Below are 288,358 nucleotides of genomic sequence, written 5' to 3'. Positions count from 1 at the left end.
CTCTATTATCTCTTTATCATCTGTCTCCCCACTATAATATGAACTACACAAAGGCAGGGATTTCTTATTGCTGTTCACTGCTGTGTCCCCAGAGTATCGAACACTACCTGTTATATGATAAACAGTCAATATATACTTTTTAATATAAATAGATGCAAGAGTGTATAATACCCAGAAACCAACTGAGATATATAAGGACAGCTGATGGATGTATGACCAAGTTGGCAATAATACAGGTGAGTGGGGAAAGGATTCAATAAAGACATTTTATTTCCTTTACCCAGCTTCTCTGATTCCAAAATTTCCCTTGCATTGAAAGAGCTAGTCCTACAAATCAGATTTCTTTCAGTTTCTCATCCCATATATTTTCCCCGATAATATCAAAAAAATACAAAGATGTAGAACAAAGTGGACTGATTAGAGATCTCCGATTAGTTAGAGAGATTTAAAAATGGATGCCTTCCTTCCATCATACTTAAAAATCAATTCCAAATGGATTAAGGACTTAGAAGCAAAAGTGAAAACTTTAGAATTTAAAAAAATAGAATTTGCTTTAAAATTTCAGTTATGGAAAAATTTCCTAAAGATGACAGAAGAAATACAAATTATAAAGCATCTGACTGAAAATTTTGACTATTTTAAGTTAATAGCATCTATTTGTAATGTTTTCCATTTAAACCAGGAAAAATACATGTCACAAACTGGCAGGAAATATTTATAAACACATAACCCACAGAGGAATAGAATTTAGAGTGTTTAAAGAAAATCTACAATCAATAGAAAAATATGAATAATGCAGTAGGAAAGTGGGCAAAAAATAGGTAACTTTGTTAGAAATCAAAGACATGCAAATTAAAACCACAAGGAAATGCCATTTTTTTTCACTCTTTGGCCAAATTTTTTGAAAGTTGGAAAATATCATTTTGGAGCAGCAGAGTTCTTACCCATTGCTTCTGGGTGGGTAATTGCTACTACTTTGGAAAAAATACCTTCTGGCCCAGCAATTTCATTCTTAGGTGTATAACCTAGAAAAACCATTGCACATGTGCAGCTGGAAACATGTATAAGAATGCTCTACAGAAGTCTTGTCCACAACAACAAAATGCTGAAAGCAACTTAAATATGCACTAATCACAGAGTGGAAAATGAATTTCACTGGAGTTTCCATTGTAATGGAAAATTATACCAGGACGCAAAGGCAAGACTCACACTTCATGCGTCAGCATGGATGAACCTAGAAACAGAATGCTAGGTGAAGGAAGCAAATCACAGAAGAGAACATGTGAATCTATTTGTCTAAAGTTCAAATTCAGGCAAAGTGAAGTAATTTCTCTAGAAATGTGGCAAAATGAGCAAGGAAAGCAAAGAACTGTCAAAAAAGAAAAAAAAAAAAAGAGCGAATAAACAACAATATAATTGTTACCCCTGGAGGAGGGAAGCAGTATAGCTATGAAGACAAGGGTGGACCTTCATTTTGTTTGGGGATTTTTAAAAAAATTCTTAAACTCTCTTTCCTTGGCAAAGTTTCTGTCTATAAAATGCCAAATAAAACAAAACATGTTTTAATTTCTGACATTTTTAAGGCTTTTGTGAGATACCTCACTCCATGTGGAGTGCTCCAAACTCTTCAAAATTAAACTTTCCAGACATGGAAGGTGATGTTCTTCCTTCCGCATAGAAGGACTCAACGAACTCCTGGTCTTTGTGTGTTTAGAGTTTAAAATGACTTCTCTTTCCTTCAAAATGGTAATAGCTGCTTGTAAAGGAAATTGATGCGATCATGTCTGGCTGGCAGGAAATTAAGCAGATAAGTGATCAGACCATTACACAAGCTTTCATGGACAGGCCGCTGGATACCTGTTGGTGTTCGTGATCCTCCATTTTGCTGCACAGATTCTGGATTTTGTCTTTCTACCATTTCATGTCATCTTCACATATTGTTTTAATTGGTTTTGGATATTTAAGTTATTTTAAATAATTATTAAAAACACCTTAACAAGCAGGGAAAGAAATGTGGGACCTGCACACTTTTATTGGCCATAAGGCGCTGAATAACTAGAGCAAAGAATTTTCCAATAACTGCAGCAACAACCAGGGCACTTTTTAGAAATTTTATTGGGCATAATAAATCTGTAACTATAGGACAAATTTTTAGCCATTAATTCTTATAGAAGGATGTATTGTCTCCCTTTCTATATTTGAGAAGGAAAAAATTTCAGTCCATAAAAGCATTAGAGTCATCATTGAAGCTCCATAAAACCCGGGCAGCACAATTTTCATATCTTCAAGACATATAAAATTTCACTGGATATTTGTATTGAGATAGACATTAAGGCAAACATAAATCACTATTACATTCTATTATGTTACCTCTCAGATACAAAAAAAAAAAATCTATCTCAGGACACACTTCTTTTATATAGTTTGTGGATTAAAATTACTCCCAGTATACAAAAGGTGATGTTTAAGAGGTCTTTGGGAAGCTGTATAGTGGGATGAACTCCAAAAAGCTGGTATTCAATTTCTTTTTTGCTACAGTCTAGCTGTGAGATCTTTGATAAGTAATTTTATTTCTGAGTCTATTTTTTCTTGTCTAGATTCTCTCTTATGGTTGCTTCCATTCTAACATGCTATGCTAAGTTCTGTATTTTGTCTTTATCTTAACGAAAAGATGAGTTATTTAGGGAGATAACACAAGTATTTGGGGGAGGAATTGTAGTACTGTGAATCGTTAGTGTCCATCCTGCCAATCCTAACTTCCTAGGATGCCTAACATCTAGCATCTTTTCTAGAGTTAGGTGCTCCACAGCTATTCTAAATAAATAAGTGAGTGAATGAATGAATGAATAGCTTAGGTCAGTAAAGCTATCAAAGCTTGCCATTTAAAAATTTGTGACTTTTCCTTCATTAAAATACTGTAGCAAATTCTATGTATGAGTTTTAAACTGTCTGATTTTCCTAATCACAGAGTGATTTTTTGTTTGTTGTTTTAATTTCTTACCTACCCTAACCCTCTTAGCCTACTTATGGGCTAACATTGTAAAGAACTGGAGTTTAGAAACCGAATAGAGAGCAAGTATTTACTTTTCACATTAGCATTTTATTGGCCAATTGACATGCCTTCAACCCACTCACTTAACAATCTCTGGCATGTTAATTCTCCATCTTGGGTCTCTACCTCTTTGAAAAATAGAAATAGCAACAACATTGATGGGTTTTGAGGAAGAGATTGCTAACACCTCCAGTGAGCCTGGGGAAGGCTAATTTCTAATATTAATCAGTGAGAGATATTTACTTGGTTGCTTCCTTTGGGGAAAACTTCTGGAAATGAAATAGTAACCATTAGGAAGTATTTTTTTTTTCCTTCCATGTTACCAAAGTTTGTTTGTTTAGGGTAGTTGTTGTTTGCTGTGGTTTTTTGGTTTTCTTTTTTTCCTTCTCTAATTTTTGTTGTTGTTGTTGTTGTTGTGGAAGATTATCATCCTTCAAGATACCCTTGTGGGGTATCTTCTGGTAGTATATTCTTCAACGTCAAGATTTTGTTCATGATTCATCAAAGATAAAAATGAGGAGGTGAGTAAACTTAAAGTCCAGAGGCAGGTTTTTTGGAAACATATTTAACACTGAACCTTTCTTTTTTTCTTTTTCTTTTGTCAGTAGACACAAAATATTTCTTAACAGTTACTGCAAAATTTTAGATTAGACACTTTTTAGAGGCATCACTACAAAGCTAGGAAAATATCATATCAAAAAAAGATGTAGGTATTACAAATATCCTATCTAGTTTTAATAAAAATGAGTCATAAACCCTTCCCTACAGGTTTTACTGACCATGGTAATTAATCTGAACATCTGCTAAGGTCACTTGCCTTGTGAAATAATAAATTATCAAATAGCAGGGCCATAAAAGAGTGATGATTGCCTGTATGCGATGCACCATATGGCCCAATTCAGTACCAATATAGGGAACGCCACGTGCTTGGTAAACAGTAGGTATAATATGACCTGTGTTAACAAGAGTGGGTTTCTATCAAGCAGTGGAAGTACAAAGTCATATAATGATAAATTTTGGCCTCACAAAGATGAAGCTAATATCATTAGCCATTTATTGCAAAGGAACTTAAATCTTTTCAAATTAAACTCATGACGGATTTTAATCACTTGGTTAATGTTGGTAAATGATTATGCCCCCAGCCATTACGATAATGATCATTATTAGCAAGAGTCTGTTTTTACAATGTTTCTAATGTTTAAAATTAATCTAGAAGTCAAGAGCCATTAAACCATTTCACCTGCAGCTGAATTTAAAAGATGCACATATTCAAATCTGTAATTTAAAAACAAAGCTAAGGCAATGGAAAAATACACAAGAAAAGCTGCTAGCTACAGCGCCACCATGTGACCAACCTCAAAATTCCATGCAGAAGCCAAAAGCACCGAGGAAAATAGTTTTGTGCAGAAAAGAGACCACAGTAAGAACTTCAGCTGGATGCTGGTTATGGACCTACAGGGGGTGTCAAAACTCTAAGAAGTCAACTTCAATCTCTCTGAAATTATAAGCTTCAGGCTTCTGGGAAAACTCAGCAATCAGCAGTGAGTTGCCAGAGAGTCTGCAATTTGTAGAGTTTGAGTCCCAGGTAGAGATTAGCCCATTAAACAGGAGCTACATTTCCAAATGTAAGAGAAAAATGTGTACTTGAGTGATGTGAGAAAGTTGGCCATTACACACAACATGGGGTCATCTTTCAGTACAAGAATAAAGTGTGAACAAAAGGAAAAATTATAGTACAAAGCTTTTGAATCATAACCATATCTCCTGCAATCTGAGAAGTCTGTTATCTTCTCTAGGTGTCAGGTTTCACGTCTATAAAGTGTTGGAATGAGACTAGATGATTTCCAAGTCACTTACCAGGCAAGAAATCCTATGGCAAGAATCACTTCAAGGCATGTGGCTCAAGAAACATTATGCAAAAATATGCACATAAATTCTTGTACAGGATGAAATTCTTCTCTAATAGTCTAATAACATATAAATTGAAGCAAAAACACTAGGAGGTGTTAAAGGAGGAAAAACAGGAGAAAATAGAAGCAGTTTATAAATCAAGAAAAAAATTAACTCAGGAATTTCCACTGCCTTCAGAAATAATTCTTACCAGCAAGGTTTAAAACATTTATTTATTCATTTATTTGTCAAGTGTATCTTGATTTCCAGCAATGTGCCAGGCATGGCGCTAAGTTTCAGGGATAACAACAGAGCCCAGAAACTCTCCTCCCAGATAGGAAAGTATCATGGATACAAGGACCTCAAAACTAACTACGCAAGACTAAAGGAGATAATGGCTTGAAAAAGAATGAAAAATTAGATTAGTGTCCGAGGAATAAGTAGACTCTTTTTAGAGTATAGACTAAAGTATCTGATCCCACCCTTATGAGCTATCCCTGGAAATGCTGTTTTATATCTTAGGCCAATGATCTTGAAAACCAACCAACCAACCAACCAACCAACCAACCATCCAACCAACCAAAATGACTAAGGGAATGACGAGTTTTAGTGACTAATGGAAGCCACTTGAGAGGAGCTAAATATAAACCATCTGACTATATAGACTGACTAAACCAAGTCTAAAAATAGAAAATTAACAAGGGGGATGGTATTGTTTTCCAGTGCACAAAGTGATAACCATGGGAGTGAACAGTAAAAGGAGTTAGGAAGTGGAAAATTTAGACAGTATGGCGGGGGGGGGGGGGGGGGGGGGGGGGGGGGGGGGGGGCGGGGGGAGCCTCCTGTCAGAGAAGATCATTAGCTTAATACCATCACCCAGGGGCATGTAGAAGTTCCCCTTGTTGATCTGCTGGGAGCCCACCGTCTGGAGCTCTGGGGCTAGTCTCTCCTTAGGATCCCAGGAGAACAATGGGCGGGCATGACTTCTCTCTGCAAACGCTAAAGATAGGAGTAGAAAATCAGGAAGAGGGAGGGGCCAAGGAAAAGCAAGTGTGTTCTTAGGGTAATATGGACATGCATTAAAACCGCCCTGTTAAACCATTTTCCCTTCACCTGTTGTTTCTCTTATTGGTTTGAATCAAAGGAGTAAACAGGCCCATTAGTCTACTTCCCCGAGGAGAGAACTGGATCACCGTCCTTAATGCCACTAACTAGACATAATACAGGAAATGTTATTTAAAAGAAGTCAGCACTTGCCATGCATAACAATTCGAATTCCTGGTTGTCTTTCTCCTGTCCTGAAAATAAGGAAATCACGCAGGGAAAGTGACCCGGCCAAGGTGAGTTGGTTCAAGAGCATTCAGTCTGTCTGATTTCTTCGGACCCGCCTACAGGCTCACGTTCCAGGGAATCCGAATGTCTCCAGATCTTGTTGGACAAGTGCAAACTCTCAATCAGACCATACTTGCCTCTAATTTGATCATAAGCCAAAGAGGCACAGACATTAATTATCTTCTATTGCCTTCTTAAAAGGGCAGGAGACAAGGAAGCTCTGTTGTTTCAGCAACTGCCCTTGGGTTCTGTGACCAGGCACCTCTGCTTGGCTTCCGTTCCCTGCTTGGGGGATGGCGCCCAGTTGTGTTTCTCTCCTAACTTCTGCCTTGTGGTTTGGACCTTGGCTCTTAAGCTACTTGCGTGACTTCTGACTTTAACCATCTGCCATGTTCCTAGGCTGACAACTGGCTCACTGTTTCTGGTTTCCTGGCATTTTTTTCCCCCTCCTCTAGACCTAGGCTATGACCCTGATGTTGATTCATAGAACTTCATCCTAATCTTTGCTTTGATTTATGGGGTAATTTAGAAAAATGCTTCAGGATTAATCTGCTCAGTCTTCTGGGACAGAAACTCTTTCTGGTTTTCAGACCTGTGCTTAAGTACTTGTCCTGTAAAAACAAAGCCATTTTTCTTTTTTCTTTCCAAGTATAAAGGAGTCAGTACAATAACAGTGATATATCTCCTGAACTAATAGAATATAGTTTAAATGATCATTTAAGCTATAAGCTATTAGTGATTATTAATCACTTTTATTAAGGTTTTTTTTTAAACTACTTATGCTTGTTTTTTTTTCCCCCCCCAAGGAATTGAGGCAGTGGGGTTTTTTTTGGGTTTATTTGTTTTAAGTTCTAGAATAATCATATAACTGATATATCCAATTGGTTTACTAGAGCATTATCCACCATAGCTTAGTATGTGTACTCTGTAATTTTCTTGCATAGGTAAATTATTGTTATTTCTTTTAAGTACAGCTGGCATTCACATGTTTCCTCCCTCCATAATTTAGAAATTTTGATCAACAGGTAAATAGACGGTCTTTCTTGATGAGTTATAATTAAAGTACCAAACACTTACTTATGTCAGGAAATAGAGTGCCTTAAAATACACCGATGCATATGTCTCAAGTGGACCCACGTGACTTCAGTAGCAGAAAGTACTTATGTTAGAAAACTGCAATTCTAAACTATGCTGGAATGATTTAAATTTTAAACCCCAACACTTGCTAAAACTATGCTACAATTTGCAGAGATTCTCTGATTTACAGAAACATCAACGAATTCCACCCTTCTTCTCGGCTGTTTTCAGAGAGTAAGTGGACAGTAACCGCATTGGTTAACACAGTCGCCTCGTTTCTCCTCGGTGATCTGCTTTGATTCTTAGAGTATGCGGCCGGGCTATGGAAGATAAAATGACTTCTCTACTCATACTTGCTTTCCTGTCCCTAAGTGTCTGTCGGGGGCTTCCAGGTCACATGAGTTTTAGAATTCTATCTAACCTAGCAAGTTTGCACCCAAGGTGTAGGCCGTAGATCAGAGGTCGAGCTAATCATTTGGAACTGCATAAAACCAGAAAGGAGACTTCTCTAAATCACCATACTATGCGTTTGTTGTTGTGGTTGTAGCTTTATTTATCTATTCTTACTTCGTTAAGTACTAAACGATTGCTGAGTTACTGATGTTTTAGAAGTCTAGGTATTTGGCAATGTAAGATTCCCCACATTATTCTTTTTCAAGATCGTTGTTTCTGTTCTTGGTCTTTTGCCTGTCCGTATTTGATTTAAATTCCGTTTGTCAATTTCCACCAAAACTGGGATCCCGGGGTGGCTCAGGGGTTTAGAGTCACCTTCAGCCCAGGGTGTGATCCTGGGGTCCTGGGATCGAGTCCCACATCAGGCTCCCTGCTTGGAGCCTGCTTCTCCCTCTGCCTGTGTCTCTGCCTCTCTCTCTCTCTCTCTCTCTCTCTCTGTCTCTCTCATGAATAAATAAAATAAAATCTTAAAAAAAAATTTCTACCAAAACAAAGATGTAATTTTTATTTTTATTCATGAAATGGATAGATCTATTCAAGTACATTTTGTATCATTACAATATGAAATCTTCCAGAGAGAAAAACTTCTCCATCTAAATCATCATGCTATGCTTTTTTATATACATAAAGCAATAAAGATGTTTTAATCTGTAAATATCAGAACCTAAATCTGAATCTTAGAATTTTCAGGAGTCAGGGTGTAATTCTATCTGGGTTTCTTAATAATATTAGGTTAAATCACATATATTACCATTTTTATAGATTAAAAAAGGTCAAATGTTGGCAGCTTCAGAAGGTGTGACTATATAAAATCAGAGCATAATAAAAAATTTCACTGAACACAGCCATGTCCTAGACATTTTATTTGACACATATTTTTATTATATTGGAGCTTCACAAAACCCTACAGGGTAAGTAGTTTATTATTCCTATTTATAGAGGATAAAATGATGTAATTTAACAAAGTTGACATTGCCATTAGGTTTTGGTTTAAACCTATGTCCCTCTCATTGTGCAGTGCTTTTTTACTTAGATTATTTCAGAGTTGATCTTTCTACTTCTCCCTAACTAGCACATAAATTCTACAATATTCCTAAACTTTAGTCAAGTCACCCCTAGTTAGACACATTAACATGTATCCTTCCACTGAACACTCACTACTTGTAGATACAACCCATTCTTCCAATTTTGTATAATTTTATTATAAAAGTTTTATTTCTGTTGAATCCAAATCTGCCTCCCTGTAATTTCTACTTCCTGTTTCTGCACGCTGAAACAACTCAGAACAAGTCTAATTGCACATGCATATAGTAGCCTTTGAAATATATTAAGGTAACTGTTTTATCATGCTTCAACATACCTAATTTTTAAAAAAGATTTTATTTATTTAATCGACAGAAAGAGAGTGAGTGAATACATAGGTAGAGTGGCAGGCAGAGGGAAGGGGAGAAGCAGGCTTTTCACTGAGCAGGAAGCCTGATGAGGGGCTCCATCGCAGGACCCTGAGATCATGACCTGAGCTGAAAGCATGACCCCCTGAGCCATCTAGGCACCACCAACATCCCTAATTCTTTTTTTAATTTATTTTTTAAAAGATTTTTATTTATTTATTTATTCATGAGAGACACAGAGAGGGAGAGAGAGAGGCAGAGACACAGGCAGAGGGAGAAGCAGGCTCCATGCAGGGAGCCTGACGTGGGACTCGATCCCGGGTCTCCAGAATCAGGCCCTGGACTGAAGGTGGTGCTAAACCGCTGAGCCACCTGGGCTGCCCAACATCCCTAATTCTTAAAAACATTTCTGAATCACATAAATTGTTAATTTTCCAGTCATGATTTGTTATATAATAAAAGACATGACAATGATGTCCCTTTATTAACTGGGGAATATTTCAGTTACCTGCTTTTCTGGATGGAAGCATTTTGTAGGAAAATAGTGAGAAAGATATTCATACAAGTAAGAATTGAGCTTGTATACGTTTACTTTTTTAAACATTTCATAAAAATGTAAATGTGCATGCAAATAGGATAATTCTGAATGCTGCCAAGTTGGGTATCTTGGAATAAGATATGTGTTTGTCCTGTTTATTGATTATAATATATGATTCTGGTTGTTGAGGCATCAAATTAACGTAAAAGATGAGGATAAGAACAGAAAATACATAGCCTGTATGGTGCAGCATGAGCAACATCATTTTGAAAAAGACTTTTTAAGACTTATTTCATATTTAGGGCAAATGCTGTACATAGGCCGGGGACTGAGGAAACCATTTAGCCTGAGGCCAAATTATGGCATAGTTTGATATGATGGGGCAAGCTGAAAATGGACAATGACAAGGGTCCTTAAAAGATAGTGAGGAGAAAAATTTTCCCAATGGGTAGAACTGAAACCGTGCACCTTACTCTTCTTTTAAGGTACAGGAGGAAGTGGCCCAGGGTATGGATCATTAGATTGCTGCCAATTGTCAGTGGCTTAGAAGGAAAAGGACTATAAAATTAGAGGCAAGGAGGTGTGAGGAGTGGCACATGAATGGACATATAAAAGTGGGCAAAAGCATAAAAATTCCGTATTACATGTTAATGGCCACCAGAAAATACCTACCAGGGAATAGGCATTGAACAACCAAGTGAATAAAATAATGAGCTGTGTGGTTGGTATTAGACCATCACTTGTCATTGGTCACTCCATCAATCAACATGTGGGTCCATGAATGGAGGGGCCACCATGGCAGTGATGGGAGCTGTACGTGAGCCCACTAGCATGGACTCCCATTGGAGTCGGGCACTGTGATTATTCTCATTCTGTTTTCTATTTGTCTGAAATAGTGTTTTCTTCCATATTTTATAATCTCCCAAAGGGAAAATACCCTAAACAAATAACTACTTCAACACATCTAACCCAGTAATCTGCACAATGAAGCACATAATACAGGGTTAAAATGATAATTGTGAGAAGTCAGACTGAGGTAAAAACCAATATTCCAGGGACACCTGGGTGGCTCAGTGTTGAGCGTCTACCTTTGGTTCAGGTCGTGATCCCAGGGTCCTGGGATCGAGTCCCACATCGGGCTCCCTGCAGGGGGCCTGCTTCTCCCTCTGCCTGTGTCTCTGCCTCTCTCTGTGTGTCTCTCATGAATAAATAAATAAAATCTTAAAAAAAAAAAAACAAACAAGAAAAAGAAAGAAAGCAAGGAAGCCAGCCAGCCAATATTCCAGATAGGGGCCTCTCCTTCGACTTGGATATTCATGTACCCATGGCGGACGTACAATGTAAGATAGAAAGAACCCTTTGTTGTTGTCAGGGGATTGTGTGCGTGATTGTTCCTGAAGCACACTGGAGCCCACCCAAGCTGGCAGGTACAATCGTGACAGCATATCTAAGTGCACGTTCAACTTCAGTATCTGTGTTATTCCACAAACTTAAGTGTGCAAGGAAGAGTGCACGTCTTCCTTTTCTGTATATTGACCTACTCCTTTCTTTGAAGCTCAAACTTTGGGAAACCAAAAGTTTAGGAAGCCTTCGGGCTATTTGTGCTTTTCACTCTCATACGTATCCACTGTCTGCTAATGACACCCAGAGCCCGCTGCTGGAGTAAATATGGGAAGGAGCAACTAGAAGACATAGGGAGAGAAATAGAGACAAACAATCTCAAATTATTATTCAGCCATTCTACCAAAGTACAGAGAAATATGAAGTGAGAAAAGAATTAGAGGTACTGAAATCAGATCAGTGTGATATTTTGTTAATCATGAACAATTCCCTTTCCTTAAAATCCTCCGAATTCTCGGTTTACTACTGCAGGCATTGAAAAGGAACCACAAAATAGTATTCTTACATTCTGCTCTGCTTTTGTATTTAAAAACTAAAGTATGCTGGTAATTTCCATTATTCTATAATTTTATATAAAATGGAACTAGAATGGAACATATGGATGAAAAGAAAGTTTCATTTGTTGCCAAATATCTTCTCTGCATAACATCTGGATATTTGGAACATCTGCACAACTGACAATCTTTCAACTTTTCATCTGGATGTTTGGCAAATATGGAGAAAACATTTCCTTTATAAATCTAATTGTTATCCTTACGCAGTGCAATTTAATGACACATTTGTTAATATTACCATCATCCTACTCTTTTATCAAATAAAATATGGATATAATTTCGGAGCAAAACAATGAATTGTTTAATGTCACGGTGCATGCCCACATGCAAGCCCTGACAGTTAAAAGGGAAAATTTTTGGTGAATTCTTTCTCCACGGCAATCAATCTATTTCAAGAGAGATTAACAATAGAACGTAGCAGAGCCCTCCTCACTCCACGTTCAGTGGTCTCTATGTGTGTGCCCTTTATGTGAGACGAGAGAGTTCTATTCTTCGGCCAGCTGCTGATATAGGCCTATAACATCTGCATGGATGTCTGCTTGGCACTTAGGGTAAGGGGCGAGATTTGATTGCACTCTTGAGGTTGTGGAACATGGAGACAAGCATCATAATCATCCTTTGCAAAAACTCCAAGGGGCTCAGTTACATGTTTTTCCCTTGTCAACATCTGTCAAGAACCACATGTCAATTACTACTCCATCTTTTCTCAGGTAATAAAGGAACAGAGAACTCCCAAATGAACAGTCTTTATCTTTCCAACAATATGCCCCAGGCCTTTGCTTTTGGATGTAACCCTCATGCATTTTTGTCATTTTTCTACTTACAGGGATCTTGGCAAAGAAAGAGGCCTGAATGGAAGAAAGAGGTGATGCTTTTAGTACAGCGAACCATCTATGAGTGTTTGTTTCAGGATCTCTAATACAAAGAAAGGCAGGGCAAATCTAACTGAACTATCTCACTTTCCCTAGAGCCATCCCTGTGTCTTACTGATAAGATCACCTAACAGCTGATTTATATTTAGTCTCATTTTTTTTTTGCTTGTACAGTTTTGTCTTCTTTTATTTTTCATCTTATTTGTTGGCTGGTATAGGAGTGTGTGTTTGTGCATGCATGCATGCGCTATACCTAGCAGAAAACACTTTGAAGTAGTGAACAGCTGCAGAGTGCTGCCCCATTGAATGCCGAGGGTGAGACCTATAGCCACTTAGGCTTCGAAATGCTAGTGTGTGTGAGAGCCATGCTTTTTAATGTATATGTTAGAAAATTTCATTTTCCTCTAAGAGAAAGCCAGTGAAAATGGATAGAGTTCTTATTTTAGCAGAATCTTCTTATACAGTTGTCAATTCGTTGGGCAGTGTCTCATCATTTGGCCTAAATTCCAAATGTACCGTTTGTCATGACTTTCAGACTCGAATCAAGAGAAAGACTCCATATTTCAGCTCATATAGGTAGGTGAGCAATTAGGTGAGCAAAGAAGCAGAGCACTTATAAAGAGATGTCAGTGCATTGCCACAGTTTCTCTGGTAAAAAAGTAGTTGGAAAGAGTTCCTCCCAGATTTCACAAGTGAGGAGTCTAAGATGTACTGAGGGTCTGTGTTCTGTTGTGTATTCCAGATTTCTCTTTCTTCTGCCTAAATTGTATACGTCATGGTTTTTCTACAGTAGTTTAATTGACTTTATTGAGACCCATTAGCCTTAGGTGCTGAAAACGAATTGCAAAACCAGGAAGACCTATATCTTGCCTTTAGGAGTTCGGTTGGGGTGACGGTGCCAGATACTCACGCAAGGAATGCTGTGTGGTGGATTAAAGATGGCCACAAGTTCCTTGTTGTTCATCCTACCAACCTGTGAAGTCTCTTTCCTCACTCCTTTAATCTCGGGTGGCCTCATGGCTCCTTGGACCCACAGAATGTGGCGGAAGCGATGCTGGGCTGGTCAAGGCTAGATCTTAAGATGACTGAGAGCCTCTGCTCTCTCCCTTTTGGAAGACATCTACCATCCTGTAAGGAAGTCCAGGCCATTTCTGTAGAACGAGGCCATGTGGAGAGGTTCTGGAGGAGGGAAAGCCAGGGAGAGTGAGGCCACATGAAGGAGAACTGAGGTACAATGGCTGCCAGCACAGCACCGGGGCACCAGGCGTACAAGAGAGGCCTTCTTGGCCCTGCTGGCCAGAGCTACCACCAGCTGGGTGCAGCTTCCTGAGTGACTCCAGCTAATACCATGTGGAGCAGAAGAACCATCCAGTCACCCTACAGAATCATGAGAAATAAGTTGTTCTTGTTGTAAGCCCCTGCATATGGGGAGTGTTTGTTACTCAGAAATGATTAACTGATGCAGCTTGTAAATCAATATACACGCCAAAATGTGCAGAGAGCCGTAGGGGAGCATCAAGTGAGTATACGCAGGGAATTCTGAATTGGGGAGTGGTCAGAGGTCACAGAGGGCAGTAGGGTCTGACCATTCTGGTAGTGAAACCTGTTTGAACCTTGACCCCACCACTTCCTATCCTTATAATCTTGGGCAAATCAGGACCTTTCTTGGGATTCAGTTTATTGCTCTATAAAAAAATAATAATTCCTACTTCCCAGTAATACAATAAAGGTAAATAAAATGGATAATATGTACAAAACTCTTAGCACAGTGCCTCACATGGATTAGGAACTCAATACTACCCCTTCTTCTTATAAAGCATCATGGAAGGGCTGTCTGGAAGAGATATATTTAATTTGTATAAAAATTAATCTATACATTTTTATTTTGTAGAAAGGAGATAGATTCAGTTTATTTGCCCCTGAATTTCCAGGGACCAAATGATTCTGTTTTTTTGATGTCGTTGCCAGTTAGATTATGAATTTGTATTGGTTTGTATTCAGAAAGATGGCAACAGTCCTTTTGCATTAAAGCATCTGAGGCAGGGGCTGTGACGAGGGGAGTTTCAAAAGCCACGTCCTAAAAAAACAAACAAAACAAAACAAAACAAAACAAAACAAAAAACAAAAAAAACAAAAGCCACGTCCTTTCCTTCCGAGCGTACAGTTAGAGGGAGGTATGGCCATGGCACTGAACACTGTCTAGTGGAATGTGGGCCAAAATAAGCCCCACCTCCAGGCCTGGCCCATAGAGACTTTCTACCTCCAAAGTTCCAGATGATTTCCTATATACTGGAACGTAAGTCCCCACAGAGTGACCCATCGGACCTATGTGTTGAAAGCAGTGCCACGGCTGGGAGGGGCTCGGATCCCAAAGCACAGCTAGACGAGCTGCTGTCCGAGCTGCTACCCACGAATCGCTTCACTGGACTGTGACACGAGCAAGAAATACTTGTTTTGTATTAAGCCACTGATAGTTCAGGATTTTTGCATCCTAGTGCTCGTGTTATTACAACTAACAGTGTTCTGATGGTAGCTGTTAAGCCATCTAGCTTATTATTTTTCTTCCCACGCTATCCATCTTTGTTTTCCAGAGAAGGAAACCTACTCACCTTTGGTTTCATTCATTATCTCCCTGGTCATTTGCATATTCTTCTCCCTCCACTTCGTCTCAACCAAAGTAGTTTTATACCTTCTCTCCTTAAGAGCTGTAGAGGTTCCTCCCAATGAGCCTCCTGCAACTAAGTGGAAATAGAAACTTGGTCTTTTTTTCTCCTTCTTTATTGCCTTTTTCATTCATTTTTTAACATGTGACCTGATACCCATAGGAGGGTCTCTGCATATAGGTAATGTCTACTTTTCTGTAAAATGTGGATTGTTTTTAAATGGTCAAAATAAATGAAAGTTTAAAATAATTAATAGCTCTCATCTATCGAATACTTGTTATACACGAATCTTATGTTGATTGAATTCTGTAGGTCTCATAGCAAACCTGTGCTAGGTATCATTATCTCTGTGGTAGAGATGAGAAAGCCAAAAGCCAGGGCATCTGGCAACCTACTGGTTCGTGGGAGAACCAGAAAATCTGAAGCCAGAGCCTGTGCTCCTGGCTATACTGTCCACGGTCTCTCAGCATGTGGCCATAGACACCATGTCTTTTATGGTGTACTGCATGAGTGTGCACAGAAAATAGCTTATGAAAAAAAGAAAAAAATGCTTGTTCATGAGATAGACCAAAAGTCACTGGCAATATCTAGTGCATATTTGACATTAGTCTACTGCATTAATTGCATTGTTCCTTATGTTCTCTTCAGCAGAAATCCTCGCTCAGTAAAATATAACGTCCTCTTGTCTGCAAGGCCAGACACTCTGCTCCCGAGAAGAAGTTAGCCAGCCAATTCTGATCAGTTTGCCCGTGTCAGAGTACCTAGTTCTGACCCCAGTGGTGATAGCATCCTATGTTTTTTCAGCTGGGAGCTTCTTTGCACCATTAGCTATTGAACTGTCATGATTTCACTTATAATTTAGGGGGAAAAAAAGCACTCAGAAAACATCATGAAGGCGGACGGGCCTCAATCACTTATTACATACCAAGCACTAAGCTGATTCCTTCACCTATACTGCATTTAGTCCTCCCAGGAACCCCATACGATATCCCTACTTCTAAAATGAGACAATTGAGGCGAAGTTACTAAGTGATATCCCAAGGTCGCACAGCAAGGACGTAATGGAACCTGTCTTTGACCTCAGATCCTCTGGCACCAGAGTCGGCCTTCGTAGCCCCAGGCTAACACAGAACAGAATCTCCAACACTGACCTGCAGGAGGCACGCGGGGCCATTGGCACCCAAGCCAGCGGACACTGACCTGGAAAACATTTTGCATCAGACTGTGAGTGTGTCTTGGCCTTTCCTGTCTGTGCAGGGCAGCACTCCGGAGTTACGCCGGCAGTGAGACACCCCACAGCTAAAAGTACAGAACTCAGATTAATGCACATGTATTTTCAGAGATGTAATTTATGATCGCTTTCTTTGAAAAACACTTCAGCCTTTTTAGGACCCGAAGAACACACATACCAAAAATCTCAAAGAAATGATATTTATGATTTCTAGAGGCCAGTACAGATTTCTTCACTCTAATAGAGACATAGGACGTTATCTTGGGTCTAGGTGTTCAGCTAAAATCTACACTTTCCTTTGTCTCTGGCCTGGATCTTTGGGAGATCAGGTAACTACCTTCCCTGTCATCTCTGACATCCCAGGACTGGATGGGGTCAGTGGTTGTCATGATGTTACCATCCTATATCATTGGCTTAGCAAAATCAGTAATACAAACAAAGCAACAAAGCATATTGCTTGGTATGTTGCTCATATGTGTGAATATTCTCTCTCCAATGGGGTCGTTATTCTAGATGCAGCCTGGACTCTCTTTATGAGTTTGTGTTCTTGTTGCTCTTGCTGTCCTCTCATTCAGTTGAAGAGTCAGTGTTGTACAGGTGTTTTTGCCTTAATGCAACATGTGTGTTTCCAAAAGAAAAAGAAAAGCCGACTCAAATCTATAAAATCACATAGTAAAAATGATAGGGTTTATGGGCAAAATAGTATCAGGGTCAAGCCACTCAAATCATATTCAATTTCCCCTCAAAACATATAAAACTGTATAATGATGTGCTAACAAAAGTCATAAGATTCCTAATAAAAAAACCAGCATGTTTAAAAAAAAAAAAAACATTGTGTTTTTTAAACACAAGTATTTAAAGAAATACTACTGTGTAAATAGGATCTTGCGTTGGAAAAACACTTGCATGAAAATAAAAAATAAAAAAATCAACTAAAGCAGCTTGTGGAAGGGCCGGAGCTACTGCGTTGTGGAGACGAGGGCAAAGGGTGCCAAGTGTGGAGAGAACTGTCCACAGGCACCCCCCAGCCAGGAGGGAGCCAGGAGGGAGCCAGGAGGGGGAGCTTGGATGACCTGGTGCCGTGCAACCCAGCCCGAGATGTTCAGCCGTCGTGGTGCATTTTGCATTCAGCTGCTGTCACACAGTGGAGCAAAACAGTAACGTGCTGGGAAAAATCACATGTGAACCAGCGTGACCTCCAGGACAGAATCATTCCCTGATCTCAGTTATACATGAGCTGGGTCACGCTGCGGAAACACACGGACATGTGAACGCAGAGCAAACTGTCAGAGTGAAGTGCAGCAGTAAAAACGGATAATTATGCACAGAAGCAATGATTAAACACTTTCAAATAGTTAGAGGGGAAAATAGATCATAATTAACCTGATTTTTAAGACAGAACGTATCTGCTAGGTTACTTTGTAAAGTATGTCATATAGGATTTGGATCCATAAGTGTTTATAGAAATTTAAATACTAAAAAAAAAAAGAAATTTAAATACTAACATGAGGTATAATAAGAAATGGACAAAAAGATTAAAAAGAAAAATCACCTACCCCAAAATATCTTGCCCACCCCTCCACCAACCCCAATCCAATCCTCACTCCTTTGGAATCATCAATACGCCCTAGAGCGGCTCAGATAGTACAGTCACTATACTATTCAGTACTAGGAGAAATGTGACCACTAAATTTTTATGGCACTTTTTTTTAAAATAACAAATGGTAAAACTTCAGGTTCACTGTCATGGCCCCGAAGTTGCTAGGAGGCTGGTGAATATTCGGCTGTGACTCAGCTTTGGCTTACTATCGGTTTTAATTAACACTCAGCCGTATAAGATATCTGACTCACCTCTGTCCCTAATAGAGAAAATCATTAGGATGGTTTCTGAACAATTTCTTATGAATAACAAAACACAACTTAACCACTCTCTGGGTGATGCTAATACGATGGCCCCTCGCCAGCTACATGTCATCATTTATATGAACTAAAATCAAATAAAAGTCCCAGCGCGCTTCCTCGGTCACCGTGGCCACATTTCAGGGAGTCCTCAGCTCCGTGACTGGTGGCCGCAGGGCTGGGCAGCGCGGGTACTCAGTGTTGCCATCATCACAGAAAGGTCGACGGCGAGGTGATAGTTCCAGTGACCTAACAGCTTCGGCCAAATTTCCGACAGTGCGCGCTAGTTCGTGGGTCGATGCTGCCCCTGGGAAGTGTTAGCACACCTGTCCCCCGCGCCCCGTCCTCTACAGTTGCAAGTGTGCAAAGGTTCCTTCTGCTGCTGCCTTGGATGCTGTGAAGGAGTGAGCCCACCAGGCCCTTGGACACAGAGGGCCACCTCCTGCTGGGGCTGTCACTGCCCGGCCAGGACATCTGGCGCTTCAGACCTCAGTGTGCCCAGCCATCCCCCACCTGCCAGGATCTTCCCAACTTTGCCCTCCAAGGTGCTTAGGACGCCAGGGGGCCCCAGCCATCCCCTGCCTGCCAGGATCTTCCCAACTTTGCCCCACAAGGTGCTTCGGACCTCAGGGGGCCCCAGCCACCCCCACCTGCCAGGATCTTCCCAACTTTGCCCCCCAAGGTGCTTCGGACCTCAGTGTGCCCAGCCATCCCCCACCTGCCAGGATCTTCAGAACGTTGCCCTCCAAAGTGCTTAGGACCTCAGTGTACCCCAGCTATCCCGGCCTGCCAGGATCTTCCATCTTTGCCCCCAAGGTGCTTCAGACCTCAAGGTGCCCCAACCATCCCCCGCCTGCCAGGATCTTCCATCTTCACCCCAGGCCCTCTCCTGAAGCTGCCCGAGGCTCTCTGCCTGCACCCTTGGTAGGCCGAAGCGCCAGGGAGTTAACCCCCAGGAAGAGAGACCTCCAACCAGTGATGGATGGAAGTCGGTGTCAGACTACTCCAGCTCCCCGGTCCCTCCGGTGGGAAGGGCCGAGCTGTGCGTTTTGCAGCCCTCTCCGGGTGGCCTGCGGTGGCGGCTGTCCCGGGGCCCCCTGCCACCGCCCCGCTTCTCCTAACCCGGGCCACACCGCGCCCCGTGTCTCCTCGCTCCTCCAGAGAAGCCCCCTGCGCTCAAAGCCTTGCCCCAGGCTCTGCTTCTGGGGAAGCCCAAAGTAAGGCCGCATCCAGATGGAGAGGGGAAGAGGGGTGTCGGAAGGAAAGGGGGCTTCGCCTCACTAAGGACTCAGCGCTCGTGACACTTTGGAGGGTGAAGGCCTGGGGAGCAGGGGTCGCATCTGAATTTTCTGCCCCCGCTCCCCAGCCCGCACGAGCAGCTCGCGGGGTCACAGTGCCGGCCGCACCCAGCGTTGTCTCTCCACGACTCACTCCACCAGTTCCACTGGGAGCTGTTAGCACCGTGGTTTCAGCGGAGTCAGTTAAAGATCAACTCATCACACGCACCAGCCAGGGCCACACAGTAGAGTCACAGAGCTGGGCCTGGATCCCGGCTTGGGGCGCCCAGCCCAGGCTTGTCCCCGTAGCAGGTGCTGCTCACGTGTGGGCGCCCCGGGGGCTCGTGGGCCAGGCTCCTTGGGGGCCTCAGCCATGCCCACAGTGCACCCCGCCCTGACCTCGGCCCCCGGATTGGGGTGAAGCGTGTCGCTTCTGCTCCCATATCCACGTGCTGCTGAGCCCTTACAGTGGCTTCTGTTTCCGTGGACCGCGCTCCTGTCTCCAGACTTGACCCTGGAACGAGGCGGGAAGGAAGCCGGCAGTGATCGCGGGGCACCCCCACCTCTGACCCCCGAGACCTCGGGACTCCGGGCTGCCGGGTCTTCCCCGCGCAGGCCGCTCCGAGCCTGCAGCTCCAGGGAGCCAGGGCGACTCGTGCATCCCAAGGGATCCCTCCAGGTTTTGCCCCTTCCCGCGATTCTGAACCTTCTGCTCCCTGACTCGTTCGCTCTGGCTGTTAGCGTGGTCCTTGATTAGTGCTGTTGTCCTTTGTGGGATATGTTTGTCCTTTCAGGGGTCCTGTGGGGTTTTCAAGCTGGGTGGCTCTGGGGTGAGAATGCCTGGGTTAGGATGGATTTCCGTGGCTTTGCAGACAGTGGGTGTGAGCCTTGGGCAAATGATTTCAGATTCTCCATTTCCTTGCACTTCCTGCAAGTGCCCCTATTGGGAAAAAGGTGCCCCAAGGTTCCGAGGATTAAATGAGATAATCCACGTAAAGCACTCACCACGCAGCGACCCCACACTTACTGTCAGATCCTATCGTTGGCCACATGTGTGTGTCCCACCCTCCCCCTCACTCCCTCCGAGCCTATTTGGACCCCGAGAAACCCAGATCTATCATCGATGGGGTGGCCTGGGCCCCCATTTATCTAGAAATGGAGTTCAGATGAACGTGTTAGCTCTCTCGGAAATGAACAGGAACTCTGGGACTTACAATCCTTCAACCGAAAGACATGCATTTTTAATGAGAGCAGTCTAGGAAGAAAGCCCATTTGCGCGCAGGGTGCCACAAGACGGGGGAACCATTTGCCTCCACATAAAAGCCAAGCTGTTTCCCTCCCAGTTATTCACAAGCCTGCGCTAAATGATCAGTGTCGGTTAAACAGTGAGCCCCGTGCACGAAGGTGGCGGGCACATTCTGGTAAACACATAGATGCGCCTGTTGTCACATCCAAGCCCTGCAAGAAAGGAGCGGCGGAGCCTCATCGGAGGGAGCGGTGGAAGCGCGAGGGGCCTGTTGAAATGCAAGCCGTCCTGGGAGCCGTAGCCTTCCTCTCCAAGTGCTTGGCTGGTGGGTCTAATGCTGACCTCTTCTTTATGGCCTTTTGTGTTTGGAGATCGCCTAGATCTACGACACTTTGTTCCCTGAACCGAAAGCGTGGGTAACAAAATCTGACAAATCACTTTTTAAAAATTTATTTATTTATTTATGATAGAGAGAGAGAGAGGCAGAGACACAGGCAGAGGGAGAAGCAGGCTCCACGCAGGGAGCCCGATGCAGGACTCGATCCGGAGACTCCAGGATCGCGCCCTGGGCCAAAGGCAGGCGCCAAACCGCTGAGCCACCCAGGGATCCCCGACAAACCGTTCTGTAAAATTGCTATATTCACACTAACTGTCACTGTTACAAACGCACGTAAGAGCTGAAGTCCGCGTGGCTACACACTTCGGGGAGCAGCTCCGAAACTCGGGAAGGCCCCCCGGGGCCAATCGGGACCCCAGCGTGGGGGTAACTCAAGTGCAAGGCCCTGATCTCCGCCCCGGGCCTTTCCCGGAGCGCAGCTCACTGTGCAGGTCACAGAGCTTCAAGCTGGGATGCGTGGCGAGGCCAGTGTCTCTCCTACGTGCAGGGGCCCTGGCGCTCCCGGGTCGCCAGGGCTCCATCACATGCATCACAGGTGGCCGCTGCAGGTGGCTGCTGCTTATTTTGACCCAGCCTCGGCCCCACGCAGAGCAAAGGGCTCTAACCTCAGGCTTGCCTCCGGCCGCTGTGTCCCCCTTCAACGAGCTGTCCTGAAGGTGGCGCCGCGTGCTCAGCTATGCTGCGACCTGCCGCCTGCCGAGAGTTCCTGCCCAACCAAACCCAACCGGCTCGGCCACACAGACTTCCAGAAAGATCTGTGGGAAAGGCCACCTTGGCACGATATCCCTGTAATCGAGAATAAAGGGCGACCTAAGTCCCCCAAGGAAGAATCGGATTAAACCCTCTCTAAATTTTCAGTTCGGAAAAGGAATCAGAGGAAACGCAAAAGTCATGCCAGGACTCCGGGTCCATTGCTGGTATATTGACCTCAGGGCCGTCTCTTCTCACCGCCTCTGCTTGTGGCCCCAGGGACAAGGGCACTCGGGCCCCCCCACCCTGAGCCGCCCCACCTCCCTCCTTCCAGAAGGCCTCAGCATACACTCCGTGTCTTCGTGGGGGAGACCCCGAGCAGCACGTTAGGACCCAGCGCCCCGTGACACCCTATGCTTTTCTATTTTTAGTGGTCACCTGCTTTTGTCATCATTCGTCATGTCATCGTTTGCCCCTTGAAAGCGGAGGCCGTGTCCTTCCTGATGGAACTCGCCCACAGCGGCCTCCAGGGCCTCCCCAGTCTGCCTCTTCTGCTCTCATTGCCTCACTTCTCCCTCACTGCTTTGCTGCAACCTCCTTGCTTGTTCCTCCCACCTGCTTTCTCCCGCTTGGCCTCTGTGCTGCTTCTCTACCTGTCCAGGTGCCGTCCTGCCTCGAGGCCTCCGCACGGCTGCCTGCCCCCGGGGCTAGATTGTGTGTCCTCCCGTTTCCTCTCTCTCTCTCTCTCTCTCTCTCACCTGCTTCAGATGGTTACTCAAAGGCCACATTCTCAGTGGAGTCTTCCCTGACCCTCCAATCGACCACCCCCACCAACCATCCTAGGCTTCACAGCCGTCTAACAGACTGCCGTGGTGCGGTGTCCGCGTCCCTACCCTGGGACGTAGGCCCCACGAGGGCCAGGACTTTTGGCTCTTTGGTTCAACCGTTGCTGTCTCCTCGGCACCCGGAGCCACGTCTGGCACCAAGGTGTCTGTTGAGCTGTTCGTGCTGGTCCTACCCTAAGTGATTTTTTGAACTAACTCGTTCACCTTTTTAGGTATTGAATTATCCTAATTTATAGGTGGAGAGAATTCCTCTGCCCCTGGAAAGTCTTTCCTCTTCCTGATTTATTTTAGCATCTTCTTTCCAGAACAAGGATGTCTTGGGAGGGGATGAAGAAATCAGAACCAAAAATCAGTCTTCCCACGGAAATAGGAACGCAGAAATTTACTGAGGTCCTTTCCGTTTCAGTTGCTTCTGAACAGTAAGTATCCTGAAAACTTGGAGAACATTTGGTGTGAGACCAGAGCTACAAGTCCCATTAAAAATGTCTCCTGGACCCTTAACTCTGGGAAACGAACAAGGGGTGGTAGAAAGGGAGGTGGGCAGGGGGTGGGGGTGACCGGGTGATGGGGACTGAGGCGGGCACTTGATGGGATGAGCACTGGGTGTTATGCTATATGTTGGCAAATTGAACTCCAATAAAAAAAAAAATATATATATATATATATATATATATATATATATATATATATAAAATGTCTCCTCCTGGACAGCTCCTAGGACAGCCATTCCTTACTTATCTGCTAAAGGAGGGGACATTCAGAGGAAGAACTGGTTCTCTCAAGTCACTGATGCCCTTTTTATGTGGAAGCCCTTGGAGCTGCCTGGCTGTACAGTCAGCCGGACCATTTGGGTAGAAATGTGAGGTTTCTAAAGCCAAACCAGCTGTGCAGTGAGATGGAGCCCAATTTCCTGAGCAGGAAATGGCAAAGAAGACGCCGATTAAATGACTACAATATGGGCATAGCGTCATTTTGTAGAATGCCGACACCTTGCAGTGATCAACAACTCCAGGGGAAAACAGCGTTCAGTCTCACAATGCGGAAGCCTGATTCGTGGCTAATGATTTATCACAGATGTTCGACCCCACTTCCATCTTCAGAGTTAGAAGATGAGCAGACAGATGCTCACCAGCCCGTAATTTCAGGGGAATATCGTACTGCAGCTACAAACAAGCACAGTTCCTATATGAACATGTGAAAAATTGTTACAGAGAAAGTGGAGAATGCGCATTTATGACGCGACATAGAAGTGGAAGTAAATACACCTTTGAATTTTTGACTGAAGGTAAAGATCCTGGTTCATTAAAGCCAAAGGAGAGGAGAGAACTGAAGGGTGTATCTGACCGGGAGTCCATCCGCAAGGTCGGAGAGCGTGGCTCATGCCATGTCATCATCCCAGAGCAACGTAGGGTTGGCCAAGGCCGAGGGCATCATGTGGGCACAGTGAGGTCAGGGAGACGAAGAGGCTGCTCTGCAGTTGGACTTTCTACCGATGCCGAGGATTTGGGGAACACTCAGGCTGCGAACGGCCAAGATGCAGCCTGAGGAGAAGAAAACAGCAGTCATCAACTGTGTGTTCTTGCAGTGAAGCTCAACAGGAGAGCAAATGAAGAAAATGAAAGCCCCCAAGGTAATTTAATCAAAATCGGTCTCCAGGCCCGGGAGTTGGAAAGAAAGGAGAGCGACGAAGCCCCAGAAAGGATGGCTTCCGGGAGAACCCCGTAACTGGAGGGGCTGGGGGGCAACAGCGGAGCGTGGGGACCGCAGAGACGCCGAAACGGTGGTGGCTGAGACCCGCAAGAAACTTGGTGGAATTATCTCCTTCGTTCCAAAAGGACTCCTCTTGGGAACTTGCTAATGGGATCATATCTTTTAAAGATTCTTCAGATTAACCAAGAGGTAAAAACCGGGCAGGAGAGAGTAGACCATTGGGAAAAAGAAAAGCACCCCTTAATCGCCGTCCCCATTGGGTTTTGGAATCGATCCCCCTACATCCTGACCAGAAAAACAAGAATATGTAAGTCTTAGACTTGGCTCCAAGGCCAACTGAGGGGAAGGAAGTAGTAGGCCCTGGAGGAGAAACCGCCTGCTTGATCTCTTAGGTTAAAGAGAGAGAAATCAAAACCCAGGAGGGGGCTGGATGGAGCACGGCCCCACTCGCACCCCCGGGGCTCCAAAAGCAGGAGCCAAGAGAAATCTGCTTTCTCCAAACGCGTTCCCCCCTGTGCTGCTGTATGGTGAAGCGTGTGGGGAATTTCTGGGTGACCCCAGGCCATGCAGGTGCTTGTTAGACTTGGGAGAGGCAGTCCTGGCGGGTGCCCGAGGGTGCCCCCGCTTTCTTGAGGGTCCCGCCAACATGCAAGGCCCTGATCATCCCTGGCCTAGGCGGAGTCTGGGGGGGAGCTGCGGGGAGCAGCTTTGCAGGCCTCCTGGGGGGCCGGGGGAGTCCCTCTGGGACAGGAACAGCCCTGCGGGGAAGAGGCCCAGTCCCCAAGCTCAGGGGAAACTCCTCAGCTGCAGAAAGACCTGCCTTCCCGCTGTGCCTCGCCATTCCCACCATTTGAATTATTCCTTGGGTAAAATCCGTTCCTTCCAGAAGGCTCCTATTAAAATGCAAACACGTTACCTGGAGGTGTGAATCGAGATATGAATCTATTTATGCTTTAATGTATATTTATTTGTGCTTTCGCGCAGATTAGTCCCTTAAGGTAGAGGGGGTTTGGAGGCAGAGCTGGGCCCCAGGAAGGTGGAGCCGGGCAGGGAGGCCCAGACGTCCTGGGCCTGCATCTCCAGGCAGAGGAGGCAACACAGAAGCGCGGGGCGATGGGCTTTCCTTTTTCCTTCTGTCTTCTCTCCAAATACGGTTTGGGGGGCCAGGATTTATGTTTAAAATGGATCGTAAGGATGCGTATCTTGCCCTTCACTTCTCCCTTTTGTAAAATCTCCCCTTTTCTTCCTTTCGAACTAGGATATAAATTTGTCAGCCTCGCCACGTAGGTAAAAATCTGAATATCGGGTCTTTAAAAGGAGGCTTGAGTCGGCATCATTTTAGGGAGCGGGGGAGGAACTGACAATATCTGGCAAGTATTTTCGAAACAAATTCATTTCCTTGAGGACATTTATGGAGGGATCCAAAGAGGACAAGCAAGGGCCTGGGCTTATGTCTCCTGACTCTGCCCAATGCCAGCCTTGTCGGTGGTCTGGCATTTATCGATGCCTTGGCTCTTTGTTTTATACGGTATTATCTTAAGCAGGAAACTGGGAGGTTTACAGTAGATATGGCTCAACAATCCTTTCAATTATGACCATTTCTGCTTGAAAATAATGCATATTCTAGTGCTCTTACTTGACTCACAACTTTCTAGAAGCTGTGGATCACAGTTCCTTAACTTGTACATGATTTTGCTATGTTCTCACCACCGTTTGGGGGAAAGTTATTCAGAGAGAATAGATTAAGAGTTTTTGTCTTTGCTCTTTACAAAAAAAAAAGTGTGTGTACTCAGCACTCAGGGCAAAGAACTGAGATTTTTCCATAAAAAAGAAGTCTTTCCGTGCGGTGCCTACAACGTGCCCCACACATACCAGGTTTTATGCAGGAGCGAAGGCCAAGCGCCAGGCCCGCCTGCAGACACCGCCAGGCCGCATGGGCCATCGCAAGAAATGCAAAAACATCCCAAAACAGCTAATTTCTTAGTGTGTTATGACCAGACCTAGCAATGTATTCTCTCTGGAAGAAAGTATTCCTGGATCGACCAACTCTCAGACCTGGTGTCCCACTCAGGGTCGTCTTCGGGAGTCGAGGCCTTCTGCGGGATCCGCGGACAAGCTGGTGCTGGCGCTGGGCACTGCACAAAGCGCTGGGTCCTGTGGCCTCAGGAATCCTAAGTCACCAGGCCCTGAGCCCCCACGTTAGCATCATCCTCCCCTGGATTCCTACAGGTGCCGCAAGTCCGGACACAGTGACAAAGAAATACTAGTGCGTGCGGACCCCCTGGTTCTCAAAAAAACCAAATTCACAGCAAACTGGAGGGTGAGAGCGCCTGCAGGGCGTCTTCATTTCTGATTACAGACGGGGCACCCTCTTGGCTCCTTCAAATTCACATCGCGGGGTAGTCGTCGTCCTTCCAGGGATTTAGCAGCGTGTCAGGTCGTGGGAGGATCATTTAAACCCTCAGGACCATCGACCAGTCACCCGCCGACCAACTAACACCCAAATGGATGAATTTTCATTTTACTTTCCAAAGTCTCAAGAGAATATTGAAGATCTTGCTTCCACTCAAAAAGAGGGAGCAAAATATTTTAGCAGGGGGCAGGGGTGGGGTTGGTTTTGTTTTGGGTCATTCTGTTTCACTTTCTCTCAAGTATTATTATTATTATTATTATTTTTTTTTTTTTTAGGGAGGAAAATGCAATTTCAGTCGACTCACAGGAAGGGTTAGTAGTGAAAGCGGGCGTGGCTCTCCAAATGCCACCAGTGTCGCATTTCCATGGCAGAGCGGCCCCTCCGTTTAGAGCAGGCTGCTCCTTGCTGGTGCACGAGGTTGCTAGGATGCTCCTCATCCCTGTCCGCACCGGGTTCAGAAAGTTCCCCTGGGCCTGTCTCCTCCCTGTGCCAACCCTTCCTGAGTCTTCCTGGCGCCCCCCTTGGCATACGCGCCGGTAGCCCCCCCAGGGCCCTGGGTGCCCGCACCCCCTGCCCCCAGCGCCTGGGCCCTCCTTGGGCCTGCGGGCACCTGCATCTCCGCCCCGGGCACGGCAGCCGCCCTCACCAGGGCCAGAGAGACACCAGATGTCTTAGGATTTTGTCATCCAGCCCTCAGTAAAGCTGGGGGTTGGGTGGGTGTGAAATGGGTGCAGCCCTGCCCCAGCTCCCTCAAGCCCCCGTGGAAGAACTGAGCACGTGCTCTCCACGGGGAATAAGCCTCAGTTTCCCGCAGTAGGGGTCGCCTGATGATGCACTCTGGATTAACTTTATTTTTTTGTGTCACATCTCCATTCCCCTCCCTACGGTTCCTAGGACAGCCTCCCGAATAACCACCGGGGTCTTGTGTCAGGGCCCGCCTCCAGGGAGCCTTCAGCAGGCCGCTGCCACTGGTCTCCTGCCTCCCCGTGTGCTTTCCATCTCTATTCAAGCCATGCCCCACTCCACGTCCACGTCAGGCAGAGGGAACCCCACACGTCACGGGGCAGGGCTGAGGCTTAGATGACATATTTGTATTTGAAAGGTTTGATTTCATGTGCAATATGGTTTTCTTCGATTATATCTTTCTCTGCCTAAATGCATTGATCTATTATGTCAATATGCTAATGATTCAGAAATCGGGGTCTCCAGGCCAGCTAGAGCTCTCTGTCTTGTTTTTTCAATATGCATATTGATGGCCTATGGGTCCCTTGGATATACCCACGCCCATCACACTGAGCATAGGCCGCCTTCAGCCCAACAAACTTCTGTTTTGCCTCCAGGCTTCCCTGCACCACTCACACTGTTGCTTAAGTCAGAAACCAGAAAAAAAACCTTGACAACCCTCACTTAACCCAACATCAAAGAGGCACATGTTCAGCTACATGCAGTAGACGATGTATACATCCTTTATTAACAGCAGCTTAAAAGATATCGCTTTATTGTTCTCACATAACAAGTGGGTTCAAGGTAGGTGGCTGTGGTATTGATTTAGGAGCTTGAAAACACCCAGCATTACTTCTGCAGTTCATTTGGTGTTCCCCAATGGGATTGAGACAGAGCTGTACTATTTCTTTCTCAAGGAAAACAGAAATAGAAAGACACAGCAGCAGGCACGAGTCCCTTCCACCAGGAAACAAAGCTTTCCCTGAAGAACCTCCCAGCAGATTTCTCTTTATGGCTTATTGGGCGGAACAGGCCAGCTGACTACCCCAGCTCCAAGGGAGACCGAGAAAGTCGACAACAGGATTGCTACGATTGGATTAGCCCAATTAAGGCCCGTTGCCTCAAGATGGGCACACTGGCACTTCAGAGAACCAGGAAGAAGGATCCAATAGATATTAATTAAGTGATTCACAGCATCTGCAACAAACTCCATCCTTCTTCCAATCAAGCACCAGGCTGGGTCTATTCAATTGCTTAAATATCTCTGAAATGTGTCTGCTCCTCCACAGCCTCCACTTGAGGGTAAACTACGTCATCCTGCTCAGAATAACAGCAACGGACTCTTGCTAATTGTTCCTGTGCTTCAAGTCACAGTTCCTTCCTCCTGACCTCTCCAACTTTATCCAGGGTGATCTCTCATGGAGAGCGTGGTACTTGCTTCACCAACCACTTCTGCTTCCTTAATTTAGCTAACTCTTCCCATCACATCCCTCATCTCCCAGCTGAGGTAGGTGTACTTTTATAGGTTCTCCAGTAGTAAGTTGGAATTGTATTGTTGTTCCAGATAACACAATATTGTGTTATCATTGTCTCATATTGTTATCATCACCATTAGACAGGCTTTCTTTAAGAGTAAGGCATTTATGGGACGCCTGGGTGCCTCAGGGGTTGAGCTCCTGCCTTCAGCTCAGGGCGTTTTCCTGGAGACCCGGGATCGAGTCCCATGCATGGAGCCTGCTTCTCCCTCTGCCTGTGTCTCTGCCTCTCTCTCTCATGCTCTGTGTCTCTCATGAATAAATAAATAAAATCTTTTTTTTTTATTAAAAAAAAGAGTAAGACATATGTTTCATTGACATCCAGGTCCCCACCAACCAGAAGTATCTGGCATATAGAGTTCAATTAATGCTTTAAAAGAAAATATATTTTATTTATTCATTTGAGAGAGAGAAAGCAGGGAAAGGAGTGGAGGGAGAGGGACAAGCAGAGCTTGGAGCCTGACTCGGGGCCTTGATCCCATGACACTGAGATCATGACCTGAGCCTAAACCAAGAGTTGTCTGCTTAACGGACTGCACCACCCAGGCGCCCCGCAATTCATGCTTCTTGATTAAACAGATTGATTAATTAAGGAAGAGTATTTGCATACTGTTGTTAATTGAAAAAGTTGGGTAGTAATTATTTCTCTATACAGCTATAATAATAAAAGAAGGAACAGGAGGCAGCAGAGCAAAGTTATTGAGTAAGGATTCTGGATCCCTACAGACTAGCTCCACGAGATCAGCTCTGTGACCTTCAGTTAGCCAAGCTAATCTCTTTGTATGAATTTCCTCATTTGTAAAATGTGGATAATGATAATACTTAAAAGGTTGTTATAAGGATTTTAAAAGTCAATGCTTGCGATTGTAAGTAATTCATAGAATAATACCTGATACATGGTGAAATTACAGAAGTTTTTTTTTTTTAAATAAGTGACTAAGAGTCATGATTCCTGTCCTCATGGAACTCTTAGTAGAGGTCAGTGCTGTCCAGTGGAAATATAAGGTAAGCCACAGAGTTTAAAATTTTCTAGTAGCTACATTAAAAGTAATTGGATTACAAGTAAAATTAAGTACTCAAACCAATATATCAAAATATAACCATTTTAAAGTGTAATCAATATAAAAAGTCATTTTGCATTCTTTATTTTGCGCTAAGTCTTTGAAATACAGAGAATATGTTAGACTAATAGCACATCTCAATTAAGATGCTTAATTTTCTTTCTTTTTTTTTAATTAATAGACTTTATTATTTAGAAAAAGTTGGAATAACTGAAAAAGTAACATAAGCAGTTTCCCTATATCCCTATTCCCTTACACAGAATTTCCAAAGTTATTAAACACTGCAAGATGCTTAATTTTCATCTATATTCGGACCTATATTTAGATTTAATAAACTTACAGTTGAAAAAGTAGAATCACATATCCAAGTAGTTCCAAACAGACTTAATTTTACAGTAACTGAGTTAAATATCATTTTTAAAACGGAAACTTACTAAAGCTAAATAATGTTAGGAATTCATTTTCTCAATCACACTAAGTCACATTTTAGTGTGCAAGATCCACATACTGGATAGTGCAGGACTAGAGAAAAATATTATACATAAGCAAGGAAATCATAGACTGTGGTGAAGTGCTATGTTAGGGTGAGGATGGAGTGCTCTGAGAGCATGTACTAGGGGTGTGACATAGCTTCGGTGGAGGGAATTTATCAAATAAATTTTCCTGGAGAAAAATGCTGTCTATCCTGAGACCTCGAGCAAGAGCCAGACACCTGACACGGAAGAAAAGGTGCCTAACAGAAGAAATGGTCATAAGAAATGAGGGAAAACGCATTTTCACTGACCTGAACGTATTTCAGAGTGGCCATCTCAGAGTGTACGTGTGTGTAATAAGTGGAGAGCAGGTTAGAAAGGAAGAGGTGGAAAGGGAACAGTTGACAGAGGAGCCTCGGAAAGAAAACAAGGGAAGAAGACATGCCAGGTTTCCTGAGGCACATGGAGGCCAAACTAGCCTGAAGGCAATGAGGAGCCACTAAAGGATTTGAAGAGAGTGCAGTGACATGATCATCTTGTGTTTATTAAAGGTCATTTTCACTACTGTATGAAAAACCTTTAGGTGATAAAAACTGATGGCTGGCACCTCATGCCCGTTAGAATGGATACTATCAAAAAACCAGAAAACAGCAAGTGTTGACAAGAATGTGGAAAAATCAGAACCCTTATGCTCTGTTGATGGGAATGGAAAATGATGCAGCCACTATGGAAAAGAGTATGGAGGTTCCTCAAAAAATTAAATTAGAAGTACCACATGATCCAGCAACTCCACTCCTGGGTATATATCCAAAAGGATTGAAAGCAACATCTTGAGGAGGTATTTATGTACTCCTGTTCGTAGCAGCACCATTCCCAAGAGCTAAACTGTGGGAACGACCCAAGTGTCCATTGACAGATGAGTGAATAAGCAATATGTGGTGTGTAAACAATGGGATATTATTCTGCCTTAAAAAGGAAAAAAAAATGACATTTGCTACAATATAGTTGAAGCTCAAGGACATTGTGCTAAGTGAAACAGGTCAGCCACGGAAAGACAGATTCTCTTTGATTCCACTGACATGAGGTGACCAGGGTAATTGGGATCATTAAGATAGAAAGTAGAATGATGGCTGGCAGGGGCTTGGGATGGGTGGAGAATGAGGAGTTTTGTTTAATGGGTATTGAGTTGCGGTTTTGTAAGATGAAAAGAGTTCTGGAGATGGATGGTGATGATGGTTGCAAACAGTGTGAATGTCCTGATGCCAAAGGATTGTGCATTTAAAAATGGTTCAGAAGGTAAATAGTACATTATCTGTTTTTAAGCACAATAAAAAAAAGAGGTTATCACTGTGATGCAATCAAGAGGTAAAGATGAGGGCTGAAATGGGGTAAGGCAAATAGGGATGGAAAGAAATGGGTTGATTTCAAGGATATAGGAGTAAAGATGACAAGAATTTGTTGGTGACTGATGTAGTCGAGTGTGAGAGTCAGAAGTCAACCTATGCCCCAGATTTCTAGTGTGATAAACTGGAGCAGTGTTGACATTCTTTGAGGTGGGCGACAAAGAAGAGACATAGGTTTGGCTGGGAAAGTAAGGGTTCACCTTTAGACACACTTATTTTGAGGTGCTTGCAGCAAATCCAAGGGAAATTGTCTAGCAAGTAGTTGGAAATAGAAGTTATAATTTCTGGAGACAGATCCTGGAGCCACTTTCATACAGAGGGTAATTAAAGCTGTAAGAGTTGATGATTAACAATGAGCATGTCACGGACATTTATGATTTGTCTGCCAGCACCTTACCTTGGTGTCCTTTTGAGTGTTTTGCACATTCTCATCAGCAGTGCGTGATTTGGGTGGGAGATTCCTCTCTGGCCCCAATGATAGACTATGAGACCCAGGTCGAGTTCAAGTAGAAGGTCACATACAGCTTGATTAGGGTAGAGGAAGTAGCCTAAGGTAGTTATTTAAGTGGGAATTAAAGGACTCTACTGGAATTACTGATTAAAAAAAAAATAAAAAGGCCTTCTCTGCTCTATCCCTTTGGTCTAGAACCTAGAAAAAAATGAAACTAGGGGCCCCTGCATCCATCTTGCCACAGTGAGAGTGAGAATCACTTAGGGCCTGAGAAGGAAGCAAACACACAGATTCGAGATGGAAAAAAAAAAAAAAAGCTTTCTTTTTTATGTCACATCAGCACTAAATCCAGCCATGCCTGAAGGAAGACCTAACTCTGGACATTTAAATTATGTGAGAGAGAAAAAGAAAAAAGCCTTTTTCTAATTAAGCCAATTTGAATTTTTTATATCTGCATTAAAACATATATAGGCAGTCCTCACTTTGCCTGGTAGTACAGGACCATAAAAATGCTCTTTCCAGCAGAAACGATGCAGTGATCTTAAAAATCAGTAAGAAAAATTACAACAGTTTGTGACCTTTAAAATATTCTTGTTGGGGTGGCTGGTGGCTCAGATGGTTAAGCCGCCGGCTCTGGATTTTGGCTCAGGTCATGATCTCAGGGTCCCAATAGTGAGGCCTTAGCAACTTGGGCTCCATACTCAGTGGGGACTCTGCTTGAAATTCCCTCTCCCTCTGCCCACCCCCTACTTATGCACATGTGTACTCTCTCTCCAAAATAAATAAATCTTTAGAGAAATGTTCTTGTCCAAACACTGAAAACTCTTTTTATTGTTGGGAAATAAAAATAATTATAAAATTAGTATTTATTTAGTACACAGAGAATTTAAACATTAGAACCATTGAGAATTAAAGTGTTTTATTTCTTTGTACAAAACTTATCAAAAACTTATCATCTTCTCATGATATAAGATGGTACAGAGTGTCTTTTCTAGGCCCTGGTGAGCTCTCGTATTCCTAAGTTTGGATCAGCTTCTAACATTTTATCTTTTGTACTTTCAATACCATGAAATTCTCCATGATTTCCTTTCCTTTGAGGACCTTCACCAGTGTCACTTCCTCTGGGACATCATCCTCATTGTCCCAACCCCTCTCCTCATTTATGTTGGTACATTTTCCTTCATGAAGTTCTTGAGGCTGCATGTCTAGAGTCTCCTGGACAGCAACAGTGTCAACACTCCCCCAGTGAGCTATGTCTTTTATAATCCATTTTACTTTCTCTTTGAATTCTGCAAAATCAAGCCAATTTGTGAAACAATGAAATCAGCCTTTACTGGAGGTGATCTTACGATTACTGTTTCCTTTCAATGTAGCACCGAACTTCAGTGTTTGGCCTAAATGCCACTCAAACTGATTCAATGAGTGTTTTCATTCCAGTCTTCAATCCAAAGTAAGCACCCCGTGTCCATCATTTAGTGGATTTCTGTTCTGAGAGCAACTTAAATAGTGTTGAAGCCACTTTACCATGTTTTTCTTCAGTCATCGAACTTTTTCCAATGACATTCACTTCGTGGCTTCATGCAGCCCAGGTTTCTTCCTATCTTCACTCTGCTGTCTCCTCTCAGATCTCCTAATCACATCCAATTTTACTTCTAGCATTATCACTTTTTAATTTCTCTGCTTCACTTCCCATCTTTTCTATTATTTGTTTTTGTAAAATATCACGTGGGTTTGTCACTGAGAGACAAGAAGGCAACCCAGCTCCAGGCTTTGCTGTCTGTGCATGAACTGAATGACTGGTATGTAATGGCCAACCATCAACAGACTTTGAAAGAGGGGGTGTGGTTGGTCACTGAGGTGTGTCTGTAATTTATTTAGGGGCCTGTGGAGCTGGCTGTGAGGTTTATATTTTATGCACCTACAGTTAATATACTGTAACTGAAATTTGAGCCATGTTATTCGGGTACTGGCATTATTTAACTAAACCATGGTAAATAAAATTTGTACACATTAGAACTGTTCAAAACAATGACTCTCTTAAAACCAACACAGAGATTATGTAAGAAGAAAACAGAAGAAATCCTGGAAGAGAACTCTGAGAACTGAAATCCTGGAAGAGAACTCCAAGAGTTAAGGAGTATCAAAAGAAGAGAAACATGCATAATGACTTAGAAAGAGGTAGAAGGAGAGTGAGAAGCTCGTAGTATCACACAAAGTAAGAAATAAGATATTGCAATTGCATTTTCTACTTCTTTAAATTGAAATATAACTCTCATTCCATAAAATTCACCATTTTATTTTTAAGATTGATTTACTTGTACTAGAAAGAGAGTTTGGGTGGTGGGGCAAAGGGACAGGGTGAGAGAGAGAGAGAGATGGAGAATCTCTAGCAGACTCCTTGTGAAGTGTGAAGCCTGATGCGGGGCTCCATCCCAGGACCCTGAGATCATGACCTGAGCCAAAATCAAGAGTCAGAAACTTAATCAACTGAGCCATCCAGGTGCCCTTAAATTCACCATTTTAATGTGTACAGGTTTTTACCAGATCCGGAAGGTTTTAGTGTATTCACAAAGTTGTGCAACCATCATCCTTATCTAACTCGACTATCTTCATCCTTCCCAAAGGAGACTTTGTACCCATTCGCAGTCACCTCCTAGTTTTCCCTTTTCCCAAACCCTGGAAACTACTAATCAGCTTGCTTTCTCTATAGATTTGCCTATTTGTGACATTTTATATGAATAGAATTATATAGCATATACCCTTTTACATATGACATCTTTCACTCAGTATAATGTTGTCAAGGTTTATCCATGTCGTAGCATCTATCTATACTTACTATACTTTTTATGGCTGCATAGTACTTTAATGTGTGGATATACCTCATTTTTCCCCATTTATTGGATTATGGGCATTTGGGTTATTTCTATTTTTTTACAAATGTTGCAGTGAATGTTTGTGTAAAGTTTTTGTGCCAACACCCATTCTCAATTTTCTTGGGGATATACCTAGAAGTAGAATTGCTGGGACATATGGTAACTCAAACTTTTTGAGAAACCACCGGACTGTTTCTGCAGTGGCTGTACCACCTTATATTCCCATAAGCAAAGTATGAGGGTTCCTTCACTTCTTTTTAAAAAAATCCTATAGTATTTCCTCTTATTTTATTCTACTTGTCTAATTTCTCATTCTATTTCACCAAGCATATTTCCTCCTTGCATCTTTGACTTCTGTAGACAACAATTGTTAAAGTCATTTCTATCTATGCAAATAATCAATTTTCTTCATACTGCAAATTATTTATGGCTTCCTTATCCCCTACTGTATATAATTTATTTAAACTATGCAGAGCACAAGGTCTCTCTCAGGTCACTTGTGCAAGCTGGTCATAACCACCAAAATTGTTTCCAAATTTGGTTAAATATAGGTAGGAACCCTGACTTTATTTACCTTCTTTTCCTCTTTGATTAAATTTATTTAATCCAATTTAATAATTTTGGATTAAAAACCTCCATAATAATCTTAGTGGTAGGTGATGTGATGCAAAGTGAAGAAAGTTGCCTTTTACTTCAAAAGAAATATTTCAGTGTGTCCCTCACCATTGGATTCTCAGAATCTTCACCTGTTATCAGTCTCCGAAATTTTCCTTGGATTTACTTCCCATTTTCTGGCATGCATGCGATTCCTTAATGTGTCTAGAGTATCAGTCACTTCCTACATTCTACAGCTATCAACATAAATGCCATTGAAGTAATAGACCAGTATGACGTTCTACAGGGCAGTGAGATAACCAAAGTCCTCAGAGGCTAAACTACTGCCTATCCCTGGAATAGAGGGTGTCAAGGCATGTTGTTTCTGGTGTGTTCTTTGCTTATTGGGATAAAGAAAAAAAAATTGTCAGAATAGTAACTGGCTACCAGGTATCAGGGCTGTATTGACTTACTAAACTAAAGAGATTGTGTGAAATAGCACCTACATTTAAAATCATCATTTATTTAAATTTCTAGTAACTCACTGACATTCTCCAAGACCCATCTATCATCTGCACAAACTAAAAAAAAAAAAAAAAAAAAAAAAAAAAAAAAAAAAAGAAAGAAAAAAGAAAAAGATTTTTGTTATTTGTTGTTGCATGGGATATAATAGGAATCACTATCTACGTCTATTAGCACATGGATTCATTTACTGGAGAGAGATCCAGGGTGATACAGGCATTAACAAGATGAAAATGTATTTCTTATTAAATAAAAGCCCTTGCTGGTGTGGTAGTAAGATCAATGACTCAGTTTCTTTTGTCTTATTCTCACACAGCCTCTAAGGAGGTGCCTTGGTCTGCCTTCCAACTGGCACAAGGGGAAAAGGAAGAGGGGAAGACACATCACTTCATTACAGTGACAAGATCCAGAAATTGCTCTCATCACTCCCACTCATGTCCCATTGACCAAACTTAGTTACATTGCCATACATAGCTGCAATATGGCAGGAAAATAGAGACTTCTTTCCTGAGGGGCTATTTTTCCAGCTAACAATTAGAGATATTACTTCTATGCGAGGAAAGGGGAGCACAGCCTTTGGGGGACAACTAGTAGCTGCTGCTATATCACCTTATATCTTTCAAACCAGTGATGCTAGACGAATCTCTGCAATTCGCTCAGTGTGCAGTTTTGCTTTGGGCAAGGTCAGGGAGTCAAGATGTTTGTGTGGCCCTCTGTTGCATAATAACCCTCATTTTGGGGGGTCAGGGAGCCAACCTGGATATTTAGTCATCTCTAGATGCAGGGAATGTGGAAACAGCCACAGTATGGGTTTGCAGACCCACAGGCACCACCGAAGCAGAATTTGGTGCCAAAAATCCAATTGTTACCCAACTGCATATGTCCCCATTCCGCTAGGTAGATCGTAATGCCATCCTGGGCAGTGTTACTTCAGAGGAAGGGGACAATAATCCACGAAACGTCTGGCTAGTTCCCTTTTCCAGCTACCCAGTTACCTTAGTAAATAGTCAAAGATAAGATCCTTTTGGAGAAGGCTGAACGATTTATCGGACATACTTGGGAGAATGTTACAAGGTCTTCCTTCAAGGTTGGCTGGTTTCCTCTATGTTCAAAGAGCTGTGGGTTTGGGGATAGACTCAGTTTGGAAATTGAGAGAGCAGGTGTGGGGATCCCTTGGTGACTGTGATAAGCCTCTACTAGGTCTAATCATTCATTTATTATTACTGTAATTATCAATCTGACCTAATTCATTCCTTGGAATCCCATGAAAGGTTAAGATACCGCTAAGAATTCTCTTTTAAATCACCCCAACCACCTCTCCATCTCTGCTGCACATTATGGTAAAAATTCCACTCTGCCTCTGATTTTTATATGATGCTCCCTGGTCTTCACCCTAGAAACCCATCATCACAATTGCTATCAAGGATCACAGTTCAACAGTGACATCACCCTCCCTCCTTCTCAGCCTGAAGATGGGATTTTAAAAAGCTATTGCTGGGAATCCCTGGGTGGCACAGCGGTTTAGCGCCTGCCTTTGGCCCAGGGCGCGATCCTGGAGACCCGGGATCGAATCCCACATCGGGCTCCCGGTGCATGGAGCCTGCTTCTCCCTCTGCCTGTGTCTCTGCCTCTCTCTCTCTCTCTCTGTGTGACTATCATAAATAAATAAAAATTAAAAACAAACAAAAAAAGCTGTTGCTGGCCCCAAAGCCATACATACAGTGCTGCTGGTCATGGTTGTGCACACTGAGGTGGTCATCAAGAAGAATGAAGATAATGAATTCACTCCGGCCTTTTCTGCTTAAAACTTTGGATTGCTTTTTCCATATAATTTCAAGAATTTTTTGTCTTTCAGCTTCGTGCCATGTAGGTCACTTTTGGGTGTACATTTTAGTCAACCTCTGAACAAACAACGAGGACTATTTCCAGTGGCTTCGCCAGTACTTTGAATCCAGAATGATTAATAATTACACCAGTATCCCTAAATTCAGTCCGATCCGAGGTAGTGTTCTATCCTCCCCAGGCTAGTATGTTCAGAATCTGTTTCCACACATTTTCCATTTAGGAAAATAACAAACAGAATCTCGCAATTGTTTGCTGGCCTCCCGCGTGTGCCATTGCTCGTCTCACCTGAGCTCTGTTGGTGACACACTCATCAGTGAGAGGCAATGAGAAGTGGGATGAGGGGGACAAGCACAGCATTTCTGCTCTCTTGCAAGTTGAGTACTTCAGGCAAGCTCTTACGCAAACCTGGGCCGGCCTCTCTGGATATGGCAGGAGGAGGTGCTATAAGTTGGACATAAGTTGGACATGGGGGAGACTGTTAGTTTAATTGGAGGATTCAGAGTAGTGGAAGCCATCTCATTTCTCCCAAATGTTGACATTACAATTTTCAGGTTTTGCTCCTTTATAAAAGAAATCTACAGGTGGTTGTGGTGAAATACTGAGAATCTTTAGTGGTTCTCAAACATTACCATGAATCAAAATCATATTGAAGATTTCTTAAAACATAGATGCCTGGACCCCACCCCCAGAGTTTCTGTTTCAGTAGTTCTAGAACGAAGCCCAAGAAATTCCTTTTCTAAGGATCTCCAGGTTGTCACTTATGCTACTGATCCAGGGACCACATTTTGAGCACTACTGCACGAACTGGTGATTCAGAAACCTGTTTGATATCTGGCTATATCAGTTCTGTAGCTACAAATGATTGGAGTTTCTTTGAGATAAATCAGAAATTCCTAGCTTTTTGACTGTTTCTTGAGTAAGTCTATGTTCCTTCTTGAAGCAACTCAGTATAGTTAATGGCAGACGATCTACCTCCATATCCCTCGTATGCTGATGCTCCCATAATGGCTAATTGCAGTAGCTACTCAGTGTGGCGTTTCTTTCTGGTCCACAGGTGATACCTAATTTATTGCTGGGTGCCAAAAATTACTGTCATCTCTTTAAAAGCTTTAATCCAATCAAATATATATATTTTTTCATTTCCTAATCACATAGTCCCAACTTTTTAATACCTATTGTCCATAAACCCTTCTGGTACCAGTTACTAAACAGGAAAGTGTTTTTAATTTCAGGTAATACAGTCAACTCTACCTGGAATCTGTACAAATGGATTTCATAATGGTCATAGAAAATTCACAGAAATGTTATGAGGCCTGAGGAAAAACTCTACCCTGAGATTCCAGGTGTGAGATCCAAAATAAGAAAAATACTGCCTTTCTAAAGTCAGAAAGCTGACAAATCAAAAAGCCACCACCATATGTGCTGGCTTCAGTACATTGCATCAGAATTTGTGTCAACCAAATAAATCCCCTGTCCTCTGACTCCCCCATGTAACTTTGTTGTAAATTAAAGCCTGGTGCATATGATTAGCACGTACCACATCTAGGTAGTGTAGGAAACATTTTATTTATTCCTTTTTGGGTGGCTCTCCAGCCTTCTTGCTCTAGGAAAGCATGCAAAAGGGGAACGAGATTAGGTGCTGATGAACCAATCCATAGTATCTTCTACAGGTAGAAGGTGCCGCATGTATTTTACATGATTGTGCATGACTGGCTAGAAGAGAATAGGAATCGAGAGGATCGTAATGCTGAAGGGAAAGTGGAACCAGAACATGGTGGGCCATGAAGTTCCCCAAATAGCTGTTATTCTTCATACTGAATTAAATTGGTGGTCAAGTAATCTGAATAAAATCAAAAGCAAAAAAGTAAAAGAGCTTCAGCCCTTTCTAGATATGTACCTTTGAACAAGTTACTTAACTTCTGTGTTTCCTCATCTAAGGAATGTCAATAATGATGAAAATAAGAACACGTATTCATAGAGCTGTTGAGGATTAAATGACATAACTTTTCTATATCATGTAGCACAATCTCTAACGTGTACCTAGTAGTTTAATATTCATCATTGGGTGTAGATACAGTTTCAGAATTCTTGAAATACTTATAAGTGTGGGATATTGATGGAAAGTGTCACCTGAGCAGACATTTTTGATTAATCGAAACATCCAAATCCTTGAGCAATCTGGAAGAAATTGAGTATTTTCATAGTAGTGTACCATTTAACTACCCCAAAACTTGGTAAATTTAAGAAACAAACTTTATTTACCCTGAGAAAATGTATTTATACATTATTTCTCATGTATCTATGGGTCAGCAGAATGCTTGTTGACCTGGGCTGTATTTATCAGGATTCTTAAGTAGTCCTCCTTTCTGTTCTCGTGGACCCTGGTACACCTCAGATAAAATTGCTTGAAAACTAATAGTTTATAGGACTCTCTTCCTTTTACCAATGTTGATGTTTGATTATACGCAGTGGCTTGTAAATATTCAAATAATAAAAAAATAAGAAATTAAAGCAGCCATAACTGCCAAAATCCAATTGCTAAAACGAATATTGAAGTATTTATAAACACTGGTTTATGATCTTCAAACAGAAAAATAACATATTTGGCTATTGTCAATGGAAGAACTCAATTGCATTGAAAACCTAAGGAATTTGCCAGTTCAATTATAAATATTTAAAAAAACCAAAAAATTCCCATAGACTATGTAGTATAATTAGGCAAAATTTCCCCTAAACTGATGTTTTATTCAGACATTCAAGAATAACCGGAAAAGTTATGCGTGTATCGAGGGAAGGCAAGGCTTTACTGACCAGATCAGGGCCCAAATGAGAAAGATTCCAAGATGACATATACGCATATGTTTGTGAAGAAGGAAGCAGACAGAGGATGTTAGTGAGTATATGTGTGTATGTAAAACTAAGAAATGCTAACATTTAATGTTTAAATAACACCAAAGACCACATACACTGCGTTTTCTGAAATAGACAACGTTTACAACATGGTTTCCATAAAACTGACAGTGACTTTCTTCAGAGAAGAAAAAATGGAACATTATTACTATTACTATTATTATTATTATTATTATGCTTTTAAGCCATGCATTTGATGTGTCTGCTTGTCAGCTACCCTAATTTAAACACATGTATTGGGGCACCTGGGTGGCTCAGTGGTTGAGCGTCTGCCTTTGGCTGGGGGCATGATCCTGGGGTCCAGGATCAAGTCCCACATCGGGCTCCCTGCAAGGAGCCTACTTCTCCTTATGCCTGTGTCTCTGTCTCTCTCTCTCTCTCTCTCTGTGTCTCTCATGAATAAAGAAATAAAAAAATCTTTAAAAAAAACACATGTATTATTGACTTTGGAGTATCTTCATGTTCAGAAGCTAGTAAGATCATCAATAGATTAATTGTGGTAATAAAAGATGTGAATTGCAGCCTGTCCCTTTGCCCTCTCCCCATCTCCGTGTGAAAGCACGCTCCTTTAGACAATGAGTTTGCTAAGAAACAAGGACCAGGTACAATTAAACAAGACAGTTTTTCCCAAATGAAAACAAACATCTTCAATTTTTTTTAAAAGATTTTATTTATTTATTTATTTATTTATTTATTTATTTATTTATTTATTTAAGAGAGATAGCAAGAGAGAGCACCAGCAGGGAGGATGGGAGGGGGAGAAGCAGACTCCTTGATGAAACTTGGAGTTCAATCCTGGGACCCTTACCTGAGCTGAAGGCAGACACTTAACCGACTGAGCCACCCAGGAGCCCCCAATTCTTTATTAAAGGCTAAAGTAGGAGTGTATTAAACAAGGATTACTCATGCGCAGCACAGGTGGCTCAGTGGTTTAGCGCTGCTTTCGGCCCAGGTTGTGGTCCTGGAGACCTGGGATGGAGTCTCATGTCAGGCTCCCTTCGTGGAGCCTGCTTCTCCCTCTGTCTCTCTCACTCTGTGTTTCTCATGAATAAATAAACAAAATCTTAAAAAAAATAATAAAACAAGGATTACTTATTTTGAACTCCCTATGTACAGAGCCAAAACAATTTGAGCGAGCCCTTCTAGAAAAACAAATCTTAGTATAATTCTTGAATAATGAGTTTTCAATGAGAATGGATATTCCTATGATGTAGAACAACTTAATCTGTATGATTTCCTCCAACTTGATCAACTCTCATCAATGAGTTCACTACGAAACTTGGATGGATGTAACTGACTAAAGTACTGGTTATCATTCCCCATTTTTATTTCTAGAAAGACTCAGCAATTTATAGTACGGCTATATATATTAATGTTATTTTTAGATTAGTGGAATGATTAACATCAAACTTAAAACTATTTTTTTTCTTTTTAAAGATTTTATCCATTCATGAGAGACACAGAGAGAGAGGCAGAGACACAAGGAGAGGGAGAAGCGGGTTCCCTGCAAGGAGCCCAACGCGGGACTTGATCCCAGGACCCCGGGATCATGCCCTGAGCCGAAAGCAGATGCTCAACCACTGAGCCACCAGGGTGTCCCAAACTTAAACCTACTGAAGCAAAATTAAAGTTTGTGTGTGTGGGTTTTATGTTTTTTACAAAACATAACTTATAAATAAATCTTGGTCATATCCTTTAATTGGTACAATGTAGTAGCTAAAAGGTACAGGTTTTGGAGTCAAGTAGACCTGGCATTGAGCATGTTACCTAACCTACATAAGCCAAATTTTTCTCAACTGTCAGATGAGGATATCATAGCTGTTAACTCAGTGCACCTGGAATGTCTTAAGTGCTCAATAAATGTGCATTGTTGTTTTATCGCCTGCTTTGCAAAGTAGGCAGTACTGTTCGATTATAATTTTTTAATGGGTTCATAAGTTCTTATTGAATTAAATTAATGTCGGCATGTTCCTTCTGAAGAAGCGAACAATATTTGCTCAAGGCTGTAGAGAATCATGGTCTTTGGTGGCTGTTGGGTCATCTATGTGAAAGCAGGCTGTGGTTTCAGGGTAGTCTTTCTAAGTCTATTGAAATATGTTCTCTAGTTTCTTCTGCAACCAGCCTCGTTCAAGTAGCACCATCTCTTGCTAGAAGCTGCAATAGCCTCCTTTTACCCAACTCACCCTCTGTGTAATCAGGTCTCTATACTGTGGTTAAAATGATCTTCTAAAAATGTAAATCTTATCCAGGCTCATTCACACCACTCCCAACAGCTCAAAGCTCTTCAATGGAGAGCAGGCTCTGGGACCCGTCTTCCTTTTTTCTACGTCTCCTCTTGCCATTATCCCTCCTCTTCTTAGTGCTACACTGAATGTTTTTAGGTTTTTAAATTTCTCACCCTGCTCTTGCTTCAGGCCCTTTACATATATTCTCTCCACTGCTTGGAAGACTCTTCCCCCAGACCAGCCCCCTTCAGTGAGTAACACCCCTCCCATTGCCTCTGCTCTGCTAATCTGGGGAGCCCTCCCACATTAGTCTTTACCAGGTTCCTTTGTCTTCAAGCTTTATGGACTGGTGGGTTTTGTTTTCCTTCCCTGCGCTTATCTCCAGTCAGATGTGTGTACACTCGCTTGTGAGTGAATCTTATTAAAGTCTATCTCTTTCATTAGATAGAAAGCTTTGAGAAAGCAGACTGATGTCTCCACGTATGCCTAGCACCTCGCAGCACAGTGCTTAGCACACAGTGGCACTCAATAGAGATTTACAGAACACATTTATTACTCATCGACACAGGCAATTTCTGAAAGGAGGGTAATGAAGAGACCAGCTCTCCAAAAATAAACTAAAGCTACTTTAGAGCCTTATGTCCAGCTCTGTCTCTATATAGCGTCTGTAACCCAGCACTATGAACCAATGTGAAAAGATAGAACTTTTTTTTTCCCCATCAGTCTTTTCCATGAGGTGGGATCCAGGAGTAAATGCAAAGAAGAAGAAAAAACAAAACAAAACAAAACAAAAAAAACAAAAAACCAAAAAACCAAAAAACCAAACCCACATTTGATTCAGTAGAGGGCTGCTTTAAATTATAGCTCCCTCTCTAAGCTTATTTTTTTAGTACGTTGAAAAAAGTTCTCCGCATCTATAAGATGCATAACTTTCTCCTTGCACCATCAAAGCACCTGAAAGTCTCAGTAAATAATGGCAAGACTCCTAACTCTGGGAAACGAACTAGGGGTGGTGGAAGGGGAGGTGGGTGGGGGGTGGGGGTGACTGGGTGACGGGCACTGAGGGGGGTACTTGACTGGATGAGCACTGGGTGTTATTCTATATGTTGGCAAATTGAACACCAATAAAAAATAAATTTATAAAAAAAAATAATGGCAAGAGAGCGAGGCTCCCTAGAGGCTGGGTCCTCCTCAGTCCCGAGCCACATCTGCCACCACCTCAGGACCAATCTCCAAGGCAGCCAGAGAGACTGTTGCCCGCGTAATGTACCTGGTGCTCCGGCCTCCCTCCAAGATATAACTCCCTTAGGCTTTGTTCACCTCGGAATGTCAGGATCAGGAGCTCATTCTTTCCCTCTGTGCCTCGTTACTGTGCAAGTGCTCTAGGTAGAGGCCTCAGATCAAGTGACATCTGTCTCTTTTAACCTCTTAGGATGCATGAACTTACAGGTTCCTCTCAACAGTAAGCATGGACCAGAAAGACGCTAGAGGTGCTTAGAGCACCTGAGGGGACTTGGAAAGGTGTCACCAGTGGCGAGAAAACAGGAACATGTAAAGGGTTGGTGGAGGGCACAGCAGACGCCAGGGTCTAATTTACACTCTTGGCAATACCGGCTGTATCTGCCTCATCAAATTAAACAGTTGTCAAGGAAAAGAAAAAGAGTTTTGGAGAAGCTCATGTAGTTACCAACGGGTAGAGGAGACTTTGTCTTACATCAGGCAACTGTGGACGCCTCACCTCACAGATTCTCACCATATACTGGGATCATAGGGGTGGCCAATTCCCTTTGAGGTAACTCTAGGCATTCACACTCCTCTCCCTGGTGCCTTTCTGGTCCCTCTTTTTTCTTGCAGAACCAGCTTTGCCTGCTTAGTGACAGAATAAGTCAATGAGTATGAGCGATAAAAGTCTCAGATCATCAGACCATCTCACAAAGGAACAAAGATCCCACAGGAGGAAAAGAGACTGGGGTGTTTATCCATAACCCGGGAAGTCGTTTTTAAAATCCAGTCCCGTCGCAAGTAGATCCTGTTATAACATCATTGTTTGTAAAACGCCTAGAGCTTAGGCACATTTGTCACTTGGGTACGTATATATGTGTTTAAGTATTTATCTGTTTATTTATTATTACAGCTCAGCTTCATAATCAGATCGTCCTGTTTGGGCCCCAAAAGTGGCTTGTCACTGGATAAAAGTAATTTCCCATGGCAGGTGCTCCCAGCAGGTGGCTGCTCACAGTACCTGCATCAAAAAGGTAGATTTAGTCAGAGATTTTATTTTAATATGAAATCTGTATTGCAGCCTGAGCCACTACTGGGTGATGTGCCAAAATTCATGTCTGCAGCATGATTTATTATGTGAAAATACCACAGAACTAATCAGTGGAGTTACTAATTAATACAAATCTGCATTTTTTGCATAAGCAATTAGTGCAAGGAGAGAGCAGTGAAAGAGGAAGTTTGACTCCTTTAATCTCAGTGCCTACTCAAGCAGAAAGACCCACCAGGGCCAAACTCCAAGATCTACATTTGGAATTTCCCCCCTTTGATTAGTTAAAGACATAAAAGGTCAAATTATCAATATTTAATTCATGTGAAATGTATTTGTTAAAGAAAAAAAGAAAACATTTTATTTAAGGAAAGGAAGCCTCTAGGTGTAAATTCCTGAATCAAAAATAATTATGTTTTCCATTCAGTAGAGTCTGAATAATATTTAATAAGGATTCCGATTGCTAATAATAATGACATTTAAAAATTACATCAATACTAGGGGGAGGGGTGTGTGGCATATGCTTCTATGAAGAAATCAGCAAAGGTGCTTGTTCTCCTGAGTCACATCTCTACTAGACTTTTCCCAGTGTATTTTGGATGTCACGTGTATTAAGATGCAATATTCTAAATCCAGTATTTAGATAGCGTGGCTCGCCAAATCTGAGCAAAGAATGCCATTTAACTCGAGTTGGTTTATTTCCACATTGATTTCAGAGAAACTGCTTATTGTGTGAATAACTTGAGCGTTGAAAGGGTGGTGGCGATGAAAAAATATATCATCAATAAAAGGTACACTCCATATCAAAAAGCAAAACTAAAAAAAAAAAGGAAAAAACCCTTTTTAGATGTTTTATTATTTCTGTGCACAGCAAATAAGAACTCATTTTGATTTCGATGCCGTGTGGCAAATAAGTGCAACGATCTTTCCGAAAGTCGTTTAACAAATCATTTCTTTGTTTCAGGCTTTGCCAAGCTCGCATGATATTTTACAGCCCTTCCCTCACCCCTAAACCTGGATATCCAGTTTTCCAGGGAACTTGCTCTGAAAAGAAGGTGGCTAATTAAATGCAGATTTCCAGGGCTCTCTCATTAAAAGTTCGCATGGGGTGGTCGATGGTTTTGCGAAAGAAGGCAGAGAGGAAACGGCCAAAGGCTGCTGCTGGAAGGGGCTTTTTGAACCTTCGCGGGGCGCAGCGCGAGGCCCGCGCGGTGGGAGTTGTCCAGGGTGCTGATACCTGGAGGGAGCGGCTTCCCGGCCGCCGCCCGGGGCTGGACACCTGGCTCCCCGGCCGGGCGGGGCGAGACCCGGGGCCGCCGGCGGGAGGGGGGGACCCGCAGCAGCCTTTGTGCAGGGGATGCCCGGGGGGCCGGGGGGCGTCTCTGCTGCGGCACCTGCCGGCGAGACCTCAAGCTGTTCCCCACGCGCCGTCCCTTTAGGCCCCCCACCTGAGAGCAGGTGCGCCCACCAGCACACACTCATGCACCCACACCCACACGCTCCCACGGGCACGCACACGCTCCCATTCGCAGTCTCGCGCTCGTGTGCGCTCACGTGCAGGTTCACACGCACTGGGGCACCCGGGCACACTCACACACGCACACAGCGCCGCTGGCGCACGAGACTGGGGGCGCTCCTGTGGGGACCTGCGCCCACGTCCATGGGGGCACGCGGGGCGGACGGCTGGCGGAAAGCCCCTCACTGTGACCGACAACCAGGCGCCCTAAGGGGAGCCGCTGCCCCCTCCCTCCCCCCCCCCCCCCGCCCCGGGGGACAAGGAGGACCTAAATAATAAATAAAAGAGCACAGGCAGGCCGAGCCGGGGAGGCCCGGTGCTAAATCACTTCCCAAATCACAGCCGCCTTGTGCTCCATCCAATAGCTCTAAGCGATTTGTGGGGCTGGGGGTTGGAATCAATTTTTTTTCCCCCGTTCTCGCAGGTGCAATATGAATCAATTATCTTAATTAAGATTATGCCGCAAGCCCAGGAGGTTTGGGGAGGACGGGTTTTGCGCTCGGGGCGACGGCGAGGCATTTTAATAGCTTCTCTCCCGCTCCCGGCTTTCCTCCCGCCGCCTGGCTGTCGAGTCCGGGCAGCTCCAGCCTCTGGCCAGGACCCGGGCGCCCGGAGGCCTCCCCGGAGGCGTGGGCGCAAACCTGGCGCGGCGCCGGCGGTCTGGGCGGGGGCGGGGGCGGGGGTGCTCCCCGCTGCATCCCCCTCCGGGTTACAAAGGCCTCCTGTGAAAGGCCTACTCTAGCGCTAGGCCCCTTGCGCCCTTGGCCCCTGCGCCCTGGGTCTCGCCCGCCCCCAGGTGCCCCCCACCCCACCTCTTCTGCAGGGGCTGAGGCCAGGACACCCGCTCCCGGGAGAGGGGCCGGGAGAGGACGCGGGCGCCGCTCGAGGTCGGTGGGGACCACCCGGGCCAGCTCGATGCTTTCATTGCGCGCAAGCCTCCCTCTGCGAGAGCGAGCATCTGTCTCCGCGAGAACCAGGTCACCGCCGGGGACGCCGGCCCTGCCCCTGCTCGTCCTGGAGGCCCCGCCGAGGCGTCGAGCCCCCACCCCGCCCCCACCCCGCCCCGCCCCGCCCCGCCCGGGCCGCGCGCCCCCTCCCGCCCCCTTCCCGCCCGCGCTCCTGCTGCCGCTTTAACGGCCGGGACCGCCCGGCCCGCGCCGCGCGCTCCTAGCGGGGACCCGGGGGGCGACAGATTTGGGGCATTGCTCGAGGGCAGTGAGTCATGAAAGCCGCTTTTGTTCCCCGCGCGTGCGGTTCGCGTGCCGCTCAGCAGCCTGCGGCGCCGGGTGGGGAGGGAGCGCGGCCCGGAGCCCGCCGCCCACCGGCAGCGCGAGCCCAGGGACGGGGCGACCACTGCGGCCCCGGGGAGGGGGGCCTGCGGGTGTGGACCCCGAGTCCGGGGGAGGGAGGCGGGCGCGGGGGCTGCTTCTAGGCCCCATCTCCTCCGCACAGAAGGCCCCCCAGTACCTCGGGCCTGCACCCCGCCCCCCCGGCCTGCCTCCTGCGCTCTCCGGGCGCCAAGACCCCCCCCCCCCATTGACATTCCCCGCGCAGAGGAGGGTTCGCACCCCAGCCCAGGACCAGCCCCCGTGACCCGGGAACCCGCCAGGTCTCTGGAACACCCCGGAGCGGCCTTGCCTTTGTACAAATGCCCAGGCGTGGGCGAACGACGGACGGGCACGGGGATTAGGGGTGAATTTAGTAGAAGGAGAGGGAAGCAACGGGGCTAATACTTCGTGCACCTTGCAAACTCGAGTCGTGGCTGGCGAACGCCCGGGGCCTTTCCTGCCCTGGAACACCTGGCTCCACGGAGACCCTCCTGATGTCGCAGACTGAGGGAGCTTGGCTTCCCCGGGGGAGGAGGGATCTCCTAGGTCATCCCCCCCCCCCCCCATCTTTGGGTAGCTGGAGCCATCTCTTCCATCCGCCCCTTAACATTTACCCCCCACCCCCCACACAAAGCTCCTCTAAGACCCAGAGGGAGGGCCGGGGCGCGGGTTCTGCACCCCCAGCCGCTGGGGGCTGGCCAGGACAGTGGGGACACTTGGGCCCACTCTGCAGCAAGTGTCCTCACACCTGCCTGTTGTGGTCCCTCCTTAACTTCGATGCCCTCTGGGTTTTAACCCATCACTGACCACACAGATGGTGCAGGGGAGGGAAACGAGACAGGCTCCTGGGTGAATCCTTCTATCTTCCCCTGAGCTCTTCCTACACTGACCAGCGAAAACTCCCTACAGCTCCGCTCTGGGAAACTCAGCATAATTTAGGTCATGCTTTGGGCACTGGGTCAGGGCGCACAGCACTTTATTCCCCTTTCAGATTTGCGCCTTCCAGCCACCAGTGATCTCCTTAGGACCCTCTTCCCCTCTCCACTCTTGCCCCAACGGTTCCCAGAGGCACCTGGCTTCAGCCGCTCAACCCTGACACTGTTTGCAAACTCGAGGGGGCTTTTAGGGCGATTGTCTTTAAATAAACAATCCAAGTTCGACGCATTCATTGGAAGGGGCACCGGGTCTGGGAGGGACAGGATGTTAGTCAACGGAGGATTAGAGACGGAGCTGCTGGAGGAGGAATGGCAAAGATAGGCTGTCTATGACTGCAACCGGCCCGGGGAGGAATGAATGATCATTCAAATCGCCAAACACAAACACGGGCCTCTTCGGGAATCTCTACGACCTTTGCTTGACAGGTGGAGGTTGGTTGAGTCAAGTGAGAGTCTGTGAGGTCCGGAGGAGTCCTGGCCATTAACCCCCTCCAGAGCCCTGCCAAAGGCCTTTCCCGAAGGAGGAGCGAAGAAAAGACCCACTCGGTGTAGGCCCTGCTTGCTCCCTTGGAGAAGGCTCGTCGGAACCAGGCGCCTTTTGCAGGTCGGGGCCGTGCAGGGTCAGCTTGGGGCGGGAACACGGGGTGTCGGCGGGGGAGGGGGGCATCGTCTGCAAGGATCCAATGGCCTTGGCGAAGCATCAGAGGAGCCCCCGAAGCTTTCACACAGAGAGTTCTGGGACCGAAAGAGCCAAGGCCTGAGCGCGCCCAGGCTGCGCCCGGACCCAGGGGTGATGTACGGGGGGCTTCGGACAGAGGCCGCTGAAGGCGAGGCGCCCCAGGCTGCACGTGTGCTGGGGGCAGTGACAGGCACAACATTTCTACCGTCGAGGCTGGGCCTGGGTGAGCCGGGGACGGAGGCCGCGCTTGCAGACCAACCCTGTGCGCCAGGCCGGTAGGTCTCCTTCGGGGTTTGGCGGGGATGAGGGGATGGCGGGCACACGCAAGCGTCCGCCACGCGGGGGAGACCCGAGGCGGGCGAGCCCGGGAGGGCAGCAAGTGTGGGGCGCGCCCCGGCGGCCACCGGAGCCAGGCCAGGCCGCTCCCCCGCGCGCCTCGCTCCCGGGGCTCCCGGGGCTCCCGGGGCTCCCGGCCCGTGCGCGCCCCGACGCCGGCCGCCCTCTCCCATCGGAGCCCCCCCTGCAGCCCCCCTCCCCCGCGCCCCCTCTCCCTTCTGCCGCCTGAAAGGGTTAATCTCTCCTGCGGGTAAAAACAGGTCCGCGGAGTCTCTAACTGGCGACAGATGGGCCACTTTCTTCTGGCCACAAAGGGGCCGGAATGGAGCGCTCCGCGGCATACAAATGGGCGGGTCACGTGGCCGCCGGCTCCTGGCTGGACCGGGAGGACCATATGGCGCATGCCGGGGAGGCAGGAGCTGGGGCGGGGGCAGGGCTGGGGGGAGCGGGCCGGGGGCGGGGTGGGGAGGGCGGGGGAGCGCGCGGCCCGGACGCGTGCGCAGGCGCGGGGCGCACGGACCTGCGGGCGCTCGGCTCCCCGCCCCGCCTGCGCGCGGCCCCGGCCGGCGGCTATATAACCCGGGCGCCCGCGGCCGGCGCGCGAGGAGCTCGCCCCACGCACGAGGCGCGGCGTCCGGGGCCCGGGGTTATGAGCCCGCCACTGCTCAGGACCTACTAACCGCCGCAGGTAAGCACGGCCCTCGCCTCGCTGCCCGGGGATCCAAGCGGTCGCGGAAGCCCCCGGCGTCCCCGCACGGATCCCGGGGCCCCGGACGCGCGCGTGCATCCACGGGCATCCCTCCCCTGCCCTCCCCTGCCCTGCCCTGCCCTGCCCTCCCCTCCCCTCCCCTCCCCACGCCACGCCGCGGGCAAACCCGCTCGCAGCTCGGCTCGCGTCCATCACCCAGCGCTGGCTCTCCAGTTTTTTTTAAAAAAATGTTTTAGTGTTTTGGTTTTTTGGGGGAGGGCCTCTTTGGGTTTTTGTAAATAATGCACCCCAACTCTGATGATTGGCTTGCTGGTGGTGATTTCAAAGTCCTGGAAGCAAACGACTACTTGACTTTCTCACTCCTTCTAGTAAGGGAAAAAAGAGAAAAAGAAAAAGAATAAGGAAAAAAAAAAAAAAAAAGGAAAGCCCTGTCACCAAGATGCATTTTGTGTGCATGTGTGTTATACGCGATTGGAAGTGCCGAGTTATCGTTTCAGTGACTAGAAGGGGCATTTGAGACCCGGAGTATATTCCCCCCCCCCCACACACACACACCCCATCCCCAAATAACCCACTTGACAGGTAGTTGGGTTGGGAGGGAGGGGGGATGTGGAGACGGGGAGAGGAGCCGACTCCTGCTACCTGTTACTGCTTCCGAGGCGGCCAAGTCCCCAGCAGCCAGCGCAGGAGCCAGAAATTCAGTTATCTCACTAAAGGCTCTTTTTTTTTCCTTAATTTTCTTTATTAGAAGCGGCAACTTCGCTCTTGCCAATCGCTGACCATCATAATTACTCAATCTTTTTAAAGAGAGGTTTGAGGCGAACTTTGAAAAGCCCCCAATAAAGAGCGGGCGGCCCTTTCAATGGGCTGTTTATTAGAGAGGAGCCTCCCGCACCTGATCCCAGGCGCCGGGCAGGGCGCTGTGCGCGGTGCCCCGGCCTCGCCCCGGAGCCTGCGCTTTTGTACAAGGTGGAAATTCAGCGGAGGGACAGGGATGGGGGGCGAGGGGGGAGGAAGGCGAGGCTGGCACGGGAGCCCCCTGCCCACTTCTGTTGCCACACGTTTCGTTGATGGCGAATTAATTGGACGGGAGCTACTTTTTCTCCGGCACGCATTTGCTCTTCAGTCTCGGGGTAGTGTGTAATCTTCTTAAAAATCACTGCCACCGTTAGTTAGCAAATTACGTAATGGCCCTTTGCAGCTGTAATCGCCAGGGCAGAGAAGGGGACGCACGGAATTGGGATTTTTTTTTTCCAAACTCATCATTTTATATGTGTGTGTGTGTGTGTGTAGTTGTGAGTGACTTTGAACTCACGCAGATAAAGGTGGAGTAGTCGGGGGGGGGAAAAAAAAAGCAAACAAACATGAAGTAGTGGAAATGCATGCTCATTTTCACGCATGTATCTCTCTGCCGCCTAAGCACCGTAAACACACTTTCACCCATCGCTAGGAAACACACCTGCTTGCTCTCTCCCCCACCTGCGCCGCTGCCCTCTGTCCCGGGGGCCTGTTGTCAATCAGGCCGGCTAAGTTTTTCTTAGGAGCATCTGTCTGGTCAGCAGCGGTCACTCCCTCGCGCGTGCATCTCTGCCAGGTTAGGGAGTGGGAGCGCGGGGAAGGCGCAGGTCGTTGGCGAGCCTAGCGCTTTTCTCCTTTTCTTTCTGTTCCCCTTCCCCCCTCCCCCCTGCCCCCGCCCCCTGTTGAATGTAGGAAACCGCATCATGACCAAATCGTACAGCGAGAGCGGGCTGATGGGCGAGCCTCAGCCCCAGGGTCCTCCCAGCTGGACGGACGAATGTCTCAGTCCTCAGGACGAGGAGCACGAGGCAGACAAGAAGGAGGACGACCTGGAAGCCATGAACGCCGAGGAGGACTCGCTGAGGAACGGCGGCGAGGAGGAGGACGAGGACGAGGACCTGGAGGAGGAGGAGGAAGAGGAGGAGGAGGACGACGACCAGAAGCCCAAGAGACGCGGCCCCAAGAAGAAGAAGATGACCAAGGCGCGCCTGGAGCGGTTCAAGCTGCGGCGCATGAAGGCCAACGCCCGGGAGCGCAACCGCATGCACGGGCTCAACGCCGCGCTGGACAACCTGCGCAAGGTGGTGCCCTGCTACTCCAAGACGCAGAAGCTGTCCAAGATCGAGACGCTGCGCCTGGCCAAGAACTACATCTGGGCTCTGTCGGAGATCCTGCGCTCGGGCAAGAGCCCCGACCTGGTGTCCTTCGTGCAGACTCTGTGCAAGGGCCTGTCGCAGCCCACCACCAACCTGGTCGCCGGCTGCCTGCAGCTCAACCCTCGGACCTTCCTGCCCGAGCAGAGCCAGGACGTGCCCCCGCACCTGCCGGCGGCCAGCGCGCCCTTCCCGGGGCACCCGTACCCCTACCAGTCCCCGGGGCTGCCCAGCCCGCCCTACGGCACCATGGACAGCTCCCACGTCTTCCACGTGAAGCCGCCGCCGCTCGCCTACAGCGCGGCGCTCGAGCCCTTCTTCGAGAGCCCCCTGACCGACTGCGCCAGCCCCGCCTTCGACGGGCCGCTCAGCCCGCCGCTCAGCATCAACGGCAACTTCTCCTTCAAACACGAACCGTCCGCCGAGTTCGAGAAGAGCTACGCCTTCACCATGCACTACCCCGCAGCGACCTTGGCAGGGCCCCAGAGCCACGCCTCGGTCTTCTCGGGCGCCGCCGGCCCGCGCTGCGACATCCCCATAGACAGCATCGTGCCCTTCGAGAGCCATTCGCATCACGAGCGAGTCATGAGCGCCCAGCTCAATGCCATCTTCCACGACTAGGGGGGCGCGTCGGCTTCAGCATCCCCCCCCCCCGCCCCGGGAGGGGCGCCCACGTGCCCACTGTGCTCGCGGCGACCCTGGTGTTTACAAAAGGCAGCCCTTTGGGTACTATTGCTGCAAAGTGCAAATACTCCAAGCTCCGAGTGATAGATGTATTTATTGTCGTTACTGCCTTTGGGAGAAACAGGGGATCAAAGTTCCTGTTCACCTTATGTATTATTTTCTATAGCTCTTCTATTTTAAAATAATAATAATAATAAAGTAATACAGTAAAAAAAAAAAAAAAAGCACCACAAACTTGGTGCAGCTGTATTCAGATCATATGAATTATCTGATCGGGATAACAAAATCACAAGCAATAATTAGGATCTATGCAATTTTTGAACTAGTAATGGGCCAATTAAAATATATATAAATATATATTTTTCAACCAGCATTTTACTACTTGTTACCTTTCCCATGCTGAATTATTTTGTTGTGATTTTGTACAGAATTTTTAATGACTTTTTATAATGTGGATTTCCTATTTTAAAACCATGCAGCTTCATCAATTTTTATACATATCAGAAAAGTAGAATTATATCTAATTTATACAAAATAATTTAACTAATTTAAACCAGCAGAAAAGTGCTTAGAAAGTTATTGTGTTGCCTTAGCACTTCTTTCCTCTCTAATTGTAAAAAAAAAAAAAACAAACCCACAATTGCACAATTTGAGCAATTCATTTCACTTTAAAGTCTTTCCTTCTCCTTAAAATGAAAACCAGATCCATAACTCTTAAGAGAATAAAAAAAAAGGAGAGAGATGTAGTCCCTATCAAAACATATCAATTCAATACATTACTTGCACAAGCTTGTATATACATATTATAAACAAATGCCAACATACCCTTCTTTAAATCAAAAGCTGCTTGACTATCACATACAATTTGCACTGTTTCTTTTTAGTCTTTTACTCCTTTGCATTCCATGATTTTACAGAGAATCTGAAGCTATTGATGTTTCCAGAAAATATAAATGCATGATTTTATACATAGTCACACAAATGGTGGTTTGTCATTATATTCATGTAATAAATCTGAGCCTAAATCTAATCAGGTTGTTAATGTTGGGATTTATACCTATTGTAGTCAATTAGTACAGTAGCTTAAATAAATTCAAACCATTTAATTCATAATTAGAACAATAGCTATTGCATGTAAAATGCAGTCCAGAATAAGTGCTGTTTGAGATGTGATACTGGTACCACTGGAATCGATCTGTACTGTAATCTTGTTTGTAATCCTGTATATTATGGTGTAATGCACAATTTAGAAAACACTCATCCAGTTGCAATAAAATAGTATTGAAAATCTGGCCAATTGTTGCATTTCTTCTGAAAGTGATTTTTTTTAAGCATAAATAATTCCTAAGCAGGATAATTGCTTTATTTGCTGAATTTAAAAAAAAAATACGAAATGCTGTTTGTAGAATAAAATAAAGGACAAAAGTTTACTTTAGCATACTCTCTAGTCTGTTTGTCTTGGTTAGGGAGTCACCAGCTCTTTGTAAAGATAATGAAAGAACCTAACTCATATTTCATTACGTGGAATATGAGGCTGGGGGGTGGGGTGGAGAGACAAACGGTTGTGTTTTTGTTTTTCTTTGTTGTAAGTGCCTTCACTTTTAGCTTCTTGGTTTCTATTCTTTTAAACGATTATGGTATATTTTCCCCCTATTTTTTTAAAGGGGCATTTAGTTCATTATTCACAAGCAGACACAAGCAAGTGCCCTAGCTTAGTTTGCCTATACATTTAAAATGTATAGAAGAAAACTTTACCATTTTCTTAGTGCTTTGTTATCTGTACATTTCCCTGGACTGAACTGCAAATCAGTACTATCACAAAGTACCGTTGCACTTTGCAAACCAGCACTATCCCCGGAGAAAAGTTACGCACCTCCAGAAAATGTCAGGGGGGAACGATTGAATTAATCTAAAGAATCCAAGAAGTGGCATTTTGTAATTATTTTATGAACATCTTGTGATGATTTCAGTAATTTTTTTTTTCCAGGAGAAAATGGTAACGAGTTATTTGTACTCAAGAACATGCTATTTGTAGTATAATATATTTTAGGATGATACAATTGTGTCCCTTCCCTTTCTGGAATGCTAAATAGAACTCAGTGGAAAAACTTACAGATGACTCTGTCCATTGTTAAGTCCACCAAAAAAAAAAAAAAGTTTGGCATTTTTCTTCCTCTGGATGTATTGACTGACAGGAATGCTTCCTAGGGAATAACGTTTTGGCACTTGTGCCCTGGCTGTACCACGGTGCTCTGATTACTGTCATTAGTAACTCCATTGTTCCTCCTCTGATTCGGATGCCACATTGGATGACTACCTCTCTTCCCAAGCTTGTTCCTTTAATCTCCTTCTCATTGGTGATTTAGGGGTTCCAGAAAGCTGACCTCATTTAGCAAACTGCTCCAGAAAAATGTGAGTAATCTAATGGACAGGAACAATTAGCCATACTAATAACATTGCCAATGGGGCTATGTCAAGCTGTGACAGTAGCAGTAAGGAATACTTCAACATTAAAAAATGTTGAGTTCAATTTAAAATACATCATTTTAACATGTTTTCCATCAGCCTTCATCAGATGACAGAAATACTTTTAAGTTAGTCTCAACTTTATCCAAAATGCAATCATCTCATTCCAAGTGAATCAGAGTTGTTATTTTGAAATCAAGCTGTTGCTTCTAGGATTGCTCTCACTGTTCTTACTTTAAGAGACGTAATACTGATAAGATATATGAACATTGCCAGCCTTCCAGCCTAGGGGACCATGAAGTGAACATTCAGATCTGATGTGATCTATTCAGCAGCTCAATTTCACCTGTAATCAAAAGTATACATCTTCATGCAAACTAAAACTGTTGCTCTAGTAAACAGGAGAAATAATAAGAGAATGCATGTTAAGGATTCCAGCTTTTAAAACATCAAGCAAGGAGATATCTATACTGTGGATATTTTTTCCTTTTCTTTCTTTCTTTCTTTCTTTCTTTCTTTCTTTCTTTCTTTCTTTCTTTTTTTTTGTAAGGTAGAAATGCAGACTATAAGTCAGTTTCTTTTTCTTTCATTTTGCCTATATAACTTCATTCTAAAACATAAGGATTCTTTCAGTCAGTCAAGGAGTAACTCACATGCCACCATCTTTTATTCAAAGGCAGGCACAGATGTTCCTTCTGCAGGGGAGGTTTTAATTTATGAAAATGATATTGTTTATGCATGAATGAACTGAATGCACTCTGCATAACACACAGCACTTCCATCTGATCAGAGAAATACCACAGAACCAGTGCCAATGTCAGAAACATATTCTACAAATTTACTCACTTAAATGTTTAATGAATATTTGGAAGGCATTTTCAAACCACAAGAAACCTTTTCAATTATCTTTTTCTTTTCTTTTTCAATTGCCACTAATATTTAAAAGAGAATCGGTTTTTATAATTGGCTAATGCCTATATCTAGCTAATAAGAAAAGAAAATGTTTTACTAAGTGAAAAACCAACCAAAAGAAACACTGGCAACTTTAGCATCATTGGAAAAAAATCTTTAAGTGTTGTTGTATATTGCTTGATCTGAGTAACATTTAGGGCTCCTTTATATTGGACAGTTACTATTCCTATTAAGTAGGAAGCTTAGATCTACTTCTCTAATGTGAAAATGCTCTAAAGAGTTATTTCCAGGAAAGAAAAAAAAAACCTGGTATTTAAAAATCAACAGTCAGTTTCATGGTGGGAGATGAAATTTGGCTAAATATTTTAACCAGTGCATAATTCTCTTTGAATAGAACACTGCATAACTTAGATTTCATTTACATCACCAACTGCATTCATACAGTATGATCTACTTTTAATCCTAAAAAATACAATTAAATGCAAATTAAAATGAAGAATTATAATATCTTAAGAACGTTCTGATAATTTTAGGTTTATAATACGGTACAGTATAATAACATTTGCAACAAATTAGAAGTGTTCTAATGTATTAATCTTAAAAAAGTCCCTATGTTTTTAGATTTGAAAGTCTATAATTCTTACAAAATTAATGCATTTCTGAAGGAAGCTAGCAATTACTAAAATGATATATGGATCATTAGCTAGCAGTTTGAAGCAAGCTGTTTTAGTTCTATAATTAAACAAGAGATTTAAAGTGAAAATATCTATTAAACAATTAATAAAACTAGGTTTCAAATGTAGACTGATTTTTGTCCTAATGGGAATTGTAAAACAGGAAAGCCATGCTTAAACTAAACTGAAACCTCCTCTCTTCCCTTTTCCTCTCCCTTCGCCATGATTTATTTCCTAAAAACTATCTAAATAAAATCTTTAATCCCAGGGTCTGATAAAGAATAAAAGAGCCAATGCAACATCTTGTGGAACACCAGGACTGAGAACTCTTGTTGCTACCATTGCACAGAGGCATTCTGGCGTCAGATACATAGTGATTTGTATGGTGGCATAATCATTGGCTCCTGGCCAGGCATTATGTTTCAGAGGACACTATTGTCAAGAACCATTCAACTAGAAATCTGCACTGTATGCACTCAAAAGTTGAGATCATCTGCCTTCCCATGTCAGGAAGAATTTTGTGCTGGCAATTGACTCATAGACTCTTCACACTCACTAACACTTGGTTCAATGACTCTGATGGAATTAGCTGGATAACCAAACTAGTGGCATTGACAAGACAAGGCCTCAGTCTCTCGGGACTTCGGTTCAAATTGTGAATTTTAAAATGTCTTAAAATGCAGAGTATTATGGAAATGCTGGATGAAATCTTCAGATACATTAGACGTGGATTTGGCCATCTAAACATTATTGTGCTAGTTATCTAGCTAATAGGGAAGTGGATAGGGACAATAATAATTTTTATAGATCCCCAGGTATAGAGCAATCCAAAGGGATATATCCCCTTGTGAAATAACATCTAGAGATAAAAGAATAGATTTAATCTCACATTTATGGGGAATCTTGGTAACTTACTTTGCTCTTAACAAGATTAAAAGCTACCCCTGCTTTAAGCTTTGATGTCTTAAGGACACACCTCCAGAAAGATGGCCTCACGTGCTTACTAGGTCAGGGCTAAGTGCTCTCTGCTCATTTATGCATTTCAGAACTAAAGCAGCCCTGTGCCTTATTTTACAGATGAAGGCACTGCAGAAAGTTGGGATACCTAGATCCTCCTATGACTGGTTTCCTTTCTTCATTCAAGGTCTAGTTCAAACGCCACATCCTCAAATCCCGATATGAAGTAGCAACCTCACCAAAATCAAAATTATGATTGCCCCTTCCCTTTTCCAGAGCATTACTTGCTTACTTGTTTCACTTATTTTTAAATTATCTATCATAAGAACAGAACCTTTTTAAAAAAATATTTGTTGTTTCCCTAGTGCTTCATAAGAACAGAAGCCTTGTTTCTTGTTTCTCTGTTACTTAGAAGATCTAGAAGATGCTCAAAAATATTAACATTCCAAGAAAATCAAACCGCACTAATCTAATGCTGAAGCTGTTATAATTCATGTTGGTTGAGAATGGGAGAGGACCATAAATGATTCTCAGCTCAGTGAAAGTTATAAGCGTTAATTCTAGAAAAAAGAGAACAATTGACACTAGTTTCTTATAACATGGCGCCAAACATCTCTTCTCCACTCCTTTTGAGGATAGAAATCATGAGCTATAGGTTCTTTCTTTTTGTTTAATATCAATTTGTTAAATATGATTTGGAACTGCAATAAAAATGGAACTAAAATATTACAGGCTCTTTCCAGACCCTACTTTTCTCTCTCTCTCACTCTCTCTCTCTCTCTATTTACATTCCTTAAGAACTTGAATGCATGCTACTTTTTTCCTTCCTGTTCATCATTCTTTGTTTTTGTTCTATTGTTAGTGTTATATAAATTTGTCCCACATTGAAGAATTTAGATTACAGCAGACCAGAATATAACCCATAAGGACTATGTATGTAGTCCAGCAATGAGTTGGAGAATTTGAGTAGCATTAAACAAATTAAATAGTAAAAGAGGTCACCCTTAGGTCTATGATAGCTCAGATGTAGAAATCCACAATATAAAAGTACTGTATTATCACAATACTTGCTAGTTCAATTCATTTTCCTTCAAAGTATCAGTTAGAATAGAAAAGTGGTTAAGTTTGTGAGGGATGTGGTCTTCTTTGCCAATACAACACAATGAAAGAAGACATAAAGTGATTGTCTTCAGCAACCCCGGGTATGCATTTTAGCACTAAGTTCTTAGGAGAAGTGCTTAGGGACCAGAAACATCAAAGGATCAGTGTTCTTGGAAAGTGATTTAATTTAAAATCACTGAAAAGCACTGTGCCTGGGTGGCTCAGTGGTTGAGCATCTGCCTTTGTTTGGCTCAGGTTGTCATCCCGGGGTCCTGGGATCAAGTCCCACATCAGGCTTGTCGAAGGAAGCCTGCTTCTTCCTCTGCCTGTGTCTCTGCTTCTCTCTCTGTGTCTCTCATGAATAAATAAATAAAATCTTAAAAAATTAAAATCACTGGAGACCAAAGGATAACTAATATTCTTAATAATCATGATATTCATACACTGTATGTGCTATTGGTTGAGATAAATGCTGATGAATTGCCTAACTTATAGTTTCGTTTTTTTAAGATTTTATTTAATTACCTAACTTACCATTTCTACTTCGAAAGGTTCACTGTGCAAACTTAGCACATCAATAATATTTCTCTAGTGTTCTCTCTGAATGATGTCAGTTGGAGGATCGTCCCCACTTCTGGTGACGTCAATGAAGTGGTATTACAATGCTTGCGAGACTGTTAATTCCTTACCACTGGTGTCACCAACAACTGTAGTGTTTGTCTACTCCTAGCAGGACATTCTAAATTTATAAGCTGTGGTAGGTTGTAGGTATGTGACCAAATAACATTCACATCCAAGACTACAGAGGATAACGTAGCATTCTAGAAAGGAGAGTTGGGCTAACTTCACCTATCGTTGTTTAGGGGCTGAATAATTTTATTCCAGTGGGTGATTAAACACACAGTAAACAAGAATAACAGGGACGCCCAGGTGGCTCAGTGGTTGAGCGTCTTCCTTTGGCCCAGGGCATGATCCTGGAGTCCCAGGATCGAGTCCCACGTACGACTCCCTGCATGGAGCCTGCTTCTCCCTCTGCCTGTGTCTCTGCCTCTCTATCTCTCATGAATAAATAAATAAAATCTTAAGAAAAAGAATAACAAATGTATGCAAGTTCTAACTGGAATCTAAATAGTGATCTTTATCAAAATGTTCCTTTACTAAAAGAATTTTTTAGTTAATGGAGGCAAGGCTGCTTATTTGGATTCCTTTAAATTCCAACATGGGAGCATTGGTTATAGGAACTGTATTTTCATGTCTCCTTGACTCTAACTAGCATATTAAAAATATTAAGTAACAGGATCTTTTGCTTCCTACGGTTTACATTTTTTCCTAACTAAAAATGCATTTATCTTACTTAAAATACATTGTCAAGGAAACACACACACACACACATATATATATAGTCCTGAATTGAAGAGTGCCCTCCCCCAACTCCTGAAAATTCATTTTTCAGCCAGAACCTCAGAGTATGATCTTATTTGGAAATGATATCCAAATAACACATCCTAGTATGTAAGATGTAAATGAAGATGGGGCTATTCTGGATTAGAGTGGTCGTTAAAGAAGAGGACAGAGATGCAGACAGAGCAGCAGGGAGAATGGAGACAGAGACAGAGACAGAGATTGGACTGATATGTCCATGCATCACGATCTGCAAGAACTGCAATCACCAGAAGCCAGGCAAGTGGCACAAAACATCTTTCTTCTGAGTCCCCAAGAAGGAAACCAACTCTGCAGATGATTTAATTTTAGACTTCTGGTCTCTACAGCTAGGAGCAATACATTTCTGTTGTTTTAAAGCCACACTGTTTGTGTAATTTGGTATGGCAGTCCTAGGAAGCTGATATTCCTGCTAATACCTTCAATAAAGTGGTATGTTAAATATGCATAAATACAGGAGGGTTCATTTGAATTCTTATGAAAATATTACCAATATATTTTGCAATATTCCAATATTTACAATATATAAGTTTTAGTGACCCCAATATATAATGACCAGCTTATTTCAGTTAATATCCAGTTTGATATATTTTTAAAAAATATTTTATTTATTTATTCATGAGAGAGACAAAGAGAGAGAGAGGCAGAGACACAGGCAGAGGGAGAAGCAGGCTCCATGCAGGGAGCCCAATGTAGGACTCGATTCCAGGCCTCCAGGATCATGCCCTGGGCTGAAGGCGGCGCTAAATCGCTAAGCCACCAAGGGCTGCCCTCCAGTTTGATATTTGAACAAGCTGACAAATAATAGCTATTTCATTAGCATCTAAATTATGCTAAAGTTTTATTGTTTTTTATTCAGGTGAATTATTAAACTGACATCTAGATTTATAGAAGTGTGAGTGGGCCTACCTAATAATCTAATGTTGTTTAAAATTCTTATCCTAGAATTTATAAAAAGCATGAACTATAAACTGTCATTTATTCTTCATGTCAAAAATGCCATAGTTCTTCTTTATGTGGGGGCAGCATGATACTAATAGACCTCTGTAAAAAGAAATACAGCATTCTCCCTGTTTCACAAACACCCATTTAACATACAATTTCTACAACATGTAAAATTACATAAAATTTTTTTTAAATGATGTGGTCCAAATGAATTTAAGTGCTATGGCCTCTAACAGTGCTATCTACCTCTCCCCGATTATTTAGGGCCTTCAGCCAGTACTCCCCTTGTGAGCTAAAAACCCAAGGACAAGGCTCCAAATTGAGTTCTATAGGGCTGTACATCTCATTATTTGACTCTTTTGATTGCTCAAAATACCACTTACTGATTATATCTTCAGAAGTTTTAGTTTTTGTAGATCTGGGACACTACCTTGTTTTTACATTTTTTCTTTTTGTATTTAGCAGAATATTAAAAGTGTTATTTGGCTTCTTTTAGGGTCTTTTAATGGCGAACAAGCACAATTTAAAGGAACTATAGAAGGCCCGGACAGACATCTTGGCTAATATATATATTTTTTCTAAAAGTAAGAAGTAGCCTCATATCCAAGATGAAATGTAGGTTGTCTAAGTTAAACAAGCCTTCAGACCAAGCCCCAATCACAAGTATGGTTGGAAAACACAATTTACCTAGATGAAAGTACTTCTAAAAACATTAGGAATGTTATACCCCAATACCCTGACTTGGAGTCCAAAGTACAGAGAGGCCAGTCTTGAAGAGATTTGTGGGAACGGCTTTTGTATAATGTAACACAATTTTATTTATATGTGTATATGTCCCTATATATGGATATATATGCAAATGTCACACATCACATATGATATATATATATATATATATATATATATATATATATGAACTACATAAAGAAAGCTCACAAAGTTTCTAAAGAGTTATACCTCTCTGACCTGAAAGTTCAAAATTAAAAGAAGCCTCTTGGCCTCCAACTTTTTGTGGATAGAAAAAAGGCTGAAAACCTACTCTGCTGTCATCATGGGCAATTTCCTGTTGAAACGAAGAATGGTATAAAGGACAGAACCCAAATCCCAGAGGCTGGAGCTGAGAGGAGCTGAGAACAGTGAATTAGGGAACTGCTCTAGGGAGCAGAACTAGATGTGAGATAAGGAGCATCTCTTTCTCAGGGTCTCGGGAGCTAGTGGCACATGCCCCTTTGGATCTCAGAATTGCTCTGAACCAGTGACTGCGATGTGCTTTCTGTCCCCACCGGCTCGGTGTTCCAATGGCAGCATTTTCTGCGGTTATTCTCTGCTTGTCTCACCATCGCATACTGATGTGTGGGGCAGGTAACCTGTATTTTTAGTTCACAGTTTCCCAGAATAAGAGGAGCACATCCCAATAAACCTCATCTATGAGGTCCTGGACTTTGAATCTGATCCTGTAATTTTTGCAGGGACGTTACTGGTCTCTACCTTCGAGGCAGCAGGAGCCAGAGTAGTGGGAACACTCTGACAAGGTCTTCACTCAGGATGAGAGGGAGGCAGCCCCTCATGGTAAGATGCCCATTTTGTATTAGAAATGACTGCTCAAAAAAAAAAAAAAAAAAAAAAAAGAAAAAGAAAGAAATGACTGCTCAATTCACCTGAAATATATGTTGACATGGAGAAAATACATATGTCACACCTTTTTCTTTTTTCCTCACCCATGAAATATGGTATATTCAGCGATATCAAAAATGCATACAGGAATTCAATTTAAAAATTAATTTATTCCTTTTTGGATTCAACAAACATTTATTGAGCATCTGTGCTTCTAAAGGCACTATTTCAGGTATAAGAGATAGAGCCGTAGGCAAGCAGACCAGGTCACAGTTGTCACTGAGGTCCCCATCTGATGGGAAAGGGGAGACAGACAAGAAAGAAGGAGACAAATAAACCGGTGACGTACATTTGGATGGTGGGAATGCAATGAGGAATCGTTTAGTAGGGGTGAACTTTTGCTTTTTGTTTTGTTTTATGTTTTTATTTTTATTTTTGTTTTTTTTATAAATTTATTTTTTATTGTTCAATTTGCCAACATATAGAATAACACCCAGTGCTCATCCCATCAAGTGCCCCCCTCAGTGCCCGTCACCCAGTCACCCCCACCTCCTGCCCACCTCCCCTTCCACCACCCCTAGTTCGTTTCGCAGAGTTAGGAGTCTCTCATGTTCTGTCTCCCTTTCTGATATTTCCCACTCATTTTTTCTCCTTTCCCCTTTATTCCCTTTCGCTTTTTGTATATTCCCCAAATGAATGAGACCATATAATGTTTGTCCTTCTCTGATTGACTTATTTCACTCAGCATAATACCCTCCAGTTCCATCCACGTTGAAGCAAATGGTGGGTATTCCATTATCCATCATCTGTCGTTGGACACCGAGGCTCCTTCCACAGTTTGGCTACTGTGGACATTGCTGCTAGAAACATCGGGGTGCAGGTGTCCCGGCGTTTCATTGCATCTGTATCTTTGGGGCAAATCCCCAGCAGTGCAATTGCTGGGTCGTAGGGCAGATCTATTTTTAACTCTTTGAGGAACCTCCACACAGTTTTCCAGAGTGGCTGCACCAGTTCACATTCCCACCAACAGTGCAGGAGGGTTCCCCTTTCTCCACATCCTCTCCAACATTTGTGGTTTCCTGCCTTGTTAATTTTCCCCATTCTCACTGGTGTGAAGTGGGATCTCATTGTGGTTTTGATTTGTATTTCCCTGATGGCCAGTGATGCGGAGCATGTTCTCATGTGCTCGTTGGCCATGTCTATGTCTTCGTCTGTGAGATTTCTGTTCATGTCTTTTTCCCATTTCATGATTGGATTGTTTGTTTCTTTGCTGTTGAATTTAATAAGGGGTGAACTTTTGATTGGCCAGAGAAGAACCTCTGAGCCGGTAACATGAAGCTGATCCGGGCACTCTGCAAAGCTGGCTATAGTATTGTTCCACACAGAGCAAATAACAACAGAAGAGGCCCTGCATGAGGAATAACCATGGTTTATTTGAAAAATGGAAAAAAGGCCAGTGCGGTCAGACATAGGCATGGAAAGCAGGGAAGAAAAATGACAGGAGACGGGGTTTGAGTGTTGGGGGGCAGGAGCCAGGTCACAAGGTGGGAGCTTGGATTTTACTCTACTTGCACTGAACATATTCTTTAAAGTAAACTGGAGTCTGAAAAAGGCTATATTGATGGTAATTTGATAACACAGGCACTCATTTATTCACACAAACTCCAAACTTTGAAGGCAGCAGAACCTGTGGGAGATCAAGGGGCTTGATCTAGGATTGTCCACTGGCCAAAGCTCAGGCATTGGAATTCTTTGTCCCCTGCCCTTGATGCAGTTGGTCCGGGTGTCTCAGTTGACTGTGATTTCACCTGCCTTCATCTGTGGAACTGAGAAGGGGTCCCTGACTTCAGGACACTGTCCCATTAGACCTACCTCTCTCAGATTTGCCTAGATACTTAATGACCTCCCCAAAACAACGTTATTAGCAGAGAGTTTTTCCAAGTCTTCTGCTCAGATGTGAATTTCTTAAATGAATGAATGAATGAATGAATAAATAAATAAATAAATAAATAGCAGGGATGAAGTCTGTTTCCAGACCTAGCCAAATGCCTTTCAAACATAAAGCAACTATGTGCCTGTTAAGTTAGGACTCTTACCACTTAGTGCTCTGAAAACAAATGCCCAAGCTTCAGTCACAGCAGGGAAAGCAATGTTCAGGAAGCCACCTAAAAATTTTCAGAGAGCAATTTTCATGCATTAGTGCATCATATCTATGCATCACTTAAGGGACAACCGAGCCTCAGGAAGTGGGGGGAAAACTATTGAGGTGCCTTAGTGTTATTGTTACCGATATTTCTTGAGCACATACTATGTGCTAGGCACCCTGCCAGTTACTGAGACTTGAATGGAGAACAAGACCAATTCTTTGACATCAAGGAGCTTTTTTATTATAATAACAACACTTAACCTTTATTGTTTCTTACATTCCAGGACTGTTACTAAGTGCATGAACTCATTTAGTGGGGAATCTTGACAATAAACCTAGAAGTAAACATAGAGTAAGAGGTAATAATAAGGGGTGTGAAGAAAAATAAAGCAGTGGATGCTAGAGAGATGAATAGTGGTGGCCTGAAGATGCCTGTCTTAATCCCCAGAACTCATGAATCTGTTTTCCCTTACATAGCAAAAGGGACTTTGCAGACACAGTTAATGATTATCCAGATGGATCTGATGTAATCACAAGGGTCCTTATAACAGGGAGGGAAGGAGGGCAAAGTCAGAGACGTAAGATGGAAGGATGGAAGCAGAGAGAAGATGCTTTGCTGTTGGCTTTGAAGATGGAAGAAGGGGGCGTAAGCCAACAAATACAGGCAACCTTAGAAGCTGGAAAAGGCAAGGAGATGAATTCTTCCCTGGAGCCTCCAGGATGAACACAGGCCCATTGACGACTTGATACTAGTACAGTGAAACCGAGTTTGGGTTTCGGACCTCCAGGAATGTCAGATAACACATTTGTGCTGTTTTAAGCCACCAAGTTTATGGCAGTTGGTTGTAGTAGCAATTTAGAAAAAACACCCCCAAACCCCAATACCCATGGTTACAGGAAGGTGAGTGACAGAGGATGGGCAGCAACGTTCTCTTAGCCAGAGCCCAGATTACATCGGGCCTTGTGCACTTGCCAAGCACGTTGAGTTTGTTCCAAGAAATGACGGGAGATTCCAGGGAAGATGTGAGCGGGGAGTGATGCGATCTTGTACCTTTTGAAAGGAGCAGCGTGATTGCCAGGTGGAAAGCTGACGCTGGGCCGGAGGAGGCAGTACGGGCGGAGGGGAAAGCGGAGATGGGCTGGGAGGCTACAGAAGTGGTCGGGTGAGAGGTGCAGAGGCACAGGCTGGGAAGACACGAGGCTGAAGGGAAACCCCTTGGCAGATGCCACCGACAGGACTTGCCAGTGGATTGGAGGGGAGTCCCGAGACGATAGGAAGAAATGAAAACGACATGAAGGATTTTGAGGACACTCTCTGCTGAGATTTGGAACATTCTGGGAGGAATAGGTTTATGACGGGAAATCCTGAGTTTGGTTTCAGATATACTACGTGTCAGATGGTTACCGGACAGCCAAGCGGTCATGTCAGGTGGGCAGCTGGACGTAGAGCCTGAAGTTCGGGGAGTGGTTGGGCCTGGTGACAACAGTACCGCAGGCCGCAGTGTAGACGGAGCCCCTGGGCCGCGCAGCCTTGAGGGCCCTGGGAAGGGACAGCCCATCAGGAGCAAAGCCTGGAGTGCAGCCACCACCTGCCACCTCAGGCAACACCACAGGCCATGCTGTTGACGGGCCTGTTGAAGCTTGACAAATGGCAACTCGGTGCTTGCAAAGGTCCTAGGAAGTGGCCACTGCCTTGGCCCATTGGCCCGGCTCTCAGGGAGCTGGGTGTGGAGGGTCCCACAGCTGTGAACACAGGACGCTGACCCCAGAGGCACCCCTCGTTCTGCGAGGGCACCGCCTGCCTCCCCCGGAGCTGGGCCTGAGCCTGAGCCTGCAAGGGGCTTAGCAGCACCCCTGTTCCCAGAAACAGATCAAACGGGGACTCTGCCCTGCTTTAGCTTGGAAGCTTGGCTATTTGTTTCCGGAGCATTCCACAGTAAGAGTCCCAGCTTAGCCCGCACACAGGGGCCTTACGTCTGGGAGGGATTTGTCTAGGCCGCCAGTCTCCCTCCCTGATTGTTTGAAATCCGAGTTTGAACAGAGCCTTGAGACACTCCTGCTACCCCCAGCTGTCCTCCGGGCTTTGCAGCGTGGCCAGGCCAGGGACAGGGGGAGGGCCTGCGGGTCTGCAGTCACTGGTTAGCCCGGGCACCCTGGAGCTACGGTCACAGCTCTACATACGGAATTTGCTCTTTCACTCCCTTCCCCCTAACTTTCCCCCAATACCATGATTCTGACCTTATATAAAGGCTGCTGCTATTACCCCCCCACCCCAAGCTCCTCTTCCAGGGAACTCAGTTTCCCCCCGTTTCATTGTCCCAATTTGTCAGCAACCTGTCAGTCCACCGCTCAGAGCAGCGGTTCTCCGGCCTGGCTGAACACTGGAGTGTCTGGGGAGCTTCACAAACCCCCGAAGCCTGGGTCCCATCCCCGGAGATTCCAACTTCATGGTCTTCAAGTGTAGTCTGGGCATCTGGACTTTTTTTTTTTTTTTTTTTTTGACTCCCGGGGTAACGCTCACGTGCAGCCAGGACGGAGAACCGGGGGCCTCCAGCCTCGGTGCGCTTCAAGTGAACCGTCAGCTCATCCCCCGAGCGCGGTGATCAGGAGAGAGGGAAGGACGGGCCCCGGGGGCTCTCCATCGCCAGGTAACACCACGGTAGGGCGGCAGCCTTCAGGGGCCAGGCCCGGCTGCCTGCTGTCACCGTCCAGGGAAAGGAAGGCTGCCGAGGACATCTTGGGGGACACTGAACGTCAAAGGCACCTTTTTTTTTGTTGTTGTTCTATTTTCCCCCGTTCCACTGTCGTCAACATACCTGGTGCATTAGCTTCAGGTGTGCAACGTGGGGAGTCAACAGCCCCATCCGCTGGGGCTCATGGTAAAGGGCCGCCTTTTAGTCCCGCGCTCAGGTGAGGCCAGTTGAGGCCAGGTGAGGCCCGACCCACGTAAACCACACTTAGCCCCGCCCCCCCCCCCCCCCCTCGGGCTCCAAGGACGCGCTCCCCCGGGGCGGCAGCTCGGCAAACGGGGGAGACGGCCCGCCAGGCCCGGGCGCCCCGCGGGGGCAAGGAGAAGCCTGGGGGGCGGGCTTGGGGGGGCCCGGGGGGGCGGGTCACGGCGCGGGGTCCTGGGGGGCGGGGCGCGGCGGTCCAGGGGGGCGGGGCGCGGCCTCCCGCGGGCCCAGGTGCGCGCCCCGCCTCCTCCCCCGGGCCCGCCCCGCGCCGTTGCCTTGGCAGCGCCGACGCCGCCCGGGCCGCGGGAGCGCGGCCTCCACCTCCACCTCCGCCGCGAGGCCTCCGCAGACCCCCGGCTCCCGCCCCGCCTGCGCGTCGGCCATGCCCCGGGGGCGGCGCGGCGGCCGGGTGAGCGCCCTGGAGGGCGGCCCGGAGGAAGCAGCGGCCCCGGCGCCGGCGGCGGGGGTGTCCCAGCTACAGCCCCCCGCGGCGGCCGCGCAGACCCTGCTTCGGGGCATCTTCGAGATCCGGCGGAGCAGCTGCGACGTGGTGCTGAGCGAGCGCGCCCTGAGGTGGCGGCCCATCGTCCCCGAGCGGCCCGCGGGTCAGTGCTCCCGGCTCCCCGGGCTCCCCCCCCCCCCCCGGCCCCTGCGCCCCGGCTCCCTCCCGCACCCCTCCCCGCACCCAGCGCCCCAGGTCCCTCCCGCACCCCGCGCTCCCCCGGCTCCTCCCCACACCCCTCCCCGCCCCCTGCGCCCCGGCTCCCCGCCCCCCCGCCCCCCTCCCGCGCTCCCTCCCGCTCCCCGCGCTCCCCAGGCTCCTCCCCACACCCCTCCCGGCACCCTGGGCCCCTGCTCCCCGCGCACCTCCCGGCATCCTGCGCCCCTGCTCCCCGCCCCTCTCCCGCGCTCTCTCCGGTTCCCCGCGCTCCCCAGGCTCCTCCCCACACCCCTCCCCGCACCCTGCGCCCCTGCTCCCCGCCCCCCTCCCGCGCTCCCTCCGGTTCCCCGCGCTCCCCGCGCACCTCCCGGCACCCTGGCCCCGGCTCCTGCCCCGCGCTCCCCCCCGCACCCTGCGCCGGCTCGCAGGCTCCTCCCCGCACCCACCCCGCGCCTCCCCGGCTCCTCGCCCCCCAGCCCCCCTCCGGCTCGGGCCCAGAGCTCCGTACCCCCTGCCCCGCCCCCGGCCGTTCCCTGCAGCGAAGTCTCACTCAGCTGCGGTGTTGCGACCCAGAAAACAAAGACCTGGGCCCCGGGGGGGGGGGGGGGCTCTTCCAAACTCGGGCAGTCCGGGCCTGGCCCCCCCCCCCGCCGAGGGCGCGCCCGGGTCGGACCCAGCCCCTCCCCCGCCCCTCCCCTCCGCTCCCCGCCCCGGCGCCCCGGAGCTGTAGTCTGTCCGGACACCCGGAGTCCAGGGACCGGCGTGGTTAGGGAGGTCGCGGTACCGCATTTACGACACAACTATTTCGAGTCTTAGAGACGGTTTCTGGAAAACCCTTGGGGCGGGGGCGCCGCTTGTCCCGGCTGAAAACCCACTGAAGCAAATTAAAACAAACGGGGCCTCCCCGGGTTGGGCCCCAGACACCCCGCGCTCCCGGCATCGCAGAAACCTGTTTCTGCTTTAAAGTTTCTTTGCAAAGCGCAGCCGACCCCCCCCCCCCGCCCCCGCCCCCGCCTGGTGAACTCTGTGCCGGGTCCACGGTCCTTGCTCACACGCAGCTTAATTTAAAATGTTTTCCGGTGTTTTGAAGACCCAGGTGGGCTGTTTTATTGAGGCCCTACGTTAAGAGCGAGGGATACCTGACTGCTGAGGCCAGGACTTCCAGTCCTGTGTTGAATAGCGGGGGGGGGGGGGGGGGGGGGGGGCACATCCCTGTCTCCTTCCTGATCTAGGGAAAAGGCTCCCAGGGCTTCCCCGTTGAGAATGACATTTGCTGTGGGCTTCTCGTAGATGGCTTTGAAGATGCTGAGGAATGTTCCCTCTATCCCTACACTCTCAAGAGTTTTGATCAGGAATGGATGCTGTGTTTTGTCAAATGCTTTCTCTGCATTAAAGGCATCCGAATTGGCAAAGAAGAAGTCAAGCTCTCCCTCTTCGCCGATGACATGATACTCCACATAGAAAACCCCAAAGCCTCCACCCCAAGATTGCTAGAACTCATACAGCAATTCGGCAGCGTGGCAGGATACAAAATCAATGCCCAGAAGTCAGTGGCATTTCTATACACTAACAATGAGACTGAAGAAAGAGAAATTAAGGAGTCAATTGCACCCAAAAGCATAAGATACCTAGGAATAAAGCTAACCAAAGAGGTAAAGGATCTATACCCTAAAAACTACAGAACGCTTCTGAAAGAAATTGAGGAAGGCACAAAGAGATGGAAAAATATTCCATGCTCGTGGATTGGCAGAATTAATATTGTGAAAGTGTCAGTGTTACCCAGGGCAATTTACATGTTTAATGCAATCCCTATCAAGAGCGAGGGATATGGACGTAGAATTCTGGTTTTAAGTCCCTTTGAGTTTGGGAGGATGTCGAGGTGTGTAAGTTCCCCAGAGCTCAGCTTAGCCTGAGTCCACTTAACCTGACAATGAAGGCGAGATTCTACGGAATTGAAGTGAGATCTTGCTCAGTGAGAGGTCATACAAGGCGGTGTTGCAGGGCCAGTGCACAAAAAGTTAAATCATGACATCAGAAAGGAAAATGTCTTAAATGGAGTGGTGATAGAGGAAAGGTAGGCTTACCTGTGTTCCTGGAAGTAGAATTTAAAGACTATAAAAGCTGAAAGTTTTTTTTTTTTTTAATTTTGCTCCAAAGCCAATTGTTTTTCTTTCGTCTAGGTGTGTTACTTTTTTTTTCTTTTCTTTTTTTTTTGTCACTTTTTTCTTACCACTAGTGTGCAAACAGCTTCAGGCCCTTAAAATTGAAGTACAGAGTCCTCACTGCTTCCTAAAAACTTCTGTTTATAGAATAAACAGATACTTTGCTTAGTAAACTGAGTGGGAGAAGGAAAGGTGTTAGGAGACAAGTGTAACAGTGGGAAATAATCTCTGGTGTGGAGTTAGTTTAGCTGTGAATGCTGAAAGAGCCAGGAAATCGGTCCCGATAATAGAGGAAGAGCTCTATCAGTTACCATCCGTGGGGAGAGGTGCTGTGGAAGGAAGATGGAAGGTGGTGGGGGAGACCGTGTCCATTGCTCCCTGGCCAGGGCCTGGCTCTTTCAGGAAAGGGTGGGGTGGGATGAGGTCACTAGGCATTATTAGATCATACACAGGAATGTTTGCAAGACTACTCAGTTTTTTTTTTAAATTTATTTTTTATTGGTGTTCAATTTACTAACATACAGAATAACACCCAGTGCCCGTCACCCATTCACTCCCACCCCCCGCCCTCCTCCCCTTCTACCACCCCTAGTTCGTTTCCCAGAGTTAGCAGTCTTTACGTTCTGTCTCCCTTTCTGATATTTCCCAACATTTCTTCTCCCTTCCCTTATATTCCCTTTCACTATTATTTATATTCCCCAAATGAATGAGAACATATAATGTTTGTCCTTCTCTGATTGACTTATTTCACTCAGCATAATACCCTCCAGTTCCATCCACGTTGAAGCAAATGGTGGGTATTTGTCATTTCTAATAGCTGAGTAATATTCCATTGTGTACATAAACCACATCTTCTTTATCCATTCCTCTTTCGTTGGACACCGAGGCTCCTTCCACAGTTTGGCTATCGTGGCCATTGCTGCTATAAACATCGGGGTGCAGGTGTCCCGGCGTTTCATTGCATTTGTATCTTTGGGGTAAATCCCCAACAGTGCAATTGCTGGGTCGACTACTCAGTTTTCTTTTTAAGATTTTATTTATTCATGAGAGAGGCAGAGAGAGGCAGAGACCTAGGTGGAGGGAGAAGCAGGTTCCCTGGAGGGAGCTCAATGCAGGCCTAGATCCCGGGACCCTGGGACCACACCCTGAGCCACCCAGTCATCCAAGACCGCTCAGTTTTTAAACCCCAGAGTGCCTTCCTTAGTAGCTTTTAAAAGTAGATTTTATTTTTTTAGAGCAATTTGAGGTTCACTGCAAAATTGAGCAAAAGGTATAGAGACTTCCCGATGCCCCCTGCCCCCTATACAGGCACAGCCTCCCCTGTTACCAACATTCCTCACCGGAGTGGTACGTTTGTTACAGTTCATGAACCTGCATGGACACGTCATCACCCAGAGTCCAGAGTTTAGATTTCACTCTTGATGGTGTTGTACATTCTATGGGTTTTGACAAATTTATAATACTGTGTGTTTCGGGTTCTCCAGAGAAACAGAACTTTGGCTATATATTTGAGGAGATCTGTGGGATTATGGAGGCTGAGCTGTGCCACTGGATGTCATCTGCAAGCTAGAGAACAAAGAAGGCCCGTGGTATTATTGAGACCAAATCTGAAGGTCCGAGAAGCAGGGAAGCTGATGCTGTAACTCAGACTAGATCTAGACGGGGGGAAAAGGGTGTCAGAACATCTGTCTTGTTTACTGTCACTCCTGAGGAGTGCCTGACACATAGTTGTTGAGTGAATTTGTTAACTGGTCTCATGAACTTTAGTTTTGCTTATTGCATCGTACTCTTTAGTATACTGCTACTTAATAGTGAGGTTTCATCACCTGCAGGAGTATCCCCTCCATTTTTTGTGAAAAGTATCGGAACTCTTCTATAAAAAAAGAAAAAAAAAGTTCTTACGCTAACGTTGGCCTACGTTGGGTGTCTTGACCAGAGGTTCCATCTTGCTCAGCCGCAGGGTGCTAAGCACTGACCTGTGCATGGATTGACCAGGATGCTACCATTATGATGTAAAATACGTGCACAAAAGGGCATCATCTGTTCAGAACATGTTGTTTATTGTCTGCAATGTCACCTAGTGATCTTTCTATTGGAATTTTAAAATCTGGCCGTTTTACTTGTGGGATCCTGAGTTTACTCATGTGACTATAAAGTAATTACCCAGTTAGCTGTGATCTAGAAAGGAGCAAAATCCCGAAGAAAGGGGGAATGGGATCAGGTGGGTTTTTTGAGGCCAGACAAGTCTGGGTCAGGGGACCCTGTCTAGGCAAAGCCGACTGAGCGTAGTGCCCCAGTGTGGGTAGCCCACAACACAGTGCCTGGAACTAGGGTGGAGGGTGTCGGAAATTAAGGGTGCACAGGGAAGGGGGCATGGGCAGATGTCTTAGCCCTTCACTTGTGCTGTTACTCAGATAGATTCAGTGTTTTTAAAAGCATCACCGATTGCCTCTCTGCGTTCATCTCCGCCAAGGACAGACTTCCTGGCGTGCTTGCTTAGCATGTAGTAAGCTTCTACTTGAGATGTTCAGTGAAAGCAGAAGATAGAAGCATTTTTGTGTATTCCCAAGGCAGGATCTGCTTACTGTACCTCGTGACTGGCTGGATAATGTTTTACCATAAAGGAAAAGCTACTGGTGTGGAGAGTTAGTAGTGGGTAGGATTAGGCTGTATTAAGCTCAAATTCTAATACATTTAAGAATGATCAATTTTGGAATTTCTATGACAGGAATACCAAATGCCCCCAAATCTCTCTCTGCCATTGCACACGGGAAGCATCACCATTTACTAACGAATAGCACCTTGAGGTATAAAAACAGGATGGGATCTTATCATAGGTTCCCTAGTCCACGAGAGTAATTAAGTAGTTAATTGACTACTCATGTTATTGGTAAGACTTCTCGTCAACAGTAGGCTATTAAGTTTTAGGCGAGTCAAGAATTATATGTGGATTTTTGAGTGCACGTGGGTCAGCACCCCCAAACCCTGCATTGTTCAAGGGTCAACTGTATGTAATTGTCAAAAGCCACCAACTCCGAAGTTGCTTTTTTCAAGAACATACCTATTTTCATAGACTTTGGGTATTAGGACATCATAAATAAGTCTCAGGTTTGAATGATCGGTGGGGTCAACCGTCTGATGTGTGTGTGGAACAGTTGTATTTTATAGCAGGAGCTACTCAGACCTAACGAATTTCTAATAAGAAACACGTGGGAGATACAGGCCCCTTCCTGCCCTTCATCAGCTTCAGGACATAGTGGACAGTCCTCTCAGCACCAGGCTTGTCTTTGGAGAAGAAGAAACCATTTTCTGATGGAATATTGTTGGTCAAGTCTAGTCATCCCATTTTGTGTGATGGACAAAAGGACGAGCTTATCCTTGATTTCATTTACTGTAACTTTTAAGCAAATTTCAGGGCAAGGATTTTATGTGTCTGAGTAGTACCTGAATATTATGTTTTAAATACTAAGAAAAATGAGTTTCATATGTTACAGCTTAAAATGATCTATTTTTCATGGACTTACTAGTTCAGGTTACATAATTTCATGATTTGTTTTACCAAAGGGGTTGTTCCTACCCCCAACTCGGAGCTGAGTTGAATTAGAGCAGTTACCAGAAAGCGTTAGAGCACTGGGCTTCACCATAAAGTCTGGGAAGTGTTTCTTTTATGAGTGTTAAAATGATCCACTTTACACATATAAACATTTGCTCGAGACTTACCAGTGTGAGAGGTAATGTGGAAAAATGTGAACATGAGAAAAAAATAATTTCAAAACAACAAGAGTTAATGGTCGTTTGGGACTTAGCAGAGCTGGGTGCATTCTGAGTATTAATCTGCCTAAGCTGTTGGGGAACAGATGTACGTGAAACAGATCCCAGTCTTCTGCTGTGTACATCCAAAGTGAGACATCTGTCGGTGGACCTTGTGGTCAGAAATAATGGAAGCAGGGGTTAAACCCCAAAATGACCTGTTATGTGAATTATTGAAGGATTAATTACTCAGTAAAACCTGCTTTGATTTATCAGTCTACATGTTAAGAAGATACTTCTTAAAAAAAAAATTGTCAGGCTGTTCCTAAGGTGTAAAATTTGAAGGAATTTTTTAAAAAGATGGGTATGAAAAAATCAAGGTCACCAAGGAACTGCGTGTGCTGTTTATGAAGTTTTTAAAAGGCTTGGAAAGATCTGTTAACCTAGTATGTAGATCTTAAATAGTCCTGTGGTATAAAAGCTTCTTGTTAAAGTAAATCGGTCCGCACAGAAAAACAAATGTAGAGTGAATCTCTAGAGATGACTCTTGGCTTGTCCTTTCTGGGGTGACGGGATGTTCGGTATCTGAACCGCCCAGTACTGTTGTCACCCAGCCACATGTGGCTGTTACACCTGAAATGTGGCTAGTGTGGCTGAGTAACTGAATTTTTAATTTTAGTTGAATTGAATAGCTGCACATGGCTAGTGGTGATCACGGCGGCTAACACAGCTCTAAGGCATCCAGAGTTGCAATTGTTAATTTCCTGTGTTCCTGGGTGTCGGTTTTAATATTTATTTCTATAGGAAGGTACAGTTTTCAAATCATAATGTAAGTGATACGGTCCTACAACCGGCGCTGCCAATTTAAAGACAAAGCCACCGAGTGTAGAGATGGCAAAGTCCTTTAACATATTTTGTGAATCTCCCCCCACCCAACCCCCCCGGAAAGCTCTTGTTATTACAAACTAAGTGGCTGGTAAATAGTTCAGTTGAAGTCTTTTTTGTAAAATTACTGTATTGTTCCTCATGGTTGTTGTGATGTACTTGAATTGAGATTTAGCGGACTTAATCGGTTTCTTACTATAGACATAGTATATATGGGCTAAGTGGTCTAGCCTGTGTGCCCCAGCTCCCTAAGAGTCTGCATATTACTGTTATTCCTCAACCATGTGGCACCATCTGAGGGCAAGTACTCATAAAAACTTGATCTACTTTTATGTCCCCCCATCCTTTTGCCCTCTCCCCTCTAGGGGGATCTTTGGACCTAGAACGGGTGCATAAATATCTTTCTAGAAGTGGGGAACGGTGCTTACGCTGAAGCCAAGGGACTTAAAAACTGAGAGTTCAGTGTTTGGATCAAGGTCAGGAAAGCAGAGGGGTTGATCCAGCTGGAAGCAGGAGGACCTGAAGCGAAATGCAGAAGTCTAAACATGAAGCTAAAGGATCGCAGGGCCACGTAGTAGATAATGGGATTGACGGGTAGGCTGGATGCACGGGAGGATGTCCTTGCCTGGGCTGGACATTTTTGTGTCCTCTGTAATTTGGGAAAAATGGGCCATCCTTGTTTAAAGGAGTGGGGATGTGATGGACCTGCTGCGCTGGGATCTCGGTACTGCTGCACTCGTCCTGAACCTCAGGGCCTATCCTGCAGAGTCTGTTTCTTGGCTAGGTCATTCGATTACGTTTAAAATATTGACAAACCTACAAACATCGGTCCTCAACGTGGGCTTCTAGAAGTCTCCCATGTGACTGTATCCTGCCCACGTTTTGGAACAACTGTGCCTATGATAGGGGGGTAGTACCTGCTGGGCGAGTGCTATCTGGTTGTGTGTGTAGTATGAGCGAAAGGAGGGAATTCTTAGTAGCTGTGGCTCTTCCCAGGCTCTGAAGTTTTCCAAAAGCAGTATGTGATGAAAGAGGCAAAAGAAAAGAGAGATAGATGGAGTTTGAAGGGAATTAAATCTTATGCCAACTTTTGGCACGTGAACCAGAAGCTGATTTCAGTGTGATCAATGGCTGAATCAAGAGGCAGGGAGGCAGGCAGGTATGCATACCAAAAATAAATAAATAAATAAATAAATAAATAAATAAATAAATAAATAAATAAATAAAATAAAAACAAAACTGGCATACTGCTATGCACTTATGGTAAGCCTAAAGATAAGTCTATAATAATATACCAGCTGGCATCAGGGAATTCCTATGTATATTCCAGGATTTTAATCAGAAACAGTGTTCTAGAAACTACTGCCACACAACAGTGTCCAGCGTTTGGAAACAGAGAATGTTGCTGGATGTTTGCTCTGCCAAGACCTGTGCCAAGTATCTTATCTTGTTTAATCTTCCCAGCGAGATTATGTAGTCTAGGTAGGATTTTTATCCCTAGGGCTCAGAGATGTTAAGTAACTCGTCCAAGGTCATACTAACCGTGGAGTTCAAAGCCAAGCATTCTGACCAGCGAGCTCATACTGTGCCCATGAGATTCTGGTGCTTCTTGGATCAAGCAAGAAGGAATTTCCCCTAAGAGTCTCTCTCGTGAGTGAGTGAGCAAGCGAGCATAATGGGTCAAACCAAAACCTCTAATAGAACAGTTTCATTGGACTTTTCTAGGCCTTTAAGACCCCTCTACCATGGAGATCACATTATTCTCTGGGTACTTCCGTTTCTCAGTCCAGGCTAAAAGAAAGACATAGGAATTTTTGAAGTTTAAAAAAAAAAAACCCAATATTTTTAGTATGGAAAACTTCCAACATAGCCAAATGTACAAAGCCTAGTAGAAGCCTCCATATACAACCCAGGGAAGGGTGAGGCTCTCTGTAACACGTTGGCCTTGAAATTGTTTAAACTCAGCCTTGTTTCATCTATGCTCTGGCTCTTTCCCTTATTTCTCTGGAATAGTTGGAAGCAATTCCTAGACCTCATAAATTGCATCTATAAACATTTCAGCATGTATCTCTAGGAGGTAAGGATTTAAAAAATAGGCACAATATGATCACAAGACCAGGCTTCCTAGTTAAAACGACAGCCTATATCCTCAAATATCCAGGCAGTGTTCATAGTCTCCTGAGTGTTTCTCTCTAAATAGGAATCAATGGTAATGAGGTTGGTTTTGCAGTTGGTTGCTGGGTCTTTAATATCTTCTAATCCACGATTCCTCGTTCTTTTTCCTTGCAGGTTGGTTGTTTTTCCTGAACAAACTGATTTGTCCGCCCTGTATGTAGTTTCCCATAGGAATATGAGAAGTTTCCTGGGGGGGGGGGGTGCAGGTGTCTGTGAAAGGTAAAAGTAGAGGGAGACAGGTAAGGAGGGATACCCTAGTGACTATGAGGCCAATCCGACACCTATAAAGGGGGGAATAAGGCAGGTGGGGACGGGGGAGCCTCAGCCCATGATGCATATCTGGTCAAGTCTTTGCTTACCTAGGGTGAGATTTGGGGGGGTGTATGGGGGGAAAAGATTGCCCATTAGGAATCCGCCTTGGGCAGCAATGGCCAAACCTCAACTGTGTTTAGTCATGGGAATGATGTGACCTCACTGAGGTAGATCCTGAAGGGACCAACAACTAACTTCATATGAAATGGGTTTCAATTTACAGCAATGCCGATTTCTTACTAATTCTCAAACTCTCCTACTCTGGCAATGTTCATGATTGGGAACCCCTCCAAGTTGACTTCCAAGTCCTTTCGACATTCCCTCAGCTGTCTCCCATAGTTTCCTTGCTTTCTGGAATTGCAAGATATTCCAGGCTCATCTTGAACATGTCATGCCTCAGGCATGGCATCCACCTGCCCATCAAGGAAGCTTTCGTTCCTTTTGTTGAATAGTGGTATTTAGAGGCCACAAATTGAGCCCCGGTATTTCCTTCTGTTTTACAGTTTGTTTTTTAAACCGAGCTGGGAAGTGTGTATTTTTTCTTCTAAAAAGAAAATGCGTCATGGAATTATGCTGATACTTCCAGTTTAAGTTCAGGACTAAAAGGTTTTTACTTTACCTCTTTTCTGTTCTTAAAATCCTGATTTTTTTTTTTTAACCGCAACAATATCATTGCTCAGTGACTTTATCTTATAACACCTGTAAATCACAGAATAATAACACCAGTGCTGCTATCAGTGGTGTAACTTCTGAAAGCCCCTTCAGATCATTCTGTAACTTTTTGTTGTTGCCATTAGAGTGCACACCACCCAGGGTATATGCCCTGTGTGGTCAAATTACTGTGTTTTAAAGACGCTTAAAATCATTCCTATCTCTGATGTCATATCCTCAACTCAATACACAGAATTATCTGTTTCATTTTGTTTTTGATTTTGGGAATTTTTAAAAATCCAATTTAATTTGATAATTATGTAAAAATATTTATAAGGTTCCAGAGTCAGACCTGCTAAACAAACTATATTCTGAGAAGCGTAACTTTCTGTCTATATCCTTTCTACACATTTTTTTCCTTCCGATCATAGGTAAGATTGTCTTTCATTTATTCATTTGTAAATATAAGCGAAACATGTGTGTGTACATGTTTGCTTATGTGTATATATATTCTCCTTACCCAGCCCCTACCTACCTTCTTAAATTCATGGTAGCGTACCATATTTTTTCCACATTTATTTTTTTTTAAATAATATACTTAACATGCTGTAGTGAGAGTCTGCATTTGCTTTTCTATCTACATAGTAATCTATTCTGTACTGTAGTTTATTGAACCAACTCTCCATTGAAGGATTTGGGTTATTTCTAGTCATTTTTGCTACTGGAAATAGTATTGTAGTGGAAAACCTTAAATGTCCTTTTGTATTTTTTTCCAGTATATTTTTGGAGCAGATTCCTAGAAGTGGGATTGTTGACTCAAAGAATAAATACCTATGTAATTTTAAAATAGATTTTAGGTTTTAGAGCAGTTCTAGGTTCATAGGAAAATTAAGCAGAAGGTGCAAAGATTACCCATGTACTCCCTGCCTGCCTGTATAGTTTTGCTCAATATTTCCAAATCGCCTCGTGAACATTGTACTATTTGGCCCTTTTATCATTGTATGAGGACACCTGTTTCTGTGAAGTTTCTTCCAAAGAGTATATTGCCAAAGTTTTGAAAAACCTACCTGATAGATGAGAAATTATATTTCCTCATAGTTTTAATTTCTCTGTTTTCTCATTAAATCATTCATGCTTTTAGCTTATTTCTCTCAATATTAGGGAGCACCTAACCGAGCATGCTGGGTTTTCTCATAGGCTACAGAGATGCTATAATCTGACACAATTTCGGCTTCCAAGTATTCACAATCTGTAGGGAGACTTATTGGCAAAATTACTAGTGGTCTGTCTTATGTGCAGTTGAGATATTACAGGACATTATAAACACACATGGAAGTCAGTTATAACTGGAGGCATTTGTTTTTTAAAGCAAGTGACTTTGGGTTTTGAGAAGGCATTCATGGAACCAGGATGGATTATAAATGGACTCCACACTGAAGAGCCCATTTCAGTGGCTGGTATACCAGGAGCTCCAGGAGACAGTGTATATTGGCGGGGAGATCGGGGAGGTGAGGCTAGATGAAGGGATATTGTCAGAGACAGAATTTAGAGGATATGGGGCTTGAGGGAAGGGGAAAAAACAATGAGATTTTTAACGTGTGTGATGGAATGGATAGTGAACACTGCTAAAATGTTCAGATTAGCAAAATGAGAAAGTATCTTACTTGAAATGCATCGTACCATGCATCCAATATTGCCAGTGACCAGCAAAATGTCCAAACAGAAGGGAAATTGAAAGCTTGAAAAATGCATAAGCTGGAGAAATGGCTCCTGGAGGACTGTAAACTGAACCCTGTAAAGCTTCAGGTCTCTGTTTTTTGTGAGCCTTGGGCTATCTCTTGTGTCCTGTTTCTTATTAGGTTGAGGCTACTTTAAAAAACAAAGCTATTTTCAGGAAACATTACTCATTAAATATTGGAGATGAAGCTATGATCTTTGTATAGTGTATAGCCATAATATTTTGGTATTATTAACATTTTTAAAAACCAATGAAATTACTTTAAACACATCAACTTTTGCATGTAGAAAAGAAATTTTTATATATCATTTTAAACCCAGAAAAAAATCCATTTCATAAAATCAGAAGATTTTTGTCTGATACAAATACTCTAAATTAAACTTTTAAGTATACTGAACGTTACACATAATTCAAAGTACTTTCTATGTCCATCTGTGCAGAAAGAATAAAATCAATAAAATTAAGCAACTGTTGGCGTATAACGGTTCCTTATTTGTGGCATGTTTTCATGTATTGAAACTGTAAAGGGAAGATAGTGTATGTTTTGTTGTTTTCATCATATAGATAGACACTTATTACAGTTAAAATCTTGGATTGTAATGCATTTTTAAAGTCCCATTCATAACCCACTTATTTTAAATACTTTATTTAAATACTTAGGGTAAACTAAAACATCTAGATATTTTTGTCTTGGGATTTGATTTATAATATCTTATTTCAAAAGTAGAATTTTTTTCTAAAAATACTTCCATTTCTTAGAATTAGCATTTTTTATATTGGGAAAATTGTATTGTAGCTTCTGAATTAAAGACAAATTTATCATTTTCCCGGGTTGTTTGAATATCTTACACTGGGGCCAAACTTACTCTATTACTGGGCTTCATGTTATGGAATTATCTTATGGGTGAACTGAATTTTACCCAAATCTTCTTGATACTTGAACACTTTACTAGGTGCATGCCAGATTGCTATTTCCATGCAGAAGCACTGGCTGCAAAGTTCGTGCATTGAAATTCTAAGAGCTTTTTCAAATTTAACTTCCTTACAGTATGATGTGAATCCCAACAATTTTTATACAAAGTTATGGAATACCTTTTGGCTTTGGCTTTAGTCAATAACAATTAGCGTCCATTATGTACACTGTATATTTTGGGGGTGATATGACTAGTTCCAAAGAAATATCCTAGAAGATCTCAGACTTCTGAGGTCAAAGCTGATAATACTACATTATTTGCAGATTTCCATTACAATAATGACCTAGCAGTTACCAATTGCTTAAATACTGAGTATAGGGCACCAAGTTGAACCATGGATTTTGAACTGGAGAACGCATGTTCATATCCTAAACTCATCAAATATTACCATTAGCTTGGAAAACAACAGCTATTTTCACCATTATTCTTGAGTAGCCTGAAGAAATCAGAGTCAGAGGTGCCTATAAAAACTTTAGTGTTCTTATTTGGCTAACATTCTGCCTTTATAAGAGTCTCAAGAAAATCAGTTGAATGCAAACTCTGAAAATTCAACACACCGTCCATCATCTTCAGTTTACCATTAAACAATACTATGCCCTGGCTATAACCCTCTAATTTTATTTTTTCACTGTAATGAAAGTACTGGTCATTATTGCTGCCACTGATGCTCTTTTGTCTGCACATACTGTTGCAACATAATGTGTTGTGCATTTGATACGGATATTACCATATTGCCATAAGGAGCTGCTATTATTTTAGACACCAACTGATTCCATGATAGTGTCAGATTTCTTTAACATATGCTTATGTTTTTGTACAAATGACCTCAAGAAACATCTGCTAGTTTTGTGGTGGTATCTACTGTTTCTTTTTTAGGATTTGACCTGTCAGTCACTTTTTAATGTGAATCTACAGTATTTCATTAGAGTAGGCTCACTGTTTTTTTTTTTTTTAATGCTGTTGATATTAATTAATAACATCTATGGCATAACTCAGAAGGAAACTGAAGCTGCCTGTGCACATTATTTTAAAATATCTTTTCATGATTGCTCTTTTAACTTTTTTGCTGTTGATACTTTAAAATGCAAAAGAGCCCTCTTTGAGTTTTACAAAAAGTGTATTGTAGTTGTGGGGTATCATTGGGCCGTTCGTGTCCTGGGCTGATTGCTAATCTTTCTTAGTATCTTCGATGAGTTTGGAAGGACAGGCAAAGGAAAGGGAAGCGAAGTTTCTATGAAGTCATGATATTTTTGCTTGAGGGTACTGGAAAAACTAGAGAGTATAAACCATTGATTATGTTCTAGGTGGAATGCTTTCTTTTACTCGCTTTGATGTGACTCTGATAAAACAACGACCACACATTTCCATTGTCTGGCATTTTCTTTTCTGCATTCCTCTTTGTTCTTTTTTCTTTTTTTTTTTTCCTTTAAGACCTAGCTGTTGATTCAAAGAAAGCAGTATGATTATATATTTATGGTATTTAAAACATCAAAATGAAAGAACGGTCTCTGAATAGCAATATGGGTCCATGTTTTCCAGAGGGAAATGTATAAACAGATTTTTTCCAACCCATTTATTAGAGGACATTGTCTCTAAAATCGTCTTTCCTACATGTCTTATACTAAATCTAAACCCAACAAAGCAAATGTGCATAAGAGGTATAGTCCTCCTCGCAGTATATATCGGTGTCGTTCAGATAAGAACTAGACTAGCTTACTTTTCTTCTCTTTTCCATGCATCAGCTGCTGGACTCCTTCAGATTTTAAGCATCTTCTCATTTACATCTCTGGGCTCATGCAGTAACCCTTGCTGCTCTTAGGCTCTCTCTGTCCCTTGGGTGACTTATGTCATTAGGACAGCCTTCTGTCCCCTACTTGCCATCCCTTGGCTGAAACTGAGTGGAGGCCCTTGCCAGTTACCTGAGGTGCTGGACCTGCTGTGGCTCCGCTTTGGCCTCTGTGACGTCTGTGCGCCTTCCACGCCAGAACGTGGTTCTGTGAGGGGAGACAGCATTCCTGAAAGCTTCAGTGTCAGTGGTAGGACCGAGCGAGGCTGTGTTGAGGGCCTAAGCAGCTTTCTTTTAGGCCTGAAATAGGAGAGGCAGGGGCCTCAAGGTCCCTTGAGAAAGACAGATTTCCCTCCACCTCCTGGGCCCAACACTCAACCATTTAAGTGGGTTAGTGGCCTGGACCCAAAGGGGAGTATAATTCTCCCAAATAGTGGTTTCGTTTACCTCTGGGTCTGGTGGGTGTAAGACGAATGAAGGGAGGTCCCCCTATATCTTTGCTCGCCTCCGTTGAGCAGACCTTTGACTTTCAGTTCTGGCTTCCAGGCCTCTGACGCCCTTCCTTGGGCAAGATCCTTAGGGACAGGGGATCTTCACGAAGAGTTTTCAGGTCCTGGGTGTATCTGGAAGCCTACTGGAAGTAGAGAGACTCTGGAGAGATTTTCCTTTAGATACTTATTTCTGCCTCCACCATTTGTTGTTGTTAGTTTTTAGTGCAGGGAATTTGGTCTGTAGGATCCTGGTGGGGTGGAGGAGGGGAAACCGAATTACACATCTTTGCATTCATGTTATGTGGTGCCTGGTGTGACGTCACGAACAGGTGGGCCCGTGATTGTTTCCTTGATGCTCTTTTTAAGAAGTCAATTATATCACTGGGAATGGAAGACTAGCAAAATTAATTTGTTGATTGCATTCTTTAAAGAAATCTTGCATGCATGTTCACAAGAGAAATCGGGGGTTTCTCCCTTAAAGGACAAGGCTTTGTTTTGTTTTTAATGAGACACACTCTTTATAATTAAAACAAAATCCTAGAGTTAAGGGATTACTGTCTTAAATAATTGGATTTCTTTCATTTGTTTCCCTGATCCCCATATATGAGAATAAATCTAGTGGTGTCTTAGGATAATACATATTTACAGATTAAATAGTTCTAACCACCGAACTTTATTAACGCCTCCCAAAGTTCTCACATGATATAGAAAGTAATGTAAGGTCAGGGAACTTATTTTAGATTTGGGAAGGGCACAGACACAGAAACTCAGAAATTGGTTGAAAACAACAGAAGCAAAAAAAAAAAAAAAAAAAAAAAAAGAAAACGGAAGCCGTGAAAACACTTTTGAAAATTTATTGATCTTTGCAATACATTGTTCAAATATAAATAGGCTTATTATTTGCATAATTTTCTTTAACCCTGCCCTTAAAATATGAAATTTGGTATTATATGCTTTTTCTTTCAGATAAATGCTTTTCTGAAATGGTATTTTAATGTCTGACGATGGTTTGGCTTAAAAATGGTTAAGGGTTAAGTGATGTCAGGGAAGAGCAAAATGCAAATGGCCAGCAGTTGTTACTTTAGAAAAATTCACAGAATAAGCTTTGTTCCCCTCTCTCTTTTCTTTTTCTTTCTTTCTTTCTTTTTGTTTTTCTCCATGCTCCAGAGCCCTTTTCTAAGACTCTTAAATCATGTGTGAGCCTGGGAGGGGACAAACAGAGTAAGTGGTAAGAAGGGGGAGTATTTGCCTTGAGGCAACGTATTCCTCATCTGGGACCTTCGTAAAGCCTTCCCTTCAGCCCCTGAAATCAGAATCTGAGCTCCCAGGGAGGAGGCTGTCTTAGGGGGCAGCAGGAATAGGGCCCAGCAGGAGTGACGTATGGTGGTAGGTGAGGGGCCACTGTTCTAGTTGTTCTGGGCTTTGATAAACATTTTCTTTTTTTTTTTTTTTTTTTTGATAAACATTTTCGAACCGACCTGTTTCTCTACCTCCTTCTGGGTCAGTCTTGACCCTAACTTTGCAGACTTGCTGTGCCCCAGTCCTCCTGGGTTTGGAAGCTCAAGGAGGCACTGGTTCTCGTTCTAGTGGGAGAAAAATATCAAGGACTTGTGCAAGATTTTCTCTTTGATGCTGCAGGAAGACAACATGAGAAATAATTGTACATGGTACTTTCAAATCTACCCGTTTTTCAGTTAACTTCACCTGTCCCCTCTGGGCCAAGTTGTAGCACTTGCTATTTTAATTAATGCTCATCTAAAATAATTTAGTGTCTTCTCAGTATAAGTCTAGCATGCTAACTAATGACAAGCTAGGCAATTAAAGCCTTTTCTCCTTTTGGCATTAAATATTCTTCAGTGTTCCCGCCCCCCCCCCCCACAGAAATGTTGGAATATACAAGGAAACAAAGATATATGATCAGTTTCTTTGCCATATTTTACTTGATAAGGTGTTGAGAAAAAAGGTCACCCAGCATGTGGCATTTTGTTATGGCAGCCCTAGCAGTCCAATACACCATCCTTCCTCAAATTTTTCTTTTTTTTTCTCTTTTTTCCCCTGTGCCCTCCTGTGGCCTGCCTTCTGTGCACGCATGGAGAAAGAAAGAGCTCTGTTTCTTCCTCTTCTCATAAGGATACCGGTTCTATCAGGTTAGGATACCACCCTTATGACCTAATTTAACCTTGAGTACTCATTAAAGGCCTTGTCTTCAAATATAGTCACTCTGGGGGATTAGGGCTTCATCATATGTATTTTGGAGAGGGGAGGGGCACAATTCAATGCCTAACAAGTAGATTTACTCATTTAGCTAAATCTTTTGCAACCCTGAAAGTTGATTTTTTTATCCTCTCTCCTCCAAATTGCTGTTAACAGTGTGATGTATTTTTCTATTGTTGTTTTTGATTTTTTAGAAAAATGGTTAATGTATGGTTACTTTCAAATTATATATAATACGAAGAAATAATAATTGTTAGGAGTGTCGACCATATGAAAATGGTTTGAAAAGATGGGTTATTTCTTTTATTTGTAAGTAGGTTTTCCTCCGCTCTAAATCTCTATGAACTGGGGCAATCTAATCAGCCTAAATGCCGCCAACAGTAATGTTTTAGTTATATTATAGCAGCTTTCAAAAGATAGTGAAATATATTGAGTACCACTAACACAGTCATGAGTTTGCTTGACCTACTGAATTTTTCTGAAAGTGTGATGAACTCATAACTTCATTTTTTTTTTGGTCTGTGATTGCAAATGTTTGATGAGAGATGACTGTGTCTGATTTGTTTTCCTCTTGTTAAGAGTTCATTTCAGGTTTGGTCCTGAAATCAGTGTTCGTCATCTTTATATCTTTCTGGAAAATCTTGCCAATAAACAATTATCTTGCTAAGGAAAAGTTCTCAGGATTATCAGATTATTGCTCAACCCTAAAAGGCCATGCAGAGAAGTGATTTGGGTCAATATTGCTCTGCTTTCTTCAAGTCTGAACAATTCACTTCTGTGGTGCAATCAAAATACTGACCTACATTTTGAAAGTAAAACACTGTTCTGTTATCTAAATCCGCTGTGCTATTAAAGGGTGAAATACAGAAAAGAGGTCACCAGTTATTATTTTTTCTCCTGTCCTTGATTACAGGTTGCTTTTGTTGTTATTGTTAGATGATCTGCTTCTGAAAGGTAACTGAAATGAAAATTTCTATATGAAATCCTAGTAAAGATAACTCAGGATTGTTGAATAACGATGTTAAAAAAAATGCTACAGCCCTATTAAAATCTAAGGGCTGAAATAAATTAATTCTATTTGGAAATATTTCAATAAGAATTTAGCTTTGACTTTTGATAAATAAGAATGTTAAAAAATTCTTCTGCGTGTTTAAGCTTTTAATACTTGAATCATTCTCCCTGAGGTTGGCATACAAGCGTGTCCCTTACTTTGGTTTGGTAAAGGCTCTGAACATGCAAAGCGACAGATGTTATACCCAGCATAATTATATGTATCCTGGAAACACATCTTTATAGAGTGGAATTGGTTCTTGGGAAAACAAAAATTTGGCAAACAAAGGGCATTAAATTGCTGATCTCAGCAGTAATTACCTGGGATAGATTATAATAATCTTGTGGAGGTGGTAACAGCATCCATGCATTGGAAAAAAAAATGCAATTCTAAAATACATTAAAAGGAAAATGAACTTGTGTAAACTTTAGCCCATCTATCCCTTTAAAGAGCAGAAAAGCCCTTAATTTCTTTCTTTCTTTTTTTTTCCCTTTTTCTTTGGAAAATTCTTACAGCTCTCTAAGAAAGATTCCCAGTATTCAAAATCTTGATAATACTGGTTTTTGACCATGTCTCTGTAAGGTTACTGCCTTTTTATTTTTAATGCCTACTGAAAATAGATCATTTTAAATAAATAAAATATTCCCTAATCTTCAAGCATCCAAGTAACTCTCTGAAACAAATTGGCCACTGTAAGATCCGTCATTATTTGAACCAACAACCATACTGAAGCAGTGGTTTCTGTGATTTTGGTCTCTTCATTCCAAGGGCATCTTAAAGCACCCGCTCTCCGCTTCCTCAACAGATAAAGCAAAGCAGAGCTACTTAGGTCCATGTCATGGAAGGTAAAATTATCTGAAGGTCAGTTGGAGAAACTTGTGTCAAATTTTTCTTAAATAGGCACATAAAAAGTTGTTGAGGTCCTTACAAAAACTTCAGAATTTGATGGTGTTAGTTTTTAGTCTGAAGCATTTTAAAAGAAGAGGTGGTCAAGAGCTGGAGTCTGAATAGCCAGTTAGTACCAAGATCACCTAAATACAGTGTCGCTTACTTTTTTCACCCCCATAGAAAGATTTTGAACACAAATGAAACCTTTAGGACAGGATGTCCTTTGAGAATATTCTGAAATAATTATGGATCTTGTTTACCTTAGATGATGGGCATGTATTTTGTTGTTATTGATGATCATTTAGATATGCCATCACCGAATCTCAAATTTTTTAACAACTCCTTCACCTGTAAACTGGCGCAATAGCATAGTTTTCACATCTGTTGAGAAGCTGAAATGGTGCATAAGGCAGAGCGCACACTCCAGGGCTGGTGTGCTTTCATGTCTAGCGTTTCTTTCCAGTCATAGTGTGTGTAAAGGTTTTCTTCCTCAGCACAGTCTGTGTGTTTCCATGTAGTCTTTCCATCCAAAGAAAGACTACAAGATGACAAAGGCAGGTAATTGTGATCACATTTCTGTTCCATGACACATAATCATTAGTGTTTCTCAGAAACTCTGTCTTCACATCCCAGGGTGGCGTTTAAGGAGGAACTTTGTGTGGTGAGTGGGGCGCATAGCCCTTTTAGGATGGATACATACTGAACCTGATACATTTCCCAAAGTATTTGGGAAAATACTTGTACCTGACTAGGAGAAGTGGGAGCAGTGGTGGCATGTGGGTCAACTTCCAGTGATTTTCATTTCTTACTGTTAACTCAAATACATCTGCCCATTATTTTCTATACTCTCAATTCCTACATTTCTCCTTCTAACCTATTCCATAAATGCCTTAGGAGACCCTTTGACCAAAGGAGGTTTCCTAATCTACTTTAGAGAAGGTACTCAGGATGCCCCCTACTAATAGGAGCTACCTTTGTAAACTCAAAATAAGGCCACAGCAGTTTTGTATTCTGTGTGTAAGGTAGAGGCCTCCTCAAATCGTTCCTGCCTATTATCATTTGTCACACAAGCACTTTTTTCTGATTTATCTAATTCAGGTATTGGTGTGGTGACTGCAAATGGTTTGTTGAATTAGTTCAGGTAATAATAGCTAACACTTGCTATTATTATAGGACATTGTATGTGCCAGGGACTGTTAACAGCATCTTACTAACTCACTGAATCTTCAAAACAACCCTCAGAGGGTAGAGGCTATTATCACTTGCATTTCTAGATAAGAAAATAGAAGAGGAAGACTTGAAGGAATTTTTCTAAGGTCATGCAGTAGTAATAGGCAGATCCTGGATTCTAGCCCCTTTCTGAAGAGGTTATCTCTGCTGCTTCTCTTTGGTACCAATTTTTTTTTTTTTTTTTTTTTTTTTACTCGGCTCCACTGTCAGCATCGAGTCCATCGAGCCCAATGTGGGGCTGAAGCTCAGGATCCTGAGATCAGGCCCTTTGCTGAAAATCAGAGTGTGGCCTCAGGGGTAATAAGACCACGTGACTCCTCTCTGCCTTTCTCCTTCTGTTTCCTATAAGGATTTCAGCTCTTAACCCTCAAGAGCTTCTTTGTAACATGGTTGGAACAAAAACTATAAGTATCTAGGGCTCCTTTCTGAAATATTTTAGGGGATGTCTTTACTTTGTTAGGTTTATTAGAAGTGCTGATCTCAGTAGGGTTGATAAATGGACAGTGCGTGTGAGTGACATGGGAGGAGGATAGGAGAAGCCAGACTCTTCTGTTAGAGCAACCCCTGGAGCCATGGTTGACTAGGCCTGTCTGTGGTCCTGTACGATTGGGGTTGGGCATATGGTATCGGGTGGGCCTCCATCTGAGGGGCTCTTGCTCTCTTTCCCTGTGTGACCTCCAGTCCTCTTTTTTGTTCCATGTTACTGTACTTCTTTGGTTTCCTTGATTTTTTCCTTTTTTTAATTTTTGACTTTAGATCACTATTCACTTCTACTTATGCAGATTCGCTGTTTTTCTTACTCCTCACTGTTTTCCATTTGGAACATTTAGAGACCCATCAAGAAAAGTAAAATAACAGGAAAGGAGAGTTAAGCACCAATAAAATGAAATATCATAATAGTAACTTAGCATGTCATTGAGAGTCCCTGAAGGATGGGTTTCTGGAGTTGTACTGTTGGAATTTAAGTTTTGTCACTTCCTGTGTGTGTGAGACTGTGGTGCACACTATTTAAGCTCTCGGCTTATCTCCCTCCCACTCCCCTTTCTGTAAGATGGGACATGATAACAGTACCTAGCTTACAATGCTGTGAGGTTTCAGCAATATAGTATAATATAAACCTCTTGGCACTAGCCTGCAGTGAAATTTGTCATTAATATTTGTTAAATAACTTTTTAAAGCATTTTAGAGGTGAACAAAACATGAGATTATGTGTCCTCTTCCTGACTAAAGGATGAGTACCTGCCTTTTTTTTTTCTTTAACCGCTATTTGACACCCAGAATAGTGTTATCCAGCAAATAAGGACTGAATAAATATTTGTTGAATGAATAAGTGAATCTGTTCCCATCTCCTTATTTTAGGAATGAGATATCAAGCTCAAAAGGTTAAGGGATTAGCCTCAAGATAGGTGACCAAGCTACAGCTAAAATTAAGGTCTCCTGACTCCCACACCAGTATCTTTTCTGGGAAGACTATGCCATTTTCTATTTGTTTTGTATGGTAAATTTATAGGAAGCACTACAGTAGTATGAGGATGAGCTTTGATTATTCAGATGTGCTGAGAATCAAAATCTAGCATTTTCATTTAATCATTGGCACACTACTTCTCTTAATTTGCACATCTTCATCTATAAAGTGAGATAATTTCCACCTTTCAGAACTATTATGAGGATTAATTAAGATAATCCACATAGAGCACTTGGTCCCATTTCTTTGGCCCTGATTCATCAGTCTAGCTAATTATACATTACAGTCTCTACTTTGTTTCTCATTCTTTCTTGAATCTTCTATGATTAGGCTTTTGACTCTCATCACTCTACAGCTCATTTGTCACAGTCAGTACTCATCTGTCTTGACCTATGGACAGTTTTAAAATATCACACTGTGCTCTTCAGTACAGCTTTCTCCACTTGTGTGATGTCACTCTTTTGGTTGTCTCTTGTCCTGCTGGCTTGCTCCTTTTCAGTTTCCTTTCTTGTTGACCTCTTTTTCCCTTGTATGTTCTCTGACCTCTTGTCTTTCATTCTCTCTCTGGCTCAACATCTTCTAATTGGTGGCTTCTAATACCATCTAAATTCTGATGATCTTCAAATTTGTATCTTTAGTCCAGACCTCTCAATTCCAGGTTTATAAACCTTACTGCCTATTTGGATGTCAACCTGGAGGTCTGATAGATTTCTCAAACTTAGCATATTCTGAAATAAGCTTTAATTTCTTCCTACAACCTAAACTATGTACTTCCTATGGGTCTTCCTGTCTTAGTATAAGAAGACATCATCCTTCTAGTTGCCCAAGCCCAAAACACTCGGAAAGTGTGCTCCATTCTCTTTCTCTCTCTGCATCTAGTCTATCAATAAATCCAGTGGCCTTTCCTGAAATATATTCAAAATTGAGTAGCATCACTGCCACCATATGAGACCTCATTTCTCAAATTGAGTATTGTGTTACTTGCTGTTCTTTTTGCCCAGAAACATATGGAACCAGCTATGTGTTAAAATTCAGATGTTTACTAATTTTAGAAAGATGATGTGGGGCATATATGTGTATGTAACACCCACAGTGAGCCTCAGGTAGCATCCTGTGATTGAATATTACTATTTCTGAAGGGAATATGAAGAATATCCATGCTAAGTGGGATAAAGACTTAGAATCTCATTGTTAATTTGGGTCCAATTTGCTACAAAATAAGGTCAACTCAGGCTTTGCTCCCAAATGGTTTAAGAAAAAATGTACAATTTTCAGAGCTTTGGGGATTTTGCAATCGCAAATGAGAGATTCCGAACCTATATCTACATGGCTTGTCCCCTTATGTTTTTTTTCCTAATCTTTATTCACTGATTGTTTATTGAGCAGTCAGGGAAGATCTCTAAGAGGCTTCTCTTTGTAGAACAAGTCTGGCATGTGGGAAGTGTCCAATTAATAATTACTGACAGGAATGAAGCTGAAACCCCTTTTTACTTAAATATATGCTATTTAGAAGAGTGTGTGACCAGTTTACGAATAATAAAGTATGAGGCGCCTGGGTGGCTCAGTGGTTGAGAATCTGCCTTTGGCTCAGGGTGTGATCCTGGGGTCCTGGGATCGAGTCCCACATTGGGCTCTCCACAGGGAACCTGCTTCTCCCTCTGCTTATGTCTCTGCCTTTCTCTGTGTCTCTCATGAATGAATAAATATATTTTTTAAAATAATCAAATACTATTTGATTAGTGGTAGTTTAAACACATATTAGTATTCAGAATATCAGAAATTCTCAATGGATGAGTCATCTGCTGACAAAACCTATTATGTACTATAGTGCTAGGTAGCCTAATCGGTTGGAACTTGTTTCATTGATCTACTATTGATTGGGAATGTAACTTTAAATCCATTTTTAGTATAACTCGATCCTCTGATCACCCTGTGTGTCTTTGAGCATTTTCAGCAGCTTATCAAGGATATTGCTAATTAAATTTAAAAATTTTAGTATTTCTATTTTAAGTATCACATATAAATTTGAAAATAAGTGAATAATTTTTATTAAAGCCACCTGAAATTTTAATATCCATTATATGCCTTACATAATGAAACTTATTTCTCTCTGAAAAAATGTAATTGCCATTGTGATATTTGTCTTAGTTTTGGTTGGATTTCCACAGGAGAAAGTTAGGTCTGAGTGGAATTGTTGGAGTACACTTTTCTGAGTGGTACTCCAGCAGGAAAGATTTTATACACTTTTAGAAAGAATCTTCTTTCTCTTATTTTGTGCTTTGAGACCATAATTTTATTTAAATAACTAATCTGTTTTTGAAGGATACATAATAAATTGTGTAACATTTATATTCAATCAAATTTGTAATTTCAATGACTTTTTCAGAACATTGGGAAAAAACTGAACTTGAGAAAATGGAAATGATTAGAGTTTTACTGTATTTTAAAAAGTTGGCCTCTGATCTACAGACTGAAATCATTCTTCAATTATGAATTTTTATTACTTTTCTCTCCCAGACTAGATAGAGCAGATGTGATTTTATTTTATTTTTTTTATTTCACATTATGGGGAGAGCTTTCTTTGGGTTTTTTATGGAGAGGATTTTATCTATTATGGTGGTGATACTTAAGTTGCATAAGAAAATGCTGTTTTAACTACAAGCGGTAATTTACTTGCAGCCTTGAACTTAGCAAACATGCCTTTAGGTCTTCAGTGTTTTTGAAGGTCTTTATCTGATCACAATGGCTTATATTCAACAGTGCTATTAAATGAAATAAACATGGATGCCTTTTCTGCCACAGAGGCACAGGTGGACATCTTGGTAGCAAGCCTCATGCGGTGTGACACATGGCACAACCCAACATGGGGGCAGAGAGCATGCAGCTTGAGCTAGGAGTCATTTTATGGATACTTTGTTGTAGATTTGTGTTTTTTCTATGGGACAGCCATTATTCAAGCCATTTACAGGGTGTGGTGTTTTTTGTTTTTTATTTTTTTGTTTTTATTAAATGTTTGTTATTTCTTCAAACAGTCAGGCTCTGACCAGCACGACCTATTTGGGAGCCAAAGTTCCTGCACCCGCCCCCTTGCCATCTATATAAATGATATTTTTGACTCTGTCCTTTATAATGTTGGCACCCTGTGCATATTAGATGTAATCAGGGCTGAAAGGAAACTTGAATCCATCTGGAAGCAATAAACTTTTCTAAAAGACTGCACAGTGTTATTTAATCCTGTGACTTCTTACTGTGAGTGAAATTAAGGTTTGATGCAGTTGTGTCACATCGTATTGATATCAAATTTATCTTTCTAAAAAAAAAAAAACCTGACAGTAGTATTACAGCACAGTGGAGATGGCTTGCTGTAATCCCATAAGCTATTTTGCTTTGATTACATGTTATATAGTGTAGCTAAATATATGATATGCTTGATCTAGAATGTTTAGGTTTTCTCTAAAATTTTTACACTATCAGGTAATAATTTCTTTTACCCTTAATTTTGCCTTTTTATTGTAGTACTTACTATATGGTAGAAAATATAGTATGAAAGGCATGGAGGAGAACTGTTTTAAAACTCTTCATTGGGAACACACTTGCATTCAATACCATATGTGTAGAACACGGAGGTCAAACATTGAGCTTATTTGCATATTGGACTCTGAATCAAGATTTTTCAGAAAAAAATTAACTTCTAATTTCTACTCCAAAATAGTTAAATTTTTTTACTTAAGGTATTAGGTAGAGAATCATATTTTGTGTGAATAGGAGCCCAGGAGGGTATCAATTGACGAGCATAATTTATCGTGTTTGTGTGTGTTACTAACGATTAAATTTGTTCTTTACATTTTGCTTATGTCCAACTGAAAATAAATGAAGAAATCTGACTACATTTTATAGGTAATTTCATTGTGATTTTTTTCTTAGTAAATCAAGTTTTTGCATGCCAAAAACAAAACAGAAACCTAACATGTTTGTCAACTATTTGCTTTTAATGGTGGAAATGAAATAAAGGCCATATCCCCCATGTGCCTAGCATATTAAAAATAAACATGAACTTTGTCTTGTAAGTTAATTGGATGCTTTAATAAAACCATGATAAGCTATATTAAAATTGTATATCACTTTTCCTTTGTCTCCACTAAGTCTAGGAATACAAATCCTCATCAGATGATTAAAGATTTACAAATATTTTTAGAAAATCTCAAATTATTTGCTTTTTTATTGTCATATCATTGACCTAGAGCATATAAATTTCAGGGGTGGGACATAATGATTGTATGTTTGGATATATTCTGAAATGATCAACACAGCAAGTTTAGTTAACGTCAATCCCCATGGATAGTTACAGATTTTTTTCTGTTATGACAACTTTCAAGGTCTACTCTCGGCAACTTTCAAATATACAGCTCGGTACCGTGCTATCTGGTAATCATCAATCTGTTTCTTGTACCTATGAGCTCAGTTTTTTGTTTTTGTTGTTTAAATTCTACATATAAGAGGGATCATGTCTGTGGGTATTTGTCTGTCTTTGATGTTTCCCTTCTTAAGTACAGTGGTCCATCTATGTTGTCACAAAAGCCAGGATTTCTTATTTTTTATGGCTGAACAACATTCATTGTTTGTGTATCACATTTTCTTTATATTCATCCCTCTTTGGACATTTAGGTTGTTTCCCTATGTTGGCTATTGTAAATATGTGCATTTGCTTTAAGTTTGCTTTTGTACAGTTAGTTTATGTAGCTTCTGACAATTTCTTTTTATCCTCCCTTCCTCCCACATACACAGTGATTCCTTGACTGCAGGAGTGCTATTTCTGGTATCAGGAAGGTAGGCTGATTGTAAATTCAGATGTCCTGGAGGCCGATCAGGTGCATCTCTTCCAGTCTGTTTCTGGATGGTCAGGATTGTGGCATTCTGTTCCTGAGCTGTCTTGGTTCCTTGAATGACCTTTTTCCTTTCTGGTACTGGGACTGGTTTCTTCATCAAATAAAAGTTACTACTTAGTCTCTCATGTAGTTGCTCTCTTCCTTTCCAACAACACAGAGCCACATGTGCTAAGTTCAGTTACCCTGGACTTTGAGTGGTTATTTGGAATATTTTCTTATCTTGGGAGCAAATGATGATCATCTTGAGCATAAATCTGAATGGGAGTGGTAATGAAAATGAGCCTTTTAGTGTCTCTCAGTAGTAAGCCCATTGGATTATCTGGAGGGCTGTGTGATAGCTTCACTATGGCTACCATGAGGTAATGGGGGATCTGACCATGAGGTAATGGAGGTGTTGATTGATAGTGATGGTAGTAAAGTGAAAGAAAAGTTGGTGTGACAATCTTTCAGGTCCTCTGAAGAAAAAAGTGTCCATGAGTTGAAATATAAGGGCCTTAACCAAACAGAAGGCCCAGACCCAGGCTTTTTTAGACACTGGCAATAGAGACCATCACTCTGGCTTAGATGTATATAGTTCTGTTCCCACAGCCCAGCAAGTTCCAGGCCATGAAAGATGAAAAACCCTTCTTTGTTCTCCTAGAAAAGTTGCCCATGGAGATTGGTAAATTCATATTAGCATTTAAATATTTTTTTATTTGAATTCAATTTACTTAACATATACTATATTATTAGTTTCAGAGGTAGAATTTAGTTATTCATCAGTTGCATATAGTATCCAGTGCTCATTATTTCAAATGCCCATCACCCAGTTACCCCATCCTCCCACCTACTTCCAGCAACCCTTAGTTTATTTCCTCTAGTAAAGAGTCTTTATGATTTGCCTCCCTCTCTTTTCATCTTATTTTATTTTTCCTTCCCTTCCCCCTTTGTTCATCTGTTTTGTTTCTTAAATTCCATGTATTAGTGAAATCATATGGCATTTGTCTTTCTCTGACTTATTTCACTTAGCCTGATATCCTCTAGTTCATTCACAGCATTGCAAATGGCAAGATTTCATTCTTTTTGATGACCGAGTGATAGTCCATTGTGTATCTAGACCTCATCTTCTTTATCCATTCATCTGTTGATGGACAACCGGGGTCTTTCCATATTTGGGCTATTGTGGACCTTGCTGCTGTAAACATGGGGTGCATGTGCCCCTCCAAATCACTATGCATCCTTTGGATAAATACCTAGTATATGATTGCTGGGTGGTAGGGTAGATCTCTTTTTGACTTTTAAACTTTACGTGGAAAGTTCATAGTATTTTCATACTTTTTTTCAGAGCAGCTTTAATATATACTTAAAAGTGCCTGGAATATAGCAGGTATTCAAATATGTTGAAACAGTAAACTTTTGGTCTTATTCTAAACTATTATAGTCTCCTCTTTAACCCCTCCTCCATTACCATTTTGGAACCACCATTTAGTTAATATGGAAAAAAATATGTAACTTACATTCTTGAAAGACCTTTATGCTTTTGTCCTCTGGTAAGTTAGGAACTTCTGATATGCGACTGAATCTCAACTGTGTACTGGGCCATAGAATCTCAGAGGGACTGGGAAATGAAGGATGTTTGTTAATGTGCTTTGACAGATGGTTAATGTTTGAAAAGACTGGAGTCAAGAAGACTTTCCATTTGCTGGAAAATGAAGGAGCAAAGGTTCAGAGGTTGAAGTGCATACAGTATGATTGAGATATTATCTGATGGTAAAGACAGTCAATGGCAAACTTCTATCGGAAGCCAAGCCCGTTTGAAGCATAGAGTTAGGTGCTAGGATACAGAGATTAGAGATAAGGAGAACTATTAAGATACTGTTGAAGTGATTCACTGAGAATAGAAAAAGGAAGACCAATTACCATACTTCTGAGGTTCAAGGGGGCATCTGCACAACAGCCATCTGGTGTGATGTATATAAACTGTATATCTCATGAACTGATATACATACCTGAACTGATAATGCCCCCCCAAATGACTATAGAGTACAAGGTTAAGACGAATCAAGGCCCTATTTTATATTGGTACCATTTAAAACATTTGTTTTTCCTAAGGAATCAAGAAGGAAGGGATATAGAAAATATAGAACAGAGGCAAATATCTAAGTAGATCATAAAGTCAAGGAATAAATAGTCCCAGTGGAAGTAGCACATTAATGCTCTTGCGGAAGTGAAAATGACAAAACCCGATCACATTGCATGACAAGGCCTGCTGTAGAATGTGATTGGTGAATATAAACTATAGAACATGAAATTTTGAAATGTACTTTTATTTTACTAGGTTTCAGATGTAATAGGGACTTGTGGCAGAGTCTGAAAATAATTTAGTATTTTAGATATTTGATTCAAATGATTAAAGATGAAATGCGTGAATCATGCCATGTTTAGGATATATTTTCTTAAGGTTAGACCTATGCTCACAACACTATAGACCAGGGGTTCTTAAGCTTTTCAGTCTTGGGACCACTTGACAACTTGAAGTTATTGAAAACCACAAAGAGCTTTTGTTTATGTAAGTTATAGTTACAGTACTTTATTAGGAATTAGACATATGAAGTATTTGTTCATTAAATATAACAGTAATCCATTGCCTTTTAACATAAAATATTCTTATTAAACATATTTTCTAAATAAAAAAAAACAACAAAAAACAATGCCACTTCATTATCTAATGTTTTTTTTTTTTTTTTAAAATGTCTTCAATAGAAAACTTAGCTGCCTTTAATAAGGTGCTTAATATAACACGGGTGGATTTTCAAGATTGTGCCTGCATTCAGTCTGTTGTGGATGTGTTGTTTAAAGTTTATAAGGAAAATCCATTTTCACATAGATGTGTATTGGGAAGAGAAAAAGTATTTTAAAACTGTTTTCAGGTAATTGTGACTATCCTTCTTTGATACTAAAATAAAACTTCCATGCCAACTTATTAAGATTAGTTACAATGTTGAATCTGAAAACATACTAATGAACCCTTTTAGGCTATTTGAAAATTTATTGGTCTGTCTTGCACTTTGAATATTTTACTCATGCATAATTTTATAACATCTTGCAGTGGCTCTGTGGAAAATTTGGTATGTACTAAGTTAAATAGAGCTTCCAGATGTTGACCAGTATTACCAGTATTTTAAAAAATATTAGAAATATTAACATGACCACCAGTCTCATGAGAAAATTCTTGAAGTATTGGGAAGCTGTCAAGCTCATTGTGATACACGTTTTGTAAAATTCTGATTTTTGCTCTAAAGCTTGAATTTTGTCATCGACAACAAACATTTTTAGCTGTTTTTCTTTAGTGACTGGCTCACATTGTTCATTTCCCAGAAAATGTTTGCCAAATACTCAAGTCTGAATACCATAGTCTGTCAGTCGATCTTTCAAGTAAAAAAAGGCTTCCACAAAACCAGCTAGTTCAATTGCAGCTCAAATGGTGTAAGTGCTTTTCCTGGAGAGAATCCTCATTTTGATTTATAACAGAAATTCATTATGCATATTTCCCATGTCATCTCACATGATATTAAAAAGAAATGTAGTCCAGGGTAGAGATTTTAATTTTTTACTTTTATTTTTTTAAAGATTTATTAGGAGAGAGAGAGAACACTCAAGAGCTCACGCATGCACATGCACACATGTGAGCCATGGGAGGAGCAAAGGGAAAGGGAAAGAATCTCAAGCCCACTCCCCTGCTGAGCCTGGTCCGGATGCTGGGCTCCAACTCATGACCCAGAGATCATGACATGAGCTGAAATCAAGAGTTGGAGGCCCAACCGACCAAGCCACCTAGGTGCTCCCCCTATCCCAGAGTAGAGATTTTAAAACAAAAAAAAATTAGTGTTTCTACTTCATCAAGGACCGTTAAGTGAAATGGACCTTTTTATTTTTAAACTGGGAGTTCGAGGTTGGTGAAGAATGCAAGAATTAGTGGTAAAAGTTAGTGTTACTGCTTTGATTCATGCTGACACCGGGGTTTTTTACCACTTTTGCACTTGCACCATCAGTGCAGATGCCAACATGGTGAAAAAGGCACAGAGCGTGTTTAGTATTGTAAAAATCACTTTGACCCTCCAGAACCTCTGAGACTCTACACTGAGAACTGCTGATGGGTGTTTTGGTTTAAGTATTTAAATGATTGACCTAATTTGCGAGTTTCCCCTGATTATTTGTATGTATAAAATACTAGTGAAAGCATAGACATACCTTTTAGTAATGGTTACGATTTAGGGGAAAACTGGTTTCTATGAGCTCCACAAGATCTTTAGACCATGAATAAGTTACATATCAAGAAAAAGCTTTAAAACAGAAGATCGTCTGTGATTGGAAGTTAACCTACCTTTTCAATTATACTCTTTTTTAAAAAAAATCAGTTTTATGTGGTATCCATGATTGATTAAACAGACCAAGTAATTTAAAATTGCTAACATCACTTTGTATCATAGGCATTAAATGTTGTTTTGAATAAGGAATTACATGTTGTCTCCGTTTCAAATCTGTAAACCAAAGACTAATACTTCTACATTTTTTTGAAGGACTAGTTCATTTTGGACTTCTTTGTAAAATACCTAAATATCTCCAAGTGCTTAAATTCTTAAAAGTACGTAAGCTGTTTACACATGATAAAAATGACTAAGTAGAAAAAAAATGCAGATATAAATTGAGCATTAATTTTTTATTTGGTGTGATAAAAATATGACTTTTGGATATCGGACTGGCACTCTATCTCTCCCTGTAAAGGATAAGTTTAAAATTTTCTCTCTCTCTACATAGAAATTTCTTTTTGCTAGATAAGAATGCTATTTCTTGTCACTCTTGATATGTGTACATATCTAGAAGTTTTCTCTGCTAACAAATGTTATGTCATAATTCTTGAGGAGAGTAATGCATTGTGAAGGTTTTTCAGTAAACTACAGGAGCAGCCCTATTTGTTTAAACTCTGGTTTAACCTGATTATTAACAATTAAATTGTGTTTTCTTCTTACAATTAAAGTGTATTCAAATTTATTGGTCCCCTGCTTCACAGATTTATCTCAGTATGTGGTGTATTCAAACAGAATTTTGTATTTTTAATTAGGGGATTAGATAAGTAATTCTGAAGAGCCAAAAAAATTGTTAGACATCACATTGCTTAACCATCTAATATAGCATAAGTGTGTGTCTACACTATGTTGTGGGAGCCATCTATCAGGCAGGCCTGTTTTTCAGGCAGTATTTTTAAAGAGTGGACATGTGCAGAAACTGTGAGCACAATTAGCGCCAAGCAGATAAATCCAGCTCTAATCCTGTTTACGGTCTGCGTCAGACAGATGTGCCAAGATTGATTTAGACAAGCCCTAGGCTTACAGTAATATTTTTAAAAGTGCCATTCACTGTTCTATTTTTGTTAAACCTTTGTTAAATATTCTTAAGTGTTTCTGGTTATACTCTTCTTGTTAACCACTATAACCTACTTTAAGCAGGTCCTGCTTTGCTCTCATGGTGACAGGGTAACCTGCTAGGAGAGGTTATCTTTATTCCCTGTAATTAAATTGACTTTTCCCCCCCAAGAAAATACAACAATAGGAAGTGGGTGCTGAATTAAATAAATAGCATGATATCCAATAGACATATACTTAAATCCCTTGCAAGAACAGATGGTCCCCAGTATCTCTGTAAGTAATGTGAGAGGACAGTTAATGTTCTGAAACAACTAGCTATAACCAATATGATACTAATGAACCAATAGATTTCAAATAATAAACCACATGCCACCAAGAAAAATTATATGTCCTCTCTAAGGTTTACGTTTTCATAACCTGAAAAAGTATGCAGACGATTCCCGTATTTTTACCTACTGTTATCAAATATCATTTTTTGGATGACGTTTTACTCCACATTTTTCACCAATAGCGATCTCTCTTAACACGAAGGGAAAATTAAAGTTGAATTTAAAATACATGCCCCAAAGTATTTTTTTTTAACTCCTGTTGTAACATGCTATCTGTAACCAAACACAAGTTGAACATGGAAAGGTGGCTTTTGCATACAGTTATGAAAACATTTGCTTTTATTTGTGGTGGAAATTGATTGGGCTACCACAGAGGTGGCTAAACACGGAGCCAAGCAGCTATCGTGTGGATAAAAATTTAGGCAGAGATATGGGACCACCATTCTTTTCAGCATTTATGGATTTATAGTTTATATATGAAAAGCAGTATTTTTCTGGTGAACATGGAGAACAAAGTGAGCCCAAATCATTTTTAAGATACTCCCAGAAAAGGGTATAGATAAGTGGTCAATCTTATAGACCCAGAGTCATAGTCTTCTCTCTGAGTGCTTTATTTTTTCCCCTTTAATCTTGTTTCTCATAAATATTTCTGTATTCTAAGTGTGTCCCAAAGAATAAGTGTTTTGGAGTGGGGATTGAGGAGACACAGTGACCTTGGGATTTTTCAGTTTATCGTATCAGATGATCTCCAGAACCTTCAGCCTTCACTGTGGGGTTAGCCTCAGGGCTTTCCACCTAGAAACCTGAGGAACCTTTGGCCTTCGCTCTCTTTCAAGTCTGGGAAACCAGTGTCCTGCTGCCCCACGGAGCCAGCTGGCCCCTGCTCCCTTCTTAAGAACTTCAAAAACAAAGACCTAGAAAAGCACCACCTAATCTGATATCTGGTTAGTCTGGTAAACAATGGACGGTTCCCAGCCTTTATATAAAAACATCTTAAATTCAAGTTCACAGAATTCTGACACGTTTTATTCCTGAAGACCATTATTCAGAACCAAAAAAAACCCCAAAAACAAAACAGTTTTGTGTCAAAGTCCTACAACTCTCCACATCTTCAAGTGTTAGGAAACAGTTATATTCAATATTAAATGAATTCCATTTTAGAAAACCGGGCAGATTGACGTGGGTGAATGATTAACGCTGCAGGAGGACTAGCTCAGAAGGGCTGGGTGGGACGCGGGCACCTGAGAGATCAGTAGAGCTGAGGCCACCAACAAGGGTGAAGAGCACTCGTCTCTTGTTAGGAGTCTGTTCAATGTTTTAGTCACAGATCAATGACCCTTATTTTCCTTTCAAATAAAAGGGAAAGGTTTGCTCCGAACCGGCAGGTCTTCCCCTTGGTCTCCTCTGTCACCTCAGCAAGGGGACCCTCACGTCAGGGCCCCACATTGCAATCTGTGGGCCGATGCGGGGAAGACAGGAGGAGCCTGAGGAGGAGAGCAGGGCATGCGGGGCCGAGTTCCGGGGATCCTCAGGATGCTCAGCCTGTGAGCTCCTGTCCCCTCCACCTCACTTCCCATTTTCCTGAAGTCACTTCAGTCCCTGAGGAAGTACCACTGTTAAGGGACACGGTGGTGGTTTTGCTGTGAGAGACCCAACAACGATTTGCCTGGTGGTCTAGGTTTGACTCGATTTAAAAACAGATCCAGGGGGTCAGATGAGAATGTGCTCCCTTGAAGAAGGAGTGTACGTGGGCCCAGTGTCCCTGAGGAGCTGTGGTTGAGACCAGCCACCGGGGGTACGACTGTGGACAAGTCCCCCGAACTCCCCTGCGTTTCCTTTCGTTGAGGAAACCGCATCCTCTTCATAGGGCTGCTGTGGGGGCTCACTGAGCTGATAGCTGTAGGCTTAGGGCCGCGCCTGGCCTGTAGCTCGTGCTCAGGGGTATTCGCTACCCTTTTTAGGGAGTGGAATTTTAACATTACAAGTGACATGATCGGGAACTATTGTAGGATGAGCAAAGGAAACCATCTTTTCCAATTGACCACAGAAATACTCCCATCGTAGAAACGGTAGAAATTCATATACACGACCTAGATCACAATCGATTCCGAGTTTTCATATGCATATTCACATACATGTGCATATGAAAGTGTGTTACACGCGTGGTGAATTCAGTAAATGGAAAAGTGCTATTTTAGACACTTCTGGTCCAATTTCTACATTGTACTTGAATAGCATTATATGAATATATTTTACAGAACCGATGCTGCTCTGTTACACAGTTTGTTTCTAGGTTTCACTCAAAGAATGCTTGGGTAAGCATTCTTTTAGCGAAATTGTGCATATTATTTATTCCCTTAGGGCACATTCCTGAAAGTGAACTGCTGGATCAAACCTATGCGTATTTTAAAGCATTTTTCCTTTCCTGCATTTTTAAAAATTATAAATGTAATGCTGATTAGGGAGAGGGACGTTACAGAGGTTTATAGGAAAAAAATTAATCCCCTACTCCCTCATATTTCTCTTTAGTAGGTAACCAGTACTGAGTTTGTTGTGGGTTCTCTACTTGAGCGTCTTGTTTTTTCTTTTTAATGAAAGTGAGACGAAATCCCTCAGATTACTTCGTACCTTGCCTTTATTCCACTTTTTCATGCCTCTCACCATGAATGTCCCTGGAGTCCTAACTTGCTCATTTAAGAGCTGCAGAAAACGGATTCAACCATTCTCCTCTTGAAGAACATGAACATTGCTTTAAATATTTCTGCTATTATAAATACTGCTGCAGTTAACATTTTGAAGTCTTTTGATGCATATTCCCAACTTGTTCTCCAGCAGTTAGCATTTTTGCATTCCCACCAGCGCTGGGATTGGTTCCTTTCAGCCGCACCATCGTCGAGCATGATTTTTGATCTTGTGCCAATCTAAAAGGCAAAAACTGGTATCTTGTTGTTTTAATTTGCATTTCTTTGATTACTAATTAGGTTGAACTTTCTCATATGTCTATTGGTCAATTTGCATTTCTTCTTTTGTGAAACGCCTGCTTGGGTCTTTTATGTACTTTGCCACTAAAGTGTTTCGTTTCTTGATTAAATAGATTATTTAACTGTCATGTGTTGCAGATAGTTCTGCCTGGTTGGCTTCTGCTTATGCCATCTATTTATGGTTCTTTAGGTCTTTATAGGCGATTGAATAATTTTTTGCCTTTCTTTTTTGAAGTGTAATTAGCATGCCATTTTATAGTAGTTTCAGGTGGGCATTGAATAATTTTTATGTTAAGTATCTCAATCTCTGTATGTCTGCTTTTACTGTCACTCTTAGGCTTTACTAATTTATGAGTATATAAAGTTCTTTCTAATCTAGAAATACTGGTATATATTATGAAATTGGGCTCATTTTTTTTCTTTTTCAAGAGATTAACCCGTTCTGAATTGCCTTTTACTGAATATTTCCTACTGAGCTCAGATGCCACCATTATCACATTAGTGACTTTTTAAACGTATACAAGTTTCTTTGAACCCTTCTTTTATCTATTCCTAGATGTTTTAATTATTACAGCTTTACAAAATAGTACTATCTGATCAGGCCTATACTCCCCCCTCATTACTGTACTTTTAAAACATTTTCTTCATTAATATAATACACTTATTCCGAGAAGATTTGCAAATCATTTGATTAGTTTCCTTGCCCCTTACATCAAAGAAAATACCATTGAGATTTTGATTGGAATAGCATTTTAAGTAGTCAGTTAATAATGAGAATACTGTCATAGAAAAAAAATGTAATCTTAAAACTTAATAGGTCTCCATTTATTTAGTTCTTTTGTTTCTCAGTATGTTTGGAATAGTACCCCCACCCCCCCAACCTCCGCTGACCCATACAAGTCCAGGATCATTTTGCTAAATTTATTCTTAGGTGTGATATATTCATTGGCATAAAATCTTCTTATCCCCATTCTGCTTTCTTCCTGGGTATTGATGTATTTGTAACCAGCTTCCTTACTGGGTATTCTTATTAGTTCTAATGATCTTAAATAGATTCTTGTGGATTTTGCAAACATATTGTGATATCTGTAGAAAGTCATGATTCTAGCCCCGCTTCTGCCCTTCCCATGACCAATTGCCTTTTATTTCACTTTTCTTTCATATTGTATTGGCCAGAATGTCCAGAGTAATTGGGAATAGTAAGAGTGATCATAGGTATTCCTGTACTGTTTCCAGAAATTCTTCTGGTTTTTACTACTAAGTTTGATCTTGGATGTTGCTGTATTATCTTTAAATTTTCAATTTACAAGTTTTTTAAAAGACTATTTATTCATGAGAGACACAGACAGAGAGGCAGAGACACAGGCAGAGGGAGAAGCAGGCTCCCTACAGGGAGCCCGATGTGGGACTTGATCCCAGACCCCGAGATCACGCCCTGAGCTGAATTGAAGGCAGACACTCAACCACTGAGCCACTGAGGCGTCCCTACAAGAGGTTTTATTTATTTATTTATTTATTTATTTATTTATTTATTTATTTATTTATTTATTTATTTTTTTTTTCCTACAAGAGGTTTTAAATTAGAAGTCATTGAATTATTGCCAAGGTAAAGCGCACACACAGTATATAATTCAGATTATAATATAGGTCTTCCATGGACTGAAAAGAGGACTTTATTTCAGCACTTCCATTTTTTTCTTTCCCCCAATGGTTCTTGGTTTCCATTCATCCTTCCATGGAACTCTTACTTACGGTATGTTCTACTACATGAAAATATGAAATTTGTGTGAGAGGCAAAGTCATAATCAATATTGTAAGATTGACCTGGATGAAGCACCGTTGACAAGCCTGCTTCCTTTCATCCTTGAAGGTAGAGGAAGGATGTAACCTCTCCTGTCCCTCCCAAGTGTTCTAGAGACCCTGGCCGGCTTTCAGTGGGGGACAGAAGAAATGTGCTGTACCCAGGACTTGAAGCCTGAGCTTTCTGAGGAGGTGACAGGCCCGACAAATCGCCTTCGGGTTTACCTTATCCCACCACCATAACCATTGAGAAAAAGGCTTGTTTTTCCGTGGTATGTGTGCTTTATGAACAATCGGGTGTAGTTTGCAGAATGGTTGGGAGAGGCCCACTCGCTGAGAATGCAGGGAAGCAGCTTCCTAATGCACCTGAGAGCCCTTGCTCAACTGGGGAATGCCACGCCTGTGGAAGGGCCAAGGGAACCGAGAGAGGGCCTGTGCGGCTGCTGTGCGCTGCTGTTATCTCTGCATCTGCTTCTATTGACTTTTATCCTCTTATCATGGGTCGTGTTTTTCCCTGCTTTTTAAATATGCATTGTGATTTTTAAAGAGAGATTTATGTGAGAGAGGGTGTGAGTGCTGTGGGAGGAGGGGCAGAGGGAGAGAGAATGGGCAAGCAGACTCCCTGCTGAGCACAGACCCTGACCCATGAGATCATGACCTGAGCCGAAATAGCTGGATGCTCAACAGACTAAGCCCCCCAGGTGCCCCATGCACCTGGTGCATTCTTTATTTTTAAAGAATTTATTTATTAGAGGCAGTGTGCACGTGCACATATGAGTGGGTGGGGTGGTGGGGGAGGGGAGGCAGGGCCCAAGGCAGAGGGAGAAGCAGGCTCCCCCCTGAGCGGGGAGCCCAATGTGGGGCTGGATCCCAGGACCCCGCGATCATGATCTGAGCCAAAGGTGGAACGTAATGGGCTGAGCCACCCAGGAGCCCCACATTGTGATTTCTGATTGAATGAGAGATTGTGAGTTTTGCTGTGTAAGGTTGGTGACTATTTTTGTATCCCTATAGTCTTGAGCTTTATCGTAGGTTGTAGTTGTTACTCGGAAACAGTTTAATCCTTTTGAGGTTTGCTTTTAAGTTTTCTTAGGTGATTCGAATCAGAGCGACCTTTAGTTAGCTCATGAAGGAGACCGTTCTCTTACAAGGACCGTCCTCAGTGTCTCCCAGATTGCACTGTTTTTCCACTTTGGCTGGTGGCAGCGCCTGTGTGATCTCTGAGCTTTGTTTTCTCTAACCCTTTGGGTAGTTCTCTTCCCCTGGTCTCGCACATGTGCCATTTATACTCAGCTGAAGGTTCGCGGGGGCCTTTGCAGAAAGCTCACCCACCTGCAGCTTTCCCCTCCCCAGCCATTTGCCTGGTGAACAGAGTCCTTGGGGCTTCCAGGTGCTCTTCATTCCTGCTTCACCCACGGAGACAGCCGGGCTCCCTGGGGGCTCCCTACTTACACTGTGGCCTGGAAACCCTCTCCAGGCAGTAGCCTGGGGTGCTCCTGTGCTTCCTTTGTTTCCCCTCTTTCAGGACCGCTGTCCTGGGCTACCTGATGGCCCAGTGTCTGAAAACTGATGTTCTTTCTTTCTTTCCTTTCTTTTCTTTCTTTCATTTATTTGAGAGAGAGAGAGAGAGAGCGCATGAGTGGAGCAGGAGGGGCAGAGGGAGAGGGAGAAGCAGGCTCCCCACTGAGCTGGGAGCCCAACATGGGGCTCGATCCCAGGAGCCTGGGATCATGACCTGAGCCGAACGCGGAGCTTAACCCACTGAGCCACCCAGGGCCCCCTGAAAACGGATGTTTCGTGTATCTCCCATACTTTTTTAGTTATTTCAGGCGAAGGTAAACCAGTCCCTGTGATTCTGTGTTGGCCTGGGTGGGAATTTTAGAAGTACTTTTTAAAAGTTTAAACACTGCTACTTTGAGAGTCAGTTGAAATGGTCTTTTACCACAAAACCTATTTTCTGACCTGTGGTTGACATAGCCAGTACACTTTCATGCCACTGTGAAATAAAGTCTGCCTGTGGTAAGAGTCAGGTGGATGGTTCTTTCTAGATGGGCAGGGATTCGCACAGTGATCTCACCCTGCTTCCTTTGTACACATGTTTTGCTTTACCTGGAATGTATGTACTCTTTTTCCGTACGCCTCACCTTTAATACTTGTTATAAACTCACTTCTGTTAATGAATTCTACTCTTCCCATTATTTTATTCTGTCCCGATTAGGGCCGAGGAGCCTCTTGCATAATGCTAATTTACTGTTATTGAAATGTTGCTTTAAGTTCTTGAAATTCTCCTATTGAGTATCTTCAGTTTTTGAATCTCCTAGGCCTTGTATGACAGGGACTCAATGCCATTTTTCCTCTCTTTTATTTTATTTTATTTTATTTATTTTTTTTATTTTATTTTATGAGAGAGAGAGAGAGAATGGCAGAATGAGAGAGAGAAGAAGACTCCCCATTGAACAGGGAGCCTGACACAGGGCGTGATCCCAGGACCCTGAGATCATGACCTGAGCCAAAGGCAGATGCTTAACCATCTGAGCCACCCAGGCGCCTCTTTCTCTCTTTTCATTCTTGAGAAAATAGACCCAATTTTTCTTCCCTCCCCAACTCACACAGGGAGTGATATAAAGCACAATCAATGAAATGAAACATGATAAAGATTTGTGGGGTTTCACTTTTTGTAATTCATGCATAGAAGATCTGGACACAATGGTTTTGATCAGAAAATTTAATTTTTTTTCAGGTGACTCCAAATGTGATGTTCAATGTAAAGAAGAATTTATTGAAGTCAAGGACATATTCTCTGTCAAACTGAAACGACGTTATTCTGCTAAGCAACAGGGAAATGGTACTTTATTGGGTATCACACTCTTCATTTGTTTGAAAAAGGAACAAAATAAATTAAAAGATTCTACGCTTGATCTTATTAATTTAAGTGAAGACCACTGTGATGTATGGTTTAAGCAGTTCAAGAAAATTTTGGCAGGTAAGTACTTCTCCTCATGGGACTTTTTAATGAGTTTGGTTTACTTGCTGTAGGTTATTAATCTGAACAAGATACTGTATTTATGAGTACAGCAATCCTTGAGTATGTGAAGACTGTTTTTATTCCCAGTTTGGTGAGTGTTTTTATCACGCAAGTTGTTGATTTTTGTTATGTGCTTTTTCCACATCAATTGTGATAATCATATTTTTTTCTTCATTCTGCTGATGTGGTGTAGATTTTGGTATGTTGAGCCATCCTTGCATTCCAGAAATAAATCCCACTTGATCATGATATATAATCTTTTTAATATGTTATTGAACTTGGTTTGCTAGTATTCTGTTGAAAGTTTATATATCAATATTCATAAGAGATATTGGTGTGTAATTTTGTCTCTTTTTTTCCTTGTATCTTTTATCTGGCTTTTGGTGTCAGGGTAATGCTAGTCTCCTAGAATGAATTGGGCACTGACACTTTTGAATGACCACTTCCACAAAGAAGCTTTAATAATTTGAAATAACACAGTTCTTAAGTAATTTAGTTCAGTTGAATTATTTTTTAAAGCATATTTATTTTTCGATTCATGTCTCTTGATTTTATATTAGAATTATTTTTTTTTCCATGAATGTACTGACGGCAAGTGTGTATATGTACTGGGTGGCTTGAGGATAACAGTTTATCTCTTTAAGGGTAGATTTTTCTAGAGGTTACTATCCAGAAGGGGGAGAATATACGTACCAAAATATTATCTCTGAATGAATTTAACATATCTGAAATTTCTAAATGGCATTTATATTTTAGATGCTAAATAAAATTCATGAATACAAATATGCAATTTAGATTTCTAGAACATATCTAGTTAAGATATAATCAAACTGAATTTCAGGATTAGTTTTTTTTCCTCATACATTTGTAAGTCTTGTTTCCTTTTTAGCCCATTTCTTTCTGTTTGCCAGATGGATCAGGGCAGAGACAGCTGGTGTAGTTGATGGTGCAGTTTGGTGTAAGATGACACAGGGCAGAGAGGGGTGCCAGACAAAGCACAGGCATGTGATGATGTTAGAAAGTTGCAGGCCAGGTGTCATTGATCAAGACCGAGGACCCAAGTTGGCCAAAGGCAACCACCTGATAACATTAGGCCTATAGACAATGAGCTGAAGTGACGTTAAAACTAGGAGACCCTGTTACTAAGTGGACCCATGCTTCCTTGTTAGCTCCTCTGGCACCTTCCAGGAGAGCTGATTCTTTCAAGAAGGTGGAAAACTATAGAGGCCATAGTATAGTTCACATCTATGGAAACATAGTGAATATATATTTTTAATGAAAAGCATTCACTTCAACGGTGGGTCTTTTACAGTGTTTTATTTTATATTCCTGTAGGAAGAGATTTTCAAAAGCTTAAATAAAATAAATTAGTAAGCGCAATTAAATTTCTTTGGGCAGGTACTCGTGAGACTTTCATGTTCTATAAAATAAGAATGTGATTTGATAAGGAGGGGCAAAACTCTTTCTTTCACTGAAGATCTGAGGAAATCTTCTCCCATGGGGCTTATGAAAGGCTAACAGAGTGACCTAAGGGGCAACTTGCTCTATGTATCTCACCTATAAAACCAATAATAAGTAGAGGACATCACAACAAAGCTCAATTTAGTAAAAGCAATTTTATAGGAGTAGAGGGGCTTATTGAAATAGACCACACATGCTACATACAAAACACAAAAACATTGTCCAAATATTTTTCCAGCTTTATGAATGATTTTTTTTTGGTTTGTTCCAAAACCATTGGTTTTTTTGGTTCCTAGGATTAAAATCTAGGAAAATTATAGAGATGAATACATTTATATATATTTTAGGATATAATCTGCAGGGAATGTTACTTTTTTGTAACTTTGATTTCGATAAGAGTTGGAAAAAAACAAAGTAAAAAAATAGAAAAAACAAAAAAAATGATTTGGGTAAGAGTTGGAGATAGTAAAATATATGAGGTCATATACTCTGGCACGGTTCCTACAGGACAATGATTAAAGCAAATACATTGACATTTGAAGTCAACCAATGCAAGCAAACAACAGACGGTTGAAATTCTCTAATAAAATAAAGGAACCTAACCAAGATGGTTGGAATGAATGACTTTGCTCTCAAGTGGACTTACCAGGTCCTGTAGGAGGAACTCCTCTTTATCTCCAAGCCCCATAGTCCTGTGTCAGTTTCATCATATGATTATAGTTCTGAATCTCTCTACCAAACTTCATATAATACCAACATTCCTGTTTAAGGTTACAATTTTAGAACATTTTCCTGAATTTTTTTTTAACTTGCAAATCTGTGTAATGCATGTGTTCACCAAAGTGCCTATCATCTGAGAGACAAGCACAGTTGGCTCAAGTCTCATTCCAGAAGTGTGGCGGGGCGGGGGGTGGGGGGCGGCCTGTGTCTTTCTTGAGAGGCTGAGGGTGATTGCTCTTCCTGGTTCTCTCCTGCTCTCATTTGCAGAGTTGGGTCTGTTTCCTTCCATCTCACATTCACTGTCCCTATTCCTTGCTACACTGAACCAGGTTTGGCAGATCGCTGATTTCCAATTTTTTAAAAATCCCTTCCCAACAAATTTGTATTTACACCAGACTTGACTTAAGTTTGGGGGGAGGGGGGAGGAGGGAACAATATGTAGAAATGTATATCATAAAAATATAAATAACTTATGTTTGAATCAGATATCACTATTTTAAGTCCCCAAACCTTGCTTTTAACTGGTCCTGTGGCAAAATCAGATTTAAAAAAATATATTTTTGTATGGGTGTATTTTGAATGATGTCTTTAATCAGCAAGTGAAATTTTTTTTCTGCCAATCTTCTACATCCCTTCCCTTTTCTTCTGTTAAGATAAACATGAAGAAAATATCAAAAGCCTCACCTAGTTTCTCCTTTAGACTAATTCATCTAACAATTATAGCATGTTTGGATATTAAGAATTATTTTTAAATATACATACTTTTCTTTGAACTGGAGCAATGAATAAGATGTGATAAATTCCTGAGAAAAGAACAAATTGGCAGCACTAGGAGGAGGAAAAAGACAATTCTCAAATATTTGAAGTTTTAAGACCTAGATGAAAAGTAACCAGATTACAGTTTATATATTTATAAAAAGGGAGTCTTAACACTATTTCAATTCTTATTTGAAACTAAATCCTCTTACATTTCAGTTCTTTTTAAACACAGTTGAGCAAGCATCTTTTTTTTATTCTTAATAATAGAAAAGTCACCATGACTTTATTGACTAATAGGCTATATTAGCTTAATTCATGTAACACACATTTTATATCAGGCATTGTTGGGAATACAAAAATGGATATGGTATATGCCTGTATAGGACATTCTTGATCTGGGAGACAGAAAAGAAAATATATATTATAAATGTGTTACGGGCCACAATGAAGATATGACAGAGCATAACCATTGACCATTGATTCAGAAATTAAAATCTTTAAGAAATGCAATTTAGTATATAGTCACTGATAAGCATAATATATAGTTACTGTGGTGAAAGTAATTTAATACAGTTCTTTTCTGCTTTTTTCAATACCTGTAATACAAAGATAAATAAGCACAACCTTTAAATATAGCATTGTGTACACTAGATATGTTAATTTTTTATTCAATTAGGGTGTGATCCAGTCTCTGCATATTTGGGTTTCCTGGAAATGGTGAATTGCAAGCTTCTCTGGACCCAGAGCCAATCTTTTCTTTAGAAACCATAACCTACTTTAAAGCATATTCATAAGCTTTTTTTTTTTTTTTCTTTTTCTGAGAGGGAGAGAGGGAGGGCAGGAGAGGGACAGAGAGAGAGTGAGGGAAAGGGAAAGAGAGGAGGGGCAGAGGGAGAGAATTTTAAGTAGATTCCACACCCAGCACAGAACCCAATGTTGGGCTGAATCCTGTGACTCTTGAGATCATGATCGGAGCTGAAATCAAAAGTCGGCCGCTTAACTGACTGAGCCACCCAGGCGCCCCCATTTTCGTAGGTGTTTTGACAGGTACCCTACAGAGAAGGATAAAACAAAGTACCCCCCGGGTGATGTCCAGGGCCACTTAGAACTGACCGACTTTGCACGAATGAACTGGTTGATCTCTAGTGGAGGCCTAAGAAGGTTGAGGAAGCAAGGAAAAAGATTGAAAAAAAAAAATTCTAAAGTCTCATCCCCAAATAACTTAGAGAATGGTAATGTCCTAAACAGACAAAATGAAATCAGAACACTGGTTGATTTGAAGGAAATGTTCAAATGTTTCTAGACACATTTGGGATATATTACAATATCCTGTTGAAGATGTTTAGTAGGCTGGGCATGATGAAAGCTTATAAGGAAGTAGTATGGAGTTATTAAAAAAAAGAAAAGGGCTAAATACAGAATCTTGGGTGATATATATTAAAATAGAGAAAGGGCACCTGGGTGGCTCATTTGGTTCAGCATCTGACTCCTGATGTTGGCTCAGATCATGATCTCAGGGTCTTGAGATTGAGCCCCATTTGGACTCTGAGCTGGAGGTAGAGTCTGATTAAGATTCTCTCTCTCCCTCTACCCCCACCCCATCCCCCTCCATTTCTGCACGCTCTCTCTCTCTCTCTCTCTCTCTCAAAAAAAAAAAAAAAAGGTGGGGTGGGGAGGGAAGGTCAGAGAAGACAAAAGCGAGAATAACAACAAAATAGAAGGTGTGCTCTCAAAACAAAAACAAACCTGTTCTAAAATAGGACCATTGAATTTTGTTGTTATATTTAGGTTTTGCTAATTTATTTATAATATTTAATAGTTACCCAGAGATAATTAAAAGAAGCATTTTTAACACATATCTAGTTACTTCTGAAATATTTTTGTTTCATTAAGTGCTAATTTCATGAACTAGGCTAATATAAATAAGCCATATTTGAGTACATTTTGCCCTCGTAATGTAGTCTCTCTTGTTCAACAGCCTCACTCAGTGTTCAGCTATGAAAAATAGAAAAAATGGAAAAATTACTTAAATACTTGTTTTATTATTCCTAAGAAGAGTAATTTTTTCCCCTCATTTCCCCAAATGTCAAAACTTTTTCCATGGGATAATAATGTTGGTCTTTAAATGATGCTTTCTTTGATAGCAAAAGCCTGGGTTTCTTAAAATTTGATTTTTGTATAATATTGTCTTGTGTCAGAGAATTATAGTAAAATATGTTTTGTGTTTTTTTTTAATCCAGGCTATATCAATTATATTATTGTGAATCCAGCAGAATTTTTCTTAACAGGGGAACAGACTGATAGGAAGTTTAACTTGAATATGTTGCCAAATGATGTACTTATAAGGAAAAATAAACTGAAGATCAACATTATAATGATTAGTTAAAAATAAGCAGTTGTTATATGTCAAATGTATGATAGCTTCAGACATTTCATTGTGTGCTATTTGAAATTGGCAACACTTGTCTCCTCAGGGACAAGTTGTTTTCTGCAAAGACATTATGTATGAAATATGGGTAGTTTCTCTTTTGAAGCACTAAAAAAGTAATTTAGGACCAGTTGAGTAGAACATCAAAATTATGTATATCATTTTTGGATATGTTTTTACCATCAATATATATTAAAATTATGTAGACACTGATTAAATATATATCTATTTATGTGTAAATATCAAAGTCAGTCCCACAGGAAATACTCTGTCCAACAAAAGTCCTGTGATATCTGCTGCCTTTATGGTTTCAAACTGAGCTCTGGAGTGTCACCACCCCATTCCCTACGATGAGCCTCCTGGGTGGGGAGTCCACCTGTACCTGTCACTCACCCTTGGGCAAGTGTAGCTCCTAATTTATATGTTTTATATTTAGTAGGACTGAGTAGGCTTTGTTTGAAGGAAGCTTCCCAAACTAAAGCATTGATTGGGAAAACTCTGATCTAGTCATCCTGGGGATGATAACCTTGTTGCATTTTTAACCTGTCATCCATGTCTTTTGGCTGATGGCTGGGCACACAGAGACTTGATGTCTTTGAGCTACCAAAATATACACTTACTATGGCAACTATAGATTTGGAGCCAGCAGAGACTCTCCATGAAATTTTATTCTTTCCAATAAAAGTTACTTATTAAATATATACTTAAATGTATTTTTCTTATCCATAGCCTTATATAATATTGCTTACAAATTAATTTGCACATACAGGAAATATATTTTATCAAATTAAAGACTGAAATTGAGTTTAAAAAGGTTACTTCAAAGGTTTGGATTCTTTTTTCTTTCTTGAACTTTTTATTGCTTTCTAGCTGGACCTTCATGGAAAAGCAGTGAAATTAACCTAGTCTCTATTGAATTCTTAATGATTAGTACACTACTTAGCTCCTCAAAGAATATTAACGTATTAAAACCAAAATCTTTTTGAACCAAGCATTGCATCAGATTTCTAACTGAAAATATAAATTGTGCTCATGGAAATCGTGCTTAATAATGTACAGGAAAAAATACTTCTTATGTTGAACCAGTTTGACATGTTGAGCCATTGTTTCATTTCCAGCAATTAGTAGTGTAAAAAAATCACTGTGAACACAAGTCCCGAGACATAACAAACTTGAGCAGTAGAGCCCCCACCAAGAACTTCACATGCTAGAACAAGCAGAGAATATGAAATAAGTATATTAAAAATGATTTTAAAATATTAAGGGCATCTGGGTGGCTGCATCAGTTAAGCAGCTGACTCTTGATTTTGGCTCAGGTTGTGTTCTCAGGGTTGTAAGATTGGACACCCAGTGCAGAGCCTCCCTGATTCTCTCTCATTCCCCTCTCCCTTTGTCCCTCCTCCCTCTAAAAAAAAATTAAAAACATAAAAGAATAGGATACAATTGAAAAAAGGATCACATTTTTGCTACGGCATATATGTGTGAATTTCATCTTTTTAAAGATTCATTCTCCTTAGGACTTTGCTATTCCTGATTCTGAGAATTCATAGGTCCTGATTAAATGCAGTGGATCAAGCATCAGTGGCCTTATGGTCCTTGAGGTTCTCATGTGTTGTCAGGGCCAAAAACCACAGATGTCAAAGATTTGAACAGAAGTTTGGTTTAGTGAACATATATAAAACTCCGTACTCCACAGTTAAAAAGGTATCTTTGCAGGGATTTATCACAGTTAAATATTCTTAAAGGTTAGCCAATACCTATTCCTGAGTCCTGAAAGGTTATCACTGATTTTCCAAGGCTATTACCTTGGGACTGGTTCCCAGGAGCCTGGTGAAGGGTGTCAGAAGCATGCCAAGGGTTTCTCTTCTTGACATTTCTTTCTTACTAGCATCTGCACTAAATCATAGCCATTACTCCCTCAGCTGAAAGGCAAGTTAAAATTAGTTCTAAAGAAATGCAAAATGTTGTTTGTACTTGGGATGAGTGACACAGGACCATCTTCCCAAGAGCTTCTTATTGCCCTCTGTAGCACTTTCATCCTAAGGGAGGACTATGTTTTTGCATGTAATTGACTATAATTATATTTTAAAACAACTAATTGGTACCTTATAGAAGAAAATTATGTCCCTGCTTCAGTCATTGATGGAGTATCTTGAGAATAGGAGTTAAGAGGTATAGTCTCAAGTCATTTCTGAGATATTTCAAATTCTCATGCTCAATGAAAGTCCTTTGGACTCTGCCTTCCGTATAACTAAATTCCCTCTCTGGGGAAGATATTTAGATATGCTTTGTCACATTTTACCATGTGATTATATTCAAAGGCTAAATAAGAATTTCTTTAAATATTTCCAGCAATACGTTACATTAAGTTTTCATGCTGTTAAATAAATTAGTTAACGTTTCTTCCTTTATTCAATTATAGAGAGGTCATTATTGTAAAATTTTAAATCTTAATGATAATAGCTGACATTTATTAAGCATTTACTATGTGCCACTTTTATAAGTAATTTTTATTAATTATCTCATTAAATCCTCATAGTATCAAAAACTACAAATGTGTTCTCATGTAGAAAGGGGAATATTACTTAGGAATTTTGTTTTGAGGTTCGAGGAATTAAAATAATGCATGACAGCAAATAGGATAATTAAATTTTTATTATACTCATTATCTCTTAGTTTATACATGAGAACACTAAGGCTTAAAATAGTCTAAAATTTTGCTAATCTGAGGTTAAAGAGCTGATAAGTGGCGGAGGAGCTGGGAACAAATCCAGATCCATCTGAATCTGTAGCATGAACCCTCAGCTAATGTACTGTCACCTACCAGGTCAGTGGTATATTCTATAATTCCTAAATATATTTTATTTACTGTACAACTTACACTGTCTCCTGAAGAAGAAAGACTTTAAACCCCATTCTTATAAGGAAACAGCTGTATTGTCTTGTTTGAAGATTATCACTTTCTAGTTTTTTTTTCCCCCTCCAGATTATGATTCAGAACTCTAGCTTCTTGAGTTCTAATGCTGACCCCCAACATTTAGGGTGAGCAGTGACATTATAATGCATCTCTTCATCCTAAAAAAAAAATTCCTCATCATGACTATCACCATTATTGAGGTTTCTCAGGTCCCTTTCAATGATTTGGCATGCACTTATGAAAAATATTATACCAGTTCCTTTTTATTAGCTTAAAGGGATTTTAAAACATCTAAAAATAATGGTTTGTGACTGATTTCTAGGCTTTATGTTTAGCAGAGTTTCCTAAGCAAATCACAGATGCTGTAAGCCTACAGGAGAGATTACAAGTGGCATCAGTCCTTAGATGAGAGTATAATGGATTGTCATTTAACAACTTTTTCACTGGAAAGAAATGAAGTAAAAGAGTAATAAAGCAGCATCCTCACAGTATGCATAAGTAGGAAATACATAATATTTCATATTAAGTGACAAATTATTATTAAGCCCCCTGGCATTCATTAGACTACCATTAATGCTAATGGAATTGCATGTTATTTATACAGATATTATGTGTAACTCCAGGAGTTATAATCTCGTATGAGTATATTTGTTGGCGTTGGAGGCAGGTAGGTGGATATTTGCGATGGCTACACGCTGAAACATGGTGACAGGATTTTCAAATCAACCATTTATTTGTCCTTACTTATCATCATGAAAGAGAAATCTCCTATTTTTAATTTTTTCTTTGCAAAATTACCTTAAATGGAAATTTGTGAAATTTGAAAAAAAAACATCTCTTCTGTTTCTACTAGTCATATGCGGTCATTGCTTTTCTGATGAAAAGAGAAGAGGTGGGCACAAGTGAGGGTTACTTGTGAGGTTGGGTTCCTGCGCTCTTTGCAGCAGCTAATGTCAGGCCACATTCTCCTGCACCTCAGTGCCTTCCCACTTGTTAAGTAAGGGGCCAAGTTTCCTTATCTGTTTCTGTGATCTTCTGTTTGCCCAGTGAAGTCCAGTTTGCAGTTCAGGTGGTGTCACCAGCCAATCCTCTGCAAAGCTGAGCCACACGGCAAAATCAGACACCTGTCTTTAATGTTTGGTGGCCCTTCCCATACCTCTAATAGGATGTGTGGTTGCTTACATTCTAATTGTTGGCATATGTAGGTGATACCTTATTAGACTGTAAGCTCTTCTGAGCACAGATTTTGTAAGCATGTGGAATTGGGTTTCACATATTGTAAGTACTCCATAAATGTTTGTTATGTTATAAATGTTTGCCTAACTCTGTAAATGTTGGTAAAGTGAACTGAATATATTGCTTCTCTGGTGTGTGTTAGGCATCGTCCCAGCTCCTTTTAACATAAGGCAGCTCATTTAATCTTTATCACAACACGTTGATCATGGTCGGGATTTTTTTTTAATACCTACAGATAGCTAAGGAAACAATTATCAGGGGTTGATTGACTTGCACTGGGTCACACGATTATAAAGGGGTGAAATAAGATTCAAACCCAGGCTTTCGTGACTCTAAAATCCACCTGTTTTTCACTATGCTACACTGCCTCCCCAAAGAAAGATTTAAAACTTTAATGCATTGTTTTTTTAAAAGAGTGGTCTTGGTTTCTTAAAAGGCAAAGTGGAATGTACGGTGCCATGTATTTGGAACTAACTATACATTGTCAAATACATATATTTTAAACGTCTTGGCAATACTGGAAGGGATGACATCAATGGGCCATGTAGATTGAAGATCTTCTGGAAGATGAGAATCTGATGAAATTGGTCAGCTGGGAAAGGTAGATAATACTAAAACTTTGAGGGATGCCTGGGTGGCTCAGTGGTTGAGTGTCTGCCTTCAGCTCAGGACGTGATCCTGGGGTCCCGGGATCGCGTCCCACATCGGGGTCCCTGCAGGGAGCCTGCTTCTTCCTCTGCCTGTCTCTGCCTCTCTCTCTGTGTGTCTCTCATGAATAAATAAATAAAATCTTTTAAAAAAAGTAGTAAAACTTTGATCTTGCCGAAGAGAGGACCCTGTGCAGCCAAAGGGGAGAAGGTTTCCTGTTGCCCACGTGCCCACGCTTGGAGCAGCAAGACTGGAAGGTTGAAGACAGTCTGACGGGATAGCATGCCCAGCGTTTACTAGTGATTTTCTTCCCAAAAGTGTTACTCTTCATTCAGAAGTGCCTATCATATCAAAAATATTTCCATTTTTCTGTGCATAAAGACTTTCAAGTTCAAACTCCACAAGTTGTTTCGAAACTTAGACTGCTCACCATGGATACTAATCAATCTGTCAGAAATAGGGTGACTTAGTCCTAACAGAACAGATGGGTGGAAAGGATGATCACTCTAAGATGACAGCATGGCTGGTTCCTCTTTTTGTCCTCCTTTTACTTAAATGGATGGAAAGTCTATCATTGCCAGGTTTATGAGTGAGTCATTGCGACCGATGGGATTTTTATTTGGCTAATTGAGGTTTGGTTCCTAGCTTTGCCACTTGTTTATGTATTTTACTTCATAACTTCTCTGAGCCTTTGGCTTCCTAGCTGTGACATAAAGTTGATAAGGCCAACCTAGCTGGGTTATTATAATATCTAAACGTGTAACGCATGTCAAATGGTGGGTACTGCGGTAAGGATAGCTGTTCTTGTCACATAGGTCTCCAAGTTTTTGTTGAGCTTCCTTAGAATTTACATTCCCAAACTTTTTAGCCCTTCAAAACTAAGTTTAAACATCATCTTCTCAGAGAGGAGGATGAGAGAGATTGTTAGTTCCTATAGAATATATACTAAAATACTAACAGAATCCATCATTATTCTTGTCATCATCATATTTCACATATACCAACTGATGTTAATTTCCACATATCCTTGAGACAGGTACTGTTATCATTCACATTTTTGAGACGGAGAACAGGAGACAGAAGGGTAGAGAGTTTGCACAAGGTCACGTAACTGTGAAACTGTCGAACTGGGATTCAAAACCTGGGTGGTTTGGCTCCCCAGCCCGTCATACCATCGTTACACTGTAAAGGTTAGAAGGCATATTCCATAGTCCGTAATATTGCTTCAAAGAAAATGTAATCTCAACCTACTGAACTGTTATATTTTTGATATATTGGTCAAATCCTACTATCCTTATAATTCCTACCCTGGCCACATGTCTAATTGGGCATCGCATATATAAAAACTCAGAGTGATGGATGGTGACCAAGTAGATGCCTACAGTTAGTGCGTATGTGATATGGGATCTATATGTTTGAGTGCTGCTTGGTTCTAAAATGTCATTCGGTATTTGACTTTTAGTTAAAACAATGAGCTTTGCTCATATTAATGTTATGCAACTACAAAGATTTTCTTATAGTTAACTAGCGTATCCATAAATAGTGAGGGCTGAAACTGACCTGGCAGTGTTAGGTGTCAGACCTGGAAGAAGAAAATTCAAATGTTTTTGTCCTGAAATCAGCTGGTTCAAGAGCGAGAAAGAGGACTCTTGATTTCTTGCTGTGGTAGATGCAAGTATAGAAATGAAGACATTTTGGGGAACCCTTTTTTTTGGGGGGGGGGAACCCTTTAAAGCTGACTCCTAAGTTCCTTCAACGTGTTTCCATCAATTTGGGAGCATGTGTCTTCACTTTCTGGCACAACAGGATATTCTGGACTTATCTTGTACCTTGGCTGCCCCAGCCCTGGAATTAGCCATTTCCATAAGGGGTTGGGATTCCTTTTGTGGGAGGGTGGGGATAGGATGGTTTTGGGAAACTGGACAGGCGGCTGGGTATATACGCACGTTGCTCTTAGGATGTCGTAACTTCTAGGGTCTTGCAGCAGGCAGAGCTAGGAAATACTGCATAGAATTCAGCCTTGGTAGAGATAACTATAATTCTAATCCACCCTATTGTCTTCTTCCTTGTTTATCTCCTTTCCATCTTCCCATATTTGTATCTCCTTTCTTCCGCAGGAAGAGCTCTGAGTCCCAGCAGCAGCACATTTGTCCACTTGTTCAATCACCTCATAGTTACAGGATAGTTCCAGAATAGCTGCAACCATACCACTTTGAAAAATAATCCTGCCAAAATGAGCTCAAGATGTATTGGCAGGGTTCTGGGTTTTTTGTTTTGTTGTTGTTTGCTTTTCGTGGCCCCTAAGACCGAAAACAATGAGTTCTTCATGAAGTGATATGGAGTGATTTTTATTCTACGTAGTTAGGTGAAAAAAAGCAATGTTCAGAGGACTTTATGTTGTATGTGACTTTTTACATACAAGGAATTTTGAAATTTCAATATATTTTCAATTTCAACTTAAAGTACATTTTAATTACCATGCTCAAAGGTTAATATGGATTAGCTTTTTTCTCTTCTGATATATATGTTATTTATTTGACTCTGTTTTCAGTTTTAGGGTTTTTTTCCCCCTCCATCTTCATTGGTTTAATTATATTTTTTGAATGTGTAGAACATACACATGTTTCCAAAAGAACAAAACTCCTTCAGTATCCTTTTCATTTCATCCTTTTTTAAGGTACTAGTTCCATTAGTTTCTGGTTTATCTTACATTTGTTTTGGCAAAATTATCAGAAGTACCGATTTTTAAAATTCCTTTCTTATATAAAAAGTCACACACATGGTTAGATTTTCTGTATTTTGCTTTTTGTCACTGACTACATATACTGAAAATCACTTCATAGAAAGCTCATTGTTTTATTCTTTTGTTGTTTTTTTAATAGCTGTATAAAAAATTGTATGGTCTCTTCCATATTTTATTCATTACTTTCTCCTGTTTGGGCATTTTGATTGTTTCTAATATCTACAGTAACAAAATCTGCAAGAAATAATTTTGTACATATTGTATCTGGAAGGTAAATTTATAGAAATAGACTTCTGAGTTAAAGAGTAAATGCATGTGTAGTTTTACTAGATACTGGCAAGTTCTCTGCCATGGAATTTGTACCATTTTTCGTGTTTATCAGCAGTGAATACAGGTGACTGCTCACCAACAGACCGTGCTCTCATGCTTTAGAAATTTTGCAGTGTTATTGGTAAGAAATAGTGTGTTAATAAAGTTTGAATTTGCATTTTTTAAAAGGTAGGAATGAAGTCAAAGATATTTTCATATGGCTAAGGGCCATTTTATATTCATTCATTCATTCAAAGGGCAATTTTAAATATCTTCTCAATTGTATTCATATTACTTGCCTATTTTTCTGTAATACTTTTAGGGTTTTTTTCTTTAATTTTAAAAAGTTCTCTTTATTAGCCTTTTCCTGCAATGTATGTTGCAGGTATTTTTCTCCTGATATATATTTGTTCTTTACTCATAGTGACTTCTTTTTTTTTTTTAAGATTTTCTTTATTTATTCATGAGAGACACAGACACACACACACACACACACACACACACACACACAGGCAGAGGGAGAAGCAGGCTGCATGCAGGGAGCCTGATGTGGGACTTGATCCTGGGTCCCCAGGGGGGACTGAAGGCAGGGCTAAACCGCTGAGCCACCCGGGCTGCCCTCATAGTGACTTCTTTTTTTTTTTTTTTTAATTTATTTTTTATTGGTGTTCAATTTACTAACATACAGAATAACCCCCAGTGCCCGTCACCCATTCATTCCCACCCCCCGCCCTCCTCCCCTTCATAGTGACTTCTGATTCAAAGATTTTGTTTTAAAATTTTTATGTTGTCAAATTTGTTACTGTTTTTCTTTTTGACATCTGATATTTGAGTCCTGGCAGAAAGCCTTTCTTTACACCAGATCACAGAGAAAATAATTCATGTTTTCTTCTAGTACTTGTAAAGTTTAATTGTAGATCTCTAATTTATTTGGGGCTTATTTTATATGTAGTGTAAGGTACGGACCTTACTTTTTCTCCCAAATAATCATCCAGTTGTCCTAACACCATTTTCTAAAATGTCTGTGTTCCAGGGCTTTGAGATACCACTTTTATCATATATCAAATTTCTGAATGTATGTGGGTCAATTTATGGGCTTTTCTTTTTTTTTTTTTTCCTGTCCCACTGGGTCTATCTATTCATGCACCAGTGCTTATTTTAAAGAGATTTTGCAGTATGTTTCATTATTTGGTGGGACTAGTTTTCCTTGTAGACCTTCCCATTCCACCACCCCCAGTGTTTCTCCCTATTTTTGCAGGTTAATTTTTAGATAAATGCTTTAGTATGAGCTTGTCTAGATCTGGAAAATAAAACTGGGTATTTTTATTGAGAACACATTACATTTATAAATAAACTTAGGACAAATTGACATCTTGGACGAGAGTTTGCAGGCAAAATTTGCTTCAGGCAGCTGCCATAATCTCCCAGAATGAAAGTCCTAAATCAGTATCATTTTGATGGACAGTATCCCTTAGATTTTTCCCCCTCTTTTTATATTGAATTATTAAGCTTTTAGGAACACATATTATTATCTTGTATAATACAGAGCTAATTTTATGCATGTATCAGGCTCCTAAAATTTTCCTAGATGCGTCTGTACACTTCTTTGTAAAAATGCATTTTTAGCAAGAACCCTCCTAAGTCACTTTAGTCTGTTTAACTGGGACCACCCCCTGTAAGATACTGTTGACTGTATTCCCTGTGTTGTATCTTTTATTCCTATTGTTTATTCATGCCACAACTAGAAGCCTGTATCTCCCACTCTCCTTCACCTGTTTTGCCCACTTGCTAGAGGAAACCATCCATTTGTTCTCTGTTTTTATGAGTCTGTTTTCTGTTTTTTTTTTTTTATTTATTCATTTGTTGGTTTTTAGATTCCACAGGTAAATGAAATCATATGGTATTTGTCTTTTTCTGTTTTATTTCACGTAGCATAATACCCTCTGGGTCCATCCATGTTGCTACAGATGACAGGATCTCATCCTTTTTCTGTGAATAAGTAAGAATTGTGTGTGCGCATATGTGTGTGTATCATCTTCTTTATCTGTCCATTGAAAGAAGCTTGAATTGCTTTCATATCTTGGCTATTGTAAATAATGTTGCAGCAAACATAAAGGTGCCTCTGTGTTTTCTTTGGGTCAATACCCAGTAGTGGAGTTACTGGATAGTGTATTTCTGTTTTTACCTCTTAGAGGAATCTCCATACTGTTTTCCACAATGACTGTGCCAATTTGCATTCTTACCAATAGTGCATGAGGGCTCCTTTTACTCCATATCCTCATTCTTGTCTTTCTGATTCTGGCCATTCTGATATGTGTAAAGTGATATCTTTCTCTTGTAGTTTTTATTTAATGTACCTGTTGATTAGTAATGTTGAGCATCTTTTCATGTGTCTGTTGGTCGTCTGTATGTTTTCTTTCTTTCTTTTTTTTTGTCTGTATGTTTTCTTTGAAAAAATGTTTATTCAAGTCCTCTGCCCATTTTTTAACTGGATTGTTGGGCTTTGTTTTTTGATTTGTTTAGTTTTTTTTTTTGATTGAGCTGTATAAGCTCTTTATATATTTATTTATTTTGGATATTAACACCTTATCAGATACAGCATTTGCAAATATTTTCTTCCCTTTAGTAGACTGACTTTTTATTTATTTATTTTTTTAAATTTTTATTTATTTATGATAGTCAGAGAGAGAGAGAGAGAGAGAGAGAGAGAGAGAGAGAGAGAAGCAGAGACACAGGCAGAGGGAGAAACAGGCTCCATGCACTGGGAGCCCGATGTAGGATTTGATCCCGGGTTTCCAGGATTGTGCCCTGTGCCAAAGGCAGGCGCCAAACCGCTGCGCCACCCAGGGATCCCTGACTTTTTATTTTGTTCATGGTTTCCTTCACTGTGAGAAACCTTCATTTTGATACGGTTCTAATAGTTTATTTTTGCTTTTGTTTTTCTTGCCTCAGGGGACATATCTAGAAAAATGTTGGTGCAGCCTATGTCAAAGAAATTATTGCCTCTCTTTTCTTCTAGAAGCTTTATGGTTTCAGGTCTTTAATTCATTTTGAGTTTATTTTTGTGTATGTTGTGGAAAAAATAGTTCAGTTTCATTCTTCAGCATCTGTTCAGTTTCCCAGAATTGTTTATTGAAGATGTGGTCTTTTTTCCATTGTATATTCTTGCCATTTTTGTCATAGATTGATTGACCATATAATCATGGGTTTATTTCTGGACTCTCTACTCTGTTCTATTGATCTATGTCTATTTTGTGCCAGTGCCATACTGTTTTGATTACTACAGCTTTGTAGCGTATCTTGAAATTTGGTGTTGTAATATGTCTGGCTTTGTTCTCTTTCAAGATTGCTTTGGCAATTTGGGACTTATTGTGGTTCCATATAAATTATAGTATTTTAGTTCTGTGAAAAATGCTGTTGGTATTTTGATGGGGATTGCATTGAATCTGTAGATGGCTTTGGGTAGTATGGACAGTTTAACAATATTCTTCAAATTTATGAGCATGTGTTATCTTCAGTTTGTGTTATCTTCAGTTTGTTTCAACACTGTTCTATTTTCAGAATACAGGTCTTTTACTTCCTTGGTTAAGTTTATTTCTTAATCTTATTCTTTTTGGTACAATTATAAATGGAATTGTTTTCTTAATTTATCTTTCTGCTACTTTGTTATTAGTGTATAGAAATGCAGTTGATTGCTGGGTATTAATTTTGTATCTTGCAACTCTACTGAATTCATTTATTCTAATACTTTTCAGAAGTCTTTGGAATTATCTTGGAATAGTATCTTGTCATGTAAAAATAGTGACAATTTAATTTCTTATTAATATGGATTTTTAAAATTTCTTGTATGATTGCTGTGGCTAGGATTTGAGTACCATGTTGAATAAAAGTGGCAAGAGCAGACATCCTTGTCTTGTCCCTGATCTTAGAGGAGATGCTCCATTTTTACCACTAGGTATGATATTAGTTATGGGTTTTTCCACTCATAGCCTTTTATGTTGAGATATATTCTGTATAGACTCACTGTGTTGGCAGGTTTTCTTTTTTTTTTTTTTATCATGAACAGATGTTGAATTTTGTCGGATGCATTTTCTGCATCTATTAAAATAACCATTTGATTTTTTAAAGATTTTATTTATTCATGAGAGTCACAGGGAGAGAGAGAGGCAGAGACACCGGCAGAGGGAGAAGCAGGCTCCCTGCAGGGAGTCCGACGTGGGACTCGATCCCGGGACTCGATTCCGGGACTCCAGGATCATGCCCTGGGCCGAAGGCAGGCACTCAACCTCTGAGCCACCCAGGCATCCCTAACTATTTGATTTTTATCCTTTGTTTTGTTAATATAGTGTATCATGTTGATTGATTTACAAATACTATACTATCCTTGCATCCTTGGAATAAAGCCCAACTTGCTTATGGTGAATGATCCTTTTATAATCTATTGTTAAATGGAGTTTTCTGATATTTTGTTGTGGATTTTTTATCTATGTTCATCAGGGATGTTGGCGTGTAGTTTTTCTTTTTTTGTCATGTCTACCTGGTTTTGGTATCAGGGTAATGCTGACCTCATAGAAAGTATTTGGAAGCTTTCATTTCCCCCTCTTTTTCTTCTTTTTTGGGATAGTTTGAGAATAGGTATAATTTTTTAAATGTTTGGTAGAATTCACCTGTGGATTCATGTTGTCCTGGACTTTGATTTGTCAGTAGTTTTTTGATTACCAATTCAATTTAATTTCTAGTAATTGATCTGTTCAGATTTTCACCTTGGTTGATCCAGGACCTTGGTCCCCCCCCCCCCCTTTTTTGGTCTATTTCTGCTCTGATCTTTATTTCCTCCCTTCTACTAACCTTGGACTTTGTTCTTTCTCTAGTTTCTTTAAGTATAAAGCTATTTATTTGATATTTTCCTTGTTTCTTGAGGCATGTCTGTATCACTATATATTTTCCACTTAGAACTGCTTTCTCTGCATCCCAAAGATTTTGGACCACTGTTATCATTTTCATTTGTCTCCATGTATTTTTTAAATTCTTTTATTTGACCCATTGGTTTAGTCAAATATCATTTAGCTTCATGCATTTGTGTGTAGGTTTTTTTTCTTGTGACTGATTTTTAGTTTCATAATCTTGTGGCTGCAAATATGCATTATAGGATTTCAGCCTTCTTAAACTTATTGAGAATTGTTTTGTGACCCAACATGTGATATATCCTGAAAATGGGCCATGTGCACTTGAAAAGAAAGCGTATTTGGCTGTTTTTGGATGGAATATTTTACACATATATCTGTTAGGTCCACTAGGTCTAATGTGTCATTCAAAGCCACTGTTTCTTTACTGATTTTTCTGTATGGAAGATCCATCCAATGATGTAAATGGGGTACTAAAGTCCCCTAGTATTATTATATTCCCATCAATTTCTCCCTTTGTTAATATTTGCTTTATGTATTTTTAAAAAATATTTTATTTATTTATTTGAGAGACTGAGTAAGCAAGCGAGAGAGAGAGAGAGAGATCATGAGCAGAGGGAGAGGGAGAAGCAGGCTTCCCTACTGAGCAGGGAGCCTGATGTGGGACTCAGTCCCTGGACCCTGGGATCTTGACCTGAGCTGAAGTGAAGGCAGGTGCTTAACTGACTGAGCTACCCAGGCGCCCCTACTTTATGTATTTAGGTGTTCTCAATGTTGAATGATTAAATAGTTACAATTGTTATAGCCTCTTGTTAAATTGATCCCTTCATCATTTTGTAATTCCCTATTCCCTTGTCTCTTTTTACAGTCTTGATTTTAAAGGACAGCGTATTTTGAGCACATTCCAAAAAAACTTCATTTTTACTCCCCCCTACATTTTACATATATGTTGTCATATTTTACATTTTTTATTCATAATTTTATCAGTCTAATTATGGCCTCTTCTTTCCTACTTAAGTCCCTTTAACGTTTCTTGTAAGGCCAGTTTAGTGATGGCCTTCACTTTTTTTTTTTTGTTTGGGAAGCTCTTTATCCCTCGTTCAATTTTGAATAATAATTTTGCTGGGTAAAGTATTGTTGGTTGTAGGGTTTTTTCCTTTTAGCACTTTGAATAAATTGTACCACTTGAAAGTTTTTCCTGGAAAAATCAGCTGAAAGCCATATGGAATTTTCCTTGTAACTTTTTGCTTGTCTTTTGCTATTTTAAAGATTCTTTATTTTTCCATAGTGGCTGCACCAGTTTGCATTCCCACCAACAATGCATGAAAGTTCCTTTTTCTCCACTTTTTGGCCATAATTTACTCCTTATTTTTAATCCTTGATATTTTAATTATTATGTGCTGTGGTATGGATTCTCATTGGGTTCATATTATTTGGAATTTTCTTTGCTTTCTGAACCTGGATGTCTGTATCCTTCCCAAGGTTAGGGAAGTTTTTCAGCTACCATTTCTTCAAATAAGTTTTCAGCTCCTTTTTCTCTCTTCCTTTTCTGGGGTTTCTATAATGCAAGTGTTTGCTTGATGTTGTCCAAGAGATCCCCACACTTATCCTCATTTTTTAAAATTCTTTTTTATTTTTGCTGTTCAACTTGGGTGCTTTCATTACCCTGTCTTCCAGATTGCTGATCCATTCTTCTGCATCTACTAATCTACTGTTGATTCCCTCTAGTGATTTTTTATTTCAGTTACTCTTCTGGTCTGATCATTTTTAATTTTTTTCTTTGTTGAAATTCTCATTGAATTCTTCCATTCTTCTCTCTAGTCCAGTGAGCATCTATCTTTATGATCATTACTTCAAACTCTTCATCAGGCACATTGCTTATCTGTTTCACTTAGTTCTTTGAGGTTTTGTCTTATTCTTTCATTTGGAGCATATTCTTTTGTCTCCCCCTTCTGCTTGACTTTGTTTCTTTCTATGAATTAGAAACTTCTAAACTTGAAGGGATGGTGTCTGTATGGTCATCTGCTGTGTAGGCAGTGTGTGCCTGGTGACTTTTGCTGGCTGGCAGTAGCTGTAGCTGGTGTGGGCTAAGGGTTATGGGACATTCTGTGCTGGGACTACCCTGGTGGGATGGCCAGAGCTGAAGTGGATATAGGCTGAGGTGGTCCTGAGGCTCTCTGTCTACAGGTCACCCTGGCAGGACAGCTAAAGGTGAAGTGTGTGGAAGCTGGGTGGGGGCGTGTCCCAAGACTCTTGCAGTTGGCAGTCTGGCAGGACAGCTAAAGCTGAGGTATACGCATGCCATGGGGAAGGGTCCCAGGGCTCTACACCCTACCAGGTCAGCTGAAGCCGTAGTGGGCAGAAGCTGGTGTGGTCACTGGTCTCTGGTCTCTCCACACACGGGGTGCCCTGGAAAGATGGCTGAAGTGGAAGTGGGTACAAGCTGGGGGTCCCAGGGCTCTATGTGCAGAAGGTACCTTGCCTAAACAGCTGAAGCTGAAGTAGGTATAAGGGTGTTCTGAGAGGCTGCTATGCATAGGGCACCCTGGTGGGGTGACTGGAGCCAAGGTTTGAGGCATGGGACAGGGGAGTCCCTAGCACTCAAGGGGCACTCTGGCAGGACAGTAGTAGCTAAAGAGGACATGCATTTGTGTGATTATGGGTCTTTCCACAGCAAGGGTGCCCTGGCAGGACAGCTGAAGCTAAAGTGGGTGAAAGCTAGGGCGACTTGGGGTGTCTGCACAGGAGGTGCCCTGGCAGGGCAGCTGGAATGAGGTGGGCACAAGCTGGAGTTTCCCAAGGTGCTCTGTGCAGGGACACTCTGGCTGGGCTGCTAGAGTTGAAGCTGGTGTCAGTTAGGACGTCTTGGAGCACCCTGTGCCAGGAGATACCCCAGCAGGCTGTCTGAAGCCAGAGTGTTATGGGCCTGGAGTGTTCCGGGTGCTTTGTATCTGTGTCACCTTTGTGTGTTGGCTGGAGCTAGAGTGAGCACTGACTAGAGGTGTCCCAGTGTGTAGCACCCTGGAGCTGCCTTGGTGGGTTGGCTGGGGCTGGCAGGGGCTAGGAGCCCAGGGCTCGCTTAGGAGCCAGCTAGAGTGCTCAGACCCTATTCCCATCCGCATTGCCAAGGTAACCCATGGTGCTCACTGGCTCCTTCAGCCCAGAAAGTTCCAGGACTCCTCATCATATGGCACGGTTCTAGGGCTAGTTTCTTTATATTCTAGTTGCTCTTTTGAACAGTGGCTTTTTTTTCTTTTTTTTTTTTTTTGTCTGTGCCCCAGGGCACCTGGGGCTGGTGTGGGCTAGGGCCCCAGTGCCTGCTGAGGCAGCTCACCAGCTAGGGCGTCAGGACCCTGCTCCTGTCGGTGCTATCAAGGCGGCGGCGGAGTGTAAGCCACGGTGCTCACCAGCCCCTCCAACCCAGAGTGAGTTCCCACAGCTCTCTTGCCATTTGGCTGAATCTTTTATATGCCAGTTGTTTTTTTTTTTTAAGCCGTAGCTTTTTTTTTTTTTTTTTTTTTCTTCCTTTCTGTGCTCCAGAGAAGAGGAATCTGCTCTCAGTCCTATTCCTTCCCCCTATAGATCATCAGGGGTGGGAGTTATTTTCGTTACTGTTTCATCGTCTCTCCTATCATTCTCCTGTTGTGCAGAAGCTGTTCGGATAGACCTTCGTTCTTCAGGGGAGGAATTGATCTACAAACAGGTGTAGATTTGGGGTGTCTATGGAGGCAGTGAGTTTGGGGTGTTCTCCATCTCGGACTAGACCTCTCTGGATTTTATTTTTATTTTTTTAACTGGGGAAAGTGACATAGTGAAATAGGTCTACTCTACAGCATCTTTCAAAATGAATAATAGCTCGTTTTATGAGGATAATAACGATCTGATAAAAATAAATGGGTGATATGATTGGTTGAAATTTCTTTTCCTCTTTTGTTTTTTCTGTTCACTCTTGCTCTATCTCTAGTCTTGACTACTTCGTTATTAAAATACTGAAGTATTGAGGTGCCTATTTCTGCCCGTAGGTGATTGTTCCTACTAATTGCAGCTGAGCTTGTCTCAGCTGTTGGAAATAGAGATACTCACATTGGCAGCCTGCGTGTGAGTTGAGAAGTTACTGGGTTTCTATAAGTAGACAATAGCATAGGAATTATTTTCATGTGTATGTGTAAACATGTGCATCAATAAACTTGTGCTAATAGTGAGGTGAAATTAATGAATTTTAATAGAAATCTCCTAATATAAAACATCTATTTCTGCACTCTGCTAGGAAGTTGTCCTATCTTGTGTGTGACAGGCTTTACCGTCACTGTTACATATTAACTGGGCACAGTTTAATATTAATAGCTCCTGAGAATTGTGGTTAATTGAGGCCTTTATTTCCTGTGTTTGGGTTTTATTTTTGCAACAATTTGGTTGCTTTTTTTTTTGTATGAAATGGTTGTGAGTATACCCAATACTATAACAAGGTTCTGGGCTCTTAACTTTGATGAACACCATGCCATTTCCATCATGCTGCACTCAAAACAGCACAGATGTGAGTCTGGGAGTGGCGTCCCCGCTGCTCTCATGAGCCTTTGTTTGGAGAACACCCTGATTAACCCCCACCCTTCATGGTTCATTGACTCACTGATAGATCAAGTTTAAACTAGTACATATTAGCACATTTGTTACCAACAGAGGAACAGTTGGCCATTATGTTTTACATTGCTGGTTCATGGCAAACTGGCGCTAAAAAGGTCTATACTCTAGAGTATGAATTGAGAGGTTACAGGAGGATCGCAAACCAAGTCAGTTGCATATTAATATTAAATCACACCTGTATTTTAATCTTGGGTTATTTATTTGGGGGATGCTTATTCTATTGTGAAATTATGAATAAATGACTTATCACAATGAGTTTTTTTTCCCCCAAGGAGTTCAGAGGGTTTATGTATTTGAATATAGCTTTCATATTAAACAGTTTGTCATAATTGAGAGAAGAGTAAGGTCATAACTGCCTGATGCTTTGTGTTGCATTCTTAAAATGTTTTCCTGAGTTCTTTGTAGCTAGTGATTTTATGTAAATCTTTACAGTGTACTACAGATTCTTGTTTTATCAAGAGGGCTAGAATGCACATGTCTTATTTTCTCATGGAAAAAAATTAAACTCTCCTTTTTATTTAACTGTTTTTTTCAATAAGATGATTAAATTTCTTCAACTTTGAAGAACTTCTTCCTGTTTTGTACCTTCCTAACATAGTTTTCAAAGTCTTCAAATGCTTTTTATTATTGTTATGGTTGTTTTTATGGAAGAGACTTTTATGATTTCTCAATCTTAACTGGTGAATTTTGTCTTGGCTTCATCATCACTCACTGGTGCCATCCCTTTGACCAGTTACTTCTCTGCATTTTTCTTTCTCTTGTGAGATGATGAAGCACGAGTACCCTGATGGCAAGAATGGCACTCGGAGTCCAAGCCTCGGATAAGACAGTTGAGGCTGCTTTTCAAAACTAACTAGTGCCACATCTAGTTTTAGAAAACAGTTGAAAGTAATGGGAAAGGGAGCTGTATGGATATATGAGGGGAAAAGGGTCCAAACAGAACAGTATGTGTAAAAGGTTGAGCAATAAAGTCAGGTGCAGAGAGTTGGCAGGGAGTGAAGTGGTGGGAAATGAGGTCACAGAGGCAGCTGGGTTCTTGCAAGTTTTGCATGGTTTTTTGCTTTTGAGAAAAATGGGGGGCCATTTGGGAGTTTTAAGCAAAGGAGTGACATGATAAACTTTTTTTTAATGATAAACTTTTAAAGTCAATATTCTGGCTCTTAAGTAGATAGCACATTCAGAGTGGGGGAAAGGACAGAGACAGCAAACCAGTTAAGTGGAAATTGGTATAATCCAGGCAAAAGGTAGTGACTTAAATAGGGAGCAAGACAGGTAGTGGGCAGCGATTAGACTTTGGATTTGTTTTTGGAGATAGAGCTGTCTGGATTTATTGACTTAGTGGATATGGGAGGTATTAAGAGAGAAAAAGTCAATGATTCCAGCAAGATTTTCTTATCCTATTAGAGAAAATGTCAAATAACATAGAACATATAAAAACATTATAATGGACGCCTATTTTACCATCACGCAGATTCTATAGTTCTTAACATTTTTTCCATATGTTTTAACATTTTATTCTGTCTGTTTTAAACTGCATACATCATGACATTTCTCCTAGAAAGCTTCAGTACACGACTCTACAAAAAGATATTTTACAAATAACCAAGTATCATTATCCTATCAAATGAGTGAGCATAGTTGTTTATTATCATTGAATACCTGGTCCATACTGAACTTTTCCCCATGTTTTATTTCTTTCTTTTTAAAATATTTTATTTATTCATGAGAGACAGAGAGAGAGAGAGAGAGAGGCAGAGACACAGGCAGAGGGAGAAGCAGGCTTCCTGCAGGGAGCCCGATGTGGGACTCGATCCCGGGATTCCAGGATCACATCCTGGGCTTAAGGCTGTGCTAAACCACTGAGACACCCAGGCTGCCCTCCCCCATGTTTGCTTGCTTGCTTTCTTGCTTTCTTTCTATTTTTCTTTTTAGATTTATTTATTTATTTATTTATTTATTTATTTATTATTTATTTATTTATTTATTTATTTATTTATGATAGACACACAGAGAGAGAGGCAGAGACACAGGCAGAGGGAGAAGCAGGCTCCATGCTGGGAGTCCGACACGGGACTCGATCCCGGGACTCCAGGATTGCGCCCTGGGCCAAAGGCAAGTGCTAAACTGCTGAGCCACCCAGGGATCCCCTTCCCCATGTTTTCTAAAGTGACTTTTATAGCTGATTTGTACCAACTAGTGTACAATCAAGGATCACTCGCCAAATTAAGTATAAACTAGAACACTGAACACTAGAACACTCTCCTCATTTAAAAAGTTCTGACATTGATTTATGGAAGAGATGAGGTTATCCTGTAGATATTTTAGTATGCATAAGGAACACTGAGAAAGCCTATTTAAATATAGATTCCTGGTCCCCATTCCCAGAAATTCTGATTCAGTGGGTCTGGTGTGGGCCTTTCTACTGAAGTTCTGAGTGCTGCTAGGTTGTCATTCTGAAGACCACTCTTTGAGCAGTACTGTTGCACCGCTGTCTGACTGCTTCTTGGTGGTATCGTTTAACTTGTTCTTCTATTCCCTTTATTACCCATAAACTAGATTTCTAATCTAAAGGCTTAATTAGGTTCATATTGAGCAAGAATACTTCATAAGTGGTACTGAGTACTTCATATTGCATTATCTCAGGTGGTATGTAACGTCTGGCTATCCCATGATTAGGGTGGATAAGATAGATTCCCCAAGGCTAAGATTGATCTCTAAGTCAAAGAGGTGACAGCTTGATATCTTCATTGTAACTTTTTTTTTTTTTTTAAGAGCAAAGGAGAGCAAGGGGAGAGCATGAGAGCAGGGAATGGAGGATTAGAGGCAGAGGGAGAGAGAGAGAATTGTAAGCAGGCCCCATGTTCGGTGCAGAGCCTGATGCAGAGTTCAGTGTCACGACCCTGAGATCATGACCTGAGCTGAATCCAAGAGTTGGACACTTAACTTAACCGACTGAATCACCCAAGTGCCCCTCCATTGTAATATTTCTATTTGAAACTAGTATATAATTGTTGACTGATATTCAGGGGCCAGGGAGAGCATTTAATTCTCAATAAATACTTAATGGCTTTAACATCTATTATCTAAGTAAGGGAGATCATGGAGATTTTTGTATTTAATCATTCTCTCTAAATTAGTGCTATTATTTTATAAAAAAGGATGTTTTTTCTTCTCTTGGTACTATTCGTTACCCATAAACATAGTACTTACTAAAGAGGCAGGACAAATGTATAATTAGTTTTTTTTAAAATCTTTTTTTCTTTAAAGATTTTATTTATTCATGAGAGACACACAGAGAGAGGCAGAGACACAGGCAGAGGGAGAATCAGGGCTCCATGCAGGGAGCCTGACGTGGGACTCGATCCCGGATCTCCAGGATCAGGCCCTGGGTGGAAAGCAGTGCTAAACCACTGAGCCACCTGGGCTGCCCTAATTAGTTATTTTTAATTACCAATTTTCAGAGTAAATTTTCTAACTGGAGCAGATGGAAAAGAGGAAGTTCTTATTTAGTGAAATAGGAAAGACTATGGGTAGATAGACCCCATTTGGTAGGGGAATTCAATTTCAAATTTGAAGATGTTAACTTTGAGATGTCTATTAGACATCTGTATTAATTAGAGTTCAGTTGTATAAAACATAACATACTCTATTTTAAATAAAAGTCTGTAGGGATCCCTGGGTGGCGCAGCGGTTTGGCACCTGCCTTTGGCCCAGGGCGCGATCCTGGAGACCCGGGATCGAATCCCACGTCGGGCTCCTGGTGCATGGAGCCTGCTTCTCCCTCTGCCTATGTCTTTGCCTCTCTCTCTCTCTCTGTATGACTATCATAAATAAATAAAAAAAAATTAAAAAGGCTGTAATGTGCAGGTAATATGATGAAAGGACTAGAGGAGAAGGGTCTATTAAATCAGATATACTGGTGGCCTGCAACTGTGGCTGCGTTCCCTCCCTCCCTCCCTCCCTCCCTCCCTCCCTCCCTCCCTCCCTCCCTCCCTCCTTTCTTTCTTTCTTTCTTTCTTTCTTTCTTTCTTTCTTTCTTTCTTTCTTTCTTTCTTTCTTTCTTTCTTTCTTTCTTTCTTTCTTTCTTCTTTCTTTCTTTCTTTCCTTCCCTTCCCTTCCCTTCCCTTCCCTTCCCTTCCCTTCCCTTCCCTTCCCTTCCCTTCCCTTCCTTTCCCTTCCTTTCCTTTCCTTCCCTCCCCCTCCCTTCATATGTAGCATCATGGGACAATTTCTATGGCCAGTAAACTAAGGGAAGTAAATGGATTCTTCATGTTATGATGGAAATGAGCTACTGACACATTACAGACCCATTCAAGTGTTACTGAAAGATAAGTAAGGAAAATCCTTGTGGTGGACATAATTTCAGACAATTGATACTAGTGATTAAGGAGTGAAGGCTAGAGAGATAGGTGCATATTAAGCCTGGACCGTGGTTAAGAGCCTGGTAAGAGCCTGCCAAATAGGAACTTGGAAAAAAAAATTAGAAGGTTGATGACAAGGACAGATGAGATATAAGGATATAGTTGGTCTTCATAGAATAAGAACAGAATATGAGATTTGTGTTTTTTATAAATGCTCACCAAAGAGCGTTTATTTCAAGAAAATCTAATTTGGTAGGCCAGGTACTCCATTCTACAGATGTCAGTCAGCATCTTTAAAAAGTAACCCTAGGGGGGCACCTTACTGGCTTAGTTGGTTACGTGTCTGCCTTCAACTCAGGTCATGATCTCAGGGTCCTGGGAGGGATCAAGCCCTGCATCAGGCTCCCTGCTCAGTGGGGAGTCTGCTTCCTCCTCTCCCTCTGCCCCCCACTCATGCTCATGCTTTCTCTTTCTCAAATAAATAAAATCCTTTAAAAAAATAATAAAAGCAACCCTAGGGCTTGCACAATGAGCACAAAGTGGCCTTCATGCAGAGATGGGGGAAATACATGGTTCTATCTATCTCTATCTATCTATCTATCTATCTATCTATCTATCTATCTATCTATTTATTTATTTAATATTTTATTTATCCATTCATGAGAGACACAGAGACAGAGGGAGAGGCAGAGACACAGGCAGAGGGAGAAGCAGGCTCCATGCAGGGAGCCCGATGCGGGACTCGATCCTGCGTCTCCAGGATCAGGCCCTGGGCTGAAGGCGGCGCTAAACTGCTGGGCCACCAGGGCTGCCCAAATACATGGTTTTAACAATAAGAACTTCTCCCCGAGACTGATGTGACTCGTATTATTGCTGAATACTCTGCCTGCAAATGGGCCTTGAGCCTGGGTATTGCTCTGTATCTTAGAGTGACTGGTCAACCACTTGGTGGCAGGTTGATCACATTGGAGTCCATCTATTGTGGAAAGTTAGTAGTTTGGCCTCATTGCTCTGAATGTTTGTGTTAGATATGGATTTGAATTTCCTGTCCACCATGTTTCTGACAGCACTACCATCTGTAACCTTCCTAAATACCTTGTTCAGTGAATTGACATTCTGTGCTGCTTTTGATCAAGGGACTCATTTATATCAAAAGAAGTGAAGCAGTTGGCTGACAGGTAATGAGGTTTGCTAGTCTTACCGTGTTTCCTGTTGTATTTCATTGTATTCCACCCAGGAGACAAAATTTCATGAAATTCAAGTAGTTTTTAGTTCTATAAACAGAATACATGGGTCTATGAACCAAGTAGTGAAGATAGAAGTGTTATCTCTTAGCATCACCTCCAATGACCCACTCATAAAATTTTTGTTTCCTGCCCCTATAACTCTGAACTCAGCTGATTTAGAAATATTATATGAGAGAAGGATACTTTCACATGGGAATATGACAGTGGTTCAGTTGAATTGGACATTGAGAATTACCTGGCTACGTTATTGAACCATTCGACTGAACCAACAAATGGGGAAAAAAAAAAATAAGTCGCTCTGCTGGCAAAGGTGATCAGTTCTAATTATCAGTTGCTACTACTCCTCATAAGAGGACAGTGTCTAAATGCAGCAGGCAACCTGGACTGCCTCCTAGGAGAAGGATGAAGCAAATGAGTCCATTGTCTAGGAAAATAAAAATGGCCAAACTGACTCTAGAGGACATAGAAAATTTAAACAAACTACCACCAAAGCAACAACTTTTTTGGTACTACTAAAAAATAAAAAACAAGAACATTGATTCTGATATTTTCACAGAAATCTCTACCATACCTTTAAGGAGCAGGAAACTTTGATACTCTTTAAGCCATTGGAGAGCATAGGAAAAAAAGGAAAACTCTCAGATTATATTTATAGAGCTTGTGTGAAATTGGTATCAACATCTGATGAAGCAAATCCAAAAAAGGAAAATTTTAGATGGGTCTACTTGTGTATGAATGCCAAGCAGCTCTTAATAATAAAAAAAAGATGGACATGATGTCAACATTATAAAAATATTATCTCAGTTTAAAGCCTACATGGAGAAATTTGAGGTATTCTCATTAAATTCTAAATATGGCACTGACATATGAATTGATCAGTAGACCTCAGGCTAAATGGTTTAGAAGAAATCCAAACACATTCAGAAATTTAATGTATCTAAAGGTGATATTTGAAATCTATAAGAAAAGATTACCCAGTGAACGATGTTGGGACAGATGGATAGTCATCAAAAAAGTGAAGTCAAATTCCAATTTTATACCTCTATTAAAAGAAATTTTAGGTATGCTTAAATAAAAATATGAAATAGAGACCATAAAGCTATTAGAAAAATATAGTGGTTTTTTTGGTCACAAGAGGAAACTATTAAAAATAAAACCCGGAAACCTTAAAAAAAAAAGGTAAATATATGGGTGCGTAAAATTAAAACGCTCAGAAAAAATCAAAAAGATCTTAGAGAAAATGACATAAAAATTAAAAGCAGATGACACAGAAAAGTATTTGTAATTCATAGTTATGTAGTTATAATAATACATATTATTATAATTTATAATATATGATATAATAATATAATTACAACAAAAAGATTAATTTTCATATTTCAATAGGTTACTAATAAGGTTTTTAATAGGCTATTTGAATAAGGCTTAGCCTTGTTTAAAAGGTCGATTTTTTCTTTTTTTTTTTTCTCTTTCCTAGAGTGTGGCAATTTTTATTAAGAATAATCTTGAAAAAAAAAAAAAGAATAATCTTGGTCCTAAGAATAACACCCTCAATTGTGTAACACTTTCCATTAAAAACCAGTTTTGCAAGGGGAAGTACAAAAAAATAAATTAGTTTTATAAGGAAAGAATTCTACAAGCTGACAGTTCATAGAAAAATAAAAGTCTCTTAAACATTTCAAAGTGTCTTAGCCTTTCTCATAAAAGGAGAAATGTAAATTGCAATTAGCATGAGATACAATATTTCTTTTCTCACATTGTCAAAGATCAGAAAGTCTGAAAACATTTGTGTTTTTAAGGGTATAAGAAAACAGGTATTTTGTTTCTGGTGGAACGTAAATAGGTAGCAATAATAATAAACAAATTGAATGCTGACTGTGTGCTGTGGCACTTTCCAAGCACTTGCATTTGCTGGCTTAATCATCACGATTACCTTTTGTAGGAAGTACTCTTATTATCCTCATATTACCAGATGAGGAAATTGAAAAACAGAGAAATTGGACAAATAACCCAAAGTCACACAGCTGGTAAGTGAAAGAGCCAAGACTTAAGATCAATTACTTTGACTCCAGCATCCACTTTTTAGGGGTCACAACCCTAACCAGTTTCAACATCAAGTAATGGGGGAAGAGGATAAACTCTCAAGGGTACATACCCCTTGATTCAATAATTCTAGAAGTTTGTCCTGCAGTGATATGCAAGTAGATGCAAAATGACATTCATTGCAGTTAAGCCTGGAAACAACCTAAATAGACATTTGCAGGGGACCGGTTACTTACATTGAAGTTCATCCATGCAAAATACTAGTCCGCTTTGAATAAAGTAATAATCACACTCTACTTAAGTGATATGAAATCTTGTCCAAAAACAGTAAAAGGAAAAAAAAAAAAGCAAGATGCAGAATAATGGGTAGGGAAACTGCCTTCCATGTAAAAAGCTACAGAACATATACATGCATTTTTATATATGCATAGAACATTTCTGGAAGAATTCTTAAAGTGATGCCAGTGGTTGTCCCCTAGGAGGGAAACTGGATATCAAGGAATGAGCCGAAGACAGAGATTTTGAATTTTGACCCACAATGTGTCATTCTGTACAGAAGACGACGGAGCATGTGATTCTCAAATATAGAACGTTTGCCCTGAGATCACTTGGTGAAGAGCGTAACCCAGTGCCTCGGGCTCACTTAGGTTTAGATTCCAGCGCTGGCTGGTCTACCCAGAGGGACAGGGGCTTTGGAACTCTCCAGCTCGGGGCAACATTGCTCCACCCCCAGCTTGGGGACTGGCTGGAGGGGAAGTTCCTAGAGCCCTGTGTGCTTGGGTCTTGGGCAGGCCCCCACTCATAGGCCCCCCTTTCCAACCCCACCTGCTGCGAGCCGTGCTTCTTTCGGCCCATGTTACTGCCTAGGGCCCTTCATCGGCTGGGCTGCCACTCCTCTAAGGCTCTCTCTGGTCGCCCTCTAGCCCGACACCATCCCCCTGTCCTTAACTCCAGACAGGATATTATCCTACCCTGTGGAATCAGTGGTCTGCCCTTAGCAAAATCTGTAGTTTCAACTACTTTCCCGGAGATTTTCTTGACCTTCTTGCTTTAATGGAGAGACCCAGCTCTCCCAGAAGTTTCGAGCTTCCCCCAAAGCCCCCAAGTGGTGGCTCTTTTCTCTGTCATCCATTTCAGACCATTGGTCCTGGAGGTGGGGTCCCTGTCTTGATATCTTTCTTTCATCTCACTGCTCTTTTGAGACCATTTTCTCTCCTCTGTTAAAAATCCTCATTTTTAAAGCTCAGTCCCTTAGACACCACTGGCTTAGTGCTGCTCATTGTGGTTCTGTGCAGACTATGGTTCATTCTTCATGTTCCGCAAAGACCTTAGTATCTGTCTCACTGTCATTCTCTACAACACTACTGCTGCCATAATTCTATGTGTTTCTGTAGATGTTTTTTAGTTTTTAGCTTCTTCTCCTGTAAAAATCTTGATCCTGCTCTTCATTCCCCTCCCATAGTCATACTTCTAGAGCAGTGGTTCTCAAAGTGTGATCTCTGGACCAACAGCAGCAGCATCACCTGGAAATTTGTTATAAATGAATTTTCAGCCCCCCAAATTCCTGGGACTGGGATGCAGAGACCTGTGTTTCAAGAAGCCCTTCAGATGATTCTGATGCATATGCAGTTCATCAGGTTTTATTTTTATTTTTTTAAAGATTATTTATTCATGAGAGACACAGAGGGAGAAGCAGGCTCCCTGCAGGGAGCCTGATGCGGGGCTCGATCCCAGCACCCCGGGATCACGACCCGAGCCAAAGGCAGACACTCAACTGCTGAGCCACCCAGGTAGCCACCTCGTCAGGTTTTTTATTATCCTTATTACCAATAACACAATCTCCCTTTCAAGCATCCTACCCTTCCTGGGGCTCTTGACTATTGGCTTCTGTCTATCTAACTTATTTGATCTACTCTCTCAAAACCTAAAAATTTTCACCCCCTCCAGATCACAATTAACTGATTACATGTGCCACTTTTTCATTAGTTCTTAACCCTTCTTGTGTTTTCACTTACCCCTTATCCAGCCACAATTTGATCTCTTTGACTATTCTCTTTCACATGACACATCTAAAGAGTAAACATCTTGTGAGCTCTCCCTTCAAAATATACCTGGAATCTAGCTTTTCTTCTACTCTCCACCTTACTCAATCCCACCTGGAATATTGCAGCTGTTCTTACTTCGTCTGTCCTTGTACTTCCAGCATCTGCCTTCCGCACGGCAGCTTGAGTGATCCATTTAGCATCCAGGCTTATGTTGCTGTGCTGCTCAGAAATCATCATGTTTCTCCTCTCACTGAGGACAAAAGCAGAGTCCTTGTAAATCCCTGTGAGTGCTCTGGTCTTCCCTGTCCAGGAAGTCACTTCTATCTTTGTCCTCCCTCTCTCCCACTCTGGGGTTTCATTTTATCCTTAGAAATTACCACCACATGACGTACTCTGAATTCCCTTATTATTTCTGGCCCTTGCCGTTGAAATGGAAGCTTCATGAAGGTAGAAGTTTGCTTGTTCACTGACAGAGCCTCAGCTTCTAGAACCCTGTCTGACAAATAGAGGCAGGCAGTCACCTGTGAATAAATGGAGGCCATTACTATCTATATGGCTGAAGGTGAACACTACCCTTTTTACTCATTCATCAAATATGAGATCATCTATTATATGCCCTGCTCTAAGGAGATAGAACGTGGAGGAAACCCTCAGAGTTTCAAGTTTCATATATGAGTATAAATAATAAATAGGTATAAAATGATAATAGTATAAGAATCAAGATTGGAAGGTGTATGGACCTATAAGAACAAATGATAAGGGAGCAAAGGCCTCGCTAAAGTCACAAAACCAAGGAGGCCATAAAAATCTTTCCCAAGGAAGTGATGACTAAGGTGAGATCAAAGCAAAGAGTAAAGGTTAATTGGACAAATGGTAACAAGAATAGGTGGGCCGACAGGGCTGAGCCGGTGCAATGGCCCTGTGGTAGAGGGAGCGTGGCACGTTCAAGGGGCTGAATAAGGTAGAGAGAGGCTTGAGGAGGGAGCCTGAGGGAAGACAGGTTGGAGACTATTTTCTATTTATTTTTATTTTTTTAATTTTTTAAAAGATTTTATTTATTCATGATAGAGAGAGAGAGGAGAGACACAGGCAGAGGGAGAAGCAGGCTCAATACCGGGAGCCCAATGTAGGATTCGATCCCGGGACTCCAGGATCATACCCTGGGCCAAAGGCAGGTGCTGAACCGCTGAGCCACCTAGTGATCCCCAAGACTTTTTAATTATATCTCCTTTTTCCACCTGATGATGAACATCCTTAAAAAAAAAAAATCTTGCTTTAGTTGATAGAAATCCCCCTTCTGATCTCTAAATAGCTATCAAGTTGCTACCTAATTTTCATTTACTTAGAGTCTAGCTTCATAATCATCGTATTAAGAACACCCAAAAGGAAAAAGATAAATGAGAAAATGACTACGTGCTCTGGTTAAAAAAAAAAAAAAATTGGCTTTGTTGGTTTATGTTTTAAAAGGCCTCAGTTTATCAGGATGTGTAAGGGATAGAACATTCGGATGAATTTATTGAATTTCTGTTGCTGCAGTTATAATGGAGGCCTAAGAATAAAATGAATTTGCTAAAATCCTTTTAGGAGATCTTGAGTAGTTTTAGCTTCTTCCTAAGGGGATTGTGGCCCAAAGGCGGAATGGGACACAGTGCGTACCCTTTCACACGTGTTTATTTATGGGCTATGAGCCTTCAGCTACAGCGTGCTTGTCCCCACAGGCCCCAAATGACTGTTCCTTATTTCCCAAAACTTACATTACCTGACCGGCATGAGGGAGGAGGAAGGGGAAGTAAAAGCCGGTTTTCATGATAACCTTTGAGGACTACCATTTGGCTCCTGGACACTGGCCATGCTGGGACCGCCTCTGCCCAAGCAATGAAGCAGGGTCTTTCCAGAAATATGCCGGGAAAGATAAACATAATTGGGATATTTGTTTGTTTGTTTGTTTTTTTAATTCTTAAAAAATTTCGAATTTATTTTTTATAATTTGGATATTCGATCGGAGTCTGGGCCTCTAAAGTGTAGAACAAGTGTCTTGTCCTTGTTGTGTTTTCATGACAGTGGGCCCTAGATTGATCTGCTTCATCCTTCCTGGTTACAGGGCAGTCGTCCTGTCCTTTATGGCAGCTTTTTTCCTGATCCAGAGTCAAACATGGCACTAATTGTCCTCTCCTAAGCCTCCCTTGATGGAGAATAGGCCCTCAGCTTTCTTTCACAATTTTTAAAAAGAACTTTAGGGAGTTATTTTGAGAATGCCCCCTCAACTGGGGTTTGTCTGTGTGATTGTCCTTTGAGCCACATGCCCTTTGGGCCGCGGTGCCGTGGAAGTGCTGTGTCCTCGGTGCTACGCGTCACGTACCACAAAGTATCACAAGGCCTGTGTGTCCGTTTGAACATTAAAGGTGTGGTTAACTCTGATCACTTGACTAAGGCAGTGTCTGCTAGATTTCTCCATTGGAAATGTCCCTTTTTGCCCTTTGAAATGAGAACAATTAAGGGGGACAGAGTTAAAAATAAGTAAATAAGAATAAGTAAATAAAAATAAGTAAATATTTTGTTCCCTGTCACTGAGGGTATTACCATCCATTGCTGATTCTTGCCTGAACCCATTATTAGCATAACGGGTGAAAATAGTGATTTTTCTAACTCTGTAATTTCCTCCATATTTATGAGTTGTCATTCTACTGTAAGACAGGTTTTCCTTCTCCCCCTTAGTGTAATATAGTCTTTACTCCATTTCAGATGGTCCCAGGATTGGCAGTAAAGGTTCCAAGGTATTGGGTCTTTCATCAGTTCTTTCTATGTAAGTGATACAGAAGATAGGTAACAGAGGCACACCGAGGAGAGTGGGCCTGAGGCCAGAGGGCTGAGTTCTGTTGGTGGAAGTTGTTAGGGAAAAAGTGGTCCTGAAGTAAGCTTCAAAAGTGGGGCAGACCTTGGGGCGCCCGACGGGCTCCGTGCAGGGAGCATGCTGACTCTGGATCTCAGGGTTGTGAGTTCAAGCCCCATGTTGGGCATGGGGCCTGCTGGACAGAAAAAAAAAAAAAGTGGCAGGATTTTCAGAAATGGTGGTAAGAGGTGGAGTGGAAGGAAGAAACTAAGCGAGGGAAAGCCAGGCACGCCTGGCACCTGGCAGGTAACCCAGGGGTTCCAGAGCGTCATGGGGAAGCCCACAGGGAACAGAAAGTCGTCAGCACTTCTGGGCCTCAGCTGGTCTCGCTGAGGGTTGCCTTCCCGCCCGGCTCCTGCTGCTGCTATTGGGGGGCGGGGGGTGCAGTGTGAGGAAGGAGGGAATCCTGAGTCGTGCAAGCGCTGGAGCCCAAGGCCCCCTTCTCGGCAAGGCCTTGCCCTGGTCCCTGGAGGCGGGGGGGCTCCTTGGGCACCCCTGCACCCGGGGCCCTGCCTGCCACTTAACAGGGCCCTTTAGCCCTGGGCTGTCTGTGTGTCCCACGGGCCTCCCTCCCTCAAAGCCCCAAGCACGGGGCGGAGCTGGTGGCCTAGGGCATGCTGGGGGGCGCGGGCCTGCCGGGGGGGGGGGGGGGGGGGGGGGGTGCAGGCGGGGGGGAGGGGGGGTGCAGGCAGGGGGGGGCCCCGCAGATGGGGCATCGCACCAGGTGTGGCGGTAGCGCTTTTGCTAAAAGCCCTTGCAGGCGAGCACTGGGTGTCCCGCTCTGTGGCTCTGTGGGCAGAGCACACTTCAACGATCTACAAACAAATACATGAATATTCCAATTAAAAAAAAAAGCAGATGCTGGTCACTGCTTTCTTAGCCCTGAAGCACGGCCCCTGAGGCCGCAGCTGGCCTCCAAGGAAGGGTCCTTGGTGTTCTTGGGCCCCCTGTGCCTCCCGCACTTCCCAACAGAAAATATGCTTTGCACCTGCTCCCCCTGGGTTCTAGGGGAGCAGCACCTTGCAGCCCGGAAAGCCGCGGGATCAAATCTCAGCCCCAATTGGGAGGCCGAGGCTCGCTGCCCCGGTGCCCGGGGGAAGGGTCCTTTCTCCCTGCCCCCCCTTTCCAAGCTTGGACTTCGACCTACCCCTCGTTTTGGCTCCCCGCGTGCCTCGCTCTGGGCGCTGGCCTTGACCCAGCCCTGCGTCCTCTGCTCCCCCCGGCTCAGCCGCAGGCCAGGCCCGGGGAGTCCCGAGATCTCCAGGGAGCCCCGAGGTCACCGGAGTGCCCAATTCGAATAAGGAGCATGTTCATCTTAGGAGAGGAAGGAGACCTTTCTGTCCTGTGCAGCTTATTGCTTTTTCCCTCCAGAAATAAATGCTAATGGACCATTTGACATTCCGTGCGTGATTTGGTAAACAGACGCGAACATTGCCTAACAACATTCACAAAGTTGCTTTCATCCACACTTTTCTGCGTAAATGAAATGCTTCGTTATAACTCATGATTTAAGAGGAATGGACCTGCTCAACTGCTAGGAAAATGTAAATGCTTCAAAATAATGCCATGTTTGGGAAAACCTGTAAAAGAATTTCAAATAAAAACAGCAAATACTATTTAAATAGATGTATGGCATTCTAACTGGACTTAGTGTATGGTTTTAAAGGAAAAAAAATGCTGATGAAGATTGTATAACTTTGTCTTTATGCTTTCCTCTTAGGTTTTTCAAATAGACCAAAGTCATTAAAAGTAATTCTTAACCCCCAAAGCCACAAAAAAGAAGCTACCCAGATCTATCACGAGAAGGTTGAGCCGCTGTTGAGGGTTGCAGGAATAAAGACTGATGTTACAAGTAAGTCATTCTCACAATATGATTTTGCCATGAAAAAAAAAATTCTACTTAAGGAAGCAAAAGACCTGTATGTGTTCTTAAGCCAAATCAAGGAAACCACCTGTCATATCTAAAGCTTTTTTTATGTGCTTCCATAACCTACTACAGCTAACTCCAGTATTGTCGTTTATTTTGTTTTCTTTATTGTGTTATTTTTATTCGAATGTCAGTATTTTCTTTAGTCCTTTTTTCAGACTTTAAAAATTATTAGGAGCCATTTCCAAGGGAGCTGAACACTTTTTGATATCTTCATCGAGATGTTGGCTATTTACACATTATTTCTGCAGTTTGGCAAGCAATTGATTTTTGCTCACTTTAAATGTTTGATGTCTTTCCATGGAATCCTTCATTAGGTGGTTTTTGTTCTGACTCTGACCCCTGCTGGTTAGGTCAAAACTAAGCACGTAACTGCTGGTTTAGATGAATTTGGAGAAACCGGTAGCTTAAATTCATTGTCTAGATAAGGTGCTTAGGTTTGTGGTGAGGAAAATAGAAATTTGCCGATGCTAAAGTTAATAGAAAGAAGATTAGTAAAATCCTTTTCAATTTTTTGAATTTGGTGACCAAATTCCTTTGTTTCCTTTGAGACTCTTATTTTTCCCACGGGGGTGGACTGACAAGGAGGGTTGATGCTATGGAAAATCACAACCCCAGTGTGTCTGATTTTATTTCAATGAAGCTTCACGAACACGCAGGGCAAATCTATAGTAAATTTAAATTGATGAAGAGTATTGCATAGTAAACCTGTTCAGGAGACAAAGCCAGAGTGTACTTGGTTGGATTCTCTAGTCTCCTATATAAATTCCTGAGGAAGGAATTCAGAGTGACCTGGTCTTACTCAGCTGAAACCAAGGGAAATAGGTCTCACAATATAAGATTTGATGCCCTTACCTCATGACTTGAAGGATTGAGGTAGAAGGAAGTTCCTTAATTTTTTGTAAAGGTCAATCACCCCAAAAGGCATCTATTACAGTAGAGGTTCAAGAGAAACGACCATGAAAAATTCAGGAGGAATTTCTGATTAAGATAAAATTGTAGTGAGAAGTTAATATTTTACCTTTGAGGCTTTTGGCTGACTTAGAGGAAATTTAAAAGGAAAAGGAGCAATTCAGATCTATCATTCCTTCCCACTGAAGATTCTGAAAGATTGGTGGGGGAAAAAAAAAAAAGTTTGAAGTTCGTATTAGGATGAGACCGTTAAAAGTGGAACAAACATATTGGCAAACATTATTTTGTTTCATTGATTTAATATTCAGAACAGTTTTTTTTTTATTTTTTTCAGAACAGTTTTATGTAGATACTGCTATAGATCTTTCATTTCAGGAAAGTCTTGTAGAATGCTTCGTGTTAAACACTCTGCAGAACGCAAGATGAATACGTCATCCTACCCGCTCTTGTGGGGCTTTTAGTTTTTTTTTTGGGATTCAAATAAATATACATATTCAAACATATAATTAAATAAAAAATATATATTCAAATAACTATAATTGAACTCTGGTATTTCAGAGGGTGATATTTTGATAAGAAGTTTCCAAAGTATTTGAACTAGACCGTTTTTGAAAAGTCAGAGGCAAACATGGTTTTGCCTTGTCATGCATAAGCAGAAGAAGAAAAGTAAGGGAAGGCAAGCTAGCAAGCACGTACAAGTGGGGTGGGTGTGTGTGTTTGTGTGTTACCCATAATACCTTTGGAATTCTTTCATCAATTTGCTTTGGCTTCCTCAGTTTTGACTTCATCTTAAACTTGATCCTTTCCACCATCATAAGATTGTTGTCAGCAGATTAGATCCTCCTTCATTCGGACCAAGTAGGATGGAGAGAGGTGTGTGTGTGTGAGAGATCCAACATGCTTTAATACTGAACAAGGATTAAAATTTCTTCCTGTCAGTTTGCCGTATTGTGTGGGCCCAATGTGGAGCAATCACTCTCTCAACTCTTAAGACCCTTCCCATGGGCTGGAAGTAGGACCCCCTTTTTCTGAAGGCTGAAAATACCTAAACTGAATTTGGGTTCTGTTAGGGAGGGGGAAAAACAAAACCAGGTCACAGTGGCTCTTGGGAAGGCTCCCAGCTATGTGCACTAGAGGAAGTGGAAATCCAGTTATGGATCGATGTTTATGCTACACTCAGTAGTTTACTGATCATGTATTGATCTGAGGTTGGTGTAAATTTTTATCATAGCCTTGCCATCTGGTTTAGCAGAAATGATTCTGCCAACAGCATAGAGATGAGGAAGGAAGACACAGAGCCTAGAAGAAAGGAGACGGGTACGTGAGGAAACCTGATGGGAGGCAGAGGAAATGATAAGAATGTGCTTGCTTTCTTCTGTATTGGAGAGAAACGTTGTATATCCTAGGGCTCTTTTTCCCCTAAATTTGTAACTATTACTGAACATTATATTTAGTTAAACATAAAGTAAAATTAGCATATCACATTAAGCAAATTTAGAAATTTCTTATATATTTGTGCAGAATGGCTAATTATTAGCTGCCTAACACTCCTCCTACAGGCAAAATTATAAAATTGCATCTTTTGCGTATAAAACCATGTAGTTAGTTATGTATGTTAGCTAAGTATTTATATTTTAAAAGTTTGCTATTTTGTGCCAAGGACTGAATAAACCCGTGGAGAGTTTTGAAAAGCTTTTGAATCTTTCTGCCTGCCTCACAGTGTGGTTCTGTCGTTTGAGTCAGGTAATATATTTGAAGCTACCTTGTATATTCTAAAGTGCCCTAGAAGGATGGTCATAATGCTGTGAACGTCTGTTTCATAAGAGATGTAATAGATTCAATTCACACCTTGAAAGAAAAAGATATGTGAAAGAGTAAAACAGAAAGGTCCGTATTTTCTGCATGTCCAGCGTGACCATTATTTTAGCATATCTTGTGTGCATGGCTGAGTCTAAATGGAATATAAATTACATAATAAATTCTACATGATGATAAATTCACTAGGAGAAAGTGCTTATATAAACGAGGCAGGATTTTAAGAATTCTAGCTAGACATGTACACTTTAAAGGGTTTTTTCTATAAATTTATTTTAAGAGTGAGTAGCAAGATTAATAGTTGCATTAAAAACAGGTAGAGGATCTGAATAGCTGTTTTCCCAAAGAAGACATACGGATGGCCAACAGGTACATGAAAAGGTGCTCAACATCACTAATCATCAAGGAAATGCCGATCAAAACCGCAGTGAAATAGATCACCTCGCATCTGTTAGGATGGCTATTACCAAAAAAGACAGCAAGTGTTGGTGAGAATGTGGAGAGAAGGGAGCCCTCATGCGCTGTTGGCCGGAATGTAAATAGGTGCAGCCACTGTGGAAAACAGTATGGAGGGTCCTCAAAAATTTAAAAATAAAACTACCTTATGATAACAGCAATTCCACTTCTGAGTATTTATGCAAAGGAGAAAAAAAAAACCCACTAAATCAAAGAGATAGCTGTACTCCCATGTTCGTTGCAGCACTATTTACCACAGCCTAGCGGCCTAAGTGTCCATCAGTGGATGAATGGCTAAAGAAGATGTGTGTCTGTATGTGTGTGATATACACACCCACATACATACACGCATATACATACACGATGGAGTATTATTTGGTCATAAAAAGAAGGAAATCCTGACATTTTAACAACATGGATGGACCTTGAGGGCATTATGGTAAGTGAAATAAGTCAGAGAAAGATAAATTACCTTCTGATCTCACTTATATGTGGAATCTTAAAAAAATAAAAAGCGAAAACAGAAAGCAAACCCGCCACTGAACACATGGGTATAGAGAACGGGTTGGTTCTGTTCTCTGTATGGTTGCCAGAGGTGGGGAGTGGGAGAAATGAGTGAAGGGTGTCAGAAGGTATAAACTTCCAGTTTAAAAAAAAAATCACCACCTTAATAAAAACATACTTTTCATTTTGGTTACTGCTGAAACACTACTTCTGAATATAGATCGTGCATCTTTTGAAATACATGAGCTGAAGTTGCATCCCCCCTCCGCTACCATCACCAGGGTGGGATCTTCTCTAGTGTATCAGAAACACTTCTGGAAGAACTTAGAATGGAGGTTATTTTTTTCGAATAACGTATTGGCCCATGAATCGAAGGAGAACAGGCGTGGTAAGCCCAAGCTGGCATATGATACCATTTCTTTATCTTGCTCCTCAAACGGAGCGGGCTCTAGGATTTACATTGTTCACAAGGTGTGAGCCAGTTTCTGAGAGATCATAGATTCCTGGGATAATTTGTAGAACAATAAAGTGAAAAAAGGCAACAGAGAGATCCAACTGGAAATAGCCGTAGAGGTTGTCTAGCTTAATTTCGCCCCCGTGGCGGAGTGTAGGTGTGGTTCAACTCCTGCACGGTGAACTCTCAGCCTCTGCGTGGGTACCCCGTGGCGGTGTCTCCCGTGACTGGAGAGGACCGCTGGTCATTGAGGTCAGGGTCACTGTGCCTTGTGCATATTAGAAAAGCCACCTTGCTTGTGCTAACTTACGTAAGGGTGTCCTTTTTGGGCTGATTCTGCCCAAGGCCGCCAACTTGTTGAGTTGGGTATCTTAGCTAGATTGCAAATGTATCTGCCCCTTTGGCCACATGCCTCTGCGCAAGGCATAAACCGCAGGGAGAACTGGTGAGCTGACATTTGCCTCCCTGTTATTTTTAGAGTCGATGCTCTCCTTTGTAGTAACGCAAAGTAAATGTGTCCCATCTTGTGGATAAGGCTCACCGAAACGTTTGAAACAGATACTATGTCTGCCCTCGAATCTCCCCTGCTCATGATAGGCAATTCCATCTCCTTCAGTCAATTTTGGTGTTAACAAAGCTGCTAGACCTTATCATGCTCACCATCATTATCGTGGTCAAAGACACTTCTCTGAATTTAGCCTCCATCTCTGCCAACTTGGGGCCCATGGGACTGCCTCGTCACCAGATAATTTTTTACTTCCCCTTTGACCCTGATGGAATTGTCAAGAAAGTGAAGTTTGTTGCCAACCTTTTGTTTCCCTCTTCTGATAGGATCATGAATTTAACTTTTGACACTTTTTGCCAAATCTCCTCTTGGAATTTTTTCTCTTTGGCCCTGTCTCCACTTAAAGCCTTCTCCCCTTGGAAATGCCTCTTGTTATTCTTGATCTTGCCCAGTACAATGCTAGGCAATTTGATAAAATTGAGTCACAAGAGATGCTAGTAGGCCAAGACATTATTTCTTTCCGATTTTCCCTGCATGTTAGTAAAAATCTGGATAATACCTGTTCACGCATCCTATCCAGCTATGGAGAGACTTCTGGATGAAAGTTTCTTTTTGTTATCCCTTAAATAATTGTGGATGTATATGGCCGATCCTGTTTCTAATGCTCAGATGTCAGAGTTAGAGCATTGTCTTTGGGGACAGTGAAGAGTCCTCAGTGGAAGTTATGTAGGAAAAGAATACGATTGAATGCCTGAGAAAGTCATTCTAGGGAGAGCAGGATAAAGGTTAAAGGGAGAGAAGAGACTGTCATGCTGCCCAGTTTAAAAAATAGTAGTGGCTGAATCATGGGTATTGGCTTGAGATGGGATGTGTTAGCAATAAAGGCCAAAACAACTGGTCTTGATCTTGGAGTGGTTGTGGAGAGTGAGGAGGGGGAGAGGCTAGGAAAGTAATTTTCTTATCTTGGGTAGCAAGGAATAGATGATAGAACACAAAGAACAATATGTTTGAGAGGCAATAAGAAGGTGGAAATGACAGATTCCATTTGGAGCTTGCTAAGGCGGAAGTACCTATAGGATAGGAGAGAAAATGCCATCTTATCCCATTATCGAATTTTGTCCCCAGACCAAGAAATGTATCTTTCAGTCCAGATCTCAGCTGATTTTTGCCTCTGCCTGTTTCCTCATCAACATTCAGCGTCAACCTCAAGACCGTACTTTCCTCCAGTCTTGTCTTCCTGAGGAAGTAATATTTAAACTGGAAGGTTAGGGGATGGGTGGGGGAAGCCCAGTACTGGGAGCTGAGTTCAGAGCCTTGTAAAGAATGGAAACTCCAAATTTCCTGAATAGAAAGGGCATAGGGTGTCCTTCTCCTCAGAAAAGGAAAGCAAGTGGAAAAAAAAAAAAAAAAAAGGTGAGTAACTTTTTGAAACTGCATTTGCCTAGCAGTCTACTTTTTATGTTTATTTGGAGTGGGATGACGTGAATCTAGCTCTTTCTGACTCCAGGGCCCATAATATTCTGTCTAAATACATACTCCAGTTTCTTCTACTGTATCTGAGTAGTAGTCCAGATTGTTCTCTATCCTTTTTGCCTATGTTATTTTTCTTTATAATCACTTATCACGATTTCATATTGTGTATTCAGGTTTTAAAATTAGTGTCTAGTGTCTGCCTCCAGAGTGTGAGCTCCCTGAAGCCAAGGATTGCATTCCTTTTGTTCATTTTCCTCATATGTTGTGATCAAGTTTCTCTTATCTTTTCTCTTTGTTCCCGGTCACTATCTTTTTTTTTTTTTTTTGCCTTTTCCAATGTCATTTTAAAAATCACCTTTCTTTGATAATGTGCATCAATATATCATCAAATTCTACCTGCAAGGTCAAAGAAATAGAATATTATTTAAAATTTGTCCTAAATAAAGGTAGCTTTTAGTCATAGCCTAATTTTAAAGCTAATTTTGTATTGGATTTGGAAAGCTCGACCAAGGGAAGCTTTAGCATAAAAGCAAGATTTATTAAAACTGATTCTCGGCATAAATATCTCTTCATAATGTCATGAAGTGTTTTCAGTGTGCATATCTATCTAACATTTTATTTTGTATTTTTAAGGTTGCAACTACTTGCTGAGGTTTATAAATGGTCAACACAATCATTTATGATGACTTAACCTCCCGAGTTTATTAATATTAATATTTCATACTTAGTTTTCTCATAGCTTTCTTCTGATTAGAATTTAATATAGAGAAGTTTTATTCATGTGAATGTTAACAGCATTTGAATAAGCTTTGGGAGAATTACAATGTAATGCCGCTGGATACAGAATGATTCTTTTAGACACCAAGACTAATAATTCTTAACAATATCTAAAAACATTGTAGGAAAAGCTTGAACCATGCTGGCACCAGGGACAGACAGGCATGAAAGATTAATGTAATCTTGCATATAATGATGCACATTCTTACACAAAAAATCCATCTGCAGTGTCATGTCAGTCAGCAGAAATCTTTGATGGGTGGATACAGCTGGGCTGTCTCTTCTGGCAACACTGCCCTAGAAAATGCTAAATGTGGTTGGGATGCTTGGTGCCATCTGCAGTGTGCCAGTTTATCCTGTCTCCACTGGCATTTACAATACTGCATAGGGCATCGTGATTGTAGAGACAGCGATAGGGAGTGACAGATTCATTTCCTCGGAGGATCCGGCTCTGGTGGGTCTGTGCCACCTTCCTCCTCGGCTTTGGGTCTGTCATCATTGGTGTTGGCTTGGCTTCATTATTTTCACATCCAGCTCCACCTCTTTTGAGTCTAGCAGTTCCAGATACACATTCTTCTAGTATGTAAATCTTACACTAACCTTTCAACTAATTTATTCATGTAAGGTTGCCAAAGCGATTTAACATTGACTGCTTGATGCCAGCTAATATGCCTTATTTCCAAAATACGGCTGCTCTTAGGCTTCTGATTTAAAGGAAATCTATCTTATTTATAATATCAGGAAGGGAACACTGAACAGACAGGCACCGAGATAAATGATCCGACTGCTACGTGTGGGATATCCCCAAATGACTTATGTAGTTGGAACAAATATATGACCCTCTTTTCCATAAAGCTATAAAACACGTCAGGCCAGTAACACTTAATCCTCTTTCCCATGATTAAAATATAAATATTCAAGAATAAATGTTGTTTTATGACCTAACCATATGTTTATCATATTAGTTTGCCAAACTAGTTAAAAAGTGTAGATCGTTGTTTAAAACTTTCACCTACTTTTTTTTTTTTTTTTTTTGGTTTTTGTTTTTTAATAGTCACAGAATATGAAGGGCATGCTCTGGCACTGCTTAAGGAATGTGAACTCCAGGAGTTTGATGGGTAGGTTATATTATCAATCTGTCTATGTCATATAGCTTATGTTATGAAATGTTTTCATTAGTTGTTAGCCACATATTTGGGACTTAAAAATATTTCAGCATTTGCGGGGTATGTGATTAGACTGTTCCATACACATCTATGTAATAGCAATTAATGATAAATATGGCATGGTCATCTACCTCTCAGGATTGGGCATAGGAAGACAAAAGGAGAAACCTGTAAGTACTGGGAAATCAAAGAGTATCACATTCCGCTGACCTAATGTGCATCTTTAGTCCTTCATTCTTGGCTCTAACCATGTTAGTATCTAGAAAAGAAATGATGGAGGGTCACATGATATAACTATTGTGATGCTCTTTTGCAAATTTATTGATAGTGCTCATAGCTGCCTACTGGTTAATTTGGCTGTGATTGAGGGTAAATATTTTATAAAAACAAATATATTGGGGTGTCTGAGTGGCTCGGTTGGTTAAGCATCGGTCTTTGGCTCAGGTTATGATCTCGGGGTCCTGGGATGGAGCACCGGGCTCCCTGCGCAGGGGGGAGTCTGCTTCTCCTTTGCCTCTGCTCCTTACCCCATACTCCCCACTTATGTTCATACTCTCTCTCAAATGAATAAATAAAATCTTTTAAAAATATGTAAATATTATTTCCAGTATAAAAAAAGATGCTAATTTTAATTCTTTTATAATTTAGTGGCTACTAGTTAAGTGTGTTATCCACACTAGACATTGGAAACTGTTGCTTGCAATACATTATTATGTAGAAATTGTTCACTGTCATCAAGCACTGGAGGCAAGTGATGTACTCTAATAACCATTTTTAAAAAGTAGGCAAATCAGTTTGCTAAAGTGATGGATTGATGTGTAAGACAAAAACATTATCTTAGGGAAGGTTTTTCCAAGGGTTGATATTTCAGGGTTTTAAAAAGTGGCAAGCATGTGAGTTATTTGTGTCACACGGTGATGGGCCAAAAACAAAATATCAGGAAGGACAGTTGTGTCTTTGAACTGTAGAGCGAAAGACTTTGTTCTTCCCAAAGAACTATTAGAATATTTTAGGAAGGAAAGTGATGCAATCAAAATGGAGCGCTAACAGGGTAATTTTCCCAGAAATGCTTAATATTTTTTGATTAAAAAAAACAATATTAGTGAGTTAAGAAGAGAGTTTGATAAGTAAAAACCGAACTTTTCAAAAAGGAATCTGAGAGGAGCAAATCTAGATGGCAATGTTATATAAATATTGAGGATGAAGAATATGAGGTAGGAGATTACTTAAAAGCTTTATATTTAAAGCTAGACAGATTGATTAACAGGCTACATTTGGCAAATTATCTTGTAAGTATACAATTTAAGAAAAGTAATTGGGGGAATAATCATGCCCACCAGCTACTGCATTAATACGCTGCATAGTCCTGAAATACAGCTTGTGAGTATGTAAGTGTGGCGGTATTGCAAATAAGTCCTTTCTTCAAAACGTGATTATATAAATAATGAGGATAACAGATATCATACATATTAGACCTGGCCTTGCCCATCAGCATTTTGAAGTGTTCCACCAAATGTGGTATGTATAAGTTCCACTGGTAATTATACTGTGTAAGGATCAAGAAGAATTCTGCAGAAGGGTGCCTGGGTGGCTCAGTTGGTTAAGCAGCTGCCTTCAGCTCAGGTCATGATCTCGGAGTCCCAGGATCAATGCCTGCATCAGGCTCCCTGCTCAGCAGAGCGTCTGCTTCTCCCTCTTCCTCTTCCCCTTTCCACCACTGTGATTTAGCTGTTTCTGAATTCCACAGCATGCTAATTTATTTAGGACTTATAATAATTTAAAAAATTTCTATGGAAAATCTATTTTCTAAGATTCCTTAAATATCTCATTAATTTTCATGGGCCCAGTTTTTCTACTGGAAGCTGGGAAAACTTAGTAAAATGGTTATTTTAAATCACTCCACTTGGAATTATGTAAATAAGTATATGGGGAGAACAATGGAAACATAGTTTCTTTAGACACTTTAGAAGAACGGTGCTTTGTACAAATTTTGGTTTTTAGATTCCACATATGTGTGAAATCATTGTATTTATCTTTCTCTAACTTATTTAGTATAATACTCTCTAGGTCCTTGCGTGTTGCAAATGGCAAGATAGAACAGGTTGGTGGTTGCTGGAGAGGAGGAGGTTTGGGTGGGTGAAATGAGAGAAGGAAATCAAGAGGTACAAGACCTCCAGTTATAAATAAGTCGTAGGAACATAATGTACAGCATGACCATTATAGTCGATAATATATAGCATATTTCCTGGTTTCTGAACTTGTTCAAAGAGTGGTTCTTGGAGCACTTTATGAGGAATAGGTACAAATGATTCAAGGTTGGGATCAACTACCCCCCTGACTCTATGGTCTTTTGATGAGAGAGGGGATTCCTTCAAGAATTTGGGCCTGAAGCATTTCTGCCTGACTCAAGTGGAGCTATTGATAGGGTGGGATTGAAAGGTTTTTAGACACAGACTAGAGAGTTTAAGATCCAAGAAATATTTTGTGTATACTATTTAATAAAGCAAAGTGGTTTAGTTACTGTTACTTAGCACGTAACCTAAATGTTACTTGCTAAGATTAGGGATTTTTAACGAGTTACATATGTTTGTTTCTGTGAAGACATATTGTGACCAAAAAGCAAACAGGAACACATCTATCATTACTCAAGATGGCAGTTGTGCAAATCCACTGTGTTCTAGTGAACACTCAGAGACCCATTGCTAAAAATTGTAGGAGTGTCACTTTTTCGTTTGCCCCTGATTTTTACTATGCATCATTAGAAAGTTTTGTAAAGGCAAAGAAAAGAGTATTATAAGGTATAGAGACTCGAAGTGGTAACAGTTGAATTTATAAGTGTGGACATGGTTAAGTTAATCTATGCTCTTATGAAGTTATAAACATAATATTTTCTCGGTTTTGTTTCAAGGTTTTTTTTTTTTTGATTTGTTGAATTACAATTTTTCCTTTCTTTTTAAAAATTGCACCATTACCTAGACCCACACTGACTCAGATATTATCTGACTACCATTGACATCTGATCACATTGACCACATTATCTGTATTACTAAATCAGGCATTTAAAATTTAAAAAGCACCTGTTTTCAAAAAAGAAAACGTTTAAATCAAATCCTAGTGACATATTAAACATTTCAAAGATGATATTGGCTTGTGGACAAAGAAACACCAATTTAAAAATTATAGAAAGAGAAATTTTATGAAGAGAAGTAACGTATTGGCCTCTAGTTGTACTTTTCCAGACAGAATCATTGTATTTGGAGTCATGGCAAGAAGGAGTTTACTTTTTCTGAAAATATAAGATGTACCATATGCCAAGGAATAGTTACTCTAAGGTTCATGTTTTAGTGTAACTCTCAAGTGTGGTTATTAACACATAATGTTGTGGGTGTTTGTTTGCTTTGCCTTTTCTTGTGACATCCAGACTCTTGTGATATGTTTGCATTAAGTACATCCCTCCGGTTGAGTAACTATTCCTGGAGGTGATCTTGATGATACAATAGTTATCAACATGAGTATATTTTTTTTCTTAATGCATTTCATCCCACAGTGATTCCACTGGTAAACTGATTTTCAAAATAATAAACCTCTCATAAGGTGATTTTCATTAGGTTTCACATATAGGAAAGGATTAGAACACATGGAATAGTGGTAGTGCAGTCTCTAAGGTGGAATTATGATGTTTCCAGTCCTTCTGTCACTTATTATGTAATGACCTTGGACAACTTATCTAATCTTTCTTTGCCTTAGTTTCCTAACTTGAAATTGAAGGTAAAAGTATCCATTGCATATAGTTATTGTCTAAATTAAATGAGTTAATACAGGAGAGTGCTGAAAACAGTACCTGGTACATAGTGATTATTCACCAAATGTTACTTGATGGTTGTAATTATAATTTGTTAAAGTTTGAAAGTAAAATAGAAGGTATTATGACAAAAACTCAAAGGCTTTTGTAGCAGAGTATGTTCACAGAGGAGCCATCTCTATCAATTCCAGGAGACACTATGCAGGATCCCAGGGTTTAGATGTTGCCATACTAAGTGGAAAAGCCAAGTTCTTCTGTGCCAAGTTAGATGTTTTGTTGGATGACTTTATGTGCTCCTTTTAGATCGCACACACACTCTAGCAGGTAGGAAAGGGCATGAATTTGATCATTACAATGAAGTTCGTTGAATGTTTGCAAATCTCCGTGATATTTGAAATCCTATAGACAAGGTTCACATCAAACCTTGGTTTCTCCACTTATAAAGATGAGGCTAATGCCTGCTTTGCAGAATTCTTAGTATGTAATAGAAAAGAACCAATGTATTTTCTGACATAAAGTCAACCCTCAGTAGGTACAGTCACTTCTTTCTGAGTCAGTGGCCACATTAGGTACCCCTAGAACCACTTCAGACATCAAATGACCTGGGTCTATCCTATGTCCTGGATCCCTTATACCTAGGGGGGACTGGGCCTGCCAGGCTGTGTGCAGCCGTAGGGCTGAACCTCAGATGTGCGCAGGGGTTGGGAGGCTGAGAGCAAGGTGAGGGGGGTTGATGGACTCTCAGGCTCTGTATTCACCAATGTCCAGAGCTTCCTAAACTTCAGAAACTATTTTAAAACCTGGTGATTGGGGCACCCAGTAGTGCAGTCAGTTGAACGTCCGACTCTTGATTTTGGCTCAGGTCTGATCTCAGGGTCTTGAGATCGAGCCCTGCCTCAGGCTCTTGCTGAGTGTGGGATCTGCTTGGGTTTCTCTCTCCCTCTACCTCCTCCCTTCCCTCCTGCTCTCTCTCTAAAATAAATAAATAAACCCTAATATAAATAAAACCTGCTGCTCATGGTCCATAGGCTTTGTTTGGCATAGAGAGGTTTTAAATATATTGAATGTGAGTGGATAAAATGGCTCACCCAAAAGTCAGAATCTGTGGCTCCTCTAGAGAAATCAGAGGATGAAAAAAATCTGTAGAAAAATCTAGGCCTGCCTCCCAGACGATGTGAGTGGGCCGAGCGGAGAATCTGTTCCTCCTTTAGACTCAGCATTGCTCTTCTGTTTCTGGGGGGCCCTTACAGGCCTGGAGTTATGACGCCTGCTTCCAATAACACAAAGTCTTCCTCCTTTTGGATCAATTAATATGATTTTGCTACTTAAGATTATTTTGCATCTTTTAAATACAAATCATTATGAAACACATTTCTGAAATCTTATACGTTACTTTCATGAAGTCCTACCACCACCTCTACTACAGTCCACTTACAAAGTCTTAAAAAAATTGTGAGCAGTACTGACTAGAGTCAAGAGTGGTATCAATAACTTTCATAGTGCCATGTAGCAGTCATGTCCAAAAGACAAAAGACAGTTCAAGTTTGCAATTACTCTATATGCTAATGATAAGTAGCTTTAAAGTTTCATAGTTTATATGACTTTTACAGCTGTCGGTCTTTTTGGAGCTATGTTGAAAATTAGCAGTTGGTTAAATGAATTGCACATGACTATTAATATAAACAAATTGAGAACAATATACTTTTGGATATTAGCAGAGCAGAACGCAGGCTGATGTGAAATAACATGTTCAGATGTTGTAATGCTTCTTAACCCACTGAAAACCATTGTGTCCACGGGGTATCGTGTAGGTATTGTATTTGTGAAGTCAACTTTACCAGTGCGGAAGCCTTCTTACTCATTGACACTTGCTAAAGTGTGGCAAGGGGCATGTAAGTACCATTCACATGAATATATAAGATGACTATTTCGAAGTTGAGATTTCATGGATTATTACCAATTAGTTTAAAGAGTTGCATTCTTAATTTCTTGTTTTCTAGTGTCGTCTGTGTTGGTGGAGATGGATCTGCCAGTGAAGTTGCCCATGCTTTGCTCCTTAGAGCCCAGAAGAATGCTGGGAAAGAAACAGAGAGCATCCTCACCCCTGTCCGAGCACAGCTTCCGCTTGGGTTAATACCAGCAGGCAAGCAAGGGGCCGTGGATTTGCTAACTGGAACCTCTCCTCCTGTCTTTCTCTTATTTCCTAACCTAGACAGTATAACACAGAGTTAAATGCACAGACTTTGAATCTGAAAGAACCAAGTTTGGCATCTCTGCTAAGCAAATGTGAGACTTTGGACAAGTTATTTAATTTCTTTGAGCCTCATTTTTCTCATCTGTAAAAAAAAAAAAAAGATACACATATAGTCATCTCATTATAAGGCTTTTGTTGTATTAGATGGTATCTGTGGAGGACTTGATGCATAGTTAAATATTCAACAAATGGGATTATTATTATTCTGTCTTCCAAATAAAGGTCTAATGATCACACAGTACCAGGTATGAAATTTCAAAACAAGGCCACTCACAAGCTGCTCACAATGTCATGCAGTAACTCTCAGAGTACAAATAGAGAATAAATAGATAACCTCGAGTATCAGAGTACAGATAGATATGTATTATCTATTTATATAAGAGTATAAATAGATAACCTTGAGTTGAGAATGCCAAAAAAATTCATCGTAACTGCTGTATTGCCAGCGGCTGGGATAGAACGTGACACAGTGAATGCTCAACGAAGTTTATTAAGTGAACGAATGTATAGAAAACATAGAGCAAGTATAATGCTCTAACATTATAGAGCAAGTTGAATTAGGCCAAAGAATGGGTAGGTTCTGGCCTGAGAAGATGAGGAGGAATTATTTCCTTCGTTGCACAAATAATCCAGGAGCATTGAGAAACAGAACACAGGCCATTGTTGGGTGGGGGATGGGATCAAAATAGTCCCAAACTTTGGGGATTCCTGGACGCCACAGGGAGGGGTCTGAATTGTGTTTTATAAGCAGTAGGGACAATGGGAGGTTTTAGAGCAAGGGAACACCCTGCTGGGAGCCTGTACTAGGAGAATTTGTGATGAGGGGGAGGGAGGGTGAAGGGGGAGGTCAGAGCCCGGCTGCCCTGGCATCCAGAAAAGACGAGAACATCTTTCACAAGTGGATTACGTTATGCCAGTCACTCCTCCCAAATTATTTAAACAAACAATAGTGATGGAAAGTGATTAGTTTTCATTTTGAAAACATCGCACGTTATTATCTCTGTAAATAAAACAGAAACAATTATTGTTTCCTATGAAGATAGGAAATCATTACACAGCAAAGAACAATTCATTCTATCCATTTGATGACCACATTCATTTAGTATGGATTTCAGTATATTTAGTATTGTTAATTGACAACGAAAGATGTACAAATACTCTTTTAAGGACTGTGAAGTCTTTTCAAGGGGGGAAAAAAACACAAAAAACTCCAAGAATTTAAAAGGAGAGACATATTTGGATATATCCCAATAATTAAGAAAAACCTTGGATGGTCTTTAGGCAGAAGAGAACACAATCATGTCAACTAGGAAAACAACAACAACAACAAAAAGATGCTGGCGAAGTGGAGCCAGCCACTTTTACCTTTTCATGTCATTTTAGGAGCTCTGTCTATAACGGTGGAGCTTTTCAACGTTACCTTGCGTGCCAAGGGGATGTGCCACGGTCATTTCCTCTTCACTAGTATGTACACTGCTGAGGTCACTTATTAACTGCTATGGAGCAAAAGTGGGAAGACACACGCATTTGACATGCAGTGAATAGTTAGCTAGAAAAACCAGTGGTTAAGCTGATGTTTTTAACATGCCATTTGAATGCATTTTCCTTAGCAAATATAGCCTGTTGCCAAAACTGTGGCCTCTGTCGGGGAGTTCCAGCTTCTGGACTCCATAAGGAGGGAGATGTCGTGTGTGGGCTGGGCTGATGGGAAGACTCAGGGCCCCATCGGGGCTCTGATAGGGAATGGTGAACAAGGGGGGACAAGGGCTAGGCAGGAAGTCTCCAATTGCATACAGAAGACAGTCTGCCTTTGAAGCCATTTGCCTCCTGGAGAGAGACACCCAGAGGGAGAGTGTTTAGTAAATGACTCCACTGAGCCAACAGACTAAGCCGCTGAATTATGGTCAGACTCAGATGGATCAGATGTGGGGAAGCCTGTATTAGAACTGCTGGCCATTAGCAATGGTGTTTGTTGCCATGGGAACTGGTGCTAAGGAACTATACTGAGAGATTCCGATTAAAGGGGTGGGGGGAGGATAGAGGAAAAAGCCAGAGAGGACATAAAAAAAAAAAAAAAAAAAAAAAAGCAATCCAGTTGTTGTAAAACAAGGCACAATCCACATACTGATGGCTGCAAACCATATATTCCTATAGCGTTCACATAAATAAATTCATGCTTGCCAATTAATTTGAGGAGAATAAAATATTGCCAAGGGACTATTAATTTCTATGATATTTCAGGCAAAGAACCAAAGTGTAGGTGCAGTTTTCATGAGAATTTTAGATATGCTTGACTAGGAAGTCATTACATCACATTTATCTGTTTGGATGTGGGAGACATTAACGGCCTTATGAATATTCATGGGGTCTGGTTAATTAAGTTAATTGTTCTACAGAAGTGCTTGCACTTCCAAGGACAATTTTTTTCCTTTTTTTCTTTTTGCCTCCATAGTTTCTGCCTGGTATTTCCATCATTCATGCTTTAGATGAACTGCTACTTCCGTCCTTACCTCTGTGTATTTGGCACCCTTTAGCAGGTCTGGGGAGGTGGTGGTGAGCAAAGTTGCTGGTAGCTGTTAAGAAAAAGAACTTTTCAGGCTAATTAAAATGTTTACCTTGAGGTAGAACATTTATAGCTTTTGTGAGGATGCTAAAATTACATAGCCGTTATTTATGTGAGCAGCATGTTCTTTTGGCATGTAGACATCTTTTCAGATGGATCACATTTTGTTTTTGGAAATTGTACTCTGTCTTTTAGATCATCCAAACAAAAATACAGAGCAATCTATAGTATTACCATATTATATCCACTTTCCTCACAAACTTGCCTTTTAAAATTCAGAGAATTAAAAAACTGTTCTTAAGGACCGAGGAACAGGTTAATCAGCGTAGAAGATGACGGAAACAATTTTCTGGCTTCTGGTCGTGCCTCTCTGCAGATTCTATGGAGTTAAGAAAAAGTTGTCAAGGTGCAAAGCCTGAGATGTAAAAAGAAAGTGATCCTTAGCAGCCTGAAAGGATCTGTATTTGGGCATGCTTAGCATACTTCAACCTCACAGGGAATAAATGGTCTTTATTTTCTTGAGTCATGATATGTGTCATTCTCTATTGCACATGACAACATTACATTATGTTCTTTAATAGCCTTTCTAGAGGAATGCTTTTATGGTCTATTCCTAATTAACCACGGTAATGGAGGAAATGTGTTTCATGGAGTACTGTAATCCATTGATAATCCTAAATATCTCACTCTAATTACGTGGCCTCCTCCAAAACCTTTACCATAAATCTGATTGGGAAGCAAAATAGGTTGATTTGTTTCCTCTCTTCCCTCCCACCCATTCCAGATTAATTAGCAATTAGATGACCAAAGGGCAGGCCGTAGATGGTCAAAGGATAATTGGAAAGGCTTAGGTAATTGACTCCTGGGTAAAGATCCACTGAGCAACAGGTCTCTGGACTCCTCGTTCTTAAACCTTAGAGTGCATACGAGTCACCTTGAGAACCTGCTAAGGCATGGACATCCGGGTCTCACTTCCAGACCTTCCAATTCTAGTGGTTGGAAGTAAGACCCAGAAATCACTTTTTTTTTTTAAAGATTTTATTTATTTATTAGAAACAGAGAGAGGCAGAGACAGAGGCAGAGGGAGAAGCAGGCTTCATGCAGGGAGCGTAATGTGGGACTCGATCCCAGGACCCCAGGATCACACCCTGGGCCGAAGGCAGATGCTCAAACCGCTGAGCCACCCAGGCATCCCAAAATTTGCCTTTTTAACAAGCTCCCAGGTAATGTTGATGCTGCTGATCCCTGGACCATACATCTCTTCTAGAAGAAGCACTCTTCAAGTTACTGTGCACACACATAACCTGGGGATCTTATAAAATGCAGACTCTGATTCAGGAGGTCTGGAGTGGGACCCAAGAGTCTACATTTTAATAAGCACCATGGTATTACTGCTGGACCGTAGACGATATTCTGAATAACAGAGTTCAGAGCATAATTCACCCTTTGATGAATCAGTTGGAACAGGTTTACTAATTGGTTGAGGTGGACTTTTCTTTGAATTGGCATCACTAGAGGCCTGGAAGACATTAATATTAGATCAGTCCCTTATGGTGATTAATTTAATGACAGCCTTGGTTGAAAAGGTCTGAGTAGCCTCAGCTTCTTCGGCCGAACAACCCTAGACACACATCAGTTAAGTGATACAAATTGAAGAGATCATGTATGACCACACAGGAATGTTCCTAAAGAACAAGTCCAGGGGGCTAGTCTTTGCCTTGATAGCTGCGGTACACCACACATCCATGCTTTCACAGCTCTCAGCTATTACTGGATTTCTTTCTTATAATCTGTAATTCAAGGAAACTTGTAGCTTCTTAATTTTTAAAGCCCTTTAGCCTCCTGGGAATGGCAGGGGCTAGTTGGAATCTTCCTCTTCAGAAGAAGGCTTTTACCTCAAGGTCTCCGAGACCCTAACTGGAGGAGAGCTCTTTTCTTTCATAGGCTGTTGGCAAAAATTCATGTGGATCTTAAATCATCCTAATGATTATGAAAATAAGAAACGTATAACATCTCAAAAAGACTTTTATAGCATGGTAAATACTATGGAATTAAATATTTTCTTCATCTAGGATACCATTTGTCAGATAAGAGGGGAATCCTCTCTTGGATGAAAGCTTATCTCTAAGAGTTGTTAAATGTATTTAAAACATGTCTTTTGTACTTTGTAGGGATTTAAAATTTTTTTCTTCATTACTATTTGGATTTTTATTTATGTATTTATGCATTTGTCTCGGCTCTCCAGAGACACCCTTAATGCTCTTGGTGTTCATTTTGTGAAAGAAGTTAGAAGCCCACTCGTTGAAGATAGAGTAGACTTTGATACCGCTAGTTTATTTTGGTAGAAAGTAGACATTAATGATGGGAAAAAAATCTGTGAGCAAGTAAATACTCTAAACTATTTTCTAATTTTAAGTTGTTTAAAGGCTAAACGGTAATTTGACAACCATTCAATGTGAATCTAAGCTATTAATGAAAATGTATAAACTTTCATTGATTTTTCATTTGAACGATACATAGCGATATCTCCTAAAGTAAGAGCAAGTGGATAACTTAAAACATACACTACATTGATTTTACATCTTTTAAAATTGATTTGGCAGGCTCTACTAATGTACTGGCACATTCTCTTCATGGAATCCCTCATGTGGTAACTGCAACTTTGCACATTATAATGGGTAAGAATTCTTTCAAACAAGTTCATGTTTCATAAGGAAGTTTCTTTTTGATAAGGAAGTTTTTATATTTATATAAGGCTATTTTATTTCTGTCAGACTTATCCAAGGAAGGACAAGTTCTGTGTGTCTCGGATCAGAGAAATGTTTTACTAAAAACCAGAAGTCCATTAGGCAAAGCTTCACTATTTGGACTGCCTCTCTTTTCAGAGCAGAGGCACCACCAAGAGCAGTAAATGAAATTTCACTATAATCTTGTAAGAAAAAAAATCATAATGATGTTTAAGGTCACACTTTTACAATCAGATCAAAACAGCCCACGCATACTATTTAAGTATATCAGATAGTGTTGTTAGACTACACCAAGACTGTAGGGCTGAGGTTCTGTTGTTAAAAGAAAAACACAAAAAGGAAAAACATTGCACATCCACTCTAGAATTTTTATTATTCCCATTGATTCCCATTGTCTGTAAACTTAAAAACTGTTAAATCTAAGTTTATTTTGCACATGAACTTAATTTCCTTAACTATGTTTTATGTGAAATAACAATAAACTGCAATATTTACTGCTTTGTGTACCTTAGTACCTGAAAAAGTTAAAAATGGCAATTGCAGTAGTTGTAGGTAAAGAGAGGTGAAGAGAAAGCAAGGATATTTATCATGGTGTGAAGTTGCTTGAGATCTTCTATAAGTAAATAAATAGGCTCTTCTGTGTTTGCCATTTTGACAACTTGCCCTACTACTCTCACTAATGGACTGATATCCAACATAATATTCAAGGGCACGTACAACCAGTTGATGTCTGCACTTTTAGCACCACTGGAAAGCTTCTTCGCTTCGGGTTCTCAGCCATGTTTGGCTTTGGTGGAAGAACTTTGGCCTTGGCAGAAAAACATCGATGGATGTCACCCAACCAACGAAGGGATTTTGCGGTAATGAAGGCATTGGCAAAACTTAAGTAAGTCTTTTTTTCTTAAACCCAAAATTTTGTGGCTTAGAATACATGATAGTTAACAGCAAAATTTACTGTATTTTAGGCCTGAAGACTGTGAAATATCATTTTTACCATTGATCAGTTCTCACGATTTAGAAGAAAGGTAGGTAAAGGGCTCAAAGTAACGGAAACATCTGTATCTTTCTTTAAAGCATGAAACAGTTTGATATACACACTTTATTAGACTTGTGATCTTTGGTTGTTTTTCTAAAATACTAGTGAAGAATATGGAGTAGTGAAATTCTAGTAGGCCATGTGGTTTGACTTCTGTCTTCAGAAACCACTGTTCACTCTATCCATCCGTCCAATCATTTATGAATGTATTCAACAGCCTGTTTATTGAATGCTATATCCCAAGCATTTTGGATACAACAATAAGCCAAAAAACCCAGCAAAACCCATGGTTTCTGCCCTGAGTAACGAACATTACTCAAAGCCACACAAAGAAAATGTTCTCGTCTTTAAAAGAAATGGAAAATCATTGTTATGGATGACACCACCTTTCAATGAATCAACACAGTGTAATGCAGCAACGGCATATACTCACACATTTTCACTTACCGTATCTAATCTAAGAAAATATTTAACATACTGGGTTCTTGAAGTTTCTCAACTTAATAGATGTTATTTTTGGTGTGATGTGGTTTTCTTTGTTTTCTCATTTTTAGGAAGGCAGAAGGATCTCCCAAATCCGGTAAGTTTAAACGTACCTCCTTGAGAACTGAGGCAGGCTCTGGTGACATTTTGCTCTAGTGAGGGAAAGTAACCAGTCACTTCCATTGCCTTTAGACTGTAATGATCAGTGGCAAACCATCCAGGGTCAGTTCTTGAATGTCAGCATTATGGCAATCCCTTGCCTGTGTTCAGTGGCACCTAGAGGCTTGGCACCTAATACCAGGTTAGTAAGCATTTTTATTGAATCACTAATACTTTTCTATAAACCAGTTTTTTTTTCTTTTAGAATACTTGCTAACTTGTGGCTGGCTGGATTATTATTATTTTGGACTGTAATAATAGTAGAGATTCTCAGGGACTTAGCATCTGAGTAGGCGGAGACCAACTGTTAAGCTCGAAATAGTAGACAATCACTGGTTTCTTAATATTACTAAAGCTAAAATATTTCATGGGTTTTATTAACATGATTTCACTGTGTCACTTTATGCCTACTTGCTTTACTTGTGTTTATTTACTGGTCATCGAAAACATTATATTTCTGGTATTTCTTGTGAACATCTCTACTTTCAAATGGTAGAGCAGACATAAATATCCTCAGCATGAATAGTATATATGTGGGTATATTTGATACCTTCAGTCAAAGGAAGCTGAATTGCACTTATTTATATTTAGTGTGAATAGTGGTACATATGAATCTGCTGCCCACATTTTCTTGAGACCTTTTATATATCATTTTATCCACAAAAATATAAACCATCTCTCATACATTCTTTTCAAGCAGCTATCCATTATTCATTTGAAAATCTTTCTCTCCCACTCCCATAGAAAGCATAGAAGAAAGGATCATGAATGTTGTATAATATAGTCAAATCTAGATTTTTCCCTGGAAGTAGAATAAAAGAATGACTTGTGTGCCAGGGCAGTTTATGACATAATTTTAATGATTAGTTTTGTCTTCCCTGCAAAATCCTTAACCAGAATCATTAACAGCTAGCCAAGGGGATTGATATAAACTTTTTTTTCCTTGGCAGTCAACATGAGAAATATCTGCAGTTAGAGAAGAAGAAAAACTATAAATTTTAATATTAATAATCTAGATGTCAGGGTCCTCATTATCTTTAGTGCTGAAACTTGAAAGGAGTTATCTTGAAGCTTATTGTGTTATAGAAATTGAGCTCAATAGTTTCCTGCCTGTACCTTCAGAAATCCTAGATAGCGGTGTGCCCCCCTAATGGGTTTCCCTCACTAAACGTGAAAAACAACTAGCTGACTCAAGACAATACTTAATCCTACTTCATCTCTGAGACTCAAGCTTGCTTGACCTTCAGGAGAGGTAGTCTCCTCTTCTGGGAGTTGATTCTTGCCTCTTTCAGTGCTGTTCCATACATTTTCCAGCTTGCCTGGACTTCCACTCCTTATTCTCTCTAGGTTTAACCAGTATTAATTTTTCAGTGGATGACTAGTTAGAGATTTCCTTTGTGGACTGTAATTGAACACTGATTTTTTTTTTTTTTTTTTTTTGCAAAGGCCTTCATACCATGCCTTGGCTGACCAGAGGTAGTCAGAGATTTAGCTTCTGGGATTCAGAATCATTGCCCAGGAGATTGAACCTCCAGTTTCATTTTTTTTCCACAATAAAGTATAATTTAATTCAAAATACCTCAGTGCAAATTGCTGATAGAAATTAGTGTTCTTTTCAGTATTCTAACAGTAAATATGTAATATATAAAAAACATTTAAAACCGCGAAAGCACATAGGATGTGTTTCAATTACTATAAAGTGGTGAAAAGTAGACATGTGAAGTACTTTTCATGTTAATGAAAAATTAAGCAATTTTTGAAAATGTAAACACAAAACAGTAGCCTGAATGTGTCTTGGCACTAATTATTTCCAGTTGGGAAGACGTGGCATGTTGAATAAAATGAGCATTGGACTCTCGGAATTAAGAGATCTGGTGCCAGTGATGATTTTGTTTTTCTCTGTGTGCCTTTGAACAAATCACTTAAACTTGGGGTCTTTTCTTCCTTCTGTATAAACTGAGTGAATGACTGGATAATCTCTAAGATCCCTTACAAACTCTGACCTGAGCTTCCATAAGATTCAAAGAGCTCTTTTTTATGTTGTTGTTATTCTTGGAATAACTTTATATTTGCCTTGAAATCAAGCTAGAAGTCATTTGCACATATTTCTGCAAACTGCCTTCTAAAGCTAGATGCATTTGTAAGTGGCTTTTTTGGCACTAAATCACATCTCTAAATTTGTAGTCTCTTATATTAAACTGAACAGTTATGCAAGATTAAAATGCTCAGTCATTTAACTGAACATGTGTCGTAGCATTTGTCCCTTTTATCCAACAAGGGGCCACTTGGATTTATTTTCTTATGTCACTGAGACCTGCCCGTATGTAAATATTTAAAAATCACACTGTCGGTTCTAGGAAGTATTGAATAATTTGTTATACTATTAGTATTTATTTGTTATTTTAAATCTTTTAAAAACATACATGATGTCACATTTTGAATCCCTAAGTAAATCTATTGGATTTTAAATGATATGTGAATAGGAAGCATGATAGTTCTTCTTTTTTTTTTTTAAAAGCCCTTAAAATAAGAACTTACAGAAAAGGAAGTCAATTTTTAATAAAACTAATTTGAAGGGCTGGCTGTGCCATTTAAAAATAACACAGCAAGATAAGATTTAAGAATTGGAAATAAATTTAATGTGATGTTGATTAATCAGTTTTGCCTAAAACTTCTACTAAATGTGGTTGTTAGAAGGAATGATACCGAGTAATTTCTGTTGCAATCACTTAATAAACTTCTCAATGTCAAATACAAATATTTAATTTCAGATTAAATAATGGAAGCATGGCTCTTATAATTGCACGAAACACTTCTCGACCAGAATTTATAAAACACCTGAAAAGATATGCCGGTGTTAAAAATCAGGTATAGTAAATTATTTTTGTTACTTATACACAAAACTGTTAATCATGGAAAGAGGCTGCAAGAGTTGACATCAAATCTTGCCTCAGAAGGCATTATTTTCTTAATACATTAATCTTTTTCCTTTTGGTTTGTGGTTCATCCAAATTTTGAAAATTTCTATTTTATTAATATAGATTGGCCCTTTCTGAGCTCTCGATTGGTGGACACATACATTTTGTGTATGTGTGTGTGAGTGCATGTGCGTGAAAAGAGAAAATAGAAAATATAGTGTTATATTGAAATGTGAAGTAAATTAAAGATAAAATTATATACTCGGCTCTTCTTTAGAATAAAAAGTAGTGAAATCTGAGATTCTTAGCTTTCTTGATGTTATGGCAACAGGCTTTCTCTAAAGTTATGGCCTCTTGATTCTCCTGCCATTTATTTACAGGTCAACCTACCTTCACTAATTGAAATAGATTTGCATACCTATATTTAAAAACACACCGCTTTTATACAGTCATTATTCTGTTCAGAGCTAGAATGTGTGGTTGCGTTTTTGGAGACAGATGAAATTTTTATTTCCACTTAAGGGATTTGTTTTAAGGAGAAGCAATAACTATTATAAGCCACATTCTTTTGGCAGAGATTTTGACCCAGTTTTTAGGAAACTGATCCAGAAATATGTGAATTTTTGAAATTATGAGTCTTGAACTACATCAGTATGCTTGTAACACCCCGTAGTCTCACTTCCTGCAGGTATAGGACTGTACCTGGATGTAGCTGCAGAGAGTAAACAGGAGGAGGAGGAGAGTAAATCCAGCCAACCACTAGTAGTTGAGCCTTGCTTACATGAGTGGCCATTGCAAGGCTCACACTTTGCCCCTTTATAATTTTAAAGGCAGTCCTCATGAAGTTTCAGTTCTCTTCTGCTTCCTACATTATTTGATTGGTGTTTATTGAGCAACCAACTGAATGAAGTGTTCAGGAAATTGTATCATAAAAATGATAGTCCCACGTTCCTTAAACACGAAGCTCAAGTAGACAAAAGCAGATGGAACGTAGGCTGTGAGCTGAAGTAATAACTTCGCACGTGTGTTTGGGGAATGACGGGGATCGATTGTCCAAGGGATGTTTGCATTTTCAGATGTTACTTATTTTGTTTGCAATATCATTATTTTTCTTACTCCAAAAGCAGGACAGGTTCATTATTATTTTTTTTCTTAAGTTAGAAGGTAGAAACAAGGCCATGTAGAAAGCACTCAAAATTCTATATTCCAGGAGATAATCAGTGTCATTACCTTAGTATAAACTTCTTAATATGTCCCTATTAAACATATGTGAGAACCTCAATGAATATTGACCTGAAGGGCACTCATCCTGAGAAGCTCTATTTTTATTTTAGGGAGGCACCTATTGCACAGATTATTTATGGAAAATCTCTTTAGAAATTGCCTAAGGGGCAAATTTCTAAGGTAATGTTTTGTAGACATCCTTTTTGCAACATGGAAAGAGCTTTTTTTGTGATTTTGAAAGTAATAAATACCATAAAAAGAGTGAATAGAATTCTGTATCTGTAGGAAAATGGTTTTAAAAAAAAATGAGATCATGTTATGCAGGATATATTTGCTTTCCTCATTTGCCAGCCACGTCTTGTTTTTGATGCAAAAACTATTGCTTCTGTGTGTATGTGTGTTTGGGAGGGCGTGGGGACAATCATTAGTCCTAACTCTGATCGACTTAGCTCTTTCCAAAAATTGGAATCCAAGCTTTATTGCTCTGTAATTTTTTGACAAATTTTAAAAGTCTTCAACATGATGGTATATACGAATAAGTGGATGGATTCCCAAGGTCATTGCTTTCAAGCAATGTTAATTTGATACTTTTGTTAAAAAAAAAAGACATACACACATTTATGTATAGTCTTTTCCCTTTGTGGTGACATTTTCAAAAATGTAAATTCATATAAATTATGTGATATGATAAAGACCTGCATAAAGGTAAGGTTATGTGATCCACTGTCTAGTTAGTAGTAGTTGTGGTAACCAGGTTGGAGAAAACAGCACTTCGGCCTCGGGAGAGCCACGGTCTAGGTCTTGGCACCGTCTTTGCCGAGTCTCACTGGATCTTCCTATCTATGAACCACTGTAGAGCGTAGTGAAAACCACCATCATCTCGCCTTCCCCGTCTCTGCGTGGAATAGAAAAACATTACCCCTCCTTTCAGCTCTTTCCTAGCTGGCCTCCTTTTCCTCTGTTCCACGTTTCCACAGACACTCTGACCATCGTTGTTGGCAGGGAGTTTAAGGCCCTCAAGTTGGTGCTTCCCTGAGGACTCGTTTACCACCCTCTAGTCCTCCCATGATACTTTGTCCTGGGGCCTCTTCTTGCTCTCCCCTCGCCCCTCGTTTGAACCATTATCTGAACTTTGCACAGTTAGGGAAGTTTGCAAATTGGTGTGCTTTTTTCTCTATGATCAACAGGACCATGGTGCTTTCCTGTGTCCTGAAACAGTAGAACTCACAGGCATCTTGAGCCCGGTGCGTCCAGCATGTTCCCCCAACAGTGTTTGTCCCGTGTCTCCCTACCCAGGGTGGCAGTGGTACAACACCCTACACATCCTGGAGTTACTCTGGATTCTTCTCCCTCCCTCCTTCTTCACAACCGATCTACTGGTTCCCCTCTTAAATGTTACTGAAATTTCTCCTCCACCTTAACTTGAACCTTAATCCCTTCTTGCTTACAGCAACCTCCTTTCAATCTTCCTTTGCTCTGGCCTCCCACACTTATTTCAAGAGGGAGTTTTGTTTTGTTTTTCTAAAACACTAGGCTGTTTCATGTTCAGTTCTTCAATGCCTTGTCAAGGCATCTTGTCAAGATGGCATCTTATTTCCTCAGTGAGGAATATATGGCCCTTAGCATTCTGGCCCTTGCTTGTGTCACAGCCTCACCTCTTGCCATCCTCCCCCAGGTTTCCTGTTTTGACCATTTAACTAGTGTGTTAGGGATGCACTATAACAAATACCATGGATTCTATGAAGGCTTAACATAAATTTGTAATTTTGAATTTCAGAAGTCTAAGATGGTGTTGGCAGCTCTGGCTTCTCCCAAGGTCTTTCTCCTTGGCTTAGAGATGTCTGCCTTCTGGCTGTGTCTTCACATTGCCCTTCCTTTGTGCACACACATGCCTGATCTTTCTGTGTTCCAATTCCTCTTTTAAGGACACCAGCATGGATTAGAGCCTACCCTAAAACCCTCATTTTAACTGCATCTTTAAAGACCTTCTAACTCTGGTTACATTCTAAGGTATGGGGGTAGTGATGACAATTTATGACACTGGAGGAGAGACATAGTTCAGCTGGTCTGAACTATGTGACACCATAGTTGACACCATCTGTGTCTTTAAAAAAAGTAATAATCAAGTATAGATATTTATATCTTCTTAAAAAACAAGCACCAAGGTGCCTGGGGGGCTCAGTCAGTGATGCCCCTGCCTTTGGCTCAGATCGTGATCCCAGGGTCCTGGGATGGAGCCCCATATCAGGCTCCCTGGTCAGCGAGGAGCCTGCTTCTTCCTCTCCCTCTGGCTACCCCTGCTTGTGCTCTGTCAAATTATAAAATGTTAAAAAAAATTAAGATAAAATTTAAAACATAAGTGCCTAAACACCAGTATCATAGTATTACAGTATGAATTTCTTGTAGTCGCTTGATGATGCCGTCTCCATACTTGGTCAAACGTTTCCTGTCTTTGAAACTTCCCTTCTCCTCCAGACTAACTCTTTGTGTTAAGACTCCCTTCAAATAGGAGGCTCACCCAACATCCTGCTCGTTGGCCTTGTTTCTCATTTAATTTTGTGCTTACACCATCATGGCACATGTATCACAGTTTTAACGGTTTACTTCTCTTCCTCACATCTTAGACACAAGCTCACACAAGATATTAAGTTCTTGGCTCCCTGAAGACCCATCTAACAATGTGGTTTCATAGGTACTGAATTTCCTGGGATGTACGCAGCTTCATTTTGTGAAGCATACACATGAAAACTGAGGGTTTGGGATAATAGACTTACTGGTGGTGGCCATCACCTCTTGGCATCTCTTGGCTTACACTTCTTGCTGTAGTCGGATTCTTTGATCACATGGCATTCTCCTTTTATAAGGCTGTCAGTCACATGGGATTAGGGCTCAACCTAATGACCTCATCTTAGCTCAATCACATCTGCAAAGACCCTCTTTCCAAATACGGTGACGTTTAGAGGTACTAAGAATTAGGACTTCTGGGGATCGTTATCAGGGACGCAATTTAACCCATAGTAGCGGTTAGCAATGACTCATTTAAAACAGATTATTTTTACAAGTTCATAGAGATTGGAGGATATCACGAAGGCTTTGGACCTGAGATGGGAAGTCTAATGCAATGACTGCTCAGTAGTTTCACAGAGAGCCCATCTGCTTCCCTGGAGAACAGCTGACGCCACTCTCTAAACCCAGTATAATCCATTGTAGTAACCCAGCGCACTATACAGTATAAACTAAAATCTGCTGGACCTTGGGTTTCTACACATGGAAAATAAGGGTATGGGGGGGGAAAATATTAGTTTTCTGTCAACTTTTAAAATTCTATATCTCAACACTGAGGTTCATATGTGGAAGGGAAAAGAATGCATGTAGGTAATAGGAATAAACCTCATGCCGTTTACCTAAAAAAGTGAAATTAATGAGTGGTTAATATACATTGCTCCTAAAAAGATATTTGGCTGTCTTATGTATGAGAATAGAAACTTTTTTTCCACTAAAGTTTCTTTAGACAAAAGTTGAAACTTGAAGATACCCTGCACCATTTACAATGGTCAATAAGCAAAAGTCTTGCAAACTGAGTCCATCTTTAAAGTGGGAATGAGGCTGGCAAATACCTGTCAATCTAATGTGATTTTTACTTCCTCTTTCCACCTGTTTAAGCATGGAGCTCGGTTCCTTCCTAATTAAATTCCAAGTATGAAACTTAGTTTGCTTTCTATCACCTAAACTAGTTGATGAGTTAGTAGATTGTACAACAATCAACAGACAGGTCTTAAAAAAAATCTTTAATTGGAAATTGTATGATACACAATTTACAACCTCATAAGTACACAACACTGATCATAAGACAAGCTTGCCAAAGAAACTGGGAATCCCTGGTACGGAGTTTCAAAGCTATAAAAACGTCATCATGCATGTTGCTATTTACGTACGGGATAGAGCACAGTAAACTTTAATTTGCATTAGCAGTTAGGGATAAAGCAAGCACCGTGATCATTTGCATTTGTTTTATTTAGTTCAATTTTCCATTTGTTGAGACTTACACTGTTGGAGAAGTGAAAGTTCGTCCAAGAAATAATAGCGGATACAGCCTAGAGGAGGATGGACTGCATGCCGCTGCTTCAGAAAACAGTTTCCCTTGGAATGTAGATGGTGACTTAATGGAAGCCAAGTCAGAGGTTCAGGTTAAGTAAGTGTAATTATTTCACTGTCTTAAATGTCCACCAGTAGACACAAAACTTAAGTGTAATGGAAGCCGCCTTGTCAGGACTAGATTTCTTTTTTTAATGAATCAGGGAAACATAAAAAGATGTACAATTTTAATAAATACAGTGTGACTTTACATTTATTTACCAATTTGTTATATACAGCCAAAGCATTTTCACACAGACTCATGACCAAATTTGATTCTCTCTTGCTATTTCAAATTCCCATTCTCCCTGAAATATACAGATAATTTCTAGGACTTAGGTTTTGTAATTTAAAAAACGGATCAAGATCTTAACCTTGTGAAAGCCATCTGGGTAGCAGATTGTTACATTTAGATCTCCAGTCGTTACTGCTTTGTGTTCAGCAGTGTGGCTTCTATCAGCTCTTCCCAAAGCATTCAACTTACTTTCCAAGGGAACGATTTACATACTATTTAACAGAACAACTGGCATAAACAACTTTAGGACCATGCAAACTCCTTGTTGGTAAGCATTATGACCCAAGAGGTAGAAGTGTGCAGGAGCATTCCATTCGATGTGAGCTTTCTACAGGCACAGTGCCTGGATTGTACAGTGATTACTGGGGCTGATTTGTTAGGCCCTCCAATCTCTTACAAGATTGCAGCTGTGCCATGAAACCATGATTGTTAGCTGCCATTAGGTTTGCATTCGGTGTGATGTGTCATACTCAATAGGTATATGTGTGAAAAGGAAAGATAGATTGACGAAATAATTATATATATATTTTTTTTTTACAGATTACACCCAAGGCTTATCAATCTTTATGGAGGAAGCACGGAAGAAATGAATGATTCCCAAGGAACATGTAATTGTTTATAAAAAAAAAAGTTACAAACTAATTTTAATGTGAAGGAATATAGTCATACTTTAAAAAAAAATAAGAATTTTTTCCCCCTCTCTGGATATGTCTAAAGAAGTTAAAATGGCTGTTATTTTGCTAAAAATTAGTTTCTAGGGCTTAAAAGCTAGAGCTTAAAGCAAGACATGAAATATAACAAATTCTGGGTTTCAGAAAATATTTATTGGAACTGAAAGTAAATGCTCATATACTTAAAACATCATGATGACATATCAGTAATTCCCAAGTGAAATAACTTGGATGCTCTCACTTTTCAGGATTTGACTCCATCAGGACTTACGTGAAATTTCCTATAGCCTAGGACAGATGGACTCCAGAGGCTACATAAGGATGTCCTAATGATGTCTAATCCAGATTTCAAAATCATCCCAGTACCCACATTTGTTTGCCAAAAAGATAAACATTAAGTTGTTAGGGTACCAATTGTGTGAATAATCCCTGATAGAAATGGTTAATTTTCCTTAAAGTTTGTAACAAATTTTAAATTACACCAACTAGCTAATGGGTGAGGAGCAGTTTTCTTTCTGCTTCTGAGACTCCTGTTATCCAGCAATCCTAGCACATTGGTTTTAGTGCACTCAATAATACCCCAAATGCTATCATTTCTGAATAGAAAAGAGCTAAATTTTTTTTAGGATTCCAGAAATTCACGTGTATGAATTACTTTGCTTTTTATGTAATGAAAAAACAGCTCTTTTGCCCATATATCGTACCTTTTTAATTTCTACTGGGATACACTGCATTCAGGAGGTTTCACTCCTCGAATGCCTTTACAAAGGTCTGCCCTCCTTGTTCTTGGGCCAATTACAGACTCTGGGCTTGTGAACAGATAACTTACAGGAATTTAGGCAGCTAGCGAGAGATAGTTGTTGGCAGGGGCTTCATATGAACAAATATTTTCCATAATAGATAAATTAGAGGTAAGCCTTTTACTATTTGATCACTTGCAACAATAAAGACAGATACAGGACAATTCAGATGAAATCATATTCTGCAGCTAGCAGCATCTAGTTCCTATGCATGGATAAATATTACAAAAAAAGGATTATATTTGCAAATGAAAAGGCATTAAAGATAAGTGAAATATTAAGTTTTTATAAAAGTTTCCAGATTTTAAATAAGTTATCTCTAACTTATCTCTAGGTTATGGAAATTTTGATGTCACATTTATATTCACTGAATATAAGTTAAATTCCTCAATTTTGTTTCTCTAGTTCCATGTGGAAGACAATGCTCTTATACATCTGGTAAAAACACATTTAATACATACATTTGAAGAGAAAGAGTAAAATCTAAAGAAGTAGGTGCACTTGCTTAATTTGGCAGTCACTGTTTTACACAGTATCTAGTTTATATGAAATACTGGCCTCTAATCACGGTCTTTGTAGAGTTTTGCTTTTTAAGCGTCATTAGTGAGGTACAGTTTTCATATTTTATCTATCAGTGTATTAATAATTTGAAATACAGCTAAAGTGCAACATTCATAATCTGTTTCAGAATATAAATTAGAATTCTTAAGTACTGTTTTTATAACCAAGAGAAGGTCATTAAAAATGGATTTTTAGAAATTTACTCCTGGGTACCCTTGCTAAAAATGTGTGCTAGGAGGACTAGTGGATTCATACCTATAAACATATTCTTTTAAGAACTTATGTGTGTATATATACAGAAAGAAAAAGTCCATAGCTGTATAAACAATAATTATCCAGAAGTCATTAAGCTCAAACCAGTGTATAAGTTCAGTCTGAAATTTGCTCATCAGGCCCATAATGCTCCTACATCGACTGCTGAATAAATGGTTGATCAAAGCCCCTCATAAAGGTACTACAGATAAAGGTCTTTAAAATAAGTCTACTTTAAAACATTAGTGGTCTTCTTTTATTCATTAGAAAATTGAGGAACAGCTCTTTCTTCTTTAAAAATATTTAGCAGGATCTTTCCAACAAGCCTCAACGATCTTTTAGAAATGAATGATCCCCTCTTCAGTGGAGTTTATTTTACGAAGCAAGCATACATGGTAAATAATTTCTTTTAAAGGAATGATATTTCCAGGACTTCTTCAAATGAGTTGTTTACTTCCTCAATATGATTTAATTCAGAGGCACTTTCATTTCAAGGTATCTTCCAGGGATTACTTACCTTGAATAAGTTGAATGCTTTAGTGTTTTTCTACCCATTTAGGAGCTGAGAGATTATTTTCCTCCCGAAGAGTAATTGCTTGGATTTTTCATTTGCATTGAGACCTCATATGTCACAAGGTCATGAGTAAAAGAAGTACAGGGTTTCTTGTAAACAATGTCTTAAATTTCTTTGGTTAACCTGAGTCTATTCTCTCAATTTGAAAGAAGTCTTTAATCATCATCATTGCTTTTGCTGTTAACATAACTCCAGCTGTCTCTTCTGTTTTCTTCTTGTAGGATAGATTTGTACTGTCTTTTAAAGAATCCAGCCTGAAAATTGTAACATATTTGTGATTATGCAATACTCTCATCAGAAACCTTAAAGGTCACTGTCCCATGCAGTCAATAAAATTTAGGATAGGAAATATGGTTAAAGAGTATAATTTTTGTTAGTGACACACACTCTCCAAAACTGACATTATAAAAGAACACCTTTCCAAACTAGTGTCAGGGTTGGGATACAGGTACTGGGAGATACTGGAGAAATAGGAATTTAAAAATTCATTAAAAGTGCTGCAATATTTAATAATGTGGGAGTCACAAAGGAGGCTTTGTGAAGATCAAGAATGGCATTTCTGAGTGGTTTAACATGAGTAATTATTAAAGGCTTACCTTCCACATAACACATGAAATCAGTAGAAGTAAAATAAGTCCAAGTAGCAAGCTGCTCAAAATAATCGCTATTGTGAAATGACGTTTGGGTCTTTGATGATGTAATCCTTCAAGTAGAACCTATATAATGTAACCGAAATAAAGAGCCACCAGTTTAAAAACTTCTATTCCCTTTGAACCACCCGCCCCCCTCCATGATTTCCCTAATATTTTGAACAACCCTATCCCCTTTTCTTGGTGGTAACCATTTAGCAGAAGTGGCTTGTTCCATGTTTTCTTCATCTAGTTAATCTTACCAAGTTCACCCTCCTAAAAAAAGCCATCTGCATTGTTCCCTCCCACCAGTTGTAGAAAATGCCAGATCCTGGTAACGTATTTTGAACCCTCCATTATCTAGTCAGAATACACTTTCCTGACTAACCACTCCAGCAATAATTTTCCCAAGATTTCAGGTAAAATGGTCATCTTACATGTGCAACATTCTCATCCTTGTTTAGTTCAATAACTTTTGGATTGGGTTCTGGAAAAGCTGTTACTCTTACTTCAAACTTGAGGGCTGAAGTCTCATCCTGTTTAATAAAGGAAAGATCACTGTAGCCTTAGTTTTATTTTGTGAAGACATACTAATAATTTCTCTTGATCCTTACCTACTATTTGAGGCTTTTACAATTGATCGTCTCCAATTTATTTCACCTCTTGTAGTTAATTGCATTGCAATGCTTTCTTTGGAAGAAAAGGCATCGCTGTGGTATTAATTTTCCTGGCATCATTTTGTTGAAATCCTTTTATTAAACATGACTAGTTTGCAGATAATTTGATTTAGATATTTGTAATATATAAGTATTCAAATATTTGATAGTTGTGTTTTTTCCTATTGAATCTTTTTTCCCCAAATAAGACTTTCTTCACCTGATAAGCCTAGATAAAATAAGTTTGAAGAAACAGGTTGTTTTTTCCTGCTCTGATAATACACATATAGTTTATAACATTCAAATATAAAATCAATAGATGAACTCCAAGAGCTAACAGAGGGACTTTATAACCAAGAAGAATCCATGGAGCTCAGGAATCTGAGGATGGGCTCTACAGACTCTAAGAACCTTTTATTTATTTATTTTTTTCTAAGAACCTTTTAAAATTGCATGTAAACTTGAGAATATATTCCTTAGCAAAATTCCTAAAGAAGTCTGGGACCCTCAAAAGTTAAAATATAAATGCTATTTAATGTTTTGGAAAAGAACACATAGAATTTTAGGGCTGAAAATAAAGTACGTACTTTATCACAGCAGTGGTTTCCAACAGGGATTCTTTTACTCCCTAAGAGGTCAGCAGTTTCTGGAGACATTTTTGACTGTTGGGATAGTCATCTAGGCCAGCAATGCTGCTAAGCATCCTACAATGCACAGAGCAGCATCTGACACCAAGGAATTATCTTGTCCCAAATGCCAAGTGCCCATTGTTGAGAAACCTGGACCTCAAGGATATAGAAGGCAAACTGCAAAACTTTAAATAGCCTGATGGTCTCATGATTTAGGTTTAGCCCAACCAGAACTACAGCAGACATCACTTCCATATCTGGTGAATTTTTTCCCCCTCCTTTACTATTCACTACTGTGTGGCAATTTCAAATATTCCTCTCTAAACAAAAGAGAACTACCATTTTCTTTGCCTTACTATATATCATGCACTAAGGGCTTCACAAAAAGTATCTCATATAATCTGCAACATCCCTGCAAAAGACATTATTCATACTTGTCAGGTAAACTGAAGAACAGAACCTCCAGATAAAATCAATTTTCTCTCTGGTATTTTTTTTTTTTTAAGATTCATTATATAGAGAGAGTGTGTGTGTGAGATCAGGGGAGAATCCTCAAGCATACTTCCCCCCACTGAGGTCATGACCTGAGACACCCAAGTGCCCCGATTTTCTAATCCTAAACAGGCATACTCATTGCTAGGAAGAAGTCCAAGTTGTATTATTTATTCATCCTTTCAAAGTTTTTCTCAAGTGTTGTTGTTGGTTGGTAAATTTTGATTTTTTACTGGATCTTACGAAAGCTTTAGTTTTACTTCTTAAATACTTAAGCATAATTTAAGGTAGTTTAGAAAAAAACCCTAAGGTTATATAAAATAGGTAGCCAAGTTCTGTGATGTAATCAAAGTTTTAAGCAGTTGGACATGCTTTCTAAAATAAATCTCTTAATTATTCCATAGTGTATTTTAGAGTCTTAAGTACCTGTTTAATTACAGAAGCCATATCACTTAGACAATCTATTCAGCTGAAGCGATACGCGGAAATAGTTGTAGAGTTCCGCTCCAAATTTTATTCGTACCTCCTCAATTACTTGAATGCCTAGTCCTATAACATCCTATCTAAATAAGAGGACTTCAGATAAGTTCATACGCAACCTACAAACTCAAAGTTGTCATTTTATTTTACTTACCATTTCTGAAAGGTAGGGCCGGCCTTCCAACTGAATGTGAACACTGGCTTCTTTTCCACTTTCCATTTTCCCCAAATGGCACAAAATAGTTAAACAGTATGGATCAGCTTTCATGCAGAACTTGAAAAACAAATACAAAAAAAGCTACATTAAAACTTTTCTTTTTTTTTTTTTATAAATGGCTAAAATATTTTACATGGAATTAAACCTCTCCCATTCATGGATTTAAAAAATTCTCTCGCTTAACACAAAACACGAACGTTTTATAAATCACAACAAAAGGTATCTGAGCTGAAGCATGTGTTCTCCGAATTAAAGACTCCGAATCAGGGCATTGTTAAGTCACATGTTCTATGTTCCTGTAAAAGGTGGATCATTTGAAGGTGAGATCGCTTCCTCAGGGTTTTCGTTTTTTTTTTTTTTTTTTTTCTTCTGTAAATTCACTAAAATGAAAGCAGTGAAAATTAATCTCGTGCCACAGTCTGCTCAGCTAAATAGTAGATCTTGGCAGCCTCAAGGGTCTAGAACAATGTCTGGCTGGCACAAAATAGGCACTGGTTGGATAAATAATGAAACTGTATTATATGTATGTGTGTATCTATATATCCCCGAATCTCTCTCTCCAATTGTGTGTCCCTCATGTGCAAGAGTAGTAAGTTAATTTGCTTCTTTCCTACACTCAGTTGACAGCTCAAACCCACTGGCTCTTGGTTTAAGTGCTTCAGGTCCGTATGTTGGCAAGCAAAATCTACAACCCGAGAAGCAGAAACTTACCAGTAGCTTCTTATCAGTCTTTGACAAGAACGTGAAAATGTCTTTTAGGATCTTCATCGCACCTTTCTCCTGCTCTAATGCACACTTTCTTTGATATGTTTTAAAATGGCATTCTCCAGCAGGCTATAAAGATAGAAAGTGGGAAGAATCTTACTCCGTACTGGAGAGAACTGCAAAAGCTTCATGGTCTTGAAAGTTCCAGTCGCTTGCCTTTTCTAAAATCTATCAAGCATTTCTAAAATGGTGAAAATATCTTTTGGACAGATTTATCTGGGGAAGATTAAGTCTCCATGGCAAAAACTCAGGAACCCAGCAACATTTTAACAAGGTTGGATGTAGGTGCTAAAGTGATCACCGGGCCCTAAAACCTTACAGGAAATAAGGCAAGGTGAAAAACAGACATTTGAACATTAGCATGAAATTCAACATTTCTTTGGATTTAGATACAAAATGATAACATGTTATAACATTTCCCACCATCTAGGTTTGGAATTCAGGTAAGACGTTTTAAAATTAGATCTCAAATTCAGTTATAGATTTATTGGTTGACTGCTTGCCTTGAAAATGGGAAGGTGAAAAACAATTCTGGGGCCGCCTGGGTGGCTCAGCGGTTGAGCATCTGCCTTTGGCTCAGGCGTAATCCCGGGGTCCTGGGATCGAGTCCCACATTGGGCTCCCCGCAGGGAGCCTGCTTCTCCCTCTGCCCATGTCTCCACCTCTCTCATGAATAAATAATATATTTTTTTTAAATCTTAATTCTGATATAATCATCAACATAAGGGTATCGATTCTGTTAAAAAAAAAGGCTGAAATACTGATTTTTCAACAGTGGCCTCAAAATTCATATTTTTATTACCCATTGAATTACTTCTACAGGGCCCTTTCACAAAGAAAATGCAGTGAAGAGCAGGGTTCTGTTACAGACCATATACATCAGATGCAGAGGTCCCCGTAATCCGACAGTCCCAAAGTAACGTATAATATTCAAAGTGGCCTCAGTAAATGCGTGGTGAATTCATAGCTGAGAGTGTGACTCACACAGGTTAACAGATGTGTCTGTTTAGCAACATGATTTAGAATAAAGGAAGGAACACGTTCTTACCTGGACATCCAAAATGTTGAACAGCTTATCAGTTTGGGGGGCAAAAGAATTTGGTACCATTATTTCCACACTAACATTTGGAGCCATGCTATGGCCAGTGTTGATGACCTGATAAGAAGAAAAAAAAAATCTTTTTTAAATGTAAACAACATTTTTCATAAATGCAAGCATAGTTATCAATAAGCTTTTGGCTGAGCCCGGATGCTTCACCACATTGATAGCGGCTGCCGTGTGTGGTTGGCAGCTGCAAGGGGAGACCGAATATCCATATGTCAGAACTTTGTGCAAAGTTTGCGAATAATTTATTCATTATTCCTAGCCCTCTCCTTTTGACATTGATTAGGCTAAAATGTCCAGGCTGAGAGTTATTGCAGAAATAGTCTAAAGAAAAAGACAACACCATGCATCTGTGTGGCACTTTATGTACCTAACAACCCACGATCCAGTGATCCTCACTACAAATCCCGTGACACGAGCTGACATTTTATTCTGCAGCTCAGGAAAAGGCTCAGAGGTATGCATGATGTACCTAGGATGGCCATAAAGTGACAAGAATTAAAGCTCCAGTGTCCTACCTCCAATGCTCACGTTTCACAAAATCACCCCGCCGAGAGGATAATCCTCTTTGGCAGTGAGTGAATAAGAGTATATTTTATTTAGTTCGGGGTAAGGATAATCATGCTGATGCACTCAGAAAAATCAGAAAGGGGACGAGAAAATACAACAGCCTTTTAATAATCATGCATAAGTAGGGGCTCTTTCATTATTAATAAGTTTGGGGATTGCCGCTGAGGAAGGAAATTGGCCCAAAATAACTGCCGCCTGAGAGCTTAGCTATGAAACCGATACAGTAACTCAGAAAAGAGATGTGCCCCGATATCTGAGTGAAGGAGGCAGCCTCCTCGATTTGCAATGAGCTTCAGGCCGCCCGGGACCTGGAAGAGAACGTGTCGCTGGCTGGTGGAAATTGCTAGGCCACGGAGCACCAGGGCAGCTGCAGAAGCCGGTTTCAGGGATGAACACCCAGCGCTGCCCAGACCTCTGGACAGAGTCGTCCTCATGCCAGCAAATGATCAGTCTAACCTAAAATATCTTTCATCCTCATTTTCCGGGTAACACTGAGACCTCTAAGAACCTCCACAATTTTGCAGACTCCCCCAGGCTGCAGAGATGACGGCCAGGCCCAGTCATGCAACCCTAACTTACGTGGAAAAGACCTTCCAATTAAATGACTGAAAAACACTTCCCCTGAATTCTAAGTAAAGAAACAGGCCTTCTAGGGTCTAGCTCAGTTTCTGTTTTAGTTTATCGGAGCACAGAACTCCCACTGGGCTCTGAGAGGAGCACTTCCTGGGACTCCGAAGCACAGGGCTATGGTTTTTCAACACGACTGTACACTAACACAACAAAAACTTGGGTGCGCGTAGGGTCACCAGGACGCCAAGGTCATTCTTCTATAGATCTGGGGCAGGAATGCCCAGGAATTTACATTTTGAATAGATACTTCAAGTGAGTCTGACCTATGCTTTACTTTTTTTTTTTTCAATTTTTTTTTTTTCAATTTTTAAGAAAAGATTTATTTTAGGGGAGGGGAAGATAGCATCTTAAGCAGGCTCCACGCTGAGCACAGAGCCCAACGCGGGGCTCGATCTCACAACCACGAGACCAAGACCTGAGCTAAAACCAAGAATCAGAGGCTTAACCGACTGAGCCACCCAGGTGCCCCACTGACCTACCTTTTTGAAAGCACTGCCTTACAAAATGCCTGAATGCACCTAAATCCAGACTCACGCACCTTCTGTAGATTGTCATGTAGCTCTAAATGTTGGGAGCAGTGCTTTGGGTTCTAAGAATATTTTTGTGGACATTATCTCCAATGCTCCCAAAACTTTCAGTTTGACAGTAAATTTTTTAATTTAGCTTTATATCACTATGTTTGGATGATGATACTCTTTTTGTTTGTTTAAACAATAAGTGACACATCATCTATAACTGGTCACGTGCCTCTGGCCTACAAGGCCGACCAAGCAGACCTTAAACAGGCGCAGCAGGTAAGAGCTCCCTTTACTGGGTAATGTTAGTGCTTGTATCACAGCTTGAACCAGGAAGAGATTTCATGGATTTGCACCCAAAGATGCTTGCCCTTGGCCCCTCCTGATTTCTGTGTGCGTCTCTAGCAGATTCACTTCCTCCCATAACTTGGCCTGTTTTGCGATTTGCCTCTGTTCCTGCGTCTGCTCCTTCCCGCTGTATTTGTAAGGAGGTGCGGGCTTCAGGAGCAGTACAAAGGCAAGGGCGGGGGGGCGGGGAGCAAGAACCCAGGAGGAGAGGGGATGGAGTAACAAGCCCGCTGCCACCAGCCACCACGGTGGGTCCCTAGGCAGCAGGGCGGCACAGCCTCTGCCGTCCTCTGGAGCAATGCAGCAATGACAAGCTTGCAGCTCACCACAAATACCATTAACAACTTTTCTTACATGGAAAGTGAAGTTCATTTTCTCTGCCATGCACGTATCAGGCTCATTTTCTTCTTTTGGCCCATATATAAATGAGGTTGGGTTGACAAACCTGAAAGAAAGAAAACTCAAGTTTAACTTGTCTTCCTTGATGAGCTATTATAAACAGTCTTTCTCTCTAGGCGCGGTTATTGCATAGCCCTTAAGTAATGCTACTTAAGACGATGTTCCAGGCTACAGAGGACTTCCAAGCACCACTGGAGATTTTAGATTTCTTGCTAAGATACAAACTTGAGTGAAATGTAATGAAACCAGAAAGGCACATGCTCGGACTTGAGGGACAGCCCCTCTTCCCACTGACACCCTTGGTCTGTCCTCCCAGCACTGCCTGGTTCAGTCCACTGGCCATTCCTTCCCTCAGTCCTCAAATGATGCATATAAACTTGACAAAGAGGAGATGATTTCTTAGCTTTTCCCTACCACTCCAATATCTTCCCATAGATCAATCTATGTTACCTATTTTTGTTTGGTTTTTGTTACCTATTTTTGAATTACATCTTTCTATAATCCAGTTCCCACTCGCTATTTGTACTGAGCCCCAAGGCTGGGGAACCGTTCAAATGTCAGTGAGTATAGGAAACTTTTGTTGTTGTTGTTAAGAATATAGGGTTGTCACTCCTTCCTCTGTAATTAGACAGCAGTGAACTGTAAGAAGTATTATTCTTGGGAGTCCCAGCTCCACCAAGTTGCTCATATTTGGCAGCTAACGTGAAGTAATGCAAAGTAAGAGAGGGTTACACCAAAACATTGGAATGCTGTACACTGAGGCAGTTTCATACCCGCAGAACATTCCTTGCCCAAAGCTGTGTGTGGAGGACACTCATCCTAAGAAAGTCAAGAAAAGGGCTTCCTGGGTGGCTCAGTGGTTGAGCATCTGCCTTTGGCTCAGGGTGTGATCCCGAGGTCCTGGGATCGAGTCCCGCATCGGGCTCCCTGCATGGAGCCTGCTCTTCCCTCTCTCTGCCTGTGTCTCTGCATCTGTGTGTCTCTCATGAATAAATAAAATCTTTTTAAAAAAAGTCAAGAAAAGGTGAGATGAGGCTTCAAAACCCAGAAAGCTGGCATCAGCTTTGCTCTCCTCCTCCGTGATGCATTCGGTTCTGCCCTCCTGAACGGCCCCCTCTCTATCTCTCCTGTTTGTTTCATCTCGCAAACGTGATCCTCAGTCCTTTCAGTTGCAGACATCGTTTTATTTTTACATAATTATATGCCATCTCTGCGGGTGGTTAAAAACCATTGGGGGTGGTTTATATTTAGGAGCAACAGGAAAAGCTCATCAGTCTAGTGTTTCGGTATCTCCTAGCTTCTGTTCCTTTAAAAATACGGTTTTAAACAAAGACTCCTAGCCTGAATCACTTCCAGTGAATCACTAGTGGTTTTCTTAATGCTCCTGAAATCTTTCTCCCCACGTTTCCTTCCTGAATCTGAGGCAGGTCCACGTAAACAATCACTAACGTTGTGGGCACCCAGTGAATGCTGGCTCCGGGGCTAGGGGTGAGCCGCTCCATGATGCGCGGGGACTAAGAGCTTGTGGACAAGGGACATCTTGCAGCTTGGCTCCCTCGTATCTCAATCGATTTGTCTCACGGGTAGACGCGGGTTCTGGAGAGGAGATTTGCCCCAGCTTCCGCTTCTTTGAACTTGACACTTGCTGCAGCCACAAAGCATGATCGTGCCAACTGCACACCCCCCGCTCTGGGGCCCTGGTCTGCACAGAATAGGCTGACAGGCTGGGCGTGAGCTGCCAGGAGGCTTATGGAGCTTTTCCAGTGAGAAACCCCACCTGGGTACCAGCTTGAGGAGGTCTCAGTAACGACCAGAGAGGGCATTAAAATAACGAACAGCTAAGCAAGGGAATGCAACACCGAGGTCTGTGGTAAGGGCCAGAAACAGCCCGGGTCTCTCCTTAAAAGTTTTTAAATATATTTTTGATCAATTTAACATAAGCAACAGAATTTGAACATCGGTTCTCAGCTTTACAGGAGGCCTCAGTATTTACTTACCCGTGAACAGACAGCATGACTTCATACTTGAGAGGGATTGCTAACGTCACTTTGTTCAGGTTGTCCATTTCCCGTTCATTTGCACTAGAGAAGCAAACAGAACACACACCCCGTGAGAATCCCCCAAACACAAAAATCATCTTCAGAGGGACGCCCGGGTGGCTCAGCGGTTGAGCACCTGCCTTCGGCTCAGGGGTGATCCTGGAGACCCGGGATCGAGTCCCGCATCGGGCTCCCTGCAGGGAACCTGCTTCTCCCTCTGCCTGTGTCTCTGCCTCTCTCTGTGTGTCTCATGAATAAATAAAATCTTAAAATCATCTTCAGAGAGAGCGAATCACATGTTCGGTATACTGAAGGCTTGAGGAGTGGGGGCAAAGTGGATGTGGTAGGAAGAAATGTTTATGACAGGGTTGGTAGAAACGTGCTCCCGTGACGGACTGTGTTATTTGCCCCCAAAATGTTTAGAGATTTTTGTTGTTGTTGTTTCTTTGCTCACACAAGAGAGGTTTTCTCCTGCAGACAATGGAAACACAGCTCCATGGTTCCCCTAAGTCCTCCCACCCTAAAGTCAGGGGTCTACCTCCTTTAGCCCCATTATTTTTTCACGATGAGATATACCAGGTGGCATGCACTGTAAGGCTGAGATCCTCTTCGGCTTGGCTGAGTGAGCTCACATCCAGGAGAAAGCTGATATCCATCTGTAAAGCACAGAGAGGGAAAGGCCCCTTTAAAAAAAAGAAATCTAAAAAATATTTTTTTTAATCACCTGAATTTAAGTTTTCCTTACTGTTTGTGTTCTGTGGAATGCAGATATTTGAGACTATGTTGTAGAAGCACAGACTACTCCTCACTCAGGCAGCGAGCTAAGGGGGCAGCTGTCAGGTTTGTGGCAATTTTAAAGCACCAGCCTTTGCCGTGAGTGACACTCAGAGACAAAGGCGCCTCTCGATGTAAAGACAGGCAGGTCCAGACTGACAAAATTAGAGATGCTTTAACAACTTGAGTGAGGACTCTTGCCAGTCACACCTTTTTGTATAGCAGAGGTAACATGCCTGGCAGATAGGACCACCTGGGGTGGAGAGGGGAAGGGGGAGTGTTGGGGAGGGTGAGACAGGGGAGTAGGATTCTGATCGACACGTTCACATGCCCATCTTGACACAAACATGTGCCCCCACTTTTTTTTTTTTTACAGTGAACATTGCCAAGAATATAAACACAATCTCAAAGATCCCAAGCCCAGTTGGAGTTTTAATTCATCGCCTAGCTACTTACCCTAAGCAAATACATAATAAATTATATATTTGCATGTGGCATAAATGGGGGGGGGGGAAAGCCCAGAAAATATTTTATGCCCACGTTAGTAAGCAAAAACTGTTCAGGCTAAATGCTTACCCTTGAGAGACGATCCATGTATATATAACCAATGCTGCAGTCAAGTTTGACTGAGCCAGAGCTGTCTGTTACTTCGCAGTTTATTTGTTTCTCCTCCTAAAAGGAAAAAATGAGAACAGCTGCTTTAGGTAAGAAGGGAAGGAGAAGTCCGTAACGTAGGTTTAGGAGTGCTTTTAACACTCCTGCAAATCCTCCACAGGATAATTCCTGGGCTTGAAGCTTTCATCCACATTTGTATTCCCTATTGAATTCAAGATCCAGGTCCTGGAAAAATCATGAAGCCAGGAACTCACGAAGTCCCTATCTCATTTTGTCTGGGATGTGAGAATGTGATAAGGGTATATAATTATAGTAACTGGCATCACAATAGGATGTATATACATATATGGGATGTGGGTATATATATATATATATTCTCAAATATTCAGGGAAATACACGTCATGCTGTATCTATAGACTGTAGGTGTATAGATAGAAATACCGTGTACATACAAATGCTACAGAGGCAGACACATACACCATAGATGTACCACATACACCATTGATCTAGATAATATATATTACATACACAGGTGCCTCAGTCCTTCAGACTATTGCAAATAGGCTCCCAGTGCTCTAGAGGAAAGGGTTACATACCCCGGAGAGGTCAGAGCATCTCTAAATGCCCCTTGGCTTGAAGAGCGAGTCTCTGGATGAGAGAGGAGTACATTGCTAAGGGAGAAGACAGGCATCAAAGGAGAAAGTGACTGAGGCTCTTCTCTTTGAAATCGACCTTATTAAGCTGCCTTGCGGATAGATTCAAGGGCTCAGGACGGAGGCCAGGTGGTAAGAAAAGGTCTCTAGGTGCTTCAAACTCTTGTAGGGAAAGACAAATTGCCTGTGACCCGGTTGGCACCAAGATTTCTGAATCCGTGGAGACTGATGTGCGTGAGGTCTCGGCTGGAAGTTCTTTGGGAACGAGACTGGGCATGTGAACCTAAAATGCAGAACGGTAACTCGGGGAGCCCCGCTGGGAGGAGCGGTATTGCTTGCTCAGGGACCGCAGCCAAGACTGAGCAGCACGGTGGCACCAGACGAGGTTATCAGTGAGGAAAGCAGCGGCACCCAAGCACCTTGCCTGGGACAACTGGGTCTCTCCCACTGGAACGTTTGGAAGCAGGACGCGGACTCTTTGGAACTCAGGGACCAAGCAACTTGTCATTTTGATGAGGAGCATGAATTCATGGAAGTCTCAAAAATCAATGGAAACTCGAGTGGTAAGTCCGCATGTACCTCAAATATTAAGGCCTCACATCAATGAAATGGATTATACCATTTACATTTTTTTTTTTTACAGATTTTTTTATTGAGAGAGTGCGTGCGTGCGTGCATGTGTGGGCACCCGTGTGTGGGGGCGGGGAGGGGCAGAGAGGCAGGGAGCCCCATTGCTGGGCTCAACCTCAGGATCCTGGGATCATGACCTGAGCCAAAGGCAGAAGTTTAACAGACTGAGCCACCAGGTACCCCTATACCATTTACAATAAAAAGAAAAAGAATAAATATAGTATCACAGAACTCTGGTTTTCCATACTTACCAGATCTAAAATCTTAATGAAGTAAAGGCCGGAGGGGAGTCTGATGTGCAGAGCCGTTTCATATGCATCATCTCCAGCATTAAACAAAGACACATTCAACATCACTGTCTTCATGCTCCCAACAGCAACATAGGTCTTATTTTCATGTGGCCTAAAAATTAAGCAATAGTTAGTTCTTTTTGGGGAAATAAAAATCTCATCTCCCCGTTTATCCTCAACATAAAATACCAATTCGGAAAAAATACCAATTTGGAAAAAATACCACGGGGCGAGGACTCCATGCAAGTGGATACAAATTCATCTTAGAAACAACTCCATTTCTCACGTTTCAGATAAATTCAGTCAGCTATGACCCAGGAAACTTGTTATTTTTAATTAGTTATAATTAAGTTAATCCTGTTTCATTTCTATAATTTTAGCCTATTTTCCTCATTGTTTCACATGCATTTCTCTAAACGCAGAGCTTTTTCTTTCTTTACCCTTGAAAAAAACCTTAAACCAGCTGCTGCCTGAACCAAAGGGGGAAATGGGGAGAACTGGGAAAAGGTGACGAGAGAGATGACTTCCCACCAAAAGAGAGGATGTTCTGGTGGCATGAGCGCAGCCCGGGGAAAGGACTGCAATGCCCCGCAGTGGGGCCACCACAACCTGCTGCACTGCAGCTCACTGCCCAAGGCCGCCTGGGCACCTGTGCAGTAACCAGACCAAATTCACAAATGGAACTGCGGCCGCGCTTCCCCACCCTGTGAACCGGGAAGAGAAGGCTGCTGCAGAGCCAGCAGAGGAGGGAGCGCTCAGTTCTGCCTCTGGCTCCAGGTCTGCAAGGTGGGAGGAGGTGCTTCAGCATTTTGAAGCCTCAGCCACCACCCAGGAGAGCAAGAATTACTACTTTGAAGACGTGGCTCATGCACGTGCCTCTGCACAATTCATTTCTGTATGAAACACGACGGCGGGAATGTTCTAAGGCCTCCGGGTAACTGCCTGCACCGCCCGTCCTCCTTACAGTGAGAGGATGAGAAAAGCCCAAAGAAAACTCACACAGCGATTCTATATAAGCTTTCCCTCAAGACAGACATTCTTAGATAGCGAGCAATTTAAAATTTAGAAACATTGGTTCAACAGCTGATGGATGTGACCCAAGACAAAGCATGGTGAGGCTAATCCTAGCAGGAAGAAAGGCAAATACTCACCTGGCACTTGAGAGGGTTTCCTTCCAGTCTACACTCTACCATTCTAACCAACATCTGTACCGAAGATTAGTGTCTGAATAAGCTATTTACGGAAATGCTAAATGCGGAGTCAGCATTTAATAGTCATTTTGTGAATTGATTGGAAACAAAGGGTGCTTGAGAACAGAGTTTAAGAACAGGTTTCAAAATGCATGCTTGGTGGGGCAGCCCTGGTGGCTCAGCGGTTTGAGCGCCGTCTGCAGCCCGGGGCCTGATCCTAGAGACAGACCCAGGATCGAGTCCCACGTCGGGCTCCCTGTATGGAGCCTGCTTCTCCCTCTGCCTGTGTCTCTGCCTCTTTCTCTCATCTCTATGTATTCTCATGAATAAATAAATAAAATCTTTAAAAAAACAAAACAAAACAAAAAAACCCAAAATGCATGCTTGGGACCATTGCTTGAAGACCCATGAACGACGGACCGCCTGGGACTGAAAGCTCCTCTATAATCATCACATTCGTTACTCCCGGATACAGAAATAGTTTAATAGTTTAAAAGATCCGCACCCTGGAGTACAGGACAGATGTGTAAACAAATATTATAAACCCAGGGGAAAGAGCTGTGAGTGAGGGGCTCTGGGACACCGAGGCAGGGGAACCACTTTTGCCTGAAGGTAGCAAAGGCATGTTGCTTCTTGCTTTCCTACCATGCTCATTATTTAGGATTATTATTATTTGTAAACATTATTAATTTTAGGATTATTTGTAAACATTATTATTAATAATTTTAGGATGATTATTTGTAAACATGAAGATAGGAACACCGCATGACGGAACACGACTTAACGTGGATTACACCCTTAATGGGTTCCCCAAGTCGCCCTTCTCCAGTCCCCTTCTCACGCTGCCAGAGAGGCTCACTCTCCAGGAAGCAAACTCGACCCTGTCACGTGCCTGAATGTCCTTCAGTGCCATCGGGGCGGGGGGCTGACGTGCGAGCGCAGCACGGGAGGCCTCACCCTCCTCTGCACAACTCAGTCCTTCGCTGCAGCCACGCACCTGCTAACAGGTGTCCAAACACCTGGTTCTGTATCTACCTCAAGCTCTCGCTCTCTCTGACCTTAACATTTCCCCTCCGCAGGTCTCTGGTTGATCTGTGCTTGCACAAGGCTGAGCGAGGTGTTAAAAGTTCTCAGAAGTTCTTCCAGTTGATACTCATAGCCAAGCCCTAGCACTCGGCACTGCTCTCCCCGACGACACCAGCTGCTACCCCTCCTCAATATCAGTATAAATTCTACCAAATTATAACTAGGTTTTTCTGTTCCGTGAAGGTATATGGATTCCAAATGTCTCGTTAAGTAAACGTCCACTGCTACTACCTTCGCGTGATCTGTACCCCATCGCACAACCTAACACTTTCGAGGCAACTGAGCTAATGGATTGACCAATAAATCTATGGCAACATCAACACTGGGAAGAGTATGGTTTGTTTTTTAAAATATATTTATTAGAGGGGCACCTGGGGGGCTCAGTGGCTGAGTGCCTTTGGCTCAGGGCGTGATCCTGGGGCCCCAGATTGAGTTCCGCATCGGGCTCCCTGCAGGAAGCCTGCTTCTCCCTTGGCCTTATCTCTGGCTCTGTGTGTCTCTCATGAATAAATAAATTCTTTAAAAAAAAAAAAAAGATTTGAGAGCGAACATGCACATGTGGGGGGAGGGAGCGAGAGAGAGAGAGAGAAAGAGAGAAGGAGGCTCCCCGCTGAGCACGGAGGCTCCCCTCAGGGCTCCATCCCAGAACCCTGAGACCGTCACCTGACCTGAAGTCAGATGCTTAACTGACCGAGCCACCCAGGCGCCCCTGGAAGTGGTTTTTGAGAACTATATGAACTGCAGAATGTGCAAACACGTTACAGACCCTTCTCCCCATCCTTCTACTTCTAACGGCACAGCTCTAAGAAGCCGCACAGTCCACCTATACCTAAGAGTTCTTCCCCTCTTCTGATTTTTTTCCCCTATTTTACACTTACTTATCGAGATAGCACATACAGAAAAACACACACGTCCTAGATTCACAGCTCCGTGAATTTTTACAAACTGAATACACTAAATGAAAGCAGTGCCCAGATCAAGACAACGTGGTACCTGCATGAGAAAAACGCCCTGTGCCGCCTGCCTTCAGTTACTGTCCCCCCCGCAGGGAAGGGCGGGGCACACGCGGGCACACGGTGGCTCCAGCCCCTGAGCCCTGCCGTGGGAAGGTGGCTCTCTTCTGGAAGGAGGGTCAGAGCTGACGGAACCATGATCCTCAAGGGGGGCCGCGGCCTCAGGGTGGAGGAGTCGGCTCCGTGGTGCCCAGCTTCCCCCCCACTGTGCGCGGAACCTGCCTGGGGTCACTCTTGCTCGTGCCCCAAACACAGCGGCCCCACGTCCCCCCCTGCTTGTGGCTAAACACCGCGGCCCCACGTCTTCCCCTTGTTTGTGCCCTAAACACCACAGCCCCATGTATCCCCCGTTGTGGCCTAAGCACAGCAGCCCCACGTCCCCCCCTGTGCCCTAAACACACCAGGCCCATGTCCTCCCCTCCATGTGGCCTAAACACAGCAGCCCCACATCCCCCCCTTGTGCCCCAAACACAGCGGCCCCACGTCCCCCCCTTGTGCCCCAAACACAGCAGCCCCACATCCCCCTCTTGTGTCCCAAACACAGTGGCCCCACGTCCCCCCCTGTGCCTTAAACACAGTGACCCCACATCCCCCCCTTGTGCCTTAAACACAGCAGCCCCACATCCCCCACTCCATGCCCTAAGCACAGCGACACCCCGCCTACAATCACGTTCAACCAAAGGCCAGAGCCAAACAACAGAACCCCAGGGGTCCCTGCTGTCGCAGGTCAAGGTGCAGGCTTCATCTCTCCGGCAGAAAACGAGCCGGTGGCAAGCGGCCTCCAGGCCCCTGAGCCTGTGTCCTCTTTGTGCTACTGACTTCAGGGAGAAAGAAAACACTAGAAAATTCTCATTGATGAGAACATGTCAGGGGACGGACATTTGGGGAGATGGCACTTGAATAAGGGCGGACTCCCTGGGGTCCCGAGGACGAGAGCCGAAGATCCGAGACCGGGACGTACAGTTAGTTAGCAGGCTTTACTGTGTCAAGCGTCTAATTCATCTTTCAAGACTCTGACGTCCGTGAGGCATAGATTCCTACCATCTCCGTCTTAAAAATGCATAATTTTGATAGACGTGCTCTGGGGGGGCGGCGGGGAGCCAAAGAGGAGAGTGGAAGAGTCTGGGCACTGCTCGCTGTCTACCCGACGGGCACCTCCCGAATCTGCTAGAAGAACCCCAGATTGTTTAGGCAGAAGGCAGGACTCCCTCGATGTAGCAGAAGAGAAGCCCCCCGCATTCTGACCGAGCTGCGACAGTCATGAGGACCCCGCTGCCCTGCAGCCGGGCCGGCCGGGGTGAGCGTGTGACCAGGCCCTGTTCCGCAGAGTGAAGGTCCACCCCCTTGCTGGACGGCGGCCGCTCAGCGGCACGGGTTTTGGCCTTCGTCCCTCTTCTTTTGTTGGGAACCTCGATGCTGCTCAAGCCTTGGGGAGCCCGTGGGGGGAAAAGCCAAGAGAACCGGAAAGGTGACCACGCGTGTCCAGTTTGGGAAGCTGCCCGTGAACCCTGCGGCCGCCTCCTGCTTTTTATGCAAAAATAATCACGGTCCTTTGTCGTCTAAGTCACGATTCACCAGGTGGTGCCCCCTGCGGTGGAAAGCAGTCCTGACAGGAAGGCACTTGCTCAGGAAAAGCCTCCCCCACGGACCCCAAGACACACGCCCGGGGGCCGGAAGGGAAGTAGAGGCACGTAGCCCAGCCGTCTACGGGGAAGGCTTGGTTTTGGACGCGCCTGCGTGATGGCTAACCCTTGCTAGTATATTTGCAATCTCCATCAGCTACTTGTCTTTGCTCATCCTCGTCTTGCAGCGCGAGCCCGCGGGCCCAGGGTTCGTTGTGCTGAGCTGCAGACGGGCGGGAAGAGGCCTCAACCTCACGTGCGCACGTGCGGCTCAGGGGGGCCGGGGGCGGCCGCTCACAGCAGTTCCCAGCAACGCTCTTGCCTACACGGGTGGGTTTGCAGCTCTGAGGCCCGCAGACGCATTAGTGCCGGGGTTACGGGCAGGAGCGCGCCGAGCAAAGGGTCGCAGGCGCTTACTGTGCCGGCGGGGTGGGCCAGGCCAGGCCGACTGTCGTCTCATGGACTGTACCCTTCACTGCAGGCCTGAAGGTTAATTAGAAGAGTTTGCACTTGGAAATTCCTCAAACAAGGTATCTTTTACCTAACAGAGACAGCCGATGGCTCTCCTAGGTGACGCCAAAGACGTGGGACTTACACCTAATGCCGACGTTCGAGCCACGTCCAACCTCACAAAGCGGCAAACCATGGCCCAGGCCGTCGGTGGCTTTCTTGGGGGCATAAAGAGACTTTAAACTCCAGACAAATAACCAGCACACATGCAGAAAATGTAGAGGATTCAGTGGCAGTATTTCATCTCGAGGCCCAAGTAAAACTTTTTTTTTTAAATCATGGTTTACACATATCCCAATAACAATGTTCTCAAAAATAACTTTTACGAACCTTCATGTATTTCAGGCTTTGTGCTATGCACCCAGTTTGCATGACTTTTTTTTTTTTTTTTCTTCTTTAAAACCACCTCAGGGCGCCTGGGTGGCTCAGTGGTTGAGCATCTGCCCTTGGCTCAAGGTCCCGGGATCGAGTCCCGCGTCGGGCTCCCTGCAGGGAGCCTGCTTCTCCCTCTGCCTGTGTCTCTGCCTCTCTCTCTGGGTCTCTCATGAATAAATAAATAAAATCTTTAAAAATAAATAAATAAATGAAAACCACCTCATAGAGTAGGTACTATTTTACCTTCTTATCAATGAAAGAGGTTCGGGGAGTTCAAAAGGCTACTTCTCAAAAGCCTGACTCCAGCTCTCAAACTCTTCACCACCACGTTGCTTCCCAGATTTTAGTTTGATAAAAATGACTCGTAGCCTGATCAGTAGTGAGCTTTTTTGGCCTGGTGCCCATAGGTTCTGACTTGGGGGTGGGGGGTGGGGTTTGCGGCCTAGAAAACTGTATTTCTAATTAAACATTTCAGGTGATTCTCATGAAGGTGACTCAAAGATGACACTTTCAGAGATACCGCCTAACCTGCCATTTAAAACCATAATGGATTTCACAGACATCAAGAAATATTATCACTTCAAAGTAAAAAAAAAAAAAAAAAAAAAAAAGTAAAGTAGGTAATGTAATTTTATTGTGAGAAAGTATGCACTGAAGACAAAGTAATCATTACATGATTTCATCTCTTTTTTTTTTTTTATGATTTCATCTCTTAATTTAAGGATGTATTTTCATTCTTCAGGAAAGAAACATTCTTAGTAAGATTTTCATATAAACTTCAATGTCCCATTTTTTTTTTTTTTCATAGGCTGGAGCAGTTGCAGAGAAAGATGACAAAAGGGACAGTGGGAGTGCCTGATTTAAGAAAACGAAAACACTACCTATTTGTAGCTCAGATAAGAAGAGGAGCCATGTGGGTGAGAGCTTATCAAAGGCCCGCGACAGCAAAAACACCAAGAAAATGAAGCACTCGAGGAAGAAAATAAATACATGAATGGGAAGGTTGTAAATTATTCATCTCATAACTCAACAAAGGCACCGCATTACATGCTGGGGTACAAAGTAGTTAGTAGTCATTGTTTTTGGACTCTCTGAGCAGCCAATCTGGATAATTTCAGTATAAAGTCCAATTATAAATCAAATAGGTTAGGGCTTCTTGGCCCTCAACTGTGGATGCTCAAGGCTATACTGGCATTGCCTAAGTGAAAAGAATTAATTTATTCTCTGCCATATGTGATCCCACCCCAGCAGGGTACTCAACACTGTTTGTCAACCTTTTTACTCATTCCTATTCCGTTTATTGTAACAGCTATTTTGAATCTTTTCCCATTCCCTTCAAGTTCCCAAATCCATCCTCAGAGCCCTCACTTTCCATATAGTCACTTGCTTTTTATCCCGGCCATCCCCGAACTCTCTGTTTTTCCCCTCCTTCCACATTGAGCTTTCTTAATCCATGCCAAGCACCTTTTCATAGTTTCTCAGCTCAAGGTAAGGAGAACTTAACTTCTCTAAGGCGACTCCTCCAGCTGGGTCTGACCCCATTGTATGCCGTTTCCTTAGGACCTTGTTCCCTTCCCAGCAAACAACCGTTAGTCACCTACAGCATTCCAGGCACTGTCAACACCCAGATGAAAAGACAGAAACCGGTCTTGCTGCAGCTCACGGCATAGCGTGGAGACAGACAATAAGGATGGGGAGCCTAAGTGCAGTAGGACCGGGGTCGCAGGACTGGGGTTTGTGTAGCTGGAGACAAAGAAAGACAGCTGAGATTTATAAGACAAATGTGAGTTAATCAGGTAGGTAATTAGGAGAAACAAAAAGATACAGAGGCTCAGGAAAGTGTGCACGGCCAAACGACTAGAAGTATTGTCATTGACGGAAAAAAAAATCCCCGGGCACGGTTGAGAAAGAGCATTAGGTTGAGGTTGTAAGTTCTAAGGAGCCAATGGAGCACGTTATCAGCGTTAGAAAGCTCACCCTCGAAAAATACCACAGTAGGGGGATTAGAATAAATGCAAAATCAGAAGCCAGAAGCCCAGAAAGTGGGCAAGCTTGGTGATCCAGGTAGGATACTGAGCACCTGGTTGGGAGCTACTGTGGCAGAGAGAGGAGTATGATGGATATGAGGTACACCTGCAGGGGTAGTATCACAGAACATAGGGGGTTTACTGTATGTGGGGGGTAAGGAAGAGAATAATGCAGGTTGAGCTCTAGCTTGTTGGCTTCGGCGACTACTGGCTGTGTCCCTGGTGGACGGTGGCTGGGCACCCAGGAGGACATGTCTAATGGACAGCCGGGTGTGTGGGCGTGAAGCTCTGAGACACTTGGCTGAGCATCAGCAGTGTAGACAGGCCAGGTGAGGTCACAGCTGTGGGGAGGCTTGTCCAGGGAAAATGGTGGGGGTTGGGGTGGGGAACCATGTGAGAAAGTGGGAGAGAGAAAGGGTTTAGGAAGCCAAGGGAGCCCAAAATCAAGATCCTCAAAAGACAACTGAGGAAGAGCTAGGGAAGTAGGAGGGGAAGAGAGTCTAATGCAATGTGGAGCTTCAAAGCAAAAGGTGAAGGGAGTAGCCTGCAGGTGCCTAGGAGGAGAGTCCAGGTAGAGTCTGAAACGTGCCCCCTGGACTCAAGGACATTTTGCTCATCAATTTAGGTTTTTGGTTTTTTTTTTTTGTTTTTTTTACCCCCTCTGACTTTGACCCTCACACTTGTTCATGTCGTCCCATGATTAAATAAATAACAACTTTCATCATAAAATAAACATAAAAATTCTTAAGTTTGAACCAACTCGTATATTCTTCTTCCACTTAAACACTGACTGTTACTTGGCTGCATCTGCAGTGAAATCTCCACCTTAAAAACTCACCAGGGACATCCTTTTCTCACCCAGCAGCCACAGTTTAAATGCCAATCCCCATGACCTTTCCTCAAGGCACTGCGCTGTCTGGTCTCTCTCTACAAAAGTTTACAATATTCAGTCCCCCTCTCTGTCCTCTCCACTAGCTCTTTCCCTATGGATCTGGTTTCTTTACTTCTCTGAGGATACCTTTTTCAGTTTCCCCCAGAGACTCCAGATTCTTGTTAGAATCTTGATTTTTTTTAAAAGATTTTATTTATTTATTCATGAGAGAGACAGAGAGAGAGGCAGAGACACAGAGAGAGGGAGAAGCAGGCTCCATGCAGGGAGCCTGATGCGGGACTTGATCCCGGGACCCTTGAGTCACGACCTGAGCTGAAGGCAGACGGTCAACCGCTGAGCCCTCCCCTCCCAGGCGTCCCTTGTTAGAATCCTTAAATAAAACTGTCCCCTCCCCAATTTGATCCTTAGTTCTCCTCTCTCTGAAGTTCGCATTTCCACATGTTCCCCACTCCCAGCCCCCTGCCCCCCATGCTCATAAATCGCTGAAGTGTAAACAGTTCCCAAAAACGATCCTGAACAAGATTTCCAAGTGGAAAGCTGAGTATAGAAATCCCACCGAATTCAACATGCCCCAGTTTGAACTTGTCTCCTTTATGTCGTCCCCGCCTCCCCCAAAATCGGTTCGCACTGTCCTGTCACTGATGCCTCCTCGACCTCCTGCGCTTCCTGTACACAGCAGCCCTCAACCTCAGGACCGATTCTCGCTCTCCAGTCCTCACTTCTCACATCTTCCCTCTAGCGTGCACACCAATTTCAAAATCGGGTTATTTAAACATGCTACGAAATTGCAGTGGTTTATCTCCCGTGACAAAGTAGTAACAACAACTAACGTTTGTCTGATTCTCACCGTGGCCTGGGTAGGCCGGATACGCGTGTCTCCTCTTATGACTTCCCCTCCATGAATTGAGACAAGCAAGGTGCCCTATTCCCTTTCAAGTGTGTCCTATACGTTTAGGGATTTCTTTTGTTTCGTACAGCAGTCTGACTTACGTAATCAGTTTTTGGATGACAGAACCAAACCAACCACTAAGCATTATGTTAGTGAACGTGAGCTCATTTTGCCACCAAAACTCTATGAATAGGCATTTACAAATGTCTAAAACATAACTACAAAAATGATAACCCAAGGCGCAGCCAAATCCCAAAATACCTTCTGAGTGGTCAGTAAAAGATGAAAACACGCTTTACAAAACCCTGGTGGCTCACATATTCTCATTCTTCAAAAAGTGCTCACCTCTGAGTATATAGGTTCTGTGAGGGATCCATAGATCCCTACACCTCTTTCAGTAGGACGTGTTCTTGTTCAATTCTTTGAACACTGCTAATCCCCCAGGGGCAGTTCTTACTTTTTCCCCTCTTTGGAACTCCCAAGCACACACCCATTGCCCACCTTGGCAAGTAACCCTAAACGACACTTACTTTAAAAATCCAATTCTTGCAGAAACCTGTAAATCAGCAGAACAATTTTCATGGGCACAAAATCTTGCAAAGTTTATCTGAAAATAAAATAGGACAGTATTTTTTACATTAGTTCGACAAGTAGGTGTATTCCTGTTTTGTTTTTTTAAGAATAAGACATCTATGATACATAAGAAAAATAAATAAAATTGATCATGCCTTATCCTGTCCCTTTGGAAGAGTTCAGTTTGAGGATGAGTCACAGGTTCAGAGGATAACTGGAAGGCTAAAGGAACTAATTCTTCCAGTGGATAAATTTAAAGCCTAAATTTTTAAATGGGGAAAAAAAGTATTGTTTCTTTTAAAATTGTTATGAAAAAAATGAGTTTAATCAAACTCTGGATAAATATTTAAAACCCGTGCTTCCAGAATGTTCTCTGCTGAATTCCTCTCATTTTTTTCTGGTGCTACAATTTGATCCCACTTACTACAAATAAACATGGCACTTACTTTTCACAGATGGTAGGACAATAAGCTTATATTAATTGGAAACAACAAATGGAGTCACCCGGGTGGCTCAGAGAGTTAAGCAACTGCCTCTGGCTCAGCTCATGATCTCAGGGTCTTGAGATCAAGCCCCATATTGAGCTCCCTACTCAATATAGAGTTTGCTTCTCCCTTTGCCCCACCCCTCGGCTCATGCTTGCTTGCTCACTCTCTCTTTCAAAATAAATAAAAAATTAAAAAATAAAAGTAGAAATTTAGACATTTTACTTTGAGGACACATTGAACAAAATTAAGTGATAGTTGACCCTAAGGGTTCCAGAATTTATTTAACTTGGAGCATTATAATAGGACCCAGAGATACTAAAAGGGACATAGGAAAACCTGACATATAGATAGACAAAAGAATGGAGATAAAAAGGAAGCTGAGCAGAATAGGTAAAAAGAGAGAGATGCTAAATCTAGAAAGTCAGAGGAGGAGGTAGGCTCATTTAATGGACGGTGACTAGCATGTTGTCAAATAGCGGGTCAGACCACAGACTGCCTTCGACCTGGTGAAGCAGGAGGGTAGGGTAAATCTTTCCCTAAACAATTAGGTTACTATGATTTTTTTCTATCCCTCTTACTCATAGAGCATGTTGCTCTAAAAATCGAAAGGTAGAATTTTGCTCTAATATAACTACAAATTGCTAAGGTTTTGGCTTATGAATTTACAAATATTGTGTTTTTCATACCTAAACATATTTAAGAAGAGTTGATATTGACAACTAAAGTTCAAAAGAAGAGCAAAAACACTGATTTCCATACATATATTCATAAGGGTATCGAGAAAACTTGCCTTAAGTTATGATGTTCATCTGACCTAGCCTTCTAGCCTAGAGAGTACGGATCCTAAGCTCAAATGCCTTCAAGTGACTTAGAAGCAATCGGTCTAGACCAGTTAGGACGAACCAGCCCTTTGAGTGTCCCCTGGCTTCTGCCTTTTACAGTCTGCGTGGCATTAGCAAATGCCTTAATGAACATTTTTACCATGCCCCCAACCATCCTGTTGACTAGGCCTCTGTGCTGCTGTACAGTAAAGGTGCAAACAACTGGACTTGTGGGAATGAACACACTGCTAGTGGAATGGGAGATATCTGGGGATACACTAGAAAAGGCTGTCTACTGGTTAGAATGCACGATCCCTTTTTCAAAATGCAGTGGGTCCTGGGACGTGGCTGAAAAGCCTACAGTTGAATTTGAAAGAGAAATTGTTGTGTAACAGTAATTCTTATGTTTATAAATGAGTAAAAGCCAGCAAGGGAACGTGCCTACCAAGACACGAGTGAATCTGGGTAGAGTGAATGAGAGGGAGACCAAATGAGAGAGAAGGAGACAGAAAATGAAAAAGAGGAAGATAAACCTCATGAATGTGACTCACTGTCATTATAAGCACTCCCCTAGCGATAGATTTTTTCCTCATGGGCAAGGTATCAAGGAGAGAAAATTAACATCTCATGTATATGGGAAGCCACTGCTGGGACTAAATGCATGTTTTTAAAAATACTCAGTTCAATATCCTAAAGGGAATATAAAAAATAAAGAAAAATGGAAAACAAGACCTACCATAAATCTTTTTATATTAAAAAAAATCGTAAAAAATGTTTAAAGAATTCAGCAAGATAGTTCATTTCCCCAGCATTATGCAATGTTTTTTAAAAATTTACTTCAGTTACAGGCACACAATGTTTTGAATAAGGGAAAATATTCTTACTGTTTTTTCAATTATGTCTCTTTCTTTCTTCTGCTGGAGAATTGGCTGAAGTGGTGGGAATTCCTCTGTACTTCGTTTACTGATGACGTGCTGCCCCAGGCGGTAGGCAGCTTCAATCTGAATTGGGGTGAGGATGTCCCGCACATCTTTCTAAGGGAATTTAAAACCATAAGTTAGAAATAGAAACAAGCCTGTAAATAAAAAAAGACCTATGTAGAAAGTTCCTCCTTTTCTGCATTATTGTCAAACATGGAAAAGGTAAACCAAGTATTTACCTTTTCATCTCAATTGTTAAAATACAGTGTCTATTTTTTCAAATTATAAAAGCGAGTATGTTTATTAGGAAAAACACAAATAATATGAAAATATTTTTAAGAATACATCCTGTATTAGTTATATAGTTTAACAATTGGACATATTTTCTTTCATGGTATTTTCTATGCAGACTTTTTAATCACTTGACCTAACATAAGCGTTTTCCATTATAAATTTGCTGTAAATGGCTTCAAAGTACTAATCAACATTTCATTCTATTTAACCTTTCCCTGTGGTAAACTTGTATAAATAGGAAATCTCCATTTATTTTTTCTTTTTATATTTTTATATGTCTCAGTAACATTTTAATTCAATTTGATTCATTTGAGTTCATCTTTATCATGAAAAATATCCTTTTTTCCATTCTTCATGGAGGCTTTCCAATCATATTTTAAGTAGGTCATAAATCGTATGTGGGAAAGTTATTTGTTTTATATATTTAATATTTTATCTGAGTTACTTTACTGAATTTTATTAGTTGTTACTTTTTTCCCCCCTAAGTTTATTGTGGTTTTACACTTCACAAAGAAAGTTCTTGGATTGTTTATCAACTCCACAGGAATTGTACCATTTGAGATCCATTCTGCATGATATTCTTTTAAATTTAATTGCTTACTAATTTTTACACAGCATTTCTCATTCCTAATCTTATTTATACGTGGCCAAAAAGCCTTTCTGAATGACTTTTAAAATTCATTGTATTCGGTCCCCAGAAAAACAGCTTTCGAGTTCATTACACTGAATGTCAATTCACATATTTTAATCTGAATTTTTACGTGCAGGCATGATTTTTTTCTTTTAAAAATATTTTCTCTACTTAAAAACTATTATTTTTTCATTTGGTTATTCACTAGCCTCCATGTTAAGACTGTACCACATACTACCCAAATTATTTTTTACTATACATAAATGCACAAACAGTAAAATAGCTGACAGGAAGGTAACTTTGAAAGTAGTTGTTCTCAAATCTCAAGACTATGAAAACAAACAAACAAAAAAAAATGGAAGTCAGGTAATGCATAAAACATGGTACCTCTTAGAACTTAACCCAGCCCTCTCTAGACAGAAATGAGATTTTCAAAGCATAGTGAACAAAACAGACTTCTTTTTCTCCTTATGTAAGTAGGTGGGCAAGGAAGATTTTACTGATAATGTAATCTATGAGGATTTAGATCAGAATTCAGAAGACAAAGTGCAAGAAATAAGACATGTTGATGGAAAATTTATAAAACAAGTATCTAAAGCACCACAAAAATTAAATGTAGAAATGATCTCGGGATTGGAGAAGGCAGTTAACAATCAGTAGATATAGTCTAGCTACATGGAATTATGCAGTTTTTGCTTTCCTTTTTTTCCTTTTCTTGATACCAGAATTGTTGCTATACTTTGATGTGTGAGCTTTTACATCACAGTTTGATTCTACCTTCCAAATACCCAATCCACAGGTTTTTGCACTTTATTTATTTATTTAAGATTGTATTTTTAAGTAATCTCTATACCCACCATGGAGCTTGAACTCATAACCCTGAAATCAAGATTTGCATGCTTTACCAGCTGAGCCAGCCAGGAGCCCCGGGTCTTCTCATTTTAAAAAAGTAAATTCAACTAAATTCCTTTTGACCATTAGAGAGAGTCAAGTGTTTGTACCAGGGCTAGACATATTACCTTAAGCCATAATTGAGGTTTATATTCATTCAGTTCCTGAGTAGATCTATGACTGTATCATTAATAGAGCTTCTAGTAAGTACTGTTAGTGGACCAGGTTTTTATTACCTATGGACGGCTACGATACTATCTGTATAACCTTGGGCAAATTATTTCATATGTCTATGGCTCAGTTACCTCATCTGCAAATGGAAATAATGGCAATTCTTGTGATACCTATAGTAATTGTTATGAGAATTCAGTGGCATGAGGTTTGTAAAATACTTAGCACAATGCCTGGCACTTAAGATCTCAATAGATGTTAGATATTGACCTATTACATATATGTTGCTTCAAAATATAGCTATATAAACCAGTCAAGAAATCAATGAATTTCAGTCTTTCATAATAAATTCAGGTGAACAATTGGAAGGAAAAGAAAAAAGAAAGGAAATCAGAACATTGCCAGTCAATGAACATTAAGCAGAAAATGAGTTAGACACCAAGTATTAAATTTGTATTAATCACATGGTACCTGGAAGATTTGGAGCATGAATCAGAGTGCTCAAGATCTCTTATTACTTTTCCATTCTTATACATGGAGATGATTTTATTAAATTACTTGATAAGTGATCATCTCAACATGAAACTTTGACCATATAGGAATGCTGCAAATCAAGGCCCAAATCCCAAGTTATCAACTTGTGAAAACGGAACAGCTTGAAGCCCTGAGTATTACAATAGCAAACTTGATTAAATTATTCCCTAGGTGTAGGAGCTAGACAGCCACTGATTGTCCCTCCACATGTCCACTGTTTTAATTCTTCTCAACAAGCTTGCTTTGACCAAATCACATGTTATCTAATTCATACTAATTTTCCACAAGGTCTTCTCTACATCTGGTGTATATTACTTTCATTATCCTAATTAGCTATTAATTATGCTTTTCTCACAATATATAAAATGTACGTGCACTCTTGCAAGAACTGTATTTGACAGATATTCACACTTATTTAACTTTAACAGCTCCACCTAAAGACAAAGGCTAGAATATCAAAAATGTCTTGAAGTGACTAATTAAGTATTTGGGAGAGAAATAGTAAATTTGCTTAAAATTTTTCACTTGGACGGGCATGTGCTACCTGTATTAGAAATAATGAAGATTCCATGCCCCATTTTTATAGATAATTACATAAAATAAGGCACCCCACAAGCGTGCAAATTAGCACATGTCTGAAATACACAAAGTCCACGTTCTTTAGACTTTTACAGAAATTTGTATTTATGGCCACTTGAAAACTGAGCTGTAGGCCCATGTCCTCCTACTGTGTGTAAGAAGGAAAAAAAAACATAATAGTGGAGCCAGAAATATTTATACAGTTTACTGGATGAAAAAGGATACTGAGGTATAGACATTTCAATGTATCCATTCATGGGTCTGCTATGTAGAGGATGCTGGAGAGACAAAACTGAAAGTCAATACCAATGTCACAGTCCATGACCCATAAATCCACACACAGTGTGGGGGATGAGCATTCCGATGGATGTATAAACAAATATAGAAGGAGAAGGGTCACCTAATCTACACTCCAAAAAGGATGAGAAAAGCCTTACACAGAAGAATTTTAAGCAAGGAATATGATCAGATTTATGTTTTTGAAATACCCCTCTGCTACCAGTGTGGGAAATGGGTTGAGGACGGAGGAGGTAAGACAGAAGGCACAGATTGCCAATGAAGCCAGCACCACCAACAGTAATGATTACCACTCTAGCTGGTAAGCTTGGTTCAGAAAGTAGAGAATTGCCAGTACCTGGCACTACTAACATCCTGAGAAAGGACAGCACCCCCCAAAACAGGTGCTCTAATCACAACACCAATAGAACAATCTCAGATTTTCCCTTATAGAATTCTTTAAATAGCACTGAGAACACATTGTCCATAAATTTTAAAAATATTGATTGCTGCCATATGTAATGAGTTGCAGTACCTCTAAGAATAAAAACATGCAAAAGGTAATATCCTGTCAAAGACTTTGCACTCTAACAAAGAATTAACATATGCTGGAATAATCAATCCACTTCTTGACTACCATAACATCAGGATAGTTGTGTAGTTTGCTTGTACTTAGATTTTCAGTAGAAATGTATTCATATATGGATCAGTCAATAGCCTGCTGTGGTTAAAATATAATTGCTTTGGAGCAAATGGCACTTCACTGAGCTATGTCCTTGTATACCTTAATATAAATATATAAAATACACATAAAATATATTTATTAATCAAACCATACATTCATTTCCTTGATTATACTGAAAAAGATGGAGGTCACCTAAAGACTTACATAATAAAATTCCTTTACTACAGAAATTTGAGAAATCAAGGGAGAGAGCGAACTAATCTACTATATATGCAGGCAGGTTGAGTTCATAATCATACAGCACGCTAAGGCCACTGAAATCACTGGGTCTCCAGCTATCAATGGGGACAGGCATTCCCAGTCTGATGATTAAGCTACATATTTCTAGCTTTTATTGGAAACGTTGCTAGAAGGGTGAGAATCGTGTTACTCCACTTGTTATCCCACTTTACCACCCTTCTCTTCTCAGACATCAGTGAATATTCTGATGCAGACATTCCATCAAGATCACCTAAGAAATATCATCTATAAAAGCCTTAAGGGAAGTCTCAACTCCACAGTAGCTGCTCCAACATTCCTAAAAACTGCTGCCAATTGTTAATTGAGTTTCCCTAAATCAAAGTACCCTCAAAAATATCCCTTGTTCTAAGAATTTGTACTAGAAATCACAAAGATCTAATAAAGTTGTAAATATAAATACAGCAAAGACAGAGATTCACTGTCATATAAACATATGGAGGAGAACACATCCATAGGGAAAAGTGATGTCTAATAGAAGAGAATTTCAATAGATAAAACACTGTAAGATGTAAAAAATTAAACATTTCCACTAGGAGAAAATTATGAAAAGGAATAATTTCACAGGTAGATGCAATCACACAATAAAGGTAGTAGATTAATCATAAATGAAACCAATATGGAGGTTTCATACAAAGGTGTAAAACACAAAAAGTGTAAAATCGATTTTATCTACATAAATCAGTCAGGAATTCACAAAATAGAAGGATGTGAAATATAACATTATATACATACAATGTGGAGGAGGGAGTAAAAATGTAGTGTTTTTTAGAATGGGATCAAACTTAAGTGACCCTCAACTTAATACAGATTGCTATATACTTAGGATGTATATATATGATCCTTATAGTAACTGCAAATCAAAAACCTATAATAGATACACAAAAATAAAGAGAATGAAATCCAACACTAAAGATGGCCATCAAACCACAGGGGGAGAGAGCAAGAGAAGAAAGGAGCAGAGAAGAGCTATAAAGACAACTATAAAACAAGCAATAAAATGGCAATAAATACATACCTACCAATAATTACTTTAAATGTAAATGCACTAAATGCTTCAATCAAAAGACATACGGTGACTTAATGGATTTTTTAAAATGTGACCTAACTACATGCTGTCTATGGGACTCACTTCAGACCTAAAGATACATACAAACTGAAAATGAAGGGATAAAAAACATACACATGCATAAAAGTGTGTGTGTGTGGGAGCTACAGCCACAATACTTCTATCAGAAAAATAGATTAAAACAAAGACTGTAGCAAGAGACAAAGGAGGACACTAAATAAAGTGGAAAAGCCAGTAAGAACATGTAATAATTTTATCTATGTACCCAACATGGAAGCACCAAAATACATAAAGCAATTATTAGCATATATAAAGGGAGAAACTGAGGGGAATACAATAATAATAGGGGACTTTAACATTCCCATTTATATCACTGGACAGATCATCCACACAGAAAATCAACAAGGAAACAATGGCTTTCAATGGCACATTAGACCAGATGGACCTAACAGATATATACAGAACATTCCATCCAAAAACAGCAGAACGCAAATTCTTTCCAAGTGCACATGGAACATTCTCCAGGAGAGATCACATGTTAGGCCACTAAACAAGTCTCAGTAAATTTAATAAGACTGAAATCATATCATGCATCTTTTCTGACCACAGGATACAAAATTTGAAATCAGTTATAAGAAAACTGGAAAAAAACCATGAACACATGGAGGCTAAACAATATGGTACTAAATAATGAATGGCAAATCAAGAAGTCAAAGAGAAAAAATAAGATACATAGAAACAAATGAAAATGAAAACACTACTGTCCAAAACCTTCAGGATGCAGCAAAAATAGTTTTAAGGGGCAAGTTTTATAGCAATACAGACATATCTCAAGAAACAAGAAAAAACTCAAGCAAACAACTCAACCTTACACCTACAGGAACTAGAAAAACAAGAACAAACAAAACCAGAAACCGGTAGGAGGAAGGAAATAGTGAAGATCAGAGCACAAACAAATGCAATAGAGACTAAAAAGAAAATAATAGAAAAGACCAAGGAAACCAAGAGCCGATTCTTTGAAAAGGTCAACAAATTTGATAAATCTTTAGGCCAGGCTCATCAAGAAAAAACTGAGAGAGAAGACCAAAATAAACAGTATCAGAAATGAAAAAAGGAGAAACAACTGACACCACAAAAATACAAAGGATTGTAAGAGTATATTATGAAAAAAATTATATACTGAGAAATTGGACAATCTAGAAGAAATGGATAAATTCCTAGAAACATGTAACTTTCCAACAATGAATCAGAAAGAAACACAAAATTTGAACAGATCAATTACTAGCAATGAAACTGAATCAGTAATCAAAGTACTGCCAACAAGCAAAAGTCCAGGACAAGATGACTTCACGGTAAAATCTACCCAACATTTAAAGAAAAATTAATACCTATCCTTCTCAAACTATTCCAAAAAATAGAAGAGGAAGGAAAACTTCCAAATCCTTCTATGAGGCCAGCATTAACCTGATACCAAGACCAAATAAAGGCACCACAAAGAAAGAAAATTACAGGCCAATTTCCCCTGATTAACATAGATGCAAAAATATTCAACAAAGTATTAGCAAACCAACTTCAATAATATATTAAAAAAATCGTTTACCACAATCTAATGGGATTTATCCCATGGATATAATAAGGGTGGTTCAATATTCACAAGTTAATCAATGTGAAACCTCAAACAATAAGCTAAAGGCTAAAAACTATATGATGATAGCAACAGATGCAGAAAAACCATCTGACAAAATACAACATTCATTCATGATAAAAACTCCCAACAATGTAGATTTACAGGGAATATACCTCAACATTATAAAGGCCATATATTAAAAAACCCAGGGGGGTATCCCTGGGTGGTTCAGCTCCTGCCTTTGGCCCAGGGATCCCTGGGAATCCAGGATTGTGCCCCGCGTAGGGCTCCCAGCATGGAGCCTGCTTCTCCCTCTGCCTGTGTCTCTGCCTCTATGTCTATCATAAATAAATAAATAAATAAAATATTAAAAAAAAAAAAAAAACAGAGCTAACATTAGACCCAATGGTGTAAAATTGAAAGCTTTTCCTCTGAGATCAGGAACAAGACAACGGTCAGACAAAAAAATAAAAGGCATTGACATTGGTAAGGAAAAAGTAAAACTTTCACTATTTGCAGATGAAGTGATTCTGTGTATAGAAAGCTCTAAGGAGGGATCCCTGGGTGGCGCAGCGGTTTGGCGCCTGCCTTTGGCCCAGGGCACGATCCTGGAGATCCCGGATCGAATCCCACATCGGGCTCCCGGTGCTTGGAGCCTGCTTCTCCCTCTGCCTGTGTCTCTTTCTCTCTCTGACTATCATAAATAAAAAAAAAAAAAAATTAAAGGCTATTAAAAAAAAAAGAAAGCTCTAAGGATTCTATCAAAAAAACTACTAGAACTGATAAATGTTTTCAGTGAGGTCACAGGATGCAAAATTAATATTCAGAAATCAGTTGCATTTCTATACACTAATAGTGACGTGGCAGTAAGGGCAATTAAGAAAACAGTTCCATTTACAGTTGCACGAAAGGAATAAAATACCTACGAATAAACTGAACCAAGGAAGTGAATGACCTGTCCTCTGAAAACTATAAAACATTGATGAAAGAAATTGAAGATGCCACAAATAAATGGAAAGATACTCCATGCTCACGGATTGGCGGAAACAATACAGTCACAATGTTCATACTTCCCAAAGCAATCTAGATTCAATGCCATCCCTATCAAAATACCCAAAAGCATTTTTCACAGAACTAAAACAAATAATCCTAAAATTTGTATGAAACCACAATAGACACCAAAGAGCCAAAGTAATCTTGAGAAAAAAGAAAGCTGGAGGTATCATAATCCCAGATTTCAAGGTATATTATGAAGCTACAGTAATCAAAACAGTGTGGTACCGGCACAAAAATAGACACATAGGTCAAAAAACAGAGAGCCTGGAAGTAAACCCACAGTTATATGGTCAATTAATCTTCGAAAAAGCAGGAAAGAATACCCAGTAGGGAAATGACAGTCCCTTCAACAGAGGGTACTGGGAAAACTGGACAGCGACATGCCAAAAAATGAAACTGGACCACTTTTTTGCACATTGCACAAAAATAAACCCAAAATGGATTAACCACCTACATGTGAGACCTGAAACCATAACACTAGAAGAAAACATAGGCAGTAATTTGATTGATACTAGCTGTAGCAACATTTTTCTAGACATGTCTCCTGCAGCAGCAGAAACAAAAGCAAAAATTGAAGCACGGGGACTACACCAAAATAAAAAGCTTCTGCATGGCAAAGGGAACCACTGACAAAACAAAAAGTCACCCTACTGAGAGAAGATGTTTGCAAAGGATATACCCCTAAAAGGGTGACTATCCAAAATATATAAAGAACTTACCACCAAAAAAAAAAAAAAAAAAGGTCCTATTCAAAAATGGGCAGAGGACCTGAACAGACACCTCTCCAGAGACCACATACAGATGGCCAACAGACACAGGAAAAGGTGCTGAGCAGCACGCATCACCAGGGAAATGCAAATCAAAACCACAAGATCTGGGCGCCCGGGTGACTCGGTTGGTTAAGCATCTGCCTTAGGCTCAGGCCACCATGCTGGGGTCCTGGATTGAACCCCGAGTTGGGCTCCCCTGCTGAACAGGGAGCCTGCTTCTCCCTCTTGCTCTGCTGCTCCCCCTGCTTGTGGTCACTCCCTCTTTCTCTCTTTTGCTCTCTGTTGAATAAATCAACAAAATCTAAAAACCAAAACAAACAAACAAACAAAAAAACAAAACAAAACAAAAACCAAAAAACCACAAGCGACAGATATGGCTAGAATCGGAATCGTACACTTGTGAGAATGGCTAGAATCAAAAAGATAAATAACAAGTATCGGTGAGGATATAGGGGAAAAAGCAACCCTTATGGACCATAGGTTGGGAATGCAAAGTGGTGCAGCCCCTCTAGCAAACCATATGGAGCTTCCTCCAAAAATTAAAAATAGAGCTACCCTATGACCCAGGAATTCCATTACTGGGGTTTCTACCCAAAGAAAATGAAAACACTAATTCAAAAAAATATGCACCGCTATGTTTATTGCAGCTTTTGTCCACTTTTAGGCAAATATATCAAGATGTGGTGTACACACACACACGCGCGCGCGTGCATACACACACACAAATATTACTTGGTCACAAATAAGAATGAGATCTTGCCATTTGCAGCAACATGGATGGGACCGGAGAGTATAATGTTAAATACCATAAGTCAGAGAAAGACAAATACAATTTCACTCATTTATAGAATTTAACAAAACAAACTAACAAAAGAAAAAAAAAAACAGGCTCTTAAATACAGAGACCAGGGGGAGGGAAGTCGGGGGCACACGTGCAACAGCCAAAGGGATCAAGAGTGCACTTAGGACCAGCAAGTAATTCATGGAGCTGATGAGTCACTATCTCGTATACCCGAAGCTAATGGGACACTGGAGCTTAACTACTCGGGAGCTGAAATTAAAAAAAGGGTACACGCGCCGGGTGGGCGCTGCCGCATCATCATGTTGGACATCCAGACCTAACCTGACACCGTCCGTTAGTTAGGCTTCCCCAGTGGAAAGAATCAAAGGCGCCCTTCATCCCTTCCCTGGCGCCACGGTGCCCTGTACCCCGCCTTCCTGCCCTGTGCAGTCCCCGCGACCGTCTGGAATAGTATGAACTTTACAATCGTACCGGTTCAGCGCGCCCCAGGCGTCTCCCGCGGCCCTGGCACCACCCGGAGCCCCAGCACCTACCGACTCACCGGGGCAGAGGGCGACGTGGAGCCTCTGCGGGACGGGCACAGGCCGGTGCCCTCGGCGAGCAGGCCCGGGGCGGGGGCGGTGGCCGGGCTCCTTAATTCACAGGCACCGCCGGCCGCTGTCAGGAGCCCTGAGCAGGCCCCCTAACGCCCTGGTGGGCCTGGGGAGCATAATGTTAAATGCACAGGTTTTGCGAACGACAGAGGGACAGGGCAAGCCCCCTGCTCGTCTTTTCCACGGTCGTCTAGAAGCAGAGGCCTTTCGGTCCCTGTCCCCTTCCCCTGGGCTGCAGAAGCACAGCGGGCCTAAGGCGCCCGAAGGCCTCCAGCTACCACCCAGGGGTGGGGGGTGCCCTCGGTACCCTCCCACACCTTCCTAAATCACGACGAGAGCGGCTTCGAGTTTTAATAACGGTTCCCGTCACTTTTAAAAATATCCCTACCGTGTGCCAATCCCGGGGTGGGTAAGTGCTTTTGCGGGACGTTGACGGTACGGTCAAAAGCCGGCGGCTGTCACCCGCTGCCACCCAGAGATACCAGTAACGATCGCTACCAGGGTGCGTCGGCAACACACGAGCCTCTGCTAGATTGTCGTTCCCACTGCAAATTATTCTGATGAGAATGTACAATTCTGATGCACCCGTGCCTGTTAGGGCAATGTCAGGAAGCCTACAACTACACACATCGGGGGATTTCCTGTCGTTTATAGAAATTCAACACAATATGCTTCTTGTTGAAGGTCTAGTGTTGGCCCGTTTACTCCCCTGAAACGGTCTCAATGTCAGTCTCCAAAATTGATTAACCTAAAGTAAAATCACAACTATAAAAAAATACTCTCTTTAATCCCTCCCACATAAATGATGGCTACATTAATATCAGTCTATACTTTTGGCTCTCGCCCATCTAATAGATTTATTCTAGTACAACCATAAAAACTGTTAAGGGAAATGAGAAAACAGCATAGGGGATTATTGCTCTTAGCATTTAATAGCATTCGAGTCTTGATGCTTGTTTGCATTCGCTTGGAATAAGTATCTCAGGGAAAATTAAGTTCCAAGCTGAGGCTACCATTTGAAATCCTAGAAAGGGCTCCTGGGAATAGTTTGGCTTTTTTTGTGACAATAGATTTTCTGATGAAGTACACCATTCCCTAATGAAAAAAGACCTGGCACTGCTTCACATGATAAAATGTGACCAAGGCGAGGAATGTGATGATCAGTTTGGGAACGCGTGTTTTAATAAAAGGAACAGGAAATCGGCTGTGCTTTGGCAGGACATACCCCAGAACATCCTGAGAGCCATTGTCCCGGCCCACAGATGATCCCCACCACGCTGCAACTGTGCGCGTTCCCACTGACATCACTGACAATGCTGGCGTGGGGACAAAGGCCTCATCCAAACGCGGTCCTGTTGGACTCCGCTTCGTTAGAGTCGCATCGGAAACCAATCCAGCTCCCCTGCTTGCTCTCCCACCCTACAAAAACCCTACACCAGGGGAATCGGAGGCTCAGCGGAGCTACTCGATACGTACATCTCCAGGGAAGTGGAGAAACAGGAATAAGAAAATAGCAGTTGTAGAAAGGAAAAGGCAAATCTTAAAAAAAAAAAAAAAAGTGACTCAGTAAAACGTGATAAATGTGAAATAAAGAAGATGCAGAAAAAAGTGGAGTCTGATTTATGCAGGTTCACAGGACTGTGGAACCTTTTAGCTCTGGAACAATCAACAGGTCAGCGAGTCCAAGCGGGGATTACACTTGCTTTTAACCACATTTTACAGAAAGATACGAACGCAATAGGAACTTGACTGTAGTGGCAACGCTGAGGTTTACATACTCATTAATAAAAACCAGTTTACATTACCCGCATAAACGCCTGATGTGTTCTGCAGTTAGGCACTTTGCTCGACACTTTCATGCTGCCCGTAATCACATCAGATGTTCCATTAGAAGAAAAGTAAAATCTCGATGGCGAGTCTATCTTCCGGTTCACGTCCAGACTCATGTTATAAAGCAAAACTGCAAAATGTAGAGAGAATTGCAATTAATATAAATAATTACTCAAAAGCATTTATTATTATTTTTTTATTTAATTTATTTTACTACTTCTTGAGTCAAAAGAGTCAAAGTTATATCCAATACTGGAAATATCTTAAATTCTCTTTTTGAAGATGGCTTTTAAAAACTAACCTAAAATGTGGGAGAGGAAACAGTTTAAAAATGAAAATTGCAAAGATTGTTACAAAAAACATATACGTGTTTCTCTAGGTTTCTACTCGTAACTATTAACATCTTTAGTTATTTAATCTTCCTGCATATAAAGGTTTCAAAACTACAATACTAAAAACTATTACTACTAATGAAAAATCTTAAGTTTCCGATTCCTTTGGAGTGCTTAGAACATGGCACTCACGTGTTACTTGCGATAATTCTGTCTTGTGTGGTTATGTAAATAATTTTGTATATGGTTAGGTTCATTTCTTTCTGTTTGTTTCTGACTTGAGAGGTTGCTGTTTATTATTCTTAAAAATGTAGTGTGAACAAGGGACTCAGAAGTTAAAGCTTTGTGAATAGTTTACGCAAAGAGGTCTCCTTTTCTAGCCCTAGACCATGATTAGTCTCCCCTGTTTTTTACTGGCTTCCAGTTTGACCTTCCAGTGTCAATTTGCAGAAAATATAGACATTCTCTCAATAGTCTGGCCATCTGGTAAGATTTACTTCAAATCATAAATCATCTGCTGAAGAATATCCTCAATAAGCAAAAATATAAGGAAAATTAACAAGTAACCAAAAAAAATTCCAAGCCAGATATTATTACTAAGAAAATGAGAGCCTTTTTAAAAAATATATATATAAATCTAAAAGGGTTCTTTGTGGGGCACCTGGGTGGCTCAGGAGTTGAGTGTCTGCCTTTGGCTCAGGTCGTGACCCCGGGGTCCTGAGATCGAGTCCCACATCGGGCTTCTTGCGGGGAGCCTACTTCTCCCTCTGCTTGTGTCTCTGCCTGTCTCTGTGTCTCTCATGAATAAATAAAATGTTTTAAAAAATAATATATTGCTTCTTTGCAAAACAAGCTATCTCTAATAGTCTGTGGAGATATCACTCATTATATAGGAGCAACAATTCATAAGTGATATTTTAAAGAATTTATGTAATTCCTGAAGTGTTTGTTCATATTTTAGGAGTGACTGTCTCTCCTGGAAGGATTTTATCTACCTATTTCAAGGAAACCTAAGTATAAAATGTATATTACCTCTACAAATTTCAAATAAATCATTTAACCTTTCTTTTATTTAGGAAATAAATAGCAAAGTCCAAATCAGTTGGCTTCAAAATTATAATCACTGAGATTCAGTGCCTCAGAGGTCGAGCTGCAATTGAAATAGCTATCTACCATTCATCACTGTGAGTTCACACAAAAAGGTAAATTAAAAAAAAAAAAGGGTGAATAAAAATCCACTCGCAGTAAGTGGCAAAACATCTTGGTTTTATAAACATGCTTACCATGTGAATTATTTCTCCCAAGGACTCATTTTATGTGACCGTAGAGCTCGTTTTTGTAACACTGTTGTGATTATTTATGGGTTTCATATACTGGTTTTCCACCATTTTTTAAAATACCTGGTCACAATGGAATCAGTAGTAAAACAAGCACTGATTTTATGTAAAGGGAAATAGTTTTTATCTGTTTAACGTGTGTTTTTCAGATCATCCACCGGGGTGAGTGCCTTTCTGTGTTACTGGGGTCGTGTTTGGGAAGTGCCACTTCTCCGATCTGCAACCTTACAGTTTGCCACCCCCCCCCCCAACGTCCTACTACTGTAGTTCTAGCCAGCACTTCTGCAGTGCACTATTAAAAAATGAGTCTGAAAAATAAAAAATAATAAAATAAAATAAAATAAAATAAAATAAAATAAAACAAAACAAAACAAAATAAAATAAAAAACGAGTCTGATCTAAAGTAGGTACACCAGGCTCACTCTGTACCTCTCATTACAGGCCAATTCAGACTGAGACCTCTGTTAAGTATCCATGGTCTGATTCAGTGTATTTGCTACCCTTCACGACCTTTAGAGGACGGATGAGAGGTTGCAGAGTCCTGAATACGATCAACTCTTGGTAGGGTCTTGCATGGCTCATGAACTTGATAGATTATTAACGTCCAAGTAAGAAGCCCAGGTATGCTTCTCTCCTACCACTGGCTAGTTTCCTTAGTAGTTATTCTAATATTAGCTTAAGTGTAACATAATTAGGAACATAACCTGCTTGAAAAAAAAAAAAGGAATATTCACAGAGTCACATATATGTGATTTGAGATGAACCCCAGTTTTGCATGAGCCTTTTCAATGCTACTTTCCTCCAGAGCAGACAACGGAGAGCTACCTACATAAAGGGAGAAGGACCTGGCGCTCAGGAGCTGACAGTCACAGAAAATCCTTAGAGATGTGTGCTATTTGTGGAAATTGGAATCAGGGTCTTGATTTGAGACAAGCATCTTCCGTTACTCAGAGGACAGAATAGAAAGGAAAGACTCTTCTTTTCTCAGGCCCTCCAACGTAAGCCAGATCCAGCTACACGAGGAGCCCAGTCCAACAGAGGAGAAGCTGTGGGGTAATGTTCTCTCTTACATAGTAAGCTCAGCTTAGCTCCCCCTAACACAGCAAGGGATACTCTTGCTTTCCTTCATGTAGTAAGTTCTAGATACCTATGGCCTCTAACGGTGCCACACTCACTGGTTAGAATAGCAGGAGAACCCGAGAGATGAGGCAGTGGGGTGTATCTGCCTCTAAGGTGAAACACAGTGAGGGCCCAGAACGAGCAGAGGGAGAAGAATGAGTGGGGTACGCCAATCAGGGTCAATTCTGTAAGGGCACCCTTACCAATATAGCCTGGGACCTCTTTGCCCTTATATGAGAAACACAGTGTTAGATCCATACACACAGAAGGCAATCCATTTTCAACACAGTCAAAATTTGTTCTATTTACTGACTCAGGATGGTTTAAAGACACTTCAACAATCACTACAGGTCTTGTCCTGAGAAAGAAACAAAATCAGCAGTATTAATTGCAGGATTATTGTACCTTAAGAAAAAAAAATTGCATTTGTTTGGTCAGTTGCCCTTGTCCAAGTAACTTCATGAACTTGCTTGACTGACACTATGTGCATTCTCAATTACATTTCTGTGCATGAATCAAGAGACGTTTTTATTTAAATCCCTAAAAATATTGACTTTGCCTGATGATTTAATTGTAATAGCCATGTAGGGTGGAATGAGTATCCTAAAGTTCAATAACATTTTAGAATACCAAACAACAACAAAAGCACACTATGAGGTCACCACCATTGTGGATTTTAAAAATTACCTCCTATCATTTACAACCAAGCCCGATTGTCATCACTCAGTGAAATGCACCAACCTTACCTTAGCAACACAGCAGAATCGGAACGAAAAGCGCCAACTGCCACATCTGGAGGATGAAAAACAACAGATTAATGAACATCATTAGTCAGAGCGAATTACTTTTCAGCCATAAATACTTAACTAGGTAACACCTTTTGACTATATCAAAACACTATTTACAGAAAATTAATTGGAAAAGATATACTTACATCGTAGGATTCATTCCACATTTGTCTGAGTCTATTCATCTAGAATAACATTCATCCTTTCACAATATAAACAAACTTTATGATAAAAATAGGACATAAAGATAAGCTTATGGAAAAAACATTTTTAAACCACAAAACATTCACCCAGGAATCTCCTCTCAAAAAAGTCTTTCTTTTTGGCATCTTACGTTGGATTTATTTTCATGTGTGCTTTTCATTTTTTCAAGAACAAAGGATAAAAAGTAACTAACACTGTAAAGCTAAGGAATTATTTGATCATTTCTGACCTCATCCTTGAATTCAAAAGAGCTTCAAAATGAAGGAAATAAGTTATCAGTAAATTAGAACTTTTCCATACCAGTTTTATGTATTTTGCAATGAGGTAACATCCACAATAGAATTCACTTCAATTTATGAAATAGGACTTTATACTCACCTACATATCCATTATTATCTGCATCAATTTGTCCAGATATAGACTGTCCAAACATACTTAGTGATTTGCTGATTTGAAATCCTTCAATTCTCTGAAAAATAGGTACATTGAATGGGAAGCAGTTTTGAGCACTGAATATCTCAGAGAAACAATGGTTTAGTTAAATAACGAGCCTCACAACAGCCTGGCACATTTCCTAACAAAAAGCACTTAAGCCAGATACTTGCATCTAAGAGATACCAAAGTTTCTAGCTTGAATTGGGCAAGTGACTAGGAAAAAAAAAAAAAAAATTCCTCAGTTTGTAACTAGAAAAAAAAAAAAAATCACGAAGAGAAAACTATATAGCATAGATCTTAAACTGTCCTGACTCCCCTCTCCCCAGGCTCTGGATTTATTTCCTGGGTGAACACGAATAACCAGACAAGGAATTTGGAAAACAAGCCACATGTCGTCACTTAGTGGAGCCTACTACTCAGGCTCAGGATGAAAGGCACCCTCCTGAGCCACGTTGCTTCCTAGCATGTGACAACTGAAGTCAGACATGTGTTTCCCATTGCCCAGGTCTGATTTCACATCCAGATGCTGATTTACATGCGTCAGGCTGCCATCCATGCTAAGAAAAGGAGTTTTTCCTACACAAGTATAGATTTTTCACGTTAAATATGGAGAGCCATTCGCCTATTTTGCTCAATCAAAAATAACAGTATTAGCAAATATTTCCATAAAAGTCATCTTTGGAAAGACTTTTCTTCTCTGCAGGTGTGTGGAGTATTTTCCAGGCACTGAAAGGCCCCGATTTGTCAAAAGGCCCAAGTCAAGTCAGAGTCAGATCAGGGAACTTTATTAAAAGCTGAAAGGAGCAGAGGATGGTGGGCTTGCTCTCCACCCCCCTCCCCGGGCAAACCCCCCAAAATACGGGGCTTAAGGCACAAGGCAAGACACAGTTAATCAAAGCCACATGAGCTTATTTGGAGCAAGTACAGATACCATCTCAGAACATAAGTTTGTGGAAAGCAAAGAAAATCTTTAGTAGGTTATGAGCAAATGAGAATGGACGTCAACGAAAACTCAGTTACAGGGCCAAAAAAAAAAAAAAGAAAAAAGAAAAAAGAAAAAAAAAGGATTTCAGATTCTTAATGATCTTTAAAACAAGACCACCTACTGTTATTATAAGAAAAGGGTGAAAAAGAATATATTAGGTACTTGAAGGAGCCAATTAAGAAAAACAAGTCGACGTCAAACTGGACGTTTCAGGGACCGTTTATCACCAATGCTGCTTTTGCAAACAGAACAGCTTCTACCTGTGAGAATGCCGTGGAGATCCCGTCTGCTCGGCCGTTGTAAATATAAACGGCACCGCGCAAGTCGTCTTCTTGTGGAGCTCCAACCGCCACATCTACGCCAGGATTTCAAGGGCAGAAAATCAGTGCTTTGTAGAAGGAAGGCAGCTCTGAAAACTAAGTTTCATGCCACTTTGTTCACTTCACAGAAGAAAAAGCTCCTTACCAAGAAACAAATGCTTCACTCACTACACAAGAAAAAAATTATATATATATATAATATATATGTGATATGTAATACATAACATATATGTGATATATAATATATATGTCATATGTGATATATTATAAATATGTGATATATGATATATGGTATATATGTGATATATAATGTATATGTGATATATAATGTATAATATATACGTGATATATATGTGATATACAACACATGTGATATATATTATGTATCATATATGTTATATGTCACATTATGTATCACATATGTGATAATGTATAATATATACAATGTATGTGATATATAAAATGTAGAATATATATGTGATATATAGGTGATATACATATATATCTATATCTGTCTCACAAAATGCACTCATCACCATAACAGCGTACAGGACGGTGCAGGGGGTCGGGCCTGGGGGCAGCGGAGTGAGGGGTCCGGGAGGCGCTCGGGACCCTGCCCCAGCCCGAAGCCTGACTCATCTCTTAACCTCCCCGTGCCCCGTCTACACCGTGCGATCGCGAGTCAAACCCAGCCGCGGCCCAGGGCACAGCTGGGTCAAGGGTCCCGAGCACCCCCCAGCACATAACTCATCGTCCCTGGACGTCAGGAGCATAAGAAACTTCATGTTGAGCTCCGGGTTTTAACTTGATTCGCAAAAACGGGTTCTAAATTCCTGCTCCAGGGAAAGCGACAGCCTCTGCCCAGGAGAGCCAGGCACGCACGCGGCCCTACCCACCCCCGGGGGCTTCGGAAAGGGATTTTGGTCTGTAAAGTGAGGACTGCGTCACTTTTAGGACTTGGGATTCACATCAGGTTATGGTGCCAGGAGGAAAAAAAAAAATAAAGAGTTGGTCAACTGCCGTAAGCAAGAGAAAACAAACTATGAAAGACACGGTGGCTCAAGGGCCATAAATATATAACACACGGGCGAAAAAGAATATTCTACGGTTGCAAGAGCACTTCGTTGGGTCACAAGGGGTTACTTGAGCATTTGGGGTATACTCCTATATTTTGGGTACATTCATAGGTTTATTTACATGTAATGTTTTCTTATTACTTCAGTAGAAACTTAAATACACAGTTTGCTTTCATGATAGTCAATATTCAGTGGTTTATCAGATCTAAAACTTTTTAAACAATCACAGCGGTTAATTTCTGACTGCGATTTCAAGGAGAATAAAAACCTCTTTGATATATAATTCTATGCCAAATGCCGTGCAATTGGAAAATTTTTTTTTTTTTTTTTTTACGTAGGCTCCATGTCCCATTTGGGGCTCAATCTTACAACCCTGAGATCAAGAGTCACCTGCCCTACTAACTGAGCCAAATCCCCTAAATTCTGTACAATTTCTAATGTCCTCAAAAGGTAAATGATAGGCACACCTTATGTTCATTGTTTAGACATAGTAAGGCTGCTCTCTTTTGACTTGTGCTCATTATTTAAAATTCTCACACAATCATACCCATTCATTGATTCTGTGGACAACTACTGAACATCTACTGTATTCTGGGGCATTTTCCAGGAGCTGGTCATACAGGGTGGTACCACGAAGAGGAACTCTAGTAGGAAGAAGAGAGGTAAACCAGAATAAAAACACCACATATGAGCCGGTGGTGGAAATTAGGGAAGACTTCACCTAGAAGGGGAAGCCCAGGCTGAGATTCAATATATACAGGCCACGGCCAGAAGAGGATGGTGCAGTGTAGACAGAGGTGACAGCCTGTGTAATGGCAGGGGACAGAGGGGCAACATGGCCCATGTAAACAGTGGCAGTTGGCTTGAAACACCTGGAGCCATATATGGGCAGAACTAAACACTCACAGGAACATCAGAGGAAGGAGCGGGAAGGGAGAGAGAGCAGGGAAGAGGACGAGGGAGGTAAGGGCAGGAATGGGGGGAGAAGTATCCTGTGGCCACAGAAGACAAGGCCAGTCATGGATGCCATTTGTCAGGGCTGCTCTATACTTCAACCACTGAGGCTGCACCCTTGATAACTAGAATTCTGTGTCTTGATCATTGACAGGATGTAAAGGAAACAAGTCTGGGCTAGGAAGTTGCTGATATGTGGAAATTCTCGAGATAACATGTACTAGCAGTAGTGATGCCGGGCAAATCTCTTTGAAATAATACAAAGGGGCCTTTTCAAATGAAATAGAAAAAGGCCCAGATGTCATTCCAAGCAGAAAATGAGGAGGGGATAGTCTCCTCCTATCTTATATACAGATCTCAACTCCGACTTGCTAGGATTCCATTTGGATCTCCTCATACGATATCCTAAAATTTTAGCAATCATAATTATAAGGAAAATACTTATTGTTTTTTTTTTAATGCCTGTGCAGGTCAATTTGGGGTACAACATACTGAACACACACTGACGTACTGACAATTTTTTTTCTACTTTCCATCTGAACATTTTATTTCATTGTAAATCACAGCCATCGTTGGTATAATCACAATATTTTAACATCAGCTAGCACATGACGTTTGTTACAACGCACGCACCATGCGAGGGGCTTTACACATACTAACTCACGTAACTCTTTACTCCTTCAAATAAGTACTTGTTGATCCTATCTTTAATGAGGAAACTAAGGCACATAGTGTCACCTGCTCACGGTCACAGCTAGGATGTGAAGAAGCTGAGCTCTAAACCCTGCCTGCAGTCTGGCTGCAGAAGCTGTGCTCACCCATCACCATGCTTTACAGAACTGCTAACACTACGGGCTATATCCAGTGTTTTCCTCTCCTGGAAACTTTTCGTGCTCTGTGTCAAAGAACTGCTCAATTAACAAGTTGAGAATATATCTACATATATTTTAGGAGCACATAAAATAATAATACAGCTTCTATTTTACAATTATAGCACTTTGTCATGGCTCTGCTCAAAAAAAAAAAAAAAAAAATCAAACATCCAGTCTTAAAGTCATGTAAAAGTGTCAAGGAGAAAGGACACCTGGGTGGCTCAGTCGGTTGGGCGTCTCCCTTCTGCTCAGGTCATGATCCTGGTCCTGGGATCAAGCCCCGCGTCAGACTCCCTGCTCATTGAGGGGTCCATGTCTCCCTCTGCCCCTCCCCAGCTCAGGCTCTCTAGAGCACATGCTCTCTCAAATAAAATCTTAAACAAAAAAAAAAAAAAAAAAAAAAAAAAGGCTCAAGGTGAAAAATCCTAACCCCTAAGTCAGTGTTTTTTGTCAAATCTATTTTATGGATGAAATCTAGAAAGCTGCCCGCCAGCCATGTAGGTCTATTCATGTACCCGTTCTCTAACTTCCTCATATTCTGGATGAGATTTTCACGCTAGACTCTTACCAAATTGGTCATCTCCTTAGGAAAGGCTTTGTTTTGCTTTTCTAAGTACACAGGAAACAACTCAGTTTTTTTTTATTAAAAAAAAAAAGGACAGGATATGATGAATGCAAAAATAACTTAAGTCTGCTATGGAAGGCACCACAAAAGTATGCATAGTTAAGAGGACATTACATCTGACTTGCATCTATGACAGGAGGTGGAAGGAAAAAGAACAGGTGAGATTTTATTTTTTCAAAGATTTTATTTATTTATTATGAGAGACACACACAGAGAGACAGAGACACAGGCAGAGGGAGAAGCAGGCTCCCTGGTGAATAAGGAGTCCGATGTGGGACTTGATCCCAGGAATCCGGGATCAGGACCCAAGCCAAAGGCAGATGCTCAACCACTGAGCCACCCAGGTGACCCTTTCATCCTTTTTCTATACAATCCCACACAGGACTTCCATGGACACAAAGTAACTTCATCCATCCCCCCCAGGAAAATTAAATATGGAAGTTGGATAAAGGACTAGGGAAACACAAAGAAAAATTAAACCCAGGTGCCTGGCTTTCTCACCCAGGCAGACATGGTAGGAAGGGCTTCAGTGGAGTACTGAGCCTGCTCCCAAATCAGCAGGGTCTTGGTTAATATCTAAGTGTACAAAATCTTTACTACTGGCCAAATAAAAATGCTATTCAGCCATAAAAAAGAAGATATCCTGCCATTTGTGGCAACATGTATTTTCTTGGAGGGCATTTTACTCTGTGAAGTCAGAAAAAGACCAACACTGTATGTTAGATGTGGAATATAAAAAAAACTCTAGGGACATCTGGGTGGCTCAGTTGGTTACACATCTGTTTTCGGCTCAAGTCATGATCCCAGGGTCCTGGGATCGAGCCCCATGTTGGGGGTCTCTGCTCAGTGGGGAGCCTGCTTCTCCCTTCCCTCTGCTGCACACCCTGCTTGTGCTTTCTCTCCCTGTTAGAGAAATAAATAAATGAAATCTTAAAAAGAAATTTTAAAAATCTAAATTCAGAGAAACAGTTCAGATCGGTTGGCTACCAGAGGCAAGGGATAGGAGGATTCGGTGAAAAGCTCAAAGGGTACAAATTTCCATTTCCAAGACAACCTTCTGGAGAAGCCATGTACAGCATGATGACTGTACATTTACAGTTACAGACATTGCCTTGTTTAGGTCAAAACTGTCAAGAGTACATCTTAAGTTATCACAAGAAAAAAAGAATTATAACAATGTGAGGGAACATATTAACTAAACTCCCAGAGGTAAATCATTTTGCACTATAAAAATGTGCAAATGTGTATTTTTTTGGAAAAAAAATAGAACTGAGACATAGAAAAAGATACGCAAACATGTACTGAAGTAAACCAGTATTCATGTAGCCACTAAATGTAAAAGCGTAGTGAATTATAAATGAAATTTATAAACAGCACAAAATACGCTAATTACGTTGAAGATGCTGAACTATTAGAAACAATGGGTTGAACGACCATCTTCCGGACACAAAGGCATTACCTTTAGGAGTAGAGAGCTGAAGACTCCAGGATGCAAATGCTGCCCGAAGCCTAGGTCCTCACTGCAGTCCACAAAGCCTGCCTGGTGCCCTCAGGGGCTCCCCCATCGTTCCTCCCAAGTCTCCCAGAACACTCTCTCACGCACCACTGGGAAACTGCCTGGGCCTCTCCCAGCTACTGGAGTGACTGATCATAAAAACTGACATTTTGACCACTCTGATTTTAAGAATTAATTCAGAGTTGTCATTGACATTTTGACGCCGCCCCCCCCCTTGACACACAATCATTTCTCATGTGCATGTATATAAGCATTATTTTAGTACATTCAAAACACTGATTTTCCTCAAATGTGTCAATTAAAACAAGATATATAAGCAATCCTAACGAAGTATTTTACTAAATGATCATTTATTTGAGAAGGAGGGCGGGGGGACAAGCAGATTCCATGCTGAGTAATGGAGCCTGACCCAGGGCTTGATCTTAGGACTCTGAGATCATGACCTGATCCAAAAGCAAGAGTTTCACCAACTGAACCACCCAGGTGCCCCTAAATGATTTTCTTTCTAAAATAAAGAATTGCATCATCTCATAATATACGTGAAATGTCAAGGCGCATAAACATGGCTTTATCGACATATATTAGGTAGGATCTTTAAATTCACCACTTGAGGTTTTCCTCTTGCATGTCTTAGTTTTATACTCCATTTCACTGTAAAATTATAGAACACGGTGCCATCATTTCCTTTGTTTGCATGTATTATGGCATACGCTCTGTACCTGGCCTGGTACACCTGACACAAAGTAAGTGCCCAGTGAATAACAGAATTGCTGACTCTTGGGAAGTATAACATCATAATAAAACCATATTGACGTTTTAATGTAAAACGTTGTGTCATAATAACCATAAAAATATATACACTTCTTTCATTTTCAAAATAGAAAAACTCTAGAAACAGTAATATCTGTACACCAAACTACACTCTTACATTTGAGAGTTTGTAACTCAATGTGATATATATTCTATAAATATTCAAAATATATATTTAATAACCTACTAACTTCCTTCTCAGAGACTAAGACCTTTTATGCAGTTAAAGTAGAATGAAGCCTTTAGGCATAAGAAATCAAACAAGTGAAAACTTCTACTACTCCCTCACTTATTTCTAGTATCCAAGTTTAAGTTTTGACCTAATATTATCATGGCCAAGGACCATGCCAAGAGGAAAGACAATTCTGAGCCCTGAAAGAATCAAATACCTACTTGCTGAACTCTAGAAATTACACACACTCCTCTCAAACCCATTCATCATTCTATGCACAATTTTACCAGAGGTAGTTACCCCTCGGCATTAGATTAAAAAAAAAATTAATTTTAAGAGGGAAGGCTGGTGCACACAGGTATTTCAACAGCAGGGCCGTTGCACGACAGGCACAGTAATGACACTGCTGTCTATTCCGTTATGGAGAGGCTATCCTATCAATTGTTAAGTAGCCACCATTGCTGGGTCTGCCAGTTGCCCCCTCAGGCACTACGTAGGCTCTCTCCCACAATTCCCCAAATCATCCCACAACGTAGCAGCTGAACAATGAATGCCTAGCACAACGGGCTTCTTACAGAACCTCTCCAGCCCTGCAGCCAGCCTCTTTTGGGTCTCGTCCGTGTCTTTACTATATGTGTAGTCAAATAGCATATAGTCTAAGGAGTCTGATCAATTAAGCATCAATAAAGGACAAGGGAGAGAAGTCAGATGTAACATGATAAAAAGAAAATAAACTTAGTGCAACATTCTGGCTCCATTTGCTATAAAAAGGCAAATGACCTAAAACTCTAATCATGCTCTCTTCAGTGTATCTTTTTCAAAACAGAAATTAAGTACTGAATTAGATATTTTTAATTACCTTCAAAGCCATCATTATCAATGTCACCAAGATTAACTATAGATTCCCCAAATCTTGCAGCGTATTTGTCACTTCCAATGAGCTCGGTTTCCATTTCATTCATTACTGCTCCCTAGACAAAAAAAGGGGGAGAAAAGGCATCGTCATAACACTCCCTGACACCGTCACGCATGATTTACCGTTGTAATTGGATATGGATTTTTTTCTAATGCTTCCAACAAGTTGGACAAACTACAGGCTGAGCTTTAGTACACACATCTCAGTTCAATTCAATAAATATTTATCAAGTATGTCAACACATATAATAGTATGATTAGAGCTCAGAGGACATAAAAGTTGTCAAACTCATGATCCCTAGCTTTGAAAATCCAATAAATCATTTTGATAATTCAATTTAGCAAATATTTATTGAGTTCCTACTCCAGGCAATGCACTATGCAGAGTGAACAGGCAAAAGAGGACAAGGCGGTGTGTGTCTAAGACATGCTCCCCTACCTGAAGAAGCCCAGTTACAGGGAAGGTTTAGCACAAACATGTGAATCACTCGGAAGTACAAACTGCTTTGTATTGTCAAGAAGCAAGGACAGCACATCTAATTGTGAAAGCAGGGGGAGATTTCATAAGAGATTATATTCAAAGTGGCGATTGCATGGTGGACATGATTTTGATAAACAGCATTATCAGCAAAACAAATTCCAAAGAATCTGACTACTACAAATGGCACATATAATGAAGGAGACCAAAGAAAAGTCAGACTGAGGTGTTATGGTGTGGGATTTTGAATACGGAGGGAAATTTACTCTCAATCTAGGGAATGGAAAGTCACTGAAGGTTTCCGAGTTGAGCAGTTGGCACAGCTGAAGCTGGCCTTCAGAACCTTAGCAATGAAACTGTAGCAATGAAACATGAATTTGTCAACTGCTATCTCTTAGGTTGGAAGAGGAGTTATAACAATAAGACATTCAACAATGTTCCCATAGTGAGTCCTTATAAGAACTAGTAGACCTCTTTCCAAACTCTGATCATGTCACTCCTTTGTAGTAAGAAAAAAAAAAAAAAGCTATGCATTATTCATCATAGAAACTTTACTCTTCTTAAACAAGTCTATTCATCATTCCCTTAACCACACATGAGTTCTTCTCCTTGCGATTGTGAAACACCCTTCACCTGTTATTTTCCAACTAAAAAACTCCTAAACTTGTCTTGTTCAAATACTACTTCCTCTGTGAATCCTTGACCAAAGTGAATGGTTTCTTCTGCTTTGTACATATTACTAATGTGCTATTTGTCACGTTTTATTCGATTCTTTACTCTCATAGTTGTATCTTTTCTAGACCTGAGGGCCTAGGGGTCGGTCTAAGAGAATTCTTGCCTATTTTCATAGTTCTTATTCCATTTCAGATATTCACTAAATGTCTTTTTTTTAAAATGAGTAATTTCTACAGACAGAATCATTGGCACCATAACCATTAAATGATTTTCATCAAGAAATAAGGGATAAAAGAACCTGGCTCCAAAGGAAATGTCTAACATAAGGAGAAAGGGCTCCAGGAAAGATGAGAAGGTGCAGACCTAAAGCAACGGAATGGCACTGGAGTTCCAAGGAGAGAGTTTCAAGAAGAGGTGATCACTCTTCAAGTATTCTCCAGTCAGAAAATGGTGACCAAGAGTTCTTTGGGGACTTCTGAGAGTTATTTTAGTACAAGATCCATTCAAGTACCATCCTTTCTTGAGTTCATTCAAAAACAATTACCAAGCACCTATTTCTCCAGTACGTTTTCAGACCTTAAAGAGACAGCAGTAAACAAGACTGAAGATTCCTCTCTACACGGTATCTATACTCCAGTAGAAGAGACAACACTGAACTGAATGAATCAATTTATAAATATAATGCGACATAGTAGTGCCATTTTAGAGAGTTAAACAGGTGATTCTTTCTTTGTTCCCTTCTAACTTCCTATGTCAGAGGTGTTAAAAGCTGAAATCAAATATGAAATTATCCCATGTTCAGCAGTGGTGCTTCAGGGGAGACATGAGGGAAGCACAAGATGGTAGCCCAATGGGTGGGACTCCTTCCTTGCCCCTTCAGTGAAAGGAATGTTCTTTTACCTTTCCTATTAGGATTGCTTAGGATATCAATGAGGGAAAAAAAAGATTACATATTGCCCTACTTTAGGTGTATATGATACTTTTTAAAGTGTTTCCATAAAGTTTAGTTATAAAGAGAAGAAAAAGTAGGCAGAATGAGGATGTAGCTAGTACAAGAAGGCCATTTATGGATAGGGAAATGTGAAATACCTATGAAAAAAAGTAATGCCTGATATCGCTATTAAGGAGATATGAATGATCACTTTGTAGAGGATACGCCTTTATTATTAAAGTTTAAACACAGTCTATGGAAATCCCAGTTTATAAGTGACTTTGTTGCTCTATATTTGGGACTTCAAAAATCCCTTAGCTTCATAAGATAGTATTTTCTCTTTTGAATCATACAGTGTTGAGGCCAATGCTTAATATAGGAACTTATTAAATGCTCTAATACCATTAAGATTACAAATACCTTCTTGAAACAGATTATACATTGTTGAATCCTGACTAAAAATGCTGTACCTTAAGAGATGACCCAATTTTCTCACAAATCTCTTCTTGCTCTTAAATCAAAGGAACAGACCAGGAAGACCCCATTAAGGCCCTATCAATTGTTTTGATTTAATGCCAAGAAGATAGACTGGCAAGATAAGGCCAGCAGAACTCTTTAAACTGAATTGTGAAGTGGTCAGTCTCTACTTTACAATATCCCCCATAATGTGAAACTCAACCAGACCAATAATTACCTATTTCTACAACTACTATGTCCACTTTGGAATAAACTATGCCCATTTTATACTCTTATCGGGAACACCATCTACAAAAATTGTGCCAATAAACATTTTGTCAAAACACATCTTGTTTCCTGTTTTCAAATCAATACATTAAAAAACATTTCATGCTTTATCTTCTACATCTGGTAATATTTGTAATTAAAGACATTCACAACAGAACCAATAATAAAACCACATTTTGAGGGGTATAGAAAAATCATTTTTTCAAATTAGATTTGCATCCTAATAACAATTTCAACTGCCTGAAGAACAAGATGGGAGCAGACAAGAAACCAGAACAATTGATCTCCTACTTCTGGAATATCAATATGGGACCGCTTCCCATCCATCAGCATGTTCCATTTTTAGAGCAGTAGTTCAATACCAGAGTTTTTTACTTTCATCAGTATAATAGGCCAAAGAATCGATGGTCTCAGAACTCTGGAATAAGAACAGCTTCAGTTTCTATCACAGTCCCATAAACAGCCTCCAGGTGGTCAGCGATTAGACTTACCGAGCCAGAGTTGATGTACACGAACACTCTGCCTTCCTCCCTGATGGTGCTCTGCATGGGAGCTCCCACAAGTAGGTCTGAGAAGCCATCTGCATTGAGGTCCACAGCACAAACAGAAGCTCCAAAGTAAGAGCCAAGCTGCCCCAAAACAAAACCAGAACCAGTCATCAAGGAAAAAAAGCAGGGTTATTCACGAAAACCCTCAGTGAGACCACAGGTGGAGACATTACCTTCTTTCCTTTCATTTCATGTAAGATACTTAGTTCTTTTGCCTCGATGCTGAATATGTATGCCTGCAATTAGGAAAGGAAGTAGACAAACTCAGGCTGCTATCACATGAAAAAATCTTCAGGGGATCAAAACATCAATTTTTGTGACTTGTAACTGCTCAAACGGATTTTTGAAAATCCTGTTCAGAGTAACTCAAAAGGTTTAGGGGAACCACATTCACAATAACATGACTTCCTTGCCAAACTGTCTCCTCAGAAACGCTGGTATGGATCCCGTAAGGCACAGAAAGCATCATTTGTCTCACTTTTCAAAGACAGCCTCAGGAAAGTATAGTAATGTCCACACAGCAATGTAACAAAAACCAGAAACATCTTATTCGTTCTGGTTTTACCCCAAAACACGCAGCTGTCTCAACAGCGCATCATCTGTAAACTTGTTAACCAGTAAATACATTCCCCGGACATCTTGAGACAATTTTATTTCAAAAACAACTTACTCAAAGAAAGAAAAGCCTCATTTGACTTACAGAATTTTTCCTTAAAGCTTTTCTAATAAATTTTATCTAAAAGCCATGTAACTTTCACCACAAAATGCAGTGCACCGCTCATCATTTCTAGCCATCATTTCTTACAATTTTTTGCAATTCCTCCTTTAGTATCTCATTCTCTCACGCAATCTTTTTGAAACTTGGTGAAGAAATAAAATGTAAAAATGTATTTCTTACTTTACCAATCTGTTCATGTTGAGGGGCTCCTCCAACTACTTCAGTAGTATGTGGACTCCGAAAATGACCAGCTCCAACTGAGTACCCTTCAAACAAAGTAGGAGAAGCATCATTTGCAATGGGTAAAATATATCACCATAAATCCAGTCCTAGAATTAAATGAGACTGAATTCCAAAGGATGACACTAAACAGTTTTAAGAATATTTAGCATGGCAATATTCAAAATTGGTCACTTATTATACGCTTTAACTACGAGTACGTGTTATGAAACTATGTAAAGACTGCTAACTCTGGGAAACGAACTAGGGGTGGTAGAAGGGGAGGAGGGCGGGGGGTGGGAGTGAATGGGTGATGGGCACTGGGGGTTATTCTGTATGTTAGTAAATTGAACACCAATAAAAAATTAAAAAAAAAAAAAGAAAGAAACTAGGCACATGGCTGACATTTCTAAATCCTAGAAACCAAAGATAGCACTTTTACATTTGGTTAGTCTCTAGGAACTACCAGGACATGCTAGCTTCTAGGATTACAACCAAAACATTTTAGGTATCTAAAATAGAACATTTTCAAGTAAAAGAATTTTCTAAACTTCAGCTTTTTCACCATGAAATCTTCCTATTGTGATAGAACGCTATGATGACACAAAAGGTAAAATATTTTATTACATGACAAAAGGCATAATACTAAGTTACATTTTTAAGATTTGAGAGAGAGAACATGCACAGGAGACAGGGGGCAGAGACGGAGAGCAATGCTCTTGCAGACTCCCTGCTGAGCATGGAGCCCAGTGTGGGGCTTGATCCCAGGACCCTTGAGATCATGACCTGAGCCAAAACCAAGAGTTGGATACTTAACCAGTTTGAGCCACCCAGGTACCCCCTAAGTTACATCTCCTGTAACACTTCAAGTAATTCTCCAACCATAAATAAGTAAATGCTGAATTATGCTGAATTATAAACGAACTCCCTCCGTTTAAAAATGAATTCTTACAGTATGAATGGGGAAAAAATAATACTTTTTCTTATTGTAATTATTTCTGGGTTATAGGCTGCTGACGTTTGAAGCACACGGTTTAAACAAAGCTGTGTTTTTCTAAGAAACTATAGGAAAAGCATCCCTTTAACTATAGCAGGGGAATTAATGCCAAGAAAATCTTGCATTTTTGTAAAGATACAGACTATAAAGGGTCCTATTGCACAGGAGGAGGGGGAAATGGAGAGGGAGGAGGAAGAGAAGGGGAAAGAGAAAGATAAGAATAAACTCTGGGAAATATTCTAAGAACTTAGGAGGCAAAGGTCAACGGGCTGTTTTTAGATCCCTAGGCTTCATAATGTTGCCCATTGTCTGGAATGCCATCGACAGCCCCACTGGCTTTCATTTGGCCTTTTAAGAAACTACACCCACTCACTCAGACACGATGACATGAACTCCAGTAGAGGGCTTTCAAATGTTCCTTGGATGTGGTAAGCACATAACAGATGCAACCTTCACAATAACAGGTTAACTACAGAAAGATACAAGCTTCTAAGAGTAAGCTAAAGCAGGAGCTCTGACAACTACATATTGACGGTTGTGATTACACACGTAAAATGTTCAGTTAAAGCTTCATAGATCATATTTTTAAAGTGAGTTTCTAAAAAATATAATAATAATAAAATAAAGTGAGTTTCTGAACCCTTCAAAAGCTACTGGCCGTTTGGATCTTTTGGAGAGACTAGTAATCATAAATAAGGGAAACTGTATCTAAGATGGAGAGGACTGGAGTTTCTCAAGGTATACCGTACCTAAATAACTCCCAAATTTGACTTGATTTTGTCTGTCTAAAAAAGCCTTGTATTTATTCGTAGTTATATTGTAGACAAAAAGAGATCCAGTCCAATAAGATGATCCAGGGGCTCCCATCACAATTAAATCCTGTAAGGAAAACAAAACAAAACAAAACAAAACAACAATTTATCATCCTTTCAAAGCTTAATCCACCCAAAACCTCCTCCAGACATACATTTTAATAGTGATGAGAATACATTTTTTATAATACATTTCTAAAATCTGAACATTTTATGAATTTAAAAACGTAACAGGAGAAAAAAGCCAAAGAAGCTAGCTTATGAATTTTTACCCGTATGCACAATTTCAGAAAAGAAACTCTCCCTTCACACCTAGCAGTGGACTTTAAAATTGAAGCAAGGATCACAGAATACGAGGCTAGGCTGCTAGGAGATAGGCACCGTGGTTTCTGTTAAAGTAAGTTGTTTCTGGGTAATTCATTAGGGCTTATTAAGGGGATAATCACAGGTTGCCAAAGAGTAAAAAGTGGACTTTATCTCTTTTGCAAACAGAAATAAATTAACTCACTAGTTTTCTTAACAATGTTAGCTTAGTAAAAAATAAATCCAGTGGTATTTGGGGCATATTTGGTGACAAATATTCAGGAAAGGGAAACAAAGGGAAAATTAGAATGAACAGAGATATCTGTCTAGGGAAATATGAAAACTTTTAGCAATCAAACCTAGAACATATTTCTAAATTTCCTAAACTCTTAAAAAAGGTCAATTGAAATATAAAAGGTGTTTTTTTTTTTTTTTTTAACGCAGCAGGTAATATTTATGGAAATTGTCAACCCAAGGCTGGATAAAGCCCAACTGCATAGATTCAGAAAACATTAATAAATTCCTAATGGGTTTTGGAGGGAAACTAGGAGGTACACCTATGACCTTAGACTGTATATCCTTGAGAGTCAGAGAAAAACAGAGTTTTGGGGAGATGTCTAATTTAAGAGCATATTAACTTTTTAAATCTCTCAATTCTCATAATTTAAAGATGTGGATTTATAGGCTTCTTTTCTCCCTCAACAAGTAATTAAAAGTAACATATTTGGATAGATATCGTAAACATCTAAGTTACAGCAAATAACAACAGCTACTTTTGATTCCCATTAAATTCTTGATGCAAGTGATAAGCTTTGGTGTAGAATTTTAGTTGGCCTTACGTGGCACAGCCCTCTTAAACATTAACCTTTTATCAAAATATATGCGGAATATTGAGTAGTAAAAATTAAGTCATAATACGCTCAAATTTAAGAGACATTACTCAGAGATTACAGAATTTTTTACTGTAAAGCATAATACCACAGTCTAAATCTTAAGTACTAAAATCATATGTGTAAACATTTAAAGCAGCTATGTTTTGGACTATTACCTCGGTGTAAAAACTAGATATTCCGGCTTGACAGGATGCAAAATTTTCTCCAAATTTTCTCACGTAATCTAAACATGAAGTAGGAAAACAATTCCAGATTTCATTGAAAAATAGGCAAAATTTGCATTATTTTGTTAGTCTTTTAAATCCTTACAAACATAGCTTTTAAAAATGAGATAGTATAAAATGTAGACCTTAAAATAGTCACTTTGATAAAATGTAGTATCACCAATCTCTTTCATATTAATCCTCAAAAATATTCCTCCAAAATAATACAAATATTGTCCTCTGCCTCTTTTTCATGGGAGGAGCATGCAGCATACACCCAAAATAACTGTAAAGTGGGTATCTAAGGCAGATGCAGGGCTTACGGCTCCCAGTCTCAGTTTGCATTTAAAATTGGTGTCCTAAGTTGTGCCTGGGAAAGTAACAGGGAGTCAAGATCTGCATGGAGATGGAGGGTCTCCTACTACAAAGCCCCCGGAATGGGAGGCCTTTGGAACTTATTAGGACGATGAAGCTTTGCTTCACCTGAAGGACTGACCTAAGGAAACCTCCATAAAAAATGAGAATCAGGACCCCCATCTTTGTTTTGGCTTTGCTAACCAGAAAAGTTAAATAAATTAAGTCATTTGTAATTACTAGTCCTGGCCATGACATATCTACATATCTTCTTTTTTTTTTTTTTTTATAGTATTAGGTGATATAAGTTGCCATTTTGAATTTTTTGGAGAATGTGGCTGAGTATATCTGACCACCGACAATATAACTTCTGTGAAAATGTTTTAAAGTGTAAACTATAAAGCATTAAGAAAAAGAGAATGATAAACATACAGGATACTACACTGCATTGTATTTCAATTAAGAATTTAAAATTACCTTTATCTTCTTCATTCATGTTCCAAGATATCACATAACACAGAGAATCCCAATATTAATTGAATAACTGAATTTGCATACATGGCCAAAATTTTGTCAAGTAATAGAAATGTTCTTTGGACATTGTAGTAATCATTTTGGTGAGGAAAAAGTGGAAAACAGAATACACGTATATTTAATTCCGAGTCTTCCAAAGACATTTTTAGAATTGTAGTTCTGCTATGGATTTTTTAATGCTCTATTGACAATCACCCCTAATTTTGTTCACTTAAGTTGTTCATGTACTAGCTCTGCAGATACTACTGACTATCTAATAGCCTAGAATTTTCATGGGAAAGCTTTTCAAACCTAAGATACCAGCATTGTAAAGGAATGCAGTGAATTAAAAAAAAAAAAAAAAGATGAAGTGGGAAAGATTTGCTTACATTTATATTTGGCTCTTTATGAATATTCTTCAAAGCTAAAGATAAAGCAGAAGATCTAAATGGTTTTCATCTTTCTTGTCAGACTTTTCAATTTCAAATGCTCAATCATAATTTCATGATTTTAAGTGTACAGTATATCCTAGGCATTAGATTCATTTATATAGAATTAAAAATATATTGCAAAAGTGGATAATTTTAAAAAGTGAATAATTATCAATTATATTCTAGAATTATTCAGATGTAACTGTACAAATTTCTATTCCTAAAAACACAAAGCACATTTTTTTTTGCAAATACTACTGCAATTGAGTAAAAAAAAAAAAAAAAAAGGAAACAATACTTTGAGCAGTTAAAAAGAATACAGCTATTTTAAAGATCTCCCGGCCTCCCTCTGTACATGCAAAATTGAAAATCAAAAAATAAATTAAAGGCATCTACTTGTCTCTCTTGATCCAATTAATATCAAAATGATTCCTTACCTTGATAACACGGAGCTATTCTTTTACTCAGTTCTGTTCGTAAATCAGAGGGCATTCCATAGCAAACCCCCATGGGGAGCTTATTTTCATTCTTTATATAAAATATATTTTTCCATCTATGCCCACAAGTCTAAATAAAACATAGAAGTAGATCAAATAATGTGAACATCACACCCAGAATATCTGATTCCACGATGTTATCAGTGGACTCATGCCAATAACCTACCACGATGGATCCGTTTTCTCCTGGCTGTCTGGAAAGTGTGACCCCCAACCACTGGTTGTCTCTTTCTTCCAGGCAAGTCTTTCCACAGGGTTCTCCATTGGGGCTACCTATAGCATTGGAAAATAATTTTATCATCAGTTATCTTGAAACCATGTTATGCTAGGACAGCAGAGAAAATAAATCTGCTTATCCCCTCCTTCGGCCATGTACAAAATGCCCTTGACCCCCATGCTTCCCCCTGTCCCCACCTTATCCTTGGTGCACAGGGTGGGGGTAACGGTGAATTGCTCTGTGCAAGAGCACTATTCTCCCACCAGGTGGTTTGTGTTTGTAGAAATGACCTCCAGCTGGTAACATCATGGGCGATGGGAAACGACATGACTGGGTTGGGGGCTTGGGGGAGGGGGGTGGCAGGAGACCCGTTTAGACCAACATGGGCTGTGCAGATGCCACTGCAGGCTGTCATTTGTGGCAAAGACTTTGCACCTTTGCTCTGCTCATCTGCCTAGCATTACAGGCAAGGTCACCAAGCACTTAAGACTTTTCTTGCATGGAGACTTTGGGGGGTGGGGGGACAGAAACATAGTCCTCAGGGTTAAGTCACAGTTTATAGAAGCTGGAAGGTGATGGTTGAGCACACGAAGGTCACAGTGTCTACGTAGCACAGGAAATAATGCCCAGTGCTTCAGACAAACTTACATTTAGTCTGCGCCGACTGTTTTCCACAAATAAGAAAGACCAAAAAACCCTATTATTTCAGTAGTAAGTAAAACACATCCAAAGGCACTTTGGCAAACGCATGAAGAGCCAAGAAAGCCAAACCTGAGCACTACTGCTGGACAATAGAGCACCTCTAAACTGGTGGAGAAAAAGTAATCCTCCCAATAACAATATTTTTCTTTTGTTACCACGACTTCTTTGCTTTCTAGCTGGGGTCCCGCTAACGTGATTCAGGGGAGAGGGAGGTGTAGTATCTTAAGAATCCTTTTGCTGACCTTATGCCCACCGTCTTCAGTTGCCCTGCGACAGTTCTATCCCACCTGAGCTTAATTCCAAAGGTGATTACATTTGCATCAGCCTGGATAAGGCTGTGGGACTTGGGTTTCTTAATTTCGAACACCAGTCGCTGGTACCACATTATCACACATTTGTAGTGACCATTCCCTATATCATGAGGCACCCTGTCTCCCAGAACCCTGACCTCGAGAGAAAGCTTCTTGGGCAAACTCCTAATTTATGCCTCCCTAAATAAGGCTAACATTTCGAAAGTAAATTTATTTGCAGTAAATGTCCCGGGGCAGGAGAAATTTTGTTTTAAGGAGGACAGAAAGATGTTTGTGAGTACATCTGTTCCCCAAGGTGTTAAGGACAAACAGCCCAACCCTTCAACACAGTGGAACTGAATGAAGCTTCTAGTGGCCTCTATGGAGATTCTGACTCAGTAGGTACCGGTGAGGCCCAGACCACACCAGGCTATTCTCATGGCCGGGGACACGGTTACAACAGAAACTGGATAAAGTTTTTCTGGCCAGATTTACAGAAGAAGGACAACTTCCACCCATGGGTAGTGGCTGCCCAGAGCCCTGAATTAAAAACAAGTTAGTAGAGGCCTGAAAAAAAAGAACCCTGGGGTTGATGAGCAACGTCAACCTAGGATGAAAAGGGACTTTGCTGCAGCCCAAACCTTGATAAGATGGTCCAGGTAGAAACCTGAGGCTTCTTTGTCAAAATTAACAAAGAAAAGGAAAAAAGGCAAGGGAGGAGGACGCCTGGGGGTGCTGGGGGGGTGAGGTCGACACAGTTGCCACTGTGGTTACGGGACGCTAACATAATTGAAGGAAAGTGAAAGAGTGACGAACTCAAAATTTTAACTTTCACCTTGATGCGATTTTCCTTGGACTTTTCACCAAAACTGCCAGTTATTCTTTTATTTTTACTGCTGTCAAGATGGATAAATGGTGGACTGCCCACCCGAAGGTGAGATTCCCATTATTTACCACAATAGACACTCTAACAACACATCTTCTTGGAAAATACCAAAGCCTCTCTAGAACTGTCGTCACTCAGTTAACTAAGGCAACTGAGCAAGAAGATGACTAAGGATGAGAGAGAAAGGGGGTCACAACACCTTGTGATTCAAATGTGGCATATTCAATGGACGCTTTCATCACTATTACATGATCGATTATACCCAATATTTAGAAACAAATCCACTGTTCCAGAGATGCCAGCCCCAAGATCAAATAAACACAGAGCCGCAAAATACCACCTAAGCCGTTTGAGGAAAATGGCCACAGAGTTTTCATGGGGATTGTTATGGCCTGTTTCTTAACTGAGCTCTTTCGTTTGTACATTTTAAAATGAAAACCAGGGCAACTGGGGTGTTAGGTGGTTTTCTGGGGCCAAGGGGGATTTTGCGCTACCTCAGCTCCCTGGTGACATCCCAGAGCCTTCAGCGCTCACAGCCTCATCCACCAGAGCCGTAAAACTCCCGTTCCTGCTTCCTCAAGGTCACTTCCCTCAAATATTTTCCTTTCCGTGTCTGTGTCTGCAAGTCCCTCAGATCTCAGGGGCTTAAACCAATCACCCTCCCCGCCCCCCCACTCCCAGCTGCTGCTCAGGCCTTGGACCTGAATGGCCGCTTCCCTGGCTCTTCAGCTTGCAGATCATGGGACTCCGCCTTCCAAGGGAAGGAACCAATTCCTATAGTAAATCTCCTTTTCTGTCTCTCCATCTACCCAGCACTCACCCACCCACCCTACTGGTTCTGTTTCCCTGGGGGGAGCCTAACACAACTACCTTCATTCATTCCCAACCATCCTCATTCCAAGGGCCCGTCGCTAAGGACCTAACTGTCCCCTGCCAGTACCCCCATCTTGCTCATCGTTATCCCACCCTCAGCACACAGCCCAGACAAGTGTGCTGAAAGGGGAGGTCAGCCAGTTAAAATAAAAAAAAAATAAAAAAAAAAAAACAGTTCAAAACTTCCATCGTGGTTGGACTAAAGTCTCTTCTCTTCATGTTTTGTGTCTCAAGAAGCACAGGCAACACGAAAATTCACCAAAACAACGTCGTGAAGCAATCATCACTCTTCCACACGAGAACCAAACACTAATTCTAGGAAGTGCACACACACACACACACACACACACACACACACACCTTTACACGGGTTTCTCCTTCCCACTTCCTGCCGCTGCTCTTGCCATAGAGGCCACACCCGACGGGGACAGAAAGACCCGGGTATTTGGTACTTTCAGTGGTGAATTCAACACGGGAGAAGGTCCCAGAAGAGCCTGGAAGTCAGCACTGCTGTTCTGGGTCTTAATTTCGAGAAATGTTTTGCCCTCTGCCTCCTGAGGCCCTTGCAGAATTTGTGCGGAGAGGTCAGAGGTCAGCCTTGGCCTCAGCAGCAGCGGCCTGTACTCAGGGCTGTCTGCAGAGCTTTCCCTTCACCTTGCTTTTGCCCGAGGTCACGCTTCTAGAACGCGGTTCTCAGCCGGGACCGGACATTGGGATCACCTGGGGTGGGGGGGGCGGGGAGTCTGAAACCAGCCCAGACACCTGGTCCCCACTTCAGGAGGCCCAGATTTGACCTGCCTGGAGTCAGACCCAAAGATGAGACTTTTTTGAAAAGCTTCCCCCAGGCGGGTGTCGTGTGCCACTGAGCTTGTCGCTCTACAGGGTAAATGGCCTTCTCCCGTGTTGCACCGTATTTGCAAATACTCCATCTTCAAAATACACTGTGATACCTTTTTGTCCCCCTTGGTTCCCGCTAGATACTGAAATAGGGTAACAGATGTTAAGCAGACTTTCTTCGTGTGGAAATAGAGTATTTCTAACGTGGTCAGAAATGACTATTATTAGAACTGTCAGGAGAAAGTTAATTCTCATGAATTTCCCTGACAGGACATCATAAATAAACTCGGATTATCTTTGTATTTTACCCCAGTGTCATGCCGGAATGATTTACAATCTGGTTTTCAATTCGGCTCATACATTTCCAATCTAAACTCTCAGTAAATCAAATCAGCGTCATAATTGAAAAAAGTACTTTACGTGGTTTTACATAAAAGAGGGCAGCAGAAATTAATGTGTGATCCTTTCCCGAGCTGTTTGTACAACCAGAACGACTACTCGGAGCACAGTTGATAGTAGAGAGTAAAAATACGGAGCCACATAAGACCATATTCTTTCAAAGTAAGGCCCATTTTTCATTTTCCTTCCCCCCCCCATTTGGGAAGGAATGTACAAAATGTATGCTTTTTATTTTGCTTTGCTTTTTTTAAAAAAAATTTCCATCTATGGACCTTGTATCAGTGAATACACGTGTGTAAACGGGCACGAGGGGTTAGCTTTGTCAGATGAATAGAAGGGCCGTCGGCACAAAGGTCATTAGGTTCGGTCTTCTCCATCCCTCATTTTGCTGTTACATCACCAGTTTTAGTGTGATCACTCCGAAGGCCAAAATACGACAGGGACTACGGAAGACTAGATGTCTGCTCTGGAATGTTCCAGCCGCGAGGGCAGCGGGACCGTCCCGTTGGGCCGCAGCTGTCCCAAGCACTGGCCGGACCTTACCTGCAACAGGCAGAGACGAAACACCTGTGCGCGGAGGGAGGGGATTCTGAGACACACTTACTACCACCAACATCCCTGGGAGGACACGCCTCACCAAACCCTCAGGGATGAAAGCTTCTGGAGAGGTCTCCCTCCTTCACCACTGTCTGTCTCTACTCCTCCAAAATATTACTCCCTTCAGTTTCTAGAGGGTAACAGATGGTCTGAAGGGAAACAACATTTGCAGGTTGGAAGATCTCATCGGAGTGGGAGGATGTAAGACAGAGGATGGGCTGGGCCCCCAGGAGGTGCCTGGTGGGGGGGGGGTCCTGGAGGACGCGGAGGGCTGGATGTGATCCATGGGGGCAGGGCCTAGCAGAGGAAGCAGGCAAACGTTTCATCGAGGTTGACATTATTATTATTTTAAGGATTAAGCTAAGCACGATTAAGCTGCACATATGGCACGTCACATATCCTCCTCCGTAAAGTATCTGCGGCGCATCCCTGCCAGGCCTCATCATTCACGTTTAACTCTTTTCATTTTCGCAGCAGCCGCAGCAGGGGCCTGTTATCAATCCCATTTTACAGAGGAGAAAATTGAATCTTAAGGAAGCAAAGTGTCTTCCTTGAATCCAGGGGGCTGATCCGTGGGGAAAAAAGGAAAAAAAAAAAAAAAAAGCGAACAAATCAGAAGCTTGAGAGAATCGAAGATCTCTGTTCCTTCCCGCTGCTGTCTCGCATGTACAACACAACCCTACGACGACTTCAGGGGCACGAGTTGTTCACTGACGCCGATTTCACTTTCTAAATCTTTTGTTTCACCTTAAAATGTGTCAATCGTCACCAATCCGCCCGCAGACTGTTCTGGAGCTGGAGAGAAATGCCCTTTGCTTTGTTCCTACCTTGCCCTGCCCTGTTCCTCAACTTAGATCGGTTCTCAGTATTTTGGCACTTCTTTCTTTTTTTAAAGATTGTATTTATTTATTCGAGAGAGAGAGAGAGAGAGGCAGAGCCGCAGGCAGAGGGAGAAGCAGGCCCCATGCAAGAGCCCGATGCGGGACTCGATCCCTGGACTCTGGGGTCATGACCTGAGCTGAAGGCAGCCGCTCAGCCCCTGAGCCCCCCAGGGATCCCCTATTTTCGCATGTCCACTGAGGAAGGCCCAGGGGGAAAGACCAGACACAAAACTAGCTGACAGCTTGAATGAGACCCTTTGTGGACAGGGGAGCTTGGGACTTCGGGGCGCAATGACATGTTTGGTCTCTCCGCCCACGTCCCGGGGCTGCGGCTTCCCTGTCGGGTCAGACACCCAGCTGGGGCCCTGAGCCTAACTTTCTAGTAACAGGAACAACACATTCACTCACCTGATCTTTCAAAAACATGACAAAATTTTAAGTTTCTGAAAACCAGTGAGAGAGCCCTTCCTCCACCAGTTACCTTTTTTTTTATAAGCTGAAGTTCTTTTCCATCGAAAGATGAGTCCTATATATTTCAATTTTTCCTAAATAATCTTGAGAGCTGGATGAACCCTGTCCTAGCCTGTGTCCTATAAAGAGCCATTTATGCGGGATATCTTTATTTGTAGAAGCGACAACGGTGAGCAAAAATAATCGTGTCGATTCCTTCCTCTGCCCGACGTGAGAATGTCAGAAAATCAGTCCTATGGGATCAAATGGGAACCTTGGACTCAGATAGGAAGACTACTGGATCCACCACTGCAGGGTTGTGAGGATCGTAGGAAACCTGCCCTTGCGCATCCAGGACTGCCTGGCACCTAGTAGGTGCTCATTAAACGGGGAGGGCACTGCTCCCCCTGCATCCCTGCCCCGGCCAGGGGCGCCGCGCCAGCAGAGGGGCTCAGGCCACTGCGGGATTTGACCCGCGGCCTCGGGATCCGGCGGCCAGGTGGCCCCTTCTGGCAGCTTTTCCTGCCAGCCCCTAATACCCATCGGATCCTCTGCATTCACTGTAGTCAACTACGTACTTCCCCACGTACCTAATGAAACACGGTGGCGATGCTTCTAAAAGAGAACAGTGCTGCCTGGGACTTCTACAGCAATGGCAAGAATTTTAGGTCCTGACAAGCAAAACGTCCCATTTAGAGATGACACGGGATGTGGGAGTCCTGAACTTCCGAGACTATTTCCTCCAGCTTGTCTGGAGTCAAGATATCAAAATAAGCAAAAAAAAAAAAAAAAAGGAGTCAAATGTCAAAATAAACATCAAAATTAGAAATCGGTCTCAAAGTATTTTCTTTCTGTATAAACATGCAGTTACACGTCACATTCTCAGGCTTCCTAGTCCAGTTCTGATAATGGCTAACAATCAAGCTCAATTTGGGTGAGAAAGAGCCCGTAGAACGATAGGTCTGAAGAAAATCAGCTATTTCAGTCCTCTGTTTCATTTTATTTAACACCCCCCTTTTTTACTTTAAAATGGTATTTTCTTTATTTTACCTTATTGTACTCGGGGAGAGTTCAACACAGACATAGATACCCCCCAGCAGCAGAGCCAAGTTTTAGGGCTGCAATTTTATAAATATGGGTTGATCCTGAGTCATCACTAGACCTCAAAATTCGAGAAAACCAGGTCACTTGTGAGCTTAATTCTAGGTTCAGGTTCTCCTCCAGGGACCTTAAGCCCAAACTTCTTCAAATTCCTACAGAAAACCTAAACAAGTCTTTTTACTAACTGCAGCAGAAAAGGGCAGCACAACTGATACCCTGGGTGAGCATAATTTAAAGAGGGGCTGTTGTCTTAACAACAATAGCTAATATTTGTTACAGGCTTCCTATGTACCCAAGCACACTTTTAATACCATGTAAGCATAAAAATTCACTCATTTAATTTTCATGACATCCCTCTGGGCAGATATTATTATTATAATCCGAAATTTTACAGATGGAGAAGCTGAAACAAGGGAGGGTAAGCATCTTGCCCCAAGTTACAGCTCTAAAGAGTGGGGAAGGAAGGATTCAGGTCGACACTGTCGGCCACCGCCCTGTGCTACCTTACAGTGATTGCTATGATGACTTTTCCCTGGGAAGCAGGGAGAGAAGCCAAATATTGGCATTACTAATAAACCTACGCAAATTCTATTTCTAGAACGACCTACTCTCACAACATTGATTTCCAACATTAGAAAATTCACTATTTCTGCGGTTTTCAGTTAATCTCTCGGACTTATAGATTCATTTGAAAGACCATCGCTTATAGATGGGTACCATTTTGCATGTCTTTGAAACAAGGACAATACAAAAAATGTAAACTGAAAAAAAAAAAAAACCCAAAAAAGTCTAGGGAAACCTCTCACGCAACAGGTAGGTGGTCAGTATTGAAGCACTGTGGTTAGGTTTGGGAATCTATAGGGCTGGACGGAGGAGGTCAGGAGGATGTGAGGTGTGAAGTATGTGAGAGAAACAAAAGTCAGGAGCTGCATGGCGTTGGCCACTGCAGGGAGAGGCAGAGCTACCAGTGCCAGAGGACATGCCTCTGTCCAAAGTGTAAAGGAAGGGAGGCGATGCCAGATGATGATTTGTGGACAATATAATGATATTCCAAAGAATACTAACACCCTTTCACAAGACAACAAGAATGGTACGCGGTGAGGTAGACCTAGGCAGACTTCCCAAACATACGGTCTACACTGAAGGAATCTTCCACGTAGGGAGTAGTTCTGAAAGGACGTGCCTGTTCCATTTCACACAAATCTTTCCTACAAAAGCCATCTGACAACTAAGTTTACGTGCTTACTATTTCTGAACACATTTTCACAGGATTCCAAATAATTTCTACGAGAAAGATTCCTTGTTTGAAGCTTCTCGGGGGCATCAGAACAAGCACACTGCGCTATTGAACACTTGTAAGTCCACTTCCCTGTTCTACTGTGAGGTTTCCAGCTGCCTTAAAATTAAAAAAAAAAAAAAAAATCCCTGCTCTTAGAGATGGTCAGTTCCAAGCTCCGAATCTCAGGAGTAGGTATTATTGTTTAGGTTGCCTGATGAAAGCAGGCAAAATCGTTGGGAATCCAGGCTGGCCCAGACCTCCCAAAGTGATGCTGAGGTGTATAGCAGAGGAGTCACCCCGAATCTGAGGAATGCATCCATCCATTTCACATTTCTTGAACGTTCCCCATATGCTCATCAAAACTCGTCACAACTGGCTCAACTACTCAGGTGTCTGCTTTTCCAGAAAACCTCACTCATCATTTAACAATTTCTTCTCCCCACCAGGTCTCTCTTGTCATGTTTAGTACATATTCTCATGATTAATAACCCAACATTTACCTCTTTTGTCACCTAGAGGGAGTGATTGGAGGGCTTTAGCCATGTCTCGCTCGACTTACTCTTCCGACTACCTAGCACAAGCAACCAATAAAAATGTGTTTAATTCATGAAGGAAGAACCCACATAAAAGAGTTGTTGACACTTGCTACCAATATTTTCGTACTCCTCACTTCTCCTCCAGCCTCTGCAGTCTGGCTTTGCCACTAAAACTGGTCTTGCTGGGGTTACTCATGAACTATTTCTCTCTACATCCACTGAAACCTCCTAAGTAAAAACTTAAGTAAAAACCTTGCTTGACCTCTTGGCAACTTTTGATACTGCCAACCACTCAACTCTTCCCCGGATCTCTCATCCTATGACTTGCACAACGCCGCATTGACCGGATTTCCTTTTACCTTTCCTTTTACCTCTTTAGCTTCTCTTGAGTGATTTTTTTCAGCCTCCCCTTTTCTTCTCCAGTTGTTCTCAACCATGGATGAATATTGGTATCATCTGGGGACCTTTGGAAACTCTACTAAGGGTTCTGTCCTCAATTTCCCTCGTGTGTGTGTTGGTCAGGCGCAGTGGTTTCCACACCACCACCAAGCAATTCTCTGACCCTAGCTGGGTGCCCTACAATTCAACTCAGCTCTGACACTACCTGGCAAAAGCATCACATCTCACAGGTTAACGACTTAGTCCTACAAGACTGACCCATCCTCAATACACACACACACACACACACACAAACACGCTTCAGATGCCAATCAAAAGTCCAGGTTGTCACCTCTACTTGTAACCAACTGGCTCTCAGGAATTCCAACTACCCCATCCCTGGGTTTGATTAATTTGCTAGAGCACCTCACAGAATTCAGAGAGGCATTTTCCTTACTAGATTACTAATTTATTATAAAAGAATATAACTCGGGAGCAACCAGATGGGAGAGATGCACAGGGCAAGGCCTGGAGATGGGGTATGGAGCTTTCACTTTCTCTGAGCACTTCACTCTTCCCCAAATCTCTATGTGTTCATCAATGCCGAAGCTCTTCCAACAACCCTGTCCTTTTTATACAGGCTTCTTTACAGAGACATGACTGATTAAATCATTGGCCATTGGTGATTAATTCCACGTCCAGCCCCTCTCTCCATCCTGGAGGTTAGGGGGTAGGAGGGAAAGTCCCAACCCTCTAATCCCATGTTTGGCTCCACTAGCAAGCAGCACCCCTCATCCTTACGTGGGGTCCAAAAGCCACCTCTCTAACAAAAGACACCTTTGTAGCTCTCTTCACTTAGAAAATGCCAAGAGTTTTGGGAGCTCTGTGCCAGAAATAGGGAAGGAGACCAAACTATATTTCTTACTATAAATCACAATGTCACACCTGCCTAGATCCAGTTGCAGAGATTTTATTTATTTAGGATGAGCACAGCTATTCTTTTTTTTTTCTTTTAAAGATTTTATTTATTTGAGAGAGAGAGAGAGACAGCAAGAGAGAGAGCATGGTGGGGGAGGGACAGAGAGGGAGGGAGAAATATTCCCCCTCTGAGCAGGAAGTTCAACGCAGGCTTGATCCCAGGACTCCGGGTTCATGACCTGGATCCAAGGCAGATGCTTACCCAACTGAACCATCCAGCAGCCCCGAGCACCAGGGTTCTGAAAGCCCTACAGGAGAATCTAAGCTGCGGCCAGAGTTGAGCAACACTCTTCTAGCCACTTCTCAAATTGTCGGAATCCTCTGGGATCTCTCCTGGACTCTCTGGTCAGCCTAGAGAGTTTCCAGGCTAAACTCATGAACTCCCACGGCTCCGATTACCATCTCTGTCAACTGCGGTCAACTCCACAAATTGCCACCGAGGACCTCTCGGGCCCACCAGACCCATACACCCAACTGATTACCAGAAACTTATTTCCAGGTCTTCTGTGGACAGCACCACCAGCCATCCATCAGCCCCAGTCAGCACCTTGGGTGACACCTCTGGAACCTTCCTTCCCTTTTCTCTCTCTCATTTAATAATGACCAAGTCCTGGGGAGTCTGTCTTCCAAGTAACTGTGGAGCATCTGTCTTGCTCTGTTCTTGCTGCCGCTGTCTTAGTACAAGCTCTCATCATCACCTATAGTCTGAGTTATAACAAAATCTTACTACGTTGTCTCACTCACTACCTTCAGCCTTGACTCATTTACTCCGGAGCATTCACTAGCCCGCAGCCACAAGTATCCGTCTAAAACAGAAATCTGATCCTCATCCCCAGCTTTAATTACCTATGGGAAATTCTTACTCCTTAACAAGAGCTCACAAAGCTGGACAAAAGTAATCCCCGCCCAGGCTCTCCAATCTACCATCCCCTTCACTCTCCACAGTCCAATTTTATGCATTTTTCTTTCACCTCAAAGATGCCATGCTCACAGGGACCTCAGGGTCTTCACACATTGCCTACGTGGCATCCCTTTCCCGTAAACCTCCTCCTTTAGCTAACTTCTGAATTTTATTCAGTTCTGCACTTGAACATCAATTCCTCAGGTAGCCATCCCCTTACTTTCCTAGTTAGATTAGATCTTCTCACCACACTTTCCTATCATACCCTAAACCTATAGACTGTAACCCCCCTCGGTGCAGGGACCATGTTTCTTTCCTATATCCAAGTTCTGGCCCTCTGGCACCCCTTGGGAAATGAATGAATGAATAGATGACCCACATGTACGGCAGATTGCCACATCTAGCTCTAGAACTGTTGCCAAGGGGAGATAATTTCAGTCATTAGGAATATTAGTGATCAAGTAAACTCAAGGCAAAAATGAAATGCATTTAAAGAACCTCAGGTCTCACATTAGGTGGGAACCATTCTTTTAGAGATAAGAGTTTGGGCAATTGCTGGAGATCAGGAAACTTAATTCTCTTAACATGATAGTTTCTTAATGAAGCGCTCTGTCTTGATTTTCTGCATAATTAGAACCCATGTTCGGGCGGGGGGTGCAATTTTTCAAAATGACCAATCTGTATCAGTCTCAGCTTCATAAGGAACCACTTAAAGAGTACTGAAAATGAACAAGGAAAGTTATCAAGAACATATTGGAAGTTTTGACCGTGTGAGGTTTGCCTTTTAATGTTAAGCTAATAATTCCTGCAAGTCGGGCAGAGGCGAGAATGAGGTAATCATTAGTTTAATGATGCAGTGCTAATTAACCTCTTCCGAATAGGTTATGTAATAACCCAAGAGGCTGGCTAGGCTGATAAAATTCTAGAAGGAAATCTGGAGGGGAATAATGATGACCGACTGGTGATGAATCATTATTCTTTCCAGTAAAGAAAAGAGAACCACAGGCAAGAGCCTTAAAGGTTCTAATAACTATGCAGCACCTGGCCTGGAAAAGAAAAGTGAAAGACCTACTCGCTTATGCACAGACACTGGGAAAGCACCTGTCAACAAGTTAGTGTTTTTTCATGCAGGGAAATTAGATTTCTCTAGAGCAGTGCTGTCCAATAGAAATTATAATACAAGCCACATGGGAAATGGTTAATTTGATAGTAGTCACATTAAAAAAAAAAGTAAAAGAAAGAAAACCAGCTTTAAAAATATACTTTAAAAAAATATACTTTATGCAACCTAACACATCCCAGATATTATCATCTAAAAACATAATCAACATTAATTTTAAAATATTTATTTTGACACATATTAATATCTAAACAATTAATGATATATATATATATACATTTTGCACTAAGTCTTTGAAATCCAGCATTTAATTTACATTACAGCAGCTCTCAATGCAAACTAGCTATATTTCATGTGCTCAAGAGCCACATATGGCTACTGGCTACCATGCTGGGCAATGGAGCTTGAGACTTCATTATCCTGATAAGTGTGTGAAGGTGTGTGTGTGTGTGTGTGTGTGTAGCATGAGTAAAATGCTATTAGTGGTGACTCCAAAGTAAAGAAAGATCTGCAATGTCTTTTGAATAGCAAAGTAAAGACAATCTTTTTAGTATAATTGTATGATCACCTGTGTATTTTAGTATGTTCTAATTCTTGGAATATTGGTAATCCATAGATGGTCTATGATTACATATAGTAATGGAGTCATTATTTGTAATGCCTTAATTTAGCAACCATCTGTGATCCACGTTTCCTTAAAAAAAAAAAAAAAAAAAGAGCCTCAGCAGGGACACAGAAGGCCCGAGTGGAAAAGCAACTGGACATGTGAAATCACCACGTCCCCCTCAGACCCAACATGTTGGTGAACATGTCTGGGTTCAGACCTTCCCGATGGGGAAACCACCTTCCTTTGATTCATGGGGGGGGGGTACCAAAGGAGTCAGAGGAGAGACACTTCTCAGGCAGGGAGGGAGGTGGAGGCAGCCTGTTTGCATGCAGGATATAAAGCACCTCTACTCCAGTCAATTCTTCTCACAAAAAAGGGGTATCTTACTCTCAACACCTGACACCCTGAACGCTCTAGATAAATGGGCATCTGCTGCTCACTTCTGATTATGGCTAGAGTGAATCTGCCACAGTGTATGACAACGCTATCCAGTGATGGTGGCATGCTATGGGAGGGGACTCATCTCCTCTTTTGAAGGAAGGAGTCCATCTGAGTCCAACTTTGATCTGAAATTCTAACTGGGACCTAGAGACCAGTCCACGAGGACAGTATTTAAGTTACTAGGAGATGGGTACCATGTTTACGAGCTCTTCCAACGTCATCTCCCTGAAGGCAACTTAAGTCGTTCCAAAGGAAAGAAAACACCCGACTGACCTGGCAGTCATAGCTCAATATTTAGTTACTATCAGATTTTTCCAGTTGGGTCAACAAGAAACTATATTTCATCGTGTTTCATCTCAACGGTTACCTCATACTTTATACGTTTACCTTTTTGTTTGGTCTATTAATCGTCCCTATTTCCTAACCTCAACCTGACCATAAAAGGTAACATACAGATATAGTTTTAAGTAGAAAACAGAGATAAAAAAGAAATAAACTAACACTTTTTAAACATCTGTTATACATCAAGTATCAAGCTAAGCATTTTCTATGCATGAGATAGTGACCCCCATGTGAGACAGGATAACTGAAGCCATCCCCGTACTCCACAGAATAGGAATATTGTAAATGTCCTTAGTCACATACTTTTTTCTCAAAGCTTTTTCATAGAAAATATTCCATAGTCCACAAACCTGATGATAGTCCTTAAATGTCTTTCATTACCAATTTATTGTTTTTAGTGTTTCCTTTCTAGACTGCATCCCCAATCTCTATTAACCAGAAGCATCAGCCTACTTCTGAGTTTGTTCTGAATGGCAGCACACAATTTCTTTATTGAAGGAAGAGAAGATGTTTTAAAATGACATATGAGAAACAACTTCTTTTGCAAATACAATTTGCAAAATTGTCAATTCTTTTGCAAATACTCCAAGCCATTACCACAGCTAACGTGTTTCAACCAACTGATGGACCAGAAAATTTGTCTTCCTTTTTGCCTTTTATCTCAGTCAACACCTCTTTTTATTGACCAAAACTTTGAAACTTAAAAATGTCATTTGGCTTATCATTTCTAATTAATTCTCTTGTTCATCAATCAGGTTGATGACAATCAAACTTTCACTTTGCCTTTATTCAGTTACCCATCCAACAAATCTTCACTTAATTCCTGTTTGTGGCACATCAACCATGTGCATATTTCTCTAAGGATGTTTCTATAGCCAATCCCTAAACTCCATGTACCCCCCCCCAATTTAGGTTTTCCCTCAATTTCGACAGGAACTGTTATCTCAAATTGCATGTAATATCAGGACATGATCTTTCCAGTTAAACACAGACGTCTAGAAATAGATTCAGTGCCCTTCCAGACAGGAAGTAGGAGCTAAATACCACTAGCTCTAATGCCATGGATCAGGAAACTGCGACAGGACAACAGAAACAAAACTTTTCCCTGATGAGATTTGGTCAAGATCCTCTGGCAGAGCAAGTTTGTCTCCTCCATTCATTCATTCTTCATCCCACAACTCTGTCATACAATGAAAATTATGCTTTGCAGAATTATTCCAAATGGATCAGTCTACGGAAGTTATGTTTTCCAAGTCGGCCTTTTGGGATGGAAGATACTTAGTGAGAGGCTAGTGCTTATTCTACATGCTGCAGACACCAGCCAGACTTTTATGGATGCTCTCTGAGTCATGTGCATACCCTATTTGAATTCATTCTAAATGAGGGAAACCAGCTTCCCAGTTGGAGATAAAGCAAAGACAACTAACTATAAAAAGAAAAAGGGGTTAAAGATGCAGTGGCTTATCCCAAAAGTCTATTTATAGCTGAGATAAATATGAAAAAAGGGCCAATTGTAACCTTTTATTCACCACTTACAGATGATGTATCAGCTCAGCAGACAACACATGGGACTCTTCATTTAATTTTTATTTGTGCTGAAGATGCACAAAGGAAAGGGCTTGGACTTTGGAACCGAGCTGATTGGACTGACTTGCCCCATCTTTGCCTCATTAGCTGAGTAACTTTAGAAAAAGTACTTGCAAACCCTCTGAGTCACACAGTCCTCGTGTAAAGTAGGAGCAACGCCAACCATGACCCACTGGAGTTTTGATGGGGGAGATAAAGCATCGTGTTTAGCAGCGTCTAGCCTTGTTTGGAACCAGATAGGTCTAAATTAATATGAGTTCCCCTTTCCTCCCCGCCACGTGTCTGTACAAAACAACTTTGCTTTTGGCCTTGAAATATGAACTTTCTCCCCTCCCCCATCAAAATACATTTTTTTCAACTCCCCGCCTGCCTAAGTAGAGACAGAAATGACTTCATAGAGGTAGCGGGAGGGAAAAATTAACCTCGACCCCTTAGTCACCGTCGTTAATTGTATCAATAAGGGGGATGCCAGTTTTTGCTGGTGCTCTTCTTTTGCATTTCATATTCTAAATAAAACCATAACATTTTCTTTTTTTTCCCAGCCAGTCCTGAGGCTAGATGGCAGGGTGTGGGATCAATTCCAACTGCTATTCCTGATCCTCGGGCCCCTTCGCCTGTTCTTGGACAAGCCTGAGAGGTCAGAGTTGGACACAAATGCTTCAGTGATGGCTTAGCCGGGGCCTGTGTCCTTGTGCGCGGGGGCCTGAACATGGGTGGTGCGCAGGGGGGGCGGAGAGGCGAAGAGGACCCCTGGGGCCTCTCCTGCTCCGTGCTTTCCCGGTCATGGGCAGAGCAAAGGGCGGGAAAGCGTGCACGGTCGGACGGACAGACGGGGTCACCTTCGCATTTCCCAGGTTCGGTGGCTTGCGGTTAAGAGCGAAAACCATTCCTCTTAAACTAGCCGAGGGCCAGCGCGCTGTTCCAGGGCTCGTGCAGCACGAGGGCCCCTTGCTCGCCTCCCCCTCCAGCCACGCAGCCCCGCAGCCCCCCGGGTCCCGGACGCAACTCACCGAGCTGGAGCTGTTCGCACGTCAGGCCTGGGTTCCCGCCGATCCTGCAGCGGTAAATCGCGCCGGGGTTGACCACCGAGGCGTTGGCCAGCCAGCGGGCCGTGGGCGCCCCCACCACGAGCCTAGGGGACAACCGTGCGAGTGCGCGCAGACGTGAGCTGGGTCCCCGGGGCCAGGTCCCCCCCCCCCCAGCTCCCAGCTCCAGAGCCCCGCGCCTGGACGACCTCCCCCCACCCCCCCGCCCCAGGCGCCCCCTCCACCAGCCTGGGTGACAACCATGCAAGTGCGTGCAGACGTGAGCCGCTCCCCCCCAGCTCCAGAGCCCCGGGCCAGGGCGCCCCCCACCCCAGGCGCCGCTACCACAACCCCAGGGGACAACCGTGCAAGTGCGCGCAGACGTGAGCCGGGTACCCCCAGCTCCCAGGTCCAGAGCCCCGCGCCTGGCCGCCCCCCCCACCCCCCGGCCCCAGGCGCCCCTATCACGAGCCTAGAGGACAACCGTGCAAGTGTGCGCAGACGTGAGCCAGGTCCCCCTCCAGCTCCCAGCTCCCAGCTCCAGAGCCCCGCGCCTGGGCGTCCCCCCGCCGCCCCCACCACGAGCCTAGGGGACAACCGTGCAAGTGCGCGTAGACGTGAGCCGGGACCCCGAAGCCAGGTCCCCCCCCCCCCAGCTCCCAGGTCCAGAGCCCCGCGCCTGGCCGCCTCCTCCCCCCCCCCCCCCCGGCCCCAGGCGCCCCCACCACGACCCTAGGAGACAACCGTGCAAGTGCGCACAGACGTGAACCAGGTCCCCCCTAGCTCCCAGCTCCCAGCTCCCAGCTCCAGAGCCCCGCGCCCGGACGGCCCCCCCGCCGCCCCAGGCGCCCCCACCACGAGCCTAGGGGACAACCGTGCAAGTGCGCGCAGACGTGAGCCGGGTCCCCGAAGCCAGGTCCCCCCGCCCCGGGCGCCCCCACCCCGAGCCGGGCCAGCGGCTGGCCGTCGCAGCGCTCCCCGCCGGCGCCTCCCGAGGGCGGGGAGTTGGCCGGGGCTCGGGACCCGGGGCGCCCCCGCCCCCGCCGACGCCCCCGGCGCGGTCCCGGCCGCTCACCATCGGTTGGCGCCGTGGCCGTGCAGCACCAGCGAGTAGCCGAACAGGGTGTTGGGGGGGCCCCGGTAGAGCAGCGCGCTCTCGGTGTCCACGTTGTAGGGGCGCCCGCTCGGCACCCGCAGGCACAGCAGCAGCAGCAGCAGCAGCAGCTCGCGGACGGCGCCCCCCCGGGGCCCTGGCCCGCGCCTCGCTTCCCCAGCCATGCGCTCCCGGAGGGGAACATCCAACGGCGAGCGGCCGCCGTCCCCAAGTTGCGCGGGACGAGACGGTCGGCCCGGGCGGGGGGGCGGGGGGGCGGGGGAGCGCCCCGAGAGCCGCGCGGCGTGTCGGGCGCGGCGGGCGGGACGGACGGAGGGAGGGAGGGGGGAGGGGGAGGGGGAGGGACGCACGGAGGGGCGGGCGGGCGGGGCGGGGTCGGCGTGGGCTCCGCGGGGCCGGGCTGTGCGGCGGGGACCGCGGGCGCTCTGCGGCCCCGGCCCCTGGGTGGGGTCCCGGGCGTGGTGCGGAGGCGCCGGGCCCTGCGCGTGTCGCCGCGCGCGGCTGCAGGGGGCGCTGGGGCACCTCGGCTGCGCGGGGCGCGCGTCCGGGCCGGCGGAGCCCGGGGTGACCCTGGGGCGCAGAGCTGGGCCTGCACCCCCTGCGCCGGGCCCGCGCGCACCCGAGCCCAGGCCTCCGCGGCTGCACCGACCCGGGCGCCGGGACGCGGCGGGGAGCCGTCTGCGTCCTTCGGGGGCGCTTGGGGTCTGCTCTGAAGGTGGCCCGCGGGGGCGCGCCGGCGACCACGCGACGCGTTCACCGAAGGGCCTTAGGTTAAAAACCAACTTGAGAGCCCCCGAGCCCCGCTTTTGGCGACGAGGACCTTAGGGCTGCTTCCTGCGGGGGCTCCGCACCCTCCCGCGCGCGGCCCCTGCTCCCCGCTTCCCGATGATGATGCTCCTCCTTCCCAGGCCTCCGCCACCGGATACACCTGCCAAGGGGGTGGGGGTGGGGTAGACCCAGGCCGAGGTCGAGAGGCAGACACCATCGGAGCCCCTGAGAATGCCCTGGAGCCCCACGGCCCAGCGCACCTGACCTGGGGGCTGATGTCTACCCTGATGCCGTCCTGGTGGGCCTCCGGTTCTGGAGCGACTGGAGACACGGCAGGAGATGCAGGTCCAGTTACTGATTACTACTACGTGAATTTAAAAAAAAAAAAAAAAAGGAAGGAAGGAAAGGGTTCATTAAAGCCAGACTGAAATAGCACATCTCAGGTTGTAATGGCAGACGCACAGTTAACATAGTTATTCATCTCTTCCGCATCCTCATTGAGCAATCCTGATGCTAAGCCCACCGGACACCTCGGTGAGCAAGGCCTTCAGGAAAACTTTCAGCCAAGGGGTCCATAGACACACTTTTGCTAACCAGAGCAAGTTCTGAGTGATTTAGGGACCCTTCAAAAGAGGTTTGAAGGACCCAGAGCGGGGAGCTAGGCTGAGCAGCTTGAAGGGAGGCATGAGGGATGACCCGGGCAGGGCCAGGCAGGGGAACCGGGTGAGGCAGGTCTTGGCTGGAGCACTTCGCTGCGCACACCCAGGGAGGTACTCCTGGAGGCTCACTAGGGAAGCGAGCACACACCATGAACGTCCCAAACCAGGTTAGGAATTTTCAACTCTGTGCTCAGGTGGACAGGATGCAAGTTGAAAGATTTGTCTTGGGCTTGGGATGTGTAACAAAAAAGACCGAACACAGAAAATCTAATTTTGGAGGCTCCCGCAGCAAAACATGTCAAGATGGTAGTGACCTGAACTAGAAAGGAGAGGTAAAGGAAAAAAAAAAATAGATTCGAGAAATCTCTGCAAGATAGAACCCATAAAATCTGGTGTTAGTAGTGGTAAAAATGAACGTAGAGCAGAGGCGGAGTCAGAGTGTGTGAGTTCGGGATCTGGGTACATGGTGCTAATTCAGAGAGAAAAAAAAAATGCACCAGAGGACTGGTGGAGTGTGAGATGTTTGTGGAATGTTAACATATTATAGCCACACCCAACCCAATAATTTTTACTCTTTTGCCAACAGACCACACGAGAGGAATAGTAACTCTCTCATTACCTGCGACAAAGAGGCAAGTAATGGTGTGTAAGCAATCTATCATAAAAATGAAATGAAGTGGCTTCCAGAAAAGTAGCTATCAGGGCCCAAGTTGGAAGGTCTTGTTCAGTTTTTCCACTCAGGGTGTATTTCTTTCTGAGTAGATCTGTGCACTGACTTCAGCCCAGTTCTACAACCAGCCCCTGAGCTCAGCAGTCCCCTCGCTTGCAGCCACAGCATTTTCAGTTGAGGCTGGGGAACCAGATATGTCAAGGGCACTCCCACACCCTCCAGACTCCGGCCGGGCGCTGACCTGAGCACCTCCCTCTTTCTTCCCCTCCCTTCACCAAACCTTTATGCGATGACATCCACTCGACATAACTGTTTCCACAGCATAATCAAGAGGAGGAGCGGTCAGTAGGGCATCTCGATGCGGCAAGTGATTGTGCTTATAATTTCACCACCTTTCTAGAAGCAGCTACCCATCACCACTTCACACCCTACATTAGCCATGAGTTTCTTTCCTCCGAGGCGTAGAGAACAGTGCACTTTTCTTAAGTCGGTGGGAATAAAGGGCGTTTAATGTTGCTGGAGATACTGCTATCTCCCTAATCCGTGCTTTTGTAAGCAAGTGCGTGCAGGGGGAGAAGGATAGGACTTTGGGGAGAAGAGAAGGACTTCTCAACATGACTTATGCCTATTCCTCACCCTCAACTGAACTTGAATATGCATCCATCCAATTAATACGTGTCGTTTGACCAATAGCGTTCCAGGTGCCCAGTGTGTGCCAGGAGCTGCATCAAGGACCTGAATAATAAAAAATAAAAAATAAAAAATAAAAGGACCCGAATAAGAGTAAGAGATGAAATACAAGTGATCTCTGTCCTTGGTAAGAAGTCCTCCCCAGTAGAGAGGATTCTAATACAGGCTCGCCCAGCTTCTCAGAGTGAGCATTTCTCTTTCTTGAAAGCCTCTCTTCTTGGAATACTACCTTTGTGAGCTTTTTCCCCTTTTCTATCTGGCCACTGTGAGTCTTCTTCACTGCCTCCTTTTTCTCCACAAGTGCTAGAGAGCCCCAGGGCTCTCTTTCCTTCTCTTTCCTCCCATGTTAGGAGACGTAACCCATTTCCTGTGTCTTTAAATACCAGCTATATAATACTGTTAGTTGCCACCAGGAGTCCCCAGTTCATGTCTCCCTGTCTCTCTTGAGAGCTCCAGATGCATATGTTTTACTGCCTACCTGACCTCTCTATCTGAATACCTAGTGGGCATTGTGACCACAACATATCTAACACGGAGTTCCATTCCCGCCTCGAGTCTAAACTATTCCTCCTCCCAATCTCTTCCTTTCTCATAAATAGCACTCCATCTACCCAGTTGCTCAGACCAGAAATTTGGAAAATAATCCTTGATTTCTTCTTCTCTCCATTCCCCACATCTAATCCACCAATCATCAAAGTCTATCAATTAATTCAGTCTTCAAACCCTTCCTCAAGATTGTCTGTTGATCGTCTTCTGTCCTGCTGGTACCCTCTTCCAAGAGCAGAAATCTCATCTGGGCTTTTCAATCATCCACTACCTGGTTTCCCTACTCATCCTTCCTTCCCCACAGTGTCAATTTTCTACAAAGAAGCTAAAGTGAACTTTTAAAATTCTACATCAAATCATGCCTGCTACTCCCTTGTGTAAATCCTTTAAATAATTTCCCATTGTTCTTCTAGCACAAACTTAATGTGGCCTCCAAAGTCCCCGTGTTACCTGGCATCTGACTACTTCGCACATTTACCATTGGCCACTTGGCCCAGGTCATGTTGCTTTAGCCACATAGGCCTCCCTTAATTTCTTTGAGTGCATCAAAGTCTCTTCACCCTTGGGGCTTTTGTCCATAATGCTCCCTTCGCCTGGATACACAACCTCTGACTTTTTCACGATTCATATCTTTCTTCAGTCTTAACCTAAAAGTCTCCTCCCAGAGGATTTCCTTGCCCACCCATTTAAAATAGGTCACCACGTTGTTCTTTCACAGCTATGTTTTTCCTCTTCAGAGCTCTTTAACTCATAATGATATATGTATTTACTTTTTCATTTTCTCTTTCTCTCTACAATTTGAGCACAGAACACTTGCATGGTTTTGTTGCAGTTGTTCACCACTAAATCTCCAGCACCTGATAGTCTGGCTGGCACAGAGCAGGTGCTCTCTAAATATTTTTTGAATGGCCCTTACATGATTTGAACTTTTTACATTATTAATGTCATACATGGAGAGAAATCTAAATGTTTATGAGTTTATTTTCATGCATTATTACATGCAAAGCAATGTGTTAGGTCCCTTTGTAGATGCAAAGACATAATATAAAGATAGGTCCTACTCTCAAGCAGCTTATAATTTTCAAGGAGGCAGATGATACGCTTTAGAGAAGCAGACAATATAGTCGAATGTGAATGTCATATACACCGGGGGGAGAAGAGACAGTTGTTTGCTAACAAATGGTGTTGGCATAAAGGGCAGTCTCGAGGCCTAAATTTAGGTAGAGTGTAAGGCGGGGGAAATGAAAGAATTGGTATATATAATACACTGGGGAGAAAATTGACATGAATTGTCAATTCACGGAGAAGTAGGGTATGACGGGCATTTTCAGGGTAGGCGACTGAGACAGTGGTGATACCATGAAAAGCAACACTCAAGGCAACTAGGGAGAAAGAGAGGGAATGGAGAGGAAAGGGAGAGTGGGTTTGGACAATGCTGAGTGAGTTTTAGAGATGAGTCTGAGAGAGTAGAATAATCATAGACCTGTCTAGCGAGTACTGTTTGTTGGTTTTTTTTTTTTGCTTCTATTTCTTATTTTTTAAAAAGTACTAAAGCATGCAATAAGTGACACTACTAGTGATCCATAAAGCAAATGCTTATAATCTCTCCCCCTTTAACCTTTAACCACCCTCCTGAGGCACTTCGTCCCCTTCCCTCAATAACTTGACTGCACTCAGGTGCTTGTCCCAAGGTCTGCTCTTGGGGCTCAAACTAAGACAATCCAAGGGTTTTGTTGTTGTTGTTTGTTTGTTTTATTTTTACAGTAATAAAGTTCCCAACAACAAAACGGAAGCTCAAAATTCTTTTATCTTGAAAGAAACTATTTGCTCAGATTTCCTGATACTTGAATGTAAATACCAGTTGACAAATTTGCTTTTAAAGAATCATGAAACAAGGCATCTTCTGAATCTTAAGGGTTCAGAAAACTGCTGCGAAACGGTGTGGAACACGCCCTCGAATTCCTCATAGAAAACTGAGATGCTGGAGCATCTATCCAAGGACTCAGGCTCTACTGGTAGGAGGTGAACCTCCCCACAGTTCACAGGGAGGCACACTCCCAGGCACGCTAGGAGTCCTCAGGCAGAGGAGGACACAGACTCCACGCAGCAGCAGGGGAGCTCAGGTCACCCCGAAAGGTAGGTCGTCCAAGGTGTCTGTTACAACTGCCCATCAAAACCTTGGGTGGGAAAAAAACAAAAAACAAGCAAACTAAAACAAACCTTGGGTGGTTTGTTGATGTTGTTCCAACCTGACTTATAATCTCTTAAGTTTCCTCTGTTTGGATGGAGAAAATGAGTGAGTGTGGGTAAAGCCCTTAATACACTACTTAGCACATAATCAGTACAGGATAAATAGTAACCCTGACTCCTTCATTCTTCTTTTCTTACCATCATCATCATTAATAATATAATTTATGTAGAAATAAAGTACCTATAGAAATAAACAATGTATGGAAATCTGAGCACAGGGCTTATATGTGGAAGGTTGTCTAAGTTAATAGCAGGCATTTTTTTGGGGGGGTCTCTAATTGCTTACATTTCTCTATTCACTCATTCAACAAATATTTATTGAGCACCTATTATGTATAGCTGAGAGAGGCTATAACGTATAGCCTGCGTAACATGGTATACAGATTTGGGGTCCTTATCCTTCTTAGATGTGCATCCCAATAGGCAGTCAGGCAATAAATAATAATCATTCCCTATTTTTAGTCTTGTGGCTCAATGCATTGACATATGTAAACACATGATTTTTTTTTTTTTCCTACAGCACAACTATGAATATGTCATTTCCCCACTCAGGGACTCCTAATGCTCCTCCCCCAACTTAACCCAATTAAATTAGGGTTTCTTACCTGGGTTGAATACCTTCCATGCTTGGCCTCAAGCTAATTTTCTTTTTTTACCTACCCCAAACGTAACCTATTTCTCCTTCCCTCTGGAAATGTTTCCTTTAGTTTGGGAAATCAACAGACAAATAAATAACTCTTTAAGACTATAAATAACTATTTCAGCAGGTACCAAATGCCATACACAATGGAACATAACAGAGAAATTCAACAGTGTTTTTTGTTTTTGTTTTTGTTTTTTTTTCTTCTTGCTGGGGTGTTTGGGGCAATTTTCCAGAGTAGAAGGGCAATTTTGAGAAATTTTATTTTTACAGTCTTCCAAAACTCCTGAAACTACTGTTACTTTCTAACTTCTTAAACCAAGTCTATTTCATGCTTCAGTTCAGAAAACGAAACAATTGCTCCTCTTGTTCCATGTATAGAGGACCCCGTATAAAGCCATTTTCCCCCCAGAGCACATAGTTATTACGTGACAACATTTTATCTCGTAAGTAATCTGAACCGGGAGATTGGGTTTGGGCACTGGAATGATTTAACAACTGGTCCACGCAGGGATCTCACAGGTTCACATGACAAACAGTTCGCGGTGTCACTTGCCTATATTCTCAGAGGGTCGAGTTGATGCAAAAGTGCTGTACACCAGTGTCTCATCCAGAGCCTCTCGTATGATGACCTCATCTGGAAAAACAGCATTCCTAGGCATTTTGGAAAGAGATGTGGTGCATAAACAGTGTGAAATTGTTTAATCATGGGTAAAGTTTTATCACACAATAAACATTTACGTACACATGATCCAAGCGCTTTGAAGACACAAAAGAAATCAAAGAGACCTTCGTATTCTTGAATAGCTGGCAACCTGATTACACAACACACACAAACCTGAAACCAGAAAACAACGTCAAAGCAACAGAACAAAATACATTTAAATACAAACTACACATAATACAGCACCGATTTGATAATGTAATAGCGAGGTGTTGAAAGTAGCTAAATGCTTTGTGGGGGGACTGAAGGAAACAAAAAATCGAGTTTAAGCTAACTTCCTTTCTTTTCTTTTCTTCTTTTAAAACCAGACCACTCTGAAAGAACATAGAGATTATTCCTTGTAGACCAGATAAAAGATAAGAGAACATCAGAGACTAAAATATCATCAGTAAATAGGAGGAATGTAAACAGTGCGAAGGGGCTATACCACAGTGTAAGGACAGTAGTGAGACATAGAAAGAAAAATAATTTGATGTACCAACGTTTCCTGAATTGTTTAAGATCCTACAGAAACCTTAGAATTATTTCTAATTTGGATTAGTGAAATATAATGCACAATAGCATAAAAACTAATTTTAGCTCTATCTCATGTCTGTGCGCTGGAAGACCAGCAGACAGATCGGATATTCTATTTTCAGCGTACATTGAAGATCAGCTTTGTTTATAGCAGTTGCATGGTATACTGACCCTGTAAAGTAAATTTCCTCTGTTTACAGAAACTAGGAAAAAGTATTTTGGTTTTCAAGCCACATGTTGTTCACAAGAACTTCATTAGAATTGTGGATAAGAGTGAAAAAAGTCCATTTCAGACCCATCTTTTATTATTGTCTAAAGGATGGTAACACTAACTCAACACAATCACAATAATGTAAACATTTTCTTTGTGAACTTTGTGCATAAAGATATTTCTTACTCTTTTCATGCTTCATATAAGAATAGGCAGGCTTTTAATTTAAAAAAAAATGTTTACTTATTTATCTTAGAGAGAGAGAGCACACAAGCAGGAGGGACAGAGGGAGAGGGAGAGAGAATCTCAAGCAGACTCAGAGCTTCATGGAGCCCAGCATGGGGCCCCATCTCACAACCTGGAGATCATGACCCTGAGACCATGACCTGAGTGGAAACCAAGAGTCAGATGCTTAACTGACTGAGCCACCCCACCCAGGTGCCCCAGGCAGACTTTGTTGTTGTTGTTGTTGTTACTTATTTGAAACAAAAATGAGAGTAGAGAGAGAAAGAGAACACAAGCAGGGGAGCAGCAGCAGAAGGAGAGGGAGCAGCAGACTCTCCGCTGAGCAGGGAGCCCAATGTGGGGCTCGATCCCAGGACCCCGGGATCATGACCTGAGCCCAAGGCAGACACTCAACCACTGAGCCACCCAGGCACCACAGGCAGGCTTTCTAAAAATCAAGTTTTAGAGACTTACAGCAATTTGGGAGACATGAAGTCTAATAATGAAACCCTCCTTATATTTTTACAGTTTTGTTGTTATTAAAACGAAAGGGTCCAATGTCACTAAAGTTATTTCTGTTTCCAAAACGTTACTGTTTTAAGTTATATATATATATATAGCTGGGGAACCCTGTACTTTCAGAGCCTGCAGTAGGAATCAGGAAATCGCCTAGACAGAGGACAAGTGAAAGGCATTCAGTTCAGTTGATAACTATTTAAAAAAGTGAGATGATGCAAATGCAAAGAGAAAAATATGAATCTTGAATAAATGTCAACATTTATGGGTCTATACATCAAAATCTATAATTCGCTATGTGTGTATCAATCAATCATCCATCTGTCTTTTATTATATGCTGGCTTAGGTATGTGCAGAATAGGAATGTTTAACTTTTCTTTCCAGAAATGTTGGATAATACTCTTTTCCAGCTGTAGTACTATGATATAACACAAAATACATATTTTGGTCTTTACCCCCAGCTCCCGGCCAGAGGTCCAAAAATCTTGTAATTTCCTAAGTGATAAAAGTGAAAGGAGCATCTTGGTTATAATATTTGGATTTTGTTTCCAACTTGAAATAGCTCAGGAGGGATAAAGATGACTTTTGGAAAGCCCCTGAAAATGGGGGCTGATTGTCAGGGGAACCAACCATGTGATTAGAGGAATAGTACTTTCAGCCCCATGGCCCAAACTCCAAGGAGAGAGAAGGGTGGCTAGAAGTTAGGTTCAGTCACCAAGGACCAATGATCTAATTAATTGTGCCTGTATAAGGGGACCTCATAAAAACTTCAAATGATGGGCTGTGGAGAGCTGCTGGGCTGTGAACACTGAGGGTCGTGTGCCCAGAGAGGACGTGGAAGCTCGGCAGGTCTCCTGGCCCCCATACCTTGCCCTGTGCATCTTCCATCTGGCTATACCTGAGTCATATCCTTTATGATAAACTTCTAAATACAGTGTTTCCCTGAGTTTTGCAAACCACCCTAGCTAATTATTGAACCCAAGGGCAGGGTCATGGGGACCCCTGATTTTTAGCCAGCCAGTCCAAAGTATGGGAAGCCCAGATTTTGACTGATGTCTTTTTTGTGGGACTGAGCCCTTAATCTGTAGGGTCTGTGCTAATGCTGGATATCAGTGTCAGGATTGAATTAAATCGTAGGACACCCAGATGGAGTCTGCAGAAAACTGGGGAATTACCTGGTGTGGAAAACCTACACATTTGGTGTCAGAAGTGATGAATGTAGAGACAAGAAACAGTGTCTTCCTTTACTAGGTTTCACAATTGCCTTGCCCAGGACTCCTTTCCCTTTGCGTGTGTGTGTGTATATATATATATATAGTCTTCTGATAAACATCCAGAAAATAAATTACACTGGCATGAACCTTTACAATTTACAGAATATGTTTCCTAAGCTGCACTAAAGTAGCTGTGAAATAATTATCAGTAAAGCTTGAGGTCCCAGGGGAATCATATGGCACAAAAGGAAATGACACAAAATGCACCATGGTAGCAAAAGCTACACTTTTAAATTAAAAAAGAGAGAGAGAGAGAGATGATTTTCAACTTAGGCTTAATCTGGAAATTGCTCTTCTCGTCAATAGATGAGCAACTAAGAGCAGCAGCGCTGCAAACTCTGAGACAAATGTCAAAGATGTCTAGAAAGATCACAAACACTTAGATCTCAGGGGTGGAGAGAACTGCTAAGACAACATTTCCAGAGTATGCAGACCTAATTAAAGATTATTTTGGGGTATAATTGGAGAACACAGTAACTTCTATTAACAGAGATTGAGCTTTGAGTAATTGTATGTAAATAACTGAGAATCCTCTGAATGTATGATTAACTGCCCTAATAAAAGGCAGTGCCACCCAGGTCTCATTAATGTGATGCCAGCATAAACTCAGGCAGAGAAGTAAAGAATATACAGGAATCAGGTCAAAAGAATACATAAGAAACAGCACTGACCGTGTTAACAACCGGGTGGTTTTTTGGTTTTTTTGTTTGTTTGTTTTTTGGTGTTTCCCCTCCCCGCACCCCCTCCCCACCCCGCCACACCACATTGGCCATGACAAAGGAAAGATTATTATTGATACTTCAGGGAGGAGAGATTGAAAATTTAATATAAGAAGTCCCGCAACTTAGCTGATATCTTTGAAAGTCAATAGTGTTATGGGTAGTTCACATTCCTCTGTGAGTTGAGTCAGGCCTAGTTGCTGTATCTATTCCTGGTACAAAGTGCTGAGAGACCAGCTTTAATTACATGGAGGATTCTGACCTAGAAGCATCTCAACTAAAAATTGCAGCCAATGCTTCTCTGCTAAGGAGGAGGTAACGCTGTCTTACCAACGCTTACTCCTGGTTCCTTAAGCAAACTTCCGATTATAGGTTTAATCTACTAACTTTATGGATCCTTAGAAGAAAATAGTGAGGGAGGTAGAAGAATTTCTTTCATTTTGGAGGTAAAGCAATGGCTTCCAAAGTGTTACCTGGCTTGCTCAAGGCCAGTGACTACATTCCCTTACAAGGAGACTAGATTGGCCTCTCTAGAGGGAGAGCCGTCTGAGTGGGTGCCAGGGTTTGGGTTTCTGGGCAAAAACAGAAAGACCTTCCTCAAGTTTGAGTTAGAGAAACTAAGATTCTATTATTCAGACGAAGAATAGAAATGACCTCCCCCCCCCAAAAAAAAAGACAAAACTAAGTTTCAGGAAACAGGTGGAAACTGACCAAACCAAATGTCCCTGGGTGACACTGTGAACAGAGCTAAAGAATCTCTGATTTGTCCTGACCGCCTTTGGTGTCTTAAAGACACGAAGATTGCCTGGATATTATCGTGCACATTATCGTGTTAATAAGTGACTGAGGGGGGCATGGGGGGCTCAGTTGGTTAAGCGGCCGGCTCTCAGTTTCAGCTCAGGTCGTGACCTCAGGGTCATGACATCAAGCCCCACGTCAGGCTCTGCGCTCTGTGTGAGGTTGGCTTAAGTTTCTCTGCAGAAACTTTGAGAGGATAAATAAATAAATAAATACATACATAAAATAATAAATAAATAAATCTCAAAAAGAATAAATGACTGGGCTAAGACTCAACCTAACCTGCCATTCAGACTTACTATTTTTTACTATTTCCTTCTAATATACTTCGGGACGTGTGCTGTGCATAGAGAAGCTCAGTATCTAAGGAAATCTTGCCTTTAAAGCTTGAGAGCACCTGTTTCATTCCTAGCTTAGTTGGATTTGGGGTCACAGTGTTTTCCTTGTAAATTAAGGAAGCCCCGGGAATTCCAGTGTTTCGCCCCTCTGTCTCTCAAGGTCCTTTCGAGAAGCCAGTCGGCCTCACCGACAAGTGCTAAGTATTGGAAATAAGGCCGAGGGAACGAAGTAACACAGAATGTTCCCTTTGAGATCTGTGGGCGCCAAATCTTAATCATGAGACCTTTTTATTGAAAACGATTCCTGTATCACCTGACCTGCCTGTATTCCAGTACAGACGTAAATATACATCTGCTTCCGCTCTTGTTGAGAAAAATTTTCGGGTTCTTCACACTTGAGACATAAGGACCCCTTCTAGATTTCTGCCAATAATTAGGGGTGGGTTTTCCCAAGGTTTAGCTGAACCCCAACAAGCCAAGAGTAGAGGGGCTGCTCTCCAGGGCTCCAGCAAGGTGCAAGGCCCCGTGCCCTGCGGTGGGCAGGGCGAGGTGGTCAGGTCTGGGCAGAAAGGATCCAAATCCACGCCCTGGGGGCGCCTGGGGGGCTCAGGGGCTGAGCACCTGCCTTCGGCCCAGGCGTGACCCCGGGGTCATGGGATCGAGTCCCGCATCGGGCTCCCTGCAAGGAACCCACTTCTCCCTCTGCCTGTGTCTCTGCCTCTCTCTGTGTGTCTCTCACGAATAAATAAATAAAATTAAAGAAAAAAAACCCAAAAACCAAATCCCCATCCTGCTCTGTGGCACCGGTCGCTCCCACAGGCCTGTCTCTTAAGCGGGCAGGGGCATGGGGAGGCCTTGGAAGCCTGGCGGGGCTCCAGCTCAGTGTGGCCAGGGCACGGGGGGGTGGGGGGGAGCAGCGAGCACGGAGCCCCACTTCCCTGGCTCCCTGCAGACTGAGCCCAGGGAACCGCCAGCCACGGCCCTGACCCCAGGCCCCGTCCTCGACCCGGGCCCAGGCCCAGGCCCTCGCCTCCCACCCCACCAGCCCCGCCTGCCTTCCAAGCCGGGAGAACGGTCTTGGGGAATAAAGAAGAGAAACCAAGTCTCCCAGATCTCCCAACTTCATCCGATGAGCCTTCACAGACCAGACTTTCAAACGGCTCTGACCTCGCTTCAGAGCAATCCTCTAAATTCTGCATAGACCCCGACGCTGAAGCGACCCGCTAGTCCTGCTGGCAAACAGCACCCAGGACCTCCTGGGCGGGCACTGACCCGAAGAGGAACACGTCTGGCTCGGGGCAGGCCTTCTTGTCCTTTATGCTCGTCTGTGTTGGCAACTCAGATCTGTTACAGAGAAAATCTGCCCGGCTTCTTCTGGAACCTCCCCGAGCACCTGCCTGTGCCCATATCCTCCAGCGGCCTGCTTCCCCTCACCACCCCCCTTCGCAGCGAAGGCTCATAGCCCTTCCTTGCTCATGCCGTGACTACTGTCCAGTATTTCATTTTAAGCCCGGCTTGGTCACGATGAACACATTTTAGGCATCAGCCCGTAAGCTACAGCCAAGTTCCCAGGCTTCCCCCATATCCATTCCACGCCTCTGCATTTACTCTTTACTCCGTGAATATCTACTGAGGCCTGCCCTGGGCCAGGTGCTGTGCCTGGATCTACAAGTGCAAACATACAGAAGTATACGAGGAATGACAGCACGCACACGTGACATCAACATTTAACGAGTAAATTGCAACACCCTTTTTAAAATTGCAGTGTTCCATGGGGGAACAAAGAAAGATGGGGTCAACCTCAAGAGTCAGGAAAAGCCTATGTAAGGTAGGGCCATCTAAGTTGAACCTTCCTCTGTGAGTAGGTGCTCACGGGTGGTGGGGCCTCTAAGTCAGCATGAGATGCTCAGGGCACTTAGGGGACTCGAGGCACTCGGCGTGGACCAGGAAGCAGCAGGAAGAGACACACAAGAGGTAGGCAGAAATTAGAGCACACAAACCTCCTATGCCATGCTAAGGAATATGAATTTCTATTCTATTCAGAAAAAAAAAAGTATGCAGTAAAAACATGCCTCTAGAGATGGAATAGGAAATTAAGAAGCAAAGAGTCTAAATGTCTGATGTACGAGAGAGATGCCAAGAGCTCAAGTTAAAGGAGTCTTAAAGGGCCAAAGAGAAAGGGATGAGGTGAGGGCAAGGGAGGAAGTGAGCATGGCGTCCACCGTCCTTGGATGATTGGGTCTTGCCATGCCCTGTGATAACGGGTGAAGGGGAGGAACAGATCCGAATGAGAAGATAATTATGACAGGGTTGGTTGTCGAGTTTGATATTTCTGGGGTACATCTGAGTGAATATGTTCCAGAGACAATTAGATGGAGATAGTTCTGTGCTAAACACAGGATCTTCACAGCATCATAAACACGCAGGTAGATGATGATGAGCACATGGAAAAAGAGTGAAGATAGAGCCTTGCAGAGAATCTTGGAGGATACCAAAGTTTTTGGGGAGACAGAGGAAAAGCAACCCACCATTAATTCTAAGAAGAATCGTTAGAGAAGTGAGAGGGCCAGAGAAAGGCCATATTTCTCATGACCAAGAGGAGAGACTATTAAAAAGAGAGTGGCCGGGGATCCCTGGGTGGCGCAGCGGTTTGGCGCCTGCCTTTGGCCCAGGGCGCGATCCTGGAGACCCGGGATCGAATCCCATGTCAGGCTCCCGATGCATGGAGCCTGCTTCTCCCTCTGCCTGTGTCTCTGCCTCTCTCTCTCTCTCTGTGACTATCATAAGTAAATAAATAAAAAAAAAAAAAATTAAAAAAAAAAAAAGAGAGTGGCCTCCAGGTGAATGGGGTTGATGGGATAACGCTAAGGGGATTTAGCAGGTTGGGGATCTTTAAAGACATGATTTATAAGGTCTGTTTTTAGGGCATCTGGAGGAAGCTGGGTAAGAAAGATGGGTCCTGTGGATGACCCTGGGCCTACGTGATTGTTTCATCCAAGAAGGAGGCCTGAGTGAGGGCCTCCTGAGACCATTTCATGCTTATACTCGAAGCCAAAAGTCAGTCCTGGCGAGGAGGGCTGCTCCCTCTGAATGCCGATTTTTCTGTCACTGGTTTCCCGCATTTCCCTACCTACTCTTTTCTGACAGCACATACCTCATTTTCTCCTTTGTTTTTATCAGATACCAAGGCATCTCTCCAACCCCCCCCTGCCCTTCACTAGCCTTGGTCTTAACCTTTTAGATCCCTCTCTTCTCCTCAGCTAAGGATGACCATGGACGACTTCACTGGCCCAATTCAGAATCTAGGATGGAAGCATTTCAGAGGGGCCAAACGCTTAAAAAAATGAGAATCTTGTTCTGGGGGGAACTGAGGGGCTAAAGACTTGGCTCTTTGCATTTTTGCTCATTGGTGAACTTGGAGCTCAGGCAGCTCAGCTCGCTTATACTACATCACGTTCTCTCTCTCTCTCTCTCTCTCTCTCTCTCTCTCTCACACACACACACACACACACACACACAACATGCTTTATAAACTTGTGCCCCATTACGTAAGACCGGATAGACAAGATGTGAAATTAATACCTATTCAACATTTGTACATCAGTATTTTCAGTCCATTAAAGCATATAAGTTTTAAGTGGGTGCACATCAGTATTTTCAGTCCATTAAAGCATATAAGTTTTAAGTGGGCTGAAATCCCAGTGTCGTGTTCTTAGGAAAACCTGTGGATCACCCCAGGTGGCGGCAGAAGAGTCGTCAGCGATAGTAAAACACCTGGAGAATGTCTCCTAAGACAATGCTTCTCCAACTTTAATGTGCCTACGAGTCACTTGGAAATCTTGTTAAGATGTGAATTCTGATCTCGTGGCTTGGAGGTGAAGCCCAAGATGTCGCAGTTCTAACAAGTTTCTGGATGACATGACCAGAGCTGCTAAGCTATGGGTCACACTTTGAGTAGTAAGACTTTAGGAGAATATTCTTTATTAAACAGGGATACCAGTAAAGCATAAAGTCCATTGTCAGAAATGCCGGCAAAGAAAATCTGAACTGAGCAGCTAAGTATAAATCACTCTTTTCTGCTAACATCTTGTGGTTGAGAAATTAGATTAGACGGTGTAATGAAAATCTATTTTGACATTTAGTTATAAGCCATATTAATCCTTTTTTATGATGAGATAAAATTTCACAGCATGCTATCTTTTACTACCAGATTCGATGAATTATACTTAGAAATCCTATCTTTCCCTATGACTGTAAATAGTCATGGCAAAACTTCCAGTGTAGCTCATATTCTTAATTTAAATTCAGTGGGTTTTTTAAAATAATGACAGAATGAACTATGAGCACAGCAGACTCCTAGCTTTTCCCTTCATTTCTTCCTTCCTTTCTTATTTCTTTCTTGCGATGAGTGTAGCAGCTTCCATAATAATTCATAATGAGCCTATTTTATAAGGGGGGAAACCCAGGAAGTAGTTTTCTAGCTGTATCTTCATTGAAACAACTCTTCTAATTCTTGAGAATAAGATTTATGAGAATTCAAATCTTAACACATCTGCTTTGGTAGATTCCCCCAAGAAGTTGATCTGTTTTTATCTCAGAAGACATTAACATTGAAGTCTTTAGGTATTTTCAGCCTGCTGTGGGATCTCTGAGATATCATGATTTTGAAGAATATTACTTGATTCAATAAAATTCACTCTTTTGTCCAATATCACCACAGTGGTGTTCTGAAGAAGACTAATTCTGGGAACTAGATTATTATTCCCCAAATGGGAATTCAGTGGTCACGTACTTTTGGAAAAATCTAGGTTCTTTAGCTCTCTCTTAGACATCCATAAAGCACACAGATACTCAAAAAACTTTGAGAGTAAACCCATGGCACTCTATCATAGTGTTCTTCAAATTGATTATATAGGATACATAGAATACACTTTGGGAAATGCTTTGCCTTTTCCATTTTCTACATTTATCAAGTGGTTGGTTTGAGGGAGAGCTGGACAGGATGAATGCCTTTCCTTCTATCATCAATGAGAAGAAAGCCTTCACAGAAGGGTCCCCAGATGACTCTCTCTGAAGTTTTTTTGGATAACCAGGACATTTTGAACTGTGTTGGGCAAGTGAATATGTGGAAGGGGTGACAGAATGGTCAGGATACCATTAGATTAATCATAATTGATCACCTGGAGCCGGTATACCAAATTCATATCAGAGGACTATTAGCAAAGAATGAAAGGGGGATGGCTTCCAGGAAGGCAATTAACAGAGCCTATCAGATATTTTGTTTGTTTAAATGTGTTCACCTCCACCATTTTCATGCCCATTCAGGTCACCATTATTCATTTCATTTCTATAAAAGCCATTTTGCTGGTGCTTCCATTTTGATCAATTCTCCACAAAGGTGCCAGAGGGTGGTCATTTAAAAGCATAAATCAAGTCACATTCTATCCCTGCATAAGCCCTTCTAATAGCTTTCTGTGTCTTTTAGAATAGACCCCATCCATAGACCATAGACCCGCACTTTCTATCTTCCGCCCAGAAGTTTCATTCTTCAGATTTCACACCATTTGTTCCCTTATTCCCTGCTCATATGTCACCTTCTCCAGGAGCACCTCCCTGATCAGGCTTTCAAAGATACCTGCTTTGTTTTTCTTCTCTACATTTTTTTGTCATATACTTGTTTTATACTTGTCTATTTTATGCTGCCTTCATTAGGATTTTATTTTATTTTTTTTGTATTTTAAAAACAACCTTCATTAGGATTTTAAAACATGAATTCCCCTCTGTATGTTTAGCACTTAGTGTGCATCACATAGTAGGCTTGCAAACAGTTATGGAATGAATGAATGAATGAATGAATGAATAAAATTTATGAAGTTAAAAGAGAAAGCCATCATAGCCAGTTAAAAGAGGGGATAGGATGTTTGTAAAGAAGTTTACAGAGTAATAGAAATCATTTGGAGACCTCCACTTAATTTATTTTTTCTTCTTGTAGAAAAGAACTAGTTAATATCCTTGAATTCCTTTAAACCAAGGGATAAGGCTTAATTTACTAGGTGTTAGCAAAGCTAACCAATTGTATTTGCAAAGCTTGATTGTGAAGTTCTGTGCTTTCTATTCCACTCGAACCGCCATCTGAGCCCCCTGCTAACACGTCTGGTTTCCACAACTCTATCATACCGATGTTAGAACCAGAGGCTTTTTCTCATCAACATAAGGGAGACCTACCTTTAAAGATCTAAGAACGCAACAATGATTCTTAAAGAATATCACAGATAGAAATGGGAAAGAAACAGCTCTGCATTGGACCGAATCTAAGGTGTCTTCCACATAGTGGGTTTTGAATTTCAGTTTCCCACTCAGCCAAAAACTAATGCATCCCTTACATTCAAATTCTATTTAAAGGAAACTTCCTTGAAGAGCTTCTTACAAGACATTAAAATTCAAATCTGGGTTATTCATAAACTTACCACGTTTATCTGGGTTGTGCATTGGTTTACATACAAAGAACCCAAATTAATTTTCCTTGTACGTAAGAACATTTTGAGCTCTAGATGACATGGTCAGACTTTAACACGTAACCCAATTGCTGTTCAAGCCAATATTTTAAAAGCTTGTGGCTTGTCTGTCAGACCTTGCCCTTATAGTATATATTAAATTCAAGGAGCGAGATTTCTATTAGAAGTTAGATTGGAAGTCTGGACCTGATTAAAAACATTCACTTTTAACTTATGGCCTTAGTCCCAGAAGTTTTATATTAGCAACATAAAGCATTCCAAGCTAATAGAAAAATTGGATTAAAATTAATGCGAGGTTATTTTTCAAAAGCCTTTGTAGTTATGTCAATGACCTGGTGATAAATGTTCAAGGAAAATTTTCACCATGAAGAATACTTTATACACAATCATTGCATCCTGCCCACATCACCATCTGCATTTGGACAGTAGACACAGAAATGCTCTATGAGGCGGGACTAAGAAGTAGCTGTGGCAAGGACCGCTGGCTCTACACCAGTGTTCATTCTCTCCCTATTCCCTAGTAATACAATTAGGCTACAGGTCTGACTACCTATAGCTATGTTTTCTAGCTATATTTACTAGACTGCCACTCCTCCCCCAATCCTTGCAGCCAAACATGGCTATGTGACTTCATTTTCACCCTGGGGGAAAATAAAGGAACGTGCTGTGTGCCCCTTCCAGTCCTGGGTTTTAAAACATTATGCATATGCTCCTTCATGCTTTTTTGTCTCCCTTCAATCAAGCTGGAACTAATTCTATTTAAAGGAATCTGCGCTTTAGAATACACTCCTTATGGGGATATGGGGAACACTCCCAGTGACAATGGAGAAAGACGATGGAAGGAGGCTGGATTCCTAATGGTATGGAGCATAGTGGTCTGCCTACTTGCCCCAGGTTGATATGTGAGGAAGAAAGAAGAGTCGTTGTTAAAGCCTGTCTCTTGTTAAGACTCGCTTTGGGAGCACTGTAGCGGCCTAGCCTTTCGCAGTAAATGGTACAGGGGTTAAAGCCATCTTTGGTGCCCTCCCACTGTCTCACATTGTGCTCTGTGTTGTTCATGGTGCCATCTCACTCACCGGGACTCTTGGGAAGCTAGCTGAGTGTGTGCTGTGCTCCGCTTCTTTCCTTTTCATGCTCTCAGCTTGTTTGACTCTGAGTCCTGTTGCATTTATTTTTAGCTACTTGGCACTTTCAAAGAATTCTGATGAACCCAATCATTTTTTTAGAAGCTTCTAGGCCATTATTTCACCTAAAAGTATGTTGTTGTTTTTTTTTTTTCTCCCCTAGGAGTTGTGACTTAACCCAAGTGAATAGATTTTTTTATTGGCAGAAATTCAAGCACAAGCCCGAAGACCATTCCAGTGTCTGTCTGATTATATTGTATAATGCTAGACTTCCCCTTGTGCGTGAAAGGAATGAAGCTTTTCCTACCAGATTCTCAGGTTAGAACAGGGCTCAGCCCCCTTCCCAAGACAGAAAGAGCAAGAAAGAGGCTGGGCTCTTCTTCTCAACTCTTTGCCACTTCTCTAGGTGACTAGAAGCAACAGATTGTCCCAGGATTTAATCTGAGGAACATAGGCTGAATTTCTAATTTCAAGCAGGCATGAACCAAATAAACATCAATCACTACCTACTATCTGTAAGTATTTTAATAAGATTGTATGAGTCAACGTATGTTTCAGACGTTTCCATTTACTTGCCTGACTTTCAAGTTCAAAGTTCCTGAGTGCTGCCTTATATTTCCCAACATAATCAGCCTTTGGGAAGCTAAAAGTGAAAGAATTTGTAGAAGACACTTGATCAAGGGAAGTTCATGCTCTCTTGGCCACTTCTACCTGGAAATCAGAGTGCAACAGGTGCTCATTGTATATGTCATTTTTTATGACCACTTTACTTGACACAGTTTTCCAAAATGCTTTGTGGTACTCTTTAATGGGACATGGACTAACCTAGAGGGTCATGCTTGACATACCAAAAAATAGAATGAATAAAATGGTAAACTGTTTTGGCTATAATTCTAATCAATATTGTTTTGTGCAATTTAGTTACAGTTGTATATAAATGTGTGTGTGTGTATTAGTATGTACTGGGTTGTGATGCAAACATGTATTTCTTGCTAAAAGGCTAGCTTCATCCATCAGCTCATTTTGGCAACAGAATTGCTCCTCTTCATGGGCCCTGACTACTACATTAGTGTTATTAAATGGAGTCTCTTGACCAGATCTTGCAAATGCCTCAGTGCCATGGATTCATAAATTACACTTTCCTGTGCCAGAGAGTTGGTTCTAGGGCTATCTTTTTCAAAATTATTTATTTCTCTCTAGTTTTGTAAAAATAAATCCCCAAATCCTAACACTTCTCCAGCTTCCTAAGAATAATGCCTAGAAAAGAAAAGAAAAAAAGTCCCCATAATACAAATTTGTCTATGGTCACTAGCTGAATTAAACATATGGAATAAACATTTGGCCTCTAATTTTAAGTTTCCTTAATCATAGACTATCTCATGTTGCACTTTCTTAAAGTACCATGCAGTTCCTTTCTAAGCACCAACATATAATTAAACAGCTCAGATGATGGATTATTTATTTTAATAAGAGGAATGTGGTCATCTTTATGCTCAAATCCATGTGTAGATTCTGTTATGGGTTATCTTTTGGGGAGAAAGAGTTTTGGGAAGCATTTTTATTCTAAATGCAAAAAAAGTACACATTAGTTGGCGATATCTTAGTGTAAAGCAAAATCACATAGGACATTTAGATTTTAGATTTTTATGGATAGCATTATTTATATTCCACATCAAATTACTTATGGCTAGATGCATTTGTTTAATTACCGTATGTATTAAAATGTATAAAACATTTGTCGGCACACTCAGAAACATAAATCAAGGGAAAGCAGAAATACCTGACTGATTGCCTTAGTTAGAAATACTGACATGCTAGTTTATCTTATGAATGATCATATCTAGTAGCTTAACTAATAATCTCTGCACTGTCTGTACTACATTGTCTGTACTACAGTGAAAAGAAAACTTGGCCACAAACGATTGAACAGTGAGCACATGAAGATATTCATACCGTTCTGAAAAATGGTTAACTTTCTAACACTAAAAATACTCTGCTTTTCTGAAAACAATCCATCAACTCATTAATTTACTCAAAGTGCCAACTTTAAAAGTGAAAAAAAGACAAAATACTGGAATTTATGTCTTAAGGAAAAAAGTTATAATAATTTCAGTTATTCTAAGGTCATGCTCTTAATACTTCAATCGAGAGCTCATCATTGTATAGGTGAAAGCTTCATGAAACTGCTTTACCCTTCTCCTGTGTAACATTATTGAAAAATGGTGCTCAAATAATTTACAGGCTTTACATATTCACTAAAACTTCACCATGAAATAAATCATTTTGTGCTAAGACACTCAGTTTCTGTGAGAGGAGAAGGATTTGAAAATATGCACCAAATAAAAAAGGCAAAGACAGCAAAGTGAACTTTTCAGTCTTCTCTAATATAAAATTTGTGATTATTCTTATTTGGCCAAAGGTGTAGTTTATCTTATTATCTTTTGAAGAGAGGGGAAGGAGGGGGAAAAGGAGAGCTTGTTCAGCAAATGAATAGTGCCTGTTCAGCACTGTGGGAAGACTGTTCTGAAGCACTTGCAAAGTGTGCAAACACTGAAATTGTCACACAAAGTCCACCCAGCTCGACTCAGTTTGACCTTTGATATGGAAACTACAAATCCCTTCTATTAATAAAGCAGGAACTCCAGACAGCAACTCTTGGGTACCACTAGTTTATAGAGCAAATACACTTCAACTTTTTCAGACACTACTTTCCTCCTACCAAATTTGGATCATAGGTAATTTTTAGTGCTTTGCCTTGTGCTGCCTTGCAATGCATCAGGAAGTTGTAGCACCCTGGTCCCCTGTGGCACCTGGTCCCCTTAAAATTGGTGGGTAACCAGAAGAATTCCCAAAATTGCAGATATTTTTTCTGTCCCTAAAAATACCCCTTAAACTTGCCTTCAAACGTTGAAAGACAATTTTTTTTTTAAGATTTTACTTTTAAGTAATCTTTATACCCAACGTGGGGTTTGAACTTACAACCTTGAGATCTCTCGATCTCACATGTTCTAAGAACTGAGCCAGCCAGGTGCCCCTGAAAGATAATTTCTGGATTAGCATTTTCGCATTACTTGCAAGATGTGAACAGTGACAGGGCTATATCCACAAGCTGTAAGCTTAGCTGTACATAATCATTTTTTGGAAAATATTTTGTGGTCTCCTAATACTTGGAATGAGTCCCAAGTTTCAAAGGCTCAAAAAACACCAATGAGCAACCCAAAGAGAAATTTGGCAAACAGAAACGTGCTATAAAAAGGATGTCCCTGGTGTAACAGGAAAGGGATGGCACACACAAAAAGGGTAAAAGAAGATAATTTAATCAAAGGACTACTTAAAAGAGTGAGGTCAGGGTTATGGGTGGGTAAAAAGGTTCAGTTGAGAACCTACATCATCCATCACAAGACTCAAAGAGCAAGGCAAGGAAGCAGTTAGTGAGTTCTAGAAAGAGAGGGAGATATAGCCGATGGAGAGCTATACCATAGGAGGATTGTCCTGTTGAGGAACCAAGCTGCTGACAGCCCATGGCCTCACGTTGAATAAAATCCCCAACTTCTTCCCTCTGCACTTTCCAATCTCCTTTGAGGGCCTTTCCATGGCTAAAGCCAACTAGAACCAGAGAAGGGGGATGTAAGTTGATGCAGCCTATAAGAGTTGGTCTCCCCACACTCAGAGTAGAATGGAGATACATATGGGATGGGCCTGGAGAAGCAGGTCTATCCAATACCAATACATTCAGATTTCTGGAAACCTGTGTGGCTTGAGAGCTGTTTGTAAAAGAGAAATCACAGAGTAAAAGCATGTGGAGAGCAGTGTCAATGTTTCCAAGAAGGCATGTGGGAAACTTCTGCGGTTTTGTGATTAGCCCAATGTCTTTAAAGAAGGCAGGACACCTCATCCTGAATATATGGGATGTCTTAACTGGTGAGAAAATGACTTCCCCACTTCCTCCTTCACCCCTATCCGTTTATTTAGTTTATCAACGTTGATGAACGGATCTGTCATGGAACAGGCCAACTGGTTTGTGGTCAGAGTCATAGATTTAAACCCTTTGTAGAGCTAAGCATGGCTTTACTGGCTTCAATAGATTGTATCGCTCGCTTGATTAAACTCTTCTCAAGTGACCAGTGCGTGTGTATGGGGTGGAGGTGTAGTTAGGAGCGGTGCAGATTCCTGTGAAGATAATGCCTTGAAAGGTCTTCCAAAGATTAATCCCAGGCTCTAGATCCACTGCGTGAGAAATACTTATTGACCCTCTGGAGGGCCATTGTCTCTGGAATTCCCTTCATCCAACTGAGTCCTGGTTTATCAACATTCATCCTTGGGTAAGACAAACATCACAACAGGTGCAAGTGTCTTTGTTTTGCTTGAACTGTTATGGAGCGATGTAAACACCATCACCAACGGTCACGTACTCAACCCTGACTACAAGGATTTCTATAGAACTGATATTTCCTACTAGCGGAGTGCAATCTTTGTTTTTTAAGCAGCTTTTTTGACATATAATTTGCACACCATAAAATTCCCTCATTTGAAGTGTACACGATTCAATGATTTTTTTTTGTGAACTTACAAAGTTGTGGGACCACCACCACAATCTGATTTTAGAATATTTCCATCATCCCATAAAGACTCCTTGATTTTTAAATTTGTGAAACAAGCCCAAACAAGTGACTTCTTTTTTTTTTAATTTATTTTTTATTGGTGTTCAATTTACTAACATACAGAATAACCCCCAGTGCCCGTCACCCATTCACTCCCACCCCCCGCCCTTCTCCCCTTCCACCACCCCTAGTTCGTTTCCCAGAGTTAGCAGTCTTTACGTTCTGTCTCCCTTTCTGATATTTCCCACACATTTCTTCTCCCTTCCCTTTTTAAGAGTGCAATGTAAAAACATGATTGCGGTGATTAATGTGAACAGTTATTATTTAATTCGTGGATTTTTTGCAGTAAGGCTCAGAATTCCTGAGCTGACCGACTTGTTGGGGGGAAAAGTGGCTGCTGGGAGTGGATTGCCAAACCATGAAAATGAATGAAATCTTAACCGAATTACTTTTATGTTGCATCAGAATTTCCCCAAACCAAAGAAATTTTTCCTACAATAAGAGGAGGAAATATTTTGAAATACATATCCCCCACAAACAATTTTACAAGGCGAAGTCATCATTCTGAGAAATGATATTGTTTCCCTTTAGGACCACTAAAGAACGATGGGGCTTGTGATCTATTTAGATCAATACTCCAGTCAGCAAAGACAAGAGCAATTTGAGCACCGCAACAACTGTTTCCAGCAGAGGTCTATACATCAGCACCCAAATTGGAAATGCCACTCCTCCAGAAAAAGACCATCAATCCAAGCAACTACTTGGTGGAGGTCTGCGTCTCAGAAGAAAACTGTCTTACAGTTTCTGTGTTCACAATTGAAATTTTAATTTCTGTGTGTTTGCTAGGGCCGCTCTAACAAAGTACCTCTAACTGGATGCCTTGAAACAACAGAATTGGGTTCCCTCACGGTTCTGGAGGCTAGAAATCTGAGATCAAGATGTCTGGAGGTGGTGGCCCATCCTCGGGGTTCCTTGGGTGTTTCCATGCCTGCCTGTCATCACCTGGCTTTGTCCCTGTGTGTCTCTCTGTGTGTCTCTGCCTTCACCTGGCATTTTCCTCCTATAAGGACATAGGACTTATGTCCTATGACTGGACTAGGACCTGCCCTATTCAAATAGGACCACATCTTAACTGAATTACATTTGTAAAGACTTTTTTTTTTTTCCAAATAAGGTCACATTCACAGCTGCTAGAGGATACGGCGACTCCCCATATCTTCTGAGGAGGCACATTTCAACCCACAACAATGAGGCTTTCCAGGAATAACTTGTACTGTGCCTATGATGCTGTTGTGAAGCTTAAAAACTTTCCAAAGAGCAAACGAGTCACTCTGAGGTGATATGTCAAGGTTGAAAGAAGGTTGTAAAAGGTCAGGCCTCCTCTCACATCACGTAGGTCCTTTTACACGTAAAGAAAGAAACAAAAAAGCTGAAGGAGAAATTTGCAGTCTTCTTCTATTTCAGTATCTGAATAATTTTGAGGAACATACTTCATGTTTATTGAACTAAGCATCCCTCCCTCATTAATTCTCTAGTTTTTTTTTTTTCACACGAAGCACACATGCAAATATTCTGCAATGTAGTCATGACGCACTTCTTCCTCTTGCAGTTATGCTTCATGGGTGGAGAGAATGGTTTATTTTACCCCCTTGAAGTGCAGTATGGGTTTGAAAGTATAGTTTCTATGGAAACAAGCACCACAGGTGCATTCCATGAGTTTTATATGTCCCGTGCCCTTGAGCTTTGTCATCCTACTGGTCATAGCTCTCTTTATTAGCCTCCTCTGAGCATTACCACCCAGATTCGTCTTACAATCAAATACTAATTTTTATGATTTTGATAAATGTTCAATACACACATACACCTCATTGGTAACAGAATGTTAAATAGGGCTCTTCCTGTTTGGGTTTTAGCTGAGGCTTAGACTAGAGGTGACAAGTGTACTCTCACCAACTTCTGCTGGACTTGTACCGGAAGGAGATTTTGCTCCTCAGACCTAACCACCTGACTCCAGCTTATAAGGAAGCTTGAAAGCTCAAGAAAGAAGATGAAGTTGCCAGGGGGATTCTCTAGAGAGAGACATCAGAGTGCCTGTGACTCATGAGGAGGAGGTGGAGGTAACTCGTTACCTCAGGTGAGGAAGTGTTAGAGGAAGCTACACAGGAAGCTTCATACGTATCCTCTGGAACTACGGGGGGACATGGTGGCCTGTAGTCATGCCTGAGAGTCTCACGAGAACAGGTCACTGGCTGACATGAGTCCTGGGGACAGAGGGGAAGGCTGCTCTGGGATGTAACTGCATGGCTGACAGAGGCCCCGACGGGGACCACGTACTAGAGCTGTCTAGGGTTTTCTTTGGGTTCTTCCCAGCGAGGCTGATGGAGGGTCAAGGAGGCCTCAGCTAAGAGTCCTGAGGTGACTTGCTAAATAACCAGGGAAAAAAGAAGAAATGCCAGGGGACCAGCTTGGAGAAGTTGAGAGACAGAAATGAGATCTCTCCGGTGATAAGGAAACTCAGAAGAGGCCCGGAAAATACCCAGAAGGGAAGAGTCATGTTAAACACCTGCCAACGAACAGAGAACTGGAGTCACAGATAGTTCAGGGGGCGGGAAAAAGCCAGTCCCACAATACAGCTTTGAAAGGCTGTGAGGAAAAGAATAAAGTCATTTTATGACTTGCAAATACACATTTTACTTTGTTCTAAAAAATGACCCAACTACCCTTACGTATAGAGGACGTTCTTTGAGTAGGTGACGATTGCATTCTTATCCCGTGGAACCTCCGGCGGTCATCTACAAAGTGCTATGTGGTGGGTGTCACACACTTGTACACAGGCTGCCAACATTTGAATAATAAAGGAACACTTCCCTGCACACTTCCCGCATCCTATTAATTAACGAGCATCCTCTAAAGGCCGCGTGCTGAGACCCAGCGCGGTAATTGGAAACCCGTGTTTCAGCTAAATGGTGATTTACAGCAGCGGAGCCAGGGATTTGGAATCTTCTCTCCCCTTCAACCATGCCTCTGACTGGAGTGGGGACACATATGTGGGATGCAGTGTAGACCTCTCTGTCCTCTCTGTCCACCTTTGGGAAAAGTCTTTTCCAGGACTCACAATTTAGGCAGCAAAAAGGCCTCAGGGCCCAAAGTGCTTCCCTGGGGCCAGAACACATGTTTTAGGACCAGAAGAGAAGATTTGTGCCTTCAGAAACCACAGAGATAGTTCAGTCCTGTCCTATATCTATTTCTTAGAATATTTCTAGTTAGAAATTCTGACCTCATCAGAGTCTCTAATTCTCTTTATATGTCTCCCTCACATAAATTCCCCTTTCCAACTTCCCTATTCTGGTAAATGACAGAACTATTTTCTTTAGTTACCAGGATCAAAATCATAGTCATGTTTTCCTTCTTCTTTCACTTTGCCTTTAATGTCCGGGGTTTGCTCTTTTTATTTTTCAAAGAGCTCCCACAACCGTATCCTTTTCTGCAGTCTTAAAAAGTGTCACTTTGCTGGAATTTGGTCTTCAGAATGGTTTTTCTAACTTCAAGTCCTCTTCTCTTTTGGTTTAGTCCACACATAGCAGGAAAATTACTCTCTAACACAACTTTTTTTTTTTTAATTTGTGATTTTATTTACATTAATGTATAGTGTGTAATTAGTCTCAGAGGTAGAGGTCAGTGATTCATCAGCTGCATACAACACCCAGTGCTCATTATATCATGTGGCCTCCTTAATGCCCATCACCCAGTTACCCCATCCCCCCACCCATCTCCCTTCTAGCAACTCTCGGTTTATTTCTTATAGTTGAGATTCTCTTACGGTTTGTCATTTTATTTTTCTCTCCCTTCCCCTAGAATCTTCTACATATGAGTGAAACCACACAATTGTCTTTCTCTGGATGACTTATTTCGCTTAGCATAATACGCTCTAGTTCCAGCCACATCATTGCAAATGGTAAGATTTTTTTGATGGTTAAGTAATATTCCATTGTTTATATACACCACTTCTTCTTTATCCATTCATCTGTCGATGGATATCTGGGCTCTTTGCGTAGTTTGGCTATTGGGGACACTGCTGTTCTAAACATTGGGGTTCAGGTGCCCCTTTGGATCACTATGTTTGTATCTCTTGGGCAAATACCAGTAGTGCAATTGCTGAGTGGTAGGGTAACTCTATTTTTAACTTTTTCCCATACTGTTTTCTAGAGTGGCTGCACCAGCTTGCATTCCCACCAGGAGCATAGAGGGTTCCCCTTTCTCCACATCCTTGCCAACATCTGTTGTTTCCTGTGTTGTTAATTGTAGCCATTCTGACTGGTGCGAGGTGACATCTCATTGTGGTTTTGATGTGTACTTCCCTGATGCCAAGTGATGTGGAGCAGTTTTTCAGGTGTGTGGTGTCCAGGTGTAGGTCTTTGTTGGAGAAATGTCTGTTCATGTCTTCTGCCCATTTCTTGACTGGATTATTCTTTGGGTGTTGAGTTTGAGAAGTTCTTTATAGATTTTTGGACAGCAGCCCTTTATCTAATAAGACATTTGCAAATATCTTCTCCTATTCTGTTGGTTGTCTTCTGGTTTCCTTTGCTGTGCAAAAGCTTTTAATCTTGATGAAATCCCAAAAGTTTGCTTTTACTTTTGTTTTTCTTGCCTTTGGAGACGTGTCGAGCAAGAAGTTGCTGTGGCTGAAGTCAAAGAGGTTGCTGCCTGTGTTCTTCTCTAGGATATTTCTGTCTCACATTTAGCTCTTCCATCTATTTGAGTTCATTTTTGTGTGTGGTGTAAGAAAATGGTCCAGTTTCATTCTGCATGTAGCTGTCCAATTTTCCCAACACCATTTGTTGCAGAGACCGTCTCTTTTCCATTGGATATTCTTTCCACTTTGTCAAAGATGAGTTGACTATAAAATTGAGGGTCCATTTCTGGGTTCTCTATTCTGTTCCATTGATCTATGTGTCTGTTTTTATTCTAGCAGCATACTGTCTAGATGACTACAACTTTATAATAGAGTTTGAAGTCCAGGTTTGTGATGCCACCAGCTTTGGTTTTCTTTTTCAACATTCCTTTGGCTATTCAGGGTCTTTTCTGGTTCTACACAAATTTTAGGATTATTTGTTCCAGCTCTGTGAAATAAGTTGATGGTATTTGTCAGGAATTATGTTGAATGTGTAGATCGTTCTAGGTAGTATAGACTTTTCAACAATATTTTATTTGGTCTTCCAACACATGAGCATGGAACTTTTTTTTTTTCTTCTCCATTTCTTTGGGTCCTCCTCAATGTTTTTCATGAGTGTTCTGCAATTTTCAGAGTACGGATCCTTTACCTCCGTGGTTAGGTTTTTCCTGGGTATCTTATGGTTTTGGGTGCTATTGTAAATGGGATTGGTTCTTTAATTTCTCTTTCTTCTGTCTCATTGTTAATGTATAGAAATGCAACTGATTTCTGTGCATCAATTTATATCCTGTCACTTTGCTGAATTCCTGTATGAGTTCTAGCAATTTTGGGATGGAGTCTTTTGGATTTTCCACATCATGTATCATGTCATTTTCAAAGAGTGAGAGTGTGACTTCTTCTTTGCCTATTTGGATGCCTTTGACTTCTTTTTGTTGTCTGATTGCTGAGGCTATGGCTTCTAGTACTTTGTTGCACAACAGTGGTGACAGTGGATGTGCCTGTCATGTTCTTTAGGGGAAAAGCTCTCAGTTTTTCCCTGTTGGGAATAATATTCACTGTGGGCTTTTTGTATATGACTTTTATGATATTGAGGTATGTTCCCTCTATCCCTACACTGTGGTGAGTTTTAATCAAGAAAGGATGCTCTATTTTGTCAAATGCTTTCTCTGCATCTATTGAGAGGATTATGTGGTTCTTCTCCTTTATTCTATTAATGTAGTGTACCACGTTGATTCATGGATGTTGAACCACACTTGCAACCCAGGAATAAATTCCTTTGTGTCATGGTGAATCACCCTTTCAATGTATTGTTGGATCCTATTGGCTAGTATCTTGGTGAGAATTTTTGCATTCATGCTCATCAGGAATATTGGTCTGTAATTCTCCTCTTTGGTGGGGTCTTTGTCTGATTGGGGATCAAGATAATGCTGGCTTCATAGAATGAGTTTGGAAGTTTTCTTTTTATTTCTATTCTCTGAAATAGCATCAGAAGAATAGGTATTAATTCTTTAAATGTTTGGTAGAATTCTTCTGGGAAGCCACCTGGTCCTGGACTCTTGTTTGTTGGGAGATTTTTGATGACTGCTTCAATTGCTTTGCTAGTTCAGGTCTTCTGTTTCTTACCGTTTCAGTGTTGGTAGTTTATATATTTCTAGGAATGCACCCATTTCTTCCAGATTGCCTAATTTGTTGACATATAGGTGCTCATAATATGTTTTTATAATTGTATTCCTTCAGTGGTGGTCGTGATCTCTCCGCTTTCATTCATGATTTTGTTTATTTGAGTCTTTTCTCTTTTTGATAAGTCTGGCGAGGGGTTTATTGGTCTTATTAACCAGCTCCTATTTTGTTGATCTGTTCTACTATTGGTCTTTTGGTTTCTATTTCATTGATTTCTGCTCTAATATTTATTATTTCTCCCCTCCTGCTGGATTTCAACTTTCCTTGTTTTTTCTCCAGCTCTTTTAGGTGTAAGATTAGCTTGTGTATTTGAGACTTTCCCTGTTTCTTGAGAAAGGCTTATATTACTATATACTTCCCTCCTAGGACTGCCCTTGCTGAATTTCAAAGGTTTTGAACAGTTGTGTTTTCATTTTCATTTGCTTCCATGAATTTTTTTAATTCTTTAATTTACTGGTTGACCTATTCATTCTTTAGTTGGATGCTCTTTAACCTCCATGTATTTGCGTTCCTTCCAGATTTTCTCTTGTGATTGAGTTCAAGTTTTAAAGCACTGCAGTATGAAAATACACAAGGAATAATCCAAATCTTTTGGTACCAGTTGAGACATGATTTGTGACCCAGTATGGGATCTGTTCTGGAGACAGTTCCATGTACAGTTGAGAATAATGAGTATTCTGTTGCTTTAGGATGAAATACTTTGAATATATCTGTGAAGTCTATTTGGTCCAGTGTGTCATTCAAAGCCCTTGTTTCCTTATTGATCTTCTTCCTAGATTATCTTTCCACTGTTGTGAGTGAGATGTTAAAGTCCCCTACTATTTTTGTATTATTATTGATGTGTTTCTTTAATTTTGTTATTAACTGGCTTATGTAATTGGCTGCTCCCAAGTTAGGGGCATAATATTTACAATCGTTAGATCTTCCTGTTGGATAGACACTTTAATTATGATATAATGTCCTTTTCATCTCTTATTATAGTCTTTGGTTTAAAATTTAATTTGTCTGATATGAGGATTGCTACCCCAGATTTCTTTTGATGTCCATTAGCATGATAAATAGTTCTCTACCCCCTCACTTTTGATCTGGAGGTGTCTTTAGGTCTAAAATTAGTCTCTAGTAGACAGCATATCAGTGGGTCTTGTTTTTAATCTTGTCTTTTGATTGGAGCATTTAGCCCATTTACATTCAGAGTAATTATTGAAAGATATGAATATAGTACAGTTGTATTATCAGTAAAGTCATTGTTTCTGTATATTGTTTCTGTCCCTTTCTGGTCTTTGTTGCTTTTGGGCTCTCTTTTAGCTTAATAGATCCCCTTCAGTATTTCTGTGGGGCTGGGTTAGTGATCATAAGCTTTTAATTTCCATTTGTCCTGGAAGCTCTTTATCTCTCCTTCTATTCTGAATGACAGTCTTGCTGGATAGAGTATTCTTGGCTGCATGTATCTCTCATTTAGTACCTGAGTACATCATGCCAGCCCTTTCTGGCCTTCCAGGTCTCTGTGGACAGGTTGGATGCCAGCCTTATGTTTCTACCCTTGTAGGTTAAGGACCTCTTGTCCTCTGCTTTCAGGATTTTTTCTTTGTCTCTGAAATTTGCAAGCTTCACTATTACATGTCGAGTTTTTTACTTATTTGTATTGATCTTGAGGGGGGTTCTCTATGCCTCCTGGGCTTAATGCCTATTTCCTTATCCAGATTAGGGAAGTTCTCAAATATACTTTGCTCAAATAAACCTTTTGCCACTCATTCTCTTTCCTCTTTCTCTGGGACTCCAATTATTCTAATATTGTTTTGCTTTATGGTATCACTGATACCTTGAATGCTCCTCTCATGATCCAAGTTACCTCTCTTTTCCTCAACTTCTTTATTCTTCATCATTTTGTCCCCTACATCACT

The 288,358-nt window shown here is 41.5% G+C and overlaps 3 protein-coding genes across 8 annotated transcripts; 2 read left to right on the top strand and 1 right to left on the bottom strand.

Annotated features, from left to right (window-relative positions):
- Positions 1 to 51,167: 51,167 nt before the first annotated feature.
- On the top strand, positions 51,168 to 55,465 carry NEUROD1 (neuronal differentiation 1). Its single transcript, XM_038585028.1, has 2 exons — positions 51,168 to 51,297; positions 53,029 to 55,465. The coding sequence occupies exon 2, from the start codon at positions 53,040 to 53,042 to the stop codon at positions 54,108 to 54,110; it is 1,071 nt and encodes a 356-aa protein (XP_038440956.1). The 5' UTR covers positions 51,168 to 51,297; positions 53,029 to 53,039; the 3' UTR covers positions 54,111 to 55,465.
- Positions 55,466 to 69,764: 14,299 nt separating this feature from the next.
- Positions 69,765 to 200,661, top strand: CERKL (ceramide kinase like). 4 transcript variants are annotated; one of them, XM_038585023.1, is made up of 15 exons: positions 69,765 to 69,987; positions 109,957 to 110,199; positions 147,314 to 147,445; positions 155,471 to 155,534; positions 161,385 to 161,527; positions 166,805 to 166,879; positions 167,657 to 167,834; positions 167,914 to 167,973; positions 168,539 to 168,564; positions 168,660 to 168,768; positions 171,398 to 171,494; positions 176,788 to 176,960; positions 177,738 to 177,805; positions 194,952 to 195,099; positions 199,097 to 200,661. In XM_038585023.1, the coding sequence occupies exons 1-14, from the start codon at positions 69,765 to 69,767 to the stop codon at positions 195,062 to 195,064; spliced, it is 1,704 nt and encodes a 567-aa protein (XP_038440951.1). In that variant the 3' UTR covers positions 195,065 to 195,099; positions 199,097 to 200,661. The 4 variants fall into 4 exon arrangements, with proteins under 4 accessions (XP_038440951.1, XP_038440953.1, XP_038440952.1 ...); XM_038585026.1 differs by lacking the exon at positions 69,765 to 69,987 and adding an exon at positions 74,304 to 74,426 and having other exon boundaries at positions 199,097 to 200,660; XM_038585025.1 differs by lacking the exon at positions 194,952 to 195,099 and having other exon boundaries at positions 199,097 to 200,660.
- ITGA4 (integrin subunit alpha 4) lies at positions 176,542 to 256,558 on the bottom strand. Of its 3 annotated transcripts, XM_038585020.1 has the most exons (28): positions 256,282 to 256,547; positions 255,192 to 255,313; positions 238,946 to 239,052; positions 238,720 to 238,849; positions 236,937 to 237,004; positions 235,523 to 235,652; positions 233,738 to 233,823; positions 233,013 to 233,075; positions 232,783 to 232,920; positions 229,408 to 229,519; positions 222,464 to 222,558; positions 221,162 to 221,252; positions 220,538 to 220,583; positions 219,995 to 220,149; positions 216,979 to 217,133; positions 204,863 to 205,012; positions 202,627 to 202,703; positions 192,454 to 192,604; positions 190,880 to 190,975; positions 190,106 to 190,185; positions 189,488 to 189,571; positions 187,446 to 187,536; positions 184,972 to 185,079; positions 183,870 to 183,992; positions 183,096 to 183,215; positions 181,122 to 181,220; positions 180,652 to 180,771; positions 176,542 to 180,309 (listed from the first exon to the last, which is right to left on the bottom strand). In XM_038585020.1, exons 1-28 carry the CDS (start codon positions 256,482 to 256,484, stop codon positions 180,211 to 180,213), a joined length of 3,099 nt encoding a protein of 1,032 aa, XP_038440948.1. In that variant the 5' UTR covers positions 256,485 to 256,547; the 3' UTR covers positions 176,542 to 180,210. The 3 variants fall into 3 exon arrangements, with proteins under 3 accessions (XP_038440948.1, XP_038440949.1, XP_038440950.1); XM_038585021.1 differs by lacking the exons at positions 176,542 to 180,309; positions 180,652 to 180,771; positions 181,122 to 181,220 and adding an exon at positions 181,918 to 182,044 and having other exon boundaries at positions 256,282 to 256,551; XM_038585022.1 differs by lacking the exons at positions 176,542 to 180,309; positions 180,652 to 180,771; positions 181,122 to 181,220; ... (13 more) ...; positions 221,162 to 221,252; positions 222,464 to 222,558 and adding an exon at positions 222,650 to 222,690 and having other exon boundaries at positions 256,282 to 256,558.
- Between the last annotated feature and the right edge of the window lie 31,800 nt (positions 256,559 to 288,358).

Source organism: Canis lupus, chromosome 36, assembly GCF_011100685.1.
Source record: "Canis lupus familiaris isolate Mischka breed German Shepherd chromosome 36, alternate assembly UU_Cfam_GSD_1.0, whole genome shotgun sequence".
Taxonomy (NCBI): Eukaryota; Metazoa; Chordata; class Mammalia; order Carnivora; family Canidae; genus Canis; species Canis lupus.
This window is presented reverse-complemented; position numbering and strand designations above follow the sequence as displayed.

What these genes read in the sequence shown, in the direction of transcription:
- CERKL (XM_038585023.1), top strand. Translation starts at nt 69,765, where the DNA reads ATGCCCCGGGGGCGGCGCGGCGGCCGGGTGAGCGCCCTGGAGGGCGGC. An exon ending in AACTTTGCACATTATAATGG is followed by an intron (nt 166,880 to 167,656) that starts GTAAGAATTCTT and finishes ATAATATTCAAG; the next exon opens with GGCACGTACAACCAGTTGAT. An exon ending in AAGTCAGAGGTTCAGGTTAA is followed by an intron (nt 176,961 to 177,737) that starts GTAAGTGTAATT and finishes TTTTTTTTACAG; the next exon opens with ATTACACCCAAGGCTTATCA.
- NEUROD1 (XM_038585028.1), top strand. Translation starts at nt 53,040, where the DNA reads ATGACCAAATCGTACAGCGAGAGCGGGCTGATGGGCGAGCCTCAGCCC.
- ITGA4 (XM_038585020.1), bottom strand. Translation starts at nt 256,484, where the DNA reads ATGGCTGGGGAAGCGAGGCGCGGGCCAGGGCCCCGGGGGGGCGCCGTC. An exon ending in GGCCACGGCGCCAACCGATG is followed by an intron (nt 255,314 to 256,281) that starts GTGAGCGGCCGG and finishes GTTGTCCCCTAG; the next exon opens with GCTCGTGGTGGGGGCGCCCA. An exon ending in AGACTGATAAGAAGCTACTG is followed by an intron (nt 183,216 to 183,869) that starts GTAAGTTTCTGC and finishes TTGTTTTTCAAG; the next exon opens with TTCTGCATGAAAGCTGATCC.